The sequence below is a fragment of the Lagopus leucura genome, unplaced genomic scaffold (assembly GCF_019238085.1).
Source record: "Lagopus leucura isolate 7727_CA_CO unplaced genomic scaffold, USGS_WTPT01 Super-Scaffold_100022, whole genome shotgun sequence".
Taxonomy (NCBI): domain Eukaryota; kingdom Metazoa; phylum Chordata; class Aves; order Galliformes; family Phasianidae; genus Lagopus; species Lagopus leucura.
In genome coordinates, this window is record NW_024962275.1 from 7,070,845 (window position 1) to 7,359,202 (window position 288,358).

At 46.3% G+C, this 288,358-nt stretch overlaps 2 protein-coding genes and 1 long non-coding RNA gene across 5 annotated transcripts in view; 2 read left to right on the forward strand and 1 right to left on the reverse strand.

The window, feature by feature from the left end:
* Positions 1-59,866, forward strand: part of ASTN2 (astrotactin 2) — a 257,021-nt gene extending 197,155 nt beyond the window's left edge. For all 3 annotated transcript variants that reach the window (XM_042878916.1, XM_042878918.1, XM_042878917.1), the window contains exons 20-23: positions 32,166-32,307; positions 51,581-51,681; positions 52,850-53,033; positions 58,951-59,866. In XM_042878916.1, coding sequence (XP_042734850.1) covers positions 32,166-32,307; positions 51,581-51,681; positions 52,850-53,033; positions 58,951-59,188 — 665 coding nt within the window. In that variant the 3' untranslated portion in view covers positions 59,189-59,866. The remainder of the gene's footprint in view (positions 1-32,165; positions 32,308-51,580; positions 51,682-52,849; positions 53,034-58,950) is intronic.
* A 4,761-nt stretch (positions 59,867-64,627) lies between these two features.
* PAPPA (pappalysin 1) lies at positions 64,628-238,008 on the reverse strand. Its single transcript, XM_042878915.1, has 22 exons — positions 237,612-238,008; positions 212,049-213,117; positions 186,023-186,168; positions 181,568-181,861; positions 177,583-177,775; positions 171,588-171,709; positions 165,744-166,251; positions 151,276-151,404; positions 149,664-149,755; positions 138,561-138,757; positions 120,154-120,267; positions 119,601-119,736; positions 115,567-115,780; positions 107,007-107,175; positions 101,073-101,256; positions 98,111-98,321; positions 97,360-97,531; positions 93,892-94,039; positions 90,850-90,959; positions 84,529-84,600; positions 80,795-80,893; positions 64,628-70,819 (listed from the first exon to the last, which is right to left on the reverse strand). Exons 1-22 carry the CDS (start codon positions 238,006-238,008, stop codon positions 70,712-70,714), a joined length of 4,884 nt encoding a protein of 1,627 aa, XP_042734849.1. The 3' UTR covers positions 64,628-70,711.
* A 15,439-nt stretch (positions 238,009-253,447) lies between these two features.
* Positions 253,448-261,191, forward strand: LOC122184435. The gene is made up of 3 exons (XR_006180553.1): positions 253,448-253,675; positions 257,622-257,663; positions 260,144-261,191. It is a non-coding gene; the product is annotated as an uncharacterized LOC122184435 (long non-coding RNA).
* The last annotated feature ends 27,167 nt before the right edge of the window (positions 261,192-288,358 follow it).

Here is a 288,358-nt window from a genome sequence, read left to right on the forward strand (position 1 = left end):
TCCGAGCACTGCAGCTCCATGCAGAGCCCCCTGCTCTGATGAAGCCTCTGCAATCAGATCTAATTAACAACCATGAACGCGCTCCCTGAGCCCCTTTGTGTACCCAGCACGTTGTGGGGTGCTCTGTGTTTCCTGACAGCTCTGCTCGCTGAGAGGGAGAAGCCCCTCTGAGCTGTGCTGTGACACAGCCTGCAAGGAATAATCTGCTGTCGCTCGCGGATGCCAAAGCCTGGGAGTAAATTAGCAGGCAGAGTCTCTGAAAGGAAATGTTTCCTTAAACGATTCCATAAAAGCTAATTGGCCTCTGAGAGCCACGTACCGGTGGGCGCTGCGTCCCGAGGGCTCTGTGCTGGTGGGATCTGTTCCTGGCTGCTAACGATGCTCAGTGTGATTTGAGCAGGTCACCTCAGTTCCCTCTGCCTTGGTTTCCCTGTCTGAAATGGGAAGAAGACGCCCTTCCAGAGCACTGATAAGGTTTACGTACTAAAATTTTATTACTCCATTGGAGATCCTTGGCAGAGGGGTATTATGCAGAAAGAAGGTTAATGATGATAGCGGGGAGAGAATAAAAAAAGAAATTGCTGTTTTATTTTTATTTTGTTCTTTAAATGATGTTTAATAGCCATTTCTCAATTCAGAAATAAAAGCCAATCCTCTGTGACCACCAAATTATCTCGCCAGTGCCATGCTGCATGCTCAGGGACCCTGGGGAGGAGAGGAGCTCACCCTCCTCCTCTGCTCTTAGGAGCTATACTGGCAAAGCACAAGCTGGAGCAGCCCAATCTCTGGAGAGATCTTCTTTTCTCAGCTAAGATTCTTATCTTCATTCATGAATAATTAAGTGAGCACTTCCCAGGAGCCTCTGTTGGGCTTCATGGGATCTGTTGGTGCTGTAGGGCCGGTGTGAAGCACTGCAGGGCCAAGCATGGTGGATGTTGAAGTGTGAGCTGGGGGGAACTGAGCAGAGCGGGACAAGGGGATGTGCCCAAAGTTGGGCTTCAGCTCTGCAGGGGGAATTCAGGGCTGACCCCAGCCCTTGCTCCGTGCATTTCCAGCCAGGTGAGCACATCCTGCTGCCATGACAACCTGCAGAGGAGAGGTGCCCCATTCTGGAACCTCAGCGTCTCCCTGGTGATGTCTGCATTGTGGGCACCCTGTGGTGTCCCACTGTGGCACCCCAGCTCTGGGCACATCAGCTGCACCACCTCCCAGCACGCTCTGACACTCTGAAGCCAGGTGTCTACTTATTTATTTATTTTGTCCCTTGCTTGCTTTCCCCTCCCTCCCCCCCCAGACATCAAAACTGACACATTTGTCACCTCCAAGGTATTACAAAAGCAAGGGTCGCATTCATAGAATACTTTTGGCTGGGGAGAAGAGCAGTGCGGAGAAGCTGGGTCTCTTCTGGGTGACATGGGGGGGCTGAGGGTGCTGTCTCCTCTCCTTCGGCTGTCTGTGGCTGAGGATGCTCTCAGCAGTGCTCCTGTGCTCAGCTGTGTTTCATGGAGATATGTAGTGTGATGTGGTTTGTTAAGAGAAGGGACATCATTTCTTAAATCAACCGGTGGGAGAAAGAAACAGGTCAAGGAATGCTGCTTTTTTGGACATGCAGCCCATGAGCTGAAAGGAGGTTGTGGTAAGGTAGAGTTCAGCCTCTTCTCCCAGGAGACTAATGATAGGATGAGAGGTGACAGCCTCAAGTTGTGCCAGGGGAGGTGCAGATTGGATATCAGGAAAGATTCATGGTCTGAGAGTGTTCAAGCGTTGGCACAGGGAATGGTGGAGGCACCATCCCTGGACGTGTTGCAGAACTGCAGAGATGTGGCACTGAGGGACTGGTCAGTGGGTATGGTTGGGTGGCGTGGGTTGGACTTGGTGATCTAAGAGGTCTTTTCCAACTTCAGTGATTCTATGAAGATGAAAGGCAGAAATTAGTGGTCTCTATCTGCCTCAGCACCCTGTGCAGAGCAGCTGTCCCAGCGTGGGGACTGAAGAATGCCACCCCAGAGCCCATATTCAAGCCTAAAGCATCAGGCACCACTTCTTAGCATTGCTGTTAACCTCTTGCTTATATTGAGCTTCTTCTCACCAATTTAAATTGTAGTTTTTATCACCTATTTAATAGGCTTGTTATAAGGATCCTTGCATTATCCCCATCCCCTCATTGTGTTGGCACCAGAACTTCCCCAACCTGCTTTCCACCCCGTGGCCATGCTCCTCTCACACATTGCTCCCTCTGGCATCGTATGGGGAAGGCTACAGGGTGTAAGTGATGGAGAATTCAAGGAAACCAGGGCTGATTGGTGGTTTTGTGGGTTTTTTGTCCATCCTCCTGTCTGTGTCTGTATGGAGCCAATGCAGGCGACGCTGGAAATAGCATTTGAAGCAGTTGTTGTCTGTTGATGTGTGTGTACAAAACCTCACACCACAAGACCCTGACCTCACTGGGGACCTTGAGGTGCTACTGTACGATGAAATGGTCGAATTCTGTTGCACAGCGGAATGCCACATTGCGTTGCTAAAACTCATCTGTGTAAATGGGAAGAGCTCAGATCTCTGGGAGCCAGGCTGTGTGTTGGTGCCAGGCCAGATAAGTGTGTGTAGAAAATGATGGGAACCAACAGGATTTGGGATGATTTTTCCTTCCTGCACCCACCTGTTCTCCAGGTCCTTCAGCATCATCGGCTCTCGCTCATAGTGGGAATAAAGCCAGCCCTCCCTTTCTTGACCTTAAGTGATGCCTTAGGATTTCTTTTATTTGTTCACCTTGTCTTGGCCTTCTCCCGCTATTTGTCTCTCCAGAAAAAGGATTCTGCTCTTTCAATTTCTGAGCCCAAATTGGAGCTGGGGAGTATTACCAATTGGGATCAGTAAATAGCTCATCTGTCCTCGTAACACTTAGCATTTAGATAGTGCTTTCCATTTTCCCTTGGCAAACTCCAAGTAATCCTCCCAGCACCCCTCCAGCCGGGTAAGTATAACTAATCCCAAACAAATAGCTTTGGTGAGAACTAATGTGGAGAACGGAGAAGAGTAATTTTAGGTTTAAAAGAAAACTAGTGGGTAATCTCAAAGGAAAATTAGGGAAAAAAAGGGCAAATAGAAGGAGAAAAAGCCCAAGGTATTGATTGTGAATAGCAAGTCACTTCAGCTTGTTGTTTTGCATTTTGAATAGCCAGAATAAGTTATAAATGGTAGGATAGAATCATAGATTCGCCAAGATAGGAAAAGACCTCCAGGATCATCCAGTCCAACTGTTCACCTACCAACAATATTGCTTACTAAACCTTGTCCCTGAGTACCATATCTCCATGTTTCTTGAACACCTCCAGGGACAGTGACTCCACCACTCCCTGTGCAGCCTGTGCCAGTGCCTGACTACTCTTTAGGAGAAGTTTTTTTGATACCCACCCTGAACCTCCCCTGGTGCAACTTGAGGCCATTGCCTCTTCTGCTATCGAATATTGCAACTACATAGCATGCACAGGTCCAGCCATTTGGAGGTAACCTCCTGCCCTCAGTGTTCCTAAGCAATTGCATCTTTGCCCCAGACCTCTCTTCCCCTCCATGCTCAGCCCAGGGGTTGGAAAGGAGAGCAGAGTGAAACCTGCCTGAACATGGCTGCTGGTGGCAGGGAGTGGGATGGGGAGAGGGGACACACCAGTGCTGCCCACCCTCCCCTCCACAGTGAACTTCTGCAGGAGAAAGAATAATAAAGGCTTGGCAGGTCTGTTCACACTGTGTGAAATTAAATTAGCAAAGGTATGTGGGGAACATGGCTCAATTTCCATGGGGATGAGGAGATCTTTATCACCCCCCCAGGATTACCCCTGGCAGCACAAAGCCTCTCGGTGTGCCTCTACAGGGTAAAACCAAGGTGACGTCCGAGCTGGGCTTAGGCATGGCCCCAAATGAATGTGTTCATGAGGTCCTCACAGCCCAGCAGGGCCCCCTGCACCTCAGGGAAGGGCTGAACATTGGTGGCAGCACTGCAGTGCCGATGTCATGGTGCTGGGGAGGCAGAAAGCACAGCAAGGCTTTGCTCCAGCACAGAATGGGAAGGAGAAGCACACAGCTCTGCTTGCACACACCCAGCCGAGCTCGGCACCGGCAGCCTCTTGGCTTCCTCCACCTCCACCCTGCAGTAGGTGGGTGGGGAGGGATGCAGCAGGGTGGGACCTGGCTAAGTCTCCATCCTCACTTGCCAGCACAGCTGAGCAGGGGCAACTAGGGTAGAAAGAGGAGAGAGGGATGCAGGGTGCACAGGAGGGCTGGAGGGAGCTGTGTGCATCCCAAACCCAGAGCAAGGGGTGGCAGACACAGTGAGGACTGCAGTCCAGCCCCCTCCGCCTCCATCTCCATTGGCAGCTCTGTGTTCTCAGCAGCTTTTCTGGTTGTGAGCTGCCTGCTTGTGGCCCAAATACTCAGTGATGGGCAGCTGTGGGTTGTTGCCGTCCCTCCTGTTGCAGACTGAGCCTTGTCTTTCACATTCAGAAAAAAATCCATTTCCTTGAGGTGTGACCCTGAGCCATCTTGAGAGTTAAATTTGTTATTGTGCTTGGGCTCAGTCTCCGTAAGTTTCTTCACCTTAGGGCCTCTCTCCATATCTGTGGTTCCCCAGAATGACAATCTAGGGCACTGAATGAATAATAGAATCATTAAGATTGGAAAAGACCACTCAGATCACCAAGTCCAACCCCCAGCCCATCGCACCGTGCCCACTGACCGTGTCCCGCAGTGCTGCATCAGCATGGTTCTTGAATTCCTCCAGGGACGGGGACTCCACCACACCCTGGACAGCCTCTTCCAATGCCTGACCACTCTTTTGTGGAAGACATTTTTCCTAATATTCACCTGGAATAAAATTATAGAATAATTGAGGTTGGAAACCAAGTGCCACTGTTTTCATAGATTCATAGAATGGTTGGGTTTGAAGGAATCTCAAAGATCATCTACTTCCAGCTCCCTGCTGTGGGCTGGTTGTCCCCACCAGATCAAGCTGCCCAGGGCCCCATCCAGCCTGGTCTTGGGTACCTCCAGGGATGGGGCACCCACAGCTGCTCCCTTCTCAGCGCACGTGGCTGCTGGTAACTGTGCTCCTCCTATATAGCACCTACTTGTGAGGCTCCAGCGGAACATCCGAGCATCTCCTGTAAAGGATGGGATATCTGTGTGGGGATCCAAGGCACGGCTGCTGGGTACTCTCAGCCATTTCCCTTCATCTATCTCCTCGCAGCACTCAGGACTGCAGTCTTGGTGCTGGGGATGGGGTGCAGGACACCTCTGCACTGCTCAGTGATGGGTTAAATGCTGACCCATCATTGTAAGCAGCCCAGCGCTGAGCTGGGATGCTGAACCCAGCGCTGTGCTCAGCCCTGCTCCTTGGGTCTCCTCCTGCCACCAGCCCGTTTGTTGTTCTGAAAAGGTTAAATTGGTCAGGGGAAAAAAAAAAAAAGAATTTTTTTTTTTCTTCCCCTTTCTAATGAGAGTCTGGGGACCTTTTCCCTGCTGACGTCAGAGTCGTATCCAATAGCCTTTGCAGTGAGGCCTGATTTGCAAAGGACACCCTGGGGTAAAGCAGAAATCTTGGTGAAACCTTTTTTTTAAAAAAAGAAAAAGCACCCTTTGAGAAGATTTTCTGCTCCTTTTACGTCCCGATTTCACCTCCTCATTACTCGCTCTTCATTTCTATCTTATTTATTTCCAGAAGTGGGGAGGGGGCACTGCCTGCAGCCCCCTGCGTGCACTTCCCGTCTCTCCCCACTCTTGGCTCTCCCCCCCCAGCTGCCATGCAAGGAGAAGCCAAGCCTGAGCAGCTGGGCTGCTGCGTCCTGCCTTGGCCGGGAAGCTGAAGGGGCCCCATCTGGGTCGCTCTGAACTCAGCAGCCCCAGCGCTGCCATTCACGGCTGTGCGGTGCCGAATGGCTCCGGGATCAATGCGTCCCTTCCTCGTTCCCCACAGCTGGCAGTGGGTGGATGCAGTTGTGCTCCTGTGCCCATCTGGGGTTTGGGGAGCTGCACCCCAGCATCCTTTAAGGGTCACAGGAAGTGCCACACTGCCCCATTCCCGCAGCAGGACCATAGAAGGTAGAGGTGGTGGGGGCTTTGTTTTTGCTCGCCCAGTGCCACGCTGGGGATAGCTAATAAAACATCCACTTTGTTGTAGCAGGGATTTTGTTTGAGTAGAAACACTGTAAATTTAGCATGGAAAGTTGGGGAGCCTCCTCCTGCTGGCCTGTGCTGCTGAGGGATAGGGGCTGAGCTTACAGGCCTGTCCTGATGATGCTCCTTTGCCCAACCCCAGCCCTTGGAAGCCTGGGAGGAAGAGGTCCTTCTGGAATGCTCAAAGCCCTCCACTCATAGCAAGTGCTCCACTCCCAGAGTAAAGCCACGTAATTCCCAGCTCATTGTGAAAAAGCTGTGTTTGGATTGTTCCATGCCATGGGTAGGTTGAGAAGATACTGGGCTGACCAAAGCTCCTTCAGCTAGCTCTTGCCTACCTGCCCTTCCTGCCAGGGCTTGGTGGTCACCTCCCTGCTGGGCACCATTCTGAACAGCTGGGCACAGAAACTGCTCCATGAGCCACCAGCTTGCCTGTGAAGTTGTCCAAATAGTGGTAAAGGGCATGTCCCAAATCCTGAGCAGGGCAGGCTGCAATGTGGGGATGCACCCAGACCTCTGGGATGTCTTTCTCTGGTGTTCTTTTGGGGGAGCTTGCTTACTGTTGTTGGGGACTGTCACTGAGGAAATGTCACATCCTGCTCATAGCCAGCCTTGATGAGGTTTTGCAGGCTTGATGCTGGCTGGTTTGGGGTATTGCTGGCACCAGGCAATAACAGGACATCCCTATGTCCCAGAGGCATGGCGAGGAGCTCGTCTCCTTCCCTGGGGACATGGTGTGGTGCAGGGGCACGACTGCTCAGGGTCCACATGGGAGCTTTATTAACCTTTCTCAGAGGACAGGGAGAGCTCCACCAACATGTCCAGCAAAACCTGGAATTCAAACAGTACATATCAATAGCACTTCAATTCCAGATCCAAACTTCATGGCCATTCTCTTCCTAATAAGTTGAATCTTTTCCCAAGCCAAATCTATCCAAGCTTTGAGCAAGCTCAGCTTCTGCTCTGGCTCGAGCCAAAAGTTGCAGATTCAGTGTCTCCTTCCTTCTACCGCTTTGCTCTGGGCCCATTTCAACAGTCAGTAGGACCTTCCCAATAGCCATGCTCTCCTCATCCTCCAAAAACTTTTCCTGGGAGGCACAGAGCAGCAAGTGTCCATCTGTCTGTGCGCCTCCCTGCTGCAATTAGTGGGACTTGCTGCAAAACTAGTTGGTGTCACCTACAAAGTGCAGGCTGTGACCGTGCATTCAAGTGTTGGAACCTGCATGTTCCTCTGCTAAGCACTGGCAGTGGGGAAATCCTGCTGGGAAAAGACACTGAGCACAGTCTGCCTCTGTGCCCTGGTGTAGAGGGCATCAGTGTGTGGGTCCATGTTTGTGGCTTTCTGGTGGTGTCTGGGGCTTATTGTACCACAAACTGAAGACCTTTGTGCTAAAACAGGTGCTGGGTAAGAGGCTTCACCAGCACGGTGCAGTGGCTACGATGGGAAAAAAAATCTCAGGATCTTGTTATCTTAGGGCAGGATTTTGTTCACTGCACTTTGGAGCAGGGCTAGGGAAGGACTTGTGCTACCTGGCTGCATGAAGAAGGACCCAGAAGTGCTTTCTGGATGGCTGAGTGTGCTTTGGAAGGAGGGCAGGTAGCCAATACCTCAAGACCATGACCAATGGGGAAAAGGCTGGTGGGGCCACACAGCAGAGCTGTGCCACGCTTGGGCACACTGCAGTGACACACTGCCATGGCAGCGGGGACACAAAAAGACCCCCAGGAGCAGAACCCCACCCCTGTGGGGGGCACCCCAGCCCTATTTGGGCACAGCCAAGGACAGCATCCTGGCTGCCGTGGGCACTGAGCAAGAGGCTGTCGGGGTGAGCACGGTGGTGTGACGCAGGCGGGCGAGGAGCTCCTGCTCTGGGCTGCAGCCCCAGCTGTCCTCTGGAAACCTGCTGTACAGCCAAGCGTTGTCTCCGAACAGCCGTGATACGTTGGGAAGATTGGGAGCACCCTCCAGGCTGCCCCTCCTCCTCCTCGTTTTCCTTCATCTTTTGTTTTTCCTTCCTCCCCTCCCCACCACCATCACTGGAGTTACCTTCAGCAAACACGGCTGCGTCCCGCCCCAGCCAGGCAGCCCCGCTGCCAAATGTAGGCTTAGAGGCACAGCACAGACACAACTCCATTAAGCCAGGCTGAGCCTTACGGGAATCGTTCCTGGCCCAGGCTTGGAAAACAAATATAGCACGTTGGTTTGCTTTGGCTGCACCAGGGGGGTCACGCAGGGACACAGGTTTGCTGTTCGGATTGGAGGCAAGGTCCAAAGAGCGGTGTAATAGGCTGGAAAGCCGTGGAAATGGTCTGTCATTATTTACATGTCCGGGCTGGAGCCAGCGAGTGTAGAGCACAGGCAGGCTGTGGGACAGTGCAGGGCTGTGCACAGCACGTGCAAGAGGGATGCAGGGCAGCTCGGTAGCTGCTGGTCCTGCAGGGCAGACAGGAGATTTCAAACTTTCTGACAGCGTGCAGAATGTAGAAAACATTGCATATAGGATCTTTGCAGGAGCAGCATCACCTACGCTGGGTGCGTAGCCATGTGTTGCACCCACCCAGTGTCCCAAAGGTGGGGAAGCATCCACGGTTTGAGCAGAGGTTGTGCTTCCGTGCACCCACCCTTCTCCATGCCACGGGGCCATGCATGCTGCAGGCGTGCTGTGCTGCCCTGTGCACGTTGTTCATTCTGCACTACCCGAGCAAGGACGCTTTTCTCCCACTTTCTCTGCATCTAAGAGCTCTGAATTGCTTGTTCTTTGGGATCGGAATTATTCATCCATAAAGCATCCAGCATGTGTTGGCTATTATTTGGATATGTTATTATGAGTCAAATAGGCAGCAGTAATTTATGTTGGAGCTGGAGCTGACCTTTGTACACCAGGGAAACCAACCTGCAAAGAGAAAACAGTGACGGCATCCACCGTGTTTACTGACATTTTGGCTTTTTACTGGCGGGCTGTCAAACCAAATAGAGCCAGTAAGTGGATTCTCTCTTAGTATGCATAGATATGTTGTAGAAATGTGATGTACAAGCATGGAGTTTATTTCTCTGTCTTTGGGTGGAGGCGTGTATGTGTATCTATGCAGAAATGCATGGATCAAATTTGCAGAACTAATATCTAAATGATTTTCTATTTGCATGTTTTCTATTTATGACCAAAACACAACTTCCTTTTCTTTCATAACCCAACATTTCAGCTGCAAAACAAAAAAGCCATAAATCTAGATTATATATAAAAGCCTCTCGTATCATCTGAAGCTTATACTAGACTAAGAGGAAAAAAATATCTCAAAGTTCATTTACTATTTTTATTGCTGTGTTTGGGGCAGGGAAAGGAAACACAGGCTGGTAACAAGGTTCAGTCTTTGTTTTCCTTTGTTTTTCTTTTTTTTTTCCATTACATTTCTGGGTAGTTTCATTGATGGTTGCTCACCCCACCCGGGAGGAGGGTATGGGTGTGTGTATGTGGACACACACATGCAGGCTCTCTCATCTCTCTGGTTCTCACATCCTGCCCAGCTCAGTGTAGACAGCTCTTTGTTCACTCATCACCTTATAAATGCCTGTTCCTTTCCCGTATTTGGCGTGATGCACAGAGCTAATCCTGATTGCAGATTTGCTGCTGACCCTCTGTGGGACCTGAGGTGAGGTGTTTTGTCCTTAGATCCTCCTTTGCCCTTTGGTTTACTCAGGGGCTGTTGCTGCCTAGCACGATTAGTGAACCCTGGAGGCAGCTGGGTATTGCTCTGAGGGAAGGAGAGTGCATAGAATCATAGAATCATTAAGGCTGGAAAGACCACAGTGAACACCAAATCCAACCATCAACCCAACCCCTCCACACCACGTCGCTCAGTGCCACATCCTTGATAAAACCTCCAGAGATGGGGTGGTGTCTGTCTGCACTGATCTATATACACAAAGTGTGTTTAATTACACCAAAAAGGAACAGTTCCCCTTCCTTCCTTACTGTAGTCACTTGAAATATTCCTTAAATTACATCTCCCCCTTACAGCCTCTTCCCTCCTCTCCCTGCACCCCAGTAAAATCCGCTTAGAGTTAATTTAGTTGAGTGAAAGTGAGAAGCGTTTCTCTTCCTGACCTTTTTAAAACCTAGTATTGTTAATGGTTGGTGATTTTTGTTTAAAAGAACTCACTCTGAAGGCTAAAATTGCATTGTTCCATTCCAATGATGTCGTAATGGGGCAGTTTCAACACTATCAAAAGCATTGCCTTGCTTTGTTTCCCTCGAACCAAAATTTCATTGAACTCTACACTACTTCTAAACCTGTTATTTTTAACCAGAAAGGGATTTGTTTTGCTGGAGAACTGGTTTTGACCTAATATTCCCAACCAGTCCTGCTCATAATCGCAGCCTGGTCTTTCGGGAACTGCTGAAGCTCAGTGAGGGTGGCCCAAAAACTTTCATTGGTGGAGGGCCACCAGTTTGGGGAGCCTTTGGTTCCCCTCCAAAGCAGCAGAGGGGAGCAGCGGGGTGCCTGGGGTGCCTGGGGCACGTCCCTGGGCCACTTCCCACCACCGCCGCCCAATGCCAGCCAAGCTTTGTGCGCTCTGCTCTGCTGCCTTGAATCCAAAGCTGCTCCGACACCACTGAGGACAGAGGGAACCGGGGTCCTGTGCCCAGCACGTGCACAGGTGCACGTGTGCGCCTACGTGCACAAGTACCCTTGATTTATTATTATATGGTTATGAAAGACCTTCACTTCCCCGGTCAGCCAAGAACGTGTCCTGCTCCTGCTGTACCACAGCTCCCCATTGGCTTGGCTCACCGGAGGGTTTTCATGTTTGCTCCTGTGGTCTCTCAAGACAAAAGCGCTGGGATTTCTCCAAGCCTGGGATGTTTCTGTTTTGTTTTGCTGTGATTTCGTGCATCGTCCTTGCAAGGTGAGCTGCTCCAGCTGACATGACATGCCTGCATCCCTCCCCTCCTGCCCCCACCCACTCTGAATGCAAAAACCCCACAGTCCCTCATGGGCCCTGGGTGTCTGCAAGCGCAGGAGCCCCTTTGGCTGCCCCAGGCCCTCGATCATGAACGTGCTCGGAAATAGCTCCAGCAGCACCTTTCTTAAATCATGTATATTACATGCAGCCTCGATGTTCGCTGGGAGGCCACTGGAATGGCTGGGAGGGATTTACCAGGTCCAAATTCACTTGACAGAAAAACAAAATTCCAGCGTAATTTTAACCAGCTGTGGTAGGAGAGTGAAAGAGAGAGAGAGGCAACAGAGAGGAAAACTCAGTGTGCGGGGGGAGCACAAGGGAGAGAAGTGGGGGACATTCAGGGCTGGGGACAGGCTGTGCCCCAGTGGCATTTGCATGGGGTGAAGTGTGGCCTCGTGTCCGGGTGCCGATGGGGTTCTGGCACCTGCCCTTCCCACATTGCCTCATTGGTGTCATAGAAGAGCCACGTGCAAGATACAGAGGTTGCAGCATGGAGCATCCAAGCAGCCCTGGAGCTGCCTTTGTGCATCCTGGTGCCTTTGGACGTCTGTGGTTTACGCCGCGTGGACGGGGCGATGTGCCGTCCCCATGGGGCTGTCCTCTGCTTTGGTTCCGCCATAGGGAATACATTCATAGCATTAAACAGGCTGCCTAAGAACTTCAAAAGGGGGAAAAAAAAAAGTTTAAAGAGAAAAGAGATGCAAAAGTTCAATACTTATTCTTCATTTGTGTGTTCTCTGGTGTTAAGGAATGAGCATGGCGCGTCCCTCCAAGACATATGGCAAACAAGTGCTTTTAGTCTTAGTATGACTTCAATTTTAAATTTAATTTAAATAATGTAAATATACGTTTTACAACGTAATAATACCTTTTGTACATGTGTACGTTGTGTGTATTTTGTAGATATAATTGGAACAATGCAATTTTAAATTAAATATGAGCTACTTTTAAGTCTAACTTCATAATGGTCAAGATTTTAAAAGTTTCAGAGCTTACAAAGGGAGATTTTTTAATAACCTGAAATGTTTGAGGACATTTTTTTACTGTGTCTTATTTTATTTCCCATCCCCTATTTCCATTTTAGGCTGTGATCAGACATCAGATGAATCTGGGGGCTCTTGTTTGAACCCTATTGCTATGTAATAATTTTTCCACATACATAAAACATAAATACAACTTCAGCCTCTTCAGTGAGCTGCAGATGAATAGCTCACTGAAGCCAGGGAGATCTCAGGCATATGCAAAGCTGTGTCCGTGTAGGGATTTTGCAGGATCAGAGCAATGTGTTATGATGCATAAATGTTGGTAAAAATGAGTTCTTGTAGGACATAAATAGAGGAGAACATTCACACCATTTACAAGAAAAAGCTGCAGTCTTCATACTTGTAAAAGTGCCCAGCTGAACGCTGTCCTGTGGGGAGGGATGCCCAGCTCAATTAGGAAGAAATTTCTTAGAGATAGACGAGCTGAGCTTGCTGATCTTCCCAGTGTTCGTCTTCCATGGAAGTCCAACCAGCATTTCTATGAATTTATTTATTGAAAAGAGCAGCCCAGCATCCTGGCACTGAGTTCTGGGAGGGTTTCTCTTTGCGCCAAACTCTGTGCAGACAAGTAATGGTGTGTTGGTTGGGCTGAAACTGTGGGTTGGAGAAAGAAATCTGTTCAGTCCCTCCTGCAAAGGAGGCCCTGGGGAAGCAGTTGTCCTCAGAGGTAAAACCTGACAAAAACCAACCATGTGAAAGAGAAAAAATGGTGGAACGCAATCGGCTGTGGTATCGAGGGACAACTTTCAGAGCTGGGATTGCTCCTTGCTTGTGTATTTGGGTGTTGAATGGTGTTGGAGAGCCTGACTCAAGAAAGGCAAGCATTTAAAGGAGTTGTATGAGTGCCCCAAGCGTCGTCCAGGTTAAAGTGGCACCTCCCTTTCCTGGCAGCCTGAATGCTGGTTGTTCAACGTGGTTTGAGATCCCTGGGACAAACATTCGTGGGCCCCAGCTCTCGGTCCCCTTTGCAGTGCATGATGTGGTTTCTGTCAGGCCAGATGGCCAACCTAGGCTTAAAGAGATTATTATTATGACTGACTTTATCTGCTTCTCCAAGGCTGGGAAAGCTGTGAGTGAATCTGGGAGGCCTGGAGAGGCAGCTTTGTCCCATGGCGGGCTGTGTTTTGCCTAGATGTTGATTTCCCATGATTTCCAAGGTACCCCTTTCCTCCGAGCATGGTGCTGGCTGTCCGGAGAGCGTTACATCACCACTTCTGGAGATGCTGCTGACTTTAAGTATGATTTAGTGTGAAACGACCGAGCTTAGATGTAACATGTGTCTAAGAGGATCTGCTTCCCACGGGAGCACGGAGGTGTCAGCTCCCTCTGATCACTCAGTCCTGGGCTTTCACCCACGGATAATTACGTTCTTCACGGATGGTCTCGAAGGCCAAGTTCTGCTGGAGCGGGAGGACGTGCAGGTGGGCAGCGGTCCGCTCCTCACCTCCTGCTTCGGACATCTGTTGCCGCAGCCACTCTTCGCTGTTGTGTCTGGGGAGGGTTGGAGGCAGGGAAGAGAGAACCTTGACGTAACTGTCCCTCCCTTCCCCGTTCGGTAGCAGCAGTGAAATTCCGTTCCTGTTGGCGCGGAGCTGCCCTTGATAGCTTCTCGTAGGAGTGCTTTGGCTTGGCCCAAGGGGTGACATGGAGCAAAACACTGCATACCTCAGCCCACAGCAATCTGTGGACTGAGAGCCAGGCTGCTATGGTGACAGTCTCCCTCGAGATGCCTAAATCAAGCAGACAGGGACAACATCTCTAGTCTCTCCACTTTTCCCCATTGCCCTCCCCCATCCCATCTCGCTGCATGTTCTGTGCAAGATACCTACCACTCCCAGCCGGTAATGACTTCCACATGGGGCCGGACCTTGTGGACAAATCCCCTGTAACAATAGGAAATGTTCCTTGGTCTCTCATTGTGTCTGTCTTTGGGAAGGAGGAGAAGGCGTTGACGACAAGCCGAAGAGCTCTAATATTCCTCCCGGACAGCTGATTAATTCCATCCTCTGCATCCGCTCTGGACCATCCCGCCCCGCCCCGCGCCTTCTGCTTTTTATTGTTCTCTCCACCTGGCTCCCTCTGGCAGGGAAACCGATGGGATTCTGTGCCACGTGGAGCTCCGAATGGAAAACCCGGACAGCGGGAGCCTCCACTCCCCCCACGGCCCAGGCCCAGTGGCTCCTGCTGGAGGAGGAGAGGCTGCGCCTTCCTCTCAGCCAAGCTGAGCACTGGAACGGGGACGCTGCATTCCTCCCCGGCACGTCCGCTCCCACCTGGGAGAGTCGGGACCTTGCCTCTTCCCATTCCTTCCCCCGCCATCGGCATTGCTCCCTACTTTCGGGATGGCTGCAGGCTTGCTCTCAGACCTTCTTCCTACACGTTTCTGTGTTCCTGCTTAGAAGTGGCCCCAGGACTGCAGGGATGTGCCCGCCCTTGCCCTGAAAATGATTCACCCATTGCTTCATGACCCCTTGTGCTCCTTCCTCCCTGTGCATTGCCTTTTGCTTGCTCTTATGCTGAAGTCGTGAGGTGCTTGGGATGGGTCCTGTGCATATACATTTGCACACACGTTTGCATGCATGTTTGCACGCCTACTTGCACACCGCTCCTTGCCACTTCCCCGCAGCCAGCTTTTGTCCCGAGCGTTCGCCGTTCCCTCTGCAGACGCGCACTGCAGCCTCGTTGCTCAGCTGCGATACACGGAAGAGGGGGAAGAAGGAGACAAGGGCATTTTGATTATGATTATGGAGTTGATTTATTAGAATAATTTTAAAACACAAAGCCATCTGTGTGCCTCTTCCCCATCCAAGATTTATAAAAGACCAAACCATCCATCTGACCCCCAGCTCTCCCTCCCCTCCTCTTCCCCCGCCTCATCCTCGCCTTCCATTCTCCTCTGTGGCTCTCTTGCCAAAACACTTGCCCATACTTAATTCTCCTCCCAGAGAGACAATGCTTTGCATTCTTGTATTGGAAGCCAAAGAAAAGACAATTCTATTCTGTCTCTGCTTTGCAGCTTGGTCTGTTAAGTTGCTTTCCCGAGAGTCTGCGTTTAAAACAAAAAGAGATAAAGGAAAAGGCAAGTTGGTGCTGAAAGGTGCTGGAACATCATCATGTGGGGGTAACGTTTTCATTCACTCCACATATCAAACAGCCCCTGGAAGGCCATCCCCCGCAAGAGCCAACATGACTCCAGCTTGTTCCAGAGGGCTCACCTTTAGAGCGGAAAGACACTTTTGGACTCCGTCTCCCATGCTTTCTTTGCTCCCTTTTGAGGGCCTTGGCTCGAGCCCCAGTTTTCTAGAGTTGAGGTGTGCTGACAGATTCTCCAAGCAGGATGAACTGGTGGCTGAAGTCCAGAGCAGGAGGAGAGCCGGGGTGCGGGTTTCCTGGATTCACACTGGGACAAGCAGGAAGAGGCTCAGCCCTCCTCTTCCTTGCTGCTCTGCTTGGTGCTGGTCCAGCCTCCCATCCAAAGAGCTGCAGTGATTTATGCCTCTGGAGGATTTGCTTCTCCCTCCCATGGCCAAGTCTTGTTACCATTCCTCCACTTTTCCAGATCTGAGATGCTTTAGGCTTTTCTATAGAAAAACAAACAAGCAAAAAAAAAAAAAAAGCAACAAAACAATAAATCCAGCACTAATTGACAGCTGGCATTATAACATTGGCATTATGACACTGTCGTCTTTCTCACGAGGTTGGAAGGTGAGCAGGTTTAAAACTTTGGAGCTCTTGTCTTTGTTGAAAGGAGAGCTAGAGGGAGTATTAGCATAGAGTTTGAACCAGAAGCGATCGGTTGAAGTCTGGGATTAGCTAATGCTGTTGAGCCCTTTCTTATTTACACATCAGGGAAACATTTTCCTCTGTTTCAGTGAATTAATTTTAGCTGGTGTCTAGCACTTCAAATTGCAGTGATGGTGGGAGAAGGTCGTGAGCAATGGTGAGCCCAATCCTGACCAGGGGTGTTTTGAACTTTATTTTATTTGTTTGTCATTGAGTACAAACAAAGGCTTTCTGTTTTGTAACTGTTCTTTTGAACTTCATCTTTCCATATAAATCTTATTTTTATGTTGTTAGTGGTTCCCATATGAGATCTGACATTTGTTATTTGATACTGGCAGAGAAGAATGAAACCTATTAGTGAAGGCTCATGGGTTCAACAGGATCCTAGGGAATAAGAGCTGGGGTTGTGAAAAGACCTGAGGATTTAGTGTCACTGTCATCCACTCAAGCTCTTGAATCTCTTTACTAACCCATTTCTATCCAAAGAATTGTCTGTCTTCAGTTTCTCTGGTTCCAGGTGTACACTCACTGAAGCTGATGACTTATCCACTTTGTTGTACACTAAATCACCTAAGTGCTGAGCGTCCTCCAGGACTTCTTTGCAATTCCCTTATGACTGCTTAAAGGACATAGGCATAACCTCATGCATTTCTTCTGGAAGGAAAGAAAAAAGGTACTTTGTTCGAAGAGCAAAACTGCAGTGGCTTTGCTTGGCACCTCTTTGCCCTGAGGTCCCTTTGTGTTTGAGAGGCCCCTCCTGTTTGTGCATGCCCAAGTGAGAGTGCAGGCAGCAAGCAGCCGCATCTCCCAGGCTCCTCTGCAGGGATTGTTGTGCAAAGATCCCTGGTTGCTCCACGAATGTTGACCAAAGTGAATTTCCAGCCCACATTCCCATCGTGGGTGCAGAGATGACTTTTCTCCTCTTTTTTTTTTTTTTTTTTTTTTTTCCCCTTCTCTTTCTTTCCCCCTCTTTTTTTTTCTTTCCATTGGTTGTTTGGATTAAGGGGCCTTAAAGGGGCCAGACATTTTTTGTGTTCTCTCATACCCTATAAATAACCGGCACCTCTCCAGCGCTTGCGCTCCACCCTTCAGTTACAGATTCCGCTGTCTAGCTGCCACCACTCTGCATGGCCTTTCACACTCTTCCTTTCTATTTAATATGGAACCGTTATTAAAATAACAACAACAACAACAAAAACTTGCTGTCACCAGTTCCCCAAGAGGAAGAGCGGGGGAAAGGAGAGAGGTGGGAGGCGGGGAGGAGAGGACACGACCAGCCAAGAAAAGTATCCGAAGGAATGTTCTTCTCCCTCCCAGGTTTACAGCAGTGCCTTTCCATCCAGAGTCATCTGTTTTGTTTTCCTTCTCCCTCAGCCTGAAAGAGCTGCAGCATTATCATGTAATGTTGCTTAATGTGACCAAAGGCTTCAGCGAGTCGCCTCGCGGACCGCAAGCATAGCCCAAATTCCAAGGCAGCAGTGCCTGCGGCGTCTCGTTAAAGCTCAGGACTTGAAGCCCTCTATGTGTCCCACGAAGAGTTGTTTGGGGTTTTGTTTTTCCCTTTCTTCTTTCTTCCCCCACCACCCCGGGTGCCAGGCAGGGATTTTGTAACCACACCGGCGTATCTAGGAGGTATGCATGGAATCCTTCAAGGCAGTCCTCTGTGGTTTCCTTTGAGCAGCGGCCCACCCTGCCAGCTCCCACTGCCCCTTCCCAAACCCCTGACATGCAACCAGTTGCGCCATCCTCGGGAGGTTCACATGACTGTTGGTCACAGCAAAATTCCAGGGTTTCTCTCTGTTCTTCCTCCCAACACGTTTCCTGCTGTTGGCAAGGGATCCCATGATAGCCCTGAAGATTGGGGTCATCTGTTGAGCCACAGAGCAGGTAGAGATACAAGGCAATCTCTGTCTACTGAGGGTCCCAACCTAACACAGGGAGTGAGATTTAAGCTTCTCTCAGTGCTGGAAGGTTATGGTGCTATTAAGTGCTATTAAGATTATGGTGAAGGAAAGTGGAGATCATCAGCTAGCAGATGAGCATGTAATTTTTTGCTCTACCTGATATTTTTGTACCCATGGGCTGTTGCCCATCATACCACATACTGATAGCTCCATGGCTCTGAGGAAGACGTGCTGATGGTTTGCAGTTTTGTCCTGTTTAGTTAAAACTGCTTGAATGGAAGTGTGGGCTTGGGATGGCATCTCATGCTCCTCCCTGTAGCTCAGTCCCGTGTACATTTCAGTTGTAACTCTTTGGCCTTGCATACAGTAGAAGAGTCTCAATATGTGCTGGTTGTTTCTGTGACAGTTTAGCTGTAGCAGTGGGCCTGGACACACTAACACATTATCTTCATCTGAATAGGATCATGCAGGTTGGAAAAGACCTTCAAGACCATCTTGTGCAACCATCAGCACGTCCTACTAAACCCCATCACTAAACCTTGTCCCTTGCATGTCCAAATCACCTCATCAGGAAACAGAGCCTGATGTGTTTTGGTTCCTGAGCAGGGAGTGATGGAGCTGTGTGGCTGCTTTTGGCTGGGACACTCCATGGGATGAATGTGTCTGTGGCATGGGCCAGTGCTGGAGCTGCTGGAGCTGTGAGGGGCTGGGGCATCTCTGGGAAGCCAAGAAAAGCCAAGGTTCCTCTGATGACTGCTTGCAGTGTTGTGGCCTTGTAACACTGCCCATTCTAATAAAACCTCTGCAGAGGTGACGAAGCCGTATCTTCAACACAGCGAGCACTCAGCCAAATGCTGAGTCTCTGCTCTGAACAACAGAGGCACTGAGGCTCCACAACCAAAGTTGTAAGTTGGTTTAGTTTCTTCATACATTTTTTTACAGAAGGAAAACTGTATTTTTCCCAAGCTGCCTTCTTGGAATGGCCTGGACTTATTTGATCTGAAACTTTCCAAAAAAAATTCAGCCTGAGGCAGATACCCAGTGTGGAAAATTTCAGCCCAAATGGTTCAGGTTTGGCAGCACTGTTGGAGCAGAACATTTGGGCCTTTCAGTGCAGCGCATGGGGCCGTCTGCCGACACCGTGCTACCTGCAGGGCTGCTTCCATGGATGTCCCTTTGTTCCATTGTTAGTGGTGGGAGGAGGCTGTGAGCCCAGGGCTGTCTCTCTGCAGATGCATGGTGTCCTTTGTCACCTCCCTGGTGGCCATGAGATGTTTCTCTCCTATCTGTGCCACCCGCATGGGGGACAGCCACACATGCTGATATGGGATAGTGTGCTACCACCGGGCAGCCCAAGTGCTGACTTCTCCTAATTCACCTGGTAATCCCTGCCCCCTCATTGGCTCAATTGGGTCCTGAGCTGCTCAGTTTTACAAATTATGACTTTTTTTTTAAAAAGAATATATGTAGAGGGAAACCCAGTTTAATGAGAAAGGTTGGATCAGGCAGCATGCCAGTCCCAACTGAGCGTCACTGCCATCTTCATCGTCATGGTGCAGCCGTGTCCCCCTCCTGACATGCTAATTAAGTCGATGTGTCACTAAGTGTTATAAGTGCAAACTTGGGCAGCATTTGTTTATTTGCTGTAGTAGTGTTGCTTTTCCAGCGTTTGTTTAGTTTTCATTCAATGCATAAAATATAAAGGGAACAAAAATCGCATGCACATTGTATCGTGTAATTAGACAAGCAGATGTTAATTAATATATGAATATCATTTTTATTTTCCAATCGTCTGGCTGTGGTTTGAGCAAACCTACATCCCGCAGCTGTTGCTACACAAGAGACAGTCAGAGCAAAAACAGAGCTCGAGTTCGTCTGCTCTATTCCCAGAGCACAGACCATTCCCTGGGCTGAAAGAGGAGACGTTTCTAGGTTGTGATGTCCCCAGACATGATACAGCAGCATGGCATTCTCTCTCTATCCAGTGGAGGGCAACAGGGGATGTGCTTACAGCCATGGCCCTCCAGTCTGGGAGCCAGCAGAGCTGGGCCGATGTGGAGTTGCACCCAAGGCTTTCAGCTTGATCACTGCAGTCAGCTGGGGTTTCTGCTACCAGGCAGTGGTTATCTGTATGCCAGCTCTTAGCATTCTTCGAAGAGAGCATGGAGATTCTCAGCTGCTTTGAGCAACCTGCTTTGGAGGTTGGCTGCACTCCGAGGAGGGGTTCGGCCCAGGGACTTCGTGGTCATCTGAGTGCAGTGCACATATTAGGCCACCACATTTAGCCTTTTGCTACCGAAGGATTCAATTCTTTATTTCAACTGGAAGATCCTTGCTGGATAGATCCAAGACTTTCCTTTCCTCCAGCTCTTGGCCAGCGACACCTGCTTTTATTGCAGTGAACCGGTTCATCCAGGCGTTTCTCCTCTTCCTCTCTGCAGAGCTTCTTAGTACAAAAGAACTATGCTAATGTCCATCTTCAAGCTAATTTGCATTTGTAAATATTAAAATTCATTTGACTTTTATTACTGTAGTCTTCAAGATCTTTTACTTTCTCTTGGCTGACGCTGATCTGTCGGGCACTGATAACGCATTCCACTTCATTGGTGCTGAAATCCTTGTTGTATTTCCAGTGAGAAATAAGATTGATTACAAGGCTGATCATTGAGGAACTCCACTCTTTATAACTCAGTTTCCATCACTCTCTTTTCAGCAGAACTTGTTTTTGTCTGTCCATTACTCAGTTCCTTACCCAACGCATAATTCTTCTGTTAATTCCCATCTTTTCAAGCTTAGCTAATAACTACCCATGTTGTGTCGTGGCTGGTGCCTCTTGATACCCAGATAAATTAAATGGTACCATGCTCCTCATGTCTGGGGAATGAACTGTCTCATTGAAGAAATACATCAGGTTCGTCGCACACAATTTGCTCAACCTGGGCTTGCAGTTTATTCTGCTTGTCTCCATGTCATTAGTGATTCCTTACTGCGAAAGAAAAACGATCTATAATGAGATCATTTCTCTCCCAAAGCTACACCTGTGCCTTGAATATCAGCACAGAGGGCTATGCTATTCAGCCTCTTTGCCCCATCATGTGGTCCGGAGATGCATTGACTTTCTTGGGGCAGCTGATCTTCTGCTAAGTCAACACAAAAGCCCGTGGCTTTCTCTGGATTGCACGACCCCCCTGACACTCTCCTTTTTTCTCCATTTTTCCTCCCCTCCTCCTCCCCACCAGAAGCTGGCATGAGGAGAATAACAGCAGAATCTCCCACATTGCTGTGGTCTGAGCAGGTTTCCCCTCACATTATGTCTAAATAAATATTAATAAGAAAAATGGAATAAGAGCTCATTGACAAATTCAGCAAATATTTGCCTCTGCCATCCCTTTCCAGCCACTTGGCTCCCGGAGGAGAGTTTTGCCCTTTCTCCGAGCAGAACTTTCAGGAAATAAACACTCGTTTTATTTTCTCAGAGGAGGAGGAAAATAGAGGATAGCATGATGGGGCCCGGAGCCCACATCTCACATTTGGTGTGCCTGGAAGCAGCTTCCAACCACTCACTTGAACAATGGCTTTTGTCTTTGCCTTCGTGTGACGCAAGCTATCGGTGAACTGACTGAGGTGGGTCTGAATTATGCTGATGGCATTGAGGTCCTCACCTTGAGGACCCGCAGTGTTTTTCCACACCTTTGGAAGGACTGCGTAGCTGAAAAACTCCCAGAATAATCTGAGTCTTGAAACCAACGTCTGCGCTTGAAAAACTGAAGCCTTGGTTCTGACAGCAACAGCAGGCAGAAAGAATAAGGAGAAATAAAAATGGACACGGCATTATTCCCCTGGGTTCAGCCAACTGTGGCCATCGTTGTTGGAAGGTATTTGTGGTGCCATCTTGTCTTCATGCTCAGGGGGTTTCAGGGATGGCTTTGAGCCTCCCAGCTGCCACACATTGCTTCGTTTTGTGTTCATTAGGAGCACAAAAGCTCAAGAGAAGCCGCCTTCTTCAGACCAATGCTAGAGAGAACTCTTCAGCCAACAGTAGTAAAGATCTCCTGCCTTCGGGTGACAGCCAGGTGCCAAAGCCAGTGGGTCCACATCTTCTGTCCCTGGGATGCCACATGGCGGTGTTCCTTAGCAGACAGAGAGGTGAATCGTGCTGGTTCCGTAATGAGACAGAGTAATTATTTATTACAAAGGAGGTTGTAGGAATCTGGAGTGGAAGCGGCTCCCCAGGCCACCCCGCTCACACCTGAGCATGCCAGGCTGCTTTCAGTGCCCAGCACATGTCGGAGCCATCAGACCTGCTGCTGGGAGGCTCTCAGGAGTGGGACAGAGGCTGTTCTACACACGTGTGTGTGAGCGTGTATATATATATGTATAAAAAGTGTGTGTCTCTGTATATTTTACTATGCTAAGCTATAAACTGTATGGGCTAGGTATGAATTAGAACCTTATAAAATGTGTTTACTCATTCTGTGTAACTCAAAGCGGGGATTAAACAGTAGGAAAAACTGACCGGGAGAATTTTCCAAGCTGAAAAAGGTTTTACAGCTCTCATTGTGAGCTCGAGAGGGAGGTTTTTTGGTTTTTGGGTTGCCTTTTTTTTTTTTTAATATTTATTTATATCTATGTAGTGGGGTTTTTTTAGAGCAAGATTTTTGCCGTTGAATTTTAGATGGAAGGAGAAGGGACAGCTGAGGAGGAAGGATGAAGGGAGGATAGCAGGAGACCATTTTGGCAGGCAGAGTCTCCCTCCAGGCATCCTCCTCCCTGTCTTCTGTGACAGTGTGCTTTCTGTGCCAGTGGCATCCAGGAGGGCCTCCCCACGGCATGCTGTGCTCCTCAGCAGGTCCTGCTTTTCTCATCTCCTTGAAAGCATCTTTTATGGGGAAAACAGAGTATTGCTGCCACAGTTCCAGGGGATGGAGCGGTGGATGCAGAGGCAGCAAGGAGGGGAGGCTGCACTGAGCATCAGCAGAGAGAGAGAAGGGCAGGGGATGGGGATGAATTGAAGCTTTACATCTGTTCTTCCATCCTCCTCTTAAAAAAAGGCTGGACAGAGCACCAGGGGAACAATTTCGCCATTATCAAGTGAATCATCCTGACTCACTTCCAGCTGAGTGCTGTTTGATGAAGAGCAAGGTGCATGCCACCCGGAACTGTTTCATTTCTTATTTCCTCCCCTTTTTGGATGCAACTTGCTTTCCCCACCCTCTCTTTGGTCTCTTCTACCTTCTCTCTCTCATTGCTTTGGTGAATCATCTCTGCTTCAGGACTGCTCAGTTAGCAGAGCCTGACTCACTGTTCTGCTCTACATGTTGTTTCCACAGCCCAAGGAGAGCTGGGTTTCGGTTGTTGGGGTTTGGGTGTTGTTTTTTGTTTTGTTTTGTTTTGTTTTCCACTTCTTCACTTCATGAATATTTTCCAGGGGATCAGGGAAAGGAAGGGAGGAAGAGAGACCGAGATGGTTTGTTGTTTGGGTAATTTTCCCTACTGCTAAATGTCAGCATGCTATGCCTGATGCTCAGGATGGGGAGCGGTGGGGCTTCTATTTCAGGCTTTGCAAGGGACGGGAGAGATTCACCTTATCTTCCTAACATGGCCCAAGCAACGTTTGGGTTCTATTTACAGTTTTGAAGAAAAGAGAGAAGTGATAACCTTTCCATACAAACTCTGGGTTGGCTACCTGGCGCTGGCTTTCCTCGTCAGCACAGATCCTGGAGAAGCCCTGGAATCCGTTTGCCACTTGGCTTAATCCTTCTCTGCTTATTCAGGGAATCTGTCTTTTGTCCTTTGAGTTGAAAGATGTTGCACAGTTGCTGGTGATGACGTGTCTCCCACGGACCCAGCACTTCTGGGGATGGGGAGCATGCCCAATACCTGCCTTTGCCAAGGACATCTAGGAGGCAAAGCATATTTTCCCACCAGAGCAGGTCTATGGTGAGATGGGTTCCCGGAGACGTCATCCATCAGGGCTGTCCTGGCTACTAGCAGCTCCCTGTTCCTGTGGATGCCAGGATTGATTTGTCTTGGTTTCTAGGAATTGTGACTTAAAATTCAGAGCAGAATTCCTTCCTTCCGTGCCAGTGCCCTGCTGCGTGCTTGTGGCAGGCATCCTCAGTGCCCGGATTCTCTTTAATCATTGAAAGGGTTTAATGGTCTTTCAGAGACGGAAGCCTGGACTGAATGTCTGGGTTCTAGCCCCAAACCTGCTGCCTTTAAAAAGTAACACCCTTTCTTTGCATGGTCTTTGTGAATATATACATTAGTTACCCAGGTAATTCCTTGTTCATGAGCAGATGTCAGCTCTTGGATGCATTAGACCCAAAGGGGTGGGTGTTTTCTAGATTCAGAGTTTGGTCAGATAATCGCTTCTTCCTGACTTTTATCATGTTTGGCTTCTCCTGTGATGCTGCTTGGATAAATGGGAAGTTATAAAAGAAGCGCGGTGAAATGACATGCCTTCCAGGCTGAATGTGAGGCAACTGAACAAATCTACAAAAATATTTAGAACTCACTTGTGTTTTCACAAGGTTTAACCTCAGTTCCTCAGACATGTACATTAGTTTATCTGGCGCATGGGTGTAATGGAACAACTCACATGAATAGAGCTAAACACATGTAAATGTTTGCAAGATATGGGTTCATAATTCTTTGGAAATCATAGCAAACCAACTCTATTTTCCTGTGCAGTGGTGTTCTCCTATCCATCTCACACAAGTGATCTGAAATATCTGTAATAATCATTATGGTGTAGTTGTTCCAAATAGCTCACAGCCAGGATGCAGAAACTCAGCTAGTGTAAATTGTTATTGTTCCATTGACTTCAAGGGAGCTACAGGAGATTTTATGAACTGAGTATCTGCCCCCACATTCTCAAATGTTCAAAAGTGAACATTAGGGCCAAGTAAGAGGTCTGCTTCCATGCAGGTCTCTCCATCAGGACCAATTTCTGTAAGTGTTCGTTGGCTAACAAGCTGCAGATCTGGCTGCAGCTGTGTGTGCTGAGCCCTTCTAAATATACTGGTCCAAAGTCTTAGCACTAATTGTCTGTGAACATCTGCATCTGTGCATGTTGCCACTATTTGGAATAAACGGGGCTAACTGAAGAATAGTTTCTTTGAATTGATTGCCACTTCAGGCAGTGAACTTTGGTGCACGGTTTGGTCCATTTCCCAGTAGAAGTGTAAGAAGGGACCAGGTGGAAGGATAGGAAACAGTGATGATATGGAAGGAATCTGCTGAACTCACAAGTCCAAAATGTGCAAGATGAATTGAAGCACAGATCAGCTGATGGCTTTTCAGCATAGGCTTACAATAATTTGATTTGACAAATCACCCAAAATAATCATATTTGTAGAGGTTAATTGTACCCTGAACTTCTTCCCAGGAAATGTTCTTACCTCTCCTGCTAGTCTGGTATTTGAGGCTGGTGGAGTGTCAGTGTTCATGCACGTATGCATGTGTGTCCTCTCCAAAGGCTTCATCTCCAGCAGACAAAGTCAGCCACTGTGGTTACGTGCGAACTACTGTAGCATTTGGTCATAAAGAATTGAAAATAAAGATTAGGGACTGTTCAGCAGAGCTGGAAATGAAGGAGCAGCCCTTCCTGTTTGGCGGATATCCCCCGATTTCTGCATAAACCATAATATACAAGGCGAGTTAGGATGATTGTGTAGTAGACAGGTTTGTATGTAGGACATAATGTCTGAATATCACTAGGGCCACTTAAACTAGGCAGTTTCATCTCGTCATCTCATCCCTTTCCCGTTCCCCTCTTTGGGGGATTGTAGAGAGCTATTTTGTTGACACTTGGCCTCCTCTTCTTTCCTCCTAAGTATTAGACTAAGGACTACCTAAGTGTTCTCATTTGCTCCTCATAGGACATGCCTTCCAGTCTAATGCACCCCAAAATGTAGTTTGCCCTCTTGGCTGTCACGACATGCTGCTGACTCGTGTTGAGATGTTATGATACAGGGCTAGTTGCTGTCTGTGAAATATCTGAAAGACCAGTTTGTGCAGCAGAGGAGTGACTGGGCTGTAGCGGGGCAGGTGGGCTTTCTGTTGGAGATAAGGCTCCATGCAGTCCCTAGATGATCTGCAGACTGCTGACCATGGGCCCTGGGGACTCTAGGCCACTGGTCTGTTGTTGAGAAACCTCTAATTCAAAAGAAACTAAAAATGAAAGGAAAGCAAGAATGGGGATGGGAATTAGATCTGAAGTGGTGGATAAAATCTTCTCCCAGACAAGTAGTGTTTGAGGACAGAGCTCATCATGTCTTTTCTTTGTGTCTGCACAACTCCCAGCACAAATGGGTTCCTACTTTGCCTTGAAATCAAGTAACTTTTAACGTTGCAGAGTCCAAAACTAACTCCAAGGGAATACGTGCATTCACTTGAACTCTCTACCATGCTAATGTGAATACATGAATACGTGGCTTTGAGATTGGAACTGGCTTATGTCTGGATGGCTCCAAGCAAAGCAGAGTCTGCTTGTGTCTGGCTGTGGTTGACCCTTAGCAACCCAGTGAACCCTGAGAAATACTGGAGGGCTCACAGTACAGAGTGAAATGCATTAATTCTCATTCTCCTCCAACAGCATACTGCCTTGGGGGAGATGGAGGAGGCAGTGCATTTTTATGTGAGTTGAAGGAGTTTTTCCAAGGTCTTAGAGACTGACTGTGAAAGCACTGTGATAAGCAGTGTCTGTGGAGAGCTCAGGTGAAAGAGCAGTGAGTCCTATAATAACCCTAGAGGAAGAATACACTCATGATTAACCTTGTGCATCATGTTTTCAGAACGTTGCAGCTCATCCAAATTAAGACCATTTTCTTTATGTGCAACTGGCTGCTCTTGACAAGAACGGTGCAAGACAGCCCATCCTTCAGTTCCACGTGGTTGCTGCTCATGCAGTAAGTTGTGGCCTTGAAGGGAACCAGTGAAGCCATTCATGGGATTTCTGTGGCACTAGAATGCAGTTTTCGCTCTTAGCTCAGCTAAAATGTTGCTCCTTAAATTCAGCCATCTACAAATGCAGCATCAGCAGAAGAACTGGAAAGCCCAGAGGAGAACCTTTCATCATTCTTGATGTATCTAGTAATGCACAGATGTGTGAAGGAACTTCCCCCAAATTCATAGCTTAGGTAAAGTGAAGTCATTCAGAGAAGTGCTGTAATTTGTGCCATTGTACAAGTTAGCAAGTAAGGCACGAATTGTGCCTGAAGTTGCACAGAGTAATCACTAGCTTTTCCATTTCAGTGTGGACGACTTGTGTCTAGCCAGAGAAATTGGAGAAGTCACCACAAAGAAGGGACTTCTTGGATTTTTGGGCATGGGGGTTTAGGCATGCTCCACGTAACACAGGAGGACAGCGAGAGTGGGTGCTCCCAGAATGTGGGCAGAAGACTTTTCAGTAATAACTAAAGTACAGGCTGGCACACCTTGCAGGGAAAGAGATTTTGACATCCTTCCACCAGCATCAGTGGGGACGTTTTGCTGTTAGTGTTCTCCAAGGCGGAAGACAGGCCATCTGCTGATGTAAATAATGACTTCACTAATTTAAATCAGCCCTTCGCCTCCAAGATGAACCACTTCTCACTGATTTCTCCCATCAGGAGCCGGACCCGGAGCTCATTCAGCCCAGGTATGGCGTGCTGGGAAGGAGCAGCCCTGCTCCCCACTCTCCCCTCCCCAGTACTGCTCCAGGCCTTCTGCTCACAGACCTCCTGATATCCTCCTCTCTTCAGGGGCAGAGCCCTGGAGCAAGAAAAGAGTGTGATGAGCTGCCCCAAAACATGACAGATTTGGAGGGTTCGGAGTGCCATTTGTTTCCTCATTTCAGGAAACAAAACCTGGCAAGAGCAAAGTGGAGTAGGGCCTTTTATTCCATCTGCTTTGCTGGCCTCGCTCTGGAGGTCACAGCCGGGGACAGAAGTCCTCGCAGGGCCCCATCTGCCTTCCCTGGGCTTCCTCGTTCATGCCCACTTGGGCCTCTGACATTCTACTCTGTTTTTCTTTCCTTGAAAATGGATAGGGAATTGGGAGCCGCTGTGCAGGAACGCGCCTGTTCCCTATTACAGCTCCACCGGGGCTGTAACACGATCATGCCTGCTCCATACCCACACAGATATTTATTTATCCATACAGGCTTTCTCCTTGTTTTCATTAAGTTAGGCAGAAAAGGTTAATCTTTCTTCTGCTAAAGCTTCAAAACCAACCAAGCTAAATAAAATATGATTTCTTTCATTTCTTTTCTAAAGGACACTCTCTTTTTCTTTTTTTTTTTTTTCCCCCTAAGTACCAGAATGAGGTCACAGTCAGAGATGCCACAAGAGTAAATTGAAAACAGGTTGAAAAAAAAACAAAAGGCAGAAAGACAGAGAGAAAACCACAATCAGAAGAAAGTGGCTGGTAACGTTGCAGGGTTGGTTCAATTCAGTCTAGCAAAGAAGCTGTCGAGACAGAGATGTTGGTGCCTTTCTGCTTTCCCCTTCGTGATCTTTCTAGGAATCTCCAAGGTCAATCTCAGCACAGGTCTCCTCTCTTCTACTCTGCCATTTGGATTCACAGCACCTCCCTGGAGGTGTGGGAGCATCTCTGAAGGTCCCTTTTGCTCCTCCAACCTCACCAAGGCTCCTGGCCCTGCTCTCTTCAGTTCAGTCTGGTGGAGCTCAGTGCCATAACTCCATTGCATTCAATAGGATGGATGGTGAGCAGTTCATCCCACGTGCTGCCTGAGGCTGCTGGCCCACTGGCACAGGTTGCAGTGGGTGGAAGCTGGGTTACTGTCCACCAGAGCAGACATCCTTTGGGTTCCTTGTTGTCTCTCCCAGAGCCATCACTGTGGCTTGACCTACAGCATGCCTTGGTGTGAGCAGCTTTGGGCCATTAGACTGCAAAGCTTCACGCAGTAGAGCTAATTCCCAGCAGGTTCCAAGCATGCTGTTATTTCCTTCTGTTTTGGGGAGAACACTGACTCACTGTGACACCACAGCTAGTATAAGAGTCATGTTTACAAAACAGAAGAGAGGAAGTTTGCCAAACTCCACAGCCCCATCTGTAGAAGAGGATGAGGCACAGTGAGGAGTTGTACTAGAGAGAAGGAAAATGCCTGGAGAGAGCTGCATCTTTCTGAGGGTCATTAGCAGAGCAGAGATTGGTATTCTAAAGCTGCCTGGGGAACTGGGTGCTTTGGGGCTGACCGGTCTTGGGAAGGCAGTGGCATGGAAGAGATTCTGGCATGAATTTGGTGTATGATTAGCCCAGTGCTGAGCACTATTTCTCCATTGCCTGTAATCAGTGTGTGAAGTACCTTCTTTGGCTCTGTGAGCAGCACTTAATATAGTGGCACTGAGCTCCGGTTTGGTTTTCTTGCCATTGAGAAGTGAACACAGGTGAGGCATCCTCACAAGAGATGGTTATTTGTCCTTGATATCTGTAACAGCTCATTGCTTTATTTAGTGTGACATCAATTATTTATTGCTATTAATGAAGGGCACAGATGTCTGTCTGGTCAATAAAATATCTCCTCCTCCACAGAGATGATCTACTTAGCTATCATTTACTCTGCAGAGAATCTTTCTGAATTCTTACTGAAATTTAATAATGCGAGCAAAGCTACTCCAGCAGTCTAGAAGGACTGCGCTCCAGGGCTGCTCTGGGAGGCTGAAATCCTTCTTTATATTTGCTGGCAGGGTGTGTGAGAACACAGGTCCAGACGGGAAAGAGAAGCTCCATTGCTTTCCATCACAAGCTACTTATCCATATAATCCCTTTTATAAAATGATCAAACTCTATCCGAAGAGATACTTAGGTTATTTGTCCTTCTCAGGAGTAGACCATCTATTCATCTCCAATTTACTTTCTTGTGCCATTACCGCCCATTAGCCTAAATATTTAGTTTCCATCTGAGCCCCTGCCCTGGTGGTGCATTCTCAGAGCTGCATTCCTCTTCTTTTATCTCTCTGCATGCACACGAAACTTGTGCCTTTTGTTATCTCCCTGTGAAGCCTCCTCTCTTGCTTTTTCCTGTGTCTCGTTCGTGAGCGTGGTGGAGCAATGCAACGTGGTGCCCTCCTGCTGAGCCCTTGTCTGGGCTTTGTGCAGCCCGCTGGGTACTGCTCTCTTGCTGCAGCACCCCAGGTCCACTTTCACTTGGTAGGTTCATGGTCTGTCATCCTCTTGCAAGGCTGGCAAACACACGTGCTGCCTTAGGTATATCCAGCTGACAAGCTCCTGGTCTGTGTCTAGGGGCTGACTTGGTTTTTGGTCCCAGGGCAGCGCAGTGACTGGGTCAGATAAATAGCCAGCTTGCAAAGAGCAGGGTCCAAGGGAACCAGGAAAGGAAATGAAGAAAACTCAACAAAATGAAACAAACACCGACATCTTTAGTAATGCTGTAGGAGCTGCCAGACAGACTTGACCCAGGGGCAGGGTAGATGGCTATGAGTGCTCCAGAGGAAGATGTGGGATGCCCACAGAGACACCCATGGGATTGTCTGCCCTCCATGAAGTTTCTTTCTCATCCAAAGAGCAGTTGTTTGAGGTCTGAAGAGGATCAAAAGGTCTTTCCATAGTTCAGCAGCACACTCTGGTGCTGTTTTCTCGTTACGTGTCAGTGATTCATCCATGGTGACAGTGTCCTCAGTGACTTCTGGTGACAAGGAGTTCCCGAGCCCAACCCGATGTCATAATGGGAAGGGATGGAAATGAGAATTGGAGATGTGCAGTAGAGTGCTGTTTGTTTATTTAAACCATCACCCCAGCGCTGAGGGACTTGCTGAAGGCTGTGCAACTTCCAGGCAGTGACTTTTGGGCTGCCAACCCAACCTGCCCGCTGAGTTGACCTGGGCTGTGGTACAGCCCCAGCTCTGGTAGCCAGGGTAAACTCTGGAACCTGGTGACAGCTGCCTGAAAAACGTTTGGAAAGAACAAGTCGTGCTGGGAGCATTAAAATGAATAATTAAGGCTTGGATTCCTTTAGGGAGGAAAAGTATTTATTGCTGCTCTTTTCTCTAGCCAAGGGGGACATTTGTTACTGAATTGTGTATCTTGAGACGACTCAAACACGGCCTGGGGGGGCTGAGGAGGATGGGTTTTTTTCTTCTACCTGGGTAATCCGGCCACACAATGAGGCTTTCTGGGCTGGGCATACCAGTGGGATATTTCTTACAGTCCATACCGAGAGACTAGACTTGTGCTTCACTTCAGTAGTCCTCACTTAATTTTGCTTACAGAAGAATAAAGGGAGAAATGTGCTGAGAAGGGAATTTTCCAATCTCTGCTGCGGTGCTTTGACATTTACATGTGCACGAGTACCCAGTGCTGCAACTTGGGCCCAGCTCTGCTGATCCCAGCAGCTGCAGCCGCCCTCTCTCTGGTTCTCCAAGGGCACAACCAGGGCAGCTGCTCAGGATTTGTACTGCTGGGTACCTTGAGCTTTCGGTTACACGGATGCAAAATGGGAATGGAATGCTCAGCATCTTCAGTGCGAGGAGCCAGCTTGCACAGCAGTGAATAATCAGGTCCAAAGAGCTTAATAAATGGGACATTTTCAGTTTCAGCTGGGTCGTGATCTAAGCGTTTAATAAGCTTTATAAACCAGAAGACAAAAAAAAAAAAAAAAAAAAAAAGTCTTTCAGTGGTTTTTTAATTGTTATTCTTTTTCTTTGAATGCCTGTAATGGGGCGAATGTCCTTCAGTGCGGCTGAGCCGAGCGCTGCAGCAGTCAGCTCCAGGAGCCGGTGGAGAGCACATGAAAGGGAGTGCAAAGCTACTGATTTCCACTGAATGAATAAAAAAATAAACAGCACATTGAAAGCAATTACATGCAAGCTCTATAAACGTCTCCTTGCTTGATAATCTCACATAGCTGAAACATATTTCACAGTGACAGGGAATTTTTGAAAAAGGCCATGTCCCTTTTTGAGAACTGGAAGTGCTCTCAGGGCAGGAGGGCTCTGCTGAGCGTGGGTATCTGTGCTGTCCCAGGGACATGGGGCCCTCCTTGGTGGTGGTCCCACATGTGTTGCTGCTGTGCTCGTTGAACACTTTCCCAAGCTCTGACTTAGCACTGGGCACAGTTTCTGCTGTGGATCCCAGTTACAGCTCTTGGCCTGAATGTCTTTTCTACTTGCTTTGTGCCCAAGCAATGTTCTCCACGTAGACGTGGGGCCATTCCTTCCAGCTGGATGTTGTTGCTTCCCCTTAAGCTGGGCTCTGTAGAGATGTTCCTGCATTATTTTGTCGATGTCCAGTGATAATTTGCACCTGTACTGATGTTTTGGTCTTTCTCGTCTCTTTGCTCTCCAGGAGAATCTTTAAGCTTTGCAGATGATTTGCTTTCTGGCCTTGCAACGTCCTGTGTGGCAGCGGGTCGGAGCCATGGAGATGTCCCTGAAACCAGCCTCTACTCAGTTATTTTCAAGTGCCTGGAACCAGATGGTCTCTACAAGTAAGGAAAGGCATGTGGGGAGGTCCTCTGGGCAATGGGATTACCTGATGGTTATTATCCTTTTTGGTCAACACAGTGTTACACCAGACAGTGGACAAACAGTGAGGCTGTTGCTTTGGGTGTTGGGCTCAACCAGTGAAATGGAAAACCAGTATCTGCCAGTACAGCACTGGAGGCACTGGGAGCCTGTGGGAGACTCCACTTACGTGTCCAGTGTGATGGGCTTCCAGGTGCGATGAGTTTGTCTTACATGGACAAACCAAGCTGATGTTGCACACACTGGTCATGTTCCTGGTCAGATGAGAGTGCAAGATGTCAAGGATGTGAGAGGGGCTGCTCACATCAGTTGCTGTTTGTCTCACTAAGACACGTGTACCGGATTGGAGAGTTCAAGCACCAAGTTCACCTGCCCACCATCCAGTCACTTCTGTAGGGATGCATGGTCACACCTATGCTGATGTTCTTAATCACTTGGCTCATCTGAGATAACACATATGAGAACATGAGACTGGATTTTTTGTTTGAATCGTACAAAGTAGCTCATATCCAAAGTAAAGGGATAATTTCAGCATCCAACTATTGACTTCTCTTTCACTGTAGTTCGAAGGGTGTCTGATCAAGAAAGTAGGAGTAAGTTTCCATGGGAAAGAAGAGCACGTGGAGATGGATTGAAGGCAGGGACCTGAAGGCGTGGAGGAGGCAGAGCAGAGCCATGAGGCAGACGCAGCAGCATGCTCCCCATTATATTTTTAATCCCCCAGAACGGGACAGTGGACACTCAGCAGGTGCGTGCTGTATTGGAGCACACCCATGTTTTCCTGTCCTCATTACTGCAACCATGGCATCCTTGTGATGCTGAGGAGTTTTGCTGCCTATATCCCTTGGCAAGGTTGTTGTAACTGGATGACCTTTGAGGTCCCTTCCAACTGAAGCCATTCTGTGATTCTGTTATTAATGATTCTATCCAAGAGGTCCCAAAATGCTGAAGTCTGTGGGAAGGACGATGCCAAGGAATTCAGTCAGCTCTCTCCCATTGGGGATCTGAGATCTTCAGACTCTTCTCTAGCTGTGGCATCCTCTGTCCTGTGGGGGATGGCATGAGTTGGGAGAGTCGGAGAAGAGGAAAAAAAAGAAAAAAAGAAGAGGAATAAAAAGGAGGCAAGGAGATGAAGGAGAGACAGAGTAAGCAAGAGAGAAACATCCAGAGCTTAATGTCAGAGCGACTGTAATAATTAAAACACATTTTGTAGTGAGTAATGAAACTTTTTATGGGACCACAAAAGCAGTTAAAGCAAGAGCTGGCAAATGGTCTGTCAGCGAGAACTTTTTAAGATCTTGATTAATACTTTCCCTTTGCCTCCCCCTCCACCGCCCTGAAGTTAAATATGTTGACAGCCTCCAAAGATGGCAAAGCCTTTATTTTGTATCTCTCAAGTAGAGTGGCGTCCAGGAGAAGGCTCCTCTCTCCATTTCGTCATTTTAAATGTTTTCTTGTTAAATATCTATAATGGATAAATATAATTATTAATATCACTGGGAACTGAGTCGCTCTGAAAAGGTGCCAGGGAAAGCCTGGAACAAGTGCAGAGCTCGCTAATGACCCACTGCCCATAAAGTAGGTTGTGAGCTATCAGCGATTGCAGCTGCCAAAGCGCCAGGCGCGGGACGAGCTGCTGGGTTGGATGGGGGGTGTGGGGTTGGGAGCCAGGAGATCTGGCTGCTTGGCAGCCCACACTGCCAGATCATCTTCCCCATCTGCTGGGCAGGGATAATTGCGCTCACTCGTCTCTTTGGGGGCTCTGTGATCTAAGTCCTGATGGCTATAGAGGGCTAGGAGAGCTTTGGGTGGGAGGCTTTGTTCAGGGTTGTGTCATCCCTGTGGCCAAAGCCAGGCTTCTGCTTGAAGGTCTTGCGTCACACTGCTGTGGTGGGGACAAGCAGGGCTTGGCGATGCCCTGTGTCCTGGGTTTGCTCCTGGCAGGTGTCTCAAGGCGAGGGACAGCAGCTCTGCATGGGGAGCCAGCAGGCATCAGTCCCCTGGCACCTGAAGGCTTTGGCCCTATTGCTTCTGCAGAGACAGGGCAGAGTTGCTGGGAGAGGACAGGGTGATGCACAGATGCATTGGCTCTGTCCACTAGCTCATGCTCAGCAGGGCTTGGCGTCCAGTTTTCAGGGCTGTTCACGCTTACATGCATATGTACAGGCACACGTATGTGCTGGCATGTGTGGGGCACAGACCTGCTTTCTTGGCCATGCAAAACATGTGCACACACACACCACATCTCCCTTTGCTCAGCATCTGCTGCTGTGTGCACCAGGACACCTGCCTGGACCAACACTCCTATGCTCAATGTGTTTGCAAACCCTGCTGTGCTTGCACATCCAGTGCACACGCATTTGCTCCAGCCTGAGAGCCAACCAGAACGTGTTTACTTAGCATCTGTGCATTCTCAGATACATAAGTACACACATTAAATATTCTTCTGTTCAGATGTCCATACAGTTGCGACACAGCATGAAGAAAGCCAGAACAGGGAAATGTGAGGCTAACACTCTGTTCTGAGCCCGCGTGGACATAACAACAACAGAAACACGGGCACGAGGTCACTTCTGAAATTGAATTTCTTCTGCTTGTTTCATTTGTTTTTGTGGGGAAAAAAAAATAGCTTTGTTGGAAGGCTCCAAGCTGGTATTAATCCTGATTGTAGCAGCTCGGCAGGGATCTGTGCTTTTCTCCAGGCTGGTAGGTGAGCACACAGATCCTGCAGCATTGGAGCTCTTCAAAAGCAAATGCTTTTGCTTGTTCAGTAGTCTGAGGGTACCACTGAGGCGGGGGGCTGTGAGATCATGGGAGTCTCTTCTGCTTTGTAAATGCATCTGATGTCCTGTCCCATTTCTTCTGTAGTACCTACGGCAGTTTCACTTCTGTTGGCCACTTGTTTGGCATATTACCACCCTGAGATCAAAGCTGGGCTTGCACATGAAAAACAAATCCAAAAAAATGCTCTACAAACAAGCAAACAAGCAGTCGGATTGATTCCTCTGCTTTTGAGACTTCTGTAATTTGAAAACACGCACTAACAAAAGGAGAACTGATTTCTTTGTCCTTTGCATTTTCAGACTGACAGACATATGTTTCCTGTCAGCCCTTTTCTTTCCCCTGCCTGTAGTACACTGGGGTTGAGATGATGGAAAGTAGTCCACTTCATCAAGGCTATATGTAGCCATTGGCTGAGGTATATGGTTGATGTGGATGCCCACACGTGGAGGTTAAATTCAGCCTGGAGGACAGACCTTGCATAGCGCATGGTCCTTACGTAGCTCAACAGCCTACAAACCCAACAGTGCTCTTTGCTGCTGAGGCAGAAGCTTCCCTTGTGCGTCCCACAGCCTCCCTGAGCCTCCAGTCCAGCTCAACTATCTCAGCTTCTCATCTCCCCATCCCCTGGGTGCCTGGGGATGCCTCTTTGCTGAGCTGTACCTGATGGGCTGCCGGAAAGCAGCCCTGCCAACCCAGCACGATTGTTTCAGATGCTTGGGGAAACACCAAGAGCCAGAAATGGAACATTTGGAAAGGGAAATAAACCCCCCCTCTGGCTCCTCTATGGAGCTGCAGTCACCAACCTCTTCCCTGCACCACAGATACTACAATTATAGATTAGATTAAATCCCAATGTTTCGCTTTATTTACATTCCTGACCTAGCCTATTCATTTCCGGTGTTTGTGCCAAGAATCAGCACAAAATTTACTGGAAATAATATGGAAGTCATCAGGATCCCTCCCAGAGCCTTTCTTAGGAAGTGTGTTCATGCGCTGACAAGGAGCTCAAATTTACCTTCCCTTTGCTGGCCCACATAGGGTTTCCCATGTGTGATCCCAAACCAGCCCAGGGAATCTGGGAGAGTGAGTTTCAGAAATGTTGGGAAGGTGGATGAAGGTCAGGTCCTCCAATGGGATGGAAGTGGATTTAGAGCTCAGAGCAGCAACGCAAGGCTCCTGGCCAGGACCCACATGCCCTGCTCAGCCAGCACGGATGCCTGTTGGCCTGGAGGCCACCTCCAGCATGGCTGGGCTTAGCCTGTCATCACGCAGTGAAAACACTTCTTTTGGGTGGGTGTAAGGAAGGAGACAAAGTGGTTGAATGTTGGGATCCTTTGTAGCACTGAGAGACAGCGATTGCAATTCAGCAAAGCTGAACGCACTGAAGGAGCTGGCTCAGAACAAGACTGATTAATGTTGACTGACCTCTGCCGTATGCATAGCTGGGATAAAAAGTGGAATGGAAACCCTTGGTGCTCAAGTGTCTGCTAATGCTGGCAACAGTCTGCCGCTCCTTATATGATACTAATTGTTATTGTTGGTCTTCCGTCAGGAAGACACATGAATGAGTGCTGGAGAAATCAGAGACAGATCCCAAATAGCTCAGTGGCATGGGTTAAAACACATCTGTTACAGCCCTTGGCTGAGTCCCTCATGTGCACAGGAGCTGTGCTGCTTCACTGAATCTACCTCTTCTATTCCACATGCTTTCCAGCTTCCTGAAGTTAAGCAATGTATGGCTGTAGTTTCTTCTCAGGCATTCCTGGCTTGCAGAAACTCAAGCCAGGCAACTCAGGAGTTGAACAAGTGCTTGCTAAATCCCAACTTCTGACTTCTGGCTCTTCCTTTTTCAGCAGACCAGGGTTACTTCAGAACCAGGCTGCCCACACATTGGCTTGGATGTGCGTTTTTTTTTTGCTGAAGTAAATCCAACACTGAGCAGTCTGAGCCCACGTGGACTTTGTGCAGATCCCTGTAGTGGAAGAAGATTGGTCCCCTGGGACCTGGTCTGTACAGGGAGGACAGAGGCTCAGCACAGTGAGGAGACAGTCTCTGCTAATGTCAATGACATCCCATGCATGTTGGACTCTTGTTGAAGTTTCCGACGTTGACGTCTTTTATTACCATCCTCTTTGGAAGCATACACGTATGGGAGCCATGTGAAAGACATTCCTGCTTCCATCATGTCAGGCAAGGTGCAAGAGGCTCTTCCCAGCTTTGCCATTTGCTCCGTGGGGTGATGTGAGCAGATCCCTTTGTCTCACTCACCTCCATCTGTTTTTCTGTTCCTTTGGGCTGTGAGCTCAGGTTAGAAGCTGCTCTTGCTGTGGACAGGGCTCTGAGCAACATTATTGAGCTGTAGGTGTTCATTTCAGAGGAGCTGAACTAGATGGCCTTTAATGGTTCCTTCCAACTCAGACGGTTCTATGGCTGTGTCTGTGTCCACCCCAGCCTGGTTGACTCAGAGCAGGGCCTCCAGGAGCTACTGCAGTGTGTCTGTTCCAACACTTGCCGTTGCCATTCTAAAAGTTGGGTATGTGCTTCAATCCTCCTTCACATCCATCTCCTAACAGTGTCCAGCTGCCTGGGACAGATCTGGCATCAGGAGCTGCCTTTCTACTGACCTCTGTGGAGCCTTCTGTCTGTGACCTGCCAAGCACATGAACATCTCCTCACTTTTTGTTGGAAAAGCCAAATTATCCTTCCCAAATTCTCTGCTTTTGCTCCCACCTCGTGCCACAAAGAGAAACAGAACAGCCTTTGTTGCCTCCTGTGGCCAGCTCCTCCCCACCCTTTCCTCAGGACATCCGGATTGAAATAACATTCTTGGTGGTTTTGTTCTGAAATCTCTTGGCACCCAAACTCCAGCCTTGGCTGGGTCCAGGCCCAGTTGCATCTGTCCTCTGGGCAATGGGAGGACGGCGGGTGGAGGGAGCGAGGAGGAGGAGGGGGAGCCACAGCCTGATGGTTGGTAGGGAATTGCATCTGGAGAAGTGTGCAAATGGGGGATTCTTCCTGGAAATGGCAGTGGGGTGGAGAGGAGGGGTTTGGCCTGTTGGTCTGCTGGTAAGCAAATGGACCTCTGCTGTTCCACCTCTTCCCCATCATGAATTTACTCACCCCTTACAGTTATGGACTTGGAGAGTATTTTTATCTCCGTGTGTAGAAACCTAATGCCACTAACATAGATCTGTCCAAGTCTTATCCCAATGACTAATGGCAGAGCAAGTACAAGAGATGCAATATAAATACCAGCACAGATACTGCTGGCTTTGATTTGCCTCTAAGCTAGCAAAAGTTGCATTGTGCTGCTGTGTTGGAGCCCTTTGGTTTGTTCTTCAGTTCTCCATGTTGCAGAGCACCTTGTTTTCTTAAGACTGGAAAGCTGAGGACAGTGTTGATGATTCTTACAGCAGTGTTGGGGTTTGGACCCACTTCCCTTCCAGGACAGAGGGATTTTGCTGCTTGCAGTGCATGTTTCTTTTATATTGTACAGGAGAAGCGAGTCAGGACATGGACAAGTGGTTTTGTTCTTATTGACCATTTCTTAGCAGGGGAAACTGAGGCAGGAAGCAGCAGTATGCCTTGGGCTGGAGCTGAATGGAAAGCCATGGGATGCCTTCACTCACACTTCACCCAAGCCCCTCTCTTCAGGAGAGCACGTCAGAGAGTTGTTCCTTTACCCAAAGGCTGTGCAATATATCATACACAAAAGTGGGGCCTCATCTTCTTAACGTCCTTGGGTGGTCTGGGCTGTAGATCTGAGAGTTGACATCAAGGAAGTCGAGGCATGCCCCTGAAAGCGCTGCAGACTTATTTGATGTCTCACACTCTCCTTCGTTCTTGCCCTCAGTGTGTTTCTTTTTCCCTAGCAGAGCCAATCTGATAGCAGGATGACCTTTCTGCACAGCAGCAGTGCCGCTTTGCCAGCTGCAGTTCCCCCTCTGCTGCCAGGGCTCAGTGGCCCTGTAGCAGCTCAGCCTGATCTTTGCAGATAATTCAAGTTTTTTATAGCCTAGTTCCAGCCTCAGGAGAAACAAAAAGCAGCTCAGCTTTACCCATAAATACACAACAGGAAGGATATGACAAGCTGCTCTGAGACTTTGCTGTTCGGGTACAACTGCACCCACAGGGTTGATCTGAAGACAGAGCTGTACCCGGATTAAATCAGCTCCCAGAGGCTGGAGATGTCAAGCTTAAAAGACGACACTGATCCAAGTGAAAACATAAGGCTCAATATCCTACCTGTGCATTGTTCTTTCCACAGCCTGGAGGCTTTTTGCCTCTAGGATCTGGATCATTCGCAGTAGGTCTTTGAAAGTGGCCTTTGAGTTGTTCCTTGGGTTTGGTGATTCTTTCACACCAACGAGTTTGTATTTTTCTCTTTTCAGCTTTTCCTTTCTTCAGCTCCTTAGCTGGGTGTATTGAAGGTTCTGAGTGCACCTGGGCATCTCCAGGCAGGTTGGGCCTGACCCAGATCCTTCTGCAGTGATAGGATGTAGTATTTTCCAAGACCGTGGTTAGCCTTGGGCTCAGATGATGCAGCAGGAATGTCGTACGGCATAGCCTGCAACCCCTCAGCTGCAGCTTAACTCTTGCTTAAAAGCAGATCCCACATTTTGGGAGCTCTTTCACTATGTGCTAAGACAACAGGAATCTCTCTGCTGCATGGGTTCAGAGCCCTCACTGCCTGTCTCAGGCTATGTTAGTGCTCAAGTAGCCAAGTGGCTACTGCTGAAACTAGGTTTGCAAAATTTGGGCACCTCTAATTTGGGAGCATCAAAACTCCTGTTGACTTCTGCTGAATTTGTGATGGATTTGATTGGTGTAAAGTGGAGACACTCAAATTCATTGAGTACCCTGGAAGTAGCTGCTTTTTCCTGAGCTTTTCCACCTGTAGAAGAGAAGTGTTAAAAATGAGCTGTATCCTTTGCTAAGTGTCCAGAAGGCTGCCTCAGTAGCTGTTGACAGAGAGCTTGAGGAGATGAAATGCACTGACTAGAGCATCTCACTTGAGGCTCAGTGACATCATTCATTGTGGTCTCCCTGTCACTGTATGCAAACTGCTCCTCCTTTATTGATCAGATGATGCCCTTGCAGCCCAAGGCAAGAAGCCCAGTGTGGCAGCAGAAGGTAAGGATGAGATTCATGAGGGATGCTACTTCTTGGCTTTCTGTCCCGTAATCTGAGCTTGGCAGATCCTGGCTGCCTACTGCTCCAGTCCTTTGCCACCTTGGACTGCCAAGGACAGGTATATTGCCTTGAGGAGCAGAGTCCCCAGCTACACATGTCCTCATCACTGCTGCTCACCTCACACACATACACACTTCCCTCTGCTCATCAGGACTGAGATAAATTTGATTATGCAGCAATATGGTTTCTGTTATGAAAAGAGGAAAGAAAATACCCAGGCTTTCACTGAAAGCCCTTGGAGCCAAAGCTTATGTCATAATTTAAATGTTTCTAAGAAAAGACATAGAGGGTGAGGACTGCTCTTTGTTCAGGGAGGGAAGGCTGGAAGGCATAGGAGTGCAGGGGTCCTCTCGTCCCTGCATGAGCTGATGGAGCTGTGGAGATCTGCCACCATAGGAGTTGTGCCCAGATCAAGAAGGCTGCCTTCACTGGTGGATGGTTGCCAAATGGCTGAGGCCATTGTTTGGGCAGCTTGTTGCTGACCCATTGAGCTGTAGACCTTCTGGGGTGTTCAACCTTTGAATCAGAACCTATTGTTTTCCTTCCATATTTGCTGCTCTTGATTTCTGCTGGGGAAGCCCCAGGGCTGTGCATAGAGCAGGGACCTGAGCGACATCTGTACACACCAACCCCTGGCATCATCTTCTCCTTCTGAGCATCTCCTGCTGCCCCGTATTTATGGAAACAGCCTCAGCTCTTAATCTTGTTGCACAACCCCAAGCAGAAATGCCTGCTGCTGGGCTGGGATGCTTTCATATTATTTTTTTTCTGTCTGGTTTGCGTCATTGCAACATCACAGGCTTCCAGCCCTTCCGTGTCAGCTTTGTGTTCGCTGCGGAGCCAGGATGCTGGGATGCGCCTTGCACGCACTCCCCGGGAAGTGATGGGCAGGAACAAGCACCCTGAACCAGAACACTTCTTCAGTGCCCCTCAGCACGTCACCCTAAAGGCATGAGGGAAAGTGTTCCAAGCTATTAGGGCTGCCACAAGTTGTGCTTCTGTCCTGCACAGTATTTCTTTTCCTCCCGGAGCATCCATCATGCACAGCCAAGGGCTGAGGAGTGTCTCAGCACAGGCAGGCTGCTCTCCAGTGCCAGTTGCTGTCTCCATAGCTGCAACTTGTTCCCTAATTGTGATCTTAGCTGGACCAGAGTAAGGCTGCGTTGCTGCCAAGAGTCGCATCAGTGCTGCTCTCCTTGCTTTTGTGCCCATAAAGTAAATTGAGACAGAAGCAGGACTCTGTCTGTTGTCCACAGGCTCAACCTGCTTCATGGCCATCAAGGCAATATGTGGGAGGCTGGTGGAAGCCCCTAGGGTAAAACTCATAGTATTCTGTCCCCATGGGTCATGGTGTCCATCTGTCCTGGACCCACATGCGTGGAGATGTGTGACAAGGACTGGTGGTGTGTCTGTCCAGCCCATCAGCTCGGAACTGGGGCACCTCTTTTCTGGGAGCTTTTCCATACCAGTAGCAGGAATGAATAGCTTAGCACAACCCCACACCATGTAAAATCACCCTGCAGTCCCCAGCCCTTGCAAGACCCCCTTCTGGCTTTCAGCTCTACCCATACTTTGTACCTGCTGTACGTGGGATTGTTTTCCAAGAGGAAACTCGAGATGAAGCATTAACTCCACAAGGGCCTTTCTGTGCAATGTGCAGGGTTTAAATATTTATGTTGGCAAAAAGTGTGTAACAGGCAGCTCAAGATCAGAGATAATGAAATTGAGGTGTGCGGAGACACAGGGGGATATAGAAACAGAAGGGAGGGGGACCCACGTGGGTTGTAGTGTGCACACACAGGCAATTGCTTTTGTTTTCATTAATACCCACCTGTTTGGAGAGAGGGATCCAACCACATTGCTGGGAGCTTTGCAGCACGTGCTGGGAGGGGAACACGTCCCAGCCTTGTGTGGTGGCCATCCTGGTGGCATGTGGGGACGTTCCTGGGGGTGTTATCCACCAATGAAGTGTGTCCCTGAATCATTAATAGCACTGTTACAGGATCTCTCGCTCTTCTAGATTGCTGCAGTCAGGGTTGTGTACCAGTGGCTGTCTCTGATCAGGTAGTAATATGGTTTGTGTTTGTAGCAGAAATGCAAAGTCACAGCTTGAAAACAGTGATTGAGCACCTGGTGGGAAGCAGGGCCAACCAAGGGCAGCACAGGTGTATGCAATGCAGCTGAGTGACCAGAAGGGATGGAGCCAGGATCCACCCCCCTTCCCAGACCTCAATTAAGGGTTGGCAGGGGGAGGGTTGAAGTTGTGTTTTTTGTTGTTTTTTTTTTTCTTCTTTTTTTCCGAAGATTGCTGTGTACCTGAGGCCTTCTGAAGGTAAGCAGCTTCTTTCCTTCGTTTCTGTGCCTATGGCTGTTTAGTTTGAGCAAATCCTCACTTGTTGCTGCCTGGGACTTTGCTGCCCTTCTGTCATTGCTGTGCTTTCCGTCATGTTACAGCATTATGTGGAGGATTCCCTGATGGGTCAGGAGCTGTTTGTTGCTGTGACAGCAGCACACTTAGTAGGGAAGGTCTGTGCTAATGTGAAGCCTTTCATTAATGAAGAGCCATGCATGGGGAGGGCTAGGAGAAGGGGAGCAGGGAGGGAGGTATTGGTATGGGTTGCCCAGGGAGGTGGTGGAGTCGCCATCTCTGAAGGCATTAGAATGGTGGAGATATGGCACTGAGCAGTAACATCAGTGGGCATGGTGCAGTGAGTTAGACTTGGTGATATTGGAGGTGTTTTCTAGCTTACATGATTCTGCACTGTGAGGAGTGGGCATAGAGGATGCTGCAGGGAGAGCTCATTCCATTGCAGGGGGGGAACAAGGAGCTCATGCAACAGAGAAGGGTGCTGCTCTTTCTCAATTCATTATCTTTACGAGACAACTACTTCTCTCTCCCCACTTGCAGCGAATCCCCCAGAAGTGGGGGGAGAGCACTGCGCCATGCAGTGGGACCACAGCCAGTCGTGCAGCCCCCAGGGAGGTATGAAATGAGGCATGAATGGAGTGTTAGGAGAGAATGGAAACTCTCAAGCGGCTCCCAGGCCGACTCTGTTGCGGGGGGTCCCTTACTCACGATGACAGCACTGCCTCTCATAAACATGCATTTCCTCATCCCCGTTTGTTTCTCTCTCTTGTGCAATCGCGTGTACCAGACGGGAATGGGAGTGAGTCCCAACGGTACGTGAATGTGTCACAAAAAGCCTTCCCACCCTGCCACCAACGAAGTAGTGAGAAATAACAACAGGATTTGAGGGAAAATGGAAGGGGGAGGGAGAAGAAGAGAGAGAAAGAAAAGATGGGGAGCTGGATGGGTTTGCTACCAGCCATGAGTTGTTATGAGTGTAAATTTGAAAGCATGGCTGTGCTGGTAGTTCACAGTGTCAATCGATGCTCAGAAGTCCCCATTGCACTCAGTGCTGGGCATCCTCCTGGGAAAACAAAGTTGCTTCCCCAAATGACTACTGGGTGGAAAAAAGGGACAAAAATAGGGGAAAAGTGACTTGGCTGAGATGACACAGTGCTGAAACCAAGAGAGAAGCTCCATCCCCTGTGCTGGGCTGTTTCACTTGGGAAGTGAGAGGATCACAGCTCCTGTGCTTCCCTCCCATTGATCGTGCTGGGCATCATCCAGGCTTTGCTTCCAAAATAACTCTGTGAATAGATCACAGTCAGGGTGAGTTGTGGTTTTAGGGTGTAGGGGCACCATGCACAGCAAATCCCCTGGGCTGGGGCTGATGGAAACAGTGCTGGAGCCCTCACCTGAGCTCATGGGCAGGATGGAGGAGCAGGGTGTCAGCTCAGAACAGCTTTTGGGAGCTGCAATCCTTGCTCCTGCAGCAAAAAGCAGGAGAGGAGGCCTGCAGGAGGGACGATGCCTCTGGAGCATCGCTTCTGGGCACTTCACTGACCCAGCTTACTGCATGCTCTGTCACAGGAGTGCAGTGGCTCTGTGCTGTGGAAGCAGGGTCCAGCCCTTCAGAGGCCATCTGGGGGTAGCAGAGTTCGCTGTCAGGGCTGCTCGGCCATATAGCCACCATTTCAATAAAGAAATGATTAAAAGGGGGTGGGGGGGTGGTGTAGAAAAACCCAAAACATCTGTTTTACTTCAAATCGGGTAAGATTCCTTTGCTCGCAAGGAATGTGTAAATCACGCCGGGCTGGGAGATGTACATAACCCTGCCTGAAAGCTCCCTTGCACTTCAAACGAATTCTAACGTACTTACTGGGATTTTGTTTTTATTATTTGTTTTGCTCCCCCACCACCACCCCGGCCCCACTGGAGCTGTGAGAACCGCGTCCCCTCCAGCCAGCAGGGACCGGGACCTGGCCAGCATCCTTCTGCTGGGTGCGTGGTGGGGACAGAGCAGCGCAGGGTACAGCCTCCCCTCGCTTGGATCTGCCTTGGGTTTTGTGAACGGAGGCATCCCCCACCTCCCAGCCCCATTGTGTGCCTTTATTGTTGGCAGCCTTGGCTTTGTTTGATGCCTAGGGCAGGCAGTGCTGGGGGACAAACCCAGTGGAGATGGGCTGTGCTGGCGGGGAGCACGCAGCCTCCCCGTGCCGACCAGCGGCGATCGGTGCGACCCGTCGCCTTTCTTCTCGGGCTCTCAACTAGGAGGCCCTATTGTGGTGGCTTATATAAGAACAGAGAGCCATCAACTCGTTTGACATAGACCACCCACCACTCCTCAGATGACACTGGCTTTTGAAGTCACTACCAGTCTGGGCTGGATTTCAACCAGCGGTCCAGATGGAAGCCAAGCCCCCAGGAGGATGAGAACAAGCCCCACCAAGGGGAACTCCTGGGGTAGCGAGCTGTGGAGTGTCTGGTTCTTGTTTAGAAGGACTGTGAGGTTGGGAGGGGGAATGTTTCCTCATTTGCCAAGGGTCACCACCTCCCTCTCCCCCCCATCTCCCCAGGGCTGGCCATGGCCAGGCTTTGCAGAGCATTTGTAGGTTAAGTGGCTGGGATGGTGAGCTGCGAACATTTCCATTGTGGAGCTCGTCAGGGGTCCAAGGCCGCCCCTTTCTCCTTTCTCCCTGGCACAATGGGAGGAAGAATCTGATTTATTCCCCCTCTCCTTCTGAACAGCCTTGTCATGTCCTGAGCTGCAATCATGATGGGAGTAGGAGGGCTGTGCTCCTAACACAGCCCAAGGCACGGGAACCCAAAGCAGTGTCCTTTTGGAGACCCACCTGGTGTGCAGAACTCATGTGCTAATGCTTTCAGATGAGCTGAAAGGTGTCCAGCTGCAGGTCTGTGTGTAGAAGCAGAGCCAAACCTCAGAGTGATGGCTTACCTCCAAGCATGTAACACTGGTGGAGCTTGGGCAGGAGGCTGTGGGGTGCCCAGGGCTTTACGTGGCATCTCAGGATGAGTCCCAGCAAAACAGGGACCTGACATTTGGCAGATCATTTGGCAGATGAATGCCAACTGCTTGTGCTTAGCTAGAGACAGAAGTGCCAGTGTCTACCAAAGAACACTGGGATTCCCCTCCTGGGTGAGCTGGGTCTGTGTGGGACTTCGCTGGGTGGAGGGGACACCTTGCCCAGGCCTTGGAACTGGCAGTGGAGTGGTGAAGATCCTGGCCAGTTCTTGCTGCGTTGCTTCTGTGAGCACATCTGCTAATTCTCATCTCCACAGCCTGCAGGACAAAAGCAAGGACACAACTGCCAAGAAATCCAGATCCCCAACTCCCCTCTCCCTTCTCTCCTACTATGATGATAGTTTCCCAATGATTCTGTTTTTTCCGTCATCATCTCATCCTCACTGTTTGGGTGCCAACCCCCGAGGGTCTCCTGTGGATCTTCATGGTAAAATAAGACTGTGTTCCCTTGGTCCTTGGTGTGAGCATGGGAGCAGAAGCCCCAGAGTTGTGACATTGACTGCATGAATGTTATTTTATGTCAGGACTGATGCTTTGGGCATGCTGTCCTGCTCCAGTGCCAGGGAGCTGTTCTCTCATCCGCATTTCATCCCCACCAGCAGTTTTGTCCAGCGCAGCAGCACTTCTTTCCATGGGACTTGCTCTGCTCTGCCTCCATCCATGGTGTAAAGCCCCAAAGCATGAGCCGGGCACCTGCTGGCAGCGTCTGATGGTTGCTGTTTTATGTGCTTCCAAAAAGCACCTGACACCTGAGGCATGTGGTGCAGGGACACTTATTTCCCTCCATCTGACAGCTGTGCTCTGGGAGGCATTGGTGGAAGGGTACAGCAGGGATCACCCAGTGTCTTGTGAAGCTTTGCTCTAACCCCAAGCAGAGGTATGAGCCCACCCTGCCAACGGGCACTGCAAACAGGCACAGTGTGAGCTCTCAGCATGAAATGAGGCCAGCAAGGGACAGGGAAAGTCACTTCTTCCACACAAGCCCTCTCTTCTCAATGTCTGCTTGCTTTAGAATGAGAGGTGAAGGCTTTAATTTGTGCTGGGGGAGGTTCAGGTTGGATGTTAGCTAACTTCTTTTTTTCCTCAGAAGAGTGGTAATGCACTGCTACAGGTCTTCCCAGGGAGTGGTGGGGTCACCATCCCTGGAGGTGTTCCATAACTGTGGGGATGTGGCACTGAGTGATGTGGTGGGATGGGTTGGGGTTGGCTGTGGGGATCTTAGGTCTTTTCCAACCTTAATGATGCTGTGATGGTTTGCTTCAGAGGGGTATTGCTCTCATTTACCTTTCTAAGTTCTCTCTGATCACTGAGTTGATTAACTAAAATACAATCCTTCAGCTGGACCAGGAAATGAAAAGTGTTGGCAAGAGCACATCATGGCTGAACCACTTTGCAGAGGCTGGGCCTGTATCTCAGCATGATGCTGGGCCCTGGAGCAGCACCCTGCCCTGTCCCCCATTCATGTGGCACAGCTGGGTTTTTGCACAGCCACTGTGTGTGTGTGCAGCCAGCAGCTTGTAGGCACTCGAGCACTTTGCACGGGTGTTTGGCAGATGCTGTAGTGTTTATTGGACTCAGACTCTTTTCCCTGCAGCCCAGCCAGATCGTAGTGGTTCAGCATCTCGTGGAGCTTCACAGGACAGCAGAAATGTTTGTTATCTCCTTAGGATGGGAAGAAATCAACTGCCAGCCCAGGAAGGTCAGCACAGAAGTCCTTATCTGCCTTCCTACAAATAAGGATGATGAGTAAAGCACTCAAACATTGTCAGCATCGTGAGATGGAGTTAAAAAAACTATGAGCCAGCGTTGTTGTCTATAAATAAAGAACATGTTCTGGAGTTTCATTCTCAGCCTTGTGGTTTTGGGCCTTTAGAATTTTGTTTTTTTGTGTTGTTTTCTTTTTTTTTCCTCTGCGTTGAGAAAGGCAAGAAACATATTGTTCCTTTTTTTTTTTTTTTTTTTTTTTTTTAATTCAATTGACAATCTTCCACAATCATTGGATTCCAGGAACTGAAGCTTTAGCCGCCCCCCCCTCTTCCCTGCCTTCTCTTCCTCCCCCCAAGAACTATCTTGAGCCCAGTGATAAAATCCCTGCTTTAGCCAGCTTTGGGTGGAGTATCTACAAGGAAGGTGTTGCTGACATTTCACGAGGCCACATGTTAATTGCTTTCTATCTCTCTCTAAAAGTTCCTTCTGGTCACTGTAGTGGGAAACATTTAAGCAGTGTTATTTTATAGGACTTGATGTGCTGTTTCTCTGCTGAGGTGGCTGCATTTCCAGGCATGGAGGGCTGCTCTCTGCCAAAAGCATATGTGCATCCAGTGGTAAAACGCTCCTTGGAACCTCTTTGGGCAGAATATGTCTTAGTATTGTTCCAAAGGCAGCATCCATGTATGATCGTGCTAAGGGCACTGGGGGAAAGGAGGGAGGACACAAGAACACAGGGAGCACATGAAGGAGCGTTGCAGGGAATGCTTACTGCTGCACAAACCAACCTCCTAGGTATGGGGGAGGCAGAGCCAGGGCAGAGCTGCCTCATGGCATTCCAGCCTGGAATTCAGAACCACTTGTTGGTCTCATTTTTCCTTAGAGGCTCCCAAAGGGCCCCATTGGCACTGTTGGGTGCAGCTCCATCGTTGTCAAAGATGCTGCCTGCCGTGGCCTTCATCCAAAATGCTGTGTAGGGATGGTCATGTCTCCACCTCACCCACAGCTGCCATGGGTATCTCTTGGACACTGCAAGCAGGAGACACAGATCTCTGCTCTTTCTTCTCTTTGATTATCCATTTCCACAAATAAAGGGAAAAAATTACCAGCACACCGTGCAGGGCTGTTAACTGCTCTGAGATCATTCTGCCACAGAGAGGCTGGGTGGACAAATGGTTGAGAAGGAGGTGGGCAACCATCATCTCCCACTTTTGCAATCTGCTCACATTGCTGCGGCTCTCCTGTTTGAGATGCTTCACCCCATAAGTATCTGTTTGCCATCACTAAAGCAGAGCTGTCAGTGCTTCAAGAGCAATCTGTTGGATGTTAATGGCAAAGCTCTGTGAGATCAGATGCTGGTTGGAAATGGAGAAGGACAGAGGGCTGTGTGCTGCTGGGGCTGCCAGCTGCCACCAGAGCTGAAGTTGTTGGTGCCCATTCCAGAACAGCTCTCGAGAGTGAATCATAAAATCATTTGAGTTGGAAGAGATCTTAAGGACCATCTAATCCAACTCCCTGCGCTGAACAGTCAGGTGCTCAGAGCTCCGTCCTGCCTGAGCTGCAAGGATGGGGCACCACCACCTCTGGGCAGCCTGAGCCACTGCCTCACCACCAAAAGGAATGAAGCACAAAGCCTTTCTTCTGGGAACTCTGAGAGGATTGGTTTCATGTGAGTTAAAGCATTCTCTTTGACCGAGTCAAAATCATTTTGCTTCTGATGATTTCCCATTTAAGCATGGCTTTTTCAATTTTTTTTTTCCCCCAATCTCATCTGATGAAATGAAGGCCTTGTGTGTGGATCAGTTTTTTAACCCAGCCTGGACCATTATGGATGCCGTCACTCTTTGCTCTGTTGGTGTTGGCAGAGGGCAGAAGCACAGCCCAAAGGGGTCCTTCCCCCCCCCAGCAGATGCGGGATGCATTGTGACCCCTGCCAGGCAGCTGCATCCCTCCTGACCCATGGGTGCTGGAATAGGTGACGTGGGCACTAATTGCTGACTATTACCATTGTTTTCATCAAAGTCTGCTGTTTTCAAGAGAAGTGCTCTGGCACCGATTACCTCGCAGATAATGGAGCCTTCTTGATGAAGCTGCCGCAGGCAGAGCAGAGGTTGCACATTAGCTGTGCTCACCCATTTACAAAGGAAAACACAACCAGCACAGCTAAGCCAATGACCCAGCATGGGGACAGAGGTCAGCTCACAACAGAAAGCCACCTGTTGAGCCCCCTGAGAGCTTGCCATGCTTGCAGACGCTTGCCCCTAACTACGAGAAAGGCATAGAAACTACAGAGCGTGTCCAGAGACAGGCAACAAGGCTGTGAGTGGGCTGGAGCAGAAGTGCAATGGGGAGCAGCTGAAGAAGCTGAGATGGGTCAGTCTGGAGAAGAGGAGGCTTGGGAGAGACTGTATCACTCTGCAACTCCTGAAAGGAGGTCGTGGGGAGGTGGGCTCAACCTTTGCATCCAGTAACAGCAATAGGATAAGAGGCAATGGCTTCATGTTGTTCCAGGGTAGGTTCAGATTAGGTGTTAGTGAACATTTCTTCTCTCATAAAGCAGTAATGCATTGGCACAGGTTGCCCAGGGAGTAGCGCTGTCCCTGTCGGCCTTCAACAGCCTTGGAGATGTGGTGGGATGAGGTTGCACTTGGTTATCTTAGGTCTTTTCCAACCTTAATGATTCTGTTCTTCTAAGAAGAGCAATGCCTGCTGATGGGTGGTTGGATGAGCTGCAGGACTCCTGGGGTGCCCTTCTTGACACTGCGTGCCCCAATTACTGCTGCTTTGTGGACCCAGAGAGAGCAATCTGTGCTGCTTATCTGCCCACAGGAGACTCCTTGCTCAGTAGAAGTGGAGATGGCAGCTCTGCAGAGCCTGGCACTCACACTCCTGACCTGGATTCGAATTCCCCTATTGCTCTGCTGCTGTCCCTTAATTATAGCAGGAGAACAGCCTGTGTGTGGTACTTGTGAAGTTGCACAGCACAGACATCCTTGTGAGATGCTCCCACTCTGAGCAACATTCCCTCTAAATTAAGGAAGATGATGTCATGCCAAAGAATTAAATAGCATCTCCTTGGGTAAGCGCAGTGTTTGCATCTCCTGCGTGCCCCAGCTTTGTCCCTGTGCACAAGTGGGTTCCTTGGCAGTCTGCTGGCATCCTTTCAGTCAGCAAATATTGTTACAGAGCTAATGCTAATTGCTTGGAGAGAGCACATCCCATGCTGGGAATTGCTACCATGCAGATGTCAGCTCTTATCAGCTGCTGGTGGGATGTGGGAGCAGCCCACTGATTTGGAGTGAGGAGGAGGCAGGCATCACTGTTGTCCCTGATGAGGATGCTGAGAGTCAGGACCACTCCTTAAGTAAACAAGCCTCAGGGTCTCAATCCCCTTTCAGCTTACAACTGCAGAGCTGAGTTGTTTCAGGGACCTCTGTGCCCAGCTCCCACCCTGTGTCAAAGGCAGCTTTGGTTTCCATGCCTGGCTTGGGCTGGGTAAATACCAATCTATACCTTCTGGAAGAGTGGGCAAAAATTATTGCCCCCACTGCAAAGAAGCATTCTCATTTTGGAGCTCTGATATTGTGAGCACAGCTCTGAGCTTAGCATCACAGGACATCCCATGCAGCCACAGCCTGTTTATGCAGTGCTCCATCCAGCACAAAAGCTGTATTTTACTGTCAGATGCTCTCCATTAGCTTCAAGTGTGAAATTATCATTCCCACCCTTTTACCAGCCCCACCCTGGTGAGGAAATGATCTAGAAAACAACCTCAAGGGCCTTTTGCAGGATGTGTGCGAGCTGTCGCTTGTCAGCACAGATCCTACTTAGGGCAGAATTACTGCAGGGAGGTGCAAGCACTGCAATGTTACTGCATTGCATGGCACCTCATGCAGAGGTGTGTGCATCCTTCTCCAACTCATGGAGCTGCACGCAGCCCACCCTTGGTGCACGGGGATGCTGTGACCTACCCCCATGCCTCCTCCTGCTATTTGCTTTCCTGTTCTTAGCCAGAGACATCTTGCATCCCCTTGAGATGCCAGAAGTGACTGATGGGAGCCAGGACCACATTTTTCACTTCTCACGAAGTCAGCTCCCATAACAATCTGGTGGTGTCAGACCAGGAGATAAAGACATTTTTCTTCCCCTTCCTGCTTTCCAGGTTCACTCTGTATGCGGTGGACACACGAGGGAGACACTCTGAGCTGAGCACGGTCACCCTGAGGACAGCCTGCCCACTGGTAGATGACAGCAAGGCAGAAGGTCAGTCTTCAGGCACCTTGTCTCCCAAGACAGAAGCCATTTCCTGTTAATTTTGCTTCTCCTATATCCATTACACACCTGCAACCCTCTCCAGTCTCCTCTTCCAGAGTGCAAGCTCTTATAAGTGAGCCCTGGGCACAGGGATATGGGGCTGGGATGGATGGCAAATTGCAAACATCTTGTAGTGGAGGCTGTATGGTCCTGCGTAGCTCAGTGCCATCACATCTGCTCCCCTGTATGATCCTGGGGACCTGCCAACAAACATCCTATGGAAAAGGGCAATTGCTGCCTGCAAAGTAAGGGCAGCCCTGATTGGGACCCAACTCTGGGTCTTTAGTGGGACAGCAGTAGCAGCTGTGTTGACTCTGAAATGGAGACATCAACCACTTCCATAGTTTCATTTCCCAGTTTTGAAACCAATCAGTCAAATTCGTTCTCTCCTTCCCAAAGCATTTTGCTGTTTTTGAGTTTTAAATTACTTGTCTAAAAAAGAATAGAAGGCCTGCTACCTATTTCCTTTCTTTCTACTTTGGGAAACAAACAAAAGAAAGCTTTGATTAATGCTTTGTTTAGTGTTATTGATAAGCACTTCCAAAACAAGAGCAAATGAGAGGCTTTACAGAAAAGGAAAGAAAAAGAGTTTCCTACTTTTTTCATTTCTTAAAAAAATACTCTTTTTTTTACAACAAAAACACGCACCTTCTTGCTCAATAAATCAAGCTTCATTTGCAGCTATCCCAGCACCTCCCACCAGCCCTTTTCAGGGTTCTCTGCTTGTTCTTTTTCCCTGTTGTATTGCTATAATGGGATGGAAAGTACCATGATAATGGCAGGGTAGCAAAGTCTTTGGGCCCAGCAAACAAGAATGAGCCCAAATGCAGCAGCCTCAGAAATGAAAGAAAATAACTACTTACCTTTGGCAGGCCTCAGGTAGACAGGGATACACAGCAAGAGGTGCCCTTGCCTCCACTACCAACCCTTAAATGAGGTCGTAGAAGGAGTAGATCCTGCCTCTACCCCTTCCAATTACTCAGGTGTATTGCATGCAGCTGAGCTCCCCTGGGTTGGCCCTGCCTTCCCACCAGGTGCTCAATCACTGCTTCAGGCCGTAACTTAGCATTCCCACTACACCTGTGCTCATTAAATCTTGTCCCCTGCTCTCTTCCAGAGATAGCTGACAAAATCTACAACCTCTATAATGGCTACACCAGTGGGAAGGAGCAGCAGACAGCCTACAACACGCTGATGGAGGTCTCTGCTTCCATGCTGTTCCGAGTCCAGCACCACTACAACTCCCACTATGAGAAGTTCGGAGACTTTGTCTGGCGTAGCGAAGACGAGCTGGGGCCCAGGTACCCACCCTTATCCTGCATCCTCCCAGCCCCGCTGCCTCCTCACAGCTGAGAGAAGTCCCCTCTTGTTATTAACCATCCAATGGTGTTGACCAGGCCCTGCTTGGTCTTCGATAAATGCTTGTGGGAAAGCTGAAGTGGGTGGTACTGCAGGGTACTGGGAACACCATGGGGAGACCAGAGGGTCTTAATCAGGGACAGTGCATAGTCTGTGTGTAAGCCAGCACTTGGATGTTATCAGAGGGGATCAACAACTAAGCAAAATTCTAAGTGGTAAAATTGTCTCTGCTAGGTAGTATTTTTCATGGACTTTCCCTTCTGCTGGTTTCTATCTCTATTGGACCTGACACATCTTTATCCTTGCTGTGCCATATGGTTGCTGTACAAGCTGTAAATATTTCCAAAGTTCCCTTTTCCATCTTCACTCTCCCGTAACAATAATTCAATTCATTGATGTAGGTGCTAAGAAGATCATCCTTATTTTCATTGCTGTGGTGTCCCTGGTACCATGCAAGGAGTGTTTGGAGAAAGTCATAACCCTGTGGACAAGTTACAATCTCTTCAGAATTCAAGTAGCCTTGAAGCTTTTGTAGACACTGCTCTTGAATCATCCTCATCTAACTTTGGATGGGGCCCTAGGCAGTCTGTTCTGGTGCTGAATTTGGTGGTTGACAACCACTGGAACTAGATCCCTTCCAAGCCATTCTATGATTCTTTGTTGTTCTCTGACAAACTGGAGCAGGGAAGGATGGAGGAGAGGGGTTGGGCTGTCCATGAATAAGAATTTCCTTCTTTCTCCTCGACTTCTGTCTGCTTGTTGGACACGAGCGAGGATCCGTCCATAATACCAGGATGACAGCACTTCACAACAGCTTCTGCTCTCACAGACATAAATCCAGGCCGGCCTGGTGCTTGCCCTCCCACAGAAACGACCTTGGTCGTAATTTCTTTGATAGCTCATTAGCGCCTGACGCTGAGCCACTCTTCCTTCCCACCGCCTTCCTCCTTCTCTGATGACACTGCGGACTTGTTTGTCCTTTCCAACTGCTCTGAGCCCCCGGGGTCCATCAGCCTCTTCTTACATTTTTCTTACTCTTCTTATTTCCCTTGTCACTTGAGATCCAACTTATTGCAGCATGTTAGCTACCCTGATACCTACACTGAGCCGCCAGATTTGCAAGGTGACATTTAAATAGCCCGCATTGTTGCACTCCATACCGAGCTACATCTGGAGCCAGTGGTCGATTCGGCTGCTGTCTGCCTTCCTCGCCAGGCAGATGATCCCTTGCAGAGCTCATGTGCCCCCACTCCATGTTTGAGCAGTGTGTGACCTGCAGCCAAGGGGAAATGCAGCAGCAGTCGATGCCAGACTGACAAGAGCAGAGCTCTGCATCCCGCCCAGCATCGCCGGGAGCTGGGACAGAAGCGGAGGCACTGACGTGGGGGGGATTTGCCAAGGGAGGCCATCTCGTAACGCGATTTTAATTGACGGGCTGTTCTCCTTCCCAGAGGAACATTCATTTTCATACCTTGAAATGTTTATCAGATGAGCCTCAGATTCGCAGTAAATGTTCGCTCATAAAACTGAGCGACAAGAGGGAAGTTGATTGCCTCCGTGTAATAAATACATCACACTGGAGTCCTCGTGAGCCCAGTTTCCATGAAAGCCACAGGTTACTGCAAACAGCTGCTCGCGAGAAGACACGCTGACAGCCAGATGTCCCAACCAGACGGTTTACATTAAGGAGACATTAAAAAGTTAGCTCATAGGTGGCCCTAAACCAGGACTTTCTGTGGTCAGCAGCATCTTGGCACCTGGCTTGCTTCATCCTGCTCGTCTCCTTCAGCAACAACAACCCCTTTCCTGCTCCCCCCATTCCTCCTACAAACACCAAATGAGTCTCGCAGAGTTAATTTGTTCCAACAAAACAGAGAATCTGTCTAAAGCAGTGAAGGTTTAATGCTACTGTGTGTTCAGACCTTTGGATCGGTGCAGCAAGAGCGCTTCCTGACATGGCAACAGGGAGATTTCTTTATTATTTTCTCATACTGTATTTTTGGACAATCCTTGTGACCACTGCAAACAGAGCCTGGCTGTTAGGAGGAGGCGGGAGAAAGAATTAGGTTAAAATCTTCCCTCTGTGCCCCTGCCTGCGGCTACCAGGAACAGCAAGGTCAGGATGTGGGGCTCACAGCTCTCCTTCCCTCAGGCAGGTCCCCGGGCAGCAGCCGGGGCGGCCTCATGAGATCAGTGCATCCCCAGAGCAGCTGCCTTCTGGAACCGAGGGGAATGCAATGTACCGATGGGAGGCTGTGATAAGAGGCCATCGAGTCCCGGACTCATTATCCTCTCAGATGAGGGTCTGACAGACCTGGGTCAGTTCTCAGTAGAGTGGAAAAATCTGAATTGATGACAGAATCGTCCCATATGGGAACAGAGCAGACGGGCAACCAGCCCCTCCTGCAGCAGATCGAGGAAGCTCGTCCTCCCTCTCACTTGGCACCTTCTTTGGCAGCCCCCCGTCCCCTCCCACCCCTCTCCCCACACCAAGGGGGGAGCAGCCGTGCGGAGCCATCGCTATCAGAATCCCTCTCTCCACCATTTATGATGTGGGTGATGACCTCCTAAATCCATCACTCAAGAACCGGTCCCTGGGGACACCCAGAGTGGGGGCACCCTGCAGTGGAGCTGGGCTATGGGGGAGCAAAGAGGGGCTGCTTCATCCTTTGGAGGGCCGGGATCTGGCCATGAAAATGACCCCCACCTCGCTCCCCTGCTGTCCTCTCTTGATTCCTGCCCTTTAATAAGGCAATAAATTATTGTTTCTGGCAGGGATGAGGTTGGTCAGCATTTAGGAAGATTTCATTTCCAGTATTTGAAAAGGTGGTCGTTCTGACCCGACAGCCCTCCGCAGGGAGCACTTGGGTAATACCCAGCGCTTGATTTATGGTGTTAAATTGGCAGCCCAAGAGCTGCTCCTGTAATTTATTACCCAGCCTTCACCAGAAAGCTTCTCTCCCTTTCTCACCCCTCCCCTCACCCGCTCTGTCTCTCTTGCTCCTTATTTTTTTTTTAAGAGGGAACAGCTGACAGCCAAAAGCTAAATCTAATATTTACACATGACTTCATTCCCTCACTAAAATAAGTGACTCAGTCTCAAAGCAGTGAAACCCATCAAAACTGGGGCTTTGGTGCCGGAAACCAAAAGTGAGGGACCTGATTCCCTCCCTCCCATCACCTGGACCATGGTGCTGTGCTTTCTCAGCATCCTTGTAGAGTCAGCTCAGCGTGTGCACATCCCTTTCTTGGGGCTGATTGCACCGAGCACAACTGCAGATGCTGCAGATGTGGAGACCACCAACCCAAGAAGCGTTGACTGCAGCAAATGAGAGACCAGCAGGTCTGCATGGTTCAGCCCTGCTGCTCTTTGTTGAGCTGTAGATGTAGATGTTCCTGCTCCTTGCAGGGGAGTTGGATCAGATGACCTTTGAAGATTCCTTCCAACTCAAACCATTCTGTGATTCACAAATGAGAGTGTTTATCTGGCCAAGAGACCCATATGTCTATCAGGAAAAGAAGGCAACGTGGTCATTTTTAGCAAAATCCAGGTGATCCTGGGGTGGTGGAACATGTAATGAAAATGGGAGAGTAGGGAAGACCAAGGGAGATGGAGGGAAATGGTCAGGTTATGCAGGAGGGAAGTGAGAGATGGGCTGAGAGGGCTGTGCAGGGGAGGAGACAGACAGCTGGTGAGATGGGAGGAGGAAAAGGGAAGAGCTTGACCAGCAGATGTGTGTGAGCATGTGCTGGGGTGCCCAGCCCTCAACCTGATTAAGAGCAAGTCACTGTTACCTACCACTGGGAAATGCCTCAAAGACTGGCCGCATCCACTTGTTGGTGCTCTCCTCTTGTGCAAGCCTGGTAAGGCCTCCTGGTGAGCTGGACTAGGAACCAGTTTGGGAGAAAAGCCATTGGATGCTTGATTGGCCTTCAGGTGGACAACTTCTCCATGTCAGTGAATCCCATTCATCCCAATGGACACCTGGGCAGGGATAAGCTGGGAAAGGAGCAGAACCTACTTTTGGCAATAGAGATGATTTATGGTAAGTAAGGGTCACCACAGAGCTGTGGCCCTGGAAAGATGATAGTTATCCCATTGAGAGAGAGGCAGGTCTGGTTCAGTGCTCTGCTCCTGAGCACGGTCTGCTTACAGGAATGTCCATCTTACAGGGTGTATGTGGGCTCTACGTTTGGCCAACCTCCCCTTCAAGAAAGAGCAGATGTTATGAAACAGCTTCTCAGCATTAAGATGGATAAGCTGAAGGACTGCTTGTGGAAACAAACTGTGCTCTGCCTTTGACTAAAGAGCAGGTTGGACATATTCATCAGGGCAGGCTGATTGCACATGATCCCCTTTGGTCCCGTCCACCAGCAGCGAGAGTGATTGAGTGAGATCTGTTGGCCTCATTGTAGCACCAGGCACTGTGGATCTTGGTTTGCTCTGAGCTGAGCTTTAATCCATGAGTCTTTGCTGAGAGCATCTGATGCCACCGTGGAATTTCACACGTGTGAACTGGGGGATCGGTGGCACATCAGGAGGTGCTGATGTGCCCTTGTGCCTCATCTGCCCTCCTTCCCTGCATCCCATACTGGGTGCTGCTGGTGCTGCTCCTCGTTAGGAGCTCACAGCCCAGGCTGCAACGCCGCTCAGCTCCCATAATCAAATAATCCCCATGTTTATGCCTCACTGACTGACAGCGCTGCCTCTGACATATCATTATCAGGAATTTACATTCCTCCAGGAACTGTGAAATCCCCTAACCCCAAATCCAGAGCTTTCCTGTGGCACCAGAGGGAGAGGAAATAATCTGTGATCTTGAGACTTTCAGACCACTGAAGTAAACCCTCTTCCCCTCCCTTTGTTTGATTTAGCACTTTGCAGACTCCCACAAGGGGATTCTTGGTTTCTAACGGGTTTATTTTGTTTTGTCTTAATGTGTTGTGCTTTTTCTCCTCGCTCTTCTAGTGTCAGTCCTTTCGGGCCATTTGCCTCCTGGAGACTTAGGCAAACAGAGCAGGGAGGGCAGCACTCGTGGGCTGGCAGTACTGGGGGTCCCCACGGAGTGCTGTGGAACATGTGGCACTCTGGTGACCAACTGGCACAGTTCAGGGCACCGGAGCTGCTCTGCTGCTCATGCCTGAGGTCCCTCCAGCCCCATGCATGGATGTGTATGAACTTTGACACAAAGCAGAGCTGCTCTCCACCTAAAACAGGCAAGGCGATGTCTCAGGTCGTGGTTCTCATCCATTGAACCTCATGAGGCTCGACAAAGCCAAGTGCACGGTATTGTGCTTGAGTTGGTGTAATCCCAGGTATATGTATGCACTGAGAGAAGAACTCACTGAGAGCAGCCCCACGGAGAAGGGTTTGGTGTATAAAAGCTGGGCATGAGCCAGCCATGAAGATGGTTGGAGGTTGGAGCACCTCTGTTACACAGACAGACCGAGAGCTGGGGGTGTTCAGCCTGGAGAAGGCTCCGGGCAGACTTCACTGCAGCCTTCTTATAAGCAGGAGGGAGAGTGACTTTTTACATGGGCAGATGATGGGACAAAAGAGGGAATGGATTTAAAAGAAAAAGCTCTCTCTTTTTAAAAGAGATCAGATTTAGGTCAGCTGTGAGCAGGAAATTCCTTACCTAGAGGTCAGTGAGGCACTGCTGCCTAGAGATGTGTGAGTGCCCATCCCTGGAGGTGCCCAAGGCCATTAGATGGGGCCCTGGGCAGCCTGAGCTGTGAGGTCCCTTGCAACCCAACCATTCTGTGGTTCTGTGATTCTTGCCATGAGACAGAGCCAGTGATGGGAGCCAGGTGTGCCCTGGGGACTCCTCTGCCCCTATTTCTGGTTCTTCCCTCCAGGAAGGCACACCTGATCCTGCGGAGGCTGGAGAAAGTCAGCAGTCACTGCTCAACGCTGCTCCGCAGCTCCTACATCCAGAGCCGCACCGAGACCATGCCCTACCTGTTCTGCCGCAGCGAGGAGGTCCGGCCTCCTGGCATGGTGTGGTACAGCATCCTAAAGGACACCAAAGTCACGTGCGAGGAGAAGATGGTCTCCATGCTGCGCAACACCTACGGGGAGTCCAAGGGGCGGTGAGGGACGGTGCCGGCCTGGAGCTGTGGGAGGCAGAGGGACTCCGAGGAGTCGAGGACTCGTGATGTGCTGAGTGCTGCTGGGGTTCGGGGACGGGAGGTATTCAGAGGGGTGAAAGGGGGCAGCGAGGCCAAGCAGGACTTTCTCACATCAATGGCAGAGAAACGCGAAATCTGCAAGTTGGACTTTAATTTCCTTTCCTTTCGTTTTTTATTTTTTTCCAGAGGAAACAAACAAACAAACAAACAAAAAAAAAAAAAAAAAAACACAACAAAAACCAACCAACCAACCAACAAAAACCCAACACCTGATTTGACTCAGCGCAAAAGTCTCTCCTTTTTAATCTTTTCTTACTGAATTTCCTGGACTACACACTCCGAAACGCTGGGAGGAGGCGATACCCGCAGGAGGCGAGAGCCTGAGCAGGGGAACTTCTGGGCCTGGGGATCCCCTGCCCACCCGGAGCTGTGGGGCCAGGAATTTGGTGCCACGTTGGCCGAGGACGCCAGGAGCATCCCAGCTGTGAGCGCGTGGCCCAGAGGTGGATGCCAGGCAGGTGCCAGGACGTTGTGGACACGCTGGGGGTTTTTTACCACTCCAAGGTAGCAGAATGGCTCCGTGCCTTCGTTCGCAAGGCTCCCGGCAGCTCGTTCTGTGCATTAAAGGTTCATATTAAGTCCATCTCCATGCTTCCTTTGGTGTTTCTTCCTGATGCTGTCTCGCCGCTGCTTCAGCTGAGAGGAGACGACTCCCCCAATGGCCAACCCCAAGGACCAGAGACCGGCGCTGACCCCGAGAGCAGGCGCTGGGAGAGGAGGGGAAAGTGCAGCCTCTGTGTAGGGTCCTGGCCCTGCCCAGCACCCATCGCAGCCCCTCTGGGAGCTTCAGATATGTGGGAAAGCCCAAGAAGGAAGCCAGGGGCTAAAAAGACATGGAGAATCTGGTTTCTTTTACTGTCAGATGTGGGTTAGGCTGGCCCAGGATCTGTGTGGGTAATGGATTTTTCAGTCTGGTCGCCAAACCAATGAGTGCAGGAGGGTGAGAGGAAAAAAAAACAACAAAAATCAAAGCAGCCCAAAGCTATTGCTTTTTCTGTCTTAAAGCGAAACAACAAACCTGGAGGGGGGCTGGAGGGGGAAAAGGAAGCACTGTGGGCTGAATGAATCAGTTCAGTCAGCCCAAAGCAAACAGTTCTGTTTGTTTTTTTTCCAGGTTATTTAACCCTTTAAAGTAAAGAAAACAAGAAGGAGGTGAGTTTCAAAATGGATGTGTTTTGAAACCAAACAAAGGTGCAGGATTTGATGTGGAGGAAGTTCAGCCAGGCTTATCCTTCTTGAGATAAACCTCTTTGCCTGCTTTGGCTAATTGTGGTCCTGTCTCCCACATTACTCTTGTTTTTCCCTTTTTCCTTTCGTCCTGTCTCTTCATTTGTCTTGACCCACGTGGATGCTGCAGGCTGGGGAGCCCTCCAGCACCTGGTCAGTGTCCTGCTGGAGCACACGGGGGAGCCTTTGGAACGAGAGCACCACAGGTTGTTTGGGAGCCCTTTTTTTTTAAGCTAAAATCTCTTTTCCTGATTTGGTGTTCCTGGGGATGGAGAGGACAACCTCAGCTTCCTGCAGCCCAATGCACACTTTGCATTTCCTTGCCTGGGTCTGATGAGCCCCAGTGCATCTCAGTGCCATCCTGCAAGTGCAACTGTTGGCCTCATCCAGAGTCAGCTCCCAAATCTTGCACCTCTGGAAGCGGGCAGCTCTGCTCGAGGTGTTGCAGCATTATTTGCTCAGCTTGGCTATTGTGCAAAGCAAAACAAAGCAAAAACCCTCAGACTGCGAATGTGCTGATGGTCCCAGCCTGATGGACCTGAGTGACACTGCTGGCATTTTCTGCGATGCCAATGACGCGGCAGGTGGGGATGTTGTGGTGCTTACAGGACTAGCGCTATTATGGGATGCCTGACTGCCACGAGTGCAGTGTTGTAGGAACTGGGAATGGAGGCCACACGCCAAAGCCCACTCATATCCTTGGTGATGCTGGTGGCAGCACGGGGGGGAATGCAGCAGGCGGATGTGCTGGGGCAGAGTGGCAGAGAGCATTTGGCAGCCGTTCAGCTGTCGAGGAGCACACAGAGCTCTCATCTCAGTTCCAGCCCCAGGCAGACTGTGGCCACGGATGCTGCCCGGCACGGCCGACCCAAGCCAAACAAACCCGAGGAATTTGTCGAAGTTACACATGCTTGGGCTCGCGGCTGAATGGAAGGTTCTGTGTTTTCTAACTGGAAATTTTGGAGAATGTAACCATCAGGCTTTCAAGATAAATAGTTGCAGTCACAGCCCAGCAATGCTGGCCCATGGGCTCGCGCTCTGCCGCATGCGTGCCCGCATGCAGTGTGCACTGCAGCCATCCCCATCCTCCTGGGTGCATTGGTGGGAAGGAGCAGCACGAGGGGCTTCGTCTGCAGGCATTGCTCACCCGGCATCTTCCATGTGCTCTCACTCCTGTCACACCCATCCACTCCAGCCCTGTTTTTTTTTCCTTTTCTTTTTTTTTATGAACACCTGTAGTCTAACAAAGGGCCGTGGGCTCCAGCTGAGATGGGAAGCTTGCATGCTTCTTAAAAATAAATGTACAGCTGGGAGGCAGGGGGTAGCTTCCATAACGTAAGCTGGTAGGTAATGTCTTTGTAGGAAGGAGGCGAGAGTGGCTGTTGGCACCAGTTCTATTTTCACTGTAACTAAAATGACCAGAAGGCTGCGGATAGCAGGTGACAAGACTTGGTATCTACAAAAAAAACAACCCAACAACAACAAAAAAACCACAACTATTTTGTGCAAGCTTTTAACCACGGATGGTCCTCACTAGGCCTGAGTCGCCCGGAAGATCATCAAGACCTTCAGAACTATTTTCATACACTACTGCCTCTCCTGAGCGTAATGTTTTTAGGATCCTTTGGCTGCGTTTTATCAGCAAACTTTTGGGCCAGGGGGTGAGTGGAAGAGGCCTGGGAACAGCTCACCTCCCTTCACTGTGCCTTAGGCCATGGCACCCGAGGAGGTGCACTGGGCAGCACAGGGAGCACACACATAGGCACCATCCGCTAACGGGCACAGCTGGATGCTCATCTGATCTTCAGGTGCCTTCAGTACATGGGAAAGGTGAGCAGCTTTCCTTACACTCCAGTTTCTGGAAGCCTTTCTTGAAGTCTCTACATCCTTTTGTCCACATTGCTTCATGTTGCCAACAGCTGCATTTTCCCATTCCTACAGTTCCCAGTGCCACACTTGGTGGAGGAGCTGTGGCTTTCAGCCAGGTGGCAACTCGGATGTATGAACCAGGAGCAGCTTCCCTGCTGTCGCATGCAGCGAATGCAGTCAGCTCCCTTGGTTTATGGCAGCCCACAGGACCGACGGCGGGTGACACGAGTGTCTGCAGCCACACAGTGCTTGGTGGCACAGGCTGGCTGGCATTGCAGCTTGGGGCTGATCAGAAAGTGAGATCCCTTGCTTTCCCTCTGCCACTTTTAACATCAGCTGGTGGCCCACTCTTTGAGCAGTGCCTTCAGCCCTCTCTCAATGCAGGTATTGATGTATGTTTTCCCTTCCCCCGCTCTTCAGCGATTGATTTCCAGACAGACACATGAACTGGCCATAGGAATGGTTGTTTTGGCCGCACACTGCAATTGATTGTGCTCGTGTGGTTGTGCACATGCGAGGAATGGAGATGAGCATCGCTCAGCGGCTGCAGCACAGCCCAGCAGGAGCTGCCTCTGTAGGTTGCTCCTGTTTTAAAGCCTATATTAATGCTTAATAGATCCTTCAATGCACAGTTAATTGATTTATGTATTGCTATAGACACAAACCGTTTAATACACCGTTTATAGGCCTTTTTAGCTACGGTGTGTTCTATTGACAGGGCCGTTCAACGTGCTTATACTCCATTAATAATGCATTGGCCACTGACAGGGATGCTATAGAGGCACCATGGGCTGTCACTCTCTCTCCCCACTCGATATATTGCAGTAGATTTTGACAGCTGAAATGCAAAACATCTTTTTTAGTGACTCACTTATGTCAGTGTAAAAAAAAAATATTAATTTATTGCTGCCCTTCAGTTTATTGCCCCCAAGCGCCCCATAGACTGCAGTGTGGAATTCATTTGTTGTTCAGTCCACAGCCTCTTTACACACGACAGTCAGTATTAATGCCACATTTCTAAAAGCGGGCAAAGTGTTGCTTTTCAGTAGTGCACATACATCAGGATGGCAGACAGAGCTGTCTGCCATTATAGTCCAACAGCAACAAAAGCAAAAGGACCTGCAAGTGGTGCAGCACAGCCATCATCAAGGCTCTTACCCACATGCTCCAGGTCCTCTCCAGCCTCCCTGTCCTGTCTGGGCTTCCCTGGGGAGTTAAATCATTGATGAGGGTGAGAGTTAACTGGGTTAACAGTGACCCTCTTCAGAAACAATAGGGAGTCAATAACTGTCAGGGCTGAATGGCACCTATCCTGACAGCGTGCACAGGCCCAGTTTGGAGGCGTCGATGCTGAATCAATTCACATTGTAAATGCTGAGTCGATACACATTTCCCAGCTACAGCAGCACAGACATCCCTCCCCTGCCTGCCGCAGCAGCTCCAAGCTGGGAGGTGGGCTGGGGTCTGCACCACGGGGTCCTGCTGCAGGGTGGGCATGGATCTGAGCCTCGTCCATCACTCTGCTGAGCAAAATGATGTTAAATGGGACACAGAGCCTCATTCCACAGTGCCCACAGGGTTCTGCATCTGGCACGCTCAGCCCCGGGGTGCACGCAGATGGCTTCCAGCCTTCCTCCCCGCTTAGGTCATACTCCTGAGTCACGGCGAGTTCCTGTTGGGACTCATCTGCTGGATGACAGTGCTGTGCAGCTGATGGAGAAGGTAAGCAGCAGAGGGCAGGGGCAGAGTCCTTAGATGTGCTGGGTGGCAGACAGGTCACGGCAGCGCCAAGCTGCAGCCTGGCACAGCCCCAGGTTGTCACTGAGCCCAAAGCCCCTCACACGGAGCGCAGTCAGCAAGCCTTTACGTGTGAGCGCTCTTTTCCAAGTGATGAGGGCACTATTTAGGCACACTTACAGGCTTGAATGTTTCTCTAAAGGTTTCCCAATTGAGACAAAGTGGAATTCTTCAGGGCAGACCCCATTGCCTCAGGGTCTGACGGCGGAACCAGACCCATTGGGTGGCAGGGAACCACACCACACCCCGGGGGGGGGGGCATCCTCCCTCCACCAGCCCTGCCAGAGCACTGTGAGTGCTGCAGACCCTGCCTGAAACTGAGGCAGGGGAGCACGTGGCAGGGCAGCCCGTACAGCTGTGCATCCAGATGTGGGACCACGCTCACCCTCCCACACCCAGCGATGCTCGGGGCCAGCTCGACCGAAAGCAAAGACGTGGCAAAAGCAAGCAGTCCAGTTCAGAACTCTTTAATACAAGCTTATATTGTTTGTGTTTCTGATTCTCTGTTCTCCCAGCATCTGGGGACATTAACCCTCATATGTGTGTGAGCATGTGTATGAAGATATATACAAAATCACACAGTTAAATATTTAAGCATACAAGGTATTATATATTTATATAATATAGAACTTTAGGGTATAGGAATCAACAATGGCAAAATATTTCTGATGAGTCTGACAAAACTTTTTTTTTTTTGAGTGAAACATGACCTGTTCTTGAAAGACCAGAGGAAGTTGTTGTTTATTAAAAGAAAGAGAAAAACCTGTATAAAGAAATTCTGTGAAAATGACTTCAAAAAAAACCTCATGAACCAAAAAAGGACAACTGTTAAAAACTGTATTGAAAAAAAAATAAAATAAATTAGATGAACAACTGTGTAAATATAAATTAAAAAAGATGACAATCTTAATAAATAAGCTTTACTATTTACATCTTTATATATTGCTTGGAGACTTAAATTAGATCCGTTAAAAACAAACGAACGCAAAATAAAACCCAAAATCGGAGCAGCAAACGTACAGGCGTGAGGTACAGAATTAAGGGTTGAACTGTATTTTGCTTGGTTCTTTTTTTTTCTTTTTTTTTTTTTCTTTTCTTTTCTCTTTTATACAGTAGACCAGTAGAATTCTTGTGAAAATAGATCCTCAGCACTTCATTGGAGTATTGGTTGACGTCGCTTCCAAATGGTGCCAAGAAAGATTCCATAATAATAATAACCATAATAATCATAATAATTATAACAATAATAAAAAGATACAATATGATACATAAATATGGAAGAGCAGTTGGTAATATGAATACATTTTTCTCTAGACGAGATCACAGTTTTATTTGTAAATATTACACTGATATATATATATAATATTACACATATAATATTATATATATATCATATATATTTATATATATATATTTATATATATAGTACGGCTCAATCCTGCTCCCAGTGAAGTCAACAACAACAACAACAACAACAACAAAAACCCCTGTTGACTTGGTGGAAGCAAAATTCAGCCTATCATCTGCAGACAGGTACGTAATTACAGAGGCCGTACAATGCAAGTTCCACAATGGTTCCAATTCCCTCTTTAATTGCTGGTGAAATGTTTCATTAAAGCCCTCGTTCTTCACACTCAGAAGATGGAAACTGGTGGCTGAATTGTGGCCTCACCAAACGAATGAAAAAAACAAAAGACCAACCCAAGCCAGAATGGGAACCAAAGACAAATTGGACTCATAGCTCTGCATCTCGACCTCGCAGGACTAACAACACCGAGTAGCACCAAGATCCTCGTCTGTCACGTGAAGCCAACGCAAGTCTTGGTTCTGGCCTCAGAGGAAGCGATTATTATTCTTAGTGAATCTTGGATGTGTAGATCAGGTGAAAAGGGGAACAAATCCGCTTGCAAAACTGAAAGTGAAACAAAACCTCAGGCCCTGCTCTGCTCCTGCTGACACGACCTTCCAACACTGGTTCCCCAGGTGGCAAGAACAGCCCAATACAAACTCCGATCGAGCAAATGAGCCATAGCTCCAAGAAAAAACATTTGGGCCACCTGGGCCTGCTGGAGCCTTGGTTACCAGAGCTTCAGTCATGTTCCCATTGACCTCAGTGGTCAGCAACTTCCAGAGGCAAGAGGACTGGTCCCTGGCCTTCAAGGTGCACAACACACAAGGCCAGCTGCCCACTCAAGGGAGATGGCCACAGCTGGAGGATGGGATGGCACAGAACAAACGTGGAGGATATCACCTTCACTGCACCACTGAGACTTACATGGGACCACTGAGATCACAGCCGTGACGGTATGGAGAACGGTGTCTAAGCTGGGCAGAAGGTCTCCTCCCAGGGACACCAACACACCCACCGAGTGTCACTGAGGCATCATGGATGGAGCAGGGGAGGTCAAGATGAGGCCAAAGAGGTGGCGATTTCCATGGCATCCAAAAAAATTAAAAGGACAAATCTCCAGCTCTAAATACCCTTGGGCATCCCAGCCTCACCTGACCTCACCGTAACACCTCCTGTTTTCTAGCTTGGCCTCAATTGGGATTGACGGGGCAGAGGTGCAGAAAGGGGACATCAGCGCGCCGCTAATGGGATCACCTATCTCCTCCCACTCATTCCCAACCTCTTGCGACTCCTCGGGATTCAGACTGAGCAGTGCTTCTGAGTGCAGTAATTAGAGCACACTGAAATACTGGTTACATGTCTGTGTACAGTTGGTTAATGTAAAAATGAGCACAAATACTCACTTAAAAACAAAACGAAACAAAAAAAATGTGGAAAAAAAAAACAAAACTCCCCCCTCCCCCCAGACAACAAATACCAGGGGAAAAAAATACCTTAGTCTTAGTTCCTGGACTTATCACAAAGCACAAGGAAAACAAAACCAGACAATGTTATAAAACCTCACAGTACTTCTAGGGAAATCTACACTTAAGTATCTACCTCTACTCAGCTGGCAGAATCAGTGTTTTCCTTTCAAACTCACAAAAATAGGCTCTGCTCTTCTCTCTTCTTGGATTTGGATTATGTGGGTTTTCTTTTCTCCTATTTTTTTTTTTCCCACTTGAATCCTTTGTAGCAAGAAACTTTTGTTGGCTATTGGCTTTCTTTTTCTCTTTTTTTCTTTTTTTTTTTTCTTTTTTTCTTTTTTTTCTTTTTTGTTTTTCTTAAACACAGGTGAAACCTAGAACAAACCGACAGTTACAACCAAGTGAAACCGAAACCGGAAGGGAGGTAGCTGGAACCCGACTCCAAGAGTCCTCTGGTGCCATCCTCCTTTCTCAGCCTGGGAGGGGACAGCAGGAGATGCAAGAAAAGCGGGATGACACCAGCTCAGCCCATCTGCGAGAGGGTGGGGAGGGAGTGGGGTAGCAGCTGATAGGAGTTTCCCACCCCATCCCGCACCATTCACTGCTTTCTGCTCCAGCTTGCCCTCCCTCTGGCCTTGGAGACCACTGGTGGCCCTTTGAGTGCAGCCTTGGCTCACAGTCTGTGACAGAGATGCTCTTGGCACCGATGTGACCTGGACTTCATAAGCAGCTAAATTTCATCAGCATGAGCACCTTCTCCTATTCCCCCAATTTTCTTGTTCAGTTTCACCCCGCGTCCCTCTCGTCTTGCACTGGATGTCCATCACCATCACAAAGGCTCATTCCCCAGGACTCTACCAGGCAGTCAAGGTCCTTACAGCAGTAGATGCTGCAAGGCCATCCAGTTGGTCAGGTATTCAGATCCCATGAGTCCCCTCTCCTTGTTCCCCTTAAAGCAATCTGATCTCCTTGAAAAATCAAAACGTAGCGTTCGTAACGTGAGTTAATGTGACTCAGAGCAGCATCTCTGCTCGCGGTGCTCTCAGCCCCTCTGGAGGAGATGGACAGTGCCAAAAATGGAAAAAAAATATATATCAAATAGCAGCATGGAAAGCCTCCGTGCGGGGAAGGGACCTGGTCGTCCCCAGACTGCCGAGAGCAGAGGCTGGCCCTGGCAGGACAGAGTCACTCAGAAGGTCCTGAGCCACAGCAGCAAGTGGCAATAACGCTAACACAGACCTGTCTCTCTTGGGCAATTCCTAGGTGGGAAAAGCAGATGGAAAATCTCCTCCATGCTGAGCTGCAGAACTGATACAGGAGTTTTGTAAACTGGTCTGCCATCAGGATGCATGCAGGGCCTGAAGTGGGGATTCCTACATGGGTGAAATCGGGGTGGTGTGGATGGAAGAGTTTCTGCCAAGATGCCTCAGGTGCTGATGTGCTGGCAGCCTGAAAGGGTTTGGAGGTGCTGTGCTCCTCCAATAGGCTGGATGGCACGTGAACCAATTACCAGCAGAAAGGAGGATGAACGACTGAGAAGGAAGCAACCTTCTCCCAATTACTTATTTCCATTGTTAATTAGGTGGCAAGAAGAGCAAGTGGAAGTTTGCCCAGGGGCCAGTTTCTGCTAATGCTCTCTACACTGGTAGCCATTCAGCTTTGCTCCATAGAAGGAGCCCTGATCCCACTGCATCACCCTTCCCCCATAGCCCTGCACGGTGGGTACAGAGCCATCCGCACGGCCCCCACGGCCAGGCCCTCTCCAAGAGCTTCCCAACAGACAGCTCCTCACCTTCTTATGCTCATCTGCTCTCCAGGCCTCCAGATTTTAGGTTGTGAGATTATTCTCTGGGTTATTCCCATAGAGATGACCCCAATGGTGGGTGCCTGGCTCTTTGCACCTACAACTGTCAATTTTCCATTTCTAGTTTTCCTATCTATCTTTACATCCATCTCCACGAGCTAAATGATTCCCCTTAACATTTCTGCCTTGCTGTAGTGTCTGAATATTCAAAAAGGCGGGAGAAGGAAAATATCTTTCCAACTTGTCTTTTCCCAGTAGATTGTACAAAGCAGGAGAGTCCCAAGGAACAGGAAGAATTAACATTTGGGAAGATGCTCTTTCAGATGTGTGCTCCTTGCAGCAGGAACCCAAAGCAGCAGGAGACAAGTCCAGGCCACGCTGAAGACATCTCTAGGCTTTATGTGGGATGGTTTTAACAGCAGCAATAGCACTAAGATACTCTGGGCATCTCAGTGACTCAATGTGATGATGAACCCTACGATAAAATGAGCCCCACAAGAGTCTGGCACAATGTGAGCTCCTCTGGGCTGAAACAGGAGGATGGAGCTATATGAAAGGGAATTATGAGAGCTGCTGCAGCTAATGCCCTTCCTGCTGGAAGATTACAAGCAGCTACGCTCCCGGTCTTTCAAAGATATCTGACCTACAGGCCTGGATGCTTAATACTGACAAATATGACCAAAATTTTAATACTGTCTCCCCGCAGTACATACTTCCTCCTCTTCCCCTCTCCTAGGAAAACAAGAGCGTGAAGCAGTTGTTAAATATACACAGCCATAAGAGTGGGATGGAGGAGGTTTAGAGAACCCCTTGGGTGGGCAGAGACCAAAAAGCAGATTCCTTTGGCTGGCTGGTGTCCTGTTTTCTTGCCCCAATGCTGAGGAAGAGACCAGAGGGTTTGAAAGGCAGGTTATAGGTAAGCTTTAAGGCAGACTGTTTGGTTGCATGGGGTTGTTTTCACCCTGTCCTGACACAGTAAGGAAACTAGTTGTATGGGACATAGCAGCAGCAGTAGCAGCAGCAGACATGCTCAAATGACAAGTGCGGGGGTGAGTTACCCTCTCTGCTCCTCAGAAGCAATCATCCACATTCCTCAATGCCAGTCCTGACTCCCCACTCCCTGGCTCCACAGTGGGACCATTTGCCCACCTCTGCAGAGAAACATCCCAGCAGCCCTCTGGCTTCTGGCCGGGCGACAAGGGGGCTTTTTGTTTGCTTTTTGAGGGCAGGGGGGAGAAGGAGGAGCTGTACAGAAAGGTCACTGCAGCCTGCTGAGCTCTCTGGCTGGAAGTAGCATTCTTGTGAGGAGCAGATGAGTCCCACGTCTCGAGCCGACTGGGCACCTGGCAAGTCACTTGCCAAGAGGCACAGCCCTGCAGAGACCCCACCCCAGCATCAGTGCCCCGAGCATGAGATACCTTGGCATTCAGCATCAGAAAAGGCTCAGCCCGGAGTCCTCCAAGAGCACAGCCTCTTCCATGAATGGTCTGAGTTGTGAGTGCTGGAGAGGGGAAAGTGTTTCTGTGTTGATCATAATCTCTCACTCTTTCTCTCTTTCTCTACTTATTTCTATAAATACGTGTACATAAATAGCTTGTTTCTCGCCTTAAATCTAGATATGAACTGTTCAAATTAGGTGGGCATAACATGCTGTTTTGATACATGAATGTCTTCTCAACTTGACTCTTGGTTGTTTCTTGTCATCGCTATTTAAGATATAGTTAATACATAAACCCCTACTTTGAGTTCTCCTTGGACAAAAATTAAAGGCAGACTGGTTGAATTCTAAGGGTCTCTGGTGCAGAAATGCCATCCAGTTGAGCAGCTAAATGTTAAAAATGATACCAAAAGGGATGTGGTGTCTCTCCTAGCCTGCCTTGAGCAGTGTGGTCCTCCATTCCACGTCGCTCGGCGTTACCCAAGACTGAAGCCACGGAGATCTTTCTGATTGTGCTCTTGGGCGTTGGGATCCCGGCAAGCACACTCTCCTTGTAGGTCACAGGACATCGGGAAGGGAGTAACCTGGGGAAGGAAACACAGGCATGTGAAGGAATCATAGAATCACAGAAAGGCCTGGGCTGAAAAGGACCGTAATGATCACCTAGTGCAGCACTGTGGAGAACAAACGAGACCTCTGGAGTGATATCTTCAGAGATCAGCTGGAGTCTGCAACTGCATTATTTTCTACAGTGATTTATTTCAGTGGCACACTGAGGCCTCAGATGAGCCACTTGTCCCTATGCGAGGCTGTGAAATGGATGAAGAAGAGCCTGCTCAGCTCATGCAGTTGCTGGTCAGCAGATCCTCCTTTAACTGCTCGGTCAGGCATGTGGACACAGCTGTCCAAGGAGAAATGTACTGCTCAAGCAACCCTGGGGCTTTTAGTCACCAAAATGCTGGAATGCATTACGCTGCCAGCCTCTTCTGAAGGGCTGTCCTTCCTCCAAAGCCTGCAGACATGAAGTGATGGCAAAGCTACCAAACTCCCATTGCACGTGACCAGCTTAAAGTCTCACTGAACATTATGCCCAACAGTTCCCAGCTCAGCATTTCCATCCACCTCCCGCCTGAGGATCTGGTGAACCCTGCTTCTGGGCCATAACCTCCCCTCTGTAAGGCACCACACTGCAGTAGGGCCCTATGGCTTGGGTTCTGTTTCCATGTCTAAGTGTATTTGTGTATTCAATTACGAGTGCTTTTGGTTTCAGTTTCTCCAGGCAGGAACTGAACCAACCACTACCTAGCAGATCAGTGAAAATACAACTGGGCAAACAGACTTCTCTAAATACCTGCTGAGTTTAAGGGGAAAAGATACAACTAACAGCCACCGAGAAACAGCAGAGGAACACAAGTGAGTCGCTGCTACATGCAGACAAAATCTGACCATGATCTCTGCAGAAGCGTGGGAAGGAGCTGAAAGAAGACTGCAGTGCCTGGCTAGCAGACTTTGATTTTGGCATGCTGCATCATCACATTTACATAAAGAAAAGGGGGTGCCAAAGGAACAGTGTCTTGCTTGTCCTGAAGTGCATTCCCAAGAATTTCTCCCATCTGCACAGACTCAGAGAATGACCTCATTCCCCTCCTTAACACTCCTTCCCAGACAGTGCCATAACCTGTTCAGTGCTCCTGGTATCTGCTGTCCGTGGCTTTGCTGCCACACGTTTGCTCTCTCTTTCACAAACGCATCTCTCCAGGCCATGAAGGTACCTTTGTTCCCTGTGCATCAACAGCACACCTAGGAATGCGTGAGACCAAGCGCATGAGCACACAGCTGTCATTTCCCAAAGACCTTCCATACGTGTCCCTGCACGTCCATCACAGCGTGCTTTTCTCCTGACATATGAGAACAGGATAGAGGGGTGTGGGTCTTTATTTCACAACTGGGGAGCCTACAGCAGGGACGTGCTGACACAGACGTTAAACAGCCAACACTCACCGCCACATCAGGCTTCAGAGAGCCTTCTCCTGTTGCTTTTGACTTCTATTCCCAGAAGACGTGACCTTCCTCACCAACCTATGGCCTCAGTGACTCATGAGCTGAAGAACCGAGCAGTGAATAACCTGAATCTACCGATGTGCCAGTGTGGAGGGTGCAAAGCAGAGAGAGTCCAAAAGCTTAAAAACAAATGGATTCAAGTAACCGGATACCAAAGAAGCTTTAGAAACTGCAGAAAACAATGGGAGCTTACGGGTCACTTGATCCAACAGAAGCCAGCCACAGTAGGACTGTTCCATATCACAGTGTTATGAATATTCTTCGATAGGAAAATGGAGAAGTCTGTAAACAGTGGGGCTCGGGAGGGACTGTTTAACGACTGAATTAAAATACTGCAGAGAATAAAATGACACATGAAAGGAATTGACTTATTTTGTTCAGCAGAGAGGGAAACATTTTTGGTTTAGATTATCTGCTGCAGTTCAGGTTCGACCTTTCCTTACAAGACACGAAAATAAAAAAGGCTATTCAGAGCAAAATTTATGTCTTGGAATGAAAGTTTAGTTCACTTAGAAAATGCTCAAACAAAACATGTAGATATGTCTGGAGTTTTCCCTTACTTTTATTTTTTATCCTGAATCATTCAGTTCAGCCTGGATTTGGCAATGATTTTGACTTAAAAAATCCTTCCTGTTGTACAACAGAGCTACTGGTTGGAGGCGAGATCTGGGCTCCTGGTTCTTTCATTTGTCTTGATCAAACTTCTTCCTCTCCCTGGCCTAGATTCACGTTTGTCTCTAACAGCCTAACAAAGGCAATTCAGTGTCCCTGCATTCAGTGGAGAAAGAGGCTCATAGAGAAGATGGATACACATTTTACACTGAACACAGGAACACCAAACAAGGCATTTCAGTAAAGTGGCTGAAATTAGCCCTGATCATCTAATTGCTCTTTGTCTCTGCTTCTCTCCACGCATAAGCAGGACTGCAGCATCTCTCACTGGCACAGACATCCCATAAATGCCAACATTTCACTTGGAGGAACAAGAGCCAAGAGTGAAAGCCCTGCATGACCAAACTGCTGGCTCTCACTCCCCTATCTTTGTGGGCTGTGCTGAAACTGTGACCTGAGGAACCCAAATCGCCATGAGTTTGGTGCTGCGTTGGAGTTCTCTACCTCCTGCATCCCCTCTCCTCCCTACCTGAACAAAAGCTCCACGTAAGAGAACAGACTGTTACTCCACTGCAGCAAATATCTGGGAAGGAGTCACTAAGGAAGTGCCTTCCCATGTGCTGTCCTCTGAAAACCCTCTGGTCTCCCCTCAGCGGTCACAGACAGAAGAGACAGAAGCCATCCCTCTGGGGCACTGCCAAGGGCCCAAAAGCAGAGCTGCACAGCCCAGCAGCAGTCAAAGCAGTGGGGAGCCTGACTGGAAGAGGTTTCTTACTGATCAGATTAGCCTCATTCACTTTATGACCTTTACAGATTTTGTATGCACTTTAATTTTTACAGTGCTATTGTCCAGAGAGATGAATAGTTTTGTCTATGGCAATGAGCTCCACAGATCAGTTTTCTATTATGTGAAAAGGCAAAGATTTTTATGGGTAGTGAGCACATCCACAGTCAAATTAGACAGGATAAAATTTGCCAAACATTAAACAGTGATGTGGGATTTCCACTTTAAATATCATCTACAACAATTAAACATCTGATTTCCTCAAGGACCTGATTTCCAGAGGTATTTAGGGAATCAAACCCACACACAGCATCTACTGGGACTGTCAGAAGTGCCCAGCACAGAGAAACCATAAAACGCCTTAGAACAAGAACTGTCTTTTGTCTTGGGCTTGTTCTGTGACAGCCCTGTGGAGCACAGATCCACGAACAAAGCTGCTGGATGTGCTGCAAATAATAAGCACTGAGCATTTTTCTGAATGATGGCCTGTTTAGGTGTGGAGCCCAGATACACTGACTCCAAGATGAACTGCTGCCTTTCTTTTTTAATAGACTGGGGAAAGCCCAACTCATTAACAACATGTATGATTTGCACAGAAATTCTGAGATACATCCGTTGTAAAGCAGTATTACAGAACTGTCTCCTCTTCCTTCCACCTCCCAAGTCCTGCCTTCCCCTATCTCTTCCCACATAGGAAACCTGGCTAATACCTATGAGAGTGTGGAAGAAAAGCTGAAATTCAAACTTAGGGCCTGGCTTATTACTGGATGAAGTACTGCAGGATGCTGTCTCCACAGGCTACCTAAAATAATCTGAGAAAGACAGAAGTGAAGAACACAGCTCTGGACACCTACACGCTCCCCCTACACATGCACACATCTCCTGGAGGTGATACTTGCGTCCTCTATGAAGGCATAGGAGCCCTAAGTATCCTCTCCCAGGCAAGGTGATGAAACCACGGCCAAAACTCGCACTGCCTTTGGAAGCAGGGCTGCATTTGCCCTTGATGCCACGTTCCAGACTTTGGGTGCAAAGACAACCATGAAACACAGCGGTGCAGAAATGGGACCCAGGTCATGAAATGAGTCAAGAGCCATAAATCCTATCTAAAGAGGCTGGTAATATCCCAAGATAGATTCCTGCTGAGAAAGTCCAGTGTGGGAACACTGACAGAAGAAACAGCCAACAGGTACAAGGAGGGGTGGGAAACACTTCTGCAGAGGGTCACAGCTTAGCCCTAGCACACATTCATATCATACTGACCCAGCTCCACCTCCCATTCAGGGTGGGCAGCATTCGCTCTGGGCTGGAGGCAGGGGGAAGCAGGGGAGGAGGCATGGAAAGTGCTGGGAAATAACTTGTTGTTAGACTTCAGCTCTGAAGTGTTTGCAAAATTTCCCAGGCGAGATGAATGGGAGCTATGAAGGCCTCGCTGCACACGGAGCCTCTGCAGTGAACGCGGCACTGAGATAAGCGTGGCAGGTGGTTCTGAGTGCCATGGCCCTGAGACCCTCACAGCTTGAATGCGGGGGAGAATGCTCCCCGTGAAAGCCCTTGCAGGACAAAAATGCATCTTGTAATGTTCTTCCCAGTGTTTTTTGTCATTTAGGTCATAAGGGCTGTTTGGAGATTATGGAGCAAAAAAAAAAAAAAAGAGCTCCCTTCTAACTCTGGGGGCTGGTATGCAGGTTCACACCTAGGGCACCTCTTGAGGGGGTCTGGGAAGGGTGAAGATGAAGCTTGTAGGGAACATACTGAATTTCTCTCATTTGCACCTCTTTAAACTGGGCTTTTCCTCATCAAAGCCAGCAAGCCCTACATAATAAGACACAGCTCACCTAAGCCCAAACGACCCTCATCAATGTCCACTGGGTCCCAACCAGATGCAGCCCCATCGATGGACCCAGAATGGCCCAAAGCCAGCTGAGATGCTTGTGAAAGCTCTGGTGGCACAGGGTGCTGGGTGCCGAACGCCCACATCCTCACCAAGCTCCTGCACTCACGGGGCTGAGCTAAGCAAAGGAGCCCTCGTGCCAAACCACACGGAGCTCAGCTGCTCAGCCATCAGCTGCGCTTCCTACCCTTGTGCTACTGATTGTGCAAACATGAATGTAATTAGTCTAAATAATCACCGAAGATTTAATAGCAGCCAGACCACCCAGAGGCCAAATAGCTGGCGGTGGAGCAGAGAAGGTTTGTTCGCTGGTTTTTGTAACACTTGCTAATGAAGTGAGGTCGGATAGCAAAGCAAACACCCTCCACGAGCACTTCCCCTGGGAACGCTGTATGTTGTGGGAAGCCCCACGTCCCTTGAAGCCAAGAATGTTCTCTCAGGATAGGCAACATGTGCTACTACCATCCCTGCTTTTAATTTATCGCCGCCTGGAAAGCCTCCCCGAATGATTATGAAACCGGCTCTGAGCCCCAAAATAAGCTCCCATCCCAACCAACCATGACTGGAAGCGCTCCTCTCATGGCAAGCAGTGAGCCACTCACACTGCGATCAAAAGCTCCTGGGGAAGTGAGTTCACCCAAAGGCCTGGGTGAAGCAGCATGCTCAAAGCACGCAGCAGCGCCGAGCCGCTTCCAGGGGCATGAAGCAACGCTCCTCATTGTGTCTGGCCTTCCTCCGTGCTCACCCGCCATTCATTGTATCTCGCCAGCTAATTACAGAGCTGACAAACACACCCGGCTGGGGAGTTCTAAGCTGTTGGGAGCAGCACCATGTCACAGCCATCGATTCTTCTGGATAAGCAAAATTTCCTCGGCTGGGGTGGTCACTTAGGCTGCTAATTGTGCACGCTGCCTCAAAATCATGTTCTGCAAAAGGAACAAGACCTGTGATTCCCCAGGACAGGTCTGTGCAGTGGAGAGAGCAGAGAGATGGCTCTTATTTTTCCCAAATCCCAAGAAATGACTATTTATGTTTTCTCAGGGGTGGGAGGGGGCAGACCCCCCTTCCTAGGGAGACAGGGACAGTCTTGGGAAATCCCTCCTGGAGCCAGCAGCAGCCCTTCAGTTCAAAGCTCCTTTCTTTAGGCCTTGAATTCTTGGCCATAAAGTCTCTGAAGAGGTTTTGATAAGTTGCATATCTCGTAGATAAGCAAAGCTTTGGACGAATCCCACGCGGTTCTCTATCTACCGCAAGTCCTCATTTGTTTTCCGCCAAGGCACTTGCTGGTTTTCCTCTCCAAGGTGTTGGACAGCAATGTCAAGAGGCTGAAGGGGCAGCATTTGAGATGGGAGTTTTTGCCAGGTTGATTCTCCTTTTTCTTTTCTCAGGGCTCTGGGGCAAAGGGGTTGAGGGAAAATCTGAGAGATAACCGAATGACATGGGTTTTTCTCACGGGGGCTGTAGTTCTACCCCTTATGCGATGAAAAGGAAAGGCACAGAGGAAAGACAGATGAGTCTGCCCTTTCAAATGGCTTAGGTTGGGGTAAATTTAGAGCAGCAAAATTCCCCACGCTTAAATTTGCAGAGATCAGACTGCAGGGACTTCAATGCAAAAGTCTGCTATTTGAGACTGGAACAAAGTACGCAAGCAGCCTGGAGAAAAACGTTTCTGATTTCTGTGAGGCCTTTCTAGACAGCCCTGCACTGGGAAAATTTGTAGAAGAGAAGGGAAAGAGAAGTGAAGAGGAGCAGTGACTGGAGAGAAGATTTCCTGAAACTAATCGGAAAGAAAGAGCCATCAGCTCTCCCTGGCACATCTCACACCCCAGGAGCTCCATGCAGCCGCTGCCAGCCCAGGGCAGCCAGCTATGCCCAGGTTATTTATTTTCCCCACTTTAAGCGCTGTCAAATATTTAATGCTTTAAAAAATAATATCTTCTTTTATCTGCGGCAGGACACAAAGCAAGAAGCAGCTTCCTGGAGCAGCCAGGCGGAAGGGAGCTGGCAACCTGCGCTGGGTCAGGAGGAGAGGAAGATGAAAAGGAGACGGGCTTTTGTTTTGTCCTTCACAGAAGACTTTATCCCCTCCAGATACACAACAGAAGCCTCCTCTCTCTTGGAAGTTGGCTTGCAGTGGCCTTCCTGTCTCCCCAAGCTGCTCCTGGGTCATGCACAGGGCAAGCTGTGCAGCCACATCCACTGCCAGTGCCTCCCTGCTGCTCCCTGTGCCCTGCAGACGGCTGTCCCTGCTGCCCTGGGTGCCACTGCACAGCCTCGGCTTCCCTTCCTCTGCAGGGCACGCTGATCAATTAGCACAGAACAAATAATTAAGCTGATGAGTGTCTCTTTTTCCTGCTTGCTGATGGCCGTTGCCTCAAATTCATGCCTAGAATATGACCGAATTTATTTGTTGCCATTTGCAGCATTCAAAAGAAGCCTTTAATGATTTCTTTTAAGCTCCCTGGACTGATTGTGAGTAGTGCAGGGCAAATACTCATTATTTCCTATCTAAGCAGCAGCACTGATTAGTCGGTGGTTGGCTAGATAAGCCACACCACCCTGCTCCCCTCTCTCTGCAGAAATGCACAAGGTCATTTGCTGCTAATGCTCAAATGCAAAGCAAAAACGTGCCCCAATGGAATGGCACATGGAAGCCTCCTGCGTTTTTTCAGGCTAATAAAACAGGAGTGTGCAGAATCAGACATTAAGTAAGAGGACTGTGGATCAAAGTGAATGTGGGTTGAATCTTTGTTTTGTTTTTCAGGCAACCCAGTTCACAGCACTGTGTGCAGCTGAAAGTGTTTCTGGGAGGGGAGTGGGAATGCAGTGAAACTTAAGTCTTGACAGTTTGCGGACATTAAAGATCTGAAGTCAGCTCTTACTTGCCTGTTAGCTCCTGAATCTTCACATGATGCAATGCTAATCTTCAGCCCTTTCCTAAAATAACGTGCGGAGTTGCTATGTTCTGTTAAATGTGAACCATGTGTCACCTCAGCAATGGCTGCGACGGCAAAAAGATGATAAATCTAAAGCTTGTAAAATGTCCTATGACATTTTGGGAGAAAAACAGGTGTTGCATAAATGTTAGACATTTATGGGTAAACTAGCAGGGGCTTTGAAAGACTGACACATCTGCCACATAGTCTGTAACCCTGAAAGAAAAGGAGCAAAGCAGGCACTTGCATGTGTCTCGCTCTTTCTACAACTGTATGAAAATACATCCTCATCTGGTATTGGAATTAGCAGAGCTGGACTCACCCCTCCCTGTGTCTCCTCCAGGTTTTTGGCTTTTACACCCAATGTGTATTTTAAAACTGTGCCTGCTTAAGTAGGTGGCAAATTGTGCTGGAAGAAGTTGGTATGCGGAGTATTTTTATTCAGCTCCCTTTTCTCACACCTTTCATTGTTTTTCCCCTTGGAATATCTCCTGTAACGCTCTACTCATAAAGCTCTTCAAAGGCAGGCCTGTGTTTGAACAGCCTTGTCCAAAATCTGCTCTCCAGTCAAAGACCTCAGACAGGAAAATAACTCACAGGGCCACGCCGTCGCTGCCACAGGTGTCCCAGCCTACCTTGCAGGGCTGTTATCCTCTCTTCACCTGATAAATGTAATAAACTGGGACTTGGTTTTGACCTGCCAAGGTCCAAGGAGAAGGCAGATTTCTCACTTCCCAGTGCCCTGTTCATTGGTGGGTTTTGGGAGAGAGGCAAGGCTTGGGGAAGCAATAAATTCTGCTCCCAAATCTTACTCCTAACCCTCCCCTCAGTTCAGCCCCACGCTCTCCATGCCCCAGTCCTGTTTCTGCCCCAGCAGGATGTTGTGCCCTTCATTCCTGTCCCCGTGGGGCTGGTTTGGGTCAGTCCTCTCCTGACTACATCCTTGCTGGTCCTATGGTGCCTCTTGGGGTTAGGAAAACTACCTCCTCCCCTAGCTCCCGTATAGTGAGGAAAATAATCCCTCCTGTGTGACAAAACACATCCCTCAATGTTCCCAGGTGGGCCAGAGGCAGTCACAGCACTGCACTGCCATGAAGTTTTTGACTGAGCCAAGGAAAAGAAACCTCCAGCAGCAGCTGCCTTTGAAAGGACTGCTCCCTACAAAGAGGACTTCAGTCCCTCAGCTGCTGTACGTAGAGAAGCTTTTTCCTCAGCCTGGTAAATTGCATCATCTCATACACTAAACCCACGCTTTCCCTGTCTACTCTGAAGCTTTCAAATTTATTAATGCGCATCAGATACTTAACATAGCTGGATTTTCTTCAGTGATCTATGCTCAAATCCTCAAGACAAGGTAAAAATTTTACATGCCAGAGGCTATGATTTTCTTTCCTTTCTTTGGGAAAAAAAAAAGTTCAAAATCCATCACGGTTAGAAATATATGAAATGTCGTAGTGCTTCAAACCACAAGCTTCATCACTCTGCTGTCTCTGCAACACTGGCCAGAAATGAGTATTAAAAAAAGCATAAAAATATGGGGATGTATAGAGGGATCCTTCCCTTGCTCAAGCAGTCCATGTTTCTGATATTCCTGTGCCAGAAACTGCATCCAGATCACTGTGATTAATAGCCACTGATGGGCTAAACATCCATGAATGTGCCTATTCTTGTTCTGAATTCAAATATATTTTGGTGTTAATAATGCTCTATGGGAATGCATCCCATCATTCAAATACACACTGTGCGAATGGGTCAAAGTTCAGACCTACTGATGCATTTGTTTTGCTCTCTGCTCTTCTCTTCATGAATCCTAACTTTCCGTTTCAGAGGCTAACTTTCAGAGCACTGAGGGCGGATATCGGGACAGGGAAGTACACCCTTCTCAGAGTGCTTGATGGAAGATCTCCTGAGCACCAAATGCAAAATGGATGACCAACTGCTTTTCTGATGAACATGCCCCAGCACTATGGAGGGAGACAGTCTTTGCCTACAGATCAGTAGGGGTTCATTTACAACAAGAATGAATGATGGCCTGAAACTGGACATGTCTTGTACAGGTATAAGGCAGGCTGTGATGAGAAATGCACATGCCTATCAAGAAAGAACTGCAAAATGGACCAAGAAGAACCGAGCATCCATAGTGAGCTGATGCACAGACTCAAGGTTTTCTGAGGACCTTGGATCCCCTCTTCTAGACAAAATAAAATCTCCCTGGACACAAAACAACTCTCCCCAAGGAATTCCCAAAGAAAACAGGAAGGGACATCCCTACCTTTTTGGTCTTGACTGTTGAGGCACAGCAGTCCCCACCATCATAGTTGCAGAAGGCTCGGTTGTTGATGGAATCACAATAGTTGTCTCCCATGAAAGGCTGGAAAATAAAAGAGCAGAGACTAAGGACACGGGCACGGATTAACAGTAACAGTTATCAGAAGGAGAAGATGAAGCCTTGAAAAAGCCATGTAGTTTATAACATTACCAACTGCCCTGAAAAGCAAGAGATGATTATTCCCCTCTCTCTTCAAAGCAGACAGAAAAGGGAAGGACACAAGAGCCCGTGTTGGCTTTTCACATCCCACATAAGACGATGCTTCAGGAATATTAATTCGACTAGGCCCAGAGACAGCATCAAGGCATCTAAAATTGTGTCACCTTTTCACAATTTTAAACTAACCTTCCGAAACTATGTGGGATAAGAAGAAGGTAATGCATAGCAACAAAACTAGCATGCTTTTAATAGTTGCACTTTCAACCACAGCTCTCCTAACTATGCAACAAGTGTCAGCAAGGAGGGTATAAAGCACATCTCAAGGAGAAGTGGAAGTGGTCTGAGTTAAGTACGGGGTCCACACGCACTCGTTCCCCAGTTAGCACTTACTGCGTCTGATCTTGGCCATGACACCTAATCTTCCTCCACTCCACTGCTCAGAGCTGGGATAATGGAAATTATTCAGAGGGACGCTGAGGAGAGCTATTAAGCAAAATTCATAAATCACCTTGAAAAAGAAAATGTGGTCTCTGCGCTGCACAGGACCTGAATAATAATCACCATTCTGAAGAAAAAGCTTGAGGTCTGGATCTTTCTTGGAAATCCAAAGTGTGCCTGATGCTAAGAAGTGGCTGTGCCAGGTGCAAGGAACCCAGGCAGCTCTGAAAGCTCAGACAAAGGGATGCTAAGCACAGAGCACAGTCATACCTCCATAGTACTTCTTACACTCACGGGCTCATGGGGCCATTCCCATTTTATTTGCTCTTTGCAAAATTCATTTGCTCTGCACTGAGAAAATCACACCAGGGAGTTTCCTACAAGAAGTCATCTCTGCAGAGTGGGTGGGGAGGATTTCACAGCAGCTGCAGTACCCAAATTTTCCTGATGATAGAGACCTAAGGAAGCAGCAGTGAGAGCATACCTGAAAGGCCGTGGCCATCCATATTGAGACAGACTCTGTGGACTGGTGAAGATGCAAGCTTTTACTGCTGCTGTTTTGCAAGTTTACATATTTCTATCAGGGTATATGAATTCCAGGCCATAATGGCAATGCTGGATGAGAGCAGGACTCCCATGAAGTGACTAATTGAGCATCACTGCTTTAGTTACAAGCAAATACTGCAAATGCCAATAAGGAATGCAGAATTACAGAGTGAGATTCCAACCCCTTCGGACTGGCTGAACTCCACTGACTTCCACAGAGATTGGCTTACTTATACAGACAAAGGCCTTGACTTGAAAAAGCCGTTCCAATTTCATTAATATAATATAAATGAGTTACATGGAAAAGATTTATAAATCGATGGAGAGATTTTAATGCCAATCTGGTCATATTAAAAACAATGAACTTTGTTCAGCCTCCTGAGACATCTTGATAGGCTTCTCTGTGCTTCCCTTGTATTGCCTGGCTGTGCCTGCTCGGTAAGAAAGGCTTTGTTTTAATTTCCTATGCCTGCGTCTGTATCTATGAACACTGAAAAATTACTAACAAGAACTTGTAGAAGAATTTGCTTTTTACTTGCACTGGCACGCAAGCAAGCAAGATCATCTTATGGAGGAAAACAATGGGACAAACAACATCTATTCTGATTTGGTACCCAAATCCTCAATTGAGAAGCCTTGGAGGACTGGGTGCTGAAGTCTGTAGAGGTCTCCATGCATATCTTAGTGCTCCCACATTTTTGGAGGAACTTTGTTTTCTCCACTGACTATACAGATAGGGGGTGGGGAGACCAGCTTTCATGAAAACATCCAAGTTAGCTGCCTCCAGGTACGTGGCTGATTCATAAACCTCTATTCCAGCCACTAGGGAGCGACAAAAAATCACATTGCAGCAGTCTGGGTTACTGCTCTGAGTGTCAGGAGCGAAATAATGCCCTGCTTACAGCCTGCTATTCAGGGAACCCTCCCTAATGCTAAGGATATTAATACATTAGGGATTGTATCAGCCTAATGGCCCAGCATTATTGACTTATTATTTCCTGTTTCCATAGTCATGAAGAAAGGTTTGGTGAAGACGACATTTCTTCTGAAATCTTACTGCCAGAGAACAAGCTCTGGCCCATTCTTGGATCCTGGAAAATGATGCTAGAGGCCATTATCAATTGTCTGGGCAAAGCCTCCCACGATGACAGATTGCGATGCAGTGACACTGCTGAATGAATGATGAAAAGAAGGAAGTTTCTATTGATGTGGAGAGATCTGGCAATTAACAAGGACGGAAGGAAAGAAAACGCGGAGAAAAAGCGTGTCAGTAATAATGGCTGCTGGTAAATTATTACATCACTGCAAAGTTTGCGTCCGTAACAACTATCCTTAAACAGCAGGAGAATGGATACCCGATGGTGCATCAGCACCTGAATGGCATTTCTTAATGGCCACTGGATGTTATTTTAGCTCTCTTTGGAGAATAGGGGCACATAGCCAGCCTGCATGAATGCAATGCGTGAGATGGCTTATGACATTCAAAGCACTGACAGCAGAATGCTTTTCATTTAGGGAACAACTAGACAGAAAGTATTACATTGTTGGAGAGTTATTACCCTCTTGGGCTCAACATTTGTATGCGAAGGAAACCTGTCTTTCACTTCAAGAGAAATCGTGCTGCACAGCAGTGTGGCCTTGTGTTTTGTGTCAGATTTAGCAGCTCTGTGCCATGGTCTACCACTGCGGACAAATAACTTCAGTGCGCTTGTAAAATTGGGTTACTGAGTGCCAAGAGTGCAGATGGTGCTGCAGAAAGTCGGGGGATCTGGGTTGGAGAGACAGCTCTTCCAGAGCATGTCCACGCAGCCAAAGCTTCTGCCTGTGAGTTATTCCATTTCCAAAATGGGCATGAAGCTGCCCGGCCTCACAGTGATGCCACAAGGCTTCTTCATGTCAGTACTGGTGAGACACTCAAGTGCTGGCATGATGGAAACTGTATGACCTGAGACGTGATCCAGTGCTGCTTGTGCACTGGCAGTATTTTAAGAGTTCTCAGACTTCACAAAGATTGTTGCCAACAGAAACATCACTCTTCAAAATAATTGCTTATTGCAAATAAGACAGAAGACAGTGAGCACGATTTGTTCACTGTTCAGCTGTGCTGTCCAGCAAATGGCATCATTCCTTCCTCTGGCTTTCTTAATCTCCACATCACAGTTTCAAAGTCTAGCTGGCCTCAGAAAGAATTGGTCCTCCAGTAAGATGTCAGAAACAAGTAAAATAACTGAAGCTTCTTGCAGTCTTCCAGAAAGTCCCACATCCTGGGAAATTCCAAAGGTCGGCCAATTATATCGAGCCCTTTGATCATTTTGCTCATGCAAGAGTCACCCAACCATCTGCTCTAGAAAAACCACCAGCTTCACCACTGAGTGTTAGAACTGGTGCAGATCTCTGTTTAATTGACAGGACATCAGGGCAAAAGCCTGTTTGCCCCACTGGAAAAACATTTCCAGCCCATATGGCTGCAGTGACTGTTACGATAACATGCAGGGGAGTAAGCATGGCCCATCTGAGCGAACGCAAATGCTCACCTCACAGCCTTTGACACAATGAATCAGGGAAGGGTGAGGGTACCACTTGAGTCCCGCTGTGCAGACAACGCTCTGGAGGAGAGAAGAAAAAAAACAAACATCAAGTCAAGACAAGGAAATCAGTGTACGGAAAGTCGGTGTGCTGGCTCCTACGGCCCTACTGTACTTAAGCAACGAAGTTTAGTTCCCTAACACCTCTTGTGTTCTCAGGACCTGGCTCTCCTCCAGGTATTTACAAGAAGTGTTGGACTTGACACTTGCAATAACAGAACATTTGAGAGTAAAATAATATTTAACATTTTCCCAAAAATGTCATGTCCAATATTTCACTCAAGGTGGGGGAACGTGGCAGAAAAAGGCAAAGGAAGGGGTCCACTGTCGAGCTCATGGGAAGTGGGGAGGCATTTTAGGAATTCATTTAAGGATTTCTTTGGTGCTGCAAAGCATTGCTCTGTTTTGCTACCTGTCATATCTGTGCTTCCTGAAGATGCAAACAGCTAAAGGTGGACTTTCAGAAACATTTTCTCACCATCCTTTAGATCTTAAATAGAAGCACCTCCCACCACACACCTTCAAAATAATACTCAGAAAGGACAGCATCATCTGTTACACTGTATGAGCTTAATAATTTTGGTACTGACTACATTTATAGTTTTTTTTGTAAGAAAAAAGTTGAACTGCTTAGTTTTGGAGAAAAATGAAACACCAGCCCACTCAAAGACACAACATGGACACTCATTGTTTGCCTGTAGATACCAAAACCTAGATTTTAAAGAATAAGAGGCTTGGCCAGTCAGTGGCGGTGGCAGATCAGTACCATGGAGGTCCGGGTGATGGGACAACCATCCATACACCACAACATTCACCAGGACGAGGATCATTTGGGGTTACCTTCCACGGATGAAACAATGGCCAACATGAGTACGTGGGTACTCATCAAAGGACGGGGGCTGGGGTTGGACGGAGGCCTGGGGAAGGAAGGGATTAACATTTGGGAAGACCTGACGTACAAGCCATCCCTCCCCCTGTTTATCCAAGGCCTAATTTAATCCATCTGCAGGGGAACCTCAGCATGTTTTTACAGTTTCTGTCATTTGAGGCTTACCTGGCGTGTGCTAGAAAAAGGACTTTTATACTATCTGACTGGGGCTGTTTATCTTTCCGATGCTCTCGGATTTTCCACTATTAGTCAAGCCTGGCTTGCCCCACCTGCCTCACAACAGGGCCCGTCTGTGTGAGCGGGGCAAGGCAGGGAGGCTGCAAGGTGCGGGGGCCCTGCGGTGTCAGACGCTCCCCCAACGCGCTCCAGACAGGCAGCTGGAGATTTCCAGCCTGCTGCCTGCCACAAATGGTCAGAGTTTGGGGTCTTTTGTTTGTTTTTGGGTTTTTTTGTTTGTTTTGTTTTTGTTCTGTTTTGTTTTCCCCACTCTTCTGTTTATTGCACTTTGGAGGGAAAGGAAAGGAAACTTTTCCAGGTTTCAAAATAAACAAGACCAGTCAACAGGTTGGGAGGGGGAAGCCCTTCAAGAGCCTTTGAAACAAAAACTGAAGAAGAAAAACTCAGCCATATGCCTCCCGTATCTGAGGCCAGCCAATGAGAAAATGTGCACTTCCATTCAGCACCTCACATTCCTGGTAAGAAGCATCAACATCTACACAACCCCTCGATGTGTGCAAGCATGTGGAGCTATCAAAAGGAGCCAAATAGCCCTGCAACAGGCTCTTAAGAAAGGAGGTTTCCAAGCGAGACCAATCCCTTGCAGAAAATGCACTACTTTCCAGGCCCTCCCAGTTTTAAAAATCCAGCAGCTACTGAGTTTTGTCGTTCCCTTAGAGGAAGAGATGGGAGGTGAAGTCTCCTCAAGCACAGATCTCTGATCTCGCTCAAGGCTGCCTTGAATCCCAGTGGCTGGAACAACTTTTGGCTGGCCAACCTCCAGGAAAGGGTGTGCAGCCCCAGGCTGTAGCACAAGAGAGCCAGCTGACCTTGTGTGACATCCACCACTGGGTCAGTGGGACACTCATATGGCAGCTAGGAAAGGCTGGGTCCCAGCAGATAACCAGAGCTTTTCATCACAAACACCACTCAGCTCTTCTCTCCGCAGCAGCCAGGATATGCCAAAAGGATTCAGATGGACAGTCCTGCACAGTGTGCCAATGGCTTAGTCCCAGTTACTTTGCCTTCTCTTCAGATGACTCATTACTAGCAGAGACTATTAGAGCTACTCCAACTAAGTTCAATCCTGCTGACATCCACTGAGCTGGAAGCAGGGTACACTTGGGAAAGGCCCTCGATTACAATTCTGTGTCCCCCTGCTGGTTTGCCAAACCCAGATTCACACCACAAGTCCTGTCTGTGCCCTCAGCTTGCTGCTGGGCCGAGGGGGAGCGGGAAAAGGGAGAATCTGGGCTGGAAATTTGAGGAATTTGAGGAATGAGAGAAGATTCTTGTGGTGCCAAGAGTCCAAAGGTGCAAGAGTGCAGTGTGGGGCAATGAGGTGAATGGAAAGGAAGGAGGGGTGCAGGCAGCACTGCAGGAGCCTTGTTAACACTACCAAGATGGCATCAGCGCACGCAGAAGGGAAGGCCTCACATGCCAGGAGGTGCTGAGGAAGCCCATGTAGCACGGCCTCACCCCTCCCTGGGTCACTGTGGTGACACATGGCTGCCTGATGGCCCCACTGCCCTGGTGCATCAGCTCCTGCAGCACAGCTGCCCTCCCGCCTGGTCTGTCCCCATTCCAGAAATGCCATTCAGCTCCAGCTGCGGTTTGGTGGCTGTGACTCCATCTGCTGTGAACAGAGAGGAAGCCGGGATGCGCTCCCACAGTAGGTAACAAAGAGCCAAGAAAGCAAATCAAGCTGTCATTTTCTCCTTGTGAGGGAAGACCTAGCGCCTCTGGTCACGGCGCTTCCCTCCCCATTGTGGGACTAACACAATGATGTCAACCATTTGTGGCCCGCAGAGGGGATTAGGTTTCCCCAGGAGAGGCCCTGGGGAGCTCTCCTCCACCTTAGATGGGTCAAGTGTCCCCTGGAGCCCAAGCATGAGGACTGGCACCTACCGGTCTCAGCAAACCCTCTCTTCAGGCACGAAATGAGCACGGCAATTAACCATGAGGGCTGGTGAGGGGATCAGTGCTGCTGACAGGGCAGGGAGACGTGGCTCGTGGCTGTGGCCTCCCAGGGCTGCAGATGGGTGGCAGCTCCCACACTTCTGGGGCTCAGCCCCCTCACTGCCCTAAGGTGCGACTCAGTTTCCCAGTCTGCAAAACAAGCCTGACACTCTTTGGAAGGGAAGAAAGGAGGAAAACTGCAAACTCTACCTGAAGGAGAACAGATGCTGGTTGCTCACATCATTTTTGATATCTTCTGAGCACCCAAAGTCTTAGGAACAGTGGTGTTCAGGTGCAAGGATAGAGCGAAACACATTGCCACCACTGCGGCAGCGTCCCTACTCACTAAGCCCCACTGCCAGCCAACCCATTTAAGGTTATCACATGTGTTGAGACAGTATTTGGCAGAAAGGCAAGCATCCAAATTCAGACAATCTAGGAAATTAGGTATCGGCACTCACTGGGAAAGAGCTGTCAAGCTGTCTTTCCGAGGCACTTCACTTTTTTCTCTTCACTGCCTTGTAGTCAGCCTTGGCAGCTCTATCTATAGGTGTCTTCAACAGCTCGCTGCCCCTTGCATACATGCAGCAAATGGGAAATCACAGGAAGAGCAATGATTGTCCCAAATGCAGTCTGCCACAGAACAGCAGACACACAGCAGATTGCAGGTGGCTTTTTGTTCCTGCTGAAAACGATTTGGGAGACACTGCAAATTCGCACTGATTTCAGCAATCAGTTTCAGACCAAGCAAAGCAACTGAAAGCCTCAACCAATTCTGAAAAAACACATCAATGTGATGACATTTGGTTCTTGTTCCTGTGAGAAGACACTTGATTTCTAAGCTTATTTCAATTTTTTTAAGCAGAAAGCTATAAAAAAACTCATTTTTCTTAAACGACACAAAAATAGTTGGAAGTTAAATACTACGTTATGTTCAAACCCAACATGGTTTTCCTCCAATTTTTTGGTTCACCAAAAATCACAACAACAAAAATATCTCTTTGGTTAGGAGAAAACATTTTTTTCATGTTTTAATTTGACAGAACTTCCAGCGAACCGAAAAATCAAGTGATTTGCACAGCTCTGCTCTAAATAACTCCCAAAGGAGGGATGGTTCCCTCTTCCCACTTTGCCTCCATAACAGCTGTTGTTTGAGCAGTCACACACAAATGTGTTTCTTTCTTGCTGGCTCTCCCTGTGTTTTATCTGCACATGTCCTCTCAAATGCAAGTCCCACAGACTGGTTCTACCTTTATCTGCTGCTCATACCGCACTGATCTGCACACTATTTGTGCCTGAAGTTAAGTAACAGAAAGTGCTTCCCTGTATCACTGAAATACTTTGTGACCAACAAAGACTCCTGTAAATGCAAGCAGCTGGTTGCTTCGCTCGCATGGCACAACAACGAGCTGTCAGCGAACGTAAATAGAGACACATATTATGAATGATATATAGCATATGGCCATGGGGACCTTCCCCCGAAGCATCGCAATCCCCATCTCTCCAGGGTCTCCACTGGCAGCAGCATTTCCCACAGCGCACGCTCCCTGCGAGGCACGGCTCGCTGTGGGTGACGTCCCCTGTCTGGGGAACAGAACAAGATGGATGTCTCACAGCTACCAAACCCCCCCATCCAGCATCACTCCACCAACTGCCTACCCTATGGGTCTCCTCTCAGCACTGTGCACACAACTGCTGCTTGACAAGCAGAAAGCCCTGCACGACCCAACGGGGCTGCCAGGACGCAGCTCTGAGTTCCAAGGAGACATGAGAGCAGAGCCACTTCCTCTGCACGCCCCCAAAGCCTCCTCACCATCATCCAGCACATGTTCCTGCCTAAATCTCACTATCTACAAAGTGTTATGGGACATACTTACATCTACTATCCAATTGCAAGGTCCTTTACCAAAACGGCAAACAAGATCTTATTTACCACTGTACTCTGGGAAACTGTGATTTTGCCTCCTTCCCTTGCTCCCCTCATCCCCCCTTTAGCACTCTGTGTTTTCCCTGCTGCCTAATGAGCCCTCCAGAGACCTGAAGGTATAAAACTCGTTACAGCTCCCTCTGCGCACCCGCATCAATAAACGAAGGCGCACGGCACAGAACGGGAGGGAAGCTGTCACTTTATTTCACCATGAATTACAAAACCACTTTAAAGTCTAGCACTCGGGAAAGGGCCAGTGAGAAATTGCCCCTAATACAGATAGGGGTTTTCTTTATGTTCCGTGCCAGAAACTTGGCAAGGCCCGGGCTTAGGTAGTAATATAATCTCGCTGCCTGGAGGGAGTGGGAAGTGGGGACGGACACTGTGAGCTTGTTGTATTCTGTGGACTTATGTTCCTCATCCCTTTCCAGGATTTATTCTATTGCTCTGTACGGCCCCATGTGAAACAGGGAAATACAAAGCAGCAGAGATTTTCAGAGCATCTCCCTAACCGCAGCCACAGCATGCGTGTGTGTTTCCCACTGATATCAATGTGAAACCAAGCAGCTATTTGCTGCCTGCACACGGCTGAGCGTGTGTGTAAAGCACTGTGTATAGGTGTGTGTGCCCCCATGGGGGTTGACTCATAAGCTGGAGGGCACCCAGGACAGCACGCTGCAAGTGGTTAATGCTGCTGTGCTTCTGCAGCAGGCAGAGGGAGAAGTGGTGACCTCTGGAAGGGGCTGTGCTGAGCTGGCAGCTCTCACATGCGGGTGAATGGTGGGGGCGGGCAGGACCCAGCCAGCTCTGCTGCTTTGGGAGATGAAATACCCCCTGTATCAGCTTTTTTCGTCAGCCAAAAGCAGTGCAGAAAAATCCAGCCCTACCACCCAAAGTGTGCGAAACACTGAAGAGGAGGAAGAGAATGAAACCTGCCCATTCTCTCATTTTCCATCACATGTTCCTGTATAATGAATCACAACCCCTGCATCAGCCCCTTGGAAGTCCTGGGTGGATCTGAGCATGATGACTGGGGGCCTCTACCTTGAATGGATTTTCATTGGGAAATCACAGAGAGAAAGCAACTTGGAGAGGATGGCACCACACTGCTAGAACAACATGCAAAGGCACTACAAAACCCAGGAATTATTTTCTAAAGGGCAAAAGACCTTTCCCACACATTCCCCCTCACTGGATGTCACATGGCTAACTGACAGTTTGTTCGCTGCACATAAACATGTAGCATGGGATGTAGTTAGCACGACTGCCAGGAACTGACCTTCACTCTCTGAGGGTTCATCCAGTGCTGGATGTCCTGCACGGTCTCATTCACACGCAGCAGGATGGGCTCATGGCTGTGGTCCAGACACGAGGTGGTACACTCTGCGCCTGCACAAAAAAGGAGATGATAAAGCTACAGGACAAAGCATGCAGCTCCTTACCCTTCCAGCATCCTTTCAGCTGAAGGACAGGATTAGGGCTCATTTTTCCTAAATTGCAATTAGCAGTCAACCGTAACTATCACATATCTTCTAACCACACATGAAATGCTGAGTACAACCCTGCATCTCAGCAGACTGTGGGGGTGGCAAACACACCAAGGCCTTTTTGTATGAGCTGCATATCTAGGTATTTCTTTGGCTATTAACTCCAGGGAAAGGGGTCAAGTTTCTTTCTTTTGGATCACCAAGAAAATGTGGAGTTTTTTTTTTTCCATTTTGACTGCTCTTTCAAGTGATGGGGCTGATCAAGGTAAGGCTGCCAAACTCATCTCACCTGTGACAGGACATAATCCCCTCGCTTCATCTGTCAGATTTATGGACTTTCAGAAACAGCCCTTTAGATGTGACCAAGCCCAATGGTACTGCAGGCAAGCTATCACCTACATCTCATACTTGATAAGAAGAATACAGAGAGGTAATGATGGCTTTCTTCACACATAAACCTGCTTTTCCTCTGATTAACTGTCATACCCAGTGGGAATCCTGTCCTTTCTTTATTAAAACACGCTGCGATCCTCTGCAGCAATATCCCAGAGCCCTGTGGTGACACAACCATAAGCCGTAGTATGTTGGACCATTACCATTTCCCCCCCGGAAAATCACTCCTGAATGGCACAGCTGCTGCAAACATGTCATTAGGATTTCTGCACTCCCATCAGCACTGGGGGAGGAATTAATCTCTGCACTGGTTTGGAGAGCTGAACCTTTGGCTGAACACACACCTTAGCCTGGAAGGGCAGATTAGGTGTCTGAGGAATTACCAAAGGTGTGTGGGATTCATAGTGACCGTGACTGGATGCTATTATTTTCCCCACCTGCTTCTGCCTTCTCACATCCTCCCTCGTGGAGGAGTCAGTGGGAGCAAGCAGACCTTGCTCAGCCGGGGAGGCCTGGGCAGCACTTGGGGTTTGTTTTGCTTTCGTAGCACATGTGACAGCAGCTCCACGGACTGCTGGGTAAGTGCAGTAAGGTTAATTTTCTATGTGGAGGCTCACATGGTGCTGTATTCCAGATTTTTGATTAAACAGCAGTGATAACACACCGATGTTTTTAGTTGCAGCAGAACAGCGCTTACACACAGCCAAGGACTTTGCTGTTTCTCCTGCTAGCAGAAAGGCCAGGGGTGTGCAAAAAGCTGGGGGACATAGCCAGGACAGCTGCCCCAGACTGGTCAAAGGGTCATCCCATACCATATGGCATCACAGTCAGCAACAGAACCAGGGTAAAGGAGGAGGAAGTTGGGGGGGTGGGGCAGAGATGACACTGGGAAGGACAGCATTTGTTTACCCAATAAATCACTACACATGACAAGCCTTGCTTTCCTGGAAGTGCCTGAACGTGTGTTTGCTGATAGGAAGTAGTGAATGGATTCCTTGCTTTGCTTTGCTTATGTACATAGCTTTTGCTTTATCTCGTAAGCTGTCTTTATGTCAACCCGTGAGTTCTTGTACTTTTCCCTTTCTGATTCTCTTCCCCATTCCACTGGGGCAGAGCAAGGGGCTGCATGGTGCTGAGCTGCCTGTGGGGTTAAACCCCATCGAAATCCCAACAACCTGCTCCCAAAAGGTGATGCTGGACAAACCTAACAAAGCGTGTGGTATGTCTCCATCTGCTGAGGATAAGAGCCAACGGCCGCTGTGCCCTCTGAGAGCTGCTCTTCACATCTCCATGAGGATCCCCCCCCACCTCCTGACCTTCAGGAGAGCTGCAGGACAAGGGCCACCAGACTCCACATCAAGGCACAGCACTGGTGGCCAAGCCAGCGGGGCTGGTGGAGGATGGAGGGCAGCTGTGGGCTCTCCTGCTCCCAGCCCCCAGCTGCTCCCCCCCTTCCAGACCAGAAATCCAAATTTCTCTCTTTGCAAAACCCTGGTAGGTAACCTCATCTCAAGGGTAAAGCACCTCGCCACATTAAGAGCTGCCGCAGCCTGCTCACCGCCGCGCTATTTACACTTACGGAGAGGAGCGGGTCTGAATTGTTTTGATATACGATCTGTAATTGGCATCATTACAGAGCGATGATCTCATCCAGGTCGTGTTCTCCTCCCCGGGGAGGGAACACAAGGCAGCTCGTGGTCCCTCGCGCAGCTGAGATATAATGAGGGAGCTGCAAAATGAGGAAATTTCTCCAAGTTCAAAGGGATGGGCAGAGGCGGGGGGGCTGGTACGGGGCTGCAGAAGGGGCCTCGCGGGGCTGCTCCCCTTGCAACCCGGGCAGCAGGGGTTGAAAGTATAATGCTGTGTATTTTCAGTATGGAATGTATGCCTGGGTGACACAAAGCCAAGCTCAAAACATCCCCCAAAACTCCAAACTCCTTGCAGAGTGACCCCAGAAGGAAGGGGCAAACATCCTCACATGGGCTTCTGAAAAACAGCCATACCAAAGGGGATGCTTGGCTGGTCTCATTCCCTAGGAACAGCTCCTGCTGCTGTGCTTCCCTACCAGTACACTGCTTTTTGGCATCAAAGGTGTGTGTGTGTGTGTGTGTGTGTGTGTGTGTGTGCAGTTCAAGGACATTACAAAACTGTCAGAGCAAGTATAGGTACAACCTTCTTCCCTTACTCTGAGGAGTGGATGTGTCTCTGGTGCAGCCTGACTTGCTGGCCAAGAAGAGACACAATGAAACTGGGAATGCCGGAAGGAGCAGGAAGTCAGCACATTACATGATACCTGGCTGCTCAAAGCATCATCTCAAAGCAGCTCCCTGCCCTCAGCAGCCCCCCACTCAGGTAAATGGCTCCATAGCATAAAGTGACCCCAAGGACTGCAGACTCCTCCCTCCCTCTCGTCCTCTTCCTCTTTCCCCATGCCCACAGACCTATGCCGTATCCACCAGAGCACTGCAGCTTCAGGTGGCTGTTGAGCTGCGTGGGCAGAGCACACTGGCCCTGCATCTCCCTGCAGAGATGAAAGGAGCCGCTCCAGGTGCCATCCTTCCGGCAGTGAATCACATTGCTTCCACGGCCCTGGGAAAGAGACAAGGAGATAACAAGGACGGTCACAAAAACAACAAGAAGGACAGCAGGCACAGGGTGAGAGGGGAGAAGCAGGCAGAGCCGAGCTGGGAGCAAAGTTCTGGAGCTGGCAGAGCCCCGGCTGGGACTGCCAGTAGTGGGGGGCAAGGAAGGACTTCTCTGCTGAATAATAAATAAAAGGGAGGCTGCGTTGCACACAAAAGCACACGCACGCCTCCTCTATGCAATGTTATGTCTTTACAAGGTCTTTGCAAGGTCTCTACATTAAAATGGATCCACTCTAGCTGCAAAAAAGGTGCGTTCACCCCATCTGCCCTCTTTCCTTTTGCTGAAAGGTTCGTGTTGACTGCAGACAACCTTTTCCCTCTTCCATTTTCTAACTAGTTGCATCATATTTGTCTCAAAAAGAAAGAATCCCCAATGGCCATCTGAAGGAGGAAGGGAAGCGGGACACGAGAGGGATGCTTAGCAGGGCAGAACGTGCTCTTTAGAGCTTGGCTGCCTTGAATGACAGCAAGCAAAGAGGCAGAGACAGACATGCACAGAGGCAAGTGTAAAAGAGAAACAAATCCTCTGGTGTGGGAATGGGCAAGGAATGGAATATGACATTTCTCTTATAGAAAAGATTCTCTGTACAATACTGGAGAATGAATACCAAAGTCCAGGGAGAAATATCATGCCCTTTAGAAACAACAAAGCGATGTGCAGGCAATCTTTTTGGGGATTTTTGCACAAGCTGTTCTGTAGGAGCTGCGAGCCTCACTGCTACAGGGCAGTGGGGACATTCAATGGGAAGGTGCTGGGGTTGGGCTCCAAGCCTCCCACAGTGACCCTGCTCAGTGCAAGAACCAGACAGGATCTCTGTTTCTCTTGCATTGTTGCCCTCAGCCTATTCACCCTGCTCTTGGAGACTAGGGTGGATGTCTTTGGGGATTCTGTAATGTGCTCTGTATACTGGATCCCAGTTCCACCAGGGATGCTGAATTTGCCTTTGGAGCTTTTCCCTGCGCCCCATGCCCCTTGTTGCAGAGGGATCTGCACAAGTCCCTTGTACAGACACGGGAAACTGCACTGCATTCAGTGCTAGCCTTGTGTATGATACCCTAATCCTTTTTTTGCTCAGCTTCATTGTTGAAAACAATGTTCAGTGAGATGCAAAGTGGTCTCATTGGCAGACTATTGCATGGGAGCTGCATTCCCTCCTCTAGACATCTGGCCATTGCCAGATGTAATAAGAAAATCTTATGAAAGTGTAATGGAGCAGATGGACTCAGGATGTGATCCAGTTTGGTGACTCCCACCTAAAGGCCAGTCTTGCAGAGTGCAATTAATTTAGATCTGACCACTGATTTGTGCAATGTGCAGAAATGGAAGACCCTGCCTCTGGATGCTGGGGAGGTACCTGCTTAAATGACCATTACGCTGCTGGTGATTAAGAGATGCCATCTGTAGGGCTGAGTAGTGATCTTTCAGCACAGTGATGAATTCAAGAAGAGACGACTAAGTGATAATTGAGCACAATTTGCTGTTTTAGCAAGTGTGTTGCACTTCCACCACAGTTTGCATGCCAGGGTTCAATTATGATTTCTAAAGGTGAGCCATGAAACCTGATTTATGTTCCTAGAGTTGGCTGTGCTCTAGAGTACTATTGTGTAGTTTCTGCTATGTGCTCAGAGATCCCAGGATATCCATTGCTATAGTAACATCCTGTCCATCATTCCCTGACCTGCAAAATCTCTTGTGAAAATCCCTGCTGGGTTTCTTGCTTGGATGCAATGTGCATTATCACCTTATATAGCTGAGAGAGACTTAGTGGGGTTTAATCCTTAAATAATTAACACCTCTCAAGTGGTCCTGGCTTGTGCCAGGAGTCCTCCCTCATCTTCTGTTGTCTGTTTTCTAGGATATCTGGAAATACCTTTCTCTGCAAATCCCTTTCTTAGGATGTTATCTGCTTCTCTGCTCAAGGTACTTTTGCATCCAAGCAGTCACTACAATCTTCCTTACACTGAACAGAGATGTAGCTGTATCTCTCACTTTCCACAGCTCATTTGTTGATGTAACCCTAACTCCAATCCCTGCCTCTCTTCACATCTAGCTCCTTCCAAAGCAACCATAAGGCCCTCATACCATTTGTTAGTGCCCTGGTGCAGTCAGTCTAAGAAAGCAAAGATGCACAAAGGTGCTGCATCCCAGAGCTTCCCACCCAAATTGCACCCATCTGTGCATTTCCTACATCTCAAAAAGTCACAGCAGCCAAACCAAACTTCTTTAGGGTGCTCTGATACACAACCCGAGGCTCTGCCTCTCATTCCCATCAAGTAGGCAGGACAGCTTTTGCAGGGAACAAATGCAGTTTTCCAGCCTCAGGAACCTCACTGCTGTTTTTGCTGTAGCTTTTAACGTTTGGAACAGGTGTCAGAGTTGGGTTTTGGATCACTGACACCATAGCAGGGCTGATCCCTTTTTCATACATCCTCAGGAGTGATATTACAAGGCTTCTGACAGAGCACTGTGCTGTCTACAGTGCATATATGAACAGCTTCTACATCCCCACTTTCTCTTCCCCAGCATATGAAGTGGCAGCAGCACTTCTGGGAGAAATTACTTACTTCACAACTATAATTAACTCTGGTGCGGAAAACCAAGTATTTAAAACACAATATTAAAAGCCAGACCTTCTTTATCAATGAACAGAGTTCCTAGGTAATCAAAGGCAAGATGCTGATTTATGCCAGATGAGGATCTGACCCTAACAATTAATGACACCTTGCAGCCAAAAAAAGCCATGAAAAGTCAGACAGTTCACCTGTACAGTGACAATCCCTATAAAACATCATATGACATATACATAACAGCATCAGGAAAAAGAACTGGAGAAAAAAAGCAAAGTGAAGGAGAACGAACAAACAGGATGAGTGCACACACCTCATACTCATTCATTATTCCTTCTCTCCTCCTGTGTTAATGTAATACCAGAAACCATATTTGATTACACCTACCTACATCATAGAGCCACTAGAACAGATTTTCCAACCAATTACTCGTCCAGCCAGTCATTTCTTGCTACTCCCCTATTGTTAACAGTTAATAAATACCATTACTACAGTCTTAAAAATATTTCCAGGCTCTCTGAAGTAGCTCTCTTCTTCTACTTTAATTACATATTTCCTTTTTCCATCTCTGCCTCTGGTCTCAAGTGATCTCAAGGGAGGTTTGGCACTTGATCCCTCCAAGATCAGAGTCCTCAAGGACCACAAGATAAAAACTCACTTTCATGGTGTGAGATGGTGAGGATAAGAAAGACTCACCGACTGACTATCATCATCTTCACACTTGATCCTGCACTCGCTGTTGAACTGGAAGCCATTGGAGCACTGGTAGAGCCCATGGAACTTGGAAGGTGGAGGGTCACACGTAACAGGCACACAAGCACCTGGCAGCCATGTGCCATCCTGAGTGCACTGGATCTTAAAGGCCCGCCTTCCCATGCAGAAAAAAAACACAAGACCGTTTAGTGAGCAGCTGAGTCAGCTAAGAGCCTTTAGAGCTTCTAAGTTCTGCTAGCAGGTGCAGGGAATGAGAGTGCTTGAGCTTTTAACACCTGGGGAACAAATTGTGAATCTGCAGCATGAGGTCTCTGAGTGAAAATAATGATCATTTGTAAAGCCAGCACTCAGCCTGAACTCCTCTTTTGGCCTTGAACATATCTCCCAAAAAACTGCTTCCCGGCCTTGTGGGCTGTGGTTGGTTTGAAGTGGGTTTGTGCCAAGTCAGAAGGCCACAACAGTACAACTTTCCCATACGGTTTCAAAGGGGACTCTCCAGTCTGCATATCACAGAGTACCTCTAAGGTAAGGTTTGTTTTGAGCACTAGCAAAGATTTACAGAGCGAGGTGCCAAATGCTCCCTTGAAAGTGCACAACTATCTTCATGTAGGAAGTATTCAGTGGTGTTCCCTACAGCACCCTGCTATAAATTACTCATCTTTTTTTCCCAAAGTCTTTTTGACCTGTGGCTTTCTGAATCATGCTGACTGTGTGGCAGTGCTATTTTACGTACTTTCTTGCTTTTCTGGAGGATCCAGGAACATGGTAACCTGGTTTGCATTTGTACTTGCAAAATGAGCCCACTTTGTGCTTATCTTCCAGGCAACGAGTAGTCTGAAGATCTGCATTAGGGACGATGGAGGGTGCTCGACACATCAGTTCACACAGAGCCTCTGGAAAGGACCACAGCCCATCTTCCATGCAGGTCAAGTTGCTGTTGTTCCCTGAGAAGGACAAAAAGCAAAGTTAACAACCATCAGCAGGAGCGTTTTTATTTCCCAACTGTCATTATACCCATAATATATCAACAGCCACCTCAGTTGGCTCGGCACATTCAACTGTCCTATGCATCTTTTCTTTCTACATGATGGTTTTAAATCATTAAGGACTCTGTTTTCAGGAGACAACAGGCAGACAGTGCTTATGGCAGGAAATGCTATAGCATAGGTGAAACCTCACTGGCTTTGTATTTCTCTTCCTTATTTTGCTCTCTGAAAGAGAGCCTGCTTTGTACATCAGCTCCCTCCTCTCCAAAGCCACGGAGCCACCCACCTTAAGGCAGCGTTCAGTGTCATTACATTCTTCATTCTTCTTCTGCGTTCTACCCGTGCACCAAATCAGTTCTTTTTGTTTCAATTTTGAGCCTTTTGGAGCAGCATCTGTTTGTTAGCATTACAGTCACTACTCCAGCACGTTGAGGAGCCATTCTCAGCTGAGGACTCTCAGTCCTTGGGGACTACTGTGATAAATATGATTCATAATACTCATTAGAGACTTGTTTTCCTGAGGAAGCTTTCCTGGCCAGCACCTCACAGGTAAAAGGTATGATAGATCTCCTTGCCTCTGCTGTGACCTACTTGACTTCAGAAGGTTAAGCTAAGAGTAGCTTTGTCTCAGTGCACTTCACGTTCTTTGTTATTTTATACTCTATGTTAAAAAGGAATAAGCTTTTCCTAAGAAACAAAACACAGCTATGAGCCACTAACCCTTCAAAAATCCCTAAAACTCTATTGAAATCCTTGAGCATTGCTGCAGGAACTCTTCTCAACCCACAAGGCGTATTTTCAGCAGTCAGCCAACTTTGGTGTTATCCAAAATAATACTGACAAACTGCAAACCCCAGAGCAATGCCTCCTCCTTGAGAGGAAAGGAAGAGAGCCTGGGCATGATGCTGGAATTCAAAGAAGAAAACAAAAGGCTCTGGAGGGCTCAGGAAGTTATGTGGAGGAGCCCTCCTGCCCTTTCCACAAAGATAAGAGAAGTTTCATTAAATCAGCCCTGGCTTTCTCTCTCCCCTCCCCAGCTGTGGATGATTGCAGAGGTATTTTGAACAGAAGAAAGCTCTTTTCTGGAGCACGAGCATGCTCCTCTGACTCATGCAGCAGCTCTGCAGACCAGTCATGGTGATATCATACTACCACTGCAATGTGATAAGCTGTGACATTACCGACGGTGCTGTCATGACGTCAGTGATTGAATTAGGCGTGAGTCATTTGGACGCCACTCTCCAGAAGTTTAGTGGCAACATCTATTAGTCATCACCGATGGCTGAACACCAAGTGGTGCCATTAACTTACGACTCACAGAATGTCTGGACAAAAGTGAAGTGATGCTAAAACCCACAGCTGTACTCCCTGACCCGTGGTGGGTTATGGGTCCTGCAGCTACCCCTGCCAGAGTCACCAGCTCCTGCTGGTCATGACTTCTACTCTCTGATGCTCAGCCACTTGGATGCTTGGGGTAATTTTACATTCCTCCAAGTTCATTAACATCAGTTCATTTAGTGGAAGGTTTCTGTGCCCATGGCAGGGGGGTTGGAATGAGCTGATCTTCAAGGTCCCTTCCAACCCAAACCACTGTACGATTCTATGATTCATGAACATTGTTTTCGTGCTCTCCCTCAAAAAAAACTCCAAGGATTTTCAGTTAAAAAAACCTCCTTGGTGAAAATGATCCTCTGAGGATGGAAAAAAGGAATTCTTTGATAAAAATCTCCCCCTTGAGCCTTAGCTTTCACTGTGGGTTGGCTTCTTGTGGTTACCTTCCCAAGTCTGAGTTAAAAGAATTGAGTAATTTGGTTATGTATAAAGAAATCAACAAACATATCCTTTCACTGAAACGTGGAATACTTCACATGCCTCTTCTGGAATGTGCAGTGAATCCTAGCAGAGGAGGTGACACCAATTGTACAAAAAGAGCTTATGCAGCAATTGTACCTGGGTCAACAACGGCAGTTAAGATTACTTCAGTGCAAGATGACATGTTTATTTGGCTTCAATGTTCTTTCAAATTAACAGTGATAAATTTTCTGGTTTCCTGAGGACCGGATCAGAAAGGTGAGCTGACAGTGAGCAAAAGAGTGGATGGTGCTGAGCAGGATGGGGATGCTACCACCAAAGCAGCAGGAAAGATTGGGGAGAAAAAGAGAGAATGTAGGAGAGAATGTCATTTTTAAGAATGAGAACTTGCAGAGATTCTCAAACATGAAGAAAAGAGAAAGTCAGAATTAGGGCAAGATGAGTGAGCAAAATAGAGAAGTGATGGGTGGACCAGGAAAAACAATGATGAGGGACTGTGCCACTGGGACGTGGAACTTTTCAGTCTTCTCCCTCCTTTCCAAGCTTGTGGAGGAGGCATAGAAGGGAGACAGGCACAGAAAAAAAGCAAAGGCATGGGAAAAGATGAGAGTTCAATTTGATTGATCCCCATGACTTTTCTGTGTTTTGGTTGTATGGAAGTAATATTCAGCGTCGTTCCTGCCCAGCCAGCCACGATCAAGCAAAGGTCAAAGGAAGGTAACAGGGAGATGCAAAGGAACTTAGCTTCTAATATAAATAAACCTTCCCTAGACTCTCATAATTCTTCATACTTAAAATATCATAAAGAATTCTAAAAAAGCAGCAGAAGTACCATATATTACTGGCATCAGTCTGTGCTAGCTGTGCAGCCTTTCCCAGCTCGGTACCCCCTGTTACCTTTCAGAAGAGCAGGAGGTCGGCACGTGAAGGAACATTTCTTGCCAAAGGTGGTCCCCTCGCTGCAGTTGAACGTGGCTGGGTAGACGTGGTATTGGTCTGGGACACCGCAGTCCACAGGCTCACAGGTCACCTGCTTGCTCCACTTCCCATCTGTGCAGGTCATTGTGATGCTGGACTCCGTCTGGAGGAAGAGACACAACTAAGCCACCACAGCCAGCAAAGGAGAGACCAAAGCTGTTTAAAGCCTGGTAACAACCATTGATTTTGTGTCTCACAAGTAAAACAAAGTCACTAGAGTGCCTTGGGGCACCATGGCCATGCACACTTGACAGATAGACTCCTCCTGTAGGATTCTGCAATGGACAGACCCAAGAGCATTCTGCCCATATGTTTACTTGGCAAAAACTCTCAACAAGAGAGGGTGAATAGAGTTAGTTACTGTGCTCTGACTTCCCCAAAGCCACCGTAATGTCAATAGCTACATCAAAACTACACTTCTATGGATTTGAGGAATAACCCAACAACGCAGCAGACTGAAATCCTGAGTACAGAATAAACAACACATCTGCCTTCTAACCAAGAAGGGAAAATGGTCACAGATTAGATGCGATGATTTTGAAAGCACGACTCTTCCCCCCATACCAGAATAAAGAGAGGGACGGGAGAAAGAGAAATGTGAGAAACACAAACACAAGATACTGTGGAAGGGGAAGATACCAGCGTGGAATCTGACCAAGCTGTACAGCAGCACTCCTTTGTCCCTGGGGAATATTTTATTCAGGCTGGTACGCTCGCAGGAGATTTGCACCGCCAGCCATTGATCTGGCTTTATAAAAGGAAGGGAAATTTTTCTAGCACACATCAAAGAGACCTGGATTCCCTTTTTGCAAAAACACCCTAATGGTTTCAGCAGAAGTTCAGACCTGTCTCTCTTTGATATATGGTTGCATTCAGAATGGAAAAAGCAGTCCCAGAGCTGAGAAACTGGACACTTCCCAAGTGGGCACAAAACCCCTTTTCTAGACCATGCAGTTTATTTAAACAGGGAGCACCGCTGATAGAAAAAAAATGTCTTTTCTACACATTTAGAGTAGCACATTTGGGGATTCATGGAATGCTCAGGTGAAATGACACTCTGTGTTCTCATTCCAGTCATTTTGCTCCCCAGTGGCTCTTAATTCTTTATTGTCCAGTGGATTGTTTGCACTATTATATATATATATATTCTGTAGCTAGATGATGACTTGAAGATGTCTGTGTTTTCAGGAGGTTGCTGTGTAATTCTGATGGCCGCAGGAGAAGAGATGACAGCATATTGCCATACACCACACTTGTGTTCCAGGCTGGGCGGCTCCAGGACACAGCAAAGCCTGCATCCCCCTTAGGAGATGCTGTTATCGAGTTGTGCTCCAGCACTGTGGCTACAGGACACCTCAACAGCAGGAGGTTAAAGCATAAACCCAAGGGGCTATCCAAACATAAAGGAAAAGGGTCTGGGACTCTATTCTGCTGGATGCTAGCTCTACACTGAGCACAGGGAGGCTCTATCAATGATGGAGCTTCCACTCCAAGAATTCATTGCTTAGTCTTGGTGTGATCTAGTTTGAGAATAAAAGATTGCTCCTTCTAGCTGATACCTGCTGTTGAAACACACTGTGGAGCACAAGGGAGTTTCTCCAGTGACAGAACTGCGTATCAGATGCTATTCTACAGAACACCAAATAAGGAGTTCAAATTACAGAATGTAATACAAAAATGGAAACAGATGCAATATCTATGCACAACAGTCACACCTTACAAAAATGGGCAAGAATGTCTTGTCCAAGCCAGCACTTGTGAGGGCATGGCCTTTGTTAGCTGAAGGCTGCAGGACATGACAGCCTTTTGGAAACGCAGCATCCCTGGGGCCACCCTACCTTGGAAGTGATCTCCTGGTACAGCTATACCTCACTGTGCTTTATTTCAGCCTTCTAGAACTCGATGTGACAAAAGATCAGTCTTCTTCATGTTCTCAACTCTGGCATTTTCTCCAGGTACTTTCCCAAGGAAACTACTAACCAGTCTGGAAGAGCCACCTCCTTGCAGACCCAGATGCCTTTTTCTTCTCCTGGCACACTGGCATGGCCATTCCCATGCAGAGAAGCAGAGCCCATGTGGGTAGGACCCGTACTTCTCATCTTTTTCCAATGATTTATTCCACACTTTATATGATGGAAGCTGATGGTCAGATGTAATAATGAAACATTTTAGAGCAGCGTAACTTCAAGTGATAGGAGTGCATGTGTGTAGCAGGACTTAACAGAGCCAGCTTCCCACCATGCAGCACGACGATGGCTTTGATTTTAAGCGCAGAGGACAACGCTACCCCAGAAAGCATTGCAGATGGCACCCACTGGCTTACAGCTTCTCCTTCCCAAATGTGCCACTGGAGAGTGGGATCACGGCAGCACCTGGCTGCAGGACCTCAGAAGGAAACACCTCGGGCTATCTGCATACAGCACAGCCCAAGCACTGCTGCCCTGGGATCCGACGTCGGGTCTTTGTGGCAGCATCTGCGCCTGCCTTTGCAGATCTCCCACCTGACGCCTGAGCAGGCATGTGCCTGTTTCGCCTGTCTGCTCTGACAAGGTCACCCTGCGCACAGCAGCCCACGCAAAGCACTCGGTTTTCTCATCTGGTTTATTAGCTGTCACTTTGGGCACTTTGTGCTGCTTTGACTGGCATCGCAGCAACCGCTTCCCTTCGCGTCCTGCCTTCCAAAAGAGGTTTAGGCAAGGAGAGAGGGCAGGAGAGAAGGAGAAAAGGAGAAGAAGAAAAAAATACAGGTTGAAATGCAGTGGAGAGGATGCAAATTTAAACAAATCTAGTGTCAGAAAGATTTGTTTCTTGGGACTTTTAAGAGCTTGGGAGAATTCATGTCTCCTTCCTGCTGCCCGAGATCCCAGCTGGCTCCTTCTTCAAGCGATGCTTCACGTGTGAAGTTTCCTCTCCTTAAAAATGAACAGCTGTGCCCTCCCCTCTAAGTATTCTTCCACTTCTGCCCACTACTGTGCCTCTAATTGAACCCACATGAGCCTTGCTTTCTTTTCCTGGCATGATTGATGATGCCTTTGCACAACATTAGGGAGCTGCTGGGTTTTAAATAACACCTCTTGACCAGAGCAGCAGTGGTGGTAGCTTCAAGGAGAGATGACAACAAGGAACTGAATGAGCGGGGCTTTCAGTGAAGGACAAGGGGGAGGAAGGCAGTGAAAGACAAAGGGGGGAAGTGGGAGAGAGAAGAAGAAAGAGCGATGGAGTTGTCAGGGGGGTGGGAGGACATTGGGGGAAAATGAAAACATCCCAGGATCTTCTTTGTGAAAAAGATACATGATGGCTCTGCCTCCATCAGCATGCCAGCCCATTTTGTTGTTGTCGAAATCCCTAAATGAAGATGAGAGGGAGCCTCAGAGAAAGAAAACAGCTCAGGTTTTGTTTTGTTTCGTTTTAACAGCAGCAAATGGTTTCTGCTGCACATGGGGCTGATGTGTTTTAGGGTCTGGTGATTTTATGGAGTTTTACAGGGTTTGGGAACAGGAACTTCTCAGAGAGCAAAGATGAATGAAGTTTTTTTCCCCAAGCTTTTTTAAAATGGTGGCTTCAAGAAGACACAGAGGCCAGAAAGTGCAGGAACTGTTCGGATGATTTTCAAAAAACCTTTAGAAGTAAAAGATTGATTTGAAATGTGACTTGTGCCCTTCCATCTACAAGGTGCTTTTGAAAACTTTGCTTTTAATTCTCTGTTCATCTTTTCTTTTAATTTTTTTTCCTGCCTTTCAGTGAATTACAGAAGATGGATGTGGTTCAGATGCTAAACCAGAGCGTCCTCACTTGTGTGTCAGTCATCAGCAGCATGCTGCAGTCATGGGCCACCAATGTTTGGGCTGCTCTTTGAGGCACTGCACCTCTCCTTTGTCTCCTTCTCCCTCAAGAATGAAGTATCAGCATGTATAAAACTCCTTTCCTTCCTCCTCTTTGTGGACCCCTCCACACTGTCAGTTAAGCAGGAAAAACACAGCCCTCGTCCCACCAACCAGTCTAACCAGGACACACACCCAACTGAATTACAGCAGTGAAAGAACCACCAGCTTTACGGAAAAGCATGAAGTCCCATGAGCAGAGATAACAAGCCACGTATCCCATCTCATCTCCAACTGCCTGTGATCAGAAGAAGAACCGAAGCTGGGAAAGATTTGTGGCAGGAGCACCATGCAATTCAATACAACACAATGCAAGGAGTCCAAACCACAGATTCTGGAGTTGCTCTGATAGTTCATTTCTTGCATGCACGTTCCACAAATTCTGGCTTCAAACACCTTACAGAAAGAAATAAAACAAGATGATGTGGAAAGAAACTGTCTGTTCCTGTTCAACAGACCTCTGAAGCACATGCATATACTTGCAAAGCATGTGCTGATAGCACTCTGCTGAGCAGGGACATCTCTAAGATGCTTCACTCCATCCCTGCACAGCACAGAGCAAACAAATCCATAGGGCTCTCAGATTGTTTCAGTGGTAAAAAGACAAAAAAAGTGCAATAGTAGAGCAGAGCAAGAGGAAGGATGTTGTAATAAGCAGTGAATCACATTAGCTAAGGGTGCTAAAAGCCTCCGCTCCTGTCATATGAATCTGATCAAGGCTCCGAAACCAAACTTCTCAGAGCAAAACCATACACAGTTGGCTGAGCCTCCCCAAAAGGTACTTTTTGCATTTAAATAAAGCAGCGCTGGTGAAACACGTTTAGGCTGTTTTATTTGGTTTTGGATTCCTGTGTGCTCAATGTACAGATCATTTCCAACTATTTCCTGGTTCAGCCACTCAGGCTCGTTTGAGAACTTGTTTTCTGTTCTGTAAAACTGCTCAGCTGGAGCTGGGGTTCTGGTGCTGATGCCAATTAGGGTGGAAGAGGCCCAGCTCGCGGGGTCCTGTATTTGTTTTGTAATTGAGTTGAAAGGGCTGACTCATTCCCCTCCTCTCTGTCTCCCCTCTCTGGGAGCTCGTGAAGAACACGATAGTTCACAACTACAGACAAGCTGCCGAGAGCAGCTGCCTGCCCCCAGCCCCAGATGTGTGTGCTGTCCCACAGCAGGCAGGAAGGTGCCAATGGAGGCCACCACCACTCCATCATGACAAGACCTCTGCTTCAGACACATGCCCATATACCGTGTGCACATTTTGCCCCCAAATAATGCATCTGTGCGTTTTCCCAGTGCTTAAGGAAACTGGCAGTTCTTCTGAATGCCTCGTGCTCTGCACTGGGCCATGTGCATTTGTGAGATTGGATTACTGCAGGAGAACAGCAAATGAAACCCAAACCACTGGGATGAGTTTTCTATGCTTTGGTTGGAAGCAAACAGATTTACATGCTTCCCCCTCCCTGATATGCATTTCAGTGTGCTGGGAAGCAGGTGGACTGAGATGCTGCAAAGGAGTTAAGACATTGTTAGCCCCAACACTAGGAACGAAAGGAGAAATTTTGCTTAGAAACTGAAAAATAGAAAAAAAATAGAAAAATAAACACCCCACTCCCCCAAAAAAACAACCCAAGAAACTCCATTTGGTTGAGTAAAGCCAGTGAGATCAGAGAAGGCCTGTGCACACAATTAAACATTCTGGGTTGAAAAATCATAGAATCATAGAATGGCCTGGGTTGAAAAGGGCCATAATGATCATCTAGTTTCAACTCCCCAAAATCTCTAAAATTGGGCAACATCTGAGATTTGCTCACTGTCAGAACCTCTTCACGCAGTCAGATGGCTCCTACTTGGACAAAAACTATTTGGATAAAGTCCTGTCCCAAAGCTGAGCTGAGATTTTGGGTTATTTCTCAACTTCTCCACACCCATTTGCTCATCCATCTTTTGCGGGTCGCACAAAACCAGCAGCACAAACCTGGCTCTTGCTGAGATCGTCATCCCTCTGGACTTGCAGAATGTAGCCCATCCTGCAGCTCACGTTGCACTGGGCTCCATTGTACCACCCGCCCCCGGTGCAGTTCAGCAACGCGTTGTCGATCTCCAGCTTCTGGCAGTCTGTGGCTTCGCAGGAGTAATGGACACAGCTGTGGGGAGACAAGAAGTGGCATCTGCATTCAGTTCCTTTAGTTCATTCAAAAAAAAAAAAAAAAAAAAAAAAGCAAGCTTGTGTGCCAGGCTGCAGGGATATGATTGCACGCCGGATCCACTCAGCAAATTGCTCCTGACCAACCAGCACACCCTTTAGCTGCATCTTCTGAAGGACCGGGGCAGTGGGAATGGTGATGACAAAGAGAGCAAAATGACGGGTCTTGTGGCAAAAGGGAAGGGCCTGCCAAGTCTGCAGAACAGCTTTCTGTTCTGCAACACTCTCAGAGAGAAACAACACAAACAACAGCAGCATGGCCTTCCTGCGCTGTACCAACATGCATCTGTACATGTGAGCAATCCTTCCAGAGCAGTGCTTGTGCCCCATCCGAGCTACAGTCTCTGCTGAATTCAGGAGTGCCTGATACTGCCAGTGATAACTGTGCATGTGTGTACGTGTGAGGAAGGGTTTCTCTTATCTCTGCGAAACTCGATAGCAATCAACACATCCACTTTATTCCACTTCATGGGGAACACCAAATATCAGTCGTGTAGCTGTGTTGATAAGCTCTTATCAAGCTCAGCAGCATGCTGTCATTTCAGATCTCTCTGGTTGCTGTCCTGCCATCCAGAAAATGTTTCCCCAGATGGAAACTCAGTGCTCTCCCGGCAGTGAATTATTCTAACATTCAGCATAACTTGTAAAAAGAGCATTTTGTTTTATTCCTGCATACTCGGAGATGTCTAGCAGACATCAGATCTTTAACCATTTCTGATGACCTGAGTCAAACATTTTAGCATATCATGAAATGGAGTGTGGGACGGTCCCTTGGCTCCAGGGCAATGAAAGCACTGAGAATCCTAAAGAAAATGCAAAAATATTCTGCTGGATTTGTGACAGAGTTTCTGGGGTTAAAGACTTTTACAAAGCAATATGCCTTTGCTGAGAGTTAAACTGAATTTAAATTACATACAGCTAAATTCTGAGGAGGGAAAATCTTGACACCATTCACCAACTTTATGAGTGAAGAACCCAAAACACCAGAAGTTATAGAAGGAAGTAATGCATCAACACACATCTCTTGAAACTCATTACAAGCCAGATATTCCTATCTCCTAGAAAACAGGTTAAGAGCCACCAAAAAGCCATCCACTTCACTAAGCACAGGACTTAGCATGTCCATGATGTTTTGCTGTGTTCAAAGCATTGTGCAGACATAATCTAATTAATTTTCATGACACCCCTGTGAGACACCTGGGCTGGTGTTGTTATGCCCACATCAGCGATGGAGAAGCACATTTGCACATGTCTCTGCTGAGTTCCGTGCCAGGTGAAATGACAGCATTATGATCTCCACAGCTCATTTCTCTGTCCCAGACCAGTGCTATATGAGAAGCGCTTGCTGCCTGTAATTTAAGGTTGCTTGTTCAGTGGCAGCCCTTCCCTGCAGTGTGATGGGCTGTACGCAATTCCTACATTCAAACAGATCTTACTTTCTCACCCTGCACAAAGTACTGACATCAATGGGGCTGAGGAATAAGAATTCTGCCTCTGCACTGCCCAGCTCAGTACCCTCATACACAACACATAGCATGCGGTCTGCCAGCAGTATGACTGATAAGTGGTGCTCATCACAGAGCACGATGACCCTGCTTTCATAGGACCCCTCTCCACCAAGGGCTTCATACATGTTTTCCAGTCACTGCAACTCACTGCTTGACCTACAAATTTAAACTGCCACTGATTTCACTTTTCACTGATGAGTAAGGCTGTGCATGAGACGGGGGAAGAACAACTGGCTGGTACATCCTAGAGCCCAGGTGGCCTCCTCCTGCAGGGAAACAAGGTGAGAATAGACAATGCCCAATATGAATCAAATGCCCAATACAAATCAGCCAAGAGCGTGAACTGCAGCACGTGAGGCTGCCCAGGGCAGCTGGGTAGTCACCAGTTGAGTACATCACCAGTTAATCAGAAGAGTGTCTGAACACGGACACTCAGAGAGCGTAACCGATGAATGATGCCTCACTGAATCCTCACCACGTGTCCCAGTTCACCTACATGTGAAATCTAAGCATTATTTCATTCCCCTCCATTTTTCAGACAGGGAAGCTGCCATATGAGTTCCTTCCATGCCAAGACTCCAGAGACAAGGAAGTTGACTCATTGAGGAAAAACATGAACATCGCCGCCAAGCCATTCTCAGAAGCACAATATTGCAAACCTTCATGCCCATTGCAAAACATGCAAAATCTGAAAACATTTTTGCACAAAACTTGGAGAAGTAAAATAACAGAAGACCTCTTTCATATAATGTCTCATGTTAACCAATGTTCAACGCACCGATGTAGAACTGAATTCAGGCTTGAGTGGCTTCCAAAGGAAGGATGAGCCTAAGAAAACTTTTGCAACTTGAACAAAAAGAAATCTGGAGAAACGTGGAGCAACACAAGAAGTGGCATTGCTTTCCATTTCCTTCAATGTAAAGGAGAGAAAGAATCTAATTTCTAGAGTTCAGATCAGGACACCAGATGAGCAAGCCTGGGCTTAAAAGTCCTACAGAACTGAAACGCCACAGACAAAGGCATTAAGAAACACTTATTGTGATGTTCTTCTTTCTGTTTACAAGTCCCCTTGTGGTCTTCTTAACTGGCCAGGGAACATTTTTAGCCACCCCCCCCCAGGCTCCAGATTATGCCTTGGTTAGCAGATCATCTGGGCAGCTCTCTCTGTCTGTAACTCTATATGAATGACTTCAGTGACAAACAATACAACCATTCACTTTTGTAAAAAAACAACCACTGCCACCAAATGTTTCTAATTTAAATATTTCTGGTTCTCTAGCTACTGGTTCCAATTTGGTATCAGCTACTGTCAGCCATAAATCCCAATGAATTTTGAAGTCACGATCTTGAATTGAGTTCTGCAAATGTGGAATAAAGGAGAAATGAATATCTGCAAGTAGGAAACTTAGACAAAGAACCCATCACATCCGTATTACAGAACTGTGGGTTACAGAAGCTCTTGCTTGGGTACTGTCATTTAACAGTGGTTAATCATCACATGTTCCAGAAACTGTGAAGCACTCTGGAAAGAAACAATATAGAGTATCTGAGCATTAAATCACTTCTACTATAACTGATGTTGCTTCCTGGCATGGGACAGCTCAACCCATTTTCTTGCAATCAAAACTGGGTGACTTCATCAACACTGCCTATTCCAAGTCATCCCTGGTCTATCCTGACTCCCCAGATGCATCTGGGAATTGCTTGCAAAAGTACTGGACAAAAGCCAGGAAAGTGACCCAAAGACCACTCAACATTCCAATATAAATAGGAATCAAGCTTTGGTGCCTGGGTTATTCTCTGACGTTGTGTATTTTACCAGATCCACCTCATGATTCACCTGTTCCTGTTCTTGCTCTAAGAACGAACAGCTTCCTAAAACAACATTTTTGCACCGCTGAGTGCAAGAATTTTTTTGTAGTTTCCACTGCCCGCAGTATGTTAAAAACACAGATCAAGACAAACCATTTCAGTGATGTAAAAAGCCCTGAGCTGTGTTAGTTTCACATGCAAGCTGAAGTTCTAAGCCAGTTCTTACTTTACTCAAATCCATTCTGCCCATCCCTAATCTAAATGAGCTCAGTCATTAGCCTCTAAATCTTTATTTCTCTGTGCCAATATTGGCCCCAGTTCAGCAAGGCACTTAAATATGTGCTTAACTTCAAAAGCATGGTTAAGTCCCAGTGATAGATTTGACTACAGGGGGATGTAAGCAAATAGCTGGAGGCTTTGCTAAATTGGGGTCTCGGTGACACAATCCTAGAAACATTTATATTTTAACATGTTTATAGAAAATTGTAACAATTAAGTGGAACTCTTCCTTCCTCACACAAAAAGAAACCAGCACTTCCTCCTTCGAAAAGCTTACAGCAGCCAAATGTTTTTTTCCTTAACCTTGGGGTCAAGCACTTTTCCAAAAACTCATCTTAACACAGTGCCCCAATTACCTGCTTCCTTAGCGACAGCTTTGGCACATATATATGCGTAGGTGAGCATAAAGGAATGCAGCACACATCTGTGTACGAGAGAACTTCAACCATCATCCAGTTCACAAAATCCCTGTTCCTCAGCATAGGCCAACCTAGGCTGCAGACCTAGAGCATCCTGAGGTTTTGTTCAGTAGCACCATGCATACATCTCACGCCATATGGCCTTCTGAGGGTGTTTCTGGAAAGATTTATGGTTACAGTAAGTTTGTCTTCTCCCTCTGAAGACAGGAGTAAGTTCTCTCTCTAATCCAAAGACAGATGTGCCATTTGGAGAAGCAAAGGCTGCCTTCACATTCTTTGCTGCAGCTTCAGAAGTGAAAAAGGTACGAACTGCAAGGGTGGCAATGAGTTTATCTTCTTTGGATTTCCAAAACAACCCAAACTGATCTCCTTGTACGAACACAAAAAACTCAAAGAAGTCTACCTGAATCCTGGAGCAAGATGGGGACTGGTGAGTCTGTGCTGATCATGCCATTGGAAGAGCAGGGCAGCCCTGTTTGCATCACATCTGGTCCATGAGAGCGACCAACAGTGCAGACACCCCAGCCACGATCCCCTCAGCAATCTGACTGCAGTGCCGCCCAGTCCGACCCCAACAGCAATCCCAACAAACCCCCGGATGCAAACAGGTGGGGTCAGGAACACACAACAACATTGAGATTTACTGAAAACACTCCATCCAGCCCCAGGTGAGCTGTGGGGGAGCAGAGGCAGGGCATGCCTGTCCCCACATTTGATGGGGCAATGGCCCCAGAGTTGGGCTCGGTGCACCCCATATTGTGAGCTGTGCTGCCCAGGGGCCCTGTGGAGCCCATAATGCACTCAGGGCCCCACACACTGGGGCAGGCCTGGGTGCCTGTGTGCTCACAGCCCCGCCAGCTCTCCACAAACAAAGAAATGGCATCGCGTTCCACTTTAATAAAAGCCAAATGATGCCGTCTGCCAATTACCAAAATGGGGCGAAGGTTAAAAACCCACTGAATTATAACACATGTCACAGACCAAAGCTCCTATGATTAACAGTTCTGTGAGAAATTCATTAATTTCACCAGAACCAAGCTGACAGAGATTGTGCTTAATGACAGAACACAGGGCAGGGGGAAGGGGCAGGGGAAAGGCGGCCCACACAGTACATAGAAAGCTGCATTAAATAACAAAAACAGAGATGAGGAGACCTGTTCTTTTGGTATAAAAAGGAAAAAAATAACTACAGTTATAAAGGGCAATTGCGTTTGCTACACTACTGAAGATTTAATTTCTTGTTGGAGGAGCTGACAGCAGAAGAGAACAAGACAGAGCAAAGGGGATGGAGTGGGCTCCTTCTCCTTGGGACCAGGTGGGATGAAGGGGGAATGCTGCCCCAGGAGAAGGCAGGGAATGCCTTGCCAGGCGTGGGCAGCCCCTGCTCTTGTTTCCTACATGGCGACAAAGTCAAAGTCCTGACTGGTGAGGAACCACTGCCAAAGGCAGCCCGAATGCACAGGTTTCCATGGTGCTCAAATGACCGCGTTGGGGGGAACGGTACGACTGCTTCTGCTCATCCCATTTCACTGCCACAGAATCATAGAGTCATTAAAGTTGGAAAGGACCACTAAGATCATCCATCTCTACCATGCCCTCTGACCTGTATCTTCTCCACAAGGCTGAACAGGAAATAATACAAGCACAATCATTTCAGCTGCATAAGTACAAAAACAGTGCCAGAGAACTAACTGGTCGCCATATCTGGTCTGAGGAATGCAATGTGAAAATAAAGCTCATTGCTTTTACAGCCCATCTCCAGCAGTTGGGTAAAGCTTGTGGTCAGCTGTGGCAGAAAACAATAACAACAACTGGAAAAATACAACTGGAAAGTACGGAGAATTTTCTTAAATCCTCTATAAATGCCTTCAGAAAGATGGAATGGATTTTCAAAAAGAGCTAACGATGGCTAAGGACAGCTACCTATAAAGTTGGATGGGATTTTTACATTTAAGCTCCTTTTTCTCTTTTAAAGTATAAACTGTAATGCATATTTTGAGGAGGAAAAAGAAGAGCACGTGTTTTATTATCATTTATTAGGTTGCCCTAACTCATGGGAAAGATCCATTCACCCTCATAATAAAAACGGTGTTCACATTTAAGGGCCAATATATTTCTTTTCACTCACATATTTAAAGTCTGCACCCTTGCCTAGAAGTGCCTGTATCTGCCTATAAATCCTCTCCAACCAAAATAATTCTCCTTGAAGAGAGAGAAATAATATCTCTTGTAGAGAGAAGCCAAAAAGCGGGCAAAAATATCCATGTTTACCTAAGGAAAATGAAAGCAGTGAAGTCAATGCTTGTGCATAAGAAGGAAAAGTTCCTTTCAAAAATAACTAAATAAAAAGAAATTGTATCAGGCAAATGCAACCAGTGGGGAAAGGGTAGTAGGAAGTGTGGGCTGCATGGGATCATGCTCAGATGAGGTCTGGCAAAGAACATGAGTGGTAAAAGGGGAGTACCCAGCCCCTAACCTGGTTAAGATGAATACAAGAAGTCCTTCTCTATGTTCTCACTGGGGAAAACAATGAAGCAGAAAGGGAGCAAGGGGCCTTGATGCTCACCTGCCTCTTGGCTGCACAGCTCAACACACAACATCTTGGAACTGCTTAGAGCTCATGGTACAGAAGACAGCACACACCGTCACCCCAAATGATCTCACCACAGGGCCAGATGGATATCTTCCATTACAGCACTGCACTCAGTGGAAAAAAACCCACTGATTTCAACTGGCTTTGGATCAGGGCTCTCTTTCAGTCTCTGGTTCCTTGACTGACATGGGCAGCTCAAAGTCCAACCCAGCACTGCAACCTGCAAGACCTGCAATGTTCCCCTGAACAAGAAGGGCAGTGGCTGATGTGTTAGAGAGCAAAGGGCTGGGACAGTGAGCTGCACTGGCAACACGAAACACTCCCAAAAATTCAAGGAAAAGGAGAAAAAAAAAAAAAAGCAGCGAAGAGAGGATGATCCTTCTTCAGGAGATTTCTCAAGGCTGTGTCGCTGCACTGCAGAGGCCCTCTGAAGCTTTGCCTAAGGGGAAAGCATTTTTTAATAAGGAAATAACTTTCTAAACACAGAGCACTTCTAATTTCATAAGTGAACAAACGGTTCAGTCCCCACTGCAAAACGAGAGGGAGGAATTGTGGCCCTGTGCCCCCGTGTGCTCCCTGTGCTTTGCACCTTCCACAGGTCCTTCTCCCTCTTTTTCTGTCCCTCCTGCACTGGGCTTTGGCCAAACATGCACAAACTGCACTTTTCATCTGCAACTCGGTGCTGCTGTCTTTGGGCCTCTCCATTTACACAACCTATTGCACGGAACGATCAGACTCCTTGAATCTAGGTCAGAACACACTGACTGGATTGATTTAGCTATAGATATACTCTTTTTTCTTTTTTTTTTCCTCTTTATTATTATTTTCCCTTCCCTCTCCCCTTTCTCACCCTCCCCCCTTTCCTGGAATCAAAGCAGCTCCTAAAAGCACGCCAGAACATTATCAAAAACCTGACAGCCTGCTTAGGAGGCTGAGCAGAGCTTTGCTGGGATGTGCGACTTGTTTTACTATTGCTGCCGCTATGCTATGACGACCGCTCACAACTTGGAATTCACAGCAGGAAAAAAAAAATGATTCTTTCAGGGGTTTTGCTAAATTCTCCCCTCTTCTTTTCACCGCTCCGCTGAAAGGCTCCGCAAAGCTGCCGCACCAGAGGCCACCAAAGGTCAGCATCTCTGTGGGATGCTGTAAAGCAGAGACCGAGAGGGGTTGGTGGTGATCTATTGATGTGTCTGCAATAACAACAAGAATAAAACGGCAGCCATAAACCTTTCATCCTGGGGGGTCCCACTGAGCTTTTCAGAACGCGGGAAGGATCCGGAGAGGTGCGGAGGGCACTGCCGCAGCCGTGGGAGCACCGCAAGGCTGGGAGCGCGGGGCTGAGCACCAGGCAGGATGCAGGGCATCACTTTGTGCCCGCACGGACGCTTCCATGGGAGGTCCCCCCAGCGCTTCAGCAGCACAAAGCCGGCCAGATCCGGGCCGACGTGTGAGCGGCTGCAAGCGGGGGGATGCACGGGGTGTTAACTGGCCCCAATTCCAAGCGCAGGATAAAGGAGGGAGGAGAAAGGAAGAGGAAATAATTCACTAGCGGTATCCTATACGGGTTAAATGTCCCATCCATCCTGCTCAATAAGAACAGCGCTAGTTTCTCAGCGGCAGCACAAAGGGGTCAGCAGGGTTCAGGCTCGGTGCCCCCCTGCCCTCCCTGCCCGGTGTGGGGCGGTGGGTGGGGGTGAGGGCGCGGGCCGGCAGCTCACCTCTGCTCTGCCGGGCTGTACGTCTGTCCTCGCTGGCAGCTGCTGACGGTGATGGGGTCGAAGTTGTGGAAGGAACGCAGGGCCACCCCGGAGATGGCCACAAACTGGGAGCTGAAGCTAATGAGGACAGCCTGGGTGTGATAAAAAGGGTGACTGAGGTCATGGATGACGGGGATAATCAGGGGATTGTTCCTGCAGCTCAGGACGTGGACACCTGCCAGAGGAGAGACAAGATCAGAGGAAGGGTCAGATTGAGCACAATCACTTCCCGAAGCCGTGAGCACTTCAGAAGCATTTCACCCACAGGAATGGCCCTATAGAGCTGAAAAGTTATGGTAAGCTGCCTGGAGGGGCTTCCCAAATCGCTCTGGAGAGCTTAGCACAGAAGTATATCCCTGCAGACAGCTGAAGAAAGGCTGCCATTCTCTCGGTGAGCACGGCAGACTCTCTTTAGACCACAGCCACATTTCTATTGTGCTCTGTTAAATCAGGAGCAACCATCACGGAGGAAGCGGAGTTGAGCTATTGTGAAACCAGTCGGAGGGGACAGTTGGAGCCTTTATCCCGTGCATCAAATGGGACCGGCAGGCTGGGTGGCTTTGTGCACCATGGGCAGTGCACCAGTGGCTTGTTTGTAGCTGTGCATGTCATTAGCACCCAACATAAAACTTTTCCTTCTTTTTTTTTTTTTCATTTGCATGACCTGTATGCCAAGTGTGCTCAGTTTTGCTTTTCATTAATGGTTTCCAGCCTTGGGATATCTCGCTCTTTCCTAAAAAGGGCAAAGGTGGTCCTGAAAAGAGAAGTGAGGGTGATGGACCCTCTGAAGATTTCACAGGTGACAAGAATTGCATCTCAAGAAAATAAAAGCATCTCAAGAGGTTGAGGTGCTCAGCAGCACCAAAGAGGTGCTGAGGGGACTTTTCAGACCCATTTCCAGCAGAGCAGGTGCTCGTGGCCATCAGGATGAAATCCCCACCTGACTTCCCATGGGCCCAACGCACCTGGGGGGCAGCTGAGAGAACAGACAGCCGCCTCCTGTCCTCAGCGCCCCTTCCTGCAGGCTCAGGCTGGGTGGCTGACAGCAAAGACCTGCCCCGGCAGCTCCGTGGCACCGCTCCGAGGATCCGCTTGGCTTCGGCTCCACTCACATTGCTGGAGCTCCCCCAGCAACGGCTTTGGCCCAGGCCCTTTGGCTACCCCGATACGCTCCCGACTTTGAAATAAAACAAATCCTATTTGCATGTTTAACTGGCTCAGGGATCACTATTATTATTATTATTATTTTTTTCCAGTTCAGGTTCAAAAGGGGAGGAATTTAAAAAAAAAAAAAAAAAGTTTTCATTTTTTTCTCCTTAGAAAGTGATTTCCTGTGAATTAAGACAGATTTCTGACCACTCTCTTTAAACATCTCCTACCTTCTCCTTTAAAACAATCTTCCTGCAATAAAAATAAAAAAAAATACTAAAAAAAAAAAAGCCAACCTCTCATTGTTTTGGTCTTTATCTGACCCTGAAATAACCCCCCTGTCTACTTGCCTCCCACAAGTCTTTTGATATCAGCTCCTTGTGGAACGGTGCACGTTTCTCACTTACAAACAGGTGCAGTTAATACTTGAAATCCTGAGTTCCCAAATTCCTTGGAAGTTTCTGCCTTCTCTGATGGAAAGCCAAAAAAGATCTTATGGTATGAGGCTGTTTATTCACTTCAGTTTCATTCCTTGCATTCAGGTGGTGTCCACAACAAACCAGACCTCAGAGCTGTGCTGCAGTTGCTGGTGCTTTCTGATCCCAACAACTTAAACAGAGGCTTAACAAGTCAAGTTCATTTAATCAACCTGACTTCATCAGCAAAAAAATCACCCAGGACAGCACAGGGGCCCATGGCAGGGCAGTGAGAGCTGTCCACATTTGCCCCCATTGCTCTGTGTCCACCTTCTGAGCCCTCAGTGCCCCTTGTAATGCACCCCAGTATCTACAAATGCTCTGAATTAACAATGCTGGTGTTTGGCATCCCAGCCTCTCCATCTCCTACCAATGCTCAAAAGAAGTTTCTCATTATTTTCTGGGAGTCCACATGGAAAAAACCTTGTTCTGGTCAGAGAGGAAACAGAACTTCTGGATACACTGCGAACTTTGCTCGTGGGTGTGAGCTTTAGTGCACTGAGGACTGACCAAGCTTTAAAACACTGCTTCTACCTTCTGGCTGGACTTGTCATTTGCAGCTGTTTAGGGCTGGCCAACTGTCCTGCATCCAGTGTATGCCAAAGTTTGAATCTCAGCTGCAGCTTCCAGCTTGCTGCTGTGATAATTCAAAAATATCAAATGAAACATAGGGGAAAAGGGCTTTGTGCTGCACTGAGACCTCAGTGAAAGCAGCAATGGGAGCTCTGCCTGAGTGAAAAGTACTGGGTAACCTACCTACACCTCTCCTCTGCTCCAGGAGAGCCTCCCTGAGAAGGTCAGAGGGGCTTTTCTATGATGAAGGGAGCATCTCAGCCGGGGAGATCTGCAGGCATCGGCTTAAACCGTGCCAAAGCCATGTCGCAACTTCGTCCAGGATTTCATAACCTCACCCTCAGTTTCCTTTTTGCTCCTCTTTCTTGTTCTCTTTCTCTCATAATCTGTGTCTTTACAAAATATTGCATTAAGTATTTGTTGGCACGTTTGTGTCTCCGTCATTTATTTCTCAGAGGGAAAGAGCTATGTGCCACTGTTTTGCAAATGGAGGATAAAAACCAATCCAGGGCTCTGGCCAACTGGGAGCTATTCTGACTCAACCTGCACAATTGCTCTGAATTTCCCTTTGTTCTCTGACAAGAGACACCACACACACTGTCTTTCTTTTGTTCTACATCCCACCAACATTACATATTACACTGGACAGTCATCCAACACCTTTCACTTATGCGTGTCCCTTCTTCTTGGGGTTTGAGCTTGTTGAAACCACAAAATTCTGGGCACAGAAAGCTGGGGGAGGGGGATGAGTTGCCTTAAAGCTTTCAAGATGGCACTGTCAGCTTTCTTCCCAGTGCATAAAAGGGCAAAGGAAGGCTGGAAAAGAACTTCACAAGCCCTACCCTGGCTACCTCCTAGCCCACAGAGCTGGGAGCCAGGGAGAGCTCCTTGGTCCTCAAGCTCAAATGCAGATGTAATCAGAGCATGAGACACAACTTTCCCAGGTATTTGTCCTCGAAGCAGAGGTACAAACAGTCTATCCAGGGACTTCACCATGACTAGCAGGTCCATAGCTTCTGCCAGGCACAGGCTTGAGGCAACGCATCTCTCATCCAGCCCACGTGGACCTTGTTTGACCTTCATCAAACCTGGCACATTTTGCCCTAGGTGAACTGATGTTTCTCATGAAGAGGTTGTTACCCCAGAAAGAAAAGGATCTGTATGAGTAATAAAGCTTTTCCATTGTAAGGCATCAAAGCATCTTGATGATGATTTTCTTACGCTGGACAATGGCACCAGCAAATGGCCCTCACACAGCTGGCTCAGCAGCCATCCCTGGATCCCTTCCAGAGCTTATGGGAGGTATTACAATGAAGCTTTAGAAGATGCAGTTTCCAGACCATTAAACAGCTGTGGAAACCTCCCTGCGAGCAGGGCTAGATGCAGCCCCTTCTGACTGGGCAATCCAACCAACTACACCTTGTGAAACAGAAGCATTTGCTGCTCCAGCTGCCACAGAATGGGGTTAATGTCTCTCTCTCTGCTACCAGCAATTCATCTGTATCACTGTAAATGTCCCTCCGGGGGGGTTCTCTGCATGAAGCACTAACGTGATCTTATTCTAATGACTAAATGGGAACTAAACTCTTCTGAAAATGGAGAGGTATGGAGAAATGTCTGGGCAAAATGTTCCATCGCTTTCCACAGACTCCAGTCAAACTCAGGTCTTGGGGCATTAAGCAAGCGTTCTTTCTGTCTGACCTTGAAAAAACTAAGTAGGAGTACATGTCATAATTTGTGAATGGAGCTTCCATTACACTAGCAATAAAGAGGGCCTTAAATTCAATACAATCTCACCCAGATCGTGGCTTTGCTCTTTGGTGTCAAACAGCTGCACACCAATGGTCTCCTGCTTCTGATCCAGGTAATAGGTCCCATCAGTTACCAAGTGGACAAGGACTGCTGCAGCCACCATCGGCGTGGAAAAGTAAGCCTGGGAAAACAAAAGCCCCACATGGGTTTAGATGGAGAAAAGTGCAGATGTGCTGTACTTGAAAAAAATACAAAGAGCCAATGCTGAACTTTTAAAAGATCAATTTTCATTCCAGGTCACGGAGACGTCTTCTCTTCCAACCTCTCCTACACAAACTAGCTTAAACTGGAGTTAAAAAGCCCTGCAGCTGGAGCTGCAACCTCTAAGAAACTCTCTAGACCTGCCACAGGAATGGACTTCACCACTGACTCCCTAGATGGTGTTCAGAGACTTTGTTTTGCCATTTCCCACTAAACATACTTCAAAGAAAGTTGCTGCTTGGCCCTGGGAAGGCAGTCCCATGGTATTTTGTCTAGTGGAGCAACTTCATACAAGCAGGCAAAGAGACGCGTGTTGTTCACAAGTCTTACTGCTTACCTTTAGCCAGAAAATGGTCTGTGCCATGTGGGAGTACTGGAAGTTGGCAGTGCAGGGATACCAGGCATACTGGGAAACACCATCGTTCAGGTCAATCACCTTCGTGCGACACGTCTGAGGGAGAAAGAAGAAACATCCAAACAGATGTAGGTGTCAGCAGGGAAGGACTGTGACTATTTAAAGCAGGGGAGAAAAGTCCAGGTGCACTGCTAGGATAAAATAATACACACCAGTGACATTTCTAAATACCACGAGGTTATTCAAAAGTTAAGTTTCCAGGTCTTCCACCTCAATGAGAAAAACCGAAACATAAAAAGGAGCAAAAGGCTCACAGCAGCCGGATGGCAGCCAACAGTTCCCTCTTAATTTGGTACAACAAGGGCCTTGACAGCGTGCAGCCCAGCTCTGCTCCCACCCAAACAGACCGCAGCTCTTCCCTCTGGACTCGAAGTGACGACCGCTTCTGAACATGCCAACTCCAAGCACAGACAGTCTGCAGATGCTCTCCACAGTACTCAAGCAATGTCCTATTTAAACCTGCATGTTGCTGTAACCCCAGGGAAGCCACAGATGGCCATATAAACTTGGAAAGAGGCGTAGCCAGGAAAGTACAACCCAATTTCAGCAAACTCGTTTCTCTTTTTGTTAACTAGTTTCTGTAATTTGAATCGTTTTCTTGTATCTACAGTACTTTCCATGGCAGGCAGCAATGGGATTATTATTTCTCTTTTCAGTGAAGAACGAGTAGATGAATCCCAAATGCTGGCACAGATGAAAAGCCCAAATGAGAGAATGCCTGAATTTAAGTACCACAGTCTTGCAGTGCCATCAATATGTAGAAACAAAGCTGCAAGAAATGGTAGGATTTACCCTGAAACCGCACAATGCAGTGATACTGCTTGAACCCAAAAAAAGAAAGAAAGAACAAAAAAGGAACATGCATGGCCACTGCCTTCATAAAGCCTTCATTCCCCAAGGAAGAACAAGAAAGGAAAGATGCACAATCCAAAAGACAACAGCTGCACTCCAGGACTGCTTTCATCAGAAGAATACCTACTAACATCCACATCACTTGGGTAACGGATGGGGAGGGAGGCAATTCCTCATGGCCGTGCAGTGTGCTGGCAGCAGAGCTGCGAGTGCAACCCGGGGGGCCCAGGCAGCCTGGTGGGTGTGCGACGTGGGGAGCCCGGGGCACAGGCACTTGCATCAGGTGCTAAGTGAAGCCACGTACTTTGGGGGACATTATGAGATTTCTTTCCAAGGCTGGAGAATTAACCGAGCAACCTGATGGTGACGTGCTGTCATTACAGCCATCCCCATAAGCAATTTTCCTGATTATTCAAACAAAATGAAAACCTTGAAGTATAATGAGGGTATTAACGGAGGTGCTTTTAATCTTTCAAAGTCCTATGCCTGCTTGGTAGCTGTGTGAGACCTCTTGGTCCCAACAGGCAAAGTCAGTGCAATACAAAGAGAGCCTGGGATGCCTGGGAACGAGAAACCAGATTGGCCAAGAGTGAGGTAATCACTTCTATAATCTGAGTCCCTCAAGATCCAGCACAGAGGAATCTATGGGCAAAACATAAATCAGCTTTAATGGGCTGGAAGAAGATTTTTAGTTTATTTATTTTTTAAAACAACTGTGACCAAGCTTCATTGAGGCTAGCCAGTGGATAGTGTTACATTTTACAGCAGAGCAAGGCTTTACATAAACTATCTTTGGCATTTGAAATCCAGGCCAGCAATTCGACATGTACCATTTCGCAATTCTCCCTTCTTGCATTTTCAGCAGCCTGTCTCTTGTTGGGAGCGTGGTTTTTATTTTAATACCTCTCCAGCTAGGGAATTTATCTTACCCACATCTGCAATTTATATGGTCAGAGAGCTCTTTGACATGAACAAAGGTCTCATTACTTTTATGTGATTTTGTTGTTATATCTCCTCCATCTCTACTGCTCCAAAAAGGTGGTTGAAACAAATAAGATTCCTGACGTTCAGTGTGTTTTAAGTGCCACTTGATGGATGAGTGAAAACCTGTATTAAAAACTCACCCAAACCTTCACCAAAAGTTTGAATCAAACCCAAAATAAACCCCTGCTGAGGTGGATTGGAAATCTCTGATAACTTCTAAATGCCTTGTTTGATTTGTGTGCGTGTGCGTGAACTCCAGCACTTTCTGGTTCTGCCTGAGACTATCAGCAAAAACCTGAGCATAAAGAGCCTGTGTTGGAGGCTGTGCAGCCTTGGGAGAGTGTTCTGATTCCACCAGGTTTGACTGGCTCCTTCCTGCTGAGGCTGATGCACTGCTCCTCAGTCAAGGGATTCCAAACAGCGCTGGGGTAAAGTGTTCTTCCATGAGAAGAGTATGATTGGCAAGTATGGGGAACGTCCAACGGATGCGATAGTAAGAGTGACTTCGAGAGCCTCTCTTACACTAGCTGCTATCCAGCAAACCCACCTGGTGCTAACATATTCCTTGAGATTTTAGTAACAACCTGATTAGATAAATGGTTCCAATAACCTACTTGTGGCAAACATATCCCCTTTTCAATTCTAACAAGCAACTGAGTGTCACTGAACAATGGCAAAGTCGGAACCACTTGCTCAGACAGCCTTTCACACCTCTGCCTCCAGGGCATCCCTAAAGATGTCAGCAGTGTGAAGGCATCTATTACTGCCATGCCATCACTCCTGAGCCACAGTTGAGCGGTACGGGACAGCTGCATGCAGGGGGAAGAAAACGCACAAGAAAGGAGCACTAGGAGACAAAAAGATTAGAAAAAAAGCATCTCAGTCCATTTCAATGGCCTGGAAGACAACATCACTTCTCCTCATGGCTACAAATTCAGGCTTAGGAGAAATAAATTATTTTCTAACATCCTCCTGTTTGCTACAATGATGAAAAACAGCAGTTAAAGCACCTGACAGCTGCGGAGGGAAGAAGGGATAGATGTACTTTTCATTTCAGGGTGTTACCACACACTAAAGTATTTGCTTTGAAGAATGACGGAATCAGGCAAGACTCAAAACTTCACTCACTGGGGCTTATCCAGGTTCTCAGCCCCACACAGCAATGAGAACCATAGGAGTCCAGTCTCTGTTCCAAAGTATTTGGGGACTATTTGTGTCTACTTACTGGAAGCCCATGCCATACCCCTCCCTAGAAAGCTGCTTTCAATTAAAAAAGTTTATGTCTGTTCCTTTCAGAGGTTCTAATCCAGCTCATCTCCCACCCACACACTTTGTACACAAACATCGAAAGACAGAATGAGCGTGGCCAGAGAGCACTGTGGGATCTTCTCACAAGAGGGAATGCCTGGAGGATTCCCTTTGACTGATTTACACAGCCCCCTGTCAATCACAGGGACAGCATGTTCTTCAAACCGCCTCTCCTGTTTTCCTTCTCTCACTCAAGGGGACCAAAGAATGTGTCAGCAGGAAGGGAAAAGTGATATATCAGGAGTGCTCAGTTCATTGCCACATCTAAAAAACATTCAGTATTGCAACCAGCTTCATTTCCTCATAACGTTTTTTTCCCTCCAGGTAATGCGGGAAATTTGTTGAAGACCAAATTTCGGAAGGCAGCCTTGTGAATATTGGTCCTCGTGAATATTGGTCCAGCCATCCCATGAGTAACAGGTAGATTACAAACAGCACCGCAGGATGTTCCACTGTAAGCCCACACCAAGACCAGAGCAATGGTGCCTGCCTTTGGCCTCACAGGTTCAAAATTGGAAAAGAGCTCTAAGATGACCAAGTCCAACCCCAACCCACTCTCACCATGCCCACTGACCGTGTCGCTCAGCGCCACATCTCCCACCTCTGAGGACAGTGAATCCACTTCTTCCATGGGCAGACTGCTCAAGACCACTCTTTTGGAGAGGAAATTTTTCCTAATATCTAACCTGAATCTCCTCTGGCACAACTTAAGGCCATTACCTCTCATTGCATTGCTGCCATGAAATGCTTTGTTGTGTGGGAGGGTCTATTGCCAGCACACCACATGTTAAGGATCATCATTCCTGAGGGCTTGGCATGTGGTCCTGGGTACTGGGCTTCTCTAGCCCACATTGGTAAAGTGAAAATGATACTGCCCCATATCACAAAGGTATCCTGAAGGTAAATGCCATTGCCCCATCTCTGGAGACATATAAGGCCAGATTGGGGCTCTGGGCAGCCTGACCTAGTGGCTGGCAACCCCACCCATGGCAGAGGGTTGGAACTAGATGATCTTTAAGGTCTACACCAACCTAAGCCACTCTGTGATTCTATGATAACCACAGAAAAGGTGCTCAGACGTTATGAAGAGATGCATACACGTGAAGGAGATGCCTCCCACAGGAGTGGGTTAAACATGCATCAATGACATCCGGCCCTGTCCTTCCCATTGAGCAAGCACAGCCTGACACCGCAGGCTTTGCAGACACTGGAAGTTCTCAACTCTCACGTCGTTGTATCAAAATAATCCTAAATGCAGACAGGCAAAACTGCTATTCAAACTGGGACGCTGCCCTGCTCAGCGCTGGCACCCGCGGTGGGAGCGGACGTGCCTGTCTGCATGCCCGCAGGCGCTGAGCACAGCAAATCTGTCTCTTCCCCAGACCCATCTGTTCCCCATGGCAGGGCTTTCTCCAGACCATGTCTGCAGGCTACGTACAGCTGGGAATGGCCATCAGAAGTGTCCGTCCATCAGACAGCAAAGGGGGGACGTGGCTATCGTATCCCAAACACCACACTGCTGCCTCTCCCTCCCCATTCCTGTTGCCACTTCTGCACTGAGACAATGCTGTGGGTTTGTCCCATTTGCAAAATTGTAACCCCAAAACAAACAGGAGGAGGATCCACTGATAAAACTCACAGTAGCATCTATCTGTGGAGCACAGAATGTCCCAAGTGAGGCTATACAAGCACATGGAAACACTCACCGACAGGAGATCTGTGGAGGCACAAACAGGCATTCTGTTTGAAGATCCAGCTGAAGAACAGATTTCGACTGTACTAATGAACCCTAATTAGCCTATAATTTTTAGCATTCAGCTCAGCAGGATGTTATTTATATTTAACTCAACAAATACCAGAGCATCTCAGCCATGACACATGCATCATTTTAACACATCCCTTTTAGATGAAACCCTCCTCTCTTCACTGCCAGAAATGGAGCTGACCATTACCCAGACATTTTATTCTTCAGTATGCTATTATTCTTGCAGACCTAAGGTCAATTCTTCCCACTGATGGCGCAGTTGCTAAATATCAGAAAGGTTCCTGCCTGCTCACTGCCCAGTATTACAAGGCAGCTTGATTGCCACATGGACACCCCCAGTTTGCCTGCTGCAGCACAGACCTCCAATCTGTTCTGAAAGCTGTTGCACTGCTCTCCTCATTTTGGCTGGGAATTGGGTTGGAGTTACAGAAAGAAAAAAAAAAAAGAAATTGCCCATATTAGGGAGCACTGGACCATTAAAAAGGCCACCATTTGGGTTCCAACAAACACCACAAAAATCAGCCAATTTCCAAGATCATTTCAAACCTCTAGAGCCCACAGAGCTCAGATGGAAATTGTACACAAATAGTTTGATATACAGGACTTCAGAAACTTTGCTCAGGATTTTCTCCAAGGTTCTAATCAGACAGCTTGTAGGACAAATGTCCTCGCTAGTGTTCTGGATATGGTATTTCCACTCTTCTAGATTTTCCTGTCAGGAGATTCAGGTCAACACCTGGCTGACCAGCATAGAATCACTGAGGCTGGAAAGACCAATAATATCACCTAGTCCAAGCATCACCCCATGCCTCTGACTGCCCTGGCCACTCAGTGCCACATCTGCCCTTTTCTTCAACACCTCCAGCAATGGCTGTTCCTCCACCTCCAGTCAGTATTGGGTCATTTCACGTCGGCTTCCTAAATTTAAGGAAAACATTCAAAGTTATTTTATCTGACCTGGTATTTATGCATTACTTTTCTGTGCAGAAACCATGGATTTACAACACTCTGTAATTGTAAACACAAGGAAGAAAAGCAAAACAGATTCAGCAGCACAGACTAAAAGTGTAAAATCATGAAACTTGTGTCTTCTCCCATTCAGTAGCCTTTTATTCGTTCTAAACAGCAACTCTCCCTGATCTCTGATATTTATAAACTGCAGCTTCTACTCCAAACCCCTCCTGGTCCTCTGTGCCTGATTTGTTTGCAGCAATGCACTCGTTGAGTAGCGGTGCTTTTAAAGTGGCAAGGAACGAGTCTGAAACGCAGCCTGCCTAAGTTCTGTGCTCTTTGTCTGTTTTTGCCCATTTTGGTTGGGGTATTTAGAGGACGGAAGGCAAAAGATGAAGAACTGTAGTGTGGTTGCTTTTCTCCAGGACAAAGGCATGCAGGCAGGTGATTAACAGAAAAGCCGTATCAACTGGAAGCTGATAAAACTCCCGAGGTAACACACTGATGCTGTATTACTCCCAGATTCAGTTGGCTCAAAAATAAGGGGAAATCACATCTGTCCTTTTACCTGTGTAATGAAGAACAGGATCTGGTGGTGGGATTGCGAGGCTGGCTGTGTCTCATGCAGGATGGAATAAAGCCCCACTGCCACTTGCTGCGTCCAGTCTCAGCACAGCCCCCTCCCATTTGAATCTGGAGCAGCTGATGGTGTCTGGATCTTGCAGGCCTGGCATTCAATTAGCCTGTTACTACAGTTTGCTTAACAAAGAACCACAATTTTCAGCTGAAGGACTGGCTGGATTTTTTATTAATTGAGAAATGACCTTTAAGTGTGTGGAAATACCAATGCTGGCATCTGTAGTTTGCTTGCAGTGTGACAGGATGATAAATTCCTCTACTTATACAGTAAAAAATGATAGTGTTCATTACCAAAGGGAAATTTTTCAGGGTAGAGTACTGGATGTAACACAGGGCTCCCATTCAAAAATGAGTGGGAGATGCAAGGGCTATTTTACTTTGTCATGTAAGTTGACTTAATTTCAGGAAAGCAAACAGGAGCTGCAGGGATTTCCATCAGATGATGGCCCAGATTGCATGTGCATCCAACGTGTGTTATTAACTTCAGCTCTCTCAAAAAAAAAACGCAGTTATTTCACTTCCAAAGAGTCCGTATAAGCAATGTAGTTCAGATTTTAGATCAAGCAGTTGCTGTTTAAGCTCTCCTTTGAATTTCTGTTATCTCCAAACTCAAAGCAAACTTCATTTAAAACAAATGAGTTAAAAATCAAAATCACACATGGTATACCTGAAAAAAAAAAAACAACAACCTGTATATCAATTCTGACTGGCCCTCTCCCAAACCCACACTGGCTTTGACATCCAGCCAGGTGTAATCAAAATACGGAGGATGCTAGCTGGACCTGTGGAAAAACAATATGGAATTTTAACTTTATAACAAAACCCTAACCAGATGATCTCTGCGTGGTTCAAAGGATCACCCCAAACACAGCACCTGAGACAGGGCCAGGAACTATAGCAGAACAGCAAGAAAAAGAAGGGGATCTAATAACCAACTCATCTTTTGCACAGGCAAGTATATACTACCACTTGGAGCTCAGGGAGACAATTAGCACTTGCTCTTGCCTTGTTTTCTATTCAGCAATGCACAATGAGTGGGTGCAAAGGCAAGTGATAACTCACAGTGCACAGCAACACAGAGCACAATCTTATAAGAGGCACATGAATGTGTAACTGAGCCATTTTCCTGCCATGTGCTCCTGGTTATTCACACCAGGACCTTGCTCTTCCTTCAGCACAGCTACACAATGCGCAGGTGCTGCTCTCAAACAACAGCACTTTGCTCCCAGCGCTGCCAGCGTTTCACCTAGCAGGATTAATTCGTAGAATTAGCCCTGAATTGCACTCTCCTATTATATTCAGACTTCTAAATATGCCCACTGTTAGAAACAGCAGCCAAACGCAACCTGCTGGACCAACAGCATGAAGAAACAGCAAACAAGACCTCATACTCCACTTCTGTGAACATCAGTCTCATCAAAGTTAATTGACACTTCCAACCTGCAGCAAAAGCTCCGTCTACAACTTCCACGTTGTTGCTCACCAACGTGTGAAGGCATTATAGACTGATAAGTGCTTTAGCAGACTGTATATCCATCCACTGGAGAGTGAGGTTAAACAAACACAGTAGCCAGAACATTATTGTTGGCTGCATCTCCGGTTCCAGAACTGCCTGTCTCTCACTTGAACCATCCCAGTCCATTGCAGCAAGTTGCTGCACAGAGCTACAGGCCAAGGCTGCTCATGGGGGGGCTGTGGTGAAGGAAAACAATCCCATCCCATACATTTTCACCACTGAGGAGTACAGCAAAAGGCTTTCTTTTTTTTTCCTCCCCCCTTTGATGGCAGCATTTCATTTGAGAGCAGCTGGCACCAAGAAATCAAGCTTTTAAATGCAGAATGTGTGCCACGTATTGGGAGGATCTTCAGTGTAGTTTTTTATTGTTGTGTTAGTGGATTTGACTCACTGGATCCATTGTAGCTTCGCTAGCTTGGCACTCCTGCAAGGCAAAGCAGGACCGAGCTTGTTACAGTCTGCTCCACAGTATCCCCTCCTTGCTACCCAAAGCAGGTCCCATAAATTGACTCCAATGAAGGAAGCAAGCAGCTGGCTGGACAAAGCCCCAAAAGCAACAACAACAAATCCCAGAGAACTTCAGCTTCACCTATTCAGAGTATGGGCACACAGAGATGCGTAGAAGCACTCGGGCAGCGTTTCTGATACAAAGATAGAGGAATAGGAATAAAAAGCTAGGCAGCAGCTGCCACGAGGTGTAGGACAGGTGCCACTGGGGCAACGAGGACACTGCTGAGCTTTGCCTGTGGCCACAGAGAGCAGCCAAGCAGTGGTTAATATCAGCTCCGACCACATGATCGCATGCAGGAAAGGTCAAAAGAGTGATTTTTCATTTGAAAACATCTGTGTGTTTAAAGAACAAAACTTTCTCATGTGCAGAAAACTAGGGGTTTCCAGCGCTTTTGTTTCCAGAGTTAAAAGTTGTGTTTTTCAGCTTTCTTTAGGGTTAGGGACATGTAAACACACTGCACAAACCACACACAACCTTCTCAACAAAGCACTTCCCCAGGCAAGAAGAACTGGGGGTGCCAAGCCCCCCATCCCCATCTCATTTTCTCTCTCAGTTCAGCTCAGCTGTCCCTCGCTGTGCTCCCAACCAGACACCATGTTGCTGGCCTCTCCTATATGAGGACATCCACATGCCTCCAATCCCAAGGGTGGAGGCCTGCTCCGGCCTGTCACAGGCTTTAATTGGTCACATCTCAGGAGATGATGCATTGGGAAGAGGCTCCAAGTGTAGCAGCAATGGGAAGGCTGCAGCAGGGCTTGCAGGGTGCCGGCACAGGGAGCTGCACCTACACTCCAGCTGGACTCTTGGTTCCCCACCCATCTCCTCAGCTCCAGTTGAGACTAAACCAGTATGCAGCTTGCTTCGCTTAATACCAGAAGGCACAGTCTGTGGTATACAAGTCAGAAGGTTCCCAATTGTTTACCTGAGTTTTTCCCATTGCAATGCTGAGGTAGTGGAGCTGCTGCCACACAGTCACATTTCTCAGGGTGAGCAGGGACCGTTGTTTCCTCCAGTCCACACATCTGCAGCCATGCAGAGCCATGGGTTGAGGATCTGGGGAAGCCCACCACCTCCCTCTAACTCCAGTGCAGACCTGGTTGCTCAGAGGACCCCTGAGCTCCAACAGATCAAACCAGGAAACCACTTGTCCTCCAGCTGCTTTCACTGAGCTGCCATGGTGACTGAAGGACAAGCATCACCTGCATGGGAAGCTCACAGCTTCCTCAGCTTCACCACCTGTCAGGAACTCACAGCTGCCAGGTCTCAGCCTTTCCCACCAGAAACAACCACTAGGACAAAGGAAAGCTTCCATATAGTGAGGCCTTCCTCTTCTAGTAGGTGAAGGTCACAGTGTGAACACAGTGCAGTGCTCAGGAAAAGGTCTGCTTTGCTAGAAGGCAGCTTTTCAAATACATTTGGATGGAGAAAGGTGAAGAGAAGGGGTTAAATAGGGCCTTCAAAAGCATCTTGCTCATTAGGAATCCAGTAGCAGCTAGATGCTAAGGCATCTCCAGAAATACTAAACCACGACTTTCCCAACTAAACATCCAAACACACCTTGGAATTTGGCACTGGCTGCCCTCATAGGATTTTCATTACAGTTATTTTTTAATACACTCCACCAGGACAAGAGGGGCCCAGCTGAGGGCCGGTGGGGCTGTGGGCAAGTGACAGGGACACACGAGGTCACAGAGAATCAAACCTGCCTTGCTTCCCAGTGCAACCTTGACTAAGTTATCCCCAAGTCATGCTTCAGCTTCTGTGTCAGAAGAGGGACCTGTGATGTTAATTACCAAAGCACAGGACAACAAGAACCTCTGCCCCAAATGCTAAGAATAAGCAATGACCAGCATGGCTGGCAGCTTGATGTTCTGCTGAAAGGAGGGCTTCTCTCAGGGAGCAGGTACATGTGTGCTGATCATTGAAACAGCCACGTACAAAGTGGGTGAATCGTGTCTGCTTACCAGATTCACCACTGAGAAGACCTCAGAGGAAATGGTGATTCTTGAACTTCATGGGCAATTTTTATAAAAGAAGAGTGTTAAACTGGGGTTCCTCAGCAATTATGGCTCCAACGAAGGCAGCGTGCTCCAGGAACTTGAAGCAACACTGGAGTTTATCCAAGGGGACCCCAGCTCAAGGTTTTTATTTTTGAAAGTCAGGTGAGGACTGAGGGACTGACTTGAGGGACTTTCTAACATGGCATGCCTTCAGGACAGGGCTGCATAAGCACTGTCATCCGAAAATCATGCCTTTTAGAGACATCTTGAGATGAACACCCCAAAATTGAGTGGCATTCAAAATATGAGGCCTCTCATGACAATGTGGGCAAAAATGCCTACAGTACTCTGAACAAGTAGTGCAGACAATCCTCCATTTAAAAGAAAAAATAAATTCCCTGCTACTGGCATGAGAAAGTTTACTTTCAGGCTTAAAGAAATGATCGTGTGGTTTTGAGGATGGCATTCCGTTCTGCTGAAGAATAGCACCCTGCCTGCCTGTCTATCTGTGGCTTTGTAGCTACATTACAATCTTGGAGAGCTCTGTTTACATATTTTACATGTTTTCTTGTGCAGAACATGAAACCAAATTACATAGTAAAGGACGTTACGGTTTCACTCCTGCGCACGCTTTTCCACCCTCTCCTTCCAATCACGTTTTAATTCCATCCAAAATAATTGACTGGGTATTTTTAACTGTGCTTGATTGACTGGCAATCCTTCAGGCAGGTTTGTTTGCTGTTGCACAGGGAAATCATGCAAAAGCTGGAGAAGCTACATGCCAGGGGGGTAGGGAGAGGACGGCCAGGGCGGGGGTGGGATAAGAAATGCCGAGAACCCTTCATGCATGAACAAAGCAGACGTGTCGATGCATTTATGCAAAATCATTCTGCTCTGAATGGAGAGGGACCCAAGACAAACAACCCGGATGGGATGCAGGAGAGCTATCCCACGCTTATGGCTGGACATGCTCTGCATCTAAAGGATGGTGAGCAGCAGAAGCAGACGGAGAGACTGGCAGGTTGAGGGGCAAGGGCCGAGGAGGGGGGTCTCCTTTCAGAGCAGTGCATGCTAACGAGCACTGCTGTGGTTGCAGGGTCCGGCTTTCCAGCTCGCTGATGCCGGGGGGTCCGAGCTGTTTTCAATTACAGCGTGTAATCTGGGTGGGCGGCTGGGTGTACAGCAGATATCATAAAATGGTAAGTTACTTCCTAAAGAAGCACATAATCCTTTACTATTATCTGGGACAATATTCCTTTCTTCCCTTTCTTCTCCTCGCCTCTAGCAACGACAAATGGGATGGAATTCTGCTCTCCTTTAGTTAATGGTACACGTCTCCTGGTCCTGGGAAGAGGCAGCACCAATTTCCGGCACCTGAGGATTTTTGGTTTGACCTTCGTCTCTGAAAAGGTCAGACCGAACCTCTCTGGAGTACTGATCACTGCTTTGCTCTCTGCATCATCCTTTGTTTCTTTTATCTATTTTCTGTACTGTACACAAAGGGAACACAGTGTACCAGCCCCTGGTACTCACTGTTCTTTCCCCTTAGATGACTTGCATATGTGCTCTTGAAAAATTATTCTAAAAACTAGTGGGGGAGGGGAGTGGAAAGAAAAAAAAAATCCCTTGAGTGTTTGGCAAAATTGCTTGGAATCTCCTCTGACATCTCATTGTGTTCTCTCTGTCCTCCCCTTACACAAATCAGTCAGAGGCTATGACATCAGGCATGGGGTCTGCTGGTACCACTGCCACGAGCACAGGAGCACTGCAAGATGGGATGCAGGGGTGAGAGGGAGGGATTCCACTGTCCATCCCAGCAGGAACAGGCAGCCAGGTGATGGGCAGCATCCCCTGCTCTTCAGCCAGCTCTGGATTGCCTTTAAGGGTAACACTCTTTCTCAGCCATCTCTCTGTAGCTGGCTCTTTTGTCAAACTATCCCATTTTTCTCTTTTTTTTTTTTTTTTTTCTTCCTTCAGAAAACTGAGATCATCTACGAGCAGAAGCCACAGCACAGATGTGAGCACACATCTTTGCAGCATCCCTCACCTTGGCATGAACCCTCTGCATGGACCACATCCTCCAACGAGGCAAAGCAGCAATGCAAACACGTGAAGAAGGACCAGTGGAGCTCCCCAGGCAAACAACATCACCTCGTTTGGCAAAAAAGATTGCAGCTTTCCCAGTAATATATGTGGGAAACAAGGTTTCTAGCTATTACAGCAAGGAGCTGGTGGAAGAGTTTTCCAGTAATTTTGTAATGGGAACGAAAGGCCAAACTGAGAGGATAAAATCTGGTTAATCCACAAACAGGATGATGTGAAGTGGCTGAAAGAACTAAAATGCAATGGATGTGTTGATCCCAGAACCCCCTTCAGGTCTGTGCTCACAGACACGGCTCTCAGCCAGCCCTGAGCAGTTTTCTTTTTATCCAAGATATGAGCAATGCCATTTCAAGATCTCCTGAACTTCCTGGTCCTGGGGACACCTGGGCCTAACAATGCCCAGTGCCTGCAATGTCTCTTAGGGAAAGCAAGGTTCAATACTCAAACAGTTGCTTCACCTTTCTGCTCCCTGATTTTCAAGTCTATTAAATGGACTGGAAACCAGAAAATGTGGCTGTGAAAAGGCTTAATTAATCCGTATTCACTGAAAAGATATGAAATATACCATAGCATAAGGCAGGTGCGTTCCCCAGAGTTCCCCTGCCTGAACTCATCCGAGCTTTGAGCTTAGGGATGCCCTTCCCCAGCTCCTGGTGAAGGAGGCTCTGCAGTATCTGCGGGACGGCTGAAAGAAAGACTCAGTTTTGGGCTCCCTTGAACTAATTTTTGACTTGGAAATTCTCTGAACTGTGGTGCATGAGCCAGCACTGGAAATGTGCTCAGACGAGTACAGCAAAGCTACATTCCTCTTGCGGCAGCCTGTGCAGTGTCCAGTTCATCTTTTTCCAGAACTGGTCTCTGATCACTCATGGTTCCTCCATTAATGGTTTTTCTTAGCGGGATTTTATACTCAACCTCCAGAGATCAACAGTTCAAAGCCTGGCTCAGCTATAAATAACAAAGACATTTGCGAAGCAAATCATCTTATTAAAAATGGGGATCTTTTTCTCTTCCACCAACCACAATAAAGCCCTTTACCGTTGAAGAGCAACAGGACTTGGCTGTGAATGGGGAAGTTCAAAAAGGGCCACTTGCAGAGCCGACAGACAGACACCCTCCCTCTTCTCAGCAAGATCACCCCAAAGGAAAGGAATGGCTTCTCCATTAAAAGTTGCAGGTTTCCTCTCTCCCCACTCCTGTTCAAGATTGCCCTATTTGCTGGCTTTGCCGGATCTTTGGGGAATTATCTTCAGAGTTATATTTATTAGTCAAAGTAAAACTCTGTGGCAGAGAACTCCATCATTTTTTCTCTTCAATTTTGTCACAGTATTTTCTTACCAGCCTTGAAGCTTTTGCTCTGCCATGCTACTTCTTCCAGTATTCAAAATATTTTTGTGCTCTCGCCTTCTCCTTTTGTTGGAAAGTTCAGGTATACTGCAATTGCTGACATCTTTCTCTGGACAGCTGAAGACTATGTTTGTTGCAGTGAGTCTAGATGAGTGCAATTGTGGGAACTGCAATAGGGGCAGGAGGGGGCCTCTATTTGTGGGAAAGATGTAATAAGAATCCTCTTCCACAGCTTCTTACTCCATAGCAGCCCCTGTGGGGTACGCAGGGGGAGAGCAGGGTGTGTTAGTGTGGGAAGAAAAATGAATCCCAGGATCTGTGCATCCAGCAGCCTCAGGAAAGAGCCCCCTTTTCATTAACTGTGCCTAAGATGTGCAGTTCTTCCTGCACAGGGGAAAAGCCAGTACTGACAGTGATATAGGAAGAAATACACATATATATAACTATATATATAGTATATATATATAGTGACTTGAACAGCTTCTGTGCAACTGGGAGGAAATACAATGAAAGACAAAGCTGCTGGAGGACTGCTGCTCAGAATCACCAATGTAAACACCAGCTTTCAAGTCTTGATCACATGCTGCTGTAACAGGTACAGAAAGGTCATCAATAAGCCACCTAAAGATCCATCAGTGCCTTCCTATGCTCCTCTGCTATAAATGCCATAGAGAAAACTACAGATAAGCTATTCTCCAGAGGCAGGAGAGCTCACCAGCAAGAGGAAAGCAGCAATGGCATCTCTTCCCAGGTCGCTCCAACCAGTGTGCAGTGGGATCATGGAAACTGAGTCCACCAACGCCACAGCAAGAACAGGACAGCCATCCTGTTACAGTGCCCACACACCACGTGTTCCTAATTAGCAGCCCTCACTGATGGATCTTCACTGGTAATGGTAAAGCTGGGATCGAGCATGCAGACCAATGGCTGGCTTTCTGAGCCCACGCTTTGCCAGGCTCAGGAGTGCTTTACATGGTGTAAGAAGGCCACATCCTCCCCCTCCTGCTGGTGGTGAGAAGCCTGACCCTGGCTGGATAGGAACTGGTTGGACAAACAAGTCCCAGGGGACTTCCAGTAGTGGCAGCTATTCACAAAACAGATCAGTCGGAGTGCCCTTTGTCTGCCTATTTATGCCGACTGGATCTGTCCTTCAGCGAGTATAAATCTGCCCAGAGCTACTGCCTTTCTGTAGTCCTTGCCAGCGTACACCAGCTGATGACTTAATGCTAGCATCAATAATCTTTAGCACAAGAAAAGCCCTGAGAAATAAACAGAGCTGCAGAAAACCCCACACAACCAGTCCATCAACACCGATAATATTTCACACACGGCGGATGGCAAGGAGAGGCTGTTTACAAACTCACTGCAAGAGCAGCAGGGAAAAGAACGGCCCGGGAGCGTGCACAGCCCTCATTGCTGAATTCCTCCTGCAGCTGATAACAGGTACTGAGGATCTGCGGAGGATGTCAGATTAGAAATCAAGCTGTAAAAATACCCTGTGCTGGCGCTCGCATTTCTGTGCTGGCGTGATGTTGCTGACTAGTCCTCTCTGGCTTTAAATATGATGCTGTCAGTACTGTGAATATTTCTTAATCTGCACTGAAGAGTGGCTGCCAGGAAAGTAGAAGTGGCCGTCTATCAGCCTTGCCTGTGCAGAAAGAGTGATTGTCTGAAGGGGGGCTCTCTGACCTTTTCATTTTTCAAATGTGTATCTGTTTGCCAAGAGCGTGTCATTTGTAAGCATTTTGTTGTTCAAAACAAATCTTCTACTGCAAACTTTTTTCTCCTCCCGTAGTATGATGCCATTCTGCAGCCTCATATGAGCATGTAATGAAGATCCACCTCAAAACAACAAGCAAGGGCATACGTCCTGCTCCTAAAGAACAAGAAACAGGCGATGTCTTAAGGAACTGTGCAAACAGGGCCAGGGTGTTCAATCTGCAGAAGGAACCCTATGACATCAAGAAAGTCCACCCCAGCTTTTGCTCATAAACCGTCCTCCAAGAGTAAATAAGAGGAAATAAGTAGATATGGCTGAGATGCACCACAGTGAGAAACGTGGAGCTTGGAAACAGGATGAGCAAAACTAATGCAGAAATACAGCCATGCAGAGTAATGGGTCTCGAGATAGCTAAGGATGAGAAAACGTTTTAAATTGGGAAATACATCCTTAAAATGCTTTCAAGTGCTTTGAGAGTGTCAGGGAATTATGAGAAACAGGGATGGCTAACAAACAAGCAGCTTATATATTCTGTACATTACTGCGCACTGCACTCAAACATATCTTTCATGGCATTCCTGATGAGAAGCCAACACAAATGCCACTCTGATTAATCAGGAAAGTACCCAGCAACAACATGAAAAGTTTGCACAACACCAGCAAGCACACAACCTACTCTGACAGATATCTGGGTAAAGAAAGGTGCTCCTTTCATCAATACAAAACCCCCTAAGGCTCAGTGCTTGCGCAGATAATGAAGCCAAACATGTTTACACACCAGTGATCATTACAAGCGGTGATTAGAGGAGATGCTGGGTTAATTTTCATCTCAAGCACTCCGCTAGGTAACAGTGATGACCTGCTGCCCCACCTCACCTCCCCAGAGCGACAAGTCAGGTGCTCCTCCACAAGCTGCAAGTCTGCCCTGTTCCTGGCAAAAACAAAGGCTTTCCCAACATGTATGATTAAAAAGGTCAATGAACCCCATGTGCCCGCCCTGGTGTAATACAACCAGCTGAGCTAAAGCAAAAATTCCTTTTGCTGGAAGTAAATAGCACACTGTTATCTCCCCAGGGCCCAGCCAATAACAGGAGGCATGTTCCCATTCACTCCGCCAGCGTGCGATATGCTAGTGCTCTGCCTATAAATACAACAGCTTGGTTTCCTTGTTTTTTTCTTAACAAGGCTGTGACAACTTCATCTCTTCTGGGTACAACAAACATGCTTGAGCTGTAGGGACACAGCAGGGCTTTCTGCTGTGTGTGTTCACAGTGGTGTTTTCTCCACCGCGCGACCATATGCTGCCTACTGCACAGTGGCTGCATTCCTACCAGAGCACGAGGAGAAAATGAGGGCAGAAAATCACAGTGGGATGGGGACAGAGGGCTCAGGGACACACACATTCAGCAGCACCTGAACTGGAGACAGCAGACTGTGGTACTACAGCCCACAGAACTCCAATCAGAACAAAGTAATGAAGGCATTGGTAGGGGTCCAGAAGAAAGTTCCTTTTCCAGTGTGAAATAATAAATGAGACCGTGATAAGAAGGCAATACTGGGCTCAAGATTCTGTCTTGGTACCGTGCCAGCTAACCATGCTTCGGACTTTTAGAACTGACCTGGTCATTAATTTGTTACAGACTTGAGCAATGTGAACAAGGCCACATCTCTTGGATAAAGATTTTTTCTCTTGCAAGCCAAGGGGAAATGCTTGGTGTTTACTATTCACAGAGAAATCCGCTTGTCGTATCTGTGACATTGCATTCCTCTCTGCACTGCCCACCCAGGACACTTCCCAGATAACCAGACTGCAAGAACAACTTGGCTGCATCAAATCCAAAGTCCATCTGATTCACTGTTCTGCCTAGCAGGGGGCAATGGTGGATGCTGAAGGGAGAATATACAAAGTAGCTCTTGTATATGATGATCCTTTTCTTGCTGTAGTCTCAAAAAAAAAACCCCAAAAAATAAACCAAAAAAAACAAGCAATGCCAGCTTTCTTAAATCAGAGGGTTGCATCTGGGCTGTTGCATCTGCATGGTGTACAGCTCTGTTTTCTAGGCATTTATCTGACATCTTTTTGAACTCATTTGGATCTAATTCTCTCAGGGAGACAAAAGGTAAAGTTATGGTAACTGGGGCTATTTATGTTACAAAGGAGACATGTAAGAAAGGGGTTAAAGCTAATGAATGGCTTTGGGAATGGAAGGGACCTTTCTCAGAATAGAACAATAGGGTGCTTTTATGAAACCGGGAGGCAGAAAACACAAAACTATTAAAAAAGAAAGAACACTCTTTTGTATTATTCTACATTAGCCTTCAGAACTCATTGCCACAAGATAGAACCCTGTGCTGGCAGCTGAGAGCCTGCCTAGTCTTTTGGGTGGTGATAGTTTGCTAGAGGTGACTGCTACACAACTTACTGTGAGCAGAGCACAACTTCAGCCAGTTTCCAGATGGATGACTGGAACAGAATTTCAGCTCCATCGCTACTCAGAAAGAGGGCAATGGCTGTCAACTTCCTTGGTGAGCTAGCGGGCACACATGAATGTCGACCGTCTTGTTGTTACGTTCATCAATGTCCTCGATGGACTCCACTTTCAAGGGGAGGTAACAGAGTCTGCTTCCCTTACCTGGGTTGCTGCTGGCTGACCGATGACCACCCAGCCGGGGCACTGCTGGTCGCTGTGATGGGAGACGGAGACGTTGGAAGCCCACTGATCGAGGAAGCCTTTGGGAGTGTAAACGCCACAGTCTTTGATGCTGGTCATTTGCTCAAATTCCTCGCATACTCCATCACCATCGTGGAAATAACACCTGCTGGGTTCATCTGCCAGAAGAAACCAAAGAGGAAAAGTCACAACACGGCTACATGTCTGTGGCTTAGTTGCTAGGATCTGATAACACCAGTGGTGCATCTGCTGGTCCAGAGCACTGGGAAGTAAAAGCGTTGGCCAATAGAAGGTGATTTTAAGGACGCTCATCAGGAACAGCTCATTTTGTTATTGGGCAAAACCCTCAAAATATTCCTTACAGTAAGAGATTTTCTGCTTATTTTTGTCTATCGCTATTTAAAAGGATGGGGAAGGAAGAAAGTAGAGATTAAAAACACACAAGAACAGAACGTGGGTATTGGCATCCATTTCTATCCCTGACTTGGATGGAAAAAAGCCAGCAGAGGTCTGGTCTACGTTTCCCTTTTTGTTCTTAAAAGATATCCGCAAAACAACAACAGCGTCTGTGAATTTAGAGATGGTGAAAACAGCCAAGATCACAGCCACAGCAACCAAGGGCCACGCAGATCAGTTTGTCCAAAGAGCAGACAGAGTATGCATCGTGTGAGGGTGAGCTTGCCACATACACACAAGGCTTCAACCAACGTAACTCAGATCTGACCTGAAAGGATCAAAAGCAGCAGGAGACTTTATTATCCTTGTCCATTTATTCTGTGGCTTCTCTAATGAGACTACCAACAAAGATGCCAAATTTTTGAGGTTGTTTCTCTAACACCGGCCCATTAAAAACTGAATCAAGATCCATCTACTCTTTTCAAACAGACTGCATAGCAATAATGACTTTCAGTCATTAGAGTACTCTGTGAAATGGAAACCTTTGACCTGTTGGTATCCTATTTTGTATTGTATTATCATTGCCAGTCCCCAGAGGTATCCAGTTCTGACAGCCTGTTGTATTTTTGTCTGGCAAATAAGCCTGCTGAAAAAATGGTAGGAAATTAGCCAGAGCTGCAAGCTGGACTGATGGAAACGATCCCCAAGGACAGCCCTGTTGGTAGCGTTGGACTATCTCAAGCTAGGTGTCAGAAAATCCAACGGCTGCTCAATTTTGAGCTACTTCCAAACTACGAAATCCCCTGTTTATTTTTCATCATAGTTTACTCAGTGAAATTCCATCATGAGCCAGGAAAAAAAAAAAATCATTTTATTGCGATTCAATTATTTAATGACTTTCTCTCCTTTTCCACCCCCTTCTTCCCAATCCTCTGTGCAAAACTGCAGGTCCTTGAGAGAGTACGAGTTTGAAAGAATGGAGAAGCCTGTCAGGGAACAATGTCACCGTGGTTTCATTTCATCACAACCTCTGCAGCCAACTTGCATACGAGGTAAGCGTGGGGGAGTGTGTACTTGCTGGGCCAGCACTCAGAGCTGGCGAAAGTGAGCCTGGAAGCTGTTCAGCAGTATGAGCACAGCTCTGTGTCTGAGGTCACATTCAAGGGGTGGCCAAACTTCTTAACAAGTCATCTTAAAATCTTCACGTGGCCAGGAGCCACTGAGCATGCAGTGCACACCTTGAAGGGTTTGGAGGAGCAGTGCTGTGAGCGCTTTGCAGAAAGAAGATGACAGTGTCTCCCTGGGGTGAGACATTACACCACAGCGGGAGGGGGCTGGGGTTTATGTGCAGATGGGCCCTAATGCAACCCAGAAGCACTGCAATGGCCTGCAGCCCTTCCTCTCATGTTGCCCAAGGGCCCCAGTGCCAGCAGGGCCCCACTCCCCATCATCTGCTACCAACCCAGCTGGGAATGTGATGCTGAACTGCTCATGGGCCCTGAGAGCCCCAGCTGTGTCACACCTTATTCTGCCATGGGGTGCATTAATGCCACACTAGTGAGGTGGGGGAGAGACTCAGCATGTGCCTGGTGAGCCCGAGGAAGGGGTAGAGCTCCACATAATGGAGACTTGCTTCCCTCTTGCCCTGTAGAGACGTATCAAGGCATAGGACAGATCTCTGCCATGCCCCAGAACAGCGGGACAAAGCAAAGCAGCTCATGCTGCAGAGCACTGTGTCCCAGTTTGAGCGAGAGCCTCAGCAGACACCTCTGAGAAAGGCTCAGCTCTGGAAAGGCTGTGGTCAGCAAGCAAAAAGCCTCAAAAACAAATCCAAATACACGAAAATACCTATTTTTTGGAGTTGTCATTTAATGAAAAGAGGCTTACTTCTTTAAAAAGGAAAAAAAAAAAAAAAAGGACAGCCCTACTGTATTAAAAATACTCAATCTTCAACCTATGAGTAGTCAGACGTACACTTGCAGTGACACACTGGCACCCAAATACATCCTGCTGCACGTCCACATTGACATTGACACTGACACATGCACACACCTTTTACACAGCCCCAGTGATACAAACACAGCCAGAATCTCACAGCCTACTTCCCCTGCCTCCCCGAAGCTTGGACTTCTTTTCACGAGAGGCACTGAAGTAAGCACAACATTTATATAGCCAACACAGTCCTGCACTGGCTCCAAATGTTCCCTCCTAATGCGATGATAAACGTAATGGGCTTCTGATAAGATCATGTGTTTGGGATAAAAGAATACTCAAGACCTACTCCAATCAGATGACTTAATTCATGCTCACATGGATGGGAAGGCAGCCCTTGAATAGCTGTGATCCAGGCCAGTGTGTGATCCTAACAGAGGCTAATTTGTTCCTGATTATGCTTAAGACCCCAATAAATCTGTCTGCTCGGAGCCTGCAACACCCGAGGGAGGAACCGAATGGAGAGACTGCGATGTCTGAATTCAGTGGAGCCTGCCTGAATGATTAACAAAGTCTCACTGAGCCACACTGTCACCAGCCCCTCTGCAGCGCACGTCCCTTGCCTGCAGTGCCCACTCACATTGACGTGATGGGAAAATGATGAGGGAAAGCAGCTTCTTATTTTTCTTCTGGGGAAGATTTGCAAGTCCCCGTGCTGACACGCCATCCTGAAGCCATGCTTTGAAGGGAGCACTGGTGAGATGAGAGGGCACGTTTCCTTCCTCCTGGTTTCCTACTTGGAAGTGGTGGCAAAAACAGGAACTTCTGCAAAACCCTTCCCAGCCACTGAGGAGGGGATGAGGTCCCATTGACCTACAGCACCCAGCTGCTCGTGGCTCAGACTGCTGACCCTCAGCATGCTCTGCGACGCTCAGCAGCTCTGAGGTTGGGCTTTCTCTTTTCAGAAGCAAACTGGAAAATGACCACATTGTTTCTTCCCGTGATTGCCCTCCCAAAATAAAAACCAACCAAGGCTTTTTCCCTTTCCACAGTGCCTGAACATTGCTCGGTTAAATCTCCACAGCCCTTCAGGCTCACAGCCCAGGAAGGCAGTGTCAGGATGTGTATTTCTAGTAGGCAATAGCAAACATCTTTGTTTCCATAGAGGTGCAGAATGCCTTTTCTGATCTGTTCTTGGCTGCTGTTCCATGAAATTCATCCAGGGCCTTGATAATATAATCTAATTTTTGTCTCCACAGAGGTCTGTAGGCTGCAAAGCCCTGATGAAGGTCACGGGGATGTGTTGGTTGAACAGGACCTGTGCCATGGACTGCATTCATCAACACCACTCACTTTAGAGTGGAATCTGATTCAAATAATATATGGGGGAAGAGAACATGAAGTAAATCTGATTTTCCTCAAGGAAAAATGACTTCAAAAAATTAAAAAGCAGTTGCCTGCAAATCCAGCTTAAACCTAGAACAGCAAAATATCTGCAGGCATAGCACCTGGCAGCAGGAGACAGCAGCTCTGGGGGATGACAGCAGATGCTCAAGGATACTGAGCTGAACTCAGGGAGCATGTGCTCATTCAGGCAGTCAGAGCTGCTTTTATCTGACAAAGCCCTCACTGAGGGCACCAAAATGTCAGAGCCAAATCTAAGTCACAGAATCACAGAATGGTTTGAGTTGAAAGGGACCCTTAAAGGCCACCTGGTCCCATGCCGTGCAATGCACAGGAACAGCCACAGCTCCATCAGTGCTCAGAGCCCCAACAGTGTGACCTTGGGTGTCTGCAGGGATGGGGCATCCAACACAAGTCCCTTGTTTTGGGATGGTGGGAAAACAAAATCTTTGATTTAGTGAAGATTTCTTTGACATCCACAAAGGGGGTTTGTTGGAGAAACAGATTGGCAAACCTGGTATGTTTCCTAGAACTTGCCTATTGCAACTGGACTTCAAGACCCAGAATAACTGTGGGGCTACTACTGTGTGTAGCACCACAAAATGATGAGAGCTCCATTTATCCATGCTTCTGAAGGTGCTCAAGCTTAGTGCAACACACAGTGTTTTATACAGCCCCATCCCCTGGGTTCAGAGACAAAAGGATGCACCAGGTAGGGCAGAGGGCAGTGCCTCCTCCCCACCACCACCACCTGTTCAAAGCGAGGGCAGAAAAACTCCAGTGACACGAACCAAGTCTGGCACGCATCAGGAAGCAGACATGCAGGATATACACTTATCTGTGATAGGCAGCCTTCCACCTCATTAAAAAAAAGAGACATAAAGAGATCCACTTCATAGCAGAGGGCACATCCTCTGACGAGGCTTTTAATGTCCAAGCTGCATGGCCAACATGCTGGGGACAGACACTTGGGGCGGCTTCCTGTTTTCAGCCAGGATGCACTGACTGCCTTCAGCTTAAGTCTTCTTTTGTGTCATAACTACTATTATTTTTTTTAAGGCCAGACAGAATAATAATAAAAAAAAAAAGAAGTATTTTTAAGCTCAGCTGTTTACTTGGGGATCCTTCCAACTATAACAAGCCTCATGCCACATAACTATTTGTCCGAGTTAAAAAAAAAAAGAGGAAAAAAAGAAGGGAAAAAATGGGGGACACAAAAATGCAGAAGCATTGTCTCAGAGTTACCAATTGTTGGAGTGGAGCAAGCTGCACATGTTAACCCCTGGAAGGTCCACTCTGACCTCACTGCAATTCAGCAGCTCCTGCAGGACTGGGATCTGACCCGTGTCACTTAATGGCACCTCCAGCATTGCTCCTGGTGTCCAAAGATGAGGAGAAATGTATCCAGAGGTTTCCAGCACAACAGCAGGAACAGTTCCACTGCAGATCTACATGGCTGGAGGCTGAGGGAGCGCAGAACCTGCCCGTTTATTTCTGAGAGCTTCACCTTTGGCTGCAGCGGGAGCAGGGTGAGCAATGCGGCTGCTTCCAGGATATCTGCTAATCTCTTCTTTAGCACTGCAGAAGCCAGAGGCAGAGATATTTCCTGCTGCAGCAAAATATTCGAGAGTTATTTTCCTTCCTGGATATTCTGATCGGAAAAGACACAACACCATTGCACAGAGCTCGGGCAGACCTTTCCAAATCAAGTCGCCTATCAATACACGGTGACATTTTCCTTCAATGAAATAAAGCAGACACTTTGGAAATGAAGTAAAGGCGGGTGTTGCAATCTACTGCAGGGCATCCAGGGGCCTTGCAGGAGGCAGCTGTATGCACGACATGAGCTTTGTGGCAGTGCGTCCCTGGGTTGGGTCTTTGATTGATCACATTGGGATGGGAGAGCAGTCAGAGTGCAGCAGTGATGCAATTGATCCACACGCTGCAGATACAGTTCTGGCTTCCTCGCATTGCCCAGCTCAGAAACTTGATATTCACCTCCAAGAACGCAGAGTTCTGTCACTTAAGCAGAGGAATATTTTGTGCTGCTGGCAGTGGTGGAAAGACCCTACATGTTCGGTGTGTAGCCAACAGGAGCCACTGTGGCCTTCCCTCCATGCTAGGGGAGCACAACAATACCTTAAGAAGAAAGGACAGATGGAACTCACAGCATTTTTCTGATGCAACACACAATAGCCCCATGATTGTTCTGAATCTTGAAGCTAGCCCAGTTGCAATCCTCTTCCACCCAACCTTGTTTCCCTCTCTTGGTGTTTGGATAAATTGCAAAAGCAGTGCTGTATTTCCTTACACAGAGTTATTTCCTTACACAGAGTTATTAGCTGCACTTGGAGCCCGTTCAACTGCAAATCTTGAGATTTCTGTCACACGAGGCAGCAACTGCTCCCATTGACACCTGGCCGCTTGCTGAGAGCCTGGGAAGGAGCCCAGGAGGAAAACTGTTGCTGCCACTCACTAAGGAAAACAAACAGCTTGTTTGTGCGTGTGGTTGGATGTTATTGCAAAGGGAGGTCTTGTGCCCGGCATCACCCTCAGAGCACAGCAAGCTGCTGTTGAGTCACGGAGGGTGCTCCAGGGAGGGAAGCATGACCGGCTGCGGAAGCCTCTTTGATCCACCAGGAGTGCAATGCACGAGGGACACAGCAAGCAGAGGAGAAATCCACTGCTGGGCTCTCGCTGCAGCTGTGTCCTGGACTCCAAAGCTGGATTGAGCTGGGCTGGAGTCACTGGCCAAGAGAAAAATGCAGGCAAATGCCACCCCAGCCCACACGCTCCTCCACAAGAAAGCAACTGTCCTTTGTGCTTTGCTGCCTGAGATGCCTGTGTGCTGTGGTTCGGCTGGCCCTGCTAAGACAGCACTATTAATGATGACAGTCTGAAAATCACTTTCAGAGACTTCATGACGATGTTGTTATTACTAACTTGCCAAATGAGTGCTTAGACATTTTGGAACATGTAGCCACACTCCCATGAGCCGCAGGAAACAGTCAGCTTCAAAGTATTTGCCTTAAGCTGAAGGATTCACACAAATACTATCTGTACAGTGCCAGTCAGTAAATTAATTGCTATCTGCTATGAAATTCTGCTATAGATCCTCAGCTTCTCCATCCACGGCAAGCCGCTTCCTCACTGCCTTACTCCTATTGATGCACCATGAGATGCTGACCTTGTCCTGCTAGACAATTCTGCTTCTCCCATGCTGTGCCCTGCTGTGAGCCCTCGGTGGGGTAACGCCAGGCCCTGAGTGCTGTGTGTGGGAGAAATCCCCATTAGCTGCTGCATCACAGCCGTGCTCCCGTGCAGGGGACAGGAGGGGAGGGAATGGGATGCTCTCAAAGCATGCCCACAATGAATATGGATGGTCATCCATCAATGTGTTTTAAGCACATTACTTCTCTGTCAGAAAGGGAAAAAAAGAAAAAGAAAAAAAAAAAAAAAAAAAAAAAAAAAGGAAAAAGAAAGAAGGAAAGGAAAGAAAAGACATATAAAATTAAGTTTGTGTCACTCATTTAACACTGCAATTTCCCCAGAGGATTATGCACCAAACGGAGATAGCAAGCTCATGAATATTAATCATTTCCCTGAATGCAATGCAGCCCTCCAAACAATAAGATTAGGGGAAAGTGCTATGCTTAATTTATGGATAATGGGAGAGGTAAAGGACAGAGCTCCCACAAAGGTAGGGCTCACAGCTGGAGGGAGAGGCCTCCAGGAGGAGGAGGGCAGATCCAGATTTGTGAGGGACCAAACAAGCTCTTGGGGCCAAGCGGCAGCAAAAGAAAAGGTGTTAACGGATCGCTGACAAATTAAAATCATACTTCTCTCCGAACAGCCACTGTGACTAATGCTGCAAGCACGCCAGAAATCGGCGGCAAACTCAAGAGCTAAATACGTTTCCTTTCTGTTCTCTTCCACTCTGTGCCTCCTCGTGGTGTTTCGCACCCCAAGTCCCAACCCAGTGCCCAGGGAGATGTGTGTCTGACCCCACACCCTCAGCCAAAGGCAGCAGAAGTGCTGCCCCGCACTGCTGTACAAAGGCTTCAGCGAGGAGCCCTTCCAAGCAAAGGAGATAAAGTGCAGCAATAATAACACCAGTGAGATGTGGTTCAAAACCCCATAAATTACCAGGCAAACTTACAGCTAGATAGAAGTTTTGCAGCCACTTTCCAGCTGGTTTGCAATGAGTCTATCGGTCTTTACTCATCTCTTTTCATATTACTCTCTCTCCCCCTCCCTTCTTTTTTATTGATCTCTGCATCTTTTCTATTATATCCTTCTCTTTCTTCAGCACTGGAGAGCTAAATCAATGCATAATGCACATCACACTCAACAAAAGGAATGCAAATGAAAGCAGCACTCTTTTTCAATGCACACACATATATCTGGAAGCATGTGCACGATGTTTGTGGGAGAGTGCACACCAAGGACGAGGTGCTCAGCTGCTTATTAGACACCCATTTCCCAACAGCCCGGTGGGAACAGATCGAGCGCTAAAAGGCTCTGGGTTTGCACAACTGCAAATCGTAACTCTTCCAAGTGGGGCCTGTTTTGCACGGGATTTTGCTGGAGTTTGCTCAGCAATGCCAAAAACCAGGTGTCCTGGGTGAAACCACAAGCAAGGTGAAAGCAAAGCAGCCGGGAACAGGAGAGGGGTACGTCAGTCCCTGTGGTTCACTCCTATTCCACGAACCAAAAGGCAAAGTGAGGCCCCTGTGCAGGGCAGATATAAGATGCAAAATCTGCTCCGCGAGGGGGGAAAAAAACAACAACAAAAAAAGAGTACAGGTGATAAATTTCAGCACGAGGATGGGCGAGCATGCCGCAGAACTTCAAAATAAAGCAGCGCTGCCAGATGCTCCCATTAATTAATTAATTAATCTCGCTGTCGCTCTTCAGCATGTTGCAGGGAGAAGATGCTATTAATCTTATCTGTTTTCTTTGAGTCGGCTTTGTGTGCAGAGAAGGCCAGGACAACCTGACAGCAAAGACCACACAGTTTTGTCCCTGCCTCCCTCCCCCCTCCTCCCAGCAGAGCAGATTGATCCGCTGTTATCTGATTAGAGAGGAGAGGAGGAGGGAAAACAAAACCAAGAAGAAGGAAATAAAAAAAAAAAAGCCTAATTTTATTACAGGCACTGGAGCAAAGTGTCTTGTGGCATTTATTCAAAGGAAAGTCAGATCAATAAAGAAAAAAAAACACGTTAACATCGTGATCCTAAAAGGCAAAGGGACTAAAAGAGAGAGAGGGACACCTGCAAACAGGCTGCCTCTGTCCATGGGGATGGCAGCACAGCTGGATGGCAGCCTGAGCCACGGGCTCCAGCACTGAGGCTGGAGCTGACTTTTAAGTTGGCCCTGCATGGACCAGAGACCTCCAGGGATTCCATCCAGCCTCCACAACATTCACAAGATCAAACCCTACAGTCCTGATTCTGTAAAGCCTCTGTACATCATGGGAGGCTCACTGAGTTCTTCAGTGAATAGGAGAGAAGGACAGTGCTGAGGCACTGGTGCAGGCTGCCCAGAAAAGTGCTATGGCCAGGAGGGATGCGGCTTTGGGCACCTGCTCTGCTGGGAGGTGTTTGTGCCATCAGCAGGGGTTGGAACTCAATGGGCTTTAAGGTCCCTTCCAATTCCATTCTGTGATTCCCAGGGCACTAAAAAGCTGCACACTGCAACAAGAATATTGCAGCATAAACAACAGTCTGAAATAACTTGTTGTTGTCCTACAAGATTATAACATGTATTAGCCTCATAAACATAGAAATAAATTACGCCTTATTTCCCTCTACTCCTCAAACAGGGACCAAAGCAGTCTGTATTCTCCAAGAAAACCCCACCAGCCTCAAAGGAGACTTTTGTTTGGCTAAAGACAGTGGACTCAGGGTTGTACCCAAACATAAAGGTGGGCTATGGCCAAAGAACTGACGTGGACCAGGGAAATGAGACCTACGAGGGTGCACAGCTCCATCCCCAGCCCTTGCTGGAACCAATCTCGGGTCATGCCTGACTTTCCAAAAACCCAAAACGTTTGCATAAGTGTTTATTTCGCTTTCAAAATATTATGACTAATATATTTCAGTGCTTGAGGTCTAATTCAGCAAATCACTTGAAACACAAATGTCACTTCAAGACCACCAATAGTCACAATTAGCCCTGACCATAAATATTCTCATATTTCAGTAGAGCTATTTACATATGTAAATATGGAAATAAGTACATCACCGAATCAGGCCTCAAGTATGACTGTGTGGGATGCTGAAGTAAAAATGCGGTGGATGAGACAAGCAGTTCCCAGCTTACCACCCAAGGGAAACGTGTTGCCTGTGAGGTCTGTTATATGTTGTTCCAGCCACAAGAGATAATCATCAGATTGCCGAAAAGAGCAAATTTCAGTCCTGCCAACATTATATTAACTGCTCAGGACTGATGCCCTGAGCTGAAGGCATTGGATCACAAGATGGGACAGACAGAGCATTCGCTTGGTTAGTCCAGATAAGGAATCCCATAAACCTCTTGAGGAGAGACTGATCCCTTATAAACATTAACTTTGGTTTCAGAAGGTCTGCATGTCTCATCCTTTCCCGGATCTCCAAGTCCTGTTTGGGAAATGCAATCCCCCAATGCAGGGCTGCCCAGCACAAGGTTCAGTGAGAATTGGTCTTTTCCCTTCTCTGCCCCCAGCATTCCTAGAGAGTTTAATAAATATGTAAAGCTCACAAACGCAGCCCTGCTATCCCAGATAGCCCGAGCATCTTCCGGCCATTGTGCTTCCAGGTTTTGCTAATCAGAGCAAACCAGGCTTGCAAATGAAATCTGATTAAGTAGTTTTCACCTCTCAAAAAGGGGATTAGCCAGACCTTTGATCTTCAGATACTGATTTGCAACTCAAAGGAGGTGTGACCTCAGCTGGACTTGCTTCTGGTCTCAGCCCCTTCCCCTTTCACTCCTCCTCCTGTTTACCAGAAAAAAACCAGTTCATGTCTTCTCACGTAGCCAGATCTAAAGCCTATTGAAGGCGGTGGAAAGCCACCCACTGACTTCAATGGGCTTTGGATCAATCCCACAATGGCTGACTTAGCCCTAAGTCCTAGGTTGTTTCAAAGCCAGCAGAACCAATTTCCCATCAAAATGACCAGAAGCTGGGAAGATATGTTCGCCTTTCAAACCTACAAATTCCAACTTTTTTTCCTCTTCCATGACAACTCTTCAGCTGGAGATGCTGAAAATACTGTTGATTTTTTTTCCTCGCGCCTTGCATACAGCAGTTGCCCACCAGTTGTAAGTGGAAAGGCTCTGAGCCAGACTTACCAATGCAATTAAAGGATAACTCCTGCAGGCAGAACAGGGAGCAGCCGTCACCATTGATCTTATTCATGTCATCACATTCTTCCCCCAGGTCTCTACAGGCAGGGCACAAACAAGAAAAATGAGTCAGATGGCAAATGGCGTCATCCCAATGATCTGCAGAACCCCAAAGCCCTGACATCCCATGGAGTGGCACTGCGTTCCAACCCTGGACACTCCTCTCCTTTCTTTCTTCAGCTCCTACTTTCATCATCCCTGGTTCACAGACTTGCCTGGCCACTTCTCTCCTACACATGTGGATACCACTTGCTGTTCTCTGATGAGGATATGAGCAACTTCCTTCATAGCTGGTGTGGCTGCAGCTCAGCAGGTGGGGAGAAAGAGAACAGGAATCTCTGAAACCCTTTGTATTAAATCTGGAAAGGCCAGTCTATGACCCCAGTATGGAATAACAAGGTACAAAGCCCAGCGGGGCTATTCCAGGTGACAGCGGTCTGCAGGCACTGGGTGGTGTCAGGGATGGGGTCCTGCCTTGTTCCAGCCCACGCTGTTGCTTGTTTGTAGAGTGCAAACCAGATGAGAAAGAGGCTCCACAGCTGCAAGTGGGGACACAACTAAGCACACTGTGACACAGTCTGGTTCCTGCTCGCTCGTGAGGCAGCTCAGCTATTGTTCGACGCTTGCTGCAAAGCCACAAGTGATGTTTGAGGAATGTGCAAACATAACAGTAGGAGAAAAGTTATGGAAAGCAAAATTAATCTGTCTTTCTCCACCTCTCTCTCCAAGACTGGCCTGGATTCATAAGTCAACTGGCTGCTCTGTTTGATTTTCCTGCCTGTTGGGCCTCATCCTGCAAATACTTGCTGCCAGGTATATAATCTGACAGAGCTGTGCTGGTGACTGCTGATCAATAACATTTCAAGACAACAACACTGGCTGGATTAAGCATTTGTTTGTTGTTACTTCTGTAATCATAATTAAACAATCTTATGCCACAAAGCTTAGAAGCAGGTGTCCCTGAAGTCCAACACAGTAAAAGAACAAACCTGAAAGCAGTTGTGAATGACTGTTTTACACTTCCAGTGGCCTGGGGGCTGGCAGCTGCTGAGAGTGAGGGGCTTACTCAAAGTGTGCAACCCCCAGCAGCAAGTCCAACGCTTCCAAGTGCACACAAGTCCAACAGGAGGATGCATCAGGAACCGAGCAGGCCACTTGGGGCTCTACCCTGTCTAACAGCTGCCAGGCACATGGGGCTTCATGTGAGAAGACAGCATCAAAGACAGTGGGAATTCTTCCAGCATAAGAGCTCCATACAGAAAATGTCACCTACATGCACATGTAACAAACAGCACAAACAGCATACAGCGTGCTTCATAGCAATCCTGCTGGACTCCACTGTCTGTATCTCTGTCTATATCTACTGGTGCCAGGACAGCAGGGCCTAAGTTCCAATTAAACGTCATCGTCCTGGTAATCATCAAGCACATGAGTCATTACATGCAGATGAAAGGTAGCCTAAGCTAAGGAGACATCAGTGGTCATCACTTTATTTTTGTGCTCAGATTGTGGCTGGGTAGATGTGCTCACATTTATCTGTTTGCTCTTCCAGACTTACGTTTGGATAACTCCATCTCCACAGTACCCACTCCCAGAGACGTAGACAAGTGCTGGGGAGGGTTCACTCTGCTCTGCCCCGGAAACAACGACGACCTGGTATGTGTAGGTGGTGCTGTCGCTCAGCTCCCTGCAACACAAGAGGAAATATTGAGTGACAGCCCATCAAAGGCAATGACAAAGGGCAGAGAAGGAGTTACTGCAATGAGGGCTGGCCAACAGAAAGCAAGTCTTGGTTCCGTCAGGCCCTCAGAACATTTTTTCATTTTGACGGGGATAATTTTTGGTTGGCTGCTTCTTTTTTTTGTGAGCCCCGTAAATCCATGCTTGACTTAGGCACAGCTCTGAGCACATCCTGGTGCAGCTCTTGACTATGGAATCACAGAATCATTAAGGTTCTGGGAAAGACCAAGATTACTGAGTCCAACCCCAACCCAACCCCGCCATGCTCACTAACCATATTCCTCAGTGCCACACGTCCACGTTTCTTGAACATCTCCAAGGATGGTGACTCCAGCACTCCCTGGGCAGCTGTGCCAATGCCAGATCACCCTTTTGGAGAATAAATTTTCTCTAATGTCCAACCTGAAACCTCCTGTGTTTGACAACTGAACTACTCGCATGTTGCTGCTGAGGTCCATGCCTGCTGCACAAGTGGCACTGCACCAGCACTGACCCCACCTGTGCACAGTGCTGAGTGGTCACAGCACTGCTGGCACCCAAAGAAGCAGCCATAGGCTCTGTTGTGCTCAGGGACAGCACTACCTGCAGCTGATGGCACAGATCACGTAAGGAACTCAAAACGCTCTGCAAACACCGATTACGTCGTCGACAGCTCAGTCCAACTGCAGCTGCAGCCAATAGGAATTTATCTATTGATCTCAGACAGAATTGGACTGGGGCTGTTTCTCTGATAGAGAACTATGTTACCTACTTTGTGTACAGGTACTAAACCAGCAGAGTTAAAGGGAAGCTCTCTTCACTTTAAAAATAGGATTCAAACCATTGTCCTGGATCACGGTATTAGCATCTAAACAGTCACAAAAAGAATTACCAGCCTGTTCCATATTTATACAGAGCCCTAACTGCTTAAATCCTGTGAATCTCTGAACAAGACAAGATTTTTTTTTATATATAATACAGAAAAATATAAACCTAATGTGAATATTTAGGTCTTTCATGGCATGTTTTATGTTAGCAGAACTTAAGATGTTCCACAAAGAAACTCATTACCGTTATCCTCATTGTGCTGATCTGCAAAGCCACAGAGCAGGGGAGATATTTATCCTCTATAGAGCACCAAGCCATTGAAGCAGGCATCGGTGGACTGAGGTCCAGGTTGGTGACATTACTATCTCCTTACAGCACTCATTAAATTAACAAGCACGACTTTAAGTCCAATACCACACATCATATTTTACAACAAAGCTGCTTCTCATGCCTGCAGCATAACTACCACGGAATGAAACACGCGCTTTCACACAGGGGTTTGATTCTTTGCTGCCAAACTTTAAATTGTGGATAAAACTCAGTGGAACCAAAGCATATCACCAGTGTTTTCTTATTGATTCTTGTTGGCAACAGCCTGCAGTATCTATTGGCTAAACTTGAGAGACCTCAGGTAGCATGAATCTCAATTTGTCCATGCTGGGGAGATACCTACCGAGGTATTAGTGTGGTTGTTTAATTAGAGTGCAAGTTATCCAACTTCTGCCCTAGTAATACCCTGTATAAAGCTGTCATGTGAGCCAACCAGAAAAAAATTACATGAAATAACTTCAATGGCCAAACACACCCCGATGTGTATCACTGAGGTTTTCACTCCTAGATAAATCCGCTGATTAAGATCATCGAATCATTGAGGTTGGAGAGAACACCAGGATCACGAAGTCCAGCTACCAACCCTCCTTCACTGTGCCCACTAACCCAAGTCCCTCAGTGCCACGTCTACTCTTTTCTTCAACACCTCCACGGTCAGTGACCCCACCACCCCCTGTGCCAATGCATCACCACTCCTTCTGAGAAGATATTCTTCCTAATATCCAACACGAAGATGGGAAGCATCCGATATACACTGATGAAACAAAAAGCAGAGGCAAGCTTTGAATATTAAAGGGCGATTCTCCCTCTAATTGTTTCTCAAAACCATTCATAAAATATTTAAGATTAACAAGGATATTTGTAGAAATTTAGATTTTGCCTCCGGATATCTTCCAACCACAAAAACGTTCAGTTCTTAGAAAAGCCTTGCTATCAATGAACCGTTCAGGCAGCTGCAACATCTACAAAATAAACAGATCAGCAGTGCTTTCTGATGTGCTGAAATCATGAAACACAAGCGTGAAACACCGACAGAAGTTTTCAAGTTGTGATTTTTGCACGTGATTTCCACCGGCAGGTGATGGACAGGCATCCAGCCAACAGCAAAAGTGCATCCCTGCAAGTGTGCCTGCGTGTGTGGGAGTGTTTGTGTGAGCTGGTGTGTACATGGAAGCAAAGCAAAATCAAGGCAAAGTTCACATTTGTTTATGTACAGGGTGGGAAGTTGGCAGAACAGAATGGAAGAAGACACAGTACTAAATTAAGCACAGGAAAGAATATGGTGTTTATGAATTATTAGGTGATTGGAGATGGATGCGTATGTGGGTGAATGCGACAGAAAACTGGAAATGAAAAGTTATTACGTGGGGAGAGCTCTGGTGTCTTTAGTTATATTGACTGTGAATGCAAAATCTGGTATGCGGGAAGCATCCTGAGCGCACTGGGGAGTGCTGACGTCAGGCACTGGCAGCAGTGCTGCTCCATGCTGTCACCTGCAAGACAAGGGCTGCTCCAAGCAGGGATAAAAACAGGACTGGGGCCCTGGCTGCTGGTGGCATTGATGGTGACAATGCTCCTTGCAGTGCTCCATGCTGTGTCAGGAGGTGAGAAAGGAGAGCATCTTTAGCGCTGAGGATGTGAACAAACACTCGTTTAAATTTATATCTATGGTCTTTTAATGACCTTTTCGAGAACTGAGTGAGCCGCATTGATCGCTGCGGCTTCCGCCCGTGGGGAGGCACTCATATTAAAAAGCAATGACTCAAGTGCTCTGCTGAGAGGGGGAACTAAAGCGTGCCGTCCAGAACGCCACCAGGGCTCCTAGCCTGTCTGCTGGTGAAAGCAACAGATCCAGGGTTGGAGATGTACAGCCCTCTCTCCCTTCTCCTGGTCATCCTGGGTATGGGGGGCAGTCATGTTGAACTTGAAACATCCATTGGGCAATGGATTGCTGCTCTCTGAACGTGTATTTCTGTATAACTTACAGGGGAAAACAACACTGGGAAACAGTTTTCTACTCAGACCAAGGTGGTTTTGAAGGATCACCAAATTCACAGGTACCCAGCTGTGACCCAGCCACACCTGCTCGATGCCCACAGCTGGGCTGCAGACTGAGGGCACAGAACCATAGAGTTATCTGAGTTGGAAGGGACTGTTAAAGGCCATCTGGTCCAAATTCCTGCAATGCACAGGGGTACCTACAGCTCTGTCAGTGCTCAGAGCCCCAGGTCCAGCCTGACCTGGGATGTCCCCATCCAGGGATGGGGTATCCACCGCTTCTCTGTGCCACTGCCTCACTAGGGGCACGGCCCCTGAAAGCACCAAGAGAAAGCAGCGACCTGCTTCCCTCTTCCCACTACCATGGCATGTCTGTTTTTCCTGCTACAAATAATAGCAGGAAGTTGTTTTGTTGTTTGTTTGTTTTTTTAGCACAACAAATTCCTGTTTTGAACAAAACTGAAAATATCCAAAAGGCTTATCCTACTTTCTGTCCTACGAAAACAGAAATGGCCGTAAGCAATGAAAGAAGACAGTGTTTGTGTTATTTAAGGACAAAATGACAAGGTCTTAGGCATCTCCAGTTAAATTATGGCTGTCAGAGGTACTGTTAAGTGAAGCAGACACATCCTGCACCTCAAGCACCCTACAAAGGACCCAGCTTGCTTTGGCTTTCAACAGTCACCAAGTCTTGTGCCCAAAGGCAGCGCTTCCCAAACAGATCTCTGCAACCTAGAATGAGCCCCAGACCACGAGCGACGTCCCCACATCCCTACAATACAGTCAACACTTGCAGGCTCTCCAAGAGCTCCCAAGACCAATCGATAAAGAGAAACTAAGGGGAAGAGGTCACTTTAGGACAGTGTGGATACATGTGCTCCCCAGCTCCCCTCCTTTTTCCTGTGTTGCCATTTGCATTGTCCACATAAGATTATTCTCTTCTATTACCTTTTCCTCTCTCACATGCACTCCCCTTGCTTTTTCCTTTTCTTCTTTTAATAAAAATGGCATGAGAAGCACGGCAGAAGATAATGAAGAGAATTCCTGCCTGGCTCTGCAGTTGGGAGAGAGGAGGGGCGAGATTCTGTAAACAAAAGGACGTCAAAAATCTGGGCTGTTTTTTCAGCTGTGGCCCAGTCTCGGGCAGTTTGGATAAGCCCAACGACATGGCAGGTGCAAAGGCCTCAGAAGAAGTCTCTGCCCCTCTCCTGACCAGCGAGCTGACTCAGAAGACAAAAATACCTGGGGAGCAAACTTGGAGCAGCTTCTCCCTCTGCCCATAACAGGGTCCCAATGGGGGCAGTGGGTTTGCTCTGTTCGCCTTGCTCCCAACAGGGGAGTGGAACGAGAACTCATGTGTGGGATGCAAAGGTGGAGATTGGAGGCTGGATTCCTGCTCTCAACATAGCTTAAGCCTGGACTGTGGTCTGACCAGGGAACCTCAGGTGAATACTTTTGGGGTACGTTTTGCTCTAGGGCTGGCTTAGCTGCCTGAAGCCCAGCCTCACCATTCAGTGCCCAACTCAACACGACTGTATCAGGAAGGCATTTCCAGTGACACCTCCCATAACCACTGTACACAGTACCGGAAAGACTTTGTGGTTGAAGTCAGAGGTTGAAGTCAAAGGTTGGGCAATCAAAATCTTTTAGAAAGAGAAAAACATTCTTTGCTCCACGATATCCATCCACGTACAAAAGTTACCACCATCTCTTCTAGATATCACAAAACCCAAATGGCCCATTACTGTGTTGCTTGTGCACACTGGTGTAAGTCTGGAACAGCTTCAGACCTCAGTAACATACCCAGATCCCAAACACAGCAGTTCTGCTGCAGCCCATCTCTCCGAGCTGCATGTTTGCTCTGCTCAGGACCTTAAGCATGTCAAGCATTTGCCTTAAGAGAGAACTCTCCCTTAGAATCACAGAATCATTAAGGCTGGAAAAGACCTCTAAGATCACCAACCCCAACCCATCCCACCATGTTCACTGACCACCTCCCTCAGTGCCACATCTCCACAACTTTGGAAGATCTCCAGAGATGGTGACCCCACCATCTCCCACTTAGCAAGACAGATTTTCCTTCCAGAAAGAAAGATTTCTGTCCTTCATGTAAGGATCATAACTTTATACAGTAGCAAACTTATAGATATATATGCAACTGATTAATTCCAGCAGACTTTGATATAATCGTCCAAGTATTTGCCCTGGTGCCAATTTAAATCACAGTAGCACATTTAATAAAAAAACAACTTTGTAGCCAAGGCCTGAAAGATAATTCTTGTTGTTTTTTCTTCTCTTAAAAATAAATCAAACATCAACAGTCAATTTTCTACTTTCTTGGTTGAACAACAGCAGCAAAAACAACCACATGAACACTTAAGAGTGGAAGACAGAGATGCAGGATCTACGTGAGATTGGGTTACAATTACCAGAGCAGTGGAAATGCGAGGGGCCCGGGGCCTCACGCGGGTGTTTGCACAAGACAGGCAATTTCACGGCGGTACACAGGTTAAGTGTCGGAGCACCTGGTTGCTATTAGAAGCAGGGCAGGAGGGGGGAAATCTGTTTTGCTCGGTTCTTTGCTGCTCCAATCAGCCCTGAGCTGAGAAAGGAAAGCTCTGGGCCCTGACCCACAGCAAGCCCCACTTGCAGCCGGAGGGAATCAGTGCATCTCTGTTCATTCCCAGGGAGCGGTGCCAGCAACCAGCGCCTGAGGACACAGCGCTGCGGTGCACAGGAGCAGGGAGAAAACAGCATTGGGGCTGGCGGCAGGCTGGGGCGGGTTGGTTGCTAAAAGGCCATCACCGTCACCACAGAACCTCTCTGCCTGTTGCATCGTGCCTCTGGATGAGCAGCGTGTGATTGCTCACACTGCTAACGATGTCCCGGCTGTGCCTGCAGCACCCACAGCTCCAACCATGGCAGCATTCTCCCTACCCCACGCCATACTATGGGGCTCTGCCTGCAGGAGGAACACTCTTCCCCACATCCAGTCCTGACCTCTACCATTTCCTTTCAACAGAGCCAAGACCTGATTTTCAGAGCTTAATGCCCTCCTGTGTCTGTGAAATCCCCTGAAAGGGTAAACAGAGCCACGTGAGCCTGACCTGACTGCTCCTGGAGCCCAGGGAAGCTGTGTCTATTTTCAGCAAGGCTTCGGCCAGGCCCCGAGCACACAGATGTTTGCAGTTTCCTCAGCTTCCACCTCCTCCACTGCCCCTCACTGGGGCTCTGCAGGGAAGGGATGGGCACTGGGGCTGTGCTGGGCCCATGGTGCTGCAGTGTGGGGCCAGGCAGCAGCCTGAATCCATGGGTGCATTTAGGAAAGATGGATGTGCAGACCCACACGAGGAGCACATAGGGGTGTGTGAGGAGAGGAGGTGACTCCTCCAGAGGAACATTTTGTCATTTCCCCCCTTAGGGGCTCTGCGTTTCGCTTTAAGCCACTTCAGATTATGAGAAATCCTACTAGCTGGTCTCCAGTGGGATCTGTAATGGTTTAATAACTGAACATTACTGAACATATTTCCACTAGCCTCTTTCTTAAATCCCATCATGAGCTAATTTCCTCTATTGTCATTACATCTGCAACTGGTCTTACATCTAAAAAAAAAAAAAAAAAAAGATCTGCACCACTGTGAGGAAACGATCTGCACTGAGCTCTGAAGGCAGCAAATCCACTCATCCTCAGTGGGCACAACTCGCTGCTTCCGCTCTGCCTTCCTCTCACAACAAGACACAGGGAAGTGCTGGAATGGCAGCAGCAGCATGGAGATGCCCATTTCAGCATGTGTTTCAGAAGATCCTGGCCAGAAAAAGTGATTCTGGGGGAAGTGGTGGAAGACTTTGGGCTCACATTGATGAGCAATGATGCACTGAAAGGGTTTCTGCTTTGGCTGCTGCTGTGCTATCTGATCAGGTACTCAGGACAGCACAGCATTACTCCCTGCTTGAGGACAGCTCCAAATTTAACGGACATGTGAAATTTATTTTGCAGGAAAACATATTGAAATGAAATGCCCAGGAAACAAACGGGCCAACAGTTCGGTGAAAGCAGCAGAGAAAAATAATCAGTGCTGGCTGACGCTGCTGATAAAAAGGTAGGTAGCACTTTGCTGCTGCTGCTGCGGTATTTGAGGCTCACTCCAACTTTTACAAGAGAGTTATTTTTAAATTGTTGCATAACACGTGTCTGCCCAATGCTTCTTTCCCCAATCGAGCAAAAAAAAAAAACAACAATACCCAAAACCAACAAAATCATTTGTTATTCCTGGGAGATTTCTGGTACTCCTCATCTTATTGAGAGCTCAAAATAAAGATGCACACAGGAAGGCAAACATCAGAGAGAAATTATGAGATAATGCACACCCTAATTTACCACGTCTCTGAGACTGTTTCACCTGCAATAAATTATTTCACCCAGCAGGAAAAGTCTTGTTTGACCTTCATTTTTTCCTTTCCTGCAGCTGAAAACTCTGCTACTACTCCTAGGTCGGGAGTTCAAATTCCAGCCTGGCTGGGAGTGATTAAATATATCCATTTCTAATAGTATCTATTTGGTTAATAAGAGGATGGCAATGAAGGCTCACTGTTTGAGGGACGTTGGCACATGGCGGCGTTGCAGTCCGGGCAATGGGATGCTGAGGACAACCATGCAATGCAGCAGCAGTGTGTGGGAAGTCCCTGGTGGGAGCAGAGCTGCTCCCTTCTGAAGCAATGTGCTGCTACTGAAGTGGGGCAGCCACTGTTTTCTGGCTATTCCCATGCTCTTGAGTCATTTCTTTGACAGAGGCAACTGGGCGTCACTCAGAGCCATGTCCCAGTTCAGAGTAAACCCAGGCTGAAAAATCACTCTGGCTGCTGCTCAGCATCACAGAACTATGAAGAAACGAACCCGCCCTTCCTACCTTATTCTTGCATCATATGCAGCTGAGCCAGAACAGGAGCTACGGTTCTGCCAAGTGCCAGCTATAGCTACAGCATTACATAAGAAACCACAACACCAAAGAACCACAAATCTATCACTGCAGCTGGCACCAAGCAGCATCTCGGCGCAGGCTGAGCAGAAAAGCTGCCTGCTGAACAGGCACGGCCCGCCGGATTGTTCTTTCTCTTCTCTCAGGCAGGGTTAAGGCAATTTGGCAGAGGGTGGTAGGGAAAAATTGCTGTCTTGCTCTGCGTGTGGGGTCAGGAAGTAGGTTTTATTCATCTGCAGAGATAACATGGCATCTCTGATGAAGAGAGGAAGATGTAAGGAAAGCCATCAGGATGTGGCTTCCAGCTGCCACGGCCCAGCAGGGACATGGAGAGCCCGAGCTTCCTTCACATGAGTGTAAGAAGGATGCAGGAGCAGAGGTACCTGAGTCTCAACACTACAGCAGTAAGAGACACCTGGTGGGACACAGGGATAGAAGGGTTTTTGCTGCGTGGGAAAGTATGAAATAGCTTTGTTCACACACTGCTCTGCATTAGCGGTGCAGAAGATGTGAAGGAATGAGCAAAAAAGAAGACTAAAAGTGAATCTATTCACATGGAAGTTTCACAGAATCACAGAATCACAGAATCACAGAATTGTAGGGGTTGGAAGGGACCCCCAGAGATCATCGAGTCCAACCCCCTGCCAAAGCAGTTCCCTACAGCAGGTCGCACAGGTCGGCATCCAGGCAGGTCTTGAACATCTCCAGAGAAGGAGACTCCACCACCTCCCTGGGCAGCCTGTTCCAGTGCTCCGTCACCTCACTGTAAAAAAGTTCCTTTGCGCATTTGTGTGGAACTTCCTATGCTGCAGTTGTTTGGTAAAAGTGTTTTCGCTGGAGATAAGCAGTAAACTTTCATATAAATACAGACAAGGATCTCTTTAATACATTACTGGAGAGAAAAAATATGGATAATTGGGTAATCAGGGGAAAGAAATCAGCCAGATGCAGACTAGAGGGCAAGTACTTTTAATAAGGACAGGTCTTGGGTAATGCTAGTGGTGATGGAAGGCATCAAATACTTATGGACTCAGCAAGAAATGTACTGTTTTGCACCTACTTCTGCTAGCTGAAGTTGGTTGGGTTGAAAGAAACACTGAAGTGAAATGTACATTTGTCCTTCAGTTATCACTTTGAGGTTAATTATTTGCAGGAATGAAATGTTTGTTAAGATGGAATTGGTATACAGACCAATATATATAGGTCAATGCAGAGAAGGATGGAGTTAGAATGCAGGAATCAACAATTTACAGGGACTGGGTGTCTCAAAATGATGCTTATGTTGGTACAGAGGATCAAGAAATCCTGAATAACCTCAGAGCTCTTCACTGCAAATGAGAAGGCAAGAAGTAACTGGTTTCATTCATTCAGTTGGAAGGTAACTATAAACCATCAGTGGGAAAGATTCACAAAGAAGTGCATGAGGTCCTTGCACACATCAAGGCAAGGCGTTTCTAGGCTTGCTGTAAGTATTCATGCTGTTGCACAAGGACATCTGGAACACCAGACACAGTTCTAAGGCCTGTTGGGAATCCAGATGTGTAGCGTGCCGATATCATACAGAAAACCTAGCAGCTTTTGTAGATAAATCTGGGCATGTAAAGTGCTTTCTTAACGTTTCAGTCCTATCTTAGATACTCCTCAGTATTTCCTGGCATATCAAGAGAGATTTGGCATGGCAACTGTGGGGGAGGGGGAGCAGAAGATGTTGATAATATGGGCTTCAGCTTTTGGTATCAGGAGAACATCCACCCAGTGATCTGTATCTTGTTTGGGTGGAAATATGGTGTTAATTATCTTCATGACAGATGGATCTGGCAATTCATTTCAGCTGCTTTAGATCATACATTCCTCTGGCTGGTAGAGCTTCAGAAAATAGAGAAATAGATCTTCAAGATGAATGCAAAGGAAGGAATGCCATAACAAGGACAGATGTTGCCATGAAATTTTAGTGTTGCATTCAACAGGGCCTTAACATTACATATCATCATTGTGATATTTGTATTTTTTCCGAGCCCTGTTGAGCTGGGCCTGCTGTGTGTAACTGCAGCCTTGCAAAGGAGTCCTGCTCACCTCCAACAGCCACTGCTGATTTTCCAGCCTCTCTGCTTGCTATGTTTGAAGGAGTTTACAACGTATTTCATATGCATTCAGACTAAGAAGTGTTTTCCATCTCCTTCAACACCACATCATCAGGGGTTTCTAACAAATCACATGCATGGCTTCCTGACTGCATACCAACAAACACAAATGCTATCGATAACACACATTTTGAAACAAACTCTTTCAGATACAGCCTGCAAAGTGCCAGGAAACCATGAACAGCACCAAAGCAACCTCTCCAAATACCTGCAGTCTCAATGATGTAATTCCTCAATCCTTTGCAGTCAAGAAGCCCTACAGAGATCTGGATCCCACTCTCTTAGGTGCTCGGTTAAAACACTTCAAATGAAATTGAGCTTGTAAGCTTAGCACTGAATGGAACTCCTGACTCTAACATAATATTTTAAAATACTGTACTTGCTTAAACAATAGATGACAACCAGTCCCCTCTATTTCCAAGGAACAGAAAAGGCGTAGCCTTAGAAAATAGGTGGAAAAAAAGCTAAGTGTGACAAGAAAAATATATTCTGTATATGAGAAAATGCAGGTTTCTCTCTTGGTCTCTTTTTCTTTTATTTTGAATTATGAATGCAGTATCTCTAGGTGTCACTTAGGTACTAAAGCACTAGTCAGTGTGAGAATAACTCAGATGGAGATATCACAGGAAAGCATACTTGCTGCTCAGTGATGTTCAACTCTGCAAAATCAAAACTCATAGCTGGGCTTTGTGCTGGGATTCTTTCTAAGGCTATTTCAGTCAGTGTCTTTGTCATGAAAAATCCTACAGGTTAACAAAGAAGAAGGTTACAAAGATGACCTGTTCCATCACAGTCCACCATGTTCTGAGGTTTCCTATGAAGTCCGTGGCAGAAAAGTTGGAAAGAATTCCAATTCGCAGAAACTTTCCCAGTTATTCCAACTTTCCAGAACTAACTTCAGCACCTCTTGGCTTGGCATGATGGAGAGATGAGTTCAGAGCAGGAGCACGGTGGGGAACATGGGCTGCTCCCCACCATGGTGCCTCCCAAGGACTGGTGTCCAGCTGCCTCCTGTCATCCTCAGGAGAGCCTCCACTGGGGGCACTCCTCTCACTGAACTCTTACAAACATCAGTGGCTGCCACAGACGATTGCAAGAGCATCCATGTGAGCATAAAAGCGCTACAGCAAGGCCAAAGCGAGGGCAAAACAATTACCGCCATCGCCATCCCCACTCCCTCGTGGGTTATTCCCAGGGAACAGCGAAAGCAAAACAGTAAGAGCACAACCCAAACTTTGGATTAAACCGTGAGCTGAGACTTTGAGATCTGCAGATGTGGCTCTGCCCTTATCGCTGACTGCGGCGCAACGACTCAGCAGTTCTGCGCTGCACCTGGCCCGACCTTTTTTTTCCCCATTGATTTATTCAGCTTTCTGCTCTCTTCCTAGGCACCGAGCCTCATTCTGTACTGCAGATTACAGCAATTCTGGCCAATCGCGCTCAGTGGAAGCAAGAGCATCTTGCCTTGTTTCTGGGAGGTCCAAGGATAAGGTCCTGTCCCTTAGAAACAATTGAGCCAAGAGCTGAGATTAAAATTCAGCTTGAGAACAGAAGGTCTGGCATTATTTTGCATTTCTTAATAAAAGGTTTCCACTGCTGTAGTTATTTCCTCCCCGTTGTGGAGCACCCAATGCTGACTAGGCAAGGGCTATCCATTAAAGACTTAAAGAGAAGTTCCCTCTCTTTGATGGGAAGAAGGTAGGAGAAATTAATTTCTCTTTCAGCATCGCCACACCTGGGGAAAGGATCTTGCTCACAGATAACAGCGCAAGCAAATATTTTCTTTGGGAGAAAAAGAGAAAGTGAAGATCAAGGTCAGAGGAGGCACGAGTAAAGACAGGCGACTGCCTTCAAAATAACCTTCCGTAGAACATGTGGGGGTGTCATCTTATTTAATACGGAAAACATGCAAAAGCATAAAAAGGAGGGGGAACTGGGGGGCTTACAGAGAGATAAAGGGGTTGCAGTGTCTGGTTGTGCAGATATGCTGAATTCCAGCTGTATACAGAGTGAGACACGCAGATGAGGAAGGGGTGAGATACTGCATTTACCCTCCATGTACGTATGGAGTGCTGCCCAGCACCGCTACCCGGGACTTTATGAGACATCTTCCTGCTCACAGGGCTCAAGGGCTGCGGCTTCTCTTTGCTGTGAAGCTGCAGGACCCCTCAGCTCCGGAGGGTATGAAACAGTGCTATGCACATATGAGTATTAGGACATGAAAAAATCACTTTTCAAGATTTCAAACACATGCCAGAGCCCTGCGTTAAAAAAAAAAACATCTCCAAGTGCTAAGCAATATGCATCTTTGCTCCTCACCCAGTGGCTAAAGGCTGCATTTTAGCTTTCCAAGTGCCAAGTCAAAGCTCACTGACTAGATTTCCACTGCAGACCCTCAGAGGACCCTCTGCCCACAGCTGGCCAGATGAAAGGCTTTGGTTGGTTGGCTGTGCCAGCCTTTGCCAGCAGCTGCTTCTGTCTCCTGACTGCTGAAAGACAACCTTCTATTTTTCGCCTGGTTTTCAGCTGACTCTATAACTAAGTGAGACATGCAGACAGGTACAGCAGTGTTATGCAGTGTAATTTATTCAGTGCCATACAGGAAAATTGTTATTACTCCCTGGCTACTGACTGAACAGCGGGAGCACCTTCCCACTTCAGATGGCTACAGGCTAGAAGTCACCCCTAAAATTACACCAAAAGACACGGAAATAGCAGTCAGAATACAAGTTATGTTTTGGACTTTTTTTTTTCACGCTTTATTATGAACTCAAAACTGGACCTGCTTCTGTGGGAACTTATGCTAAGGTATGCAAATATTTCAAACCAAACCAGTCCCATTTTCCAGTGTGAGTGGGCCAGGTTTCAGGCAAAGATGCTTTCACAGCAAAACCATGGGAAAATTCACCAGTTTTCCACGTTTCCAATATGCCAATATTCATCTCCTGTGAAGTGCCAGCAGTTGTTGGAACAAGGCTACAACCCAATAAAGCGTTTCTGCACATGCTTAACTTTCAGCACGAGGTTCAGGGGTTTGCTTTTATATTCACTATTGTTAGCTACCTTGAATTTTTAAACCCATAGGGACAATTTGCATCTTCTGAGCTGTATAATTGCACCATGAAAGGGATGGTAGCTCATGATTACTGAATTGTTAATTAATCATTTTTATTATATTTAAACATGCTTCAGAAGACCATAATGATGTATGCTTCCTTGATATTAGCTGTACTAATTAGATCATCTTTTCTAAATTAGAGTGCAGTTTTCTTAGCAGGTTTCCTTTTATCTGGTGTTCATTTTCAAAAGAGCTTCATGTTGTTCCCACAGATGAGTGAATCACTTCCAGGGAATCATGTTATGCAAAAGATGTTTTTCTTGCTTCTGGAGAATGCCTGTGGGTAGATCATGGATCTCCTCGAAATCATTAAATATTTTGAAGTTGAGCTTTCCTCAACAATCATACATTCCTTCACAGATGAGCATAACTGCAGCTAAGATGAAATTCACTCCCTACAACAAACTGGCACGTATGATGTGTTTACTGTGCAATACAGCCTGTGTCAGTGACACATGAAAGGAGAAAATGAAAGCAGCTGAAACACATTTACATACCTGAACACGCAATTCTACTTTCTGCCTTCTCTCTCAAGCAGCTAATTAGAAGTTACGATGCTCTGGCACTGAAAGCAATGCTGCCTCCTTCACTAAAATACTACTGTGAAAAAAATTTCTAAGGAAATGGTGACCATGATACTGCTGAGGTCCTCCCTCAGGTTATCTTAAACTTATCAAAGCTCAACTAGTTTGCAGTATCCTTTCAGCTTAAAGGAAGATGGAATTTCTGCATGACCAGCAGGTGATTTCCCCTGACTGTAATGCTCCTAAATTCCAGAAAGAAAGAGAACATCCTCTCTTGGTGCTAACTGATACATCTACCTAGTTTAAAAGTCCAGTGCCCAACGGCAATACCAGACATCAGCAGGTTGAGAAGAGGCTATAATCTGCAGGCATCTCTGCAAAGCAGTACTTACATGTCAACGAATCTTCTGCTGAGGTTTGAGATGACAACGGGAGACCCGGACTGGAAAGGAGGATCTCGAACCACTTTGTATTGGATGGGTTTGCAGTCTGTGCACAGCGTGCTGTGGGGGATGGAGCTCAGCATGGCAGCATCAATTTCCAAGTGCTCATCCAGAGTGTAGATCTGGATGCCGTACACCTCCTCGCCCACCTGTCCTGCGTCTAGTTTGATGGTCAGAGGGATGTCACAGAAGACATTCTGCGGCCCAAGTGAGATGTTCTTCCCACTGACAGTGAGCAGCTTGACGTCATTCACCGCTCCGCTGGAGTCCCAGTCGGGGGAAACAAACGTCACCCACACTGTGAGGGACTCTGGAGTCAGGGGGTAGCGGAACTCCAGCTGCAGGTAGCAGCCCTGGGGCTCGGGGCAGGCGGGGGGCACCGTGTGCTGGTTGACAGCTGAGTTGGGGCTCCATGTCCGGACGCTGGATTTACAAGGCTGTTCAACGTCAGGGTGCCCTGGAAAGAAGGAATGAAACAAAGAAAGTGCATAAAAGAAAGCAGAGAACATGGCTTATCATTGGCAACAGCACTGAAAGAGAAACTGGTGGCAGGTAAACATATCTCTACAGGGAGCTCATTACTTGTCTGGGCAGAACAGGCATGGCCAGAACGGAGAGGAGTTTAATGCCTGTGTCTCATGGCTGGGTGAGACACAAACCCACCTAAAGCATCCAGATGGAGCAGACACCACACAGCACACACCATGACAGTGTGCCTGGTCCCACACTTCCTATTGGTGCTACATTCCCCTGTGCCAAACAGTGCCAAACAGTGATATTTTCTATCCATTTTCACTTGGATTGATTTTCACTATCATTTTTCACTTGGTACTTCATTTGATAAACAGACTCACTTTGCTTTCATTTCACACTAGTGTTCCTCTTACATCTCTGTAATCTAAAATATCATATTTTCCTCTTGTCTTCAGCAAAGACAAAGGCAAGAGCTTCTGCTGGTTCCATGAAGTCATTACATTGTGCTGTGGGGCAGCAAAATACTCAGCTCACTCCTACGTCTTTACAGGCTCATCTTGTACACTGTGTAAGATCCCTTTTTTGGAAGCACACTGAGCACAGGTTTGAGTTGGCTCTCTGCACTTGTCATGATGAAACAACAGGCACTTGTGCTTTTACATGTCTCACCACTGGCTATGTTCAGCTTCATGGGAGGTATTACCAAGGACTAATGAAAGCCACAGGGCTTGCTGGGATCCCAAATACAATGGTAACATTACAATTTGTCACAGAATCGTGGACTGCAAGATCCAGAGAGGTCAGATGGGTGGAACAGTTGGTAACAGAATCCAGTGAGTGCTATAAATTCCCTCTTCCTTCCCAAATGATCAAACAAAGAGGGAGCAAGCAGAACAGAGAGAAGACAAAGTATAGGAAAGAAGAGAGGAAAAAGAAAAGATAAAGAAAGGTAACAAGAGGAGAAAAATGCAGATGGAAAGAGAAAATGAGAGAGGGAGAGCACAGCTGTTGGCAACTGAGGAAGAAAGTGAGATAAAGCACTGGGCAAACACAGACAAACAGGACATCACTGCTAATTTAAAGAGAAAAGGGCAACGTGTGAAGGTTATTCTTACTGTCTGTGATCCAGTGAAGTAATAGAAATGTGCCTTTTCTGCCAAAGATACACAGCCCAGGGAGTTCTCCTGTTCATACCAAATGAACCCAGACACAGAAAGATTTCCCTGTATCTCAGCAGTCCTCTCAGAAGACCAACACAATGTTCTGCCCCTAAGCTCTCCCCTGCTCCTCACATGGCACAAAGCACTGCCACTAACCCAGCACCTGGCAGACCAGAGCATCCATCCACCATGCAGGAAGCCAGAATTCCAGTGAACACCCTCAGACGTTCCTTCTGCCAAGCTCACAAGGACTAAGAGTGTAATCCCTGTGAGCAGAGAGAACCCCACTCAAGCCACATCATCCCACAGTGCTTGCTGCCATCCACATGTGCTTGGCTGGCCAACGAATGGTGTTCCAACATTCACAGCAAGCCTCTAACTGCAGCCCAAAGAAGGAGAGTTTTAACCCCAGTATCTCACGTGCTTTGAAAGAGTTGCATTAATGCTAGCATCTTGCCAATAGGAAAATGGAGTGGATTAACGGCTCACAGCCTTGATGTTGTTCCCCTTGGGTTCCTGCAAATTCACCTCTGCCTGTTCAAAATCTCTGTAAGACTTAAGTAGAGAATAAACCTACATACTTTGGTAGAACAGGAAGAGACCCTCTGTGTTCAGCTAAGTCAAACTCAGTGTGCACTGCACGGAGCTGAAAGTGGATCATTGCTGCCTACTGAGTAAGAACAGCTCTGCCTGGCAAGAATGGGAGCTTGACCATAGTCTGGCATGGACTGAAAACTGAAATGAAGTACTGAAGTTGAAATAAAAAAAATTGAAATTAAAAACCAAAAAAAGTTGAAATGAATAGTCCCTTTCTTAAAGATTATAGACACTCAGACTTGAAATGTTTGTTCATTTGTGGAACAGCATCAAAACTTTTCTCCATGTATCTAGGTTTCTAGACACGGGTACATACTATGAAAATTACAAATGATTATATATAAAAAGAAATGATGGATTGGACATCGTATGCTTGTGTTCTCAAGTTCTAAAAACCCTTTAGCTTATGAGAACATGAGCAAGATCAATCGTCAAATGACATTTTGTATGGCCTCCCATCTGGCCAAACACAAGTAAGATGTGAATGTGGGGTTTGTGAGGATGTGGCAAGTCCCATCTCCAGTTATACAGGGATGGGAGGTGGGGAGGGAGGTTTCAAAATATATATATGCTCAGCCTGGAGTGTCGGTGCAAGCCCTCATTATGAAGTGGGAGCAGAGACCCACGTCCCCTCATTGTCCTGCCATGAAGACAGAGAAGTGAGGCACTTGCACAGGGAGGTGAGTTGGGACCAGCAGCCTCTAGGGAGCCTGTTGCTGTCACAGCTAGAAACTCACCCCTGACCTTTCCAATTTGATCAAGACAAAGCAACCTCTAGTCATGGCTCACAAGTGGTCCTGATCAACGCGAGTACCTGAGCAGCATAATAGTGCTATGGGACCTCAGCAAATCGCTGTCAGACCAACCAGGTCCAGAGCTGCTTCTGGGACACTTGAAAAAGGTGATGTGCTGGTACAAAGCTGGATGAGTAATGACATGGGACGTTGGTTAGTGGTCAACAGTTGGACTTGATGATTTCAGTGGTCTTTTCCAACCTTAATGATTCCATGATTCTGTGAGTACTTTAAGTCCTTTTTTGTGAGTGTCGTCTCAGATTTTAAAATGAGTTCATGTTGGCCAAGCTTACGGCTCTTTTGTACTCACTTTCCACAAATGTTCAACCAGTGGAGATTTACATATATGAACATTTGTAGAAAGTGAATTTAATGCTTGCATTCTTGAGAACCCAGAGATAGACAATTGAAGATGACAGAAAATGACCTAACTGTGCTATCTGTAACTCAGACCAAATGCAAACAGATAGAAATCCTGAACATCAGGGACTCTGGTAGAGATGACAGAAAATTAGAGAGCAACAAATACCATACACTTGGTCTATTTTCTACCCTAAAGCAAAAACAACTTGTTAATGTAGTAAAAAGATAGAATTCCCAAATTTTCTTTCCAGAGCAATGGCAAAACAGCAATTGAATGAGACAGATAAGGATCAGACTTCACCCTTCATAGTTAAGAATATGCAGGAACACACTGTACAAAGAGGAAATTAAATGCAAAATGTAGCTGGGTAATAAATCTTAGAGAAGCTTAGTTTCTCTAGGAATGATGCCGCTGGCAAGACGTGCGAGATCTAGAAGTTTTCAAATCAGAGCTTGTTGGAGAAATTTTGATGGAACTGAGCATCTCAATGGAATACAGAGTTCTTTCAAAATCAAAACACTTCGCAAAATTGGATTTATTTGGCCAAAATTTTACTCTGGAAAAGAAAATGGCAAGAAAGTTCTAACAATAATAGAACATTGTGTTTTGACATTTTTGGAAGAATTCATTTAGCTTTTGTACTTTCAAACACTTTTCACTTTGATATTAAAAGTTGCTTTTGCCCTAGATTATATACTAAGAGGAGACACTTTCAAATGTCATAATTGAACTGAAGTTCATGAAAGAGAAATTACATAAGCTAAATAAAACATTCTGGCCAGCCTCAAACACTTTTTGTTTTTAATTTTCCTTCATGGAGAAATTCAAAAGTTTCAGATTTTGTTCCAAACAAAACCAGGTTTCAAAGTCTTCTAAGAGTTGGCGGAGTGGAAATTCAGTCCTCCACTCTGCACTACAACTGCAAGCCATCCAAATTTTGCTAATTCTGTTTACTTGACAATCAGGTCACACCTGTGGCTGGAGCACTGCTTCCCAGGATGGGGCTCCTCTGCAACCTCCATGCAAGGGGCAGGTGCACCCTGTTGGGCTCAGCAGCCTTGGCCCTGGATGTCCAAATTTTTATTGGGTTGGAATGAACTGCAGCCCCCAGTGGGCCCCCACCTGAGGTCTGGGCATTCAGGGCAAGAAACACTTTGATTATACATCTTGTGCCATCACAAAGCAGGGAAACAATGCATTGCACACACTGACCTGAGGAGTAAACAGGACTCTTGGTGCCAAGATTAAATGTATTCCCATATTAACTAATAGATGATTTTCCTTGTAGATTAACTCCCATGTATTCTAGCTGAAGGACAGAGAAGCCCTTAACATAAGAAAACATCTGTATTAAGAGTTAGCAAATTCCAGGTGTGAACCTTCGTGTTCAATGAAGCTCTTGTACGTTTGGGCTCAGAGAGTGCTGTGCCTGAAGAAATAGCTTGTGATGGACAGACTGAATTAACATTCTGCTCTTCTCAAACTGTAAACTGTGATTACTGACCTCTGCCTGGTATAATCACATTTAAACACTCCACTACATCCAACTACGTACACAATGGGAGGTATGGATATTAGGAAAAATCAGGTTGGATATTAGGAAGAATTTCTTCTCAGAAACAGCAGTGAGGCGCTGGAACAGGCTGCCCAGGGAGGTGGTGGTCACCAGCCCTGGAGGTGCTCAGGTGCTCAGGAAAAGGATAGATGTGGCACTGAGGGAAATGCTTTAGTGGGCATGGTGGGGATGTGCTGATGGTTGGACTTGGTGATCTTTGTGGTCTTTCCAATCTTATTGATTCTATGGGGTAGAGTTGATGATGGCAACTTAATGGTATTGTACATCTGTCTCTGCAGACCATTTTTCCTCCAACGTGCTCTAGAGGAGCCACAAGCACAGCATGCAGAGCACCCTGCACTAGACTGAACATGATGTAGTCACCTGCAGAGTTCTTGCCCAAAAGGCAGTCCCTGCTCCTTCCAGTGTGACTGCTGGTGCAGCCTGTTAGTAATTCAATATAAGTGAAGGCAGCAGAAATCAAGCCCAAAGAAATAACATGCAATTCTTCATTTTTGGAGTCAGAGCAGAAGGCCTAAACTGCTCCCTTGAGGAATTCATCTGGCAGAAGTGAATGGTCAGTGTTTCTTGGCACTCTGCTGCTTTCTGAAGTTCAAGTTCAGCTCCCGAAATTCACTGAACTCATGGGCAGGGTCAGGACACAGGGACCAAAACACGGGGGGTATTACTTCAGGAACGCAGTGCATCCACCCGCCCTCTCGTTTTCTGCTTGCTACTCTCAAGTACAACCAGCCACCCTTCCCCAGAGGTCCCCACCTGCTCTGTGGTCTCCTTTTGCTCCGGCCCGACCTCCCCCATGCCACAGTTCTGCCCCAGCCCCTTGCTTACCTTCTGCTTCCCGTGGGCTCCAGTGCCCCGAGGGATCGCAGGGCATCGGGGACGAGGCGCTGAAGGCATACTGCACCAGGACTCTTCCCTCCACGCACAGATCACATGCTGATCCCACTTCTCTAGGAGGCCAGGAAAACAGGAAAACACACCACCTTAGTAACAGCTGAATGAGCAGCTTATTCAACTATATTAAAAACAGTAAGATGTGGAATTCAGTGCCACTTCATCCTCTTTTCTTACAGCATGGATGAGAGTGTTTTCTGGCCATGGCTCGGCAGGTTTGTGCTAACAGCTGTGAAGATGGCATCAGAGTGAGTCACCATCCCATGCAAAATGATAGCAACCTAGAAACTACTCTCAGCTGTAAGGTTGTTGGGTTTTTTTTTGCCCTCACAAATCCATCTAAAGAAAATCCGTGTTATTTAGAGGCTGGAGCATAGAAACGGGCCTCAGGAAATATCAGACCAATTTCTACTCCCATCATGGGTTTATTGCATGAACTCATAGCATCTCCAGGACTTTAAAGGCCTTAGGCTTACCACTGATTAGAGACAGAGTTAAGTCCCAGATCTACAAACATCAGAGAGCTGCTTGGAGAAGCACGGCTCAGTTCCATGTGCAAGGACCTGCTTTTGGAGGTGGATCACTGCCCAGATCACCAGAAGTCTGGAAACAGGGCAGGCCGTGATTATACAGCGAGGAACATACCCACAGTCCTTTCCACGGGGGAAACTGGATTCAGTACCTGGCATCCTCAGCACCAGCAGATGGCTCTTTCTGAACTGAAACCCTCCTGGCCCCATGCCATGGGATGGCACGACAGGGCACTGAGAAAGGCACTCTGCTGCCCAGTGCCAGGTTGCTTCGCCTAGACAACAAGCCTAACACCAGCTACTGCCACTACAGCACTGTGAGCAGAAACTGCCAAACAGGAAAACCCAGTTAAACACTGCTTCACCAACATTTGTGCAAACACATTCGCAAGGTGAGGGTTTAAGCTGGTGTAGCTCTAATGTCTTCTGTAACATTGAATTGATTTATATCAACAGAGGATGTGGCTCACACGGTTCGTCCCTAGCATTCCTTTGTAGTCACATGATTTGGAACAACGTATGACCCAGAATGTGTGGTTATTGATCCCCCAAACTTGTTCATTATTCACAATTCACTGTTCTGCTTTAAGGAATGATGCCACCCAAAATGGAAGAAAGAATTCTTGATCTTAAGTGAAGGAAAACACTTAGGAAAGGACAGAAACTTCAGGCGAGCAATACTGTGCACTCTCTAAACGCCCCGAGTGCAGATTAAGCCATCAATTATTACCACCAGAAATGCAAATTTTAACCATCTCCCCTAGTGAGATTTATTTCAGCACACTTTGCAAAGCATGTTGTGACCCATGGGCAGAAGAGGACCCTGGGACAGGGGAGCTGCTCTCCTAGGCTGTCCCTGTTTCCATTTGGCACCAGGGACAACTCTCGCTCAGCTGCTCTCTGGCTTAGCATCTCCTATTTGTTGACAGGGATCTGTGTGAAAGTCGGCTTTCTGCTGGCTTAATTAGGCGGAAGCAGGGATTGTCAACGGGGGGGACTTGGAATGAAATCAGTAGCAAAACTCGTATCCATTTCAGCATGGCCCACTGCCACCCTGCCAAGAGACAGCAAATGACCGAGCTCATCGTGGGGAGGGATGCACCTGCTGGAAACGCTTGAAAAATAAAGTGTGGCAATGGGGAAGAGCAGAGAAATAGGAAGCAAAGGTGCTCTCCCCTTCCCTGCATGCTCTGTACCAGACATACCGAATCCATTTGGGCACACTGCAAATCACGTCTCCACTTTTTCTGTCTCTCTTCACCCACTTGTATTCTTGTTATGATACTACCTGCTAATTTCATCTCGCAATTGGCTGCTCAGCAATGGTTTAAGTGCCTAATTCAGCTTGCCCAAATTATATATGTTTAAAAAAAAATGAAGAATCTGGAAAAAATGGGATTGAGAAATAAAAATACGTAATCACTATTGTGCAGGTTTTTTGTTGTGGTATTTTTTTTTTTTCAGACACATCCACCAACAGTAAGGAGAGAAATCCCTGCAATAATAATCTTTCAGTTTCTCTACAAAGAAACTCCTGCATTACTGTTCAGTCCTGGATGAGGACAGAGAATTGAAAGCCAACTTTCCACAATTAGGACTGCTTTCTACTCAAATTAGCAGCTATACAATTTCATCACAGGCTGCCATGGTGGAAAAAACTGCAGGCTTATGGACAAACATTTCCTTTTACCAGCAAGGATTTGGAGGTAGGAGGAATCACAAGGAGCATCATGTGGGAAAGGCTATGAGCAAAATTTCTCTTTTTACTTTTCCAGTTTGGGAGCCAAACTCAACCCTGATGTAACTGCATTGGCTGAAAGGAGTTACACAGGGGATGACTCCTAGGTTGAAGATTTTCATCTGCAGCTTCTTGAGTATAAATCCTGCAAACAGCCATGGATGTCAAAACTAATTACAGAATTGCATGTACAGGCTTATGAAAATCTAAGCCAGACCCTTACACCTTACACAGCCTATGACATCAAGACATAAAATGAGCATAAAATGGTTCAAAACATCATTAAATAGGAACGATAGCATATCTGACACCTTCTACACTGGGCACATGATTCCTGAAAGCAAAGGGTAGTGAACAATCTGGACTTTGCTGTTCTCTAATAAGGCAAGTACTGGGGAAATTCCAACTCGTGAGGTTCAGAGCACAGGAGGAATTCATTCCTACAGCATGATATCCCAGCAAAGTGGATTCAAAACATAAAGAATACCAGTGAAAACCAATTCTCATCAGTACTGGCATCAGTTTAGGGGCAACCCAAAACCAGTAAAAATCTGTCTTTCCTTTTGGTAATAAGTGCCTGTTTCCAGTCTAAATTATACCTGCTTGGTATAAAACCTGATTGGAATTTGTATCACTGATGTCACCGAAACTTTCCAGCAAGATTCAAGCAAGCAGTTATCAAGCCCAGCCATCTAGACCTGGGAACCATACTGGCCAAGATATTCGCTTGCTAAGAATAAGATAGCATCAGATGCATGGAAATTAATACAGTCACCTCAATGAAAACTTGGAGGAGCAGAGGCGTTCAAAGTTTTCTGTCCAAGCAGAATTAGCTGCAGAGCTCTGTGACAATAACTTTCTACATCCCACCTCCGCATATCAAACAGGAGGAGCATGAATGGATGCTTAGCGACAGCAGATGAAGGATTCTCATAGATGCAGTCAGGAAATGAATAGAGTTTTCTTCTCGCTTGTTTTCCCTTGTTTTGTTGTCTCTGTTATTATTTTATTATTAGACATTATTATATGTGCATGCCACATTCTCATGGTTGTTTGTTTGTTTGTTTGTTTTTGAAGTAACATGGAGAAGGACAAGTACTGCAACCCCACGTATAGCAGCTGCAAGAAGAAATGCTGGGTTCTTATATATTTGGTAATTAGAGATGGCCAGAAGCTCAACTAGCTGCTAGAGTTTAGGGCCAAACACGTGTGGGCAAATTTATGTGCAGGTAAATGACTCTATGGAGTAACACAGTGTCCATCAATGGCTTACAGTACGGAGGTGAGGAGGGTCTGTCAGAAAGACTTCAATTTCTGCTCAGCTTGTGCAGCTACACTCGCCAAGATGTGAAGACAAGGCTGGATGGATGGACTAGATGGCCTCAGTGGTCTTTTCCAACTTAATGATTCTGTGATTCTGTGACACGGGACGGCCAACCACACATCCACAACAGTGAGTCAGCACTGCACTCTGTGCTCAGGCTCACAGCACTAACTAAGCAATTTCTAGAACCAAGGCATTGAGAGAAAAGCACCAAAGGCTGCAGCACCTGTGACACATCAGTTGCATCTGAGCAGGGAAGAGCCTGCAGACAGAGAGGAAGCTGTGCCTCAGGACCACACTGATGTGCCCCAGCACCACCAATGTCCCAGCCATGCACCAGCCTGCAGCAAGCGCCCCGACACCCCTGCAGTGCCGATGGCAGGTCTTCATTAACAAATGTTTTGCACTAGAGATCTAATTATATTGAGCCACAATGCTTGCTAATGTAGCCAGAACCATTCATCCTTTTAAGGCCTTTTTACACTGTCAAAACAGCATGGAAGGGGCCTCCGTGCATTAGAAACCAGGCCCAAGGCACTCAGCAGTTGAGTATCAGTCTTCTGTTTTTTACATGAATAGTGCCATTGAAGTGAATGAGTTTATTCATTCAAGTGAGGCAAGTAAAATGTGGGCCATGGTGTGCACTTTGTGTAAAAATATCTGCAAAGATTTACAGTATTCCCACACACAGATAAGATTATACTTGGCCAATTTTACCTCCTACACGTCTTGCACAGTGACCTCATTTTAGGAGCTGACACAAGCAAGCATCCCTAAGAAAGCAGTGCTGGACACATGGGCACTGAAAGCTTCCAAAGTTTGTCCCCACAACACTACTATCAAACTTGTTTTGATTAATACATCAGGAGTATGGACTGCCATAGGCATGCTCACTGACCTACTGTATCTATACATGCTCTGCCTATTGATCTATCTAGGCTCACTGATCCATGTCAGTCAAGTTTTAAAACAGTCACAGCAACATCTCCACATTCATTAGAAGTGGGAATCTCCTTTCAGAATGGAACTGGCCTTGTGTTTGCATTTGCAACTGCCTCTTTAAATCTCCTCACTAAAACGGGGCGCACACATTTCAAAACCCAAAGGATATTTTTTCTAGAAATCACTATTTAACATAACTCTGTTATGAAATTTTAGATTTAGCAAGCGATTCACTGTATGTCATTTAAGAAGCAACTAACTAAGAGTTATTAAGAACATATTGATCGAGTTATAAGAAATATGTAATAAAGGCATATTTGGTTACATAACAATTAACTCTGTACCAGTGTGTTTTAAGAGGCAGATGGTATTTATTTAACGCACAGACAGTATCTTCTGAAATCTAAATTAAATTGGAGAAACTTAATTTACCTAAAAACGATTATGGGCCAAAAAATTCCAAATTAATTCTCAAAACTTCACATAAGTCCTTTTCACACGTAGGGAATAAATGGATTCAGTTGCAAAACTGAAATTAAAACAGCACGAGTCCTGTCTTTCTTCATCAACTTCTAATATAATTTGATTCCCCTCTTCCCCATATTAACCTGCAATAAAAAGGGAACATCTCTGAGCACTCAAATTAAGTGCAAGCTGGACACTGAAATGGCCACACTGTCCTTACAGTGCTGGAAGGAGTTTCTTCCATGCTGAAGACGGTGGCTTTCAAGGTGCTCTCACTGAACAAAGCAGTGCTGAGGCAGCTCTTTGGGTGCTAATATGCCTGTAAATTTAGCCTCCTGCAATACATACTGCTCCAGTCCTGAAGGACACTCAAAGTTTGTTTTCTGTAAAGTGTTAAAGCAAGAAGGGGAGAGGAAATGCAAGCACAGACATGAGCTAATGACAATGTGAGGTCAGTTATTAAGGAAGTTCTCCTGCAGCCCATCCAAGCTCTGTGCCAGGTGCTGCCACCTCCTCCCCTTGGGAACCACCACTGCCCACGAGCCCTGTGCTGCCACGGGGGGAGGAACAAGATTCCCCATGACCTTGCAAAGGAAACATGCAATACGAGGGGGAATGTGTGGGCAGAGCTGGAGCCAACAGGTATTTGTGAGCAGCAATAAGCAGGAATCACAAAGCCAGAACTGCTGATTGAAAATTCCTCCCGTGGCATACGGAAAAAGATTTGCCCTTTATATGGCAAATCAATGACTCTCAACAGAGTGCTACAGGCTGAGGAGGGAAGAGCAGAAAACAGATCAATAATCCCCTCAATACGAACCAATTTAGGAAGGAGCCTCAGCCCAGGCTGAGTGCAGCTCATGTTGAGGCTGCTTACCGATCCCCTGCCCACCCAAGTGAGCACATGAAAACCGAGCAGCGCGTGGTCACCTTTCAAAGAAGTGCCCATCGATGGGTGGAAACCACTCCAGGGTGACAGAGGTGGGGGTCCGAGCCACGATCTGGGGGGCGATGGCGACAGGAGCCGGTTTCTTTGCTGGCTGCCAGCTCTGATAGACGAGGTCCAAGTAGCAGTGCATCCTGGCCACTTGGTTGGGTGTGAAGGAGTCGGTGCAGTCATCGTCTGAAACAGAAGCAGGAACCACATCAGCTGCATGGGATTGACAGTGGGAGGATTACAAGCTGGTGAAGGGGAGCTCCTGCATGGCACAGGATGGGATCTCACAGCCCTCAGAAGTTAATGGTCTCTGAAGAAATTAACACAGACACCACTTGTGGAGGTGGGTGGGAGGAAACAAGGTAAATGGGGGAAACAAATAAATAAATACACGTTCCATCCCTCTGAACTGGGATGTGTGTGAAGCACCCAGAGGCCATCCCAGGACCAGGGCGGAGGTGAAGGCACCATGCAGCACCACTGGATTTGGAAGAACTTTGTGCCTGGGAAAACATCACCGAGAGGATACAGGAGGGCAAAGGATAGCAAGTTAGGATAAAGCACTGACTGTCAGCTATGTAAACTGTGTGCAATGCAGCGTGACAGTTTTCTTAATTAAAAGAAATCCAAATTTAAAAAATAGTTGAATAGCTTTTGCAAGTTCTTATATTTTCTAATGAGCAAATGAAAACGTTCTGAAAGACCAGCTTTAAAAAGTAGTTTATACTGATTAAAAATGGATATTTTTGGTGCAGCAGAATAGCTTTATTTGTACCACAACCTTCCCCCATCAGTAAGATTCTCATCTCTCTGAACTTTTCAGAAACAATTTTGATATTTCAAGTTTCTTTTTCATTCAACATGGAGAAATAATTTGCTGGATAATTTCCCATAAATACCCATTTTTCATGTCTTATTTCATCTGCATTTCACAAACACGATTTGGCAACAAGAACACGCCTCGTACTATCTGAACATCGTACAGTTTAACAACTGCAATGCCCTGGAGAAGCAGAAAATTACCAATCCTCCATTGGGCAGATCACAGAAAGAGTAACTGCATTTTTCTGTAACTCCAGAAAAGCTGTGCTGAAGACCTTGGTGCTGGCACTTCAACCGTTTTCCTGCCACTCTTCTCATCACATGAATAGCTCTTGAAAGCCCTGAGTGTTTCTTCACGTATGACTGCAGAGCTCCCAGCCCAGTAAATCTCAGGCCCAGATGGGACCTCTGCATGCTGCCACAATACAAACAATGACAGTTTTGCACAGGTCACGTAATACACTTCTTGGAGAAGATGCAGGTCACCAAAGGCTGTTTGGAGCATCGCCTGCGTGCACGCAAGTTGGCAGTTTGATATTGTAACAGCATTACGAGATGCTCTCGTGTCTTTGAGTCCATGCCCTGCGAAACTCACAGAATATGAATGTGTTCTGAAGAGAAGTGTGAAGCTGGTGGCTAAATTAAAACCTTACCGCATCTTCCCTGAACCACAAGGAAAAGGAGTCGGCTCTGGTTGGGATCCCTGCTCAGACTGCAGCCCCAAGTGCAGCCCTGCTGCTTCTGGCCCCATCGGGACACCTCCGATTACACATCCTCATCTCTCCCTCCTGATACAGGGACCCTCCCCTGCCCAGACAGGCACAGCAGGCTGACAGGCATCACCAGCCTGAGAGCCTCCACAAATCCCCGTGGTTATGCAAAAAGCAGCTTTAATATGACATCTCTACATATCCTCAATAACTGCCCATGGTCTATCCCTGAGCATGCTGTAAAAGCCATAAATACTCTTCACGGAAGCCCAGAAGGAGACAAAAGGCCCTTAATAGCCATCATAAAGGAACAATAAAACATATATAGGACAAAGCAGTGAGACAATGGCACAGGAGAAAGATGACCTGCATTTTCAATCTGTTTAAACAGCAGCACAGGCTGTGTCCTGGGGGAGGGAGAAGGCGAGGGCAGAGATGTTTCACTTGATCACTCAATTTCAAGAAGGGCTGAAGAGCCTCAAATATAATTATAATTAGAGAAATTCAATGCACTTTGCACGCAGTTCTTTCAGAATTCAGAATGCACTTCGCTGGGATGATTATTCCAACAGAATTCAGAGGTAGAATTCCCGCTGACTTTGTGGAGAGTGGTCTAAAAGATTAACCTATATTTTTACCTAGGAGCACCACAGCTAGTTGGATGTTTAAAATAATAAAAGCATTCCTCACACTTCTTGATCTTCTAGATTTTGTAAGTTGGTATTTTGGGGGATGAGAAGTCAAATTTTGTTTGCTGCTTCACTAAAAAGTTGGAGTGACTGGACAGATGGATGATAGATAGACAAGCACTGTGTGATACAATTGCATGCAGGCAGCAAGAGAAAAAGGCAAGGCAATGTTTAGGGCTGCGTGACCTCAACCAACATGTTTCAAAGGTATTTCCACAGTGATTTAATATCCTGATACGATTTTTATTCCGCTGGCAACAACAGAAAAGCAAACAGATTCATGCATGAGCTCTAGAGATACCTATCATGTCGCTTCACTGAATTTTTCAAGGAAAAAAAAAAGGGTTCTGCTCAGAACACCAGCACACACGTAGCTCCCAACAGCAGATAGATATCGCTGTGCTCTGTCTCATCTCTTGACACGGCTGGCAGTGCAAGTTCTCTTCGGAAGATGAGACCTCAGGGTTTTGAAACATGCATTCATCACCCCTCTTCACGTACCCACGAGCAGATTTGGCGGAGGGATTTTGTAAATCCAAAGTGTTACTGACTTATTTGCGTGGAACAGACAGAAGATTGCTTGAGACATAAAGGCTTTCTGCCCTACCACATGTACAGAAGTGCATAACAACATTTAGGACCTGACTCACTGCTTGCATGTTGCCCCTGAAAACACCCTCTAAATGAATAGAAAAATAAAGAGGAAACTAAGCACCACTTTTAGCTAGTGCCACGAAGGGCATGAAAGCATTTATGTTATAAATCATTTCAGTCCATGCCCCAGATGACATTAAACATTTTGCTTTCCTACAGTTTTATTACAGAACAAGCACTCTTATAACCTTTGGAGTGGGCGATCTGTGTTTCTGCCTGTACTGTTAAGGTGCCCTTCAGTGCCTCTGCTTGTATTGGTCACCTTTGAAGTGCTGTGGATGCTGCTAACGTGCTGCCATAGACCTTCAGCACTGCTAGACCCCAAGGCCTGAAATAAGAAAACACAAGCCCAGGCATCCTCTGCTCCTTCTGAGAAACAACAGAGCATCCTTCACCTCCCCTTGAACTTCCAGGAGCGGATCAAGAAGCGGCACTCCCAGCACAAAGCAGCACAATGTGCCGAGAGCCCCTGACCACAGGAACACTCCTGATCCAGGTGCTACCTGAGCATTCACACGCAGCTGCTGATGGGAATGACTGTAGCTGAAAGGCAGAGTCTAAATCAAACAGCAAACATGATATTTGAATGGCTGCACAGAGGCGTGAGCCGTGCCTCATTAGATGCCTATCACAGCTACATCCCACAGCTTTGGTGGTGTCAATATTCATCTGACATTTGCTATCTCCTGGAGGGAGTGTAAACAATCTCTGAACTTGAGTTTTTCAGAGAAGAATTCCTAGATCAGACATCCAGCTCTCAGTCAAATAAAGTGTCAGATTTGCTGAAGAGCTTTTAGGTGCTGTTTTCTTAATGCTCGACTCGTTTCTTTCCTCCCCCATGTGATGACCTACCCAGTCACCACACAAAACTATGTACAGTTTGGGAAATTTGGGAAAAACAGGAGATGTGGAAGGAATTCTTGAGGCCATCAAATTTAGTCTCCATCAAGACTGGCCCTAGAACTGTCAGGTCTAAATCTAGACATGATGCAACCAGCATAAAGCCCCACGTGAAATGCACTGCAGAAATCAGAGATAACCTTGCTGCTCTCTACTCCCAGCCAACCACAGACCCCAGCAACAAACCAAGGAAGCCCAGGTACCTGCATAGCTCATGAAGTTACTGAACGGTGTGTTTAAGAAACTGTGAAAGCCACACGTGTCATTGCCAGGTCCAGGATCCCCACACAGCTTGTGCTTAGGAGCAGGGTTGGTGTCTCTGCAGAGGTCCCCGGTCTCGAAGGAGGGCTCTGTTTCCATGCATGGATCACTGCAGGACAGGATCTCTGAGATCCCCCGGAAGACGTGGTAGAGCCCCAGGCTGTGCCCAATTTCGTGGATCATTGTGTGCGTGTGGCCAGGAATGCCGTAGAAGGAAGGATTCAGCACAATGCCACCTGCAAGGGGAAAAGAAAAGAGCTTCTACGTTTATCTGCCTTCCTCAGAACAGTGAGAGAAAGATCCAGCAGCTGTTCATTGGGTCCTCCATAACGCAGACTGACTTTGCACAGCTGGACACATCACACGCACAGCATGGTCTAAGCTCACCGTGATGTGGGACTCCTAAGGTTGAGAAACCATGGGACAAAGTCCCACAGCACCAAAGCCACAGTGAGAAATGGTCTTTCCACTGAATATGCTTAATTTGGTTTGTGTGTTTTTAGCTCAGAAAAAACATCCTACATGCAATTATCTCATACTGTGCAATTTCAGATCATTTCATGTGCTTAGACAGAATGATTTTGCCCAGACAAGCGTAAGCAATGCATTTCACACCAGGAGTCAAACAAAACATACCTGGAGCCCTCAGTTCATTATTCCACAGGGTAAAAATATAACACAGCTAAACACACTAAAAATTGCAGTAGGTTGCACTGATATTTGCAAACTAATAGCTGGGTGAAGAAAGTGGAATGCGCTCACTGCTGGAAAGAGGGAGGTATCTGTGGGGTGTGCTCTGATCCCCTAGACAGTTTTGCAGTAACAGTGAGAAATACACTGCTCAGATACTCAGATGAGCCTCGTTTGGTCGGAGCCACACAGTCCACTGATGAATATGCATAAGTCTAATGTGTGAAAAAAATATTAAATCCTGGAACGTGATAATTCTGAAAGAACTGCGTGGCTGTTAAACATGTGCAAAGAGAAGCAGTGGTGATTTTGTTGTTGTTGTGTGAATTATGGGATGGGTAGATGAGCAAATAGTAAATTTGTGAGGCTTGACAATTTATTGAATTAATCATAAGCATTATATTTTTAGCTCAGCTAGATGTACCTTTGGATTTATGACATGCATCATATTTTCTTTATTTAGCTTGTTGACCTCAACTTTTCCAAGCCTTTTATTTAAAACTCTTTGTATATATTACCCTCCATGAGAATGGGAGTTCGCTTTGAAAAGGTAATAGTGGGAAAATAAATCTTGGATATGTTACACTAATAAATCAGTGACAATAAGGAGGGAAAAGACTTTGACAGGAGGAGTTTTATCAGTGACTGCAGCATAGGGAAGATGAGGTCACCAGGTTTCTGATGCACCGTAAGCTGTTCATTCTCATCTGCTTGGAGACTTTTGCTGTAACACCATAGAATTACAGGGAAATAAGACTGAGAAGATCTCAAAAAGTTCTCAGAACAACATGGGACCAGTTATATCCATACCATCCCTCACACCCATAGGACTGATGTCTCCTTACAACTCCAATGATGTGACCACCCTGGCAATCAACTTCAGCAGTCATCATGGCTGCAAGGATTTAACTCACATCTAATCTGAACTGATTTTTTGGCAATTTAAGTTCATTACTTGAAGTCCTGCCTCACACAGGCTCAAGGAACAGAAGATTCTCCTCTCCTTTCATCAGCTTTGATGCGATTATTATCATCCCAAGTTCAGGCTTTTTTCCTTTAGTATGAATAGCCATAATCCATTCAACATTCCCATGCAGCTCAATTCTTCTTCTAGACCTCCCTGACCATTCTTCTTTTGTTTGCCCAGTTGTCTCACGTTTTCCTCCAAATACAGTGCCCAGATACAATGCAGTGCTCCAGCTTTCGTGGTATCAGTGTTGAAGAGAAGGAGGACCACTTTATTTGTCTTGCAAAGGTATGTGCACAAATAGAGAGAGAAAAAAAGACTTTCACTTTGTGCATTGGCAGATGTGAATGTATGCACACAGTGGAGCTACATGTGCATGCATAAATACATATTTAGCACAAATAACTCAATAGCAAAGTTAAGTATAAACACTGAAGAGCGAATAAAACGTATCATACGGCAACATCATGCCTATTATGGCACGTTCAGAGTCTGCACATCCCTTCCACAACCCTGAGCTGGTCCTTAGGCTAGTTCTCCACAAGCCTGGTGTGCACAGAAGTAGGCAGCTACTGCCATCACCGTGCTCCTGGCATCCTTCTCTCCCCCTTTATACAACACATATTCTGATCCCTCCAGTGCTTGGGTTCCACTTAGCTGGATCCATTCACACTCAGAAGGAATCTTGGCATGTTGTTTGGTTGTTCTCTTTCTCAAAGGTACTTCCAGAGCATGTTTTTAAATGGTGGGAGTATTGGTGAAATTCCCCAGCCTTCATAATAGAGGCTGGCCAAATGGTTCTGGCATTGGGCAGCCCTGAGGCAGCTGGAGAGGGAGATTTTATTTTTGCCTTTGTTGAAAATTTATATTTTTCACAGCTGTCAAGAATCTAAATCAATTGCAGTTTTACAGAAAAGATAAACTCCTGCACCCAGACAATCTCTATCCCAGCCTTTAGATCTGCACCACAGGACATATTTCATATTTTTTATTAAGTACATATTGGATTTATAGAAGAGAGTAAAAAAGATTAAAGATGAATTCTTACAGACCAAGCACAGGTCTGGGAGGGCTATTATGACAGGAAATTATGGCCATTATTTATTTATTTTTACTTTTTTTCCACTGCAAGTTAACTTTAAACTGTTGGCTATGTCTTCCTTTCTTTCTTTTTCTTTTTGGTATGATCTCTTTTTTCGTCAATGGATTCTGCCAATACACTGTAGGAACTGCATTTAAATTGTTTTGCTCAGGCATGATGTTAGCAATTAGCTTAATGAAGTGACAGAGGAACCCATCAGGGCTTTGGGCAAGCCCCAGCCCTCTTGCAGAAGGTTCTTCTCTGCCTTCTGGAGCTCTTTCCCTGTTCTCTGCTCCCTCCCATGGCAACACCAAGGGAAACTATGAAAATACTCATTTAGGGGCAGATCTACGCCAGCCTTATTTCACTCCAGCAGTAACATTAGGGGTGGTGTTTCCTAACATCAACCAGAACTGCTGCGGGCTGATGAAGGACTATGGGGTTGTAGTACTGCAAAAAGAGAAATCTCAGCAGCATGGGGAACGGTAGAGCCTGGGGGTTAACAATTTCTTTGTTTTTGCCAAAAGATGTAGCCGGGGGGAAGGTTCACCAGCAGACATTCCCATCTCCCTCTGTTTTGGGTGCTCCCAGCCAGAGCCCACAGAGATAGGGCTGGAGGCAAATCAGTGGAAGTGGCTTCACTTCCAGCCTTGCTCAGAAGGAGGTGATGTCTGGATGTGTGTCAGTGCTGGTTCGTGGGGAGGGACACTCACACTGCTTCCAAGCAGCTGCAGAGCTGGATGTCATAGTGAAACACTGGCAATTGCAGTAGGGCAGCCAGCTCCCGCTGCTTGCTCTGACCACGGTCCCTCTCAGTCACAGAGATGGGTCACTACAGATAAGTGTTAACATCAGTGTATGAAGTAATGCAGTTCTGAGTACAGTGAAGTTGTAGTTCAGCTCTTATGGGATGTATGTTTAGTATGCTTCAGAGTAATAAAAACCATATTTGCTGTCTTCTTCTGGGCTTTATGTTTGCCCATCTTTGTTTTGCTCAATGTGGGCTTAGATAATGAAAACAAAAAATGGCTGAAGCAGCCTCTACAAAGGCTGAATGAACACGGCTGAAATTGGGCTTCATCTGCCTAGGGAGGCCTGGCCAGGCTGGAGAAAGTATCTGCTACGAAGTGTGCAGGCCCATCTGCAGGGCAGCAAACTCTTCCCCGTTCCACTCAAACAAACATCAGAAATACAATCTCTCGGCAGTTTGTTCTTTTGCACGGTGGTGGAAAAAAATAGAAACAAAATGTCATCTGTGAGGAAAATTAATTGGATGCTCGCTTAGTAACGAACTCGGGATCATAACGTAACAGGTTAAGGTTAAACATTCATGTCTGTCTAGCATTCCCTCACCTATCTCCCCCAGCCCTCTTTGCAAAGTGCTCTCATGGAGCAAATGCCCTGTAAAGTAGCTTCACTTAAAAGGTGAAATACTTTCAGATTGACATCATCTACAAATACCATAATATGCTTTGGGTTTATAACCTAATATTTTCCTGGTTGTGAGCCAGTATCTGGGAATCATGAAATACTTTTTTTCCCCTGACTATATGTTAGAGGAATGATAAGAAATCAGACCAGAGCTTAGTGCATATTTGTCTTGCCTTCTTAGCGCCTCAAAAGAATGCTTTACAAAAGAGAAACATCTTTATCACTCACCTAGATGCATCAAGGCCTCCTTGTCCCAGGGCCAAGTTGCCACTCCAGCCAGCTCTTCCTCAGAGGAGTTGGCAAAGAAGATGTTGAGGTGTGTGGATCCATCCAGTTTGAGGATGTTCTTCAGTTCATTGACATCTAAGTATGCTCTATTAAAAAAAAAAAAAAGGGAAAATTCCACTTTTTTTCTAAAAGTGGCACAAAAAGCAACAAAGTATTGAAGTACTGCAATCCAGGCAAAGATCTTATAATATCCTGCGTATCAGTCACCTGAAATATTTTAATAACACACTCCCAAATTTCAATTACTTCACATTCATGCAGTGAATCTCATCTGAGGACTTCCAGCCATTTCTTAACTATGGCTACAAAACCCAAGGTAAATACATAAAGCTGTCTATATTCCCAAGATAAGTATAGGAATCTTTTTATTATGAATGTAATTAACCGTGTACTATGGCCAGTAAATCTTCCTATATCAGCAGTTACCTTGCACATTTTCTCTAAGCTGTTTGGTGTTCTAAACTGCTATTCTCCCCCACACGAAGCTCCACGCCTTCAGCCTGGCACCAGCTCCCAGCATTACTCCTGTGACACCAGTGGCATTATTCCTGCTGAGATGCACTCAGCCTAGCCCTGACACGGGTTGGTTGGTTGGGAATTGCTATTTCCAGGTTCCTTTTGGAACCTCTTGAAAGAAGTAGATTTTGTTGATACCAGAACACGGGAGGAACTGCCCGAGTGCATCCCTGGTGCCACGCTGGTGCCAGTGGCACCGTCATGCTCTAACTCAGAGCAGAGCTGCAGCGTAAGATGAAACCCATCTGTTCCTCATCTCCAGCTCACATCGCCTCTTGACACTGAGTGCTGTGCTAACACAAGACCTAAAACATGGGTGAGTTCTGCTGTCTCCACCTGACAGGTAGGAATATTGGAAGGGCAGGGCACACCGAGTCAAACGTGGTTGGCCGGCATGTTAGGAAGGACACCGTTATGGTCCTGAGCAGTTGATTCCTTCTTGCTTAAATCCCGTTTCCATATCTATGTGATATGTATAAATCCACATAGGTTCACAAACCAAACACGCTCCCATTCGGTAAGCAGGGCTCCTTGCATATCTTACAAGGCTTTCGCTCCCAGAGGGATGAAAAAAAAAACAACCAGGGGAGTTGGCTCAGCACCAGGATCTTTCTGTCCTTCCCTGGAGGACTCCCCAATGGAAAACACATTCTTATTTCCACAATAGCTTCCCCTGCCACTTGCTGAAGTCACTGTCTCCAAAATAGCTCATGGCTGGGTGTCCCCAGGCCCTCACTGACTCATGGAGGAAGACGTACTCTTTGGGGACACCGATGGAAGGGTATGTTTCCATTCCATACAGTGTTTATCTTCCAGTCAATGCAGATGACATCCTGAAGGACAGGTCAGCACTGTGACCCTTTACACATTCCTCATCTCTCCACTGTTCCCAACACATCTTCCTAAAATACACAGATCATTCCCTTAGCTCCTCGAGCTTGTCCTGCATGTATCTGCACAGTGATCCGGGTCTGTGCTTAATCTATTTCCAGGATCTTATTTGTGCTTTTGAAAACATCTTTTCCAAACATGGGCTCACAGTAAAACGTGTCCAGAAGCACTAAGTTTGAAATCACGTATGAGAGCTAGTGAGGATTTCCAAATGAAAATGTATTAGTGGGAAAACGTGATGGGAGATGTGTGTGTACGGAGGGGACAATGTGCATGTCTGTACATCTGATAGCATCAGTAAAAGGCAGTGAGTAAAAGTGTAAGAGAGAACGTGGGAGTGATGTGATACTCTGGGCAAGAGAGAAAAGGACAGGAACAGAAGCACTGCATACCCCTGAGCAGAAAAATGTTTGTGTTTTGTATCACTGTGGGAAGGAAAGGCCCACTGTATGTATTTGAGACTGCAGTTGTTGACTCTGGATGCAGACGCTTTACTGCCTGTGCAAATCCCTGTAGCAGTTACTATAATCAAACTCCCCTCCTGAGATTAACAGCTTTATTCCCATTCTTCTCTAATGGCTCCAAATTATTTAAGCTGATAGTTCTTTATTCTCAGCTGCCTTTTTCTTGCTGTTTACACAATCCATTCCCCATCTATATCCTCGACACATGGCCACAATCATGCTCTCAGTTAGGTGCATGCAGGCTATGTGCTTCACCATCTAGGGCTGTTCTGTATATGGATTATTACTGCAGACAGCATTTAACTAATTGGCCAGTGATGTCAGTGCATCACTGAGACTGAATTCGTGCCCTACGTAAATCCACTGTAATAAGTCAGTCAGACTTATCTTTATAGTATTTCTCTGTCTGCAACTTCTTTGTGAGCCAACAAAAGGCTGCAGAGGAGCAGGATGTATTCTAGTGGGGTAAGAGCAGAATGCTAAGAGGATTTTTAGCAAAAGTGCTGCACAAAAGTAAGTGTAAACAGCTCACAGTTTGGGAGGAAGTAAATGCAAACCCCCTTGTAACAGCACCCTGCAACCCCCAGCACGCAAACATGCTAAAGCATTTAGCTCAGGCAAATCCCTTGCAAGCGTGTGAACATGTGCCTGCATGTGCGTGCATGAATGGAGGTGTGAGTGGAAGCAAGGCTTTGGACTGTGCACACATGTAAGCCAGCCAAGGATATGTATGCAGAGGAACGTATGTGTGTGTAAGAGATAAAAACATGAGCTGGAATTCCATCTTCTCCTTCCTCCCCATGTTTCTAATAACCTCCCATCCCTATCCATCATCACCACATTCCTACACTCAAGGAGGCATAAATTAACTACTTTTGCAGTTCATGTCCAACTTCGCAGCCGCAGGCAGCAGACCCAACAGTTACCAGGTCAGAACAGCTTTCAGTTATTGTGTTGGACTGGGCTGACTCCCCCCTGCTGCTGTGGCTGCTTTGTTATCAGCCCAGACTATCTGACCCAACGCAATGTGTGAGCACTGCTTACACTTCTCAAGGTTATGTGGGTCCCCTGATAGAGGACATAATGTCTGTCACATGGGCTTGTGCCAAAGAGAGCCAAAGAGCCCAGCCTTTCCAACACTGCCAAACTTGCATTTCAAAGACATGAGTGCAGTCTTGGAAGGGGATCAAAGCCTTTCTAACTGTCATTAGAATATTTCCTTTATGCATCTCTCTGTGAGTGCCAGCAACATATTTCATCAAATTCACTGGCTCGAGATGGTACCTCCAATATAAACCTGAATGGGGGGGAATTGTCAGGGCAAGTCTAGGTGGAAAACAAAACAAAACCCAAAGCACAACAAAACACGTGTAATTCCTGTAATGGAAAAAACATATGATGCCGTGAGCATGCCTAGCTCAAGAAATCCTAATGAGCCTATTAGTGCATCATAAAAAGTCTCTTTTCCTGGAATGTGTTTTAGACATAGAAACTCTATGGTCTGCTCCAGGCCATTTAGGACACTGAATCCTATCAGACAGCAAGCACGTTCCCACCCAGGTCTTTTCTCTGAACTATCTGTTCAATGCAAATCTTTGGTTTTGTTTTGTTTTTTTTTTTTTCATCCACTCCGAAAGCTGTGCTGTACAGCAGCCTGCTCTTACCCAGTAAGCCCAGACCTCAATCAGTGAGATGCATCCTCTCCAGTGCTCCAGTTTCAGTCTAATGGGTCTTCAGTGTGCTGCAGCCTGCCCCATCCGTCACAGAGCCATTAGCCCCACGCCTGCCTCATCTGCCAAGCCCATTTCCTCTCTGTTTGGGCTCTGCTTGGACCCCCACCCCAGAGCCCATCTGGCCACAAGGCTACTGTGCAAAGCTGCCTACTACGGGTCCTCAGCTTCACCACCAGCCTCAGACCCCTGCTCTTAACTGCACACACAGCTGCCAAGGGCTCCTGCACTTGGATGTATCAGGTATCAGATCCAATCATATTAAATCTGGTTTTATAAGAGGGTTGGAAGCTCTTCCTCCTGCTCTGTTTTCCTCCTAGTGCAGAGGCAGAGAGCAGCCCGTGTTTCCTTAACACAGCCAAGGTGCAGCTTTTGCTCTTGTGGTTGTTTTTGCATGGAAGACAGAGTCCTCCAGCTCTCATTGTTAGGAAATGTTTTCTACTGTTTGCTCTGAGTTATTCTCTATTTGTCTTTGTTTTGTTTTGTGTTTTGTTTTTTTTTTTTTTTTTTTTTTTTTTTCCTTCAAAGATAAATGTCACTTTGCAGCAAGAAAACAAACAGGGCACTTAGGGTATTATTTGCAAGACCCCACACAAACAAAGAGTAAGAACTCAGCTATCTGCTCACTATGGAGTACAGTCTCCAACTGTCTGATGGTTGGTTAGGAATAAAAGGCACTGCATTTCACCATTTAAAACAAAAACAAACAAACAAACAAAACAAAACAAAAAAGCAAACCAGCATTGTCTTGGGAAGTCAGCCTCAAAAGTCTTCCTTTTTGCCTTGTGACACAGTGTCCTGTCCCTTACCAAATGGGGTCAGCACATGGCAGGGAAGAGTAAATCTGGTGGATCCACACGGATTGAGCATCACTCTCTTTCCCAGATCTCTTGTTTGTGCTTTCATTTGGTGCAGCCATTTGGCAGCCCAGCCTGAACACGGCATACAATTTAGGAGGCACAGAGAAAGCCCATCTCATCCATTCAGCATTGGTGAGCCAAGGTGTTAGGGTACACCTAGAGATTTTCAAACATCTGCAGTGAACAGCAAGGATAGCTTTGAGACAAATGATGTTCTTTCTGAAGCAAATGGCAAATGCATGGATTCACAGAGCTGAAAGCTGACCCTGAAATACTGCCCATTGGCAGGCACACACTGTCTCACTTCAGCTTTTCCTCTGGGTGGTTAGACACAGAACTCTTCTTTTGGAGAAGTTGCGTTGATGCCAGTTTCTAAGCTGCCTATTGTCTTATGTCATGGAGTCAGAGGAAAACAAGTCTGGACAAGATGTCCAGAGACCATCACTGCTAGCTCTCCACCCAGAGCAGGAGCATCCCAATGTACCAAACAAATGAGGTAATGGTGAGGTATTGGCACCGGCTGTCCAGGAGTGCTGGGGTCACATGGAGGTGTTCCAGAACCCTGGAGATGTGGCACTGAGGGATAAGGTCAGTGGGCACGGTGGGATGGGTTGGGGTTGCACTTGATGATCTTAGAGGTCTTTCCAACCTCAATGATTCTATGGCCCTATGATTCTTTGGAATGGTAATCTAGCTCAAGCTTATAACCACAGATGACAAAGGCTCTGCAATTGCCTCAGCAGCCAGAATTCCATGTTTTGATTCCTTTACTGTCAGGGAGCTTTTCATAAGATCTCCCTGAATGCTTTTTGCTGCAGTAGAAGTGACGACCACTTGTGCCATTCCCCACAGACAGGAAGGTTAGATGATTTCCTTCTGCTTTAACTAATCTATTACCTATTTCAAAGTTTACAATGTCCCCTGCAAATTATCTCATTTGGGGGTTAAAACTGCCTTATTTCTTCAGTCTGTCCCTGCTGGTCCTACTTTGAAGACTTCTGGTCATTTTTGATGCTCTCATCTACATTCTGTATCTTTCCTAAAGGCTGGTCATTAAAGTAGACAGAGTCCTCAAGCCAAGAGATTATCAGTGCTATATAACTGCTACATTCAACTTCATCCTGACATAAAATACACAGCAGAGCTTTCAGACCTACAAATGCTCCTACCGGTTTTTCTTCTTCTTTGTCTAAAGTGCTCCAGGTCTATCAAAAACCTGAACAAAAAAGGACAGCTACAAACCTTCCTTAGCAGTCGACTTGCAATAAAATTTTTGTCTGACCTCATGTTAAAGATCTGCCTTTGTTGGCAAATTTAATTTTACTCCTCATTTCAGACGGACTGCCATAAATCACGTGAAGCAGGAAGTGTGCCTCATCTACATTTAGTTTAGTGTTAATTTAAGACACTGGTGTAAGCGTAGTAAAAGTCATGATAATTTATTGATAAAGGTATAAATCTTTCAGTGATTGGGAAAGAGCCTGAAATAGAGTAGAGCCAGAACATTACAAGTGAAAGGTTTTTGGTCCCAGTTTAGATCCAGATCACTGCCTGTATCCGCACTGACATCCAAGTGTCTAACTGCAGCTCTGACCGCGTCCAAACCAGGCAGCCACTAGGTCAGGTCCACAGGCATAAATCGCAAGCACTGTCAGCACATGTAGGCTTGGCAGCTTTGAAAGAATTTCGGTTTATCTGCTTCAGCAAAACGTCTTCTACAGCCCCCGAGTCTGATCTCCCATTACAAGAAAGAGGGCGTTTATGGAAAAGAAAAAAAAATAATGTTTAGCATCCAAGAAAAGACACTTAGCACAAGTGCTCAAATAGACCCAGCTTCTCGGGTAACTTCAGTAGCTGGTGCAGAACCCCGTATCACTGTGGTGACACTGAATGCATCCATGTCAGCTGGTTAATGATGGTCTAGGTGCCCTGCAGTGAAGACCATCCCTAAGAAACATAGTACAAAATAAGAGTCCATGGGTGGCTGGTGACCCTGCACATGGCAGGAGGTTGAAACTAGATGATCACTGTGGTCCTTTTCAACCCAGGCCATTCTGGGATTCTATGAAAAGTGTGGGTGTATGGTGGTACAGAAGTCTGGGTGTTTCGTGATCCCAGGATGTCCTGAATTAATTCTACCGTAATGCTGGTGACTCAGGCTTTACACACCCCATGAAAAAAAGAAAAAAGGAAAAAAAATATTATGTTAAATATGGGACTCATTTGGGTCTGGCTTTTCCTTATCCTGGAACAGAGACTGAGAGCAGCTCCTTGGTCTAAAGTAGGGATTTTTTACAATTGTGAAGTCATCAGTTTCGTTTCATTTGCCTTGAAATGTTGGCTTTCCAACGGCAATTCTAGACAATCCTAGAAATAAGTACATTTCTACTGTAACATTCAGCATTATAAATCCATAGGACTGCAAGGAAAACAAACCCATACTTAAAGGACGTTATTTGCTGCTAAATTCCCAAGTCAATACTAACACCAATACCACCCCAACACTGCACCCTTGCTCAACCCTAGCAGCCTTTCTCACAAAGATGACCACTAATAAATACAGCTGTATTACACACCATTGCCTATAGGTAACCTCTGGATGTCATAAATGTGAATGTAAATTTGTTTAATGAGCTGAACCACAACAACAGGTTGGAGGAAACCTGGACTGCTCCGCACTTTGGTCTGGGTCCTCTTCTGGTTTGGGTCACACAAGCTCTCACTTGGAGCCAGCTCCACACTGCGCTGTGCACTGAGCATCAGCTCTGAGGGTGATGTATTTGTTCCAGTAAATACAGAGTCAGTCAGAGCAACATTTGATTCTCAAAGTGCTGCTTCAGGTTCAAATCCAAAATCTCAAAGGAAACCTCAGTTGAAACAACCAATTTTTGCCCAATTTCTGGCCAACGCAACTTGCTTTTTTAAGGAGGGAGGCGGGTTTCCTCAGATCTCCACACGGATTCTCTCAAAGGTTTGTAAATCCTTGCCAAATCCTTCGCAAACCTGGGCTCAGATTCAGAAATACAGTGAAAACAGATTTTTTTCTTTTTTTTTTTTTCCCTGGCACTTTTGCTGCTGGTTCTGGCCAGGAGAAGAAAGAGCAGAGGCCGAGAGGCGGCAGGCCGGATGTTGTAGGAAAAGATCGAAAAAGAGGAGGCAAGAATTGTCAAATGTCAAACACGTTCTGTCTGAGCTCTGGGCAAAAGTTTGGGGTGGCTGTTAATGCTCAGAAGATGATTCATGCCCACTCTCCCTTTCATCCTCCCTGGTTGCGCTGCCCACTGCTTATACCAGAGACCCCATCTTTATATAACCTTTTTTATAGGGTTATACAGAGTTGCAGTGCTACAGACCATAAATATGTGATCACTGAGCCTTCTTCGTTTGCAGGGTTTACATCCAAGAACAGAGGAACATTTGAGTTCACTCGTGCAGCAAGAACCAAAAAGCCCCGTTTCCTCAAACAACCATAAAAAATAATCAAGCTAACCAGCTCCACAGTAGTAGGAAAAGAGCTGCTGGCCAGCCAACTTGCAGGGAGAAAAAAAGAAAACAAAGGGAAAGCCTTGGCAGAGAGAATGGTGATCTTACTGTACAATCAACTTCTGAGACAGTGAGTAGGATGAAAGCATGGAACATCTCAAGAAACGTATCTTTAAAATAGCAAAGCATTATGAAGCATACATGCACATTTCACAGGCCTTTGAAATCAGCAACACTGGCAGGTTTATTTGTTTTGATTGCCTCTTTCTCTTTCTTTTACTACTTTGGGATTTTTCTCTCTCCTTTTCAAGCCTAAAGCCAAATGACCCATGAGAAATGTGCTGTAATTTGTCTCTTATCCATCCCTCATCTCCATCTGATATTCCCTCTGCCCTGGTTACCCTGATGTTTTTCCAGACTCTACAAGCTGAACCAGAGTAACAAGGAGAAAAGTCAAACGATAAAGAAAGAAGTGGCGTAAGGATATTTTCAGGAACCGGTTGTTAAAACAGATTTCCTTTGCCGCTTTTCCAAAACCCCTTTTGGCTGCAGCAAGCCTCATTCACATATAATAGTGAATTTAAAACAGTATAGGAAGGTATATATACTTGAGGCTATTTTAACCATCAGTTATATTGCTTGGCACTTCCACGGTGCTTCCCCTCTGGGCCTCAAAATGCTTCCTAAACATAAGAGAGAAATTCCACTCTGGTCAAAGCCCTGACACGAGCCCTCTGCACTGCTCCAAATCCCATCCAAGGGTTTAAGTGGTCCTAAAGTGGGACAGAAACCGTCGCGTTGGGCCTCCCTACAAGAACTTCTCCTACAGCTGAGGAAGCCATGAAATAGGAAGACAAGAAAACTTCCCTTGTCATGCAAAGAAGAAAACAGAGGTATAGAAATGCAATAATTTGTTCAAAGGAACATAATCACTCAGTGTGACAGTTGGGATTAGAAACTCAGTCTCTAGTCTACGTTCCTTGATAGCATGGACCATCTTTCTTTTATATAAGCGGTGGTTTGTGTTACTGATCCTTCAAGTTTTCTGCTGGTGGCCACTAATCATATTTTACAATCTTATTTTACAATCTTTTACTCATATTTTACAATCTCCAAAACATTCTAAAGGTCCGGCGCCCAGCAGATGGAAAATCAGAGCTCCCTACATATAAGCCGGTCCTTCCTGAATCCCTTGGCTGTTTCTGAAAACGATGCAGCACACTCAGTTCATAAACAGATTTGCTTGTGGAACCGGGGCTCTGCTTTCAATGAGTGAGCAGCCACCGTTCTAATGATATTTGGCATTTACATACCAGCTCTCATCCCAAAGAGCTTCCAAGAACAACCAGCAGATACGTGCATAGCACACTGCACAACAGTTCAAGTAAAGGACATTTTGGTTTCCGTCACCAGAACAAACCTGATTTTTTATGAAAAGCACCAGAGACCAGGAATGCAGCCTGTCATCGCTGCCTTGAATCAGGTCAAGAGTTAGGTAGAGCCTCTGTTAATCAGACTTGAAGCTAGAGATCAAGAGGAAACTTGAAGCTTTGACACAGAATTTCCTTTAATTACAGGAGTAGCTCATAGCAACTCTCTACATTAGGCCTGCCAAACAATTTCCACTGTTAATATTCAACTTTGGCCTTGTCTCTCTTGTCCCATCCCAGTGGCTCTTGTCCCATCCTAGTGACTCTGAGGTTTGAAATCCCATTTACAGCCTTGCCACAACCGGTGCCACAGCGACCCTTGGGAGTCATGGCTGGAGTGACCCAGGATTGTGCACTTCTGAAGCACTGCGATGCTCACTGGGTCCTGTCTTTAAAGAACACCAAAAGCCTGTGTGTGGGGTTACCTACACACAGGTCCTGCTCCATGCTGAGCTCCGCAGCACCCACCGCTGCCCTCCATGCATTCATATGGGCAGTGAGGAAGAGCAAGGAGCCAAGGAATATGCCTGGAGCAGCCCTGCCGGGCCACCTATCATGGGGACATTTGTCATTTCTTGGAAGCTGAACACTGTGCTGTAGCCTCAGGGTTCTCGTAATGAGATTGCAATTAGTCCCAGCTCCTTCAGAAGGGTGACACGTTGCTTTGTCCCTGCAGGGGTGTGCAGCTGGGACTTTAAGGGGACTGGACATTTAGCTACTCCGTTAGCATCTTCTCTAATTAACATGCAGTAAAAAATGAAGGGTAAAAAAAGAACAAGATCAAATTCTTTGCTCCTTTCATCTCACTTTTTGACACTAATCCTCCCTGCACATAAACCCTGTGCCACAAAGTGAGATATACATTGCTATTGGAACAAAAAGAAACTTGGAATCAGGCCGACATCATCAAAAAAATAAATAAAACCATATATAACCACAAAGGACCCAGCAAGTTTATTACAGATCCTTCTGGAGATGATGGGCCAAAATAATCAGCCCAAATATGCATCTTGCAAAACATCACTTTTTCTTTGGAGATGCCGCTTCTTTTCTGTTTTTGTTTTTACAACTCATGAACTTGCAAATCTCGTTTCTTATCCTTCTGGCAGTGCTGTGCGTAAAGCTGGTCCTGCTGCAGTGGGCAGATCGTCAATGGCTTAGAGTTAGGATAATCCCAATTTTCCTCTTTTCTGAGAAAGAAATGAAAACCTGACTCAAGTGAGTCTAGCTGAAATTTCCTCTAGCTCCATCTCATGCAGGAAGGAGTAGGAGACACCAAAATACAACTGCAAAGAATATACTGGTGAAGGAGACTTCACGCCAGGGATGCTCAGAAAGCCTTATGCACAGACACTAAAAGCTTCAGGTTTCCACCCTTCCAGAGACAGGCTTGTTCTCTTTCAATAAAGAACTAACAGCTGGATCTATTGGTTTTCTCTTCTATTTTGTGAGGGCTATTGGTGAGTCATACCCAAAAGTCTTTCTCTTCAATGGCGATGTTCTGGATGCAGTTTTTACTAACCACTAAGTGTTAGGAGATCTGTTGAAGCTGGTTACTCTTGTTCTTTCCCAACAATAAGCAGATTACAAGGAAAGAGAAAATGTCAATCACTGAAAGAGAAATTTCACATAAGAACATTCAGCTTTGAAGTTCCCAGAATCCACAGTATATTGCCAGGTGATCTGGCAGAAACACCAACACACCTGCAATGGAAACAGTTCAGAGCTGGAGAAAGAACAGGCTGTGCAGAGTGTATTTTCTAAATCTGACTTTTTCCTTGTTTTTAAATTTTCTATTCTTGTTGAGCAGGAAGACAGAAAGAAGGGAAAAGTGTGGGAGAGAGGACTTCACAGATGATGACTTTGTCAAGAAACTGCTTTTGGGAGGGGGAACATGTTGGTAGCAGTGGCGGTAATGGGAATGGCTAAGATAGCTGACTCCCTGACATCAAAATCTTGCCTCTCATTTCTCTCTGCTGAGGCAGAGACAATCAGTGGGAGGAAAGATGCAAATGTGTCTTTTCCAAGCACTCAAGAACTATCGGTCTTTGTTGCGGTCTTTGACCCCTGCAGGACCTGCATCTTCCACAAAAATACAAGGTAAAGGAAAAGGCATTGTACCTGTGTGCTTCTGCAAGCAGGCATTTCTTGAGCTGAAGGATATGTCAAGCACAAAAGGTCTTCAACCCCTTATATAAGCACGGGCAGCAGACACATCAAAAGGCAAGGTTATTAGGTGGATGGGAGGATGTTTTTGTTGTCTCACATATGGATCTGCTAACACGTCCACCAGAAAGCAGGCACTGTCAGTCCCAAACATAAGACTGATTGTAAGCATTCCCCGGAGGACACATTTCCCAAGACCCTACAAAATTGGACTGGCAGATTATGAAAGGTACAATACTGATCCAGCATGTAACAGTAAACTAGAGGAAATCATACCCATATATTTGGCCTTCAGACATGAGTGCAGAAATTGCCTGTTTTGGCACCACAGGACCGTGGATCCAGTTGAATCAAATACAGACCCCTAACAAAGTGCTATGAGAATGCAAAGATCTGTTACCCATCGTCAAAAGATAAGGGGGAAAAATGATTTTCCTTCATGCCAGATTTCTTTACCAACCTTTGACATGAGTATCATCACCACTGTCAGCAGGCCATAGTCTGACTTTAGTCTTCTCCGTGACAGTGGCACCGCTGCAACCCAACTTACATAACTCAACCATGCATCTCAATCAACACTCACTCTGGTTTTCTGCAGTAATTTATCAGTGACATGTCACTAACAGCTCCTAGAGGACTTAAGATCTTGATGACGACAAATCTAGCTGTGCAAAGCACCCAGCAAATGTGCACGTTGTAATTTTTGTCCACTGATTCCTACACACAGACTCCAAATCATACAAACTTATAGTTTATAAATCTATGCTAGCATGAAATGTCTTGCAACTCCCTGCCAAAAAGTAGGTGCCCTACAGCAAATTGCACAGGAAAGCATCCAGGCATGCCTTGAATATCTCATGTAGATGAGTCCACAAGCCTATTCCAGGACTCTGTCAGCTCCACAGTATTCTTCTTCATGTTTGTATGGAACTTTCCATGTTCCAGTTTTCGCTCATCACCCCCTGTCCTGTTGCTGCTCACCACTGAAAAGAGCCTGGCCCCATCCATCTGACTCCCAAGCTGTAGATATTTATAAACAGAGATGAGACCCCCTCTCAACCTTCTCTTCTCCAAGCTGAACAGCCCCAGGGCTCTCAGCCTTTCCTCATAAGGGAGATGTTCCAGGATCTTAACCATCTTCGTGGCCTCTGCCGGACTCTCCCTAGGAGATCCCTGTCTTTTTTGAACTGGGGAGCTCAGGACTGGACACAGTACTCCAGATGTGGACACACGGCTCCTGTCCAGCAGGTCAGCCCCCAGGCTGTACTGATGCATGTGGTCCTTCCTCCCCAGGTGCGGGGCTCCATACTTGCTTTTGCTGAACCTCATCAGGTTCCTTTCTACTGAACTCTCCAGTCCGCCCTGGTCTTGCAGAACAGCAGCACGGCCTTCTGGTGTGTCAGCCACTCCTCCCAGCTTTGCACTGTCCGAGGGCGGTGGACTCTATCCCTTCATCCACACTTGTGATGAAGATGTTGAACAAGACCAGGTCCAGTACCTACCCTGGGGTACACTGCTCGTTATAGGCCTGATGAAGAACTTCCTTGCTTTTCCAATTCCTCTGTTGCCAGTCCAAGCACGTCTTGAGAGCTTTAAAGCCTAAAATCCCACCTTGGTCACTCAGTTGGGTGCAGCAGAAAGTGTGCTGAAGGCACCTGCTAAGCTACCTGGAAGCACCTTTTGGAGTATCTCCTACTGATGGGTTTCTATATCAAAAACTCAAGGTTCTTTGGATATCATTCTGAGATATAAATAAAAAGAGAATTTTGTGTCTGATCAAGACAAGGGTGAGCCTGAACTTTCATGGCAAAACAAGACATTCGGAGGCAAAACATGTGAATAAACATATCCTGAAAAGTAAAACTATCAGAGGAATTCTGAGCAGATGAGGAGAAAGCCAGGAACTTCTATCCCTTATCTGAATCCAACTGGGTGCAGAGGGGGAATCAAACGACATGAATATCTTCAGGCAAAGTGGGAGAAACACTCTGATGTGTCTGACGGAAGCATTTTACTCTGTGTCTGGAAGTTTATCATGACCGATCAATTCTGGAAGAATTAGTGAGTGAGTTCTGTTTTTTGGCACCGACACAGCAGTGGTAAAAAGGCTGGAGGCAAAAGGGAAGTAATTTTCATAATGCTGTGAACTGTTGCCATCAATCCTTACCCAAAACATTTCTTCCACTTACTCTGTGCAGTGCTGCTCTGTAGGAGCTTCCCTTTTAGCTATTGCCCTTCGTTTCAGGAAGGCTCACGACCTTGCACGTGCTCTGGATGTGGAGATCCAAGCCAAAGTCTGTTGGAGTTCAATCTTTCTTGGGACTTCAAAGAGCTTGGGATGCGTAACTTACTCCAGACAGAAAGCATAACATACACTTGGAACAATATTACACACGTAAAAATAGAAATGATTGAATGACTGTTAAGGAATGCAGTGTGATGGGGAAGCCTGATGTAAGTTGTGCATGGCATTTACATTCCTATTTCCATCTGCTAACCTAGGTGCTCCAGATCGTAGTGGAAGTACCTACCTTCTTCCAGCAGTTATGAAGACTTCAGATTTAATTCTCTGACCTGTGCCTATGCTGCGTGTCTGTCTGTGCTGCAAGCAGATGGCACGACTGCTCCCCTAAGAACTAACTGAGCAACAGCCACAAATAGCCAGTGCTAAAGCAAAGCTGCAACGACACATTTTGGGAGGAATCAGCAGCTCATAGTCCTCACAGACACATGAAGGTAAGCTGAAAACCCTTTGCTAGAAATATAAGATGCAGACATATTAAGGTCCTTTGAATAACACAAGTTTATGTTATTCTAAATATGCCTCAGACATTCTTAGTTTGTCTCCATTTGTGCAGGGAAGACAGGAATAGAGCATTGCCAAGCTCACGGAAATCAGGAGATCACAGCAAAAAATGCCATTTTGCAATTGTTCTCAACCAGCTTTGCAACCATAAGCAGTTCAGGCTGTTTGGAAATATTTTCACACTCTGATGCTCACTTGAAACAAACTACGCCCCGGCCTTTTCAAGATCCTTAATTCTTCATTTACGTACTGTTTCTCACCAGTCGATCTTTCCCTGTCTCATTTTAATTAAAAACAAATACTAAATTACTTAAGGCAACACTTTCCAAATGCCTTGGGTTTTTGATACCCACATGCTACCTGTGAGTCCTGTTCTAAGCAAATAATTCCCTTTTGTGCCTTTGGAAAGAGCACAAAAGCCGTGTAGATAGTTACAGTAATGGGCCTATTAATTGCTATCCTCTGGATTTTATGTTATTTAATCAATGTCTGAGCTCTGACTGGAAAAGAAGCTTAAATTGACAACCTCATTCCCTTCTGCCCAATGCTCCCCAGCCTGTCGGCTTTGATACACAGATACTCTTTGCGAGCCTGACAAGGGCACAAGTCTCATTACATCCTATCATGGAAATTAGAAATGAATCAATAAGCAAAGAGGCAAGCTCTGATCAGCTCGCTCCTACCACACAGTGCAGAATTCTTCACATTTTACCCCTAATCCCGCATCTGATCAAACTGAAATGTCTTCAGGGTCAGGAATGCCTCTGCTTCCTTTGGTATTTCTCTCATAGCTTAATCAAATCTCAGAGAAGTCGATAGTTTCGGTCCGTGCCTTATCTTTGCCCCCAGAATTTGTGCTGCTGAATGCTGAAGAAATAATTCAGCAACATGCTTCATGCGACGGGGCAAATCGTTATTGGAGCAGAAGTGCTGGCAAGGCCCAAGTAACAGCCTAAATCCCCTTCTTGGCACATTTGCTTGCACTGTGTCTTTCAGCATAATTTTGACATGGAATTTTCCTGGCATAAATCACACAGGTTTCCCTCTTCCCTTCCACACCACGCTGCGTAGCTCTGTGTTTTGGTAAATCTCATCTATTAATAGTTGCCCTCTGTGGCTATAAAAAAATACGGCGGTAGTCAACAGCCAGTCCTTGGTAGGGAGCAGCTGCGGCTGCCTGAACGCACGCAGGACCCGGCATCGCACAGCAAAGCCCTTTCTTGGCTCCACGTCAGAGCAAACTGATTAAATAAGGCCACAGCCAAGCGAACGGAAAAGGAGCCCCTTCCCTGCAAAGAGGGGAGAGCGGCTGCAGCATCGGGCTGCAGAAGCATCAGGGTATTTCCATTTTCTCGCTGACATCTTCTTTTTTTAACTCAACCGCCTCCCCCCCCCACCCCCACGCATGTCTTCCTCGCTCCACCCTCCTGCCAAGTCCCCGCAAACTCTTGCACTTGAAGAAATAGAACAAAGACGTCATCGCAGCCAGCACCAAAGGTCGCGGGGTACATTTTAAGGTCTAAGTCTACTTCTTCTGTTTGATTGATTTAAGTGATTAAAGCGTTTCTGCTCTTCCCGTGCTTTCAGCGGCATCCTGGGTAACTCTGGGGAAATTCAAACCGACCAGCTGTGATCCGTATTACAAAGTCATTAAAAATACACACAAGGATGGCGATGGGGCCATACTGGAAAGCGTGGAAGGAGCAGAATATTGCCTCCGAGTAGAGTGAGGAAGGGCTTTCATGTGTCAGATCGAGAAGCACTCAGCTCAGCAGAGGAGATACAGGGCTGGATATTAGGAAATATTTCTTTGAAAGAGTGATCAAGCACTGAACAGGCTGCTCAAGGAGATGGTTGAGTCATCACAGAATCACAGAACCATAGAATGGCCTGGGTTGAAAAGGACCACAATGCTCATCTAGTTTCAACCCCCTGCTGTGTGCAGATCACCAACCAGCAGCTCAGGCTGCCCAGAGCCACATCCAGCCTGGCCTTGAATGCCTGCAGGGATGGGGCATCCACAGCCTCCTTGGGCAACCTGTTCCAGTGCATCACCACCCTCTGTGTGAAAAACTTCCTCCCCTGTCTCAGTTTAAAACCATTCCCCGTGCCCTATCACTATCCAACTTCACAAACAGCCATTCCCACTCCTGTTTATATGCTCCCTTCAAGTACTGGAAGGCCTGGAGGTGTCCAAGAAACATGCAGATGTGGCACTGAGGGACGTGGTCAGTGGGCAATATTGGCGGTGGGTGGATGGTTGGACTAGATGACTTTAGGTCTTTTCCAACCTTAATGATTCTGTGATCCCATGAATTCCCATCATCTCAGCACTGCAGGGTACTGTCCCCACCGCAGGCTGGTTGGTGACAGAGCACCATGTGCACTTTGAATTGTCATTTGCATGAAGTCCTGAAGTGAAGCTCTTGACAGTACTGCAGAACTGCTGAATCTCAGGGATGGCCACACCAAGTCCATGCCATGCCACAACCATCGTGGAGCCCTGCAAGCACTGCAGCACACCTTGCCTGAGCTGCAGGCACTCAAAAAGCCCATGCCACATAACTTCAGTGCTTCTCCAATTTCCCTAGGATGTTTCACTAAGATAAATTCTTCCTGCAAAGCTGATGGGAATGATATGAAAATGAAGCCTTGTGCCGGGGAAAACGAGAACCACAGCTTCTCATTGAAGTCCTCAATTTATTGACACTACAAGGACATGGCATGAGAAGCAAATTTATTCCATATTATCTACTGTCAGTATAGCTCAAAAGATGAATTTTGAGGAAGCAGAAAGAATTTTATTCTCCCAAGCCCTGTAATTCAACACCGCTGAAGCTGCCCTCACACAAATCAGTGATGACACATCTTTTCAATGTCTGGGGCCAAAATTATTTTTAAAAGCATTGCAGGTAATTGCCATTGCTGTTATTCCAAACCACTGCTATTTCCACTATTTTGCTATCACTGATGTAACTCGACAAGTGGGCTTATTCTGCAATTACTGAATTAAAGGAAATAGTGTATTTCACAACAAACAGCTCACACGTATCCGTGGCCATGACCAGATCTCTAGGTGGAATTTCCATGAGATGCTCCCATGTTTCCACGCTTTGTTCAATACTACCCAAACATTTGGGTACCTTTGCAAATAATTGGTCTGCGGGGTGCAGATTTTATCAGTTTTTTTTTCACTGGGGTGGATTGGCCACAGGAGTCTTTAAAACAATGGCTGGGAACAAACAAATGCTGAACCTCGTTCTCCTGAAGAATTTCAGAAAGATCAAGTTAGGCCAGAAACTCCAATCTTGATTTCAGCGAGGTCCCTTTCTAGCAGGGGTCCTTCTAGCAGGGTCCCTCCTTTAAAAGAAGAAGGAAATTAAAACTGAAAAACAGCACTGGGGAGAAGTTAAGCATGTGCTTCAAACTCACACATGCCAGGAAATTTAGAGTTAAAGGTGAAACCCCACCCTAAAGAGCCTCATACTGGAGACATTTCAGCGAAGAAACATAACGGGTTCTGAAATACAAAGTCCCAGTAGGGTGCACGAGGTATGGAGTTTCAGCCTTCACTCCAAATTTCCTGGCTTTTTGGAGGTTTATTAGGCTTTCATACCCCAAACATTTAAGTACTCCAAGAAGTTTCCTCAGTGCGGCTCTCCCTGAGCCTTTTGGAAACTGAGCATCAGCACTGTGATGGTGAAGCTACCCATTCCTCACTGACAAACCTGAAAACCTGATTTTTTTGCCAATTTATGCCAACCTGAGGGCTGAGGCTGAGTGCACACTGCACAACTGCAGTTTGGCTACTCTGAAAAACTCCAACATTGCTCATTTATTCAGAACAAAACCGAAGGACTGGATTACATTGACATCAGCAGAACAAATGCTCATGTCTTCTTCTACGTGGGTCTCACAACTGTGCTTCAGCCAGCAAACAGGGAATAGTTTTTGACAGACACCCCACCAGGTTGTGGATGGGGATACATCCAGCCCACAAATCCGGCCCTAATGGATGAATGATGACTGCTGCTATCCGCACCACACTGTTCTATGACACAGCCTGCATAAGCAAGTGTTATAAATATCGAACTGGTTTCACAGTATCAAAATTCTAAAATACCTGTCTTGAGGCCCCGCATCGCTGCCTTTCCTGAGAGCTGTAAGGAAATGATTACCGGCAACTCGCACACTTCATCTCAGATGTGCACACAGAGGAACCTGGAGCACTGTGTGATGACTGCAGTGGGTGTCCTGACACACAGCTAACAGAGCAGGCATCCCCTCCTCTGCATCAATCTCCGTGCACAACCTCTCCCTGTGGTGGACGGCTGAAAAAGGAATAGAACAGCTCCTGAATGGAGACATCACTTCTTGGGCTTCCTCCAGCCCCAGGGCAGGCAGAGGGAGAGCTTGAAGGGCTGGGCTGCCTGCAATGGGGGGAAGAAGGAGACAAGGATGGAACGTGGAGGAGGCAAACAGGGACTGAAAGTTTCAGGAACTGGTGCCAAAGAAGTTCAAACGAGGGCCAGTAGACACTAACTGTGCTTCGGGTTGTTGCCTACAGATCTGCCTCTGCATCCCTTCCCCTTCAATCTTTTCCAAGACCTTCCTCTTTCCCCTCACCTTTCCATTTAGCTAATCCCCTCTTCACTCAGCTCCAGCTATCAAATTTAAACATACACACTCTTCCAAATCCCCTGCCACACACACTCCTTCTCATACCTCTGAAATCCTCCAACAGGCCAGCAAACTAAAAGCAGAAAGCCCACAAAAAGATCAGAAGCAATGATTTATTGAAAGTGACCTCATTTTTTATTTTTTTTTTTCAAATAACAATAGACTGATTAATTTGGGGGAAAAAAAAATGACAAAATTTAAACTCGTAAACCCTCAGAATCACAGCATCATCAAATCATTAAGGTCGGAAAAGACCTCCAAGATCATCAGGTCCAACTGTCCAACCCTTTTTTTGTCCTCTTCTTATCTTTCTGTCCTTACACTGTGGATGGGCTTAAAAAAGAGGCAAGCTGCCCTTCCCCCTGTCTCACTTTTGAGCTGCAGCTCTCACAGTGCGTCAGAGCTTTGCTGCTCTGCGAATCGCAGCACTCGCACAGTGTCAGCACTTCATTCTGCTCTGAACTTGCATCCCTTTTCCCAGTCTTGCCATCACATCTACTGAGGCTGCAGGCAAGTCCTCTGTGGCATTAAGGTATTCTTCTACCCCAAAATATAAACTACTCATAGAAACTGCTATTACCTGAGTAATCACGCTATTGGGTTGGCTTTCTTCCCTGGCATGAAGTTCACAGATACTGGGCAAAGGCAGAGCTGCTGGGCCAGTATTAATGCCCCCACTCGCATCAACATTTACAGTCGAGACTGCATAAAGCAAATTCTGAATCCTGTGAACTGCTACACGAAGGCACCAGGCATGCTGAAGTGCGGCTGCACAGAGCGAACTCCCCCAGGATAACACAAGTCAGCATCCTCTCTCCTGAAAGATTTCTGTACATTTCCACTGGCAGTGACAGAGAAGGGATTGCTAGGAAAAACAAACAGCCCAAGTACTGTTTGTCCACATGCAGCACTGCACGTGAGGGGCAAAGCCAAAGGCACTGTGCTCTTCCATGATGCAAACAAAGCACAGTGGAGGTGGCTGCTCTGTGTTTCTTCAGTGGGCAGCTTCTGCTCGCACTAAATGGATTTAAATTCCTATCAAAAATGAACTCAGAAAGGTAGGATTGGAATTGCAAATGGAAGTGCGGGATAAGCTTGGCATAGAAATAACCTGTGCTTTGAATCTTTCGGTGTGAAAGGGACAACCGCCTGTATTTACGGAAGGCTTGGGTTGCTGCTAATTAAAAACACAAGGCGCAACTCACACCCTGCTGAAGAGAGGTGGTACCTAATTGGGTATGGGAGAAAATGGTGATAAACACAGAGCTCCACAGCATTCCAAGAGGCATTCTGGCCATGACCAAACTGGATGGGTTAAACAGTATCAACTGCACTGACCAGCAAAGGGAACAAACCAGCCTTACCCAGACTGCTGCATTCCAGAACGTGTGGGGGGGATGAACCCTAACTGGTAAAGGAGTTATGGAGAGCACTGGTGCCAGTGCTGCAGGGTCCCTACCAATCTTCCACCCAGGATTCCAGAGCCAAATGGGCCTGCACTGGCACTGGGGAGTATAAGACTTTCATCTCTTGTCTCCTACAAGGTTTTTTCATCATCTCTGATAGTTTACTCCATAGATTTTATAGGCTGTCTCCTTTCCAAGCATCCTGCAGTTTGACCAGACAGTGATCTTTTTACATAATGGATAATGTCCATGAAAGAAACCGTGAGTCCTATGAGTCTTGAGGAAAAAATGCTTCTGGAAAAAAAACTGTTGGAAAAGATGACTGTGGGACAATCTAAATAGAGCAAACTCCTAACGATTTGAGAGTGTGCAATTGCATACATAGGGATAGTTTCTTTAGCAATGAAATCCTGACTATATCAGAATTCAATAGTAGACTTATAAATGTCAGTTGCTAGCATGGGAACAGATGCAATTCCTCCCAGCTGATTAACATCCCTGACATCTGGAATAGAGGACAGAATAAACAGAGAGCAGAGGATTTCCTGTTGGGACTTGGCTGTTGGGTGCAAACTACCAAGATACAGCAACTTTGTCCTTGAGAGCATTATCTCTCCACCTTCTAAACAGCCCTTTGGAAAGACCTGGACATTTAGCACTGAATCCCTAGACAAAAACTCAGATATTTGCTATAGTTCTGCTGATACCTGAGTGAGTGCGAGAATCCTTGATGTCAAGAGCTGTACAATGGCCTCTTCAAGGCAGGGGATTAAGTCCTCAAGCTTCTTGAAATGAACAGCTTTGATGAATTTCTTCTGTTCTTTTCAGTGTTTTGGATTAGGTGGAAATTAATTCATTCTTGGGAATCAAGGAGTATTTCTTACAACTCTCCCAGCTCCTAGAAGAAGGCACTGCGTGTGCCTCCTTCCCCCAAAGTAAATTGATCCGTGTTTTGCAAAGAAGCCTCGTGAAAGGATTTTCAATGGAAAAGAAAGAAAGGCAGTTAAGAGGTTGACTTATTCAGAAACTTCATGGAAAAACCCTGACGTGCAGCCACTTCGCTACCTGCATGAGGCTGAGCTAGGCTGAGGATGAGCCAACCCCTCCTGCTTCTCATGTGTCCCACATGGCACAGCGCGTTGTGTCCTTCAGGCTCTATCACAGCTACTGCAGTTCAAAACTACCACAGAAGAAGTTTTGACAAATGGTTCAAATGTGTATTTAGAGTCTGTTTCACGTATGACTGGAAATGTCCTCAATTATGAGTTGAGCTGGTGAAATGCAATGCAGGGCTTGGCCAAGCTGCACAGGCCAAGAGTTGGAGGGGGTAGTGAAAGGGTTGGGACCAGCAGGGCATCGGGCTCCAGTTCTTCAGCTCCATGTCGCTCTGAGCTTGCAGGCAGGTGTTCTGCCCTCCTTGAGGTGAACAGAAGGTCTACAGGAGCCTTCAGGGCACATATGTGGATATTGAGAAAAACTGTCCCCATGGTGAGTTATTCTGGAAGAGATTTCCAACAAGTATTCAGTGCATTGTCTGAATCGAGGGAGTAGCTTGCACTGTTTCAGGAATGTCATCAATATTTTCCTAAGCCATCAGAGGGAGGCTTTCTTATCTGTATATGCAATCCTGTGGTGAAGCCTGATGTGAAAACCCAATATTACATAAAAGGAATGGTTCAGTTAACCATAGTATGGTGCAAGAATTCACCACATCAAATGGCACTTACAGAGGATAATTTCCTATGATCCCTTGCTGTTTGTTTCAAGTTTTTTGAAAAGGAGCCATAGTAGGTGTCATGAGCTCAGTCTTCCCTATTTTGTAACCAGCAGTATCCCAAACAACACTAGGAATGTGTCTCTCTGGCAACTACGTCTATCCTTGCTCCTTCCTTTTGTACTGGGACAGGCTGCCTGATCTTAGCATGTTCTCATCTTTCCAGAACTGCAGAAATAAAGAAAAGCTGAAGAGTATTTGCAAACCTTGTGCTGGGTCTAAACACATTCTGTCCCACTCTCATGAAATTAGTGAAAAGAAGTTAGGCAGATGTCTCGGATAGAGCCTGTTATGTGAATAATGATAACCAGTCATGTTGGGTTTTTTTGCCCTGCAGGCTGCTAATAAAGAGGAGAGATGATCTAGTTGGTAACAGTGTTTACAGCTTTTCTCCTCTGCAGCTCCCAGAGCAGCAGAGCCCCATCCATCAGCGCTGTCCCTCTGAACTGTTCCTCTGGCAAACATCTTTGCAGATTAAATTTCCGTCCCCAACATCCCCCACTATCTGAATATGGCATAGAATCTCAGCTCTTCGAAGAAAACATTTTGCATAGGTGTCAAAAGGAGAGGCTGGGAGAAAAAAAAACAACACCCTTGAGCTGCACCACATCAGTGGCTGAAGGACACCATCAGAGCACCTGAGAACTTAGTCCGAGGTGCCAAAAAAATCACAAGCAACTTACAATGTAGACTGGAGTTGCCTCAATTTTTCCAGTACCATCGCATCTGGGGTTACAACTCATCAAGAGGCAGACACAGAGTTTTTTGTACAGATATCCACAGCAACATTAGGAGATCCCAGGATGGAGGCTGGAAGGGCTGGGGCTGAGATGGTCACACTGAGACTGACACAAGAAGGAAAGAGACAGGAAATGAATCCACCTCCTTTTGGGGATGAAGAGGCACTGAAGAGGGTTCCTGTTTATAACAGCATTAATCAAACATTAGCACTTTCTGGTTGGTTCCACGAGCAGAATTATTTCAGGAATAAACTCCGCACGGTGAACAGCTGGCTACAACTGCTGACATTGAGCATGCAGGAAGAAAAAACCCAGTAGCATCTCAAGACTCCCAGTACCAAGGAAGGCTGAAGAGCCTCTACAACATAAAGCTCAGGGAACTCTGTATTGGTAACATCTGTTCCATCTTACTTTATTTGAAGCCGTATCAAACCAAGGGCTCATTTCTCTTTCTTCTGCTGCTGTTAGACTGAACTGTGGCAGAGGAAACACCTGGAGTTCGATGAGAGCTCTCGGCACTGCGGAGGTGCCCTCAGTGATGCAGTGCAAGGCCTGCAGTACAGGGGACTGAGGGCTGCCAGTGAAAGTGCTGACAAGAGGGGCTGGTGATGCAAAATGGGCCCAGATGGTGCCAACTAAGTCACACATTTTGACTGAGTCACTAATTGGCACCAAAATCTCTCTCAGGGGATGGTGCTGATTGCCCTCAGCCAAACACTGGATTTGAGTCTTCACCCTTTTAGTCAATGAAGTCTTTGCTAACAAAGCCACTGCCCTAAAACTGTACCCATTAGCTCAAACACTCCAAGCAGAGTTCAATCTTAACAAAGTTCACTGATCAAATCTACAGTTCTAAGTGCTGTGTTGTGGAACACCGACTGTGAGCACCCAGCACCGTGTGGGCAGGAGCTCAGCCAGCAGGAAAAGGCTCCAGAGAGAGGGCTGCCTTCTGCTGCCTTTGGTCTCACTGCCAACGGTGAGTGCTGCATTACAACTCCTAGGCAAAGCCAAATAAACCTAAACACTGCAAACAAATCTGCGGATGGACTACAGATATACTCGAGTTCTGTGGTGTGGAAGAGGAACTACAAGGCCTCCAATAGTGACTGATGTGTGTCACTGGAGAATAGATGCTGCACACAAATCCTCCAGACGAGCCAAGCAAGGTGGTTGTCTCCAAAAACAACATACACATAGATATGAGAAGCAAGTATGCTGTCTTAAGGTAACTGAACATCTTGGAATTAAATTCCTAGCTTGGGCTTGTGCTAGTACAATCTGTGCAGCAAAGAAACTTCATTTGGAATAGAAACAATAGGAGCGTCAGAATAACATTAAGGCACAGCTTTAAATCTGAAAACTACAATTTAAGAAGCATTTCTTGTTTCATTTTGCATGGGTATTATGCTGGTCACAGTACAAGTGATAAAAGGGTACTATCAGATTAAAAATAATGTATTTTTCTAAAAATTGTCATAGCTGTTATAACTAACACCTCAAGTTCTCAGAACGACAGTGTTAAAACAACCACATTTGCATTACGCCTTTGATGATATTTGCTCAGTTGTGTTCCTCTCCAGTTGAACAGCATTAAAAGACTGGCATTTTTTCTTTTTATATTTTCAATAATTAGTGCTTAAAGTAGCTTCCCATTTGAGCCTTGTTCACTGATAACTGACTGAAGTCAAGCTGAGCTATACGGATGTTTTTAAAAAAAAAAAACTCACTAGAGTGGAGGAAAAAAAAGGAATGGAAGAGTTTCTTTGCAGCTTAATTATGTGTATTTTAAGCTCCAATTGAGATGATAATGTTGTTTAAAAACTTCTCTCTACTAAGGAAATTACAAATATAGCCTGAATTGATATAATTAGAACTCCAGAACAGCTCATACTTTCCTTCTTAACCTGAACTTCAGTGTTGACGACACAGGGTGTTCTGTCTTAAGGCTTTTCACCGTGACTCCATGAACTGCCCTTGAAAACAGTAACATGGGATACAGACAACAGAATTTTATCCTTCACCTCCATCTCCTGTGCATTTACATCACTAGCTCACCAACAAGAAACTTTTTTTCTAACCAAACACACTAATTCTTGTCTGAAAGTGATGAAAAAGCAGTTGGAATAACTCTAGCTATGCGGTGCTCGACTGATGCAAGTAACTCAGGAATGCCCCCTTTAAACTACAACATGAGGAAGCTGTAGCTGAGAATCTCAGGTTTTATAAGCTCATATCCATCCACAGAAAGCTTCTCCCTCATTTGTAGGAAGGTGGCATTACTGCTGATTTCATATGTTTATGGAGAGCTGAGTTACCCACCCACCATGTGCAACGACGCTCCCAAGAACCGAGTACCTACTTCCCTCCTCATAACTCACAGACTCAGCAGCCCCTTACAGCAGTTCTTACAGTAATCTGCACTCTCACAGCTTTAAGAACATAGAATAACCTGCCCATCTTCAAAGGCATCCTATGAAATTTAAGACTACTTGGGAATATTTATGTTACACGCCTTGTAGGGCTCTTCACTCTGTAAATACACATGAATCACACAATTATAGAATCACTGAGGCTGGAAAAGACCTCGAAGATCATCCAGTCCAACCACTCACCTGCCACCAATGTTTTCCCCCTAAGCCATGTCCCTTAATACAACATCTGAACATTTCTTGAACATTCCCAGGCACAGTGACTGAAACCATATGAGCTTCCTACGGCATCTAATCTAGTCTGTGGTCAAAGTGAGCTAGGCATTGCTACAACATACTGTTCAGAACCAACAACTAATGGGTCTTCCAACATTGTTAAGATTTCAATGGTAATACACAGTTGAGACCATTACTGAGATTGCACTCAAGTAATTGCAATGTCAGCCAAATACCAAGAAAAAAATAAATGCATTAAAAACACCCAACTCATAACGTCGATAACACAACGGTTCAGCAGCCAGCAGGCTGATCAATACCTAGACAGATGCTCATTAATATGAATGGAAAAAGCTCGTTCAAAAAATCGCCTACCTGTACGGAGAATATGGGTCAAAGCACGTCTTGGTGACTTCTGTTATCTCCGGGTTGCAGCACTCCCCACCATCAAAGTTGTACCTCTCATAATTGCAATCCATGTCACACACTCCGTTCTGCTTCTTCTTGTTGAAGAGCGTGTGGCGTACATGCCGGCAGTCTCCTCCGTCATACCCAGTCAGGGTGTGGTTGCACTCGGGATCGCAGTTCTCGTCCCCGATCTTGCTGATATCACAGTTGGCCAGGATGAGTCGGTGCCGAAGGGATGAGTTCTTCACCTCCAGCACCTCCAGCTCCCAGGTGATGTTGTAGCGGCTGAAAGCCTCGTTTAAATGCTGGTGCTGGAACTCGATCTGCTGCTGGCTGACTGTGGGGTTCTGGTGTTTGTCGTCGTAGAGATTTACCACACGGTAGCGAACGATCTTGTTACGGCGGAAGCTGGGGAGTTTGTTGTAGCTGGCAATGACGTCCGTGTTGTCACAGACTGTCTGTCCACAGAGAGGAGGCTCTAGGCTGGTATCCAGCAAATAGCCGTGATGGTAGCTGGACTTGCTCTGAGGACTGCTGCCATCCTTCATGGGAGACCAGGTGTTTTTCACATTCAGTAAACTGTCTTGAAGAACTAGCTGAGGTAGAGGCATGTCTTGTCTGTGAATCGCCTGGCCCATGTCCAACAAGATCTCCTTCTGAGACCTGGCTGTCCTCCAGAGGCTGAAGTGCTCCACATAACCCCGATAGTTCTGGTTCAGGGCATTTCCTCCAACCATGAGCACCTTGCACTTCAATGTCAGAAGACTGAAGATGCTGCCCACCTGCTCTCCGCTTGTGGCTACCTGGGCACCATTGACGTAGAGTTTCATCAGGTGCCCGTCGTATGTGGCAGCCAGGTGAACCCACTGGTTGGGGAGGTAGCTGCGATGTGCTGCAATGGTGGTCACTTTGCGAGCACGGTCTGTCTTCAGAGAGAAGAAATAGCGGGGGTCTCTATTCCCCTGGTCACTGACGGTGTTAATCCCCAGGACCCATCCTCGGTCACGGGAGGTGTAAGAACATTTGTCATACAGTCCTACGTGCCCCCAAAAGAGAAATACGGATAAATAAGGATGACAGAGCAAATAAAGCAATTAGTCTTCATATTGTGTAAATCTCTCCCTAGATATGTATAAACACACGTTCATCTATACACGTTAGAAAGTTAGTGTACAAGAAAGACATTAAATCATCCAGCACACAGCTGTGGGAGGTCATGTTAAGATTCGCTATTAAAGATTTGCCAGTGGCATGTATGAGCGGGATTCCCCTTTTCTGACCGAAGACAAACACTGTTTGCAAATTCCTATCAGTAGGAAGTTGTACTGTGCATTTGGTCTTCTCTTCATTCAAGCCATACATCACTGGCTGAAAACAAGAATGCTCTTGAGAAGCGATCCTTGTCGGTCTCACTCATATCTCACACCCCTGAACCCTTTAACTAGCAAGGGCCAGAGGCAGGTAGATACGAAATCCAACTAACAGCACAGTTTGGAATAATCTTGGTATGATCAAATGCCCAAAATTTGCTGAGAGCAAGTGTAACATTTTCAGGCAGCCTTCAAACTCATATCCATGAAAAAAAAAAAAAAAAACCAGCACAAAAAACAGCACAAAAAAGGTACACAGTGGTGTCCATGAATAATTTATCTCATATACAAAGTGCAGTTCCACACCTTAAGTTCTCTCGATACATCCTCACCAACAAGAGATGGAAAGAACCTCGTTCCTCCCAGCCTGGGACATGAGAGCTGGCAAGTTAAAGATGTATATTTCCATCTTTCAGTTCTCAAAGGCCACAGGCTGCGGTGAGACCCTTCGACTGCAAAAATAATCATTAGAGCCTTCAGCACCAATGGCCTTCCTCTGCCAGCGCACAGAAACTCCTTCCCCCAAGCCTTCACTTCCAAAAACCTAACCAAAAATCATAAATCTCTGACAGTTCAGTCCTCATGAAAAGACTAAATATCCCCTTACCTCACCTCTGCACCCTAACCCTCCCAGCACTACAACCAAATAACATCTTCTGCTTCTGACTAAGTTGCTCAACAGCCATCTGTTAACAATCACTCATTAACAGTGCAGTCTTGTCTAGTATCAACAGAGCAAAGGTTACAGGAGCATTCACTGTATTTTTCCTCCCCTCTCCCAGCACCCACCTTCCCCCCTCTCCTCACACCCTTCCCTTCTCCTCCCCCTTCCCACCCCCCCTCCAAAAAAGGCTTCTGATGGGAAAGTTAAAAAAATTTAAACAGGGCTTTTTTTCTGCACGCTGGTATTTTGCTAGGGACTCTGAGCTCCCCCTTTTCCTGTTTCCCTTGGAAGAGAGATCCCAGGGTTCGGAAGGTAATGTGTTTATTCATCTGTAGGGTGCACTCAGTTCAAAACCTTTCTGAGACCAGCTTCTAGTTTATGCTGCTACTTCTGATCACGGGAAAGGAGAGGAGGAGGAACAGCAAAGGAAAAAACAAATACGCCAAAAGACTCCCAACATTTGCTGGGATGGATGTTTACCTGAGAAACTCACGATATGAAAGCCAAAGCTACCGATGACCTTCTGGAGTCAGGGATCTCCTGTTTTTTTGAGGGTTTCTTCAGGTTTTTTTTAATGGAATAAACACTTTTAGAAGGCACTCGTTTTTGAGATGTATGACAGCCCATAAAGGTCTGCATTTTTATAAAACTCAAATGAAGGTATTGTCCAGCAGTAGTGGGTGGATAATACTGCAGTGAATGAGAAGACAGTTGGCAAGTCAAGTCCCTCTCCTGAGTAAGTCATAAAAAAAAGTTCCAAAAATGATATTTATTATTAAAAAGTTGCCCTGCCAGTATAGCAGGCAGAGGTCCCTGAGAGCTGGGCAAGCATGGAAACAGTTGTCCTTGGGTGCGAGGGGGCATTACAAGAGAGACTCTCTTCTGGCAGTGACTTCTATTGATTCTCCCCTCTGCCCCAAAGAAACATCTGAATGCGCTCTGCATGGAGGTATGGCATCCATGTAAACCAGGGCTCAAAGGTGAAGAGATGGGATGTTCCAAAATATACCCAGTTCTGCAAAATTAAACTCCCAGGGGAGTCCATTCTGTTTCAATAACTTTTTGTTATTGAATATCTTTCTTTCCAGCGTGGGAAATAGTGAAGAAAAAGAGTAAAAGCATATCATATAAAAGGAACCCAGCATGAAAGAAAGCCACCTCCCTTAACAAGGAGACCTTTTTATAGGTACGCCATGGTCTCTCTTTATTATAACAAGGCCATTTGAACCAGTCAGACATTTTGTAATGGAGTTTTTGCCTGCCACCAAATACCAACCTGGTGAAAGCAGAAGAGATGCAGACATGGGCTAGTCCTAACAAACACCCCTGAGAAGCTGTGGGTCTCAGCCTGGCCCAAGGCCCTGCTGGGTTCTGACCCAGGTGCAGCAGTCAGCCCGCTGCACTGCGCCCAATGCCATCTTCGCCACCTCTGCAGCCCAATGCCTGGTTCTCAAAGTGCCCCACATCCCCACTGTCAGGTGGAGGGCTGAAGTCCACCACCCAGTCTGCCAGGGTTGACTTTTTGGGGCTTTCTGTTCCAACTGGCTGGAAATATTCCCCCAGAGAATGAATAAATTATCATGGAATGGAAATTCAGTTTCCTGGCCAGGATTAAAGAACATCTTCCCCTCTCTCTGAAGTGCTGCATGATGCTAGTGATTGACCTCAGCTGAACAGATGGAGCTGCTGGAGGAATACTACGGAATAGTAGCAATCCTCCCTTGCCTTTGAGCACTTAAACCCTGATGTGATGCAACGTGTCTTGAGTTTGGCTCAAACAGCTGCCACCAATTCGAGATTTACAGGGAGCCAAAGGAGGGCAGAGAAAGAAAAAAAGCAGTGACAATAGGGACACCACTGAACATGCCAGTATGAAAGCTGCTGAACTGAACAGTCTACTATTCCAGTTCCTTACATTTTCTAGTTTAGGGCGAAGGTCATTACTGAACCCATATGCCAAATCCAGTATTCTTTTCTTAAACTTTTACTATTACAGACATTCAACTCTTGATGAAAAGATGGATTGATCCCAATGCCTTCAGCAGAAAGACTTGTTTTATTCTTAAAAGAAAGGAAAAAGAATAAGAATAGGGATGAGAAACACACACTCCCTATAACTTGCAGAGCTGTACCACTTCTTTATGACACTCTTTTGCCTGTATGCTGTACCTACTTTCCCATTCCTTCACTTACTTTTGGCTTCAGACTACGACTCCTCCGGCTAAGGGAGTGTCACTTTTCCGTTTTGTCCCCAGCACAATGAAACTCATTTCAGCTGGGACTTTGGATGTCATAATAAAAGAATTTATTACTTCTTCTGTGACAACTAATAAGGGCAAAACCATTGGAAGAGGGACATGTCAGATAATTGCCAGAACTTCTGAAAACTGAATAATTTGATGTTTTCACAATTTATTTCAATTTAGTAAAAGGTTCCATAGCCACGAGTTATTTCTTAGACATAATTAAGAACACTTTAAACATGAAGAGGCCTCTTTTACCCCAAACAAGGCTGTTTTTGAGCAAAATCACCCCCTCACAATGGCTCACACTGAATTTCAAAATTCAGCTGTGACCGCAACCAACATTTACATGAAAAACATACAGAGTGTAGATGCTCATTTACACAGAGAATTCTTTACAATAACGTCGCAGAGGACATTTTTAGCTACTTCGTGTCCCTCAAGAAACCAAGAGCGGTGTAAAGAGGCCTCATGGTAAATGAGACTCAATCCAATGACTGCAAAACCACAATTTGGCGAATGTGCCTCAAGTTCCTGAGCCAAGAAATGGTGCGAAATAAAACTGATGTTTGTTTTCCCCGCAGCAATTAGATTAAAAAAATATGTACAAGTTTCATACAGCAGCAAACAGTTTTCCTCACTTCTGCTCGCCTTGAGTTGCTAGAAAGGGACGAAGCGGTAGCTGAGAGAACACTGACAGCCCTGCTAACCCCTTGTCTGAGGGACTTCTTCCCCTGCAAAGCTCCTGTTCCTGAAGCCCAAGGGATTAAAACCGAATTTATCTTTTATTAAAAAAAGAAGAGGCACAAGTTCAGCTTTCCAGTAAGAGTCATTGGTAACCGTCCCTCCCGACAAGCAGTGAGTCAGTGCTCTGGAGGAGCGCATGAACACACCACGATGCCACGTTCCTGTGCTCATCCAGGGCATGGAAGGCCCACCGGGCTCCTTCCAGCCCCGTGATACCTGTCCCTTGTAGGAGAAGTGAATTCCTAGGCACCGAGATAGGGGGTGCTGCTGGAAAACTGAACCCCGAAGGCCCAATGCCAACAGTCAAACATGGAAAACCAGTAGTACAGTTTCTCCCTTTATTTCTGAAGTGAAATGTCACTTCTTTGGCTACCAAGCCACAGCTGCTCCCAAATACAACTGCTCGTCAAACCTGATCGCATTCAGGAAGCATTAAGCAAGCATTAAACGAAGCATTAAACAATTTCTTTACTCAGAGGACAGTGAGGCTCAGAGCTGCGGGTGCCCATCCCTGGATATGCCCAAGGCTGTGGATGAGCCCAGGGCAGCCTGAGCTGGGGGGGTGGGGGGGTCCCAGCCCATGGCAAAGGTTGGGACTGGATGGGTTAGAGGTCCAGTCCAAGCCATTCTATGATTCTATGGTGATTTCTACCTTAGTTTGTTCTTAGGATCCCACTGGAAACTTACAGCTGTGCTGTTGAGCCCCGTGTGCTGGATGGGAGGGGGCAGCATGAGGCCAATGAGCAACATTGTCTGCTGAACTCTGAGGGAAGATCTGGCTTTGGGCACAGGGCACTGCATCCTCGCGGTGCCAACAGGAGCACACAGCTCCCAGGAGCTGTCAGGAGCCGCAGAGTCGGGAACTCACAGCTAGAGGCTGAGGCTGCAAGTCATAAGCAGCTCTCTGTGGGCAGAGTTTGAAAGAAGAGGCCAGAGCAGCCCATGCAAGCTGCTGTAATTCGTTTTAACATTATCAATAACAGACTCCAGGCCTCCCTCGGCCCCTTCAGTGCCAGCTCTTGCATCTTGCTAACAGCATGCTTCCCGGTAATCAGCCCAGCCATAGAATTACCTAAGAATTTATTTCTCTACGCAGAAAAAAAAGCTTCCCCCCTTTGCTGAGCAATGGGAAGGAATAAAACTGAGACTTTGTTTTGCTTTACTTTCCAGGAGCTGAGGCTGGGGGAAGGGGAAGGAGGAGGTTGCTTCGATGCTGACCACCTCGGGCGCACTGCAGAGCCGTCCCAGCCGCACGGAGCAGAAAGCGGTGCTCTGCACTTCTGGAAGTTGGCTGTGCCTGTTTTGCTAGGAGACTACAACCAGAGGTGACAGGACTGTTATGAAAGGGGAATTTAGGTCAACAATCAAAGCCGCAGTCAGGGGGCCCAAGAACAGGGAGCTAAAGGTTGGGGCTGTTTTTTTTCTTTAGCATGCTTTAATCGTTTAGTATCAAAGCACAGAGGAACGCTTGAAAGAGCAAATATTCTACAGGAACCTATAGAAAGCTTTTATCTGTCCAGAGGAAAATAATTAAAACCGACAGATTTGGGTTAAGTATCCCCATGTTCCATGCAATTGGATAAGTCAGCGAAGATCCACTGGAGCAGTTCTTGAGTTCTGCACTGGATATTTCATGGTATGATGTTGAACCCAATACAGTTTTACAAAGGGGAGAAATAATCTCTCCTTTCCTTTGCCGTGCTTCTCCCAGCCCCCAGCTTCCTTCCACGATAGTTAAATAATTCAGATTCTGGAGTACTTAAGGCAACATCTCTATCTATACTATTTCCAATGCAGCTGAGAGGCCTCCTGAGGTCAGCCCCTGAGCCCAGGAATGTCTCAAGCAAACCACCTGAGACTTGCTCAGGTGGCAATGTACCGAGTGAGGAAAAGGGGGATGTCTGCCGCTGCTATCAATCCAACTAATTTCAGACAAGATAGTAACATTTCCAAGCTATGCAATAGGATTCAGATCCAAGACAGAAGGATGGAATTCTTTGACGTGAAAGGCAAGATCTTCATTCTGTAGAAATCCAGAGCCTTAATGCAGCCATGCCTATCTAACGCTGAGAATTTGGGACAAGGCTCTTCTCAGTATCAAAATATTAATATCATTGCCATTTAGCACTGAACTACACATATTTTCTGTACCATTTTTCAAATTCCCAGACACTCATATGCCCAACAAGAAGCCTGAAAACAGGGAGGTGAGAAAGGCTGCAACAGCAACACATGAATTTGTAGTTGCTGGTTAGCTATGAACATACATAAATCCTTCCCTTCTGATAAGAAAATCATGTAGGCTGCAGACGAGCAGCCACTGGCATGGACAATCATGTTAGTGACACTTGGCTGAGCCCATTGTGAGAATATACCCGCTAACAGTATATAAGAGCTTACTGCAAACAGATCTGGTAGGCTGGGGTTGGTGAGAAATTATTAGATTGTGGGGGATTTTGAGGTGTAAGCGAACACACAACACTGCATAACCATGTGGCACAGAGGAGTGAGCTCCAGGCCTGGCAGCATCGTAACAGGGTCATCCTTGGACCATGCGCTGCTTTTGCAAGGGCTGCTCTGTATATAGGATCAGCATAAACAAGTACTAGCAGGAAGGGTGCCTTCTTATCTAGATCTGCCTAAGCATTTCACAATAAAGCTGCAGAGCCAGTGGAGACTGGTACTTGGTTAACAAACTGTGGCTGTTTGTAATCCAATAACTACATTTGGGCAGGCTTTTAGATGGATGGAAAACGCACATCCTTCACAAGGGTCAAACTTTAGGCTCTTCTATAAAGCCCAGTAGCATAGGAACACATTCCATAGAATGAGGGTAAGAATTTTCTAATACCTGAAGGACAATTTATTTCTCCTGCCTTGTTCTCAGAAACAACCAAGTTTTTTGGGATGAAGTTGGAAAACCTGTATGTGCCCATGTTATTAGAGATGATCACAATGAGAGCACACATGGGAATAGTAATTAAGATGACACAGGCAGTCTCTGCTGGGATACCACTGCAAGTGCAGTCATCACCACGCTCCTTCAGAAAATCAATGGTGTACGTCATGAACGTGGAAGACTTTTCTCCAGGTTTGATCCAGACAAGAATCAGGTTGATGGCTGCCAGCTTCAGACACACTACTGTGGCCCACTGATAATAAAGCAGTTAGGTGTTGATGAAAACCCAACTTCAAGTAGAGAGTGGGAATGGAAAACCCTCAACAGTTTATTGGCTTAACTGAAAGCAATCTGAAAACTTCTTGGCTTCAAAGCTTACCTGCGCTCACTGATCAGCAGAACTGGGTTACAAATTAACCATCCCATTGTAGCTCAGGCAGTGTGTTCACCTTTAGAGAAATTCAGCTTTTTTTTCCCCCTTTGTAAGCACATATTGCAAAGCATATGGGTACACATCAAGAGACACGCGTGAACATTTTCCATCTTTCACAGGTGCACGTAGAAATGAACTGGAATCACACAAAACCTACAAAAAAGACATAAATGCAATGGCATGCCAGGGAACTGTCCCCAGCAACATCCGCTACCTCTGCTTCCAGGTCTCCTCCTCCCTTCTGTGCTATTAGCCACACACTGATTAGATATCAAGCTCTATTGACAAATTTACTTTTGAGCATGCTAACATGGAGCGACTTTCCTCCCATTTGTAAGAGTTAATGCTTGAAAGCAAACAGAGAGTGTCTTCCATGGAAGGGACAGATACGTAATTACCACAACTTCCAAGCAATCTAAATGATAAAGTGGTATTTCTGGTCTCCTTTCAGAAAACAGCAGAGAGAATTGATCATAAACTGGGTCAAGATAGGTCAGCATACCTCAGAGCAGATCAGATGGCCAGAGCATCCCAGGAGGAAATGCTCTCCTGGAAGGATTATTAGGGGCACATCTGTGCCATCAGATGACCGCGCACAATACCCATCAGCTCACTGGGAGTTCAATATGGCATTTCCTTTCAAAATGTGCTTTGTGCCTGACAAGCACTGCAAGTCAATCAGCTGCAGCAGTGGCTGAGCCCGGAGCTGTGCTGGAAAGTCTCCCGACGTGCTGCCCTGCAGAGCCCTCACCACAGCCAGCAAAACGCAGCGGCAAGCAGGGGAGGTCTGCGCATGAGACTGCTTGTGGTGCTGATCAAAATACATAGCAAGAACTGAAAGGGGGACAACAACACAGCTTGTTTTGCTTTTTAGAATTCCCTAGTCACTGACCTTTACAGCAGCTTTAGGGCAGCGCTGGAACCAGCTGAGCTGTTACTACTCCCAGCTGCAGAGAGAAGAGCTTTTACACCATTGCACAATGCGTGTGTGTTTGTAGGGGGCAGGTTAGGGCTGGAGAACAAAGAAGGAAATCTAGTGGCACCTAAATCAAACGTTATGATCAATGAGTGAGAGGGAAGAGAACCTGGGGAGCGGGAACAACCTTACAACCTTTCCGGGATCAGACAGATGGCCAATATCCACAATATTACAAAAACAAAACGAAAACAAAAAATTCCATGAATGCAAACTAGGGCACCCTGCAAGGAGACTGTAAAAATCACATCATGATAGCTTAGACATGTCTTTGTAATTGAGGGGCATTTCCACATGAAACAGTTCTAGTTATTTAATTGGATTTTGAGAACATTCTTGGGCAGACACTTTGTGAGCACAGAACTCAGTGGTTCCAGTGCATTTGCACTGATTTATACCATGCGAGATCTTGGCCTCTGTGAGAATTAAATCTCTTATTGCAAAAGTATCTTAGATCTAATCCAGACTCAAATGTCTTACCGCATCTGGCTTTCCCATATGACTGCATCTTTCCTATACTCATAGAAGCAACCAAAGGACCTACCACCCCTACAGGAAAGTTGCAGATGCAGTACAGAACAGCGTGCAGTATCAGCAGGCAGAGCAGAGCTCACTATGCCTCTGTTATGCTGTCCCTTTTAAAAGGGATCCGGGTCCTCTCTAATCACGACTATTTCAGGCCTCAAATTCCCCTCTCCACACTTGCATATACGTTCCAAACCCATACACAAACCACAGAGATATTTTTGCTTTCTAGGAAACATCCTGCTGAAAAAGAAAAAAAAAAAAAAAAAAAAAAAAAAAAAAAAAAAAAAAAAAAAAAAAGAAGAAAAAAGTCTGCCTAACATGATATAACTACTATAGTATGCATTCCAGATAGGCTGTAGTCACCACACACTAACTTTAGTACATGATCTTAGAGCTCTGTTTTCTCTGCTCAGTTTGAATCCGGGGTCACTCGTTTGGGCATCATTTTCCTCCTGGAAATACCTGAGTGTGTATTTCTGTGATACAAATAGCAGTGATCCCTTGATCTGTGAGCACAATTAAATGGATATCTAATAAGAAATTCTCACGTAAATAGTAGCAACGTCTTAGAGGTGTACAGACGCAAATTCACACCTATTAAACCGACTGCTGGAGCTTAACATGAAGCCCTTAATTCCTAAAGGACAGGATGGGACAGCGATGGGCAAACCTCCAAAAGGTCATAATTCTAGTTCACTTTCCATGAGCGTTGCCAAAGTCAAATGCTTCTCAAAAGTAATTGACCTTCTCAAGTCTGCAGAACTGGGAGAAAAAAATGTAAAAGAAACAAGCTAATTTGGAAGATTGTTGGCAATTCTTGTGTTTAGCTGAGCAGCAGGAAATATCATATGTTCAACCCTTCTTATGTTACTTCAGCCCTTCCACTTTCGGTTAAATCTGGAACCAAAGAAATGAAGACTAACCAAAAAGCATGTACATGTACTACCTTCTGTGTGCATACGCACTCACACGCACATGGGAGTGAGGGAGCAGGCTGGGGCATTTTGAGCACTGGGCTTTGTTCTTTATTTTAAGGGAAGATCTCCAGACGAGTTTGGATCACACAGAATTAGTGTTCTGAAACAGAATTTCATTACTTTGGTTAGGTCTTTGTTCTGTATTTGTGCTTTCAACTTGGTCAAAATCACAGGAATAGGTGATCACAGGAATAGGTCATTTCAGCATAGAGCCTACATGTCCTTCTGGAGTGCTGTTCTGCCCTGAGACTGACAGACAGACCACCCAGCAAGGAGATGACAAGCAAAAGTCACCCCAAGCTTATTTTCTGCTTTCTTGTCCACTTCTTCTTTTTAAATGATGTTTCACAGTCCTGACTTTGTCAGTGCTCCAGTTTGCAGTGGGGAACCTTGATTTTGCTCCCTGAAGGTCGCATTCTGGAGGTAAGATCTTGGTCAGAGTGAAGATAACAGTTACGAGTCTGAATACAATGGCCTGGATTGAAAAGGACCTCAAAGATGATCTAGTTACAACCCCCCTGCTGTGGGCAGGTTGCCAACCACTAGACCAGGCTGCCCAGAGCCACATCCAGCCTTCAGTACCTTCAATGAGGAAAGATTTTAGTCTTAGTTTTGAGCCGGCCTTCAGACTAACACACTTGTATGTTTTGAGGCAACCCTTCCTGGTTAATGGTGACAAAACCTAAACAAGATGAAGAACATCAAGTCACACTAAGCCTGACAAGCAGAGCAATGCCCAGGAATCCCTACAAAGTGCCCAGAGTCAAGAAAAATCCATAGTTACAATGGAATATTACAGGATTTGAAGTCAGCATCCTACTGTTTGCTTCAATTAGTTGCAATCATAGAACCGTATAGTATCCCAAGTTGGAAGGAACCCACAAGGATCAACTCCTGGCTCCACACAGGACTACCTAAAAATCAAACCATATGTCTGAAAGTGTTGTCCAAACACTTCTGGAACTCCAGCAGGCTTGGTGCCATGACCACTGCCCTGGGGAGCCTGTTCCGCCCTCTTGGTAAAGAACCTTTTCCTAATATCCAGTCTGAACCTCTCCTGACGCAGTTTCATGCCGTTCCTGTTTTTGCAGTAATAACTGAAAACCCCAGAGTGATACGACATTAGAAGCACTCAGACACAATAGGGGGTGAGGACTGAATTAACTCCTCTTTAAATAAGAATTTGAAAAAACACTGAATTCTCGTTTAAAAGAACCTGGTGACAGGCACTCCACCGTTCTACTCAGAAAGGCTTCTCAATGACTGGATACTTTCACCAAAACAGTGCATTTTCTCTCTATTCTGAAGTTACTTAGTTTCCGTGTGCATTCATTGGATTTACTCATATCCTCTATTATTAGATTTCCAAACTCCAATTATCAGATTAATGTTCCCTAAACATATACTTAAAGATCATGATGACCAACTCACCTCTTAATCTTCTCGAGTCAAATGCTTTAGGACTTGTTACAAATCCTATAATCATGCTCATGATTGTGTTTTTTTTTTTCTCTAAATCCTCTCGCATACAACATCCTTAAGCTGTGGACGGACATCAGAACTGTACAAAGTGCCTCAGCAGCAGCTTCTCCATTGTCAACACGAGGATAACACAACCTCCTTGATCCTGTTCAGCATTTCCTTGTTTACACAGCTAATGATGACTCGAAACCTTTGGCCACAGCACCACACTGGCAGTTCACATTCAGATGCTTTATCTGTTCTGACACAGAGTCACTCCAACACGCTTAGCTTCCAGGTGAAAGATCTTTCCCCCACCATCCATCCCTTATGCATGACCTGCCTCCTGTCTTTCTATATGTATGACTTCACATTTGGCTTTATTCTGATGCATACTGTTTGCATGTTCTCAATTTATGAAAACACCCAAATGAGAGTCCTGTTTTGGTCATTGTTTACCACTCCCTGAACTCTGCAACATCTGCAAATTTTATCAGCACTGATTTTATGTTTTCTTGCAGGTTGTTGACAGAAAATATTAACTAGTAAAGAGCCAAGATTGCATTGTGCTGAATAGGAGGGAACGTGGCCAGAGTCACTGTTCAGGCAACAGCTCTGTTTTTCAGTGGGGGGAAAACAAATACCTGTGATATTCACGAATACAAGCTTACACAAGTCAAGACAAATTGACAAGCTGAGATCGGCAAGAACTGCATCTGCCTTTTTGTCTCTTCAGCATTCTACAACCCCAGTTCCCATTTTAGAGCTGCAGGGACCTAGTGTGACCCTGGCTGATGGGAATTCTTGGCCAAGCATTTCTTTCTCTTTGTACAACAGTGTGGCATTCGCCATGAACTGCATCACCAAAGAGCTGCACTGGTGTAATTACCGCTTCCTCACATGCAGTGTCTCTCTGAGAGCTGCTGAGAGCCAATCTCCCACCCTCACCGATCCAAGGACTGAGCTGAGGACACCACAGAGCAGCTGCAGTACTAAAGGAACTAAAACTCCACGGCAACCTGTACCCCCCCAACTACTCTGCCACAAAACAAGAGACTTGAATTTGCAGGAGAGGGAGCATACTTATCTCTCAGCAGTGTCACCACTGTCTAACCAAACACCCTTTCTTTCTCCCAAAACATCTAATTTATTGCTGGAGGAAATTGCTGTTCTCTTCTTGAAACCACCAGTAAAAAGGGAGCCTTTTGCAACTGCCTTTGTTTTCCTCTCTGCCAGTTACTCTCAGACTGTCCTTCTCTTCCAGAACATCTTGCTGCAATGCCCATAACATTCCCATAAAAACGTGTGCCTCGTCAAGCTTGCCTTGTCCCCAGTGTTTGACAACTGTCAGAGAAACCCCATAAAAGCCAGGCTGCAAGCTCATCAGTGCAAAGGACACCATGTGTGGAAAACATTGACAGCTCTCAATAAATCACATTGCTGCTGAACAGCTGGTTGGAGCACTTGGCTTCAGAAGAATGCTGTCCGCATTACCCGTTTACGTGCGTACTTCTCAGTGATGCACTGAAGATCCTGAGCGTGGGGAGCAGAAATACATCATTTCCAGAAGATACCACAGGTTGTGTGTTTTTTGTTTGTTTTTTTTTCAATTGTACCTGAAGAGAATTTTAGATCCCATTTCAAGGTTTATGGCCTATTACAGTAATACAGTTGTGCAATAAAGTGTTGACTTCTTGACAGAGATGTTCACCCTGAGGAAAATGTGATGAGAGACAGGCGATAGTAGGAAAACCTATCCCCATCTCAGTTCCTTCCTCCTTCTCTCTCAGGAAACACATAGCCCCCATTTCACTTAGTGTTTTCTTAAGTACCAGAGCACAGAAACTGTCAGAGTGGACGTTCACTGTCTGGCCATCACAAGTGGGATAGAAAACACATGGTTGGTGCAAAAATGCCCATGCTTTTCTGCCCTCTGTGCTTGAGGCAAAGGGAAGAGTTTGCTGCTCACCTTCCTACTGCTGGGAGGTGTCTTCCTCTCAGTGCAAGTGTTCCTGGCCCACCTTCATTGAGAAGCCTCAGCCCAGCAGACAGCAAGCTGCAGAAGAAACACAGATCCCTTTCCTGGATCATTTCACCTATGTGAGATGCAGCTGCTGCTTCTTTCTGGCTTGTTCCATGGAGCCTGCAGGTGTTTGGATACGGCCCTTTCCCAGTAAAACTGGTGACATGCTGATGTTTAAAATAAAATAAAATAAACCCCTAGTATTATGGCATATAGCTGAAGACCACCCCAGTTTGAGCATTGCCTCTGGTGAGACAAAGAATGTAAACAGTCTGTTTGATTAAAGCATCCCTAACAAGAGGACTCTGGGGAATTCCAATCTTTCCCAGCTCAAAGACGAGCAGAAGATACGCTGGTACTCCATCCTTCATTAATTCAGAGCTCTCCAAAGGGCAAAAATGAAGCACTCAACTTTCCTCATGGGACAAATTGTTGATGGTTATCCTGGAATTCCTGGAGGAAGCTCACCAGTATAAATCAGGTCTATTTTCTCCCTTCCTTTTTTAATCTGTTCACGGACAAAGAGATTGTGCAATGTCTGATAAACTTTGCCCACGCTGCAGTGCAAAATCCCCACTTCTGACTGTCTGAGAGGGGGAGGTGGAAAGACCACTCTGGAACTGTCTTACAGATAAAGCTATTAATTACATGCCAGAAAATATTTGTGCAATAAGAAGAACTTCTCTTTCAACAAAAAGCAACAGATAAGACTGTCGGAAGCCATCGCAATTTAAGGGACAGAGATTCTGCTAACACTGGAGACCTTCTGTAACACATCTACATCGTCAAGGTGCTCAGAATTAAAAGTGGGATCACAATTTTCACACCTAGAATCCCTGGGAAAACTCCTTCATCCTCACTTGCCAAATGCACTCCTGGGGACAGGAACGCTGCACAGCTACCACATCTCTGTGCAAGTGAGGAACCGCAGCCCTACTGCTGCAACCTCCTCACTCACAGAGCCTTTCTTCATCCCATCACTTTCCCATGCATCCTGAGGAGCTGGAAGGGCTTTATAGAGGACGGAACCAAACAGGTAATTCCCTCACCTCCCATCTGAGACCACCAAGGTACACTGTTAGAAGCACAAGCCAGAAGAAGCCTCAAGACAACGACCTTTTGTTTGGCTGTCCCCTGTGCTGGGGGGTCTCCGGAGCACGTGAAAACAAGCTCATTCAAGCCTGTCTCTTTGCTTGGAGTTCTCAGCTACTCTCCAGGCATTGCTTTAAAGCAAATTGACACCATAATTTGCCTCCATCATTTTTTCTGTTTTTCAAGACAGTGAGAAAAGAAGAGAAGGGCATATAGAGAGGCTGACATCTCAGCAGTGAAACTCCTCCAAGCAGATGTAGAGTAGGAAACATCCAGTAACCCTGCTGGCTCCAGCCCACAGCTTGGACCTGAGTGCACGGTTGATTTTCATTAACTAACTTGTCTTCCTGTGAACTTCCTCCGAGGGTGTTTGTTTATAAACAGAGGAGGGGATATTATTGCTGGAGATGGAAGAGTATGGGAAGGGGTGAAGGAGTTTAGAGCCACAAAACTGGAGAGCAGAGCTGAGAAGTGTTTGTTGCAGGAAACACAAAGGACTCACTGTAAAAGTGGTATATGGCCTAGTTTTACAGCCTAAAGGGAATAGGTTAGGTGTATGTAGAAAGTGCTCCAAGAAGTAAAAACAACCCCACATTGTACAAACATTTCCCACTGCATCATCATAACCATTACACAAAGCAATGGTGTTTGGAGGCTGTTCTCCATAACATCCACTTCTCAGCTAGTTTGTTTTCCCCACTGCACAAATTGTATCGGCCCCACTCTCAACACGATTGCCAGCCTGCAGCAGCCCCCTGATTTCCTCTCCAAAGGAGTAACTCTGAGTTTGCACTGGTGTGCTCAACAGCAGAATCTGGCTTGTACTACTTACCCTTCCCTCTGCCAAGTACATGTTTCAAAACCGTGTGCGTAATACATTCAGTTAACATTTGCTTTTTCTCCTGGTACTGCATTTCTCCCTGAACATCTCCATTCATGAGCTACAGCACAGGAGGCTTCCAATTCTCGTCTAGTTTGTGCTGAAAATAATTCCTATTAAATTATCACTGGTGGAAGGTGCTGTTTTGAGCTCAGAGAGGCTGCTTGGTTTATCCGCAAGGCAGAAGCAAAGAAAGACAGTAGTAACGCAGGCACCAGATTCCAACCTTAGCACCTCAGCCTTTACAAGTACAGATGCTGCTGAATTCAGAGCAGAATACAATTTGAGTGGCTCACACGAGGCACAGCCTTCCTGCTGGCAGTTCCAATGGAGGCACAGGCTGTTACGACATGAGGGGGTGTTAACCCTTCCCAAAAACAGGCTGCAGTTACTGGGGCACTGACACACTGTGTGCAAAACTCCATCTGCAACCACGTCTGCTTCAGATGTAACTGTGGGGTAAATTACCTGGTTTTGCCCTTAATTAATACCCTCAGCAGTCCAGGGCCAGGCTTTTTGCATTCCTGAGTCAACCTACTGACCAATGTGCAGATGTATCAAAAGTAGGAAAGCATTCAAGCTCGAGAAGAAGTATCCTGAACAGAGGGGCTTCTCTGATATATGCTCTTCTCTCCCATTTCGGGCTGCATACACTGCTGCATTTGAGAAACACAGTAACTCCTGCTCATACCAACCACACCAGCACATTGGGATCAGAGATAAACTCAAGACTGTCTCATCTTCCACCATGTGCAAAGAGCTCATGTCACTTGTTGGTAAGCGAAAGGCTTCATAACCACTGCACAGCAAAGCAGCCCCCCAGCAAAGAACCATCAACAGCAACTGGAGCCAGCCTACAGGAATTAAGGTTGGCTCCACATGCAGAACAATTTAGGCTGAAGATTACCTGCTACCATCACCAAAAATGGGGTTAACAAAAAGCCAAGCCTGCTGCAATCAGTTTCTAGCTCTGACCCAAAAACCCAGCAACACTCAGACAAATCAGAGCAGTTCCTCAGTTTTCCTGAAGTGCGGTGCTCTCTCCCACCTGACAAATGTATCACCACAATTAGCAGAATGTTCTGAGGATGTTACCAGGACCACAAAACTGCAATCTTATTGTGAGATCAAAGAAAACAACAGCATCAAAATATGTTAGGACATGAGAAAATGAACCTACATTCAGAACGAAGTAACACTGGTAACAGTGAAGGCCCATCCTTTCCCTCACTGTCTTAAAACAAACAAAACAAACAAAACAACGGTGATAAGATCTCTTTCCTCAATCCAATGGATGATCTTCGTGAGTATGCTTCCAACACTAACAGCAGAGAATAGGCAAGGAAGAGAAGGAAGGAGGAGAGAAGCCTGCAGCTGATGCTCTGCATTGGGAGCAGGCCTGCTCTTCTCCCAGCTCCATGACAATAGAAGACTCTGGGGAATCAGATGAAGGAGGGGAAGATCGGTCAGAAGAGAGAAATCCATATGGGAAAGTGATTTAAAGCAAATAAATAATAAGCTACATAAGGAAAAGGAGGAAAATCACAGCAGAGGGCCTTAAGCATCACTCTAAAAGAAGACTCGAGGAAAGCCTAACAGACCCCAGGAGCTGATCAGCAAAGAACAGGCTGGTTTTCTTCTCCAACACTGCAATTCTTGAGCTGGTGTCATGTCATATCTCTCAGATGCTGCCTCACCAGGCCAGTTCCAGATGCGTCTCAGTTTCACTTCACCCTCCCTCCCTCACTGCGAGAACAACTGCCCGCTCCTTGTTTGTGCACCACTACAATAGATATTAAACAGAACCACATCGATAATTCCCAGAAAATATGCATGAGCATCTGCCTGCCCAAGCACACAAACACGAAGCCTGCTTACCCTGTGTTCCCACACCACTCATACACTGTGTGGCTGAAGCCACCAACACGGCAGCCAACAACATGGGAACCACCCTTGGTCTGCAAGGAGGGAACACCAACCTCACATGGGGACAGGAAAGGACAACTACAGACAGCATGACATGGGTTTGACAGGGAGGAAGAAAACAGCAGTTGTGCAGAGCAGGAAAAAGGGAAAGATGGGGGAATCAAGGACATCAGATAGTGGAGAAAGAACTGAGACTACAATGGTGATAAGAGAGGGTGGAGGGATTGGACGGGAAAGTTACACACATCACCCAGCAAAACAGAATCAGACAGCGTGTTTGGAACATGTGCTCGTTTTAACACTGAAGAAAAGAGAGAAAGGTTGACAGAGACGAAGGCCAAAGTGAGATTTGGAGTACAGCAAAAACAACTAAAATAAACATGTCCCCTTCCCCTGGCCAATTTCTCTGACGTGAGAGCTTTGCAATTTTTCTTCTTTGGTATCCAAAGCAAGAAAGGACAGCAAAATAAAAGATGATAATGCAAGGACCATGAAACGCTCTGGGATGTAGAGGAGGGATGCAAAAGACTCTGAAATCAGAGCCTAAGCCAGAGTCAGCCAAGGTCAACGGTATTTTTCATGATTTTGGATAGGTTTAGGATCAAATCCATGCTGCGTGCGTAAGTCTAGCAACATGAATACATCTCCATTCTCACTAAGGGATAAGCTGACTTGTATTTACGCTTGTTCACAGTTTTAACTATGGATACACACTGCAGCTTCACTTGGTGCTGCAACCTTACGGACACAGAGCAGTTCCCAACTAAGCAAATTGCTCGGATTGCGACGAAGAATGATAGCAGAAACATTCTGGGATAAGATGCTCACTTATTCTCTTCTTAATTCCTTTTAATTTGCCTTCCAGAGCTGTGCTCTTCTCTTGTTCAGAGTAAGAGCGCTTTGACTTTATGGATGGCTGTGGGGAGAGCAAACTATATAAAAGGCGCTACCATCAAATCAAAGCAGTTTACAGGATCTGCCACTTGTGTCAGGATACATAGGGAAATAAACAAGCTGCTTTTCCTTGATCATTGGAGTTTAAATGCTCTATTGATCTGGGGAAAAAATCAAAAGTGCTTTGGAAATTGTGCGTGTGTGTGCATGCGTGCTCACACCAGAGAAAATAAAGAGGTTAGGGACAAGCAGAAATTAGCAGATCAACCAAGGATTTCTCCTCCACAGAAAGCTGAAATAAAACTAAGATTCCCAGTCAGATGCCAGCTATCATAAGGTAGGGAAGTGCTCAAAAAGCAACATAAGATCAGAAGAAAAGTACACCTTAATTTTTAGAAGTCTCATTTTGAGGCAAAAACAAAAAAAAAAAGATGATGTACTCAACTGCCCTGTGCCTACAACACTTTAACAAATGCCCAGAACCAGGGAATAGAAAAATCTAGCACCCGTTCTGTATTTGAAATAGAAGAATTAATATATAATGAAAGATTAATACATAATGTATAATGGTTAAATGAAGGGAAGGATGACATTAGACTGGCTGATATAGCTTAGAGAAAAACGCAGAGGGTTTTGATCAAGCAGGACTTTTCAGATCCACATTCAGAATATTGGGGAAAGAAGCAAAAATGTAATAAAGCGAACGTGTTCACTCTTGCAATGATGAGATATAGGAACTGTTGTACAGATGACGATCAGAGAAGGGTGGGAAATGGTTGATAAAATATTTTTCTCAGGAAAATGGGAAATTAATCAAAACAGACCATCTGTGGGAAAGGATCAGCTCTGGCAGATATTCTAACTTAAAATTTCAATAGAAGTTTCATAACTGTCAAAACACCTGATTCGTTTGTAACTTTCCAAAAATAAGAAAGCCAGTATCTTACACCAGAAGATGTTATTCTTTCTCATAGTTGACATAGTTAACACTTTTCTAAATCAATGCCTAGGTTTTTTGGGTACTTAAGATGTTGTCAGTCTGTCCGTCTGTCTTCCAGCCTTACATCCGGGTCTTTGCTAAAGATCTTTGGTTTACAGTAGAGTGCTGGGAAATTTGCTGTGCCCTGTGTTATATCAGAACCAACAAAGTGGATATTCTGTGAATGCTTGAACTAATTATCTACTGTTACATCCCTGACATGGCGGGGGACTAAATTTGGCAACCCAGGAGGTCCTTTCTCTGCTTGTGCTCCTGTAATTTCTTTCAGAGAAAAGAAAAGAGTGGCTGAAAAACAACAGCTAAAATTGGAAGCCAAACTACTATATGGGAACATCTCAGCTGACCCCTCACGGAAGGCTTTAATTTTTTTTTTCCAATACATTTTTTTGAAAATAGATGCTGTATTTTGGCTTTGCATTCTTGCTCAGACCAACCTGAGCTCCAGAAATCCAAGGTGAACACACCCAGTTAACCCCACAGTCTGACAGCATTGAGCACTGCTGGCCCAAGGGTCCTCCTGCCTTCGGGTTACCCAGGCACATATCCCTCTTGCAAAAGAGCTGAAAGGCTTTGGGGTGAGGCAGAATAGGCCTCTTTACATCTGCTCCAGCACTCAGTAAGACCTCGTGGACATGGAATTTCTGGGCACATCCCAGAAGTCAATCAGGCCCAAGTGAAGCTCAGCGCGGCCAGCTCAGCCTGGGACACAGCTTGGTGCCTACAGCAGGCAGCCACACATCACTGAGGAATCTAACCCGACCATCGCATGTCAAAAGGCAAACTTCCCTCTTTACTACCATTTTATTGATTAGAGCAGCCTGGAAGGAAGTGCTTTGAAAAAAATAGAACATGTTCTTCAGACTATATGGTTCTGACTCCAGTGTGTAGCTGGTTTAAAGAATGACACTGGTTGAAACTGGAAGTCTTAAGGAAAGAAAAATCTCTTTTTAGTTCCCATTTCTCCCGTCCCAGCTTCTGCAGGAGGGAGGAAGTGAACTGCTCACGAATATTTAATAAATGACAAACCACGCCGTATTTTTTCAGTGGCCCTATCGGTCACTGCTTACCCAGGGCTGTAGCTGTGAAGTGGGGAATCGTTGGAACGCAGAGATACACGGTGACCTGTGTCCCCTGGGAACAGTGCTGGGGGCTGTCACTACGCTGGAGCATCCATGCAGACCTGAGCCCCTGCCATCCCATCCCCTGGGACCTGGCGCACACCAGAGCTAATTAACGACGAGCTTTATGACTGAATCATTCTCTAGTCCTTCATGTCAGTACTTCATTACGGATCAAAACAAGCAAATCCGTGGAATAAAAAGGCAACAGGCTGTGAAGATGAGAAAAAAATGATGCCTTATCCATCTACCATCTATCCATCTACCCAGTGAAATTCAGTGTAAACTCACTGTCAAAGAGCATCCTGAGCAGCTGCTATAAGCATTGGCTTCAGGGATGAGACCCAGCTGACTGCGCCCACCTGATGTGTTCAGTAACAGACTCCAAAACTCCAGAAGTCGACCAAATGAAACCAAACTCCAAACAGATATTCTTAAGCCCTGAGGAGGAAGCAGACCAACACAGTGTCAGTTACACATCTATATTACTGCCCAATGGTTGGTCTCCGACATAGATGCTTCTCAGTCTCTCACATGCAAGAGCTGTGGCTTTAAGTGAATTCCACTGTGCTGATTTTGGCGTTTCCTTCTCTTTGGATTCTGCTGCAGCTTTATGTTCACCAAGGACCGAAGTTGGGAAAACATAGGCACTCCCTTACATATGAAGCCTTATTAAGTTGGGATCATGCTCTCTGTTGGCAGGCAGAGGAATAGAGAGACAGAGGAGAATGAAACTGGGAAGAGAAAAAAAAAAAAACAAAAACAAAACACAAATAACTTTCCCTCTTCAGAGCAGGCACGCCTTCCTACTCCAGCTCCCGCTGCTGATCATTCATCCCGCTCCTCTCAGCTCCCAGACAGCAAAGAGTCAACATCTCCTTCCTACGAAAACATGAGCTCCTGCTCCTGAGCCATACGCTAGAAAACACCCTGACAGGGACTCAGGAGGATCCTATTTCTCACGATGCGGTTGCGTTTCCACAGTAGAACTGAAATATCTTTGATTACAACAGAAGCAAGGTCAGTGGTGCTTTGAAGCGTTCTACTTTGCATGGCACGCGTGTTATCTAACTTGATTACAGCCCGGACCTTAACTCCTTCGTCGACAACTGGAGATATATTCAAAGACTGTAGGAGAAAGCACACAAAGTCGAGTGATTAATGCCATGTGCCCATGCGTGCATCTGTAAGAGAGATGTACTGTGCCAATAGGTGTGCACTTCCAAGGAGTGTCTGTCCAAGAACAGTGTGGCCCAGGGACAGACCCAAGCACGCACAACCCAGAGCCGCGCGGCGGGAGCCACGCGAATGAGGCACAGCCCGGCTCCCAAAACACTGCTGAGGATTTGCGTAACACGGATCAATGGGTCAGACTTCCAGTTTCCCAACTGTTTTCCCTGAGAAATGCCAGAACAGATATGAGTGAAGTCAAACAGGGCAGCAATAACATCACTGCCAACCAGCGTGAAAATTGGCAGAGCCTGGCACTGAGGACTGCCTATGATCAGAGACAGGGCACGGCCCGGCGCAATGACGAACCCACTTAACAGCGCTGTAAAATTAGCCATTTATGAAAACAAATTGAATACTGCAGCAGAGGGTGACGTAAGGAGAGTTGGCTCCAGACAGAAACAGAAACTCCTGTAGCAGGATTAGCAGAGGAGCTCCTTCATATCAGGGCTCAGGCATGGAAGCTGATAACAACTCGAGTCCTATATGAAATTTTTAACAGACAGGCTTCCCTTATAGGCTCACGTGTGGGTGTGTGGCTCCTATATGACTTGTGGCGACTACTCCTGTGCCGGCACAGAGGGATCGCAGAAGAGCTGTCAGCACAGGAAGAGGATAGGGGCAGAAAGCAGATGAAGATACAGGCAGGACTCTGTAAAAGAGGCGCTCTCCAGCCAGCCCTGCCCTCCCCTTCAGATCTGTGCAAACACAATTTCCCACTTTGCAGCTGCAACAGAAGTTGGGGAGAAACTCACTGTCTGCAAACTAGAGTAATTCCCTGCCCACCCAGCACCCAGAAGAGCTCTGGCTTTCAGCAAGGTACTACAGATATAACATCGGCAGCAGAACAGGGCTCCGGAGTCTGTCACATCCCAAAACAGTGAAAATGAGAAAGCCAAACGTTTTGGCAGCCAGAACCCTTGATTTCCTCACGGAGGGAAGCGTAATCTCTCCCTAAGCTTGCTGCAGGTCTGGGAGGCTGTGGTGTGCAGAGGATACTCCGAGTGAGTTCCTCTTGGACATCTTCCAGGTGTTTACACACAGAGCCAAACCTGGCTCCTCTTCAAGAGTGTGTGATGGGGGGAAGGGGGAGTTTAAAAATAAAATAAAAATCACAAAGTCCTCCCGAGCAGAGCTGCAAGCTCCACAGTGCTAAACTGGGGCATTTCTTTTCATTTTTCGCCGCGGAATGTTATTTCCGTGCATAAAATGGGTCAAGTGTTTTATACAGGCAACAACCCAACCTCCCCCAGCCAATCAAAGTATTTTACTACAAATGATCTTGGTGTGTGTTTGTCTAGGTCCCCTATTGTATGAATTGCAGATACTCACACCAAAGGCAGACATGGGGTCTTAGATCCCGGATTACATACAAACAAAAACACAGATCGTATTCTGCCACTGATGAGATCTGTGCAAACCCAAATTCTGCCTCTGCTAAGCTGAAAGGGAAGCGCTTTGAGCCCAGGGTTTAAGTTAAGATTGGGAAACAGAAGAGCGGAGCACGAGAATGCCTTCTCCTATGAAATTACTCGTCTGACTGCCCTACTGAAAGCCATCCCAGTCCCGGCACCTCCTGCCCACCCCAGCAGCCACACACGCTGCATCCCTCTCCCCACCGCGAGCAGAGCAGCTGGGACTGGGGAAAGTTAAGGAAACGCACTGCTGAGTTCATCGTAGTTTTTGTTTTGCTTCGGACAAAGCAACTTCACCAACAGGCGACAGCGGTGCGGGTCAGGGACGGGGCAGCAGGGACGGAGCAGATGGCAGCGGACAGCAGGGATGGGCGAGCGGGGCGGGCGGCGGTGCCACCAGCAAAAGCATCCGCCTGCTCTAGGAAGTGCCTCCAGTTAAAGGGAAAGGGGAAATCCTCCCTGTCTCTTTAAGGCATCCTAGGACATGGAAACTTTGTGCTTTCAGGGAATCTCCTTGCCAAAAGAGCTGTAAAACATGTCTTTCACCCCCCCTTCTTCCCCCCCCCTCCCCGCCCGGCCCGTTTCTCTTTCTGACTTGCTTCCTTTTTTTAAGGGCATTTCCATTTTCTATGACTTCCTTCGGAGCAAAGATGGATGTGGCGACATTTATAAGGGTTTGTAACCCTCCAAAAAGTATCTGATTTCACGACAACTTTGCTGCAGTTTATCACTAAAGCGGGGAGAGGGAGGGAGATGGCTGGAGGGGGGGGAGCGGGAGCGAGCGCGGGGGAAAGGACCCAAATCCATGATGGGCTCGTAAAATTTCAGCAAGAAAAGTGCAATATTCCTCATTATTGTTCAGCTCAGACAGCTCAGCCTGGTAGCTGCTTTCAGTACTAAATGGTTTTATAGGGCTATTTGACCTTACAATCATTTGTGTTACACTTGCCGTTTCTAAGGGGAGACGAAAATACTTGACATCCTCTAGCTGCAGCGCGAGTCCCAGCCCCAGCTGAGTGCCGAGGGGTTGGGAACTTTATAAACTCATTTGATTCATTTGAGGTTTCACAATAGCCAAAAGTTCCTTTATAGCTTTTTGGAAACCACATGCTAACATAGCATCTAAAAAGGTAACAGTGAAAGTACGCTAAAGAGCTCATAAAACTAAGGAAATCATACAGGGACCTTACACATGCATTTCTGTGCAGCCACACGCTAGACATACGTTTCTTTCCATACATACATATAAGTTACTTTTAAATGCTCTACTTACAGTTTTCTGACCTGCAAATGAGTTAAAAACCCACCGTAAGAGCTCTCCCTCCTGTCTGCATCTCAATCCATACACACAGAAATACAGAAACTAGCCCGGATACTGCCATTTCCCTGTGTAAAAGTTTACATAACTTTTCCTGCCAGCATATACTTTCAGAGAGTTTGCCGAGCTCCAGTATTCCACAGAATATATGGATAATAAACACACCCGTGCATGATTACACATGCACTCACATACGTCCGTACGTTGCAAGGCACACAGGCACATTTAAATGCACACACACGTATCCTATACACACGCACGCCTACAGCTGGCTGTTCTGCCGGCTCCCGAAACGTAAAAGGGATGCTGCAGCCCCGGGCACGGCGAGCGACCTACCTGCAATGACAGCCGGAGATCTCTGTCCTCCTTCAGCTTTCAGCCACACTTGCAAAGTGAAGGCATCTCGGGGCAGCTCAATGTCTGCCTTCAGCCGCAGCTGATCACCTTGTCCACTGAAATAGAGCGCCCTGCTCGGGGTAAGGGACTCCTCGCCGTCCTCTACCTCCCGCTGTTGCCTCCTGCGGGGGACATGCCCAGGCTCCAGCCCAGCAGTGGAGCGCCTTCCTCGGGCTAACCTGGTGGCACAGGTGCCCGGGGCAGTGTAGAGGAGCTGGCGGCTGTGCCTGGTGTCCCTTCTCGCCCTGCGGGAGCGCTCGTCCATCCCACATTCGGGTCCACTGGCTAGGGCTGTACAGAGAAGCGCAAGAGGCAGCAGCAAACTCCAGAGCTGCATTTCCAATCTTCCCCCCCCTTCTCCCCTGCAAATCCTCCCGATCTGCCAGCTTTGGGCTCCTCCTTGCCTTGACTTTCTTCTCTTGTTCACCCTTCTTGGTATTTGCTCTTTTTATAACCCTTCTCAGTTGCTTTTTCTTTTCTTTTTTTCTTTTTCTTTCTTTCTTTTTCCTGCTTATAGATTTTTTTTCCCCTTAAAACAAATAAAAATAAAATAAATCAAAACTCCTTCTTGGTTGAAATGTATTTCTCTGTTCTTCCTCCTCTATCTGTCTTCTTCTCCTCTATTCCTCCACAGCTGGAATTCCTCTCTCTTCTTTTCTCTGCTGGATTTTCTTCCCTTTATTTTTTTCTTCTTAAAAAAAAACACACACACACACACTCACACACACAGAACAAAACAAAACAAAAAAACCCAAAGCAACCCCCCAAGCTTTCTCCAAGACTCAGACCCACTGATTTCCCTCCCCCCAAAAGATGCTCTAATCTATTTATTTTTTTGGCCTCCTTTATAACATAAGCCACAACCCCCTCCTTCCCCCCAACCTCCCCCCCTCCCTTCTTCTCCACAAAATGAAAGAAAAGAGAAAAAGCCCCTCAGAAGATGAGTAAACAAGAATATGCTAATCTACTCTAGGGTGCTCCACCTTCCCAATTGAATGATTCCCATTAAAACTGCAGGGATCATGACTAATCAATCAGCTTGAAGAAGCAGATAGCTCCAGAGGTTCAAACAATTTTGCTGTTTTCTTTCTTTCCCCCTTCTCTTCTCCTCTTCCTCTTTCCCCCTATCACTTTCTCCTCTCCTATTTATTTTTTATTTTTTCAAGGAGACAATCAAGAGGAATGGATCAATGTGACAAAAATGCTGCACCCCCCTTTTTGCAGTCTCCCCAGCTTTCTTTCTCAGTCCAGTCCAAAACACACATTCCTATTTTTTTTTTCTTGGCAAAAGAGAAAGCTATTTCTCCTCTCAGACTCCCCGTTGCACTTTGCTGGTAAACCTTATGCTCCTCTGCAGCACATAAAGAGTCTTGAAACTTGAGTCTCAGATATTTTTTTAATTGCTTTCTTTCTTTCTCTCTTTTTCACTCTCTCTCTCTCTTTCTCTAATTCTTTCTTTTCCTCTTATTATTTTCTTAAAGTTATGCAATCAGCCAGACTCCCCCTTTTGTGGTCCCCCTCAGAGCGGTTGTGTGCAGCTAATCCAAATGTTGCATCAAAAGGTCCCCATCGAGTCATGAGCAGCTAAAAGGAGAGAAGCTTGGTGGAGAGCAATTGCCTTCCAGAAGCTGCAGCAACAGAGCAGGATTTGGCTTTTGAATGCTCCCAAAGACTCCTGTTGTTGTTGGTTGGTTGGCTTTTTTTTTTTTTTTTTTTTTTTTTTAAAGTAATTAAAAAAAAATTATAATTTTGTTGGTGGACTGAGTAAAAAAAAAATCCTTTCTCAATATTGCTAGCTATTCAGTCTAAGGAATTCAGCTCCCCTGGCTTCCCTGGCTTAGTTGTAGCCACAGGTAAGCTTCTGGCTGCTTGCTGGTTTGAAGATCTCTTTCTGAGCTGGGACGTTTCTTTTTTTTTTCCTCCTTTCCTTTTTTTTTTTTTTTTTTTAATAATATTTTTTTCACTCTTGAAAGATCTCAAAAGCTCCCCCTGATGGCAACAAAAAGTATTTTTCTAAGTACTTCATAAGTGGAAATAGTAGCACGCTGAACCTACTGGCCACTACTCTGTTCAGATGAAGCCCACTAGAATGGAGCTGAGTTACAGCAAATTCAGCCTCAAACCCAGGAGTTCTGATCATCCTCTTCTCTCATGTCAAACTTCATTTCTGTCACTGCTTGTTTTCCTACGGACAATCTCTCAAGAGTTTTCCTGGGACTGTAACATCACTGCTTTTGCAGACTGCCCTATTGGTACAAGTTGTTATGGCCACTTGCACTTGAAATATACCTGAGAAACTTAATGAAAGTAAATACTGTCATGTGGAAGAATTGTTGAATATTTTCAAGGCTTCCAGCAGATGGTTTTCCAGCTCCTCGCCAGTGTGCAAACACTCAAGAATGTATAGCTGCCATCTGATTTTCAGCGATGTTGCACACAGCCACAAGGATCCACAGAACTCAGCAAGAATCAGAGCTGCTCAGCCCCTCCAATTGCATGACTTCCCTCTGTGCAGCTCTAATGGCAATAAAGATAAAAATACCAGCAACATCTATGAGGTTTTGAATACAAGACCTCAAAGAAATCAAGCCTCTCACCAATCAAGAGGAAATTGTTAGGTAGCAAACAAACTACAGCACGGTCTAAACCCCCACAAACACCCCGAGGAACTCAGAGGGATGCAAAAAAGCCACTTACACACACACACACATACACGTCCACTCAGCAGAGCCCGTGTGCTCCACTTTACTATTGTAATTCAGCACATAAGGGATGCTGAAAATCAAAAAGTTAACGTGAACGGGTTCAACTTCAAATAAGAGCTAAACCAGAAAGAGTTGTGATGCCCAGGACACTTCTTTCCTCATTGGAAAACCCAGTGTCCGGGGGAACTCTGCCCTGGCTGGTAGGACAGGCCCTGCATCTTCAACAACTTCCAGTTTTTCCCGTGGAGAAAGTTAATCCTGCAAAATCAGAATGTTTCTTTGGGGCATTGCGATTTGGCTGAAATCATCAAAGACAACTGTTGGAATATTTCAGTTTGATGGCATTGCATCATTTCATTTTGTACATACTTGACCTTCTGCTCTTAAAACAGCAACGGCAAGAGCAAGAGCTTCACTGAGACCATGCTCTCTTTTCCAATGCAACGGATGACAATTCCTGTAACAATTTCAGGAGCGTTTCTGCTACAAGCAAAATGCTCAAATCTCAACTTCCTGTATGGTGGACAGAAGGAAGTATGAAGAGATGGAATTTACTTCTAAAGGACAAATTACAAGTTCAATCAGTTTTACTTCCAAGACATTGCAAAAGCGTAGAGAAAAAGTGGTGCATAAACTCCCGAGTCCTGAACGACAAAGAACAGAGAGTAGAAGAGTGATGTGATTTTAAGAATAGGGAGTAAATCTGGGATTCCTTAAGTCCATGGGTCAGATCTAACTTCCCTGACAACAGATGAAATTCTACCCTGCACAGATGGACATTTATTTTCTGCTTAAGCCAGTACTTAAGTGATGTACGGGCCTTCTGGCAGGGGGGTTTCTACCCAAGGAGAATAATCCTCCTGTTGAACTCGAGTGGAGTATTCTCTTAAGTAAAGGGAGCAGGATATTGTCCTGCATGTACAGAGATTTTCACAAGAAAACGGGGAAAAAAAAGCACCAAACCCTAGATACATATATAGAGACAAGAATTAAAATAGATATTTATGATATTATGCCAAAAAAATAGCACTGAGCTACATGCTGCATGCAGTCATTATAAGTAGAAATACTCAGCAGGAATCTTAGCTGAAGCTGCCAATAACTCCCAGGTTCAAGACTAGAGCTGAGTGAATAAATCATAACAAATAATGGTTTTGTCAAATTCTGACTTTTTTCCCCCTCCTATTTGCAAGCTGACTGCAGAACCTCGCAAATATGTTTGAAATTACATGCCCATTTCTCCCTCATATTTAGAATTTCTTTAAGGCCAATTAGCACACAATTTGCCGCAATGTACACATTTTCACATTTGTTCTGCGGCAATTAGGCGAGGAAGTCACACAGCATTATTCTTGGCTCCCTGGGGGTCAGGTTTAATCACTCATGGTATAGTAAAATTACTAATTACACATATGACGGGAGACTCCACAGTTTGAAATCTTCTTCGGCAAGAACGGCGTTGAATCTTCGAATTACTCATGTGAAGGTCAATTAAAAGCAATGTTTCTTGAAAGGCAAGCGGAAAAGTCTGCCAGATGCGGCTGAATTGAGGCCCTACTATTCTGAGCAAGTATTTGTACATCGTCGTCCTCGCTGCGCACAACTCCATCAATCACAGCGGAGGTTTATATGGTTTTTACCCCTCACCGACATCCCAATCAAGTCTCTCTGAACTTGGCCTGGGTCGGAGATGGCTGACGCGCAATCCAACAGCGACGCTGCTCAGAATCAGACAGGGCCCAGACACCAGATTTTAATGCAACGTGTTGGATTCAGGGAATATTTTATGCAATCAACAGTGGTATGATAGGAATCACGCTGCCTCCACAGAATAGCGAGCAATGAAACCCAAAGAGCCGAGAGCAGCGTCAAAAGCGATGGGGATCTGGGCATTCCGGGCTGCCAACCCCACACGGCCCAACACCTCCATGCACACAGAGCCATGGACTCGGCTGCCGAGTGGTGAGACAGGCGTGACGTGGAACCTGGCCTCTGCCCCTCGCGACGAAAACAAACGCTAATAACTGAAGAAACAACAAAAAACAAATGTCACATATGCTGAATCCTGGAAAAGATTTAACAGAAGACCTCATTTGGACTCGGAAAATTTGCCAATTTTTTTTTTTTTTTTTTTTCTGTTTTCTCTATCTGTCCTTTCTCATCGTGTCTTGAAAAGGACGGAGAATTAAATGTCGCACTCCATGCTCACAAAAACCCCGAGTTTCTGAGTGCTTTACTATTGCCTGTGTTTTCACAATGCCATCTAACGCAGGAACCAAAACACCAGCACTACGTTACCTTTATTAGTGGGCAGGAGACTCAACTGCTGTTCCCCAGTTGCCCCACGTGTGAAACACACATGCTGTTACTTCACATCAATGAAACAGCCTCACGTCAATTTGAAATATGCCATTTAATCCAGAAAAGTTGCCTGGACAATAAAGAAAGAACTGCAATAAATGACAATCAAGACTAAACACATAATTGATGGCTTTACAAAGGTATCAGTAATTTTATAAAGTAATTTGCAGTCAGTGGCTATAAATTCCTACTTAAACCTGGCATGCCACTCTTTTTTGCCCTGCAGAGAGCTGTATTACCTAACAATACTGATGCCTGTTCGCCTGGAATTCGGTTACTTTATCCTCCAAATTTCCCACATGAAATATCGTATTTCCAGAAAAGTTACATATTCTTTGTATTTTATTTTTTTTTCACCACATTCTTGAAATACATTCTCGGGGGTTGGGCTATAATCTCTATTCTACAGCGCTGTAGGGAGAGCAAAAAGTGATGTTTCTCACTGTAGAGGATTTAAACAATGGGGCAAATCCTTCCTCCTTGAATTAAACTCCATAAATTCTAATTAATGCCACGGGCCCATCTTCACTCGGCCTGCTGCCGATAACATGCCAGAACCTGGGTGTTGTGGTCAGATCATGTGAGTGAAACCCTCGCTGGGTGCAAGGAGCCAACAACCACAGAGCATGGCCAGGTGCACCCCAATACCCTTCAGCCACGTCCCTAAGGTCCATGGGGTGGCCCTGGGTGCACACTCAGGTCTGTGGGGCCATGTCCCCACCCAGAGAGCATCGCAGGGTGAGGGAGGCAGGTTCCTAACCCGGCGGACTGATGGGGGCAGCAAAATCCCAGCCTATAGCAGGAGATGTGAGCGGAGGAAGGACCTCCTGGGTCCCAAAAGTGTCCCCAGACCCAGCGGCTCCCTGAGTACCCTCAGTGGGACCCAGCTCCCAGCACCCTCCCAAACCTCCTAGCATCACCTCTGCACCCAAAGCCTCCTCCTCTCAGGGGTTTGAAACTCAACAAGGGCACAAACACTTTGCCTCACCTTCCCCCTCATGTAAGGGGAATGCCTGTTGTAAAAGGCTCTTTACCCACTGATTTAGGATTCTCAGATGAAATCAGGGTGCTGAAACCTAGAACTGCAGAACTAGCTTCTGTACTTCCAATGAGAAATTTCTGAGAGGCTATGATGATGCAGTATTAGCAGTATTTTCCTTGAAAAGACAGGTAAAACCTAGGAGAGTACCGACACAGACACCCTGATTTACCAAATGTAAGATGTGCTGTATGGTTTTCAAACCATCTCATTCAAAAGCCAAGTATCCTCTGCTATCCTGGGGAGTTGGCTTAAATGCTGGTGGAAGAGTTCAGGTATTTTGCCCAAAATCCTGTTAGTGTTATACTAACACAAGTTTCTATTGAGTTATCTGAGGGACCCAGCTGGGAAGGAAAGGGGAACAAGACAAGCAGCCAAGAGACTGGCATCTCCCAGTGATTTGTAAATTCTGGTGGTTGGGTTTTGACCTACAGACAAAAAGAGCACGGGGCCATTGATTTACTCACTCCTGAGCACTTTCGATTTGTTCAGGAAAGACCATCCCACTGAACCAAAGAAATATCAGCACTGCACCGTCAAACAAATGTAACAAGGAAAAGACAGCTTTATTTCACTGGGGTCTCCTTTTGTAAACATATGGGACATGGGAAGAGATGCTCCATCCAACAAGCAAGTGTCTATAACCTAAAACGTGACTGCAGTTGCTGGCAATTAGTTGCTGTCCCATGGGCAATTCTCAGCCAGGAGGTCAAGTACTGTACGAGCTGTGGAGCCTGAACAATCCTCTCAGATCTACTGATGCTTTTTCTTCCACAAAATAAACAACATGCACAGGTGAAGAGAGGGAAGGGGGCTTTTTTGGGAAGGAAAACAGGGCCTCTGCTACCCGAGTACCTGTTCAGAAGATACTTGGATGCTATCACTATTCCAGTGCTTTGCTTTGACATCTTCATCAAGCCAATACAGGAAGCATTAAGAGACACCAAGCATCCTTCACCCGATGTGCCATGCTGGAGGTGGACAAGGAGCCACAGAAGGGGATCTGCTTACTGCTCACTGCAGCTGGCATGCTGTGGTACTTCATTGGAAGAGCCAGCCAACTGCCCTGAAAGCCAGGAGGAAAGCAAGGTGCTGGCACATACATATGTGTCAGGAGAGACAAGCAGCAGAACTCATATGGGAATATGTGGCCTAGGAATAATCTAGAAAATCCAAACATATCGGGCCATGTTTTGGTATTTGCAGGCATCATCTACAAGAAAGTTCAACATACCTAAATGTTTTTCCTAAACCAAATTTCTGCTTCAATGCCAGTACTAACAGGATTAACGAGAGAAACCTGTTGTGTCTTGCTATTGAAGAAGATAATCAAGCAAATGATAAACAAATTGATCAGCAGACAGACGCTGTGTGTCATTCTGCAACAAGAAAGCCAGAAGACAGAATTCAGCAGAAATGCATCTGAGAGCAATTCCCAGCGAAACGGGATTTCCCCTTTCTGCTTTCATTTGAATGGCATTTGAAAAACACAGCTGTGAAGTCCCATGCACATGGGGTAAGGAGCCAAGCAGGGAACCCTCCCAGCCAGGCCCACAGCCCTCAGCAGCTCTGAAGTGAGCAGCCCGGTGTGTCAGCACAGCACCAGGGCCCAGCATTGTGCCTTGGCTCCGATGCTCCCAAACTGGAAAAGGAACTTGCTCCTCACCCAGGTGTGGGTCCTCAAAATCACAGAGCAATGCAGTTATCAGCCTGCCTGGAAGATATAGGCACTTTTCAGTCATGTGCTTAAGTGACCCTTCACAACTTTCTGTCATCCCCCTGCACCCAAGCGAAGCTCTCCCAGCTGCCTTGTACCCAGTGCCTTCACCTTCCTGTGCCCCCCGAGTGCTCTGCCACCAGAATCCACTGATATGAATTGATTTGTCAAAAGAAAGTTTGGGTAAGGATGTATTAAATCAAAACATTCCACTCATACCTCCCAGGCTTCTTGGTGCAACTGAGATTCCTCAGAAGAAAAAAAAACCAAAAAAACAACAAAAAAAAACCAACAAGACAAAACAAAACTGAGAAGGAAAGAACAGAAAGGGTGGAAATAGAAACCAGGCAGACGAAAAGCAGAAGGGAAAAGAAAACCAACAACAAAACACAAATAAGTTGGAGGGCAGCTCTCACTAAGAGCTGTAGTTTTTCGGGTTTTGGGTGTGTTTTCTTTGGTTAAGAATTTGGCCTAGGTGGCTTTCTGTGATATTTCACTGCGGGACATAATACAATATAGCAAGCATTATAGGAAACGACTGCCATATGTGAGGGTGGTGGCAGCCTGTGCTTTCCCAGCCACCCCCTATTGCTTTCGTCTGCACTAAAGCTAAGTTTAAGCTAGTGAAATCCATCTCTATCTGCCTTCATGTACAAATACATTTTCAGCCAAGACCCACCACTGGCTACAGTTGGCTATGGCAACTCTCAATCGAAACGTCTAAGCAAGATTCCGACTTCATTCCCAGTTCATGGTTAATGCATTAAATGGGATTTCCAAAAATTGCCTTTGCTCTTTGAGGCGATACCCGGCTCTCCAGTGACAGGCAGCAGATCTCTGATGCAGCACTGCTCACTATTGAGTGTCAAACCCTGTTTGCCCACCAGCATAGAAAACAGAAAATGCTGCAGGACAGCTATAAAAGATGCAGAGAACTGGATCTGAGAAAAGGGTAACTTTGCTTGTAGCAGAGGATATTTCATGAATCTTCCTTTTAAAACTGCTTGCTGCTGCACAAGGACAGCTGTGTGCAGAACTGGACATAAACAGGACTGTGGAAATGTGGGACCCATGGTAGCTGCACTTCAGATACGCTGCCCAGTCAGGTAACAACCAGTGAGCATGGCAATGACCTGGTTAAGAATCTCAGGAAAATAGAGAATTTCTCAGGAGGCAAAAACTAGAATTGAAATATCAAAATTTATCCTGTAGCAAAAAATAGCCTCCTTTCACTTCTTTGCTACCAATGCTTTAAAAAAAGAACGAGGAAGAAGAAAAGAGTATCAAATGAAAACCCAAATAATACATGAAAATATTCTCCTAAACTAAATAGGCATTGAATCGCAAAGCCCTGTATAAATTCAATAATATTCATAGAAAACCTTGAAACCTACAGACTTAAACTTAATTTTCTAAAGTACATTTCTATAGTGCAATACAAATCTCATTAAATTCCATAGTTCATGATATTTATACAAAAAGGTACCCGTTGTTATTAAATGCTATATGACCCACCCAGAAATGTTAGTAACTCTTTCTAGAATCCCAAAATCTTTAGTTCAGGCATCAGTTTTTAAAAAAGAATAAAACAGTTTGGTCTGATTTTAATTTGATCAGACTGGAGTTGTTTTCAGAAAAGAGCTCCGAACAGTTACAGCGAAAAATAGAACGGCTTTATGTCCGCAAATGAAATCAACTTTGTTAGGAGTATTCACAATATTTCAGCTCCTAAAATGTCGTGTGCACCAAAACAGTGCATGCTTTGTAGCAAATAGCGTCCTGCCAGGCTTTAATAGAAAATGATGTATGTGGAGTCGACAGCAATTACTTCACGGGGAGTGCGGGCAGCACTGAAGGTGAGTGAGGTGATGAGCTCCACTGTACAGCTGGGGCAAATCCAACAAAATATAGAGCTATCTAGGCGTATTTGCGCCTACTTTTCCAATTATTTCAGTGCAAGCAATGGATTTAATGAAGAGTTGATGCTTACACACTCAACAGTTTTCCAGCCAAGGTCAGTAAGTTGATCCGGTTGCTTGTGATGGCTTTCAGTGACATGGTTTGTTGGAAGACATCATGAGCCTGCACTCCTCAGAACCTTACCTAGAATGCTGCCAGGAGTAGCAGAGGGACCGCAACAGAGGTGAAGCACACAGAAGGCTCAAGCCTTCACCCTTCCACGTCTAGACTCTTTTGCCATCAGTGGTGATGAATACAATCACCAAGACTGCCATCAGGAGAGCACAATTAAAAAGTGAGGAGCATCAAGCTCAACAAGACAACTTTAAACCACATCTCACATTGTTTTTGTTTGGTATTCTTGTTCCAATAACTTACTTTTAATAAGGCTGATTGCAACAATGGCATAGAACTAAAAGAAAAGGGGTAAAAGAGGAAACACGTATTGTTTGTTTAGCTTGGGTCGCACTGTGAATTTAGACTTCATTTTTCTCTCAATTTTGTGTGAAGATTGGCTTTAAGAAGAAACACATTTCTGGAATTGGGAACCTACTACATGGTACAGTTCTCCATATACCATGCCAGAGTGCCTTTTTAGTTATTTTTTAGATGAATTTCCCATGACAGATCATGTCACAAGAACATTCCACATCCCTATTTATTCAGCAGAGAACTTTCTCTCGAAGTTTTCAAGGGGTTTAAAAACTACATGCAGAGGAGTTTCAGAACCAACACCTATGGGCTGGAGGCACCCAGCTCGGGTTCACCAGAGCCACATTCAGCCAACGCCTTCCAGTTTCAGCTGCAACTTAAGATTAAACTCAGGATGCTCACAAGGCAACAGCAACAACCTGTTTGCCTTTCTCTGTTCACTCGCTGCCACCACACCCAGGAGTAAAATCCTAATAGAGCTCCCTGAAACTGTGGGTACAGCCTCAATAACTCTTTTCAGGGTACAAAATAAACCTGGTCGCTGATTAAGACATTCTCGACGTTAAGGATTACTAAATGCATGATAATTAGCATATACCCCTAAGTCAGCTTCAGCCAGAAAAGCTGTAAGAAACTCGAGTGCAGTCCATTTTGGAGGTCCATGGCAGGAGGCACTGTGGGAAGCTGGCTGAGGGTCTCAGCTCTTCAGCTGCTCCATGTTCAGCCTATGGGCATGAGATGAACACAGCTGGTACTGGGGAGAGCACGGCTGGCCAGCATCCTGGGGAATGGGTGGGAACCTCTCCCAGGAGGAAATGGCACTTCTCTCCAACACTACTTCTTCCCAAAACGGCTGCTGAAGCCAGCCTGCTCTTTGTTCTCAGTAATCACCTTACCAAAATTTCGAAGGCATTATGTAACTGAAACAGTGTAAAGTTATTGCTACCGACATTGTCAATAAATCATTAACATTTCTTAACAGGAACAGCACAACTGTTCATGTCATGGCTGTCTCATTCACTTTCAAATCAAAGCTTTCAAATTAAATATTCATTTAATATTTAAATATTAATGCAGTCCCACTGTTTCTGTAACAAATATTAATTTCTTATGGCATTTCCAGGCAAATGCATATATTATAAACTCCATCTCCCACAGGAGAGCCCTCAGCCTTCTCCTTCCTTCTTTCAGCATCATCCTGACACCGGGCCAGGAAGGGACTTTGAAAGAAGGAGGGGCAGCCTGATGCAGGGAAGCAAGGTGGATAATTTAACTTGAAGTGTACCCCATTCCTCCCCTCCCACACAACCTCCCCACCCTTAGATCAGGATATCGAAGGCTGCCATTATATCTCCCGCCTACAGAATGACTCATTCATACATTCAGCAATTCCTGTTGGAAAAAAAACAGTGAATGCCTCTGTCACCAGAGCCCATTACAGAAATTAAACTTTGCAAATCATCAGGGAGGGGCAAGTTTTAAAGTCTTTCAAGGCACACGCCTGGTCTCCCAGGCCTCAGTAAGAGCAGAATTGATTTGACAATCAGCTTTTACAGCTTTAATGCCTCTGGTAGGCAACACACACATACCTGGGTAGGAAGCAGGTCACAGGAACAGAGTACTTCTCTCTTGCATTTTTTTCTCTCAGTGGTTCATCTCAAGTAAAAAGACACTGAACAGCAATTTGCAGTGCTATTCCCATTGCTGTGCCATAGGTTGATTTCTAAGAGTTGCACAAAGGGCACTCCTTGCCCATCCATTCTGCCTCCCATCCCATCCAAGGAAAGCTCCAGGCTTCCAAGCATGTCACTCAAAAGGAAAGTCAGATTAGAAGCATCCAGAGCAGAAGCTAAGATTACTCACTGATAAATGTCCGTGATGCATCCCCATTTACACAGACTAATTTTCTACACAGTTTACTATAATTACTTCTGTTGCTTGTAGCTTCCTTATCCCCTCTCCTGGGACCATTAAGCCTAAGTTACTCAGAATGAGGAGTAAAAGCTCTATGGCCTTCAGGCTCTTTCATATTTTCTCTCACTATTTCCTTCTCCAGTCACAAAGATCCTCGGTTTTTGTTTTTACAAAATACTGTGTCCACATAAAATTCATTCACATGCAAGGGAAGGAAAATTATTCCTTGCCTCAACTTGTTAATGGCTCCAGACCTCCCTTTCACCACATATCTGCCTATGGGCTCTTTGGAATGAGGTTAGCATTAGCAGGAGTTAACAACAGACTTCCAACTGGAGCGGACATGGGTTGCAACTGAAATACTCTGGAGCTGGATTTCAGCAGTCATTTCTGATTGCTTGTTGGATATTGACTCAAAAAATGTTCTAAAATTCCTGTCAGAAGAGCAGGAGGTGCTTGGCTGGAGGTACCATGCAGCAGGAGCTGACTAACTGGTACCACATTTCTACGCCCTTCCAACCCCACTACATGCTAAGTCTTTCTGTTCAAGCATTCATGACCTGAGCGCTTGATGGGCTTATGGCAGCTGTGTTCTTAGTTAATTTTGAAGACATGAAGACAAGAATTTAGGTGAAAATCCTACCTCCAATGGGATTTCACCTTTTGTTGAGGCTTGCTGCCATAGGGCAAGAGGCAGAAGCCAGATTATCACTTATGATTAAAATCACAAAGAACTCTGACAGTACTAACATCAAGCAATTTTACCACTGAGAGGAGTCTGGATGCTTAGTCTGCCTGAGATAAGTTGGGATGCTTACACATAGCAACCTTTCCTTGAATGCCAACCCCATACAGAGACAGGCTTGTCCTGGAAAGTACGCTCCTATGCAGAAACCAGTGGCCTATGAACATCTCACCCACCCATCACCCCTCCACTTACAGCCCCCACCACCTTCCCTTCCCTCCCAGAAGCCTCTTCTTGCTAAACCTATCCCTTCCCCTCCTGCCAAAACTTGTTCCTATACTTCTAGCCTCCAAAGTAATATTCACCCCCCTTCCTCCTTCCTTGTCTATAATTGCATCCTTCTCCTCTCTTACTGTCCAACTCCTCCACGTTCATTTTCCTTCTCCCATTACTCTCACTTTCCATTCTTGCCTCTCATCCTTCCCACTTGTAAATGGTACCTGTCCTTCTTCATATTCTACTTCATCCTTTCTCCTTCCAAAGCGGCATCCAGCTCCTGGAAGCATTCAGTGCCTATTTTACTGCTGTTCCATAAAATACTTCCTGATCTTTCTTTTTCTCTTAAAAAAAAAAAAAAAGAGAGAGATGCTACAGAAAAATAAACTGTATTCATTTTTGAAAGTCCCCGTGCCCATTAAGCCACCTCACTCAGCTGAGTTTTTTACTGCTCATCATAAAGCCTCCTGCAGTCCCATTATAGTTGACTAAGAATAAAGCATGGCTTGAAAATAATCCCAGCATTACTGATTTCCGCCTGTGCTTCTTAACCTATTTAGAAAAATCAACATATTAGGAGAAGCACTCCACCCCAGGTTTCAAGGGCAGTGCCCAAATGGGAAAGGTGATGGGAAGCACAGAAAGTTCCTGCTGCATCCACCAAGCTCTTAGCACCCTTGAGCAACACAGGGAGTGGCTGCAGCACTGCCAGCGCTCACCTTGCCCTGCGACATGGGCTGCACGCTTGCTACGGATTAGGGCACCTTTGAGTGACGTTCGCCTTGTTTTTCAATCAGAGATGAGAGGGAGGGAGCATCGAGGCCTCCAGAAGTGACACAAGCAAGCAAAACAGAAAAAGTGCAGGAGCAGACCCAGCAGCAGACGGCAGTGCTGGAATGGGCCCCAGGCTTGGCTGTGGGAGCAGGTGACCAAAGGCCACTTGTGTTTTGGGGTGGACATGCAGGAGGAACACGAAGCGTGAGTCAGAGCCGCACCTCACGCGTGGCCATCAACAGTGTCTGATATTGTTCAGCAGGAGGACTCTGGCATCAGAGGGAAGGTTTTCTGGGTCCTCGCCAATGAAGTGATTGCTGAGGAGGATATTAGGTGTAACAGGATGTTTTTCTAGCGATGGCTGAAGGCAGAAGCTAAGTCACTGCTTTGGCTTCCCTTCTTCCACACCTCCACCAGGGATCAAAACAGATCCCTAGGTGGAGGAAAAGCTTTGGCTGTGCAGCCTGTATAATTCACTCACACTCTTTCTGAACAATTTATTTTAAAAATGTTAATAATTCCATTAGAGATGAGCGCATTTTCCGGCTATCCAACTCATTCTCCCTCCCTAACGCTGACACTTCAAATATATTGTTATAGAGTTATACCATTACTAGATTAAAAGGATGTCACAGATTGTGTCAGTTATGAATTCAAGAGATTGCATTAAGAGAGAAAATCTGAAAGTGTTACTGTTAGTTGTCTGGCATTATTCTCTGCGGTTGTGGTATGCACTACAGGTAAGAAGGAAAGTTAGGAAAGCTCTACATCCTGTATCAGGAGGTGGGTAATGGTGGCCCAAAGTTTGTCTTACCTCTATTGAATGATGCTCAAAAAATTGTGTACAAGAGGAGCCCAAAATTGCCAGCAAAATCTACAGTAGCACAGACTTGGAAACCTTTCAGCTGATGGATTTATGTTCCTTGAAAAACAGAAGTAAAAAAATTGCCATCAAAACACCAAGCCCCCAAAGAACCATGAGGAACATGAAGTCCACAGGACCATGCTACATCACAGCACAGAGCCAAACAGGGCAGTCATGTAGGTATACAGGTTTTCCCTTATGTTGTCTTTCACCAAAGGTTCTTTGGCTACCTTTGCTGGCTCTCAACCTGCCACTACCTCCAGCTCAGACCAAGCACAGCTTTTCTCCTGCCCTCCTGTACACACTGGGCAGGAACTGGCATGCTGTATCAATGTCACCAGCCCTCCAGCATCCTGCAAACAGCTCTGTTTTGCTTCATTACCAGTAATACTCTTCTGTAGCTATTACATATATATAACTATTTGTCCTTTCTCCAAAATGGTGTCACCTATCCCTCGCAGCCTGCAAGACAGACAAGACAGACATACATTCATACCAATTTTGTTCTGTCTCTGCTCTGTGTAAACAGGCTGAGATGATGATGCATCCCATGAAGCTGAGCTGGATGTGCTGTAACAGTGACAAGTGCTCCTGCTACCTGCCACTACCCAGGAGAAATTTGTGCACTGAACACTATCAAAAAAATGAGCAGGGATTTTTCTAAGATGAATTCGGACTATTGCATTTTATAGCCAGGTGGGTGCTAAATGTATGTTTGTATCAGAAATGACACTTCACACAGTGTATGATGTCCCACGTGCCAAGTCACTCCATTTCTTTACTATTTCAGTTTTTCGCCTTATCATGTTTTCTACATTCTTTTTTTAAGCAGCCATCTGTTGCAATTATAGCAATGAATTGCACCAGCACAGATGGAAGAAAATCCGTAAGGTTGCAGAGTCAAGATTTCAGTGATTAGGAAATCCCTGAATTATGCTTGACTGTGCAATCAAAATTTGTTCCCCATATGCACACACTCTAAGAGCCACCTCCCGAACGCTGTGATCATGTGCTGCCTTATCACATGCTGCTTACCTCTGCCTCACTCCACACACAGATCCTGACTCCAGGAATGAACTGGAGAGAAAATGAAGCTGTATTTTTTGCACGAGAGTACAGACAGATTAACAGAGCTCTTCCTTTGCCATGCATTGGTAGCTCAGGTGCAGAAGCTCCAAAACCATGCAACAGGGCACGAGGTGCAAATGCAGCTCCAGTAAAATGCGCGTCAGCAATACAGGAGTGAGGTCCCCACCGTCATCCAACGTCAAGTCTGTGTAAGTGGAAGTTTGAGAGTTTCATTTTGAAACAGCTGTGAGGTTGTTTGGATTGTTGTGTTGGGTTTTGTTTTTTTTTTTAAGGGGTAATACAACATAATTTCCTCCCAATTTGTTCCTGGAAGGAGAGGACTAGTTTGGCTCACATCTTATAAGAGATGAAGCAGCAGAAAAAATTTCAGCCTGAAAGAGTAACTGAGGAAAATGTGAAGGTTTTATCTTGAAACCATGAGAAAACTGTGACCTTGGCTGGTATTTCTCATTCAGCCCACACTGTGAAGTAGCTGCATCTGAGGGCATTTCTTTCCAGGTAGGTTTGATGCCCGCTTTTTTGTTTGTTTTTCAGCCACAAGATCTAAATCACATTCTCTTAAAGCAACACAAAATTAAACAAAATTTGGCCAGAAGACAGAGAGAACAGCAGAAAACAATGATTTTGACAGCCTGAATGCTTCAGTTCCAAATCTTTCAAAATGACGGGATTCAAATTCTCCCTCCATTGAGGTCCAGAGACCAATTTTACCTCTATTTAATTCAGTAGTTTTTTCACTGAGTTTTGACTTTACTTTGAGCTGCACAAAAATCGTTGTTTCATCTGTTTCATTCCCTGCACTCCTTGAGGGTTATGTAAGACTGCTTTCCCTCTGTGGGAATGGTTTGGAGGATGCTTTCTAGAGACATACTCCTCAAATGTGAATGAACGCCTCCGTATTTGGCTAAATGTTGGTTCAAGGCACCTTTGGGTGATTGTGTAAGGCCAACCTCCACATGCAGCATTCACTTAGCAGGGGCAGATCTCTGCAACAGCACTTTGGTTCACCTCTGGAGAGAAGACTGGGGAAAAGCCATCACTGAAACTATTTCTTCAAATCACACAAGTCCAAAGCAGTGATGTTTTCCCTGCCCTTGGAACACTTGGAGTTCTTCCTCTAGGGGTAACTACTGCTCCATCAGTTATTTCCAAAAATGCATTTCTTCACTCTGGCACGAGGGGAATTTCCCCAATTCGTTGCCCAGCTCCACCATTTTGATAACTGAGCTACTGAAGGCAGTTCTCACCTTGCAGAAGGGAGGTCAGCTCTGAGCGAGGGAGGATGCTCCATTCCCTTTGCCATGCAGGAAACATAAGTCAGATTGTGCTGTGCTATCAATAAACTCTGCCTATTTTTTCAGCAACAAACTATAAGTTTTTTTCCAGCAAGTGCACTTAATATAATTTTGTTTGCCAAGTGGAGTAATGTTGCCTCCCTCCTTGATTAAAGTTAAGTAAAAGTGTTTTTGTTTCAAATGGGAAAACAAATGGAACAGATTCTCCGGCCATCCAACACTCACATGCATCTCTGGCATGAAGTTTATCACTCAGCATGGGTGGGAGGAAGGAAATAGCTTTTTGGACACCCCTTGCTACAATATGGGAAGCTGATCGTGATAGAAGATAGTCCACAATCTATTATCCTTGACAACGTTTTACAAAACTGTCACAGTGGTATGCAAGTCAGAGAAAAAAAGCTTTGGGCCAAATCCTTAGAAAACACAGAGTGACATATACTGGGGAATTTGCCCCTTTGTCTACAGTGTATGGAATTATTCATGCCAAATCACTTCATAGGAAAATTTGGGCTTTTTTTCCTGGTGCTGGACAAGTTGTTTGGTTGCACAGTGTTGCTGGTTCCTGCACAAGAACAACCTCTTTATCCATCCAGCCTCCACCTAGCTCAGTATCCTGCTGCTAACTGCATCCAGGTGGCAAAGGGAGGGCCTGGAGCAGATGAACCTTCAGCCCCAGCACAGAACAGCAGATGATGCCTGAAGCCAAAAGCCTATGCTTCTTCATCCCTAATGAAAATGAGCAAAGTACTCACACTGTTTCATGGGTTTCTGTCTTACTAGTGCACAGATAACAGATTTCACAACTCCCTAAAAATTGTACCTGTTTGTTAGCCAGGCATTTGTTCCTACCTGCCACCTTCTGCTAGTTCAGTGGTAAAAGCATGTGTGCACTTGGAATGTGGAGTTTCGGGCACCCTCTTACTGGGATTTTGGATGGAATGTCCATATTCCACTGGCAGAGCAGAAAGGAAGCATTACCTGTTTCTCTTATCTATTAGATACACTCAGACTGGGAATTCTTATCTACTAAAGTTTCCAAGGGCTGACCTGAAGGACATAGGCTCTGTTTCCTTGAAATAGCACACAGCATAGTACATCAGGCTTGTGTCTGTCCCAAGCTGAACTACTCAGTAACTGGAGAATGGAAAAATGCTGCCAGCGCCCAAGTTGCACGTTGCCACCTCCCTCTGTGAGCTCCTTATCTGGGGAATGCCTGGTGGATGGGACAGCAGAGCTTCTGCCAGAGAGCCCCTTTCCTTCTGGGGGCTCGAATGGCCCCAAACATCCCACTGCAGCAGCAGAACTTGTCCCAGATGGGATAAGGCCCAGTATCACAAGGCAGGAGGAGGGACACACTCAAGGACTGACGAGGATCACCCTTCCCAGGCTTTTGTAGCGCTGCGTATAATGCAGCAGGATTCTGATCAGCACGGAGGGGTAACGGGTAGTTCTGCCATCAGGGGGAGTAAAATCAGCTTAGGTGAGCATCTAAGGGTGTCTGGCTGGCAGACTGCCTTCTTCCAACACAGCCCAGTGAACTCAGCTCCGCCGCCACGAAAACAGTAGGATTTGTATTTTAAAGTGCCTCGTTAGATCAAGTGCTCATAGCCAAAGCTGAAAGCAAGTCATAAGGGGAGGAATGGGGTGGTGGCAGCTGGGAATCTGGCAGCTGTGTGATCTCTGGGGGCTACAATTGAACATGTAAATTTCTATATTAAGCAGCGAATGCATCTATTAGGGTAAAATTGCTCCAGCTTAATTGTTAGATAGGCATGTTTGTTAAAATACAATTTAAGCAAGATCGTATCGTTCTTCCTCACTCAAGAGTGTGTGCTCGATAACGTCGTTTGTCAGCAACTGCCTATTATGTTAAATAGCTGAGGAATTGCTGGATATCTTTCTGCTTAGATAATAACATTAAAGTTTCTTGAAGCATTTTAGAAGTCTGACTAATCTCTCTGTCTCTATTTTATTTTTCTAAAGTGAATTTAGTGCTGGTGAAAGGTTCCAGATTGACAGCCCTGGAGACAGGAGCGGACTGCTTATCCACGTAATAGGCCCAGGCCAGACAGCTGCAGCCAAGCTCTGCTCCCTGCAGCCATCGGCTCCTGTGCCGTCATTTCGGACACTTTGCTGAGTCTGAGATGGTGATGGGCATGACTTTGTCTGGCTAATATTATATGGTTTTCTTTATATCCAGAGAGGTGGCTAAATTGAATCATTTCTGGAAAGGCACCAGGAGCCTAACTTGGTCTTATCTCCATCCTTTTGACTATTAAGGGTGCATCAGGACTTCAGCACAGGCACAGTGAGTAGGGAGAGTTACACTACGTGGCTGATCTGAGATGTGACAGCATTTGGGCAGGCATCCTTCACGACACACAAAGCAAATAACCACAGCCTCAAAGCAATCTCGAAGTCCAAGCCTAAAGAAGTGCCTGTAACTGAGAACTAACAAAGATGTGGAAAACATTCTTGGGCTGAAACTGCCTAAAAATGCAATAGACAGAGCTAGGTGAACAACGGAAGACTTGTTTGCCATCTCCAAAGGAAAACAAACACGTTTGTTTGACACACAGCAAGTTGACACCACCTGGCTGCCTGGGCAATCATCAGCTGGCAGCAATGCTCAGGAACCACCACACCGAGCTGCACTGCGATGGCAGCCTGGCTACAGGAAAGCTGATGATATGTGGTACTAATGCTATCCAAGTCCCTGACTCACAACTTCCTCTCATTACCAAGCAAATCTAACCAGAGTGGGTAGATCTGGCTGCTATCTTAAACGAATGAGGAGGATATTTTCTTTGGCTGTCATTTCTGTTTTCATTCGCAGGAATGTTATTGGTCTTTGGATGCCATCATGGCACTCTTGGAGGTAAGAAATTAACACGGGCTATTATTTCTCTAAGCCTTTCCTTTCCCCAGCCAGCAGCATCCAAACATCCACATTCAAGCCCAGCATTAGCAAGCCTGCTACTATATTGTACTGGGGTAATTTCCAGCATCAAATCCTTCTGAGTGAAAAGCCATCCTATACAAGATAAATGACCTTTACTCAACAATTCTTAAGTTGCTCTTGAGAAATTCTGTAATTGTTGGAGGAGGGAGGGGAACAAACCACAAGCCTCAACAAGGAGGAAGGTTTTACACAATAGTTCCTTGTTTTCCAAAATTTCCCCAAACAAATATCGTACTGGCAATTTCCATACTTCTATTTCAATCTGTTCTGGCTGTCAGAAGAAGAATATCTACATCCTCAGCCCTGTGAAGACATATGTACATGCTTAATATACACATAATGATTGCTGCTTCGTGCAGCTACTCCCAGGATGTGAAGTTTTGTTTGTACACAAAAGCCTTTACAGAATAGGGCTTTTGTCTTCTTATATACTTATTCAAATGAGCTCAGATATCAATTCAGTTTCCTACCATGGGAATATTACAATTGCAAATAAATTCTCTTTTATTCCAAATATTGACTATTCCAGGACACAAAGTGAAATTGCAGACGTTTGGTTATAGCTGTAAGCAGTGCACTCATCCTAAGTGCAAGGAGCTGAGCTCACTCCAGTCCCAAAATTGATTTGGCTCCCACACTTCTGCAAATTCGGTTCCATATTTCCACGCTTAAGCGCAAAACCAACCTGTAACTTTAACGTTTAATATTTAAATGAAGTGTTTAATATTTACACAACAAGTTCTTTTTTTAAATTTAAACCCCTGCCTAAGCAAGACAGAAAATAGTAATGGGTGAACCTCAAACCACTGAAGGCTGGGTCCAGTTCAGAAGCTTTTCCAAACCTCTTCTGTGTGTAAAAAGCATTGACTGAGAGACTCGCAAGAACATGACTCATCTGGATGCGGCTCTGACTTATAGGCCATCACATTTTGAGTGATGGCCCCCAAGTTCTCCTTCTGATCACCAATTTTGCTGTTGCTTTCAAATTTAATGATGCTGAGTCACACTGGTGATAAAATCTTTGGAAAACCAGTTTAATCTGCCTGCAGAGCCAGAGCCAAACGGAGGTCTGTCTGAGCACTGCCCTGATTTGCTCCCATCTCAGCCTATTCCAGTCCACCCTGGAACATTCCCTGAGGCCAGGGCTGATGCAAAGGATGATACAAAATTAATAGATTTGCATTTGACTCCCCAGTCATCCTATTACCAGAGGTATTCCATACAGGCCCTCTGATTTCACCTGCAGCACCTCTCTGTCAACTTGGTTTATGTTAAGAGCCACAGAAAATTGTCAAACCAAACCCTGTGGCTAATGTAAGATGTAAGAAGCTGATGCAGTTGTTACATAAACTTCTGACAACTACATTCACCCAAACTGCACCCCAGAGTTGGGCAATGCACCAGTTTTGGTTTTTTTTTTCTCAAGACTGAATGTATGTCCACCGTAAAGAGGAAACTGCACACTCTGCAGCCATCCTTAGGGACTTCTCTCTAGAGACTGCAATATCCAAAGCCTTAAAAGGCAGCCATGGACAGGTCTAGGTAAACGCGGGGGCCTACAGGACATCAAATGCCGTTCCTGATCTGTTATAACTCACATTATTCACCACTAATCCACCAGGTTGAGGCATCCCATCTCATTTTATCTAACTGTTTATTGTAGGGTGATACAATCCACCATGAAACCATATCAGCCTTTATACACCAATAAACAATTTAAATAGTCATAGCTCTGTGGTCCAGAAATAATAACCATTTTTATCATTGAGGGATAAAGGGAGACAAGAAAAGTTAATAAAAAGGGAATAACCAAGCTTTCTGGAGCCTAAGCTAAACCTGATACAGCTCAAAAGTTTCAGTTCAGTCATTGTCTTCTTCAGCTTAATTCCTAGTGGAAATAAACTTAAATAGTTAACCAGTACCACTGAGTCCATCAGAGGGAAAAAGGAAGAGTTTTGAAGCTAGAAAAGCACGAGTCCTAAGCAAACAAACACACAATGACAACAAACAATCAAAAAATAAAATTAAAAACCAAACTGTTTAAACTCAGCGTACATGGCTGCTGATGTTAATGGGACTTAACTTCTCTGGCTTTATCATCTTCTCCATCATAATTGCTCTGCCTTGATGGAATTACTTCAGTAACATCTAGACCAGCCTCACCTCTCTGCAGTCGTTCATCTCAGGGCACCGGGCTGTGACCCTGCAGAAGCAGGCAGTGGCTGTGCCATGGTGAACCAGCTGTAGCAGGAATTTGTCCATTGGTACTTAGGTTTCCTGTTATATCACTCCAAACAGAAAGAAAAGAACAGAGAGCCAAAATTCAAGAAAAATTTACTGCCTTTAAGCAACAGCAGTAACTTACAATATTATCCATCATCTGTGACACTTCCTAGGAATTTCTGGACTCATTCCTGTGACAACTTCAGAGAAGAAATCTGGGCTCTGCAAGGACCTGAGTTACATCCTCTGACGGCAACATCACAGGAATCAAATTCAATCAAGGGAACCCAAATAACCTATTTTTATTCTTGCAACTTCTGGTAAATTTTATTTCTGTGACTTGAGGTGATTATTTTTCCCTTTTGATACCATTTTCAGTGCATGCCCTTCATTTCCCCTGTGGAGCCAGCCCAAATGTCACAGAGACTATTAATGGTGTATACTTAACACACATACTCACAGTATGTTCATTCTCAGGAAGACTAAACATTATTGAAAGGTTACAGCATTTATTTTGATGTGTGTCTGTTTAACCAATTCTAGCAAATGTTACACAAACACAAAATGGGCTTTCCTTCCCTGTTCCTCACCAGCCATCCCAAGCCATTGATTTTTAAACAGAAATCCTTTCTCAAATCAATGAGGAATTTAAAACCTGATGTCACATGGCGCATGGAGACGGTTCAAATGTACAACAAACAAATATGTAAAGAAGAAAGAAATATTTCATCCTTTCTCCCTGTAGCCCTACTGAAGCCCGTTAACAGCTTCAAGCTCACCAGTTTCTACCAGCTTCTGGCTGATTTCAGGGGCCACGTCTCCAGCAGCAATATTAGGAAGAACCAGAAGTTTGGTTTCTCACTGTTTTGATTCTCATTTAATGGACGACATTTGGATGGACTTCCTGTGATTCCTAACGATTTCATTGGGACTGAGCATAACAGTCAATAAATGGAGCCCTTCTTGTGGCTGTTCTGAGCATGGAGAAAACAACAAATTTGTAAAACATGAGTTAGAATTTAAATTTGCACAATATCCCAGCTGCAGTTTGAAGTGGACCTAACACTATGCATTCATCCTCATCAGCCATCACTCAACGGCAAAAGTGGGATTAATCATCTCCACTACAGCTACTAACATTATTGATTATGTGTTATTTCTAGAGAGTTAAACCCTTAGGGCAAAAACAAAAACAAACAAACAAACAAAAACCAAACCAAAACAACCAACAAAACAATAACAAAACAAAAATAATGCCAACACAGAAAAACCTAAAGCAAACAAGCCTTTCCCTGCTCTTGAAAGGCAACTCTGCGTAAAATCACCGAGATTTATTGCTAGGGAAGCCCCACCACACACTTTAGTTGACATCAAAGAGTCAAGGGCATATGAGGCCACAATCAAGTCAGGCAGCTTCTTCCACCTTGTTTTTTCATTACCTTATAAGTTCCTTTGCACAATACATCCAGTGCCATCAAAACACTGTGCTAGCATGAACACTGTTCACACAAAGCCAGAATCATATAGCAGTAGCAGCTACTATTTGGAGTATTAGCAAAGCTAATGAATTCCCAGCCCAAAAATACAGCCTTTACACAGTCAGACACCAATCAAATTTAGCGTCTTGTCTTTACGCTGTGAGAAATTAGACTGACTGGGCTCCTTAACCAAAATGTCAAACATGATAATAAAGTCAGGAGAGAAGGCTGTCCTTTCCTCGAGCACTTTGCTGCTCTGACACCTTGTCCTCAGACACTAAGCTGCCCTTTTGTCAGGAGCTCATCATCAAAGCCACCCCCCACTGCCCTGCTCCCCACATACCTTCCCATTGCTGGCAGTATGGCACCTGCTCAGGCTCTGCCCACCTGGGGAAGCTGGAGCAGTGAGGAGATTTGTAGCCTTAGGCAGCTAGAAAGTGGTGTCAGAGCCCATGGAGGCCTCTTAATTGCTCCCAGGGAGCCCTGTAATCCTACCTGTGTCTTCTCCAAATGGAGCAATGTCGAATCTTGGGGGATGTTATGGGGTGAAGGAGCAGCCTGGAGTTAGGGCAGTAGAAGCAGAATAAGACAGCAGTCCATTTTCCATCCCAGGCACTCTTCCTGCTCGCTGCAGTGTCCTTGTGTTCACGCCCGTCCCAGTCAGACTGGGCAGCTCTTGGTGCACTGCCTCCAGCGGAGCAGGCTTGGAAGACGGAAGGAGAGAGACGTCATGCCTCGTCTGGAGACAGCAATCCTTGGTCCTCAGGAGATGACCTTGAATAGAAATGCCCTTCTCAGGGCAGACAGCCCAGTGATGCTATGGAAGGGAGCTTAGCAGCACTAGCACAAATAGCCATTGGCATTTTCCTATTGCCAAGACCGCAGCCTTGAAAATGAGTAAATAAAATAGAAACCTTAGACTGGGCAACATCTTCATTCCTTAGCCAACTGTGAGGAGTAACAGAGAAGGTTGCACCCTCTGCTACCAGAGAAGAGGGCCACTGGGGCAGTGGGTTTACCACTTCCATCTGGAGCCATTATTTCATGTGATTTTTTGCAGGATGGTCATCCCCATGGTGCCAAGGCCCTCTGGGAACACAGCAGCCCAGTTGGGGGGACAGCAGGGTTCACAATGACCTGTTCCTACCATGGCATCCCACATTGTCCCTGTGCAACAAGGACACCTGGGGGTGACCTACGGGGACACCTCAAGCAAAAAAATCCTGCCTTTCTCTCACCTCAGAGGATGAATGAACCACCAAGCACAAAAACATAAACCCAGCTGGAAAGAAACAGGAACTATTCCCAAACACGATACGAAAGCTCTTACTCAAAGTATAAAAGTAAATATTTTCATAATTCATTTTTCAATTTCATGCCACCTCTGCAATAATTATTTGCGGCGAAGATTCTGCCTGCCAAAATGTTAGAGAACGCCACCAACACAGCCAGAGACATCTTTGGGAGGAAACTCACACAGCAGCCCCACAGCCACGAGAAGCAATGGATGCAGATGTTCCTGGAGACGGGCAGCCAGGGCACGGCATGGACCCTTCTCCAGGGCACACCCCAGCCACTCCAATGGCCCTCCACTGTGCCTCCTGTTTGCAGCAGGGCTGGCAGCAGGGGAATTTGCCCAATATTCAGACAAAACAGGGCCCTACGGGGTGCTGCGAGGCTGGACGTGCGCAGAACTATTTCGGCAGAGGACTCAAACAGCTGCATAGTTTCTGACCATCTCAGCACAACAACCCCATGTCAATACGCGGAGAGGAATGCGGAGACCTCAACGGTGCCTCTCGACACCCATCTGTTTTTTAGAGTCAACTTCCCTGAACTCCTCTGCAAACTATTAGCACGCCGAACGTCCAGTTGAGGGCTATGTTTTGTGTGTGTGCTTTAATTCCAAAGTAAACTCTTCTGCCTCGAGAAACATGCTACACAATAAACTAATTTGAGCTGAGCTTAGTTTAATCTTTCTGGGCTTTTTGTTGTTTTGATCTGATCCCAGAAGTGGAAGTCTGGTTTAGGTATCGTGTTTTTGTTTTGTTTTGGGGTTGAGGGTTTTTTGGCTTTTTTTTTTTCCCTCTCATTCTGGGATTTGCTCTCCACAAGCCAGATTCCTGGATTTGACAAGTTCTGTTTTATGCTACTTACACTACCACCTGCGCAGCCAGAGAGATTTAAAAGGCTGACTTCCCTGTTGGTAAAAGCAACAACAAGCAAACAGAGCTGCGTTCAGGACAGGCTGAAAAGTAATTGGCTTCCTTTTTTTGTATGGATTTACAGACGTGTCCTTCCCTGTTTTCCCTGTATGCACCCAGTCCTTTTCCTCTTCATAATGTGCTTACTTCATCTCACAGAAGCTCTCCTGACGTGTTGGCATTCTTTAGTAATCCTCTTTTTTACACTCACTAATTAGCCCCTGTCTGAAGACGTAACGAAGGGGAGCCACACCATTCCCAGGCTGCCTTGGGGACTGCAGTGGCCATTCCTGCTGGGCAGCATCACCTCACCTCTGTGCCAACTCATTGCTTCCCTCACCAGGCCAGGAAGACCCAGAGACCACAGCTGTCCCGTCAGGAGCCGAGTGATGCAATTTGCCCAATATCCAGGCAAAACCAGGCCAAACTTCCTTGCCTGGTGAAGTGACTCACACTGCACACAGAGTCCTGCACAGGGTCAAGAGGAGGTCTGGGCGTCCTGATTCTCTTGTGTGGCTCAGCAGACCACAGATGGAGCAGGAAGGGTGGGGAGTGAGAGTGATGGAGCGGAGCAGAGCAGAGCGAGGGCTGAACCCCACAGAACCAACCTGATGGGTGGGAGATAAGCCTGACCTACACTCTCCTGCTGCAGAGTCTGATTTTGGAAAAGCAAAGGTCAAAGTTTTGCTCAGTTCTTGAGGAAGGTCTGCCAAGCACTACTGTAACAGCCCAGCTCTCTGAATACAGCACACCACACTAACGGAAAAGGAAAAATAATAATAAAGAAGGAAGAAGTAATCCCTTTGTATAAAAATAAAAGCAAATAACATACTGTAAATATAAAAGTTATGTGGAGAGGTGAGATCTGACATTACAACTCAATGGGATTCTCCAATACAGCATACAACTCAGAAAGTTGCCTTAGAAAAAAGTGTTTTTCTTGACTTCTCATTCTTTCACAGAAGCATCATTCTTTAGTCAGTAAGACAAAACTAATAACAACAACAAAAAAAAAGGCCAGCTGTTCCCAAAGAAGTGGGACCCTTCCTTCAATCTGTGCTCCCTTCTCTTCCCACTCCCTCCAGGCTCTCTCCCTCCACTCAGATAAATCTAAATGAGTAAAGCACACACAAGGGAACACAATGACTAAGACCTTGATATGTAATAATACGTCTGTGCTGTAACTAGACATAAACCTTTTAAAAATTAAAATAGGTGAGTCAAAGCTACAGAGACCTTTCTAAACACCAGACAGAACCAAGAAAAAACCTCATCCCACATCAGGGCACTTTCAGTTAAAGCAATTCTTACTTAAATAAAGCTGCCTATTATTGTAATTGCAAAAAAGCTCTTCATTTCAGTTTGGCTTTGATAATGAGGCATTGAGTAAAAGCAGCATCCCGGACAGACACTGCCTCCATTTGGTTCTGTCTCCCTTCAAGTCACTCATCTTCACCCACTGGAGACACAAGGACAGACTGCTACTTCAAGCTGCTGCAAATCAGATCTTTCAGAAGAGCCAGGATTTGGGAAAAAAAGGCAAAGCTTTTTGTAAAGATTGCAGTGCTTGTGGGTCCACAGAGCAAGATGAAGTGCCAACAGGTAGGAGGAGATATGGTCACTGCTGCACAGCAGATGCTGCATGAACCTGGAACTAAGTATGACTTGCTTGAGGCTGAGCTTCTGTAGAACTGAGACCCAGAACCTGTATGCCATGCAGCAGCACATCCCTACACAGCCCACACTGCAGTGAATGGCACCCAGACCCACAGAGCAACAGCTTCACAAACCAAACTCTTCTCCCACTTTCAACACTATCAACTTGCAGCTAAGAAGCTAGTAAGACACATCCACAAAATGCAGAGCTGAGAACAGATCCATTCAGAATTGGTTGACCAAATAGGCCATAAAATACATTAAAAAAAGAAGAAGAAGAAAAAAAAAAAAAAAAAAGTGGTGTAAATGAATATTCAGTCTATGGTTGACAAAAGATAATTCCACATCAAGGTACTCTTGGAACGCAGGAATGTAAGATATTCTGCTCCAGGCCTAATCCTGATTAGGTGCCTTGGGCTAAAAGGAAATACTTTACAGTTCTGTTACAAAACATGAATAAACAGAAGCCTTGGGTTACAAAAAGTGAAAACTGAGTAGGGATTCCAAGATTTACCCCATTAATCATAAATTACTAAGAAAAGCAATTCATAGAAGAGCTCACTTTGTTTCCTCCGTTGGTTTTTTTTTTTCAAAGCAGGAGCAGCCGCAAAAACGTAAGAACCGATGATAAAATAGCAACGATTGTGTAGAAATTGCGTCTAGGATGTTCATGGTCAGTTGTTCGTTAGGATGGCTCACTTCCTAATGGAAGGGCCTGGAAAGGCCAGGTTGTGCAACGACCGCTTCCACAGGGAGGAGTTATGGATGCAGTGGTCCCGCCGGCCCTGGCGGAGCTGGAGACGCCCATCCTGAGCACTGGGGCCGTGGTCTGGCCATCGGCTGCAGTGATTCAGGCAGCAGGGCTTCGGTTTGCCTCCTGGGAAGCTGTGCTCGGGCCGTCTGGGCTGGAGGTGGAAACGTCTCGTTAGATCATCCAGCTCATCTTCCTGCCAGCGCAGGTTTGTCTCCAAAGACATTTTCTAGGATTTTATCCAAACTGCTTTTACAAAGTCCTAAACAATGGGATTCCACCATCGCGCTGCTGCGACTATTCCATAGCCCAGTGTCCTTTGCTGGTAAACATGTCCTGATAGCCACATTTATTTCATGTTGTTCCCATGTTACTCTGCTATTCGTAACCCCAGACTGCTCCCTCTCTGGCAAAGGGATGGCACAGAGGAAAAACTCAACAGGATTCACCCTGCCCAGACTGCAGTGGTGTATCCTGCAGTGACAGATTTCTCTTCAAAGGAAATAACAAAATTCCAGCTCAGGAAGCAAGATGTCCCCCGGATCATCACAATCTCAGCCGTGTTTGGTCATCAGCACAGCAGATCTGGAAAGGATTATTTGGGCGATCTCCCTGTTTTCCCCCCTTCTACATTTAGAGGCTCTGTATCCCACAGTCACGTTACACCCTCACTTGGTACCTCTTGCTCCCTCTACTGCACAAAGTCTCATTTGGCCACATCAGTGCAGAATTATTCCTTTTTTTTAAATGTTGCTCTGAACTTAAGGTTTACACCCAAGAAACCAGCGCACGCAGCATAGCTGCCTTAGTATGTTTAGACTCTCTGTATCAAACGTTTCTCGCCACAGCACCGTATGAATCCTGAAACTCTGATAAATAATGCATTCGAGCAAAAGATAAATCCATTTCCTTCTATTAGTTACAATTACCTCCTGAAACAGTAAAGGAGTTATTGGGTTACTAAAGCAGCCGTGGTTTCAGTAAGAGCATTCACCGTTCAGATGGCACTTTGAGCCCAAATAGGATAATTTCACGTTCCTTTGGTCCTTGTCCCCCTCCACTTACTGGCAGTGAGAGATTTACCTAATTTGCTCCTTCACTTTCCAGATCCCTGTAGAGGCTAATGAAGGAATCAAGCCTTCATTTGCTGCATTATTTAATCTCACCTGGGCATAATAAATGGGAAATCCCCAGCACTCTTTACATACTTGTAGCGCTGGGCCACTTTTACAACATGAATACAACTGGAGCATTGTTGTATCTTGAGATTTTTAGAGAGGTCTCACTACTGGGCATTTTCTCTCAATGTTCAGCCTGAGTTTTACTTATTTTCCTGCCTCTGCCTATAGGTTTGCCTCTGTTGGCTCAAACTAGACATTTCTGTTTCTCCCTGGTATTTCTGTGTTTGAAGATAGTTATCATATGCCTACTTAGTCATTTTAAACCAAGCAGCCATGTTTAGCTCTTTTTAATCTTCTAGTCATGAATCATCCCGCCCTGGTCTCCTTTGCCAACATCAGGAATGTTTTCCTATAGTTCCAGAAGTGAAACATGCTCTGGTTAGAAAACAGCTTGTATATGATTGCAGACAGAACAGACTCAGAAATTACCAAAAAAAAAAAAAAAAAAAAAAAAAAGGAAAATTGAGTATCCTCCAGCAGGTAAAATTCCCGTGAGTTCCCAATCTTGTGTCTTTGGTTTCCCGCTGCAAAATCCTTGAAGAACCTCAGAACTAGGCAACAATATATCAAAATATCCAACAACACACCTAATCATTCATGTCACTTCTGACCCTTTGCCACTTGGGCTCGGGGTACTTCCTTCCTTGCACTTTGTTAAACGTGTTTTTAATCTGCTTAAATTGCACAGCAACATGGCACAACGTAAACAGACGCATGACCCAAGCAATTTTTAAAGGACTTTTTTTACAAAAGTGGCTCTTTCCCATTTGGCCAATGAAAAGGATTGGGCCATGTCTTACCTCGTGTGTAGGCTATGGATAAGGGAAGGATGGATGGGAGTCCCAACGCCCTCTTTCCGCATTGCTGACCATGCACTCCTCTCGCTGGGAGGCAGAGCTGCTTCTGCAGTCGCTCTGCCCAAGGATGCACACCCGTCCATACTGTGCACAAGCTCGTCTGCTGTTCACATTCACTTTGGACCTTTCATCCTCGCTTTTCTAATGGGACGGAGAGTAGAGAGCAGAGATCCCAGGTAATTATCCTGCAAAAGAAACCACTCTGTGTTCTTCCCCTCCTCCCTCCTTTATTTAAGAGTTAACACAGAGGATTTCCGTGTGTCATCAGCCAAATACTGCAGTACAACTCCAAAAGACAAAACAAGGGCTTTCTTTTCTTAATACATTTCTTCCACTGTTCACTTGTTTATAGGACTCAGTCATTCTCAACGAGCCAAACCTGGCAGGACTAACCCTGATCCCACATTCAGCAAAATTGCTGCTGTGTTTATATATCCAAGGGGACTTTTCAGAGAGGGAGAAAAGCACCTCCAGTATGTTAATTCCTAAGGACTCAACGATTAATGAACTAATCTTATTACACGTGCCGGGGGCGGAATCCTGCTAGATGAAACCTGAGCTAATGAATTAAAGCCCCCAAACTCCTTTGGCTGCATAAACACGCTTTTAATTTCAGCTAACCTTTCAGTAATAATCCTTTAGGATTTTTTTTCCATTATGCTTATACTTTCTGAAGATACGTGACTCCTCTTGGATACAAGCTCCTTTGTTATTTTATTTCTTGGAAATATTTAGCAATGTCCCAATAACTTCTTGTTAAAAGTGTATTTGCTTTTCCTGTCCTGAAGGTTGTAGCTGAGTTTTCCTCACTCTATTGAAGGCCTTTGGCTTTTTACTGAATTTTTACTGCTGGGAGTAAACAAAGAATAGGAGAAATGTTTGCCATATGTTGATATAATGGTCACATTGTGGGAGGTGAACTGAGAGGAAGGTTCCCCCCTCACTTGACATCGTGGTAGAAGTGCCCTTTTTCCATGGTTAAAGGTGGGTATATAAATTACGGTAAATAAAAAACAACTTGAACTTTCACTAAGGACTTCAAAGGAAACTCATACCCCGTATTATTACAGAAGTTGAAAAAAGTCGAAAAAAGGACTCCACGTGTTTAGGGACATTGCTCAGAAAGACACTCTAATTATGAGCAACTTATGCTCACATGAGACTAACTCCCACACCGGGACTCCCCATAAAAGTCACTTTTTCCTGTGAATGCCTTACATGCCATAATGGATAACAGTAGAGGAAACACAGAGGTAGAGATTTTGGACAATCTTTCAAACCTATTCCTACCTCAGCACCTTCTGTTCAATTTAGATCCTTATCACTCTGCTTTTCTTTATTGTTTGTACATTGCCCATGGAAATGTACGTAATTCTGTTTCAGCATTTTTATGAATTTCCAAAATAAATTAGGACTGAGCTAAGAACTTGTACCAGAACACGTTGGTTGAGTCACTGACTAGCCTGCAACCATGGTCTTTATTTGAAACAGTTTGAACGTTTATTCTGGGAGCATCAAAGAGATTTTCATGTCTTACTAGGCAAAGAAAGCTGTGAATGAATAAATGAATACCAACACGAAGAACTCACTGCCTCAACATAATCCATCCAAAATAAATTAAAAAGAAAAAATCCTTCGCAATTTTACACCAAGACAGTTACTGCCATGCAAAAGCCCAGGTGGGCAGGAAGGATCATCACTTCCACAGCCACCTCACTGGCTCTGAAAACCTGCTAGGGAAGAATCAGAGGAGAGGACTTGTCAAACTTTTCCTTATGTCCCATGAACAGTACAGTCTCTCCTTCAGATACTAGCATGATGTAAAATGTTTCCTTCTTTTCCTTCTATTTCAAACAAAGACAAATCCCATTACAAATTCAGAACATGTCCGCAACTAATTTGGTTGGCTTGCAGAAGATATGCAACTTTCCCTCTTAACTAAATGAGAAAAACACCAAAATCTGCAAGAAAACTCAACTCCCCTTTCTCTGTCTCACTCTGCTGAGATGGATGCGCACAAACACTATCTTCTTTTCATTTTGGTTTGGTGAATACCTTTAGATAGCTTATATTCACTTGACAGTTCCTGGTCCTACGTCTTCCAAACACGGTTTTAAAATAATTTCTGAGTTCTACTGTTTCATTTTCTGTACTGGGAGATGCATGGGCAACTGTTAGTCACAGTCAAAACAATCAAAACATCAATCATTCAAAAATGGATAAATCCTAGGATATCAGGAAATCACTTGACAGAGAAAGAGAAGGGAAGCATCAGGGCAACAGACTTGCAAGCAGTAAGATCATCCATTGAATTTCTGTCAACATAGTCACATGCACACCTTGGCTGCTCTGATGTGGTTTAAGGCCCCCAAACTTGGTCTTTTGTGAGAAAAAAAAAGCCATGCCTTTTGCAGATCAAAGTTTTTTGCTGAGAGAATGGCACAACCATATGGAAAAGGTGAGAGATGTAAAGTCCAGAGTAGCCTCTGGAATGCCTGGGTACGCAAGGGTCCAGGGCTCTCCTCCCTTTGCCACCATGACGCAGCCTCCTCACATGCAGTTTCTTTGTCTTGCCTACTCAGACCTGGCTATCAGTAAAGGATTAACTACATGAGGCCCAGATTTCCATAGGGACTTCAAAGAACAATGCACCACAAAGTCTAAAAACTTGAGAAGCCTCACTTTGTGCAAAACGTTACCCCATGGATGTGTTCAGGTTTGCTCGACAATAAGTACGATATTTCGTCGAGTCTTCAGGAACAGGCACCACCACACTGGCAGCTGCAAGGCGCTTGCCTCACACATGTGGCCTCCCCCCTCCATCTTTCTTTTTCCAGGCATCCCACTAGAAAATATCACGTCTAATAATACGCCTCGCTGGCAGAGCTTACAAATAATTCTTTAAGTGGGACAGCCACATCAGGCCCTGCTGGCCGTGCTGCGGGAGGAGCGGGGCTTTGCTGGCAGCGTGCTGGGGAGCCTTGGGGGCCGTGGGCTTGGCACAAGCTGCTGCCCATCTCCCTCCCACAGGTTTATTCCACACACTGCTGTTGGCTGTTTTTTCCCCCCCTAGACTCTCCCTCCATCATTAAATAATAAGCAAGTATGTGATACCTCAGGAATGGGACGGGGCCGTTGCGAGTGAGACAAAAATAATAATAATTAAAAAAAAAAAAACACAACAAAACAACAACCTGCTATTTTACATTCTCCGGAAAAACGGGTTATAGATTCTATATTTAAATAAAGGTTAGAACAATAAAGCGGCAGGTTTTTTCCACAGTTAACTCTCGTCTCTTCAGACAGCAAATGCTGAGTAACTCCTCGGCCCTCCCGCGTCCCACAGCCGGCCAAGGAGCTGCTGTTTACTGAGCGTCTGCAGCCATGGTGCCAGCCGCAAGGCACTGCTTGTCGGGGAGCGTTCCACTTGTCACAGGGCTAAAATAAAAGAGGGCAGGCAGGACGGAGCGTAGGCTGGGCGCTGGGGACGGCCTCTGGTGGGACACAATGGGCAGCGTGAGGGGCACGGCCTGTTTTTAGCCAGCTGGAGTTTCCACGAGGATTCCGAACTCTCTGGTTTCATTGGGGCGGCTGTGCTTTTTTAAGAACGGGTCATTGGAAATTGTGGTCGCGTCGCTCTACGGCTTTCCCTTCCAGCGCGAGGCTTGGGATATAAATAACAAACCTATCAAATAAACCAGCAATCCCACTGTACGATGCAGATAAGGACTGGCCCAGAGTCTGAAGCCAGGCTGATAAACGAGGGTGGGGTACGGCCCAGGCAGCACTGCTGACAACGGGCGCAGTAGTGGCCGCTGGGTTCAGCACTGTGTCTGTGCTCTCACGGCTGCTTTTCCCAGGCTGCAACAAAATCACATTTACCCACTCAAGCCAATCATGGTCCAAGCCTGTTTCTCATATGCATGCAATTTCTATATGCTTCGAAATAAACAATACACACGAAAGCCAAGCTCTCACGCCAAGTCCCGTGACGCCCTGTATGGGACCTGTCCATTACAGCTTCTCACAGCACTCCCAGTGACTGCCCAGCAATTTGGCTGTCAGCTCCCTGGCTACGTACTTGCACACATCACCCCCTGACCCCAAGATGGCAACTCACTCCCTTCCCATCCTCTCAAGAAATCATTATTTTTTTTCCCCCTGCCTGACAGGGCTAAACTGTCTACTTACTGTTCCCCACACAGCAGCAGCAGCTGGGAGCATCTGGCATGGGACATATGGAATTTAATTTCCCGATATTTACATAGATTGAAACAATTCCGACTCCAGACTTCAGAAGGCCTGTTGCACCAGACCTCAAGGCGAAAGCTTTCAGTTCATTTCGTTTTTCTCCTTTTCTTTTGGCGAATGAGCTGGGAATACCAGTTTAAAGTCTGCATGGGCTTTAGGAAGTTGAAAGATACTCAAATCCTTGATCTACAAGGCTTACAGGGTAAGTGCTGCTTTTTTGCTTCTGGGGAATCCAAAAGGACTTTTAAGAGCCCTAGCCACTTTAAAAATATCTTTTTTCAATGACCTTGACTAGATTTGAAACAGCCCATTTGAGAGTTCTGCACATGTGGCTATGGATAAAAGTTTCTTTGTAAAAATAAAATGGCTAAAGGGAAATATTCAGTCGTACAGGGAAGAATGAAAAGGGACATGTCAAGTGCTGATTGCAGGGCCGGCACTGCTGCCGTAGAGCAGAGAGTTAAACCAGGACATGCTCCTGAGCAAGACAGATGCTACAAGCAAATGGCAGCACTGAATGTGGCTGAAACCCCGTACTTCTCCGAAACAGTTGGTTGTCTTTACTTTGCTGGTCAGCTACTATCCATGACATTTTCCAATAATTGCAGAAACAGAGACTTTAAAGGTGATGGAGTCCATTATCAACAAAGAATTGCCAGGGATGGCAGCACACCAGTCCAGCTTTGCAAAATCCCTCTTGTAACAACACTTCAAGAGAATGGCTTAAAAAATATCCCACCTCATTTCAAGCAAGTTCACAACACATTCATCAATTAGAAAAACAGATAGGATGCTTGTCTACTTTATGGCTGTAAGTGACCAGAGTTTTCAAATGGCACTGATGCAAATGTGAATACCAGCAGTATCAGTCACTGTACAGCACCGAGGACCTCACACATAGCCGTGCAATTTGCCAGCAAAATCCCAGTGGCTGAGCTAGAGAGATAGTATGGTTTCCTGGGAGAGTTCATCCAACAGAAAATATGCCTCTCTTTTGGTGTATACACATTTTTTAAGACAAAGGTAATTATTTTTAGGAGTGCATCGGGACGAAGCCAAAACGGGACTTGGATCAACAGGCATAATTTAGATTCCTACGTTCAAAACAGCAACCTGAAAACTTCTGCCAACCCCAAAGGCACCTCACTTGGTTCCTTTGAACTCCCCAAACTCCTCTGGTTTTGCTTCCTTGCTTGCTCAGCTGTTCCATGAAAAATGCTTCAACTAGCTTGGAGTTGCAGCAGGAACTCAGATCTTCTACCACTGGCAAAGTGGAGGCCTTATACTTTTTACAAGGCCCCAGATTTTTTCCTCCTCCTCATCCAATGACTCTTGTATTCTTATTAGGAGACCAGTAAAACTAACTCCAGCACTGAAAAATGCACCCACTGCAGTGCAATCAGCTCCCTGGGCAGACATCTTTCTTGAAAAGAAGGAAACTTGGGTCTGAATCCTTCCAGACAGAAGAGAAAACTGAATGCGGGTCTCCCAACACCCTGGCTAAGCATGTGGACACAAAACTGTCATGTAGGAAAGGATCACTCAGGAGAATCTGACCTACCACGAGGATCAGCCTTTATCAGAAGGTGGCCTTCTCTTTGATAGCACTGCTGTTCAGATATGGCCACCACTAGAGACAGCCTGCAATGCACAAGGCAGATCTCTGCTTGTGCTAAATTAAAGCAACTGAGACTGGAAAGTTTTAAATCCCCACTCCTAATTGCTTATTTAACTTGCTTGTTAAATTTGATTTTATACTTGTGTGCCAAAGGATCTCCTTGTTATGGACTTTAAAAAAAACCTAATAATATATAGTGTTTTAATATTGGGTTCGTTCAAGTTTTGTTACTCTGTTTAGAGAACCTTATTATACTTTTATTGCTATAAAATAGCTTTATTCTCCTTATGATTATTTTACAGGGCTCTAGATAGTTGATCTGGATGCCGTCTTATTAACTGTACCAGGTGGCAGAAATGCCAATTATCCTCTTTAATATCCGTAATTCAGACTACATTGCAAGGCTGACCTCAGCGTCTCTGATACCCCAGGAGGAACTACATTATATCACTGAATAAGGGGTCAGAGATGAGAGAGCGTTTGGCAAGGGACTTCCACTGCGTAGATGAAAGCGTCCCGATTAAAAATGGTGCTTCCTGCACAACATTGCTTTTCTCACACTTTCCAAACTCACAAGAGATTGCTTTCTAAAGATGGGTAAAATGATCCCTGTATGGTTTATGTAATATCTGATGTCTAGTTTTAGGATTTTTCAGGATGAAAGATACTGTAGTATAGTCGTGCTTCAGGACTGGTTGTTCAGCATCCAAAAGTAATTGGCACTAAGAAAGAACAAAAAGATAGTCAGATGCCTGTAGGCTGCTCGAAATCGGGCTTTAGACTCTGTATATGTGATTTACAGGCTCTATCAGCTTCCTTCCCAAACAGTTTTTTAGTGTTAATGCATTTGTCCTCACCAATCCCCAGGAGGCAAGACTTTGAAATAGCAAACAAGCAAACCAAGAAGTCAGAGCACACAGGCTGAGAACGAATCTGAGCAACAGCTGTGAGTGCCTCTGCTCTCATTTGGGATGTTTCAAAGAACACAGACAGGTCTGAAAATCAGGTCCCTTCCAAGTATCTTATTTGTAGGACTTAAAAGCTGAACTGCTTTCTTCTGAGCCCCAAAGATTCATTAAACAGCCCAAAAAACCCAGCCAAAGACCCTAAGGCCACGTCTACAGAGAGGGAACAAAGCACCAGCATACTGCACTGGAGTCCCTTTATGTTTCCTCTTATAGCTCCTGCAGGATGTCCCAGCAGCCTGGCCACTCACACTCAGTGGTGTCACACCAATGCAAACCCCAGGGACATCAGGCAGAATCAATCCCAGAGTGTCCCCAGCCTCCGGTTTGTACAAGAAACACAAGGACAGCCTTCTGAAAGCTTTCAGCCCAAGCGTAGACACGAAATGTAAACTATTTTCACAAGTGTTCAGCATGCAATCTATTTGGCTCTTTTGAAAATCTGGACCTTATTTAGGTGGGTAAATGAGAGCCAAGCTATTTTCAAAAGAAAAGGAAAAAAAAAGAGGACTTAATAGAAAAGTCTGCTGTCTCCTATTCTGAGGCCTCTAAGAGGTGTGTACTGGTGCATGGCTGGTGACTGGCTTTGTATTCTCAGGAGATCCTATGGCTTGCTTAAATATCCGTGGAAAGCCAATAGAAAATGGTGCACAAACAGAGCACGGAGCACAAAATCAGCTTCATGCTACAGCAAATGCTCAGGGAAAAGGTTTGCATAGGTCTGGTGTAAACTGGTTCAAAGTCAAACCTGCATGCTGGTCTCCTGGCAGCAAAATCCACATTACAAAATCCCATTGCCTTAGTTCACTTCGGAACTGTCTCAGCTACTCATTCCTATATCAGTGGGAAATTTGGAAGTGACTTTGGATTCGCAGTTTCCTTTTGATAAATGTATTAAAAATACCAATATAACAGCTTTTTATATCATAATAAAAATACATGGAGGATTAAATCCTGCCTAACTCTTGCTGAGTTGGAAGCAAATTTGCATGCTTTCCTCACATCCAGATTCGATTACACTAACTCTTAATGCACGACTTTGCCAGAAATGTTTTATTAGACGAAATTGCACTTGGTCCAGAATGTGGCAGAAGAAATGATCTCTGGCATGCGTGGTAACAGGCCCTTTTCACCAATCTGAGATCTTGACATGGGTTTTTAATTTCATCTGGAATTAAGCTTAAAAATTGGCTTTTGGATCAGCAAGAGATTGGACACGATTATAGGTAATGCTGGACTTTAGAAGTCTTGGACAAAATCTTTTGGCCAACAGGATTTTTGCAGTATGTTCCTCAGCTGAGAAGCTCTTTCACTCTTGTTTTCACTCTTTCTTTCTTTTTTCACTCTTACTTTCTTCCTCTTGTAACCAGAGTGTATTTTACTCTTTAAAGCAACTTCTTAAAAACCCTTTATTTCCCAAAATAATTTAGCTGTGTCTGGAACTGTAATATCCCATCCCAAACGGTTTTTACAAGCACTGATAATTTTGAGAAGGGCGTTGAAATAGCAGCCCTGAAAGAAACTGCACAAATGAAAAGGGACTGGATGGCTGACAGTCTTGTTTCTTTTTCCCTGGCTCACTTTGTATTCCTACTGCTGATTGACTACTTAATCAATTAGCCTGACGTATTTCCAACGTGTCTTTTTTTATGAAGCACCTTTGGCATCATTCATTGCCAACTTAAAGGGAACCAATAATGGCTTGAACAGTAAATGATCATTATTTCTTCCATTAGATTTATACCTTTACATAAAAAGTACTCAAATCATTCCCACTGCCTTGCTGGAAGGGATTGCATCCCCATGCATCTGCATAGTGATTCTCTTCGTCTTCCTCCGGGCCTGGGTATAGCATCACTGAAAGGAGAGAGTTGCAATGAAGGACTGAAACTAACACAGTTTGGGACTGACAGCCATCTCATTTTAATGGGCTGACTGAGTTCTGCATCACTGAGGACTCCTGGGAGCACAGGAAGCAAGATCTGTAAGCAAAAGCAAGAATCAGACTGGGAGTTGAGATTCAAATGAAGGACAGACTGAGGTTTCTGAAACCAGCCAAGAAAGCCTAGGTCTCAATCTTGTGAGAATCCCAAGGCGGGCAGAAGACGCTTTAATTACATGATCGATACAGTTTCAAAGAAAGCACAGAAGCCACAATGACTCTGAGGGCAAAAACATTATTTGAAGGGTAAAACGAAAACCTACTGAAGAAGAACACGAGATCTCTGCTGTAGAGAAACCAGCCAATGTCCGCTGAGTCTCAGAATCACAAAACAACAAAAAAAAAGGTAGTCTCCTACTTGCATAGTTTAGAAACATTTGAAGACGCCTGAAATAGAAGTGTAGACAAAACTGGGCAAGCACTCAGCAGCTTCCCAGATCCCTCAGCAGCCATACAGCAGAACTGCAATCACCTGCAATGAGTTCATCCTGCCCAAGCAAAGCAGGTGGCTGAAACATTAGGTTGTTTACTGCAGAATCACCGGACTCCCATCACGCAGAACAGCAGTGGCAAATGCGTTGTGCCCTCCTTCACTGCTGTTGTTTCCTTGGACAAATTAATGAAGATTTCTTCTTCACTGAGAAAATTCTGGAGCCAACATCCCATGAGACACATCAGAGTGAGATGCTGCAGCAGTAAGTACATAACCTACCCTTGACTTTATCAATTAAGGTAATATTCCATAACTACAGCACAACCATCAGAGAAGATGAAGGAACAAGAGCAATGATCTCCATTGCCTTCATTTGCCTTTCTGAGAAAAAGCTGTACTGTGGAACCAAATGCTGAAGTGATAAATTTCAGTCACACTGCTGTTATAGAAGGAAATCAAGAAGCGCTTCAAGAATACATTCCAGAATGCCCTCTGAGATGGTTGAGGTACCTGCCTAGATGTGGGGAGCCTGGGTTTGATTCAAGGCCCGAGAAAAGAAAAGAAAAGAAGGACTCTGCAACTGAATCATCTCAATCCAAGCCACTGGATGGTGATGGTTTGGGAGGGATGTAAGCACATCTTCTCACCTCCCCCATCCTGAAAAATGTTAAAAGTTTTAAATCTGAGAAAAAATGAAAACAAACATTAGAAACTCAAAAAATGTTTTTTGTTGAATTGAGTTCTCATTTTCTGGCCAACTGTAACAAAAACATTGTAGAAGTACTTGAGCAAAGCCAGATTTTCCAGGCTGGAACACAGTTGAGCCATTAAATGGAGATCATCACAGTTGTGTCCCTTCTGCAACAGATAACTGCGTCATTCCATCACTTGCAGAAATCTGTCATTCTCCATCCTGAAACCACTGTGATTTTCAGCAATTAGGTAACACCATCATGGCATAACACAGAAGAGTGGTATCAGAAAAGAACAACTTTGCATAGTAAATATAAGCTTGAGAGGGAGAGGAAATTTAGTTGATAAGGTTAAAAAAGGGCAAACTGGCAAAGAAAGGCTTTTTTTTTTTTTTTTTTTTTTTTTTCTGGTATGCATAGTCCTGTTTCTGCATTCCCTATTCAACCCTTTTTCTGTTCTGTTTACAGGAGAAGGAAATTCTTCGCGACGGGACATTATCAGACTGTACATCTAGAACACTCAGCTCCGTCAGACACAGCCCTTTAATCCAGTCCCACCAACTCCTTGCACAGCAGAACATGCCAAAAGAGGAGCACTCATCCTTGGTCATGCCCCATTAGGTTTTGCTGAGGCTTTGAACAAAGCAAGTGTCCATGGAACTTCCACCAAAACTCAGCAGGATCCTGACGCCAGCTTTTTCAGGTTCCTTGAAATATCCCCACTAGTATACAAGCTGCCCTTTTCCCTTCACAGTCAATTTTCTTGCCCAGAGCTAGTCCACAGCTGAATTTTATGGACTGGGGATTTAAGGGTAGACGCATCCAACAGAATAATAAAACACATCCCTCCCAAGGTGTCCTAATTCCCTGCATTTACAGAATGAGGACACTGCAGGTTTTTATTACTGATGAACTCCAAGAGCAAGAAAATTTCTCTGTACTTATTGAGAATGATAAAGATGTGTGATTATTAATGTGCATCTCATCCATTTGCAATTATGCAAATACACATGCAAATGAAGCACAACCTTTGGGCTTCTGTCATTTTGCCAATGCTTCCCTCTGTGGCACAAATTTTGGGTAACACTCCTTGCTTTAACATCAGGTCTTACACTCAGGGCCCAGATGCTGTTGGATTTTGAGCATCTCTCAGCCAGCTATTAACAGTATGGGTAACTTTGACTTAAACAGATGCTCAAAGCTCTGCACACCATCCCCAAGCCTCAAAGCTTCTCTAGAGCAGGTTAGGAGGACACCAAACCCACCACTCACTTGGGAAGCTTTGAAGTAAAGGATAGATCCGTGAAGGAAGGCAGTGAGCATCGCTCTGCTTTGCTGGGTCTGTAATCACTCAAGAGACTATTTAACACTGGCTCACAGCGAAACTAGAGAGTATGCTCACCTTTCTGTTTAATTAAAGCACAAAATGTAATTGGTAATTTGTTTGGGGACTCTCTTGGGATTCTGAGGAGCGGACCTGCTGAGGTGAAACTCATCTGGATGCAGCTGGCAGCATGCTGCCTGCCCGCTCAGACACTGCTCGCCCTCCCCACTGCCTGCCCCTGCCAGAAGCAGGATGAACCCACCTCCTGGAGGAATGAATCTTTAATTCCTCCCCAGCCACACATACATTGAAAATCCTGATAAAGGGGCTATAGACTTCTTACAAGAAGTGCTGACTGTACATCAAAGTGAATATATTCCCAGTGCCGGTGCTGGGGGACCCACAGCTGGGACAGGACATGACTCTCCACATAATGGTTCCACTGGGGCTGGAAGCATATCCTCCTCAGCCCCTGGAGGTATAATGGCTGAAGTTGAGCCTGGAGCTGCAGCCTGCCCTCCTTCTGCTCACCTTTAACCAGAAGCCCAGGCAGACCTGGTGCAGGCATCATGCTGCAGGTACAACAGATGTGGAAGCCCAGTGGTTCTTCCAAAACACAGCAAAAAAACACATAAACAAGACTTCTCTGCCTTACAGCCAGCAATTTTACTCCTGAACAGAATCAGAAAACATTAAGAACAAAGTAAGACGAAGAACTGAGCAGGCATGTGATGCGCTGGGTGATTTTCCCTGCAATGCAGTCTGTGCCCTGCATTCTCTCTCTTCAAGAGATGTTGAAACCCAACCCTGATTTGATTCCCATCAAAAAGAGCCACATAAATCTCCCAGATCAGAAAAGTGTGCAGAGAAAAGTGTTGCATGGGAGTACTTGCAAGGTGACTGCTGCCAAGGCAGGTTCTGTAGGAGTCTCCTACACATCCAGCTCCTATGGGTCACCCTTGGAAGAGAAACTTTTTCAAGGGAAGATGGGAAAACAATAAGCAATCAAAACAGGGGTTAAATACAAAAAGGCCCAACAATTTAACTGAGCAAACATTTGGCAGAGTATTTTTAAACTTTCTTTGGTGACTCTGGGACTACGAGTGTGGGTGGAGGTGGAATATAAGCCCTGAAGAAATCCTTTCCCAGCCAGTTATCTGCAGAGCGATGTCTGTGCAGAGAGTTCTACTGTGCTCAGGACAGCAAGGGACTCTGAGTCCTGGCTGGAATCAGGGCAGATTGAGCAAGCATCTTCCAGAGTGTTTGCATTGCCCCTCTTAACCCAGCAGTGGGAATCGGCCCTCTATGTCCAGGGATAGAAGCACATGCAAAGTTTCTTTCTAAGAGGACGTGGATCTGCAAGGCACTCATCTCCTGAAATACACTCCACAGTCATGCCTGGTTCCCCATCCATGCATTTCCTCGAGGCAGAAATCTTGCTTTGCTTTAGAGACCGCAGAGTCGTTTCTTCCCTTCATAGTGTTGTGGTGTCCAGAAGTAATCTGCCCTGCTCCCCTCATCCCACCAGCTCAGTTGAGAAAACCCAAACAGCAGTGGCCCACAGAAGGTAACACACATCTTTTGCACAGTCTTCACTTCTAATGCAATTCAGAGTGAGATCCTTAATGAACCAGAGCTCCTTTTCTTGCTCACTGCTGCTGCAGCACTGCCACCCCCAACGACTGCCTGCCTCTCATGCAAGGCAATGAACAAACACATGGGGAAGGAGAAAAATGGACAGAAGGGAGCCAAGATTTAAGAAGCCCTTCTCACAGCAAAGGGCAGACACGCTGCTGCAAACTGCATTGATTTAGACGGGATGGTGTCTTCCTCAGCTATGCAAAACAGTTGAAAGGAGAACACCATGCACCAGCCAAAATTCTTCATGTAACAGGATGTCATCACAAAAGCAAGAGACGTTAAAAATGTGCCAAGTGACACCAGAATTTGAACTCTGAAGTGCTGCTGCATTGGAACTCACTCCTCAAGATAGCCCCTTGGATTGACATAGACCAGTCTGCGTTGAGAAAGTTGTTGTAGGTTGAAATTCAAAAGAAACTGGCTCCGTCTGCTGATATACTTTGTTGAGTCTACGCTTCACAAAAAATGCAGTGGCACCATTCAAAGTATGAGCAGCATAATTCATCATCAGCAAGATACCGTATATGTTCAAGTCATGGACACAATTTTAACCTCAAAAACCCAGGTGCAGCAGTTGTGCATGCTTGCTTAAAATGTCAGAAATGTATTGCTTGCTGTAAATCAGGACTGATGAATCCATAGTGGAAAATATCTTACTCTCACACGGAACATCTGGGTACCTCTATCTATTCAAAATCCTGTTTTGCTCGTGTCCCTTAGAAAGAGCAGAGAAAATACAGAACGTAACAGCAGATTTTCAAAGCAATTACAAGTCTAATTCTCAAGCACTTACAAATTGTTGTCTGAACTAGCTTTTCAAAAGATTTCTGCAAGATAACCAAGCAGAAAACAGATTTTTAGTTCCATGCAAGTAACTCCATTCATTCAACCATTTTTCTCGTCCCAACAACAGGAACAGATTGCTGGACTCCTGAATAAAATATTGACGGTTTCAAAATTTGGGGCTGGGAAATGCTGAACATCTTTTCTTTGAATTTGTACATTAAAAATTCACTGAAACAATCTTCCTTCTGATTTAGAAGCACTTGTTTCCTTCTGAACCCCAGCATGGTTGGATGTTAGCAAAAATTTCTTCTCAGAATGAGTGGTAATGCATTGGCATGGGCTGCCTAGGGAAGTGCTGCAGTCACCGGCCCTGGAGGTTCTGAAGGAATGTGGAGATGTGGCACTGAGGGACATGGTCAGTGGGCATGGTGGGATGGGTTGGTGGTTGGACTCGGTGATCTTGGAGGTCTTTTCCAGCCTTAATGACTCTGCAGTTCTCAGGACATGCACTGAGAAAGGTCCAACCAAAGCCCAATAAAGCATGCTGGAATGGGCTGCTCAGCCACCACTGTCTGCTGTTGTGACATGACCTGGGCAGGGCGTTCATGAAGAGCTCTGAACAACAACGTACCATGCAGACATTGTTGGAAAAGAATAAAACTTCAGCAACCAGAACAATGTTGACTTCAGTTTTGCAGCTATTTCACGTTTCCTTTCAAAAGGGAAAAGTAATGAGGAGCCTGGGAGGACGCATTACCGCCGGCACCGATCCTCCATATGCATGTGAACTCAAGTAACCTCTTATTCATCCAGGCCCTGAAATAGGAAGGCACAGTTCTGGACAAGCATATTGATCTGGATTCCTGTAACCATCCCTTTGAAACACAAATAAACTATTGTTGAAAAAAAAAAAGCCAACAGATCTCAGTGTGTGCTCCGGTTCCTTTGCAGTGTGTACTATCTGACTACAATCCATCTTGGCAGCGGAACAGCTACGCAGGCGTTCTTCTGAGCCAGCTCTAATGTAAAGGGATGCCAAGTATGTCTTCCCTTTTGTATTTACAGTAATAGTCTCAGCTTTCCCCACCACTGGGAGTGCTGTTGTAGATCAGCTGGCAAAAATACACTTATCTAAGAGGACCACTGTAATTCCACTTGAAGCTGAGCTGTTTTGCAGGGGTTGTCAGCGAGGACCTTCTCCCACATTAATCTGCAGTGAGTAAAGTCGTGGCGCTGTCACTGGCACAGAGCTGACAGCAGCGCCTGCTCCTGCCTCCCTCAGGTCTCCCTCAGCCTAGCTTGCACACTGCTGGGCTGGGGGGGCTCTCGGGTCTGAGCTGTGCTGGCTGCTCTGGAGGAAGGAAAGCCAAAGTGAAGCATGACAGCAGCGGACCCTGGGAAATGCAGGCATACGGATGTTGAATGTAACAGCGCTGCAGTGGAGGCAGGGCTGTGCTGGCCTCCAGGAGATATCAAGGAGAGGGTAAGGATATGGGAGGTCCAAGCAACATCTCTTCACGAAGGAACAGGAGAAGGACAATGGAGAAAGACTGTTGTGAATGGCATCACTGCACCAAGCACCCTGCACACAGGGCTCTTCTGAGGAAATACCATTTGCCAACTTCAAAGCTGCTCAGCACTGCTTCTGCACAAAGATGCCTCAAAATGGCTCGGTGATACTGCCAGCAGGTCCCTCAAAGCAGCTTTGCAAAGAAAGTTCTGTTGCTGCTGGGCTTAACTACACTAAAAACAAGAGCTAGAGACCAGTTTCCATGACTTGCAGTATGCTTAGACCCACAGGTCTCAGCACCGCCCTGAGCAAAACACCTATAGGGACACACAGCAGGCAGAACCAGCGCAATGATAGCAAGCAACATTTTGCACACAACACAGATGAGCAAATGTGTGCTGGATTTTCAGGGCAGCCCATCTCCACATACTTTTTCTGAGCTCCTACACATGCACAACAGTCTGGGTCCTATGGTCTGGCCTCTCATGTCATATTTTTTTCACCTATAGGAAGAAATGATACAAATCCCCCACCAGCATGACAGCACGTCAGGCTTACCACAGCTCTGCTGTGTTCTGCTTTGCCACATCTGTCCAACGTAGCATGACATTCTCTCTTAACAGAACAGAGAGGGAGTTCACTGAGGATTCCTTGGCACAAGGGGTGAAGGAGAAAGAACTGTTTTTCGGTCCATCCAGGAGATGCTCTTGGGTAACAAAGCTTTGCCCACAGGACTGTGCAACACAACACACCCACTGAAGTCTGCACAAAGGAACTGCAGGGAATAATTCCCCATTGGTAACAGCAAACACAGCTTCAAGAAGCTGGGAGGTCTGAACCCAGCCCATGTGCTCTCCCCTAAAGCAGGGCACAGCCACCATCCAGCTGCCCTCTCCTCTCCGTAGCATAGGATAACACACAGGTTTTGTCACAGAGAAAAAAAACTCTCATCAGGAGTTCAGAAGGACTTCTTGTTGTCGATTTTTTAAGGTGATAACTTGTGTAAATAAACCACCTCCCACAACCGTTTAACATATAACATATTATACCATTATCCTAATTTATATTTTGTTAAGCCTTAGGGGATTTAGCTGAGAGTGCAGATCCATTGAAGCAAGTGCTATAAAGACACACAGTAGAAAGCAGTCCGCGCTCCAATGAATTTACAGTCTGAGCAGACAAAAGACAGGAGAAAGGAAGAATTATCCTCCAGGCCCCACCAAAACAGCCAATAAACTTACCCCACTTCCTGCTGACTTGTGCTCCAGAACGTCAGCTTTCATTAAAAAAAGCAACAACAACAAAAGACATTTCTAGCTCCTGTGGTTGTAAAAAGACTCTTGAAGACGCGCTAAATCAATGCAATCACATTTACCCAGCTATGCAGATGACTCTGGAAAGAGACACAGCCATTCATCTCTGACAGAGCCCAAATAATTACAAGTTTCTGCAGCCACAGAGTTCTCCATTTCAGTACAGCTCCTCTCGGCCTTTACTGCTCTGCCTTACTTTGTCCTATCTGACGTCGTGACTTAGCTTCCTATTTTCTGACCCCAAATCAATGTCTCTGTGCATGTTTCCAGCACAACTGCAGGCTGATGCTCTAAGGTTTGGGGCCTGAGCTGGTGTGCATCCTACACTCAGTGGTAAGAGCAGCATCGCATGGAAATAAAAGATGTGGGTCTGAAGCATACTGTGCTGAAGCAGACCAGAGGAACAGATCGAGGTGAACAAAGAGAGGAAAAACGCACCAAAACAAATGGCCACTGGCCACAGCAAAACCTACTGCCTAAAGCACATGTCCAACAGCCACAGTCTGGGGGACAAGGGGAATTTCACGGAAAGGAAGCAAAGCATTCTTTATTGCATCATTTGGGTGAGTACCACAAAACACGTGAATCACCCAATGCAACCTCACTGTGAGAAAAGAGTTTATGGGATTTCAGAAAGCAACACCACTGCATATGGAGATGGAAAAGAGCTCAAGGACATCAAAGTCAGCACCTGAGCCCAAACCACATCTTCTGCACTGCACCCTCCACGTTGCTCTTCTCTTCCAACAGGACATATTGCATGCAAGTAAACCTCACTGCCCGTACACAACCACAGGCACTGAAAGCACACAAAGCTCTTCAACGCAATCCCAAACCTGTCCTCCCACCCTGGAAGGACACAGCCACTCAAAGTGGTGTTGGGAACACAGCACACAGGGAACATGCTGGAGCTTCCACCACCTGCTGGCATCCTTGAGACACATCTAGCTCTGCGAGCTGCACCTCCCCTGCCAGCAGGAAATAAATCTTGTGGTTTTAGAGTTGGAGAGTGAATCCATATTCAGTTAGGAATTTATGGTGACTTTATGGATCCCACAAATGCTTCACTACCACCATTTTCTGGAAACTGTACAATTCCTGCAGTTCATTCACTGCATTCAATTGCTTTTTCTTTTTCTTTTTCTTTTTTTTTTTCAGGGAAGCACTTCTAATTGCTTTTTTACAGATATGGGTTTCTGTAAAGAACAGAACATGGCTTATATCGTATAAAATGTTACCATAGCCTTTTCAACTATATATAGCTTTTACAGCTAGTTTTAATTTCCCCAGAGTGTTCATCCCAAAGGGTCATATCCATGCAACTCCAATGGCTGCACACCAGAGTACGTTTGACACAATAACCACAGTGCTACAACTCACACAACGTTTTCTCATATGATATCAGAAGGGCTCTTTCCTTCCAGCTCCAACAGAACGTACGGCAGTCAGCAAATACCTGCAGTCTGCACTGATTTACAGACATCCAGACACTGTTACCAGCCCCTACATCCCCATGGCTGTTTGTTTGCTGTTGGGTGGGTATATTTTGTTTTTAATATCGCATTGGATTGTTCCACTCCTTCCCTGGAAACATCCGTACACATTTTTGCACCACAAGCACTGCAAAGCCAGTATCAATTTTCTTCCTTTATATTAGCCCCTCTGGTACCTTTACATTAACCCAGAATGAATCGCTGGCCTCCCAGTCATTTCTTGCTACATGCAGTTTTGAGAAACGGTAGAACTCAAATTTCGGAGAAGGCCTGGTGTACTCCTCAACTGCCAAATAGCTGCTGCAATGGCTCATGTTTCCTCCGTGCACACACCGTACATCCGGGCAGTTCCTGGCAGCTCCTCCGCTTTTCTCCCAGCTCTGCATCCAGCATTCTGGCAATGCACCCCACTGCACCCAGTGCAGCATGCTTGGGGTGCCTCCAGCCATCTCACCACCATGGGCTGTTTGCATCGAGCAGGGTCAGCTCATACAGTCAGGTTTTCTGCCAGCACGGTCCTTCTATCCACACGGCTCATCTCTTTGCTGAACTGACTCTGCACAAAAGACAAGACGTGCATGCTTACTTCGAGTGCCCTGCAGAAATTAAGTCCATACCAAAAACAAAGACACAGCATCAATCAGAGCCAACATTTAATCAGTTGGCCATCCATGGCAAAATCCAGGTGAGCTAAGAACAAAAAACAGTCTGTTAAGTGTGTGCTGGACTGGTGAAAGCTGCACTGTGGTTATGACTGAGGCAGACTGAGGTGGATGAAAGAGTCTAAGCCACCAAAAAATCCAATGACCAGCATATGTTTCACGGCATTTGGAAAAATAGGGGAATGCAAGGGACACATTAGTGACTGGGGATTTGAGCCTAGAAAAGAAAAACCCAAAATGTGACTGCAGCAACATCCCCTTTTCTCACAGGGGACATAGAGCACTCGACAGTCAAGACTGAATGTACACCTCCTTCCTCTGCCTTTCCACTGCAGAAAGACCTCAGTCAATCTTGCTGATGCCAGCAGCTCTTCTGGGCCCTATGAAAGTCACTCTAAAACCCAACAAATTCTTCCAAGATGAATTTTCCCTTGCTAAGGGAGTAGCAGTAGCGCAAGAGAGAGAGTCCAAGAGATTCAGAGGCTGAAGGGCATCAAAAAGTTGCACCTCTTTGCACCAGGAATAAGGAAATGAAGACAATTATTTAATGAACAATGAAAACAGTGGGGGAAAAAAAAGAAAAAAAAAGAAGAAAAAGAAGGTTTTAACAAAAGCACAGGAAACATACATTTTTCCATCTTCCTGGTCAGAAGTCTCCTTTCTTCATCAGTCTTATCCCTTCCACTCTCAAAAATGCTGTTGTCCCCATTTTACTCATGAGAAACTGGAGCATAATAGAAGTTGGTTGGGAGAGGCCATGCAAGGTTTGTATAGCAGAGCAAGAATAAAATATTTACAGGATTAAACATCCAGTCCTTTTCTCCTTAAGGCACCGGCAGGCTGAGAGGTATTGACTTCTTACAGCAAATCTGTCTTGACAGCTACAGTAAATCTGTCTCACGACAAGGGTGTTAGGATCAGCCCACTACACTGCATGACATAAATCTATCCCTTATAGTTTGAGGAACAGGTGTAGATTTGGGTATTAAACCCATGGAAATCTCCTGTTACAAAACCCCAAACCTCATGAAAAACATCTGTTTCTTTTAGGGTCTGAGGTCCAAATAGCTGAGGTTCGTGAAACCTTTGGTTGGGGTTAATACCTTTGGTTGGGAGAAAAAAAAACAAGGCTGAGATTCAAGAAACAGTCTTGGTCTATAGCTTTGACATGATTTTTTTTTGTACTTTCGGACAACTGAGCCTTTGACCATCACGTGAGAATTGGTGCCACCTGGTCTCCTTCGCTTGTAGGCTCCTCATGGAGAGGACCATATCTGTACAAGGACACACAGTGCTCAGGACCCGAAGCCCAGAATCAGATCCGAACGTCAGATCACTTAAAATACAGCATAAAATGCTATCAGATACATTCTGATATCCCACCCATTATTAGCTATAGTTTGCTTTGTTGTTTTTTTCCTTTTTTTCCATGAAAATTCCATGGAAAACACCCAGGAGCCGCCTGTGCCCAAGCACAAAGTGATTAAACCCAAATCCTTCAGTCTACGTTGGTGCCACAGCCCCGACACCAAGCCTACCTCACACAGCACTGCCAGAAGGCAGCTACGAAACAAAACTGAGCACATTTAAACATGAACATGCTTGTAGTAATTCAGGCTGCATTAAAGAGT

Coding starts and splice junctions, on each gene's coding strand:
- PAPPA (XM_042878915.1), bottom strand. CDS start 238,008: ATGCAGCTCTGGAGTTTGCTGCTGCCTCTTGCGCTTCTCTGTACAGCC. Junction 213,118..237,611: donor ATCTCCGGCTGTCATTGCAG/GTAGGTCGCTCG, acceptor GGGGGCACGTAG/GACTGTATGACAAATGTTCT. Junction 177,776..181,567: donor TAACTTCATGAGCTATGCAG/GTACCTGGGCTT, acceptor CTTCTGTTTCAG/ACGATGACTGCACCGACTCC.